Source organism: Dasypus novemcinctus, chromosome 25 (assembly GCF_030445035.2).
Source record: "Dasypus novemcinctus isolate mDasNov1 chromosome 25, mDasNov1.1.hap2, whole genome shotgun sequence".
NCBI lineage: Eukaryota > Metazoa > Chordata > Mammalia > Cingulata > Dasypodidae > Dasypus > Dasypus novemcinctus.
Window position 1 is genome coordinate 10769899 of NC_080697.1, and position 288358 is coordinate 11058256.

The following is a 288358-nucleotide window of genomic DNA, read 5'->3' on the forward strand; positions in this document are numbered from 1 at the left end:
CTGGCCTGAAGGCGTCCCCTCTCTCTGCCAAGGACGTCCCAGAGAGCGGGAGAGGAGAGGCAGGAGCACGCTGCCTGACCACTGGGCTTGGGGACCGGTAGCCCAGAGCCCTTCCTGCCCCCAGGCCCCCAGCCCTCAGGCCACAGGCAGCCAAGGGCTGGGCAAAGGCAACTGGCTGCTCCAGGCTCTGCCACTTGCCGGGGTCCCGGGGACAGGTGTCGAATTTCCTTGTGACTCAACACTCCCCATCTATAAAATGGAAATAATACCAACCTCACGGAAGAGGTGATGGAATTACAGGGCAGGAGGGATGTTAAGCAGGCGGCAGGATGCCCCACATGAGGGGGAGCAAATGGTTACTTTCACTATTTAAAGAGAAAGCGGGGGCTGGCCATGGCCCAACATCCGTCCTCCCTCCCTCCCCCCCCTCCCCTCTCCTCCTTCTCTCCCTCCCTCCCCCCAGGGATCCAATGTGGCCTCTGCCGGTCAACAAGCCCCCTAGCCCTGGTTCTCCATTATTTACTCTGCACCCCGGAGAGAGCAGTGGACACTAGCTAGCTGGGTGTTTGCTGCATCTTTTGCCCAAGCAAAAGAGGGAGGGAAGGAGGGAAGGAGGGAGGGAGGGAGGGGGGGAGGGGTGACTGCCCTGACTTTACAGGTGGGAAAGCGTAAGTCTGGCTCATGCACAGACACGGGTGGACAGTGGTCCCGGCAGCCCCCCAGGTGGTCTCCCCCAGGGCCTTCCCGTGAGTCCAAGCGGCTTCTCTCCCTGCCACTGTTACCCTTAGGATTCAGAACCCGCCTGAGGCATGGGGGCAGGGGAGGCTGGCTCCTGAGCCGCCTCTGTGCCAGCCTGTCGTCCTGGCCACCAACAGGCTTCCGGAGGTGAGAATGCTCCCATGTTACAGATGAGGAGATTCAGGCTCCGAGAAGCTAAGTGGCTGGCTCCAGGCAAGAGCAGCAGCAGGAGCGGGGAGTTCAGCCGTCAATCCCTAATCCCCCACCACGTGGTCCTCAGGACAGGCCCTGGAATCAGTCAGGGTTTCTTTAGCACCTGCTTGGCCAGGCCTGGGCAGGCACCCCTTCCATTCTCCCTTCTTTATACAGTGGAAGGAACTGAGGCCCGAGAAGGCAAGGGACTGCGACCCAAGTCCAAGCAGCCCGAGACCAGGTCCCCTGACCCAAGCCGGTGCCCGCTTTAGGGCAACAGGCGAAAGCCCCGGGAGGCGCAGTATGCTGCGCCCACACACCCCTTCCCACGCCAAGCTCAGGCCCTTCTCCTTGGCCCACCCGATAGGCCTTGGGGTCCACGAGTGATGACCCCCGCGCGGGCTCCCCTTCCCCTTGGAGCGTGAGTGCGCTCCAAGGCGAGCAGACATCGCGTCTCCACTGCGGTCCTGGTGGCGACAACCCAAGCGCTTGCTGGGGACCCGGCAGTCGGTGCAGGGGAACGAGCCCGGGAGGCGGCGACCCCAGCGGTCTCTGCCCGGCCTCTCCAGGAGGTCTGCGGGGGGCGCAGCCTGCGGGCGTGGGGGCCCACGCGGCTTTGGGGCCGCGGGTCGCGCTGCCTCTTCTCGGCTGGAACTGACGCGGCCGCACCGCCCGAGTCCGAGCCTGGCAGCCACGCGGGTTGAAGGAGACAGGCCGCGCCGCTCTGCTGCGGGCCGGTCCTTCCCAGGCCCCGCGTCCTCCAAGCGGCCGGGCCACCCGCTGGGCGCTCCGCACTCGGGGCCCGTCGGGCGCGCCGGGCCGACCCCCGCCCTCCTCTGAGAGTCCTCCTGGACGTGGCCGCGGGCCCTGCCGCTGCCCCTGCGGCCCCAAAACCCCTGCCGGGGCCGCCGCGACGCCTTCCTCCACCCACTCCCGGCCCCGCGCGAAAACGGCTGTCCCGGAATGGGGCAGGGAGGCGTCCCCGGGCCCTCGCCGCTCGCCCCCGGCCAGTGCCAGCGCCCACATACCCGGGCCCGTTTCCCTTCGCCAGCCCGACGCTGAGAAGCAGTGTGGGCGGAAGGCCACCACTTTGCACGCCCCGACGGCCTCGCGGCGGCCCACCCGCGTGGGCCCCCTCGTCCCCGCGGGGCTGCCTTGGCCACTCTGGTCCTTCGAGCGCGCCCGAGCCCATCCTTTCCGAGGGCCGTCCAGGTCCCTCCGTCTCCTCGCGGCTGGCCCTTCCCGGGGCTCGTCCCCTCTCCCTCCCCTCCTGGTCCCCTCCCCTTGCTCGGGCCGCCCGCCCCAATCCTGCGGGGAGGGGGCTGTCGCAGGGTGGGGAGCCACGGATCGCCAAGGCGCCTGGACGGCCGCTCTGCGAGTCCTGGTGGCCTCTGCGCGCCTTGGTCACCGGGTCGCGGCGCGCGCGGGTCCGATTCTCGCCGCTGGAGCTCGGAGCCTTCCCGGACCGGGCGCCGGGAGCGGGGAGAAGCCGAGCGGGAACGCGGGGCGTCCCGGGGCCTCGCACCCAGAGGGGGGCGCGTCCGGCCGGGGCGCAGCGCGGGCGGGAGGTGGGGGCCGCACGCCGCGGGGACCCCTCTGGCCGTGCCCCCGGCCTGGCGCGGGTGGAGAGGAGGCCGCAGGCGCCGCGTCGGGCCGCGGTGAGTGGGGGGCGCGGCGCTGGCGCGCGAGCGTTCGGCAGGGGGCGCTGCGCCGGGCGCGGGGCGGGGGTGGGGTGCGGAGGCGGGGGTGCCGCGGCCGGCGGCGCGCACTTCCCGCATTATTAAACGCTATGTTCACAAGGCGCCGCGGGACTGCCCGGAGCCGCGGAGCCCGCGCCGCCCGCCGCCCGCCGCGGAGCCCATGGACCTGAGCGCCGCCGCCGCGCTCTGCCTCTGGCTGCTCAGCGCCTGCCGCCCCCGGGACGGGCTCGAGGCGGCCGCCGTGCTGCGAGCAGCGGGGGCCCGGCGGCCCGGGGGCCCCGGCGGCGGGCGGCCCCGCGCCCCGGCTGCGGGCGTCTCCGCGGCGCCTGCCCGCCCGACCCCCGGCGCCCCCGCCGCCGCGCGCCGCGCCCCCGGCTTCAGGAACGGCTCGGCGGTGCCGCACCAGTTCATGCTGTCGCTTTACCGGCGCCTGGCCGGGACGGCCGCCGTCCCCGCCTCGGGCCGCCACGGCCGCGCCGACACCGTCACCGGCTTCGCGGACCAGGCGACCCCAGGTACTCACGCCGCTGCTGCGCCCACCCGCCCCGTCGGGCCCTGGGCGGAGGCCGCCGCCGGAGCCACGGCCCCTGTTCTGTCCCCTTCTGGACCTTGACCCCGCACGTCCCAGCCTCGTGTGTTAGAGAGAAACTTGGCCGAGGCCGGATCACCGCACCCGCTGCGCCCGGGGCCGTGGCAGCTCGCGGGGTCTGGCCCCAGAGCCCGAGCCGGCTTCCTGGCGGGGCTCCGCGCCCTGGCGGCAGGCGGGTCCCCCGAGGAGGAGGCAGGCCGTGCGGCGATCCGCTTCTGGGGGAGAGGTCTGAAGTGGCCCCTGGGCCGACGCCCTCGGAGAAGACGCAAGGGCGGGAGCGGTGACGGTGCTGCGGCTGCTTGGTGGCACCGTCAGCGCAGCTCTGCGCGGCGCGAGGGCCTTACAATTGGGGGAAGGCCGGGGGCGTGCTGGTCGGAGGCAGGTGCCCGACTAGATGGCCCTGGAGAGGCTGGTGGCGCCAGGTATGAGGACGGCCCTTCCCTGTGGTGGTCTGCCAGGTGGAGGCTTGGGTGTGCCGTGAGTTGTCCCGTGTGGGTGCAGGGTCCCCGGGAGGGCCCGCGTTCCTAGGGGTGAGTGGAGGAGGAGGCGCCCCGGTGGACACCATGCAGGGCCTCTCTGGGGCCAGGGCCCTGGCCGCTCCAAAGGTAGGACATGGGTGAGCTGTGGTTGCTGTGTCATCTGGGTTTTATTATTCCCCATTGAAGCCATTAAAGCAGACAGATAGGGAAAAGTTAACTAATTTCGGGCGGAAATTCAAGTAATTTCAGCCTTAATTCTATCCAGCCAGGAGGCAGGAGGGAAAGAGAGGGAAGAGGCTGGAAAAGAAGTGTCCCGCTGGGGACTGCGGGCAGGCTGTGCCTCGGCCCCCCACCTGGGAGAGCAGGCCCAGGCCACCCCCCCCCCAAGACGCACTCGGTGTTTGCAGGGTGGGCCTTATTTGGGGTGTAAGGAACCCGCAGGCCCCAGTGGCCCCGCGTTGGGTGGGACTGTCAGGTCTGCTGGCTCTGGGACCTCTCGCAGGAAGCCCGGGTCCCCGCGGGTCTGGGCGGGGGCCACCCAGACCTAACGCAGCAGTGCTGGGTGAGGCAGGAAAGGAGGGTGGGGGGCAGGCCCGGGGCTCCCAGGGGCACCAGCTGCTCCTTCTCGGGTCTCCAGCTAGGCCACCCAGTCCCCCCGTGTGAGCCGTTCCCCTGGAGGTCCGCCTGGCTGGGGAGGGGTGAGGCCGCCTCTCCCTCCTCCCTCTGAAGCCGGGGGAGGCCGAGGGGCCGCGCTGGAAGCCCCGGGAAAGTGTCCACGAGGGCCTCGGCCAGGGCGGAGCGCTCGCCCAGCGCCTCTCCTGCCTCCGCTGCCACCCTCCCCAGCCTCAACGGGGAGCGGCTGCTTGAGGTCCCCAGAGACCACCGAGCGTGGCCAAGGACTGGGGTCCGCGGTGAGCGCGTAAATCCCCGAAGGTGGGGGAAGGCTGCAGGCTCGAGTTTGGGGCAAAACGAAACCATATGACCCTCTTCAAAGGGAGCTCCTTATCTGCTGCTGGGTGGAATTTTAACTTTTTTTTCCCCTGGGCCCAAAAAAGATAAAACAAAATATTCTAAGTCCCCACGACCAAAATTAAAATTCCAGAACCCAAGGTAAGTCCCGGCGGAGGGAAAGAATAAACCAGCGAAGGGAGCAGCCGGTCCTGCCTGAGCCCTCTCTCGGCTGCTGCGCTGCCTTCCCTGCGGCCAGGCAGCTCCCGGCTGCCCAGAAAGTTCCTCGCCTTCCTTTGCCAACGTTTCCCTCCGTCGGGGGTCGCAGGGGGGGGGGGGGGGGCTGGGCCGGGGTCCCCATCCTTCCAGCAGCCCTTGCTGGTTGAGGGCTTTGACCGAGCCTGGCCCCTGCCTGGCCTCAGCTCCCCTTCGGTAGAAGCAGGAGTAGCACTGGAGGGGCGCTGCAGCCTGCTGCCCTCTGCCCCCGCTGGACCCCTCGAGGGACCCCAGCCCGTATGGGAGACCCTGGCCGCTGCCGCCTGCCACCGTGTGCCCCTGCTGGACCCCTCGAGGGACCCCAGCCCGCATGGGAGACCGTGGCCGATGCGACTGCCCAGGCGGGGCTGGGGAAGGGCGCGAGGGACAGGAGGAGAGAGTTTTCGGAGTACTCGGGTTTTCCATTTCGCAAGGCGGACTCCCGGCTCCCGGGAGGCCGTGCGGGGCAGTCCTGAGCCGCCCAGCGCGGGACCGCGGGCATCCAAGCCGCCTGCGAGCCGCGCTAGGAGCGCACGAATCCGGCGGCGCCCAGCGGCCCGGGCCTTGTCCTCTCACCCCGGGGCTTCTGGGACAGGGAGCCTGGCGTCTGGGGCCCGGGTGCGAGGGCGAGCTCCTGGCCCCGCGCGGGGCGATCGGCAGGTGGCCGTGGGTCGCCGCAGTGGCCGGGCTTTTGGAACCGAAGGACGCAGGCCCCCTTTCCCGGCGTCCTGGCTGGGGGCGCTCCGCCTGGGGCGGAGACGCGGGGGCGGCGCCGGCTCCAGCGGGCCCGGCGCGGGCCTCGGCGAGGAGCGGCTCGGTGCGGGTAGGAGGCCGCGCGGCGGGGAGTGCGGGCTTGGCGCTCACGGGGCTCTTTCTCTCTCTGTCCCCGTCCGTCCCGTGCAGACGAATCCGCAGCCGAGACCGGCCAGCGCTTCCTGTTCGACGTGTCCAGCCTGCCCGACGCCGACGAGGTGGTGGGCGCCGAGCTGCGCGTGCTGCGCCGCGGGGCCCCGGAGCCCGGGCCGGGCCGCGCGACCGGCCCGCCGCGGCCGCTGCTGCTGCTGTCCACGTGCCCTGGCGCCGCCCGCGCGCCGCGCCTGCTGCACTCGCGGGCCGCCGAGCCCCTGGCCGCCGCGCGCTGGGAGGCGTTCGACGTGGCGGACGCCGTGCGGCGCCACCGCCGGGAGCCGCGCGCCGCCCGCGCCCTCTGCCTCTGGCTGCGCGCGGTGGGCGGCCCCGCGCGCAGCCCGCGGGCCCTGCAGCTGCTGGGCTTCGGGCCGCCGGCCGGGGCTGGCGCGGCGGCGGAGCGCGCGCTGCTCGTCGTCGCCTCCCGCACGCAGAGCAAGGAGAGCTTGTTCCGCGAGCTGCGCGCCCAGGCCCGCGCGTTGGGGACGGCGCTGGCTGCGGGACCGCCGCCGGATCCGGGGCCCGCGGCGCTGCGGGCTGGTGGCGGCGGCGGCCGCAGGCGGCGGCAGACGGCGCTGGCCGGGGCCCGGGCGGCGCAGGGCAGCGGCGGGGGCGCGGGCCGGGGGCACGGGCGCCGCGCCCGGAGCCGCTGCAGCCGCAGGTCGCTGCACGTGGACTTCAAGGAGCTGGGCTGGGACGACTGGATCATCGCGCCGCTGGACTACGAGGCGTACCACTGCGAGGGCGTCTGCGACTTCCCGCTGCGCTCGCACCTCGAGCCCACCAACCACGCCATCATTCAGACGCTGCTCAACTCCATGGCGCCCGACGCGGCGCCCGCCTCCTGCTGCGTGCCCGCGCGCCTCAGCCCCATCAGCATCCTCTACATCGACGCCGCCAACAACGTGGTCTACAAGCAGTATGAGGACATGGTGGTGGAGGCCTGCGGCTGCAGGTAGCGGGCGGGCCGGGGAGGGGGCGGCCGCGCCGCCGAGGACCCCTCGCCAGCGAGCAGCTGCGGGCGGGGCACGGAGCGTGGGGGCCCCCGCCTGGCTCCGCGCCCGCCCGGAGGGGGGAGCGCCCACGGCCACACCCGCACGCAGCCATGCACTCGTTCACGCATGCACGCACTTCCCCCTCGAGAGCCCCGAGGCCCTGGGGAGCGCCAAACTGAACGTAAGGAATGTCCCAGCCGCGGGCCCTTCGCGGACGGATCAGCCCTGCGCCCACTGACCCTTTGGGGGAGAGGAATGCGTTTCTGTTGAGTTGCAGTAACGGCCACTGAGCTGGGTGGAAATGGGTTCGAGAATGGGGCCTCCAGATGGGTGAACGCAAGAGGCACGAGGGAGTTTCCTATCGCCCCCTTTTGTTTCTGCCGGGGGTGGGTCATGGCCCGCCGGGTGGCTGGGACTTGGAGGCGCAAACGCTGGCCCCGGGTGGCTGGGACTTGGAGGCGCAAACGCTGGCCCCGCGCCCGCCGGGAGGAGGCAGAGCCTGGCCTTCCGAAGGCTTGCGTTGCATCAGGAGGCATTTACTTTGGGAAGTGACGGCTGGAAAGGACCTTGTCTTTTTTCCCCCTTTTGACTTTTCAAACTGCGGGCGCTTCCCTCCTCAGTTTTGAAAGCATTCCTAGGAAGGAATGCGTGGTGGAGCTTCCCAGATCTCTGCGAAGGGCCACGCTGATGCCTTTTATCAATTTCACTTGAGAAGGATCCAGAAACTCTAAAGCCTATTTTAATCCTTTTGGGAAGAGGGCTGGGGAGAAGCTGTAAAGCCCTGAGCCTGACCTGAGGTGGAGCTGGGGGTTGGGGTGGGGTCTGCCAGGTTCAGAGCTGCCAAGCCGGGCAGACGCAGGCCACGCCCGTCACGGGGGCACACGGGAGGAAGTGGGCGCGGTGGCTGGGCACCGGAAGCGGGAGCAGCTACCGCTGTCGCAAAGACCTGCCAGGAGGTCTGCCCGAGACGCGGGCCAAGAGGCTGCCGCGGGGTCCGGAGGAGGCTGCCGCCAGGGCGCCCTCCAGATGGCACCCTCGGGGTGGGCCCAGGGCCCGCGCGCGCCCACCAGGTCCGGGCCGGCTTTTACGCGCTTTGGCCGTGTGCTGCTGCTGTCGTTTTTGGCCGGGCGATAGTTACCGGAAGTGAAGCCCCACAAAAGTGCCTTTGTCCAATTTCAGTTCACCGAAGCCCAGGGGTTCGGTGCGGAGGGAAAGCCTGCCCCCTCCCCTCCCGCCTTAGCCGAGGGGCGCCGGCAGCTCGGCTGCTGGGGCTGGTTCAAAGGCACCGGGCCTGCCTCGGGGTGAGGGGAGCTGGTGGTGGTGGGGCCGTCCCAGTCCTGGGTGCCCTTTCCAGTCCCGGGTGCCTGCCCCGGGGCATGGGGACAGGCCGTGAGCTGGGACCTGCGGACTTGCCTCCCGCCTCGTGGTGGCGTTGCACTCCTTTCCCCTGGGCACTTCTGGGGCCTGAGCCAAACGTTGGGAAAGGGAAGCTAGACAACCCTTGCCAGGAGCTCCTGGGACTTCTCGAAAGAACCCCGCAGCCCTCGGGCTGTGCCTGTCTGTGCCGCGCTTTATTTAGCCTTTAAGTCCTGGAGCTGCATTCCTCCTGCCTGCTGGTCCTGGATGTTAAGGTGCCCGGTGCTTTATACAAATTTTAATCCTCGGTGACTATAAGAGAGAGAAATAATACAGATTTAGAATTCCACTAATTTATTCAAGGGCCCCACCTGAGTTCTTTTAGTCCTGTAAAATCCCTCCAAGGGTGGGAGACACATTTGTTTTTAAAGACACCCCCCCATATATATTGAGTATATATTCAATATAATATCAATTTGTACTCTGTGGCCATGTGAACAACTAAAAATAACCAGAAAATGGAATAGTCTCTTCAGCTTAAAAAAAAAATCAAAAGTAACTGCTTTGGTCCAAGTCCATCTAATTTTAGGGACTGGGGAAAGACGGATGCCATTACATTGATTGATTTTGCCAAAGAAGGCTGGCTTCCCTTTTCGAAACTGTGACTTTAATAATGATTGAATGGCTATCGCTCTGACACTGGTCGTAATGGAGAGTAAAAGTAAATGGCACCAACGCGTTAGGAGTTGTAGTATTAAAAGTTTCAGAAAAGGGGTTAACTATAGTTAACTATTATATTGAAGAAATTCTAGGGCAATTAATATCTTCAGACAAAAGCAAACATTTCAGTACTTTCTTAGTAACTGGGAAACACTAAACGTTTGGATTTAGCAGACAAGCCTTGGGCCTGGCCCCCGCGGTCCTCACGTGCTGTTTACTGGGTACGGGGAATTGCTCCTAAGGAGTCGCGGGGACCCACCTGGGGCCCACTCACGCCCTGAGCCGCCTCGGCCCGGCCCTCTGGCCGTCTCAACTTGGAACTGGGTGAATAGAGAGGGTGCGTTTTGCTTTGTCAAAATGACAGCCACGGGCCATCTCATGGGGAGGCAGGCAGGTTTGTGCTGCCACGTTGTGGTTAAATCCGCTTTGCTGTGATTTAGTACGTGGACCAAAGGATTCTGCTGCCACAGGTGGCAGCCCCGGCACTTCTTTCTGGCAGTGGTGGCAGGAGTGGGGGCAGGAGGCAAGTGTGGGCACTGACCAAGGGCTGGGGGCTCCGGTCACCACCGATGGGGAAAGGTGGCAGTTTACGGGCTGCATCAAGTGTCGGGAAAGCCAATGGAAGCCGCTTCCTCTGGGCTTTCCACGTGCCCGTCCTGGGGTGGTGAGGCATGAGCACTGGTTCTAACCTAGAAGTGCCCACTGTTAGGGAGAACCCTGCACTGCCAGCCGAGAGGGGGTGTGGGGCAGGCCGGCTGGAGCCCCGGTCGGCTGGGGCTGGATCTCCCAAACACCCGGACTTTCAGATTGAGGGAGAGCCCTGCACTGGCAGGCAAGCATTTCGAGCAGTGCTGACATCCTTGTCGGATTCTGGCTTTCCCAGCGGCTGGCTCCGTTCTCTGGAGAGGGGATGGGCCTGGCCTTCTTAGCGCGGGGAAGTCAGGCTGGCACCTGCTCGTTTGTCAGGTGCAGGCTCCCCTCCTCCCACCTTCCTGGCTTTTATTGTTCAGGTGGCATGGGAAGGCCGAGACGTGTGGCCCACGGGACAGCGCAGCGGCATCTCTCTGGCAGCAGTGGCGGCTGCCGGAGCAGGACTTGGTGTGAGAGCCTAGGAGGGCTGCGGCCCCTGGGGACGTCCTAGGCGGTAAGTGTCGGCAGCTTCCTTCCGACTCGCCTCGTAGCGGAACCTGCCCAGGGTGTGCAGACGGGTCTTCTTGAGGCAGGGAGAGGAGGTGAATTCTTTCCAAGAAAACCAGCCCAAGTCTTCCTCGCTTGAATCTGGTCTCCAGAAAATCCGAGGAAAGGACGGGAAAGCGCGCCAGCTGTGCCGGCCTTGCCGGCTCTTGTGAGCGCGTCACCTGCCCCAGGTCCCGAGAGCTGACCTCTGGGTGGGCCGAGGGCCAGGGGCCTGAGTGGGACACGGGCAGGCGGCGCAGGGCGCTGCTCTTGAAAGCAGCCTGAGCGGCCTTCGGAGGGAGAGGCCCGCACTTCTCCCGCAGAGGCTGGACTGGGAAGGGAAGGGACGGGGCGGATGAGCTAACCCCACGGGGAAGTTGCTTGGGAGCGTGTGGGAGGGCAGCAGACCCCGCCGCGGGGGCCGGCCTGCCCGAGCGGCTTCTCCACGCGCAGGGGCGAGCGGCCCCACGGGACGGCCCGCAGCCCGCTGGAGGGAGGCCGCTCGGGGCCAGCGCGGGGCCTGGGAACCTGGGGCCCGGTCAGGGCAGCCCCCTGCCTGCTCCGGCGTCTGCGCCCGGGAGACGAGGCGTGGTTCTAGGCCCGCACGGTTCAGAGGCAGAGGACGACGACGGCGTGGGGGGCGGAGGCCCGCGGCCCCCCTGCAGCTTCGCGGCCCTGGCGCGCGTGTCCGCTCTGCTCGGCCTCTCTGTGGACGTGGCTGCCGTTCCCACCGGGGTGGGACAGGAGTGGGGCAGCTCCTGAAAGCCAGGGCCTGCCCGTGCCCCCTTGTCGAGCCCCCCGCGAGCCTGAGGAGAGCGGGCTGAGGCGGCGCTGGGGCCTGGGGCCGCTGCCGGGGCCTCTGGGAAGCGGCCGGGGGAAGGAGCGGCTGTGTCTAGTCGGCGGCCCAGACAGGGGCCTGGGACAGTCCCTGGAGGGTCTGGCCAGCCCGCCCAGGGGGACCGGGCCCCGAGCCCCCCTCACCACCTCGTTGCCACGCCTGGCTCTGGGGCCGGGCTCCCGCTTGCCAGGGGCGTGGAGGGCAGGCCTCAGCTGTGGAGAGCCTCTCCTTCCTTCACGGCCTGGCAAACGGCGACGGCATTTAACGTTAAGGAGCTCTCAAAGGGAGGAGGAAAAGATGTTTATTTCTGATTTTTCCAGACGGCTCAGGCCCCTGTCTGTGGAGCCTCTGGCCCGCCCGCTCTTCACCGCAGCGCTGCGGTTCCGGTCCGAGGAGACGCGGGCTGTGGGGGAGTGCGGGAAGCTGGCCAATCGAGGGGCGGGCCTAGGGCTTGGAACCCACCGGGCTTTTTTTTTTTTCTTTATTTTCTTTTAAATGTTACGTTTAAAAAAATGATGTCCCCATATATCCCCAAACCCCCTCACCCCACTCCTCCCACATCAACGACCTCTTCCATCATCGTGGCACGTTCACTGCATTTAATGACTACATTTTGGGGCACTGCTGCACCCCATGGACAGTGGTCTACATTGTAGTCTACACTCTCCCCCAGTCCACCCAGTTGGCCATGGCAGGATATACAAGGCCCGGCATCTGTCCCTGCAGCACCACCCAGGACAACTCCAAGTCCTGAAAATGCCCCCACATCACATCTCTTCTTCCCTCTCCCTGCCCTCAGCAGCTACTGTAGCCACTGTCTCCACCTCAGTGCTACAATTTCTTCCATTACTGGTCACACTAGTTCCCCAGCAGAACACCAGGACGTCCACTCTAGTCCATACTCTATTCCTCCAGCCTGTGGACCCTGGGATGGTGATGTCCAGTCCCCCTCTGTATCGAGAGGGGGCTTAGACCCCACATGGATGATGGATGCGATTCTCCTGCTTGCAGTTGTAGGTGCTCTCGGCTCCCTGGTGTGGTGGTTGACCTTCTTGGTTCTTGCTCGTCATGTCCATGCACCCGGCTTGGCCACAGCTCGGCCTCTCCCCACCCCCTTTGCTGGTGTGCCCGTGCTGGGCCTGCAGGAGGCTGGGCCTTGGCCGTGCCCTTGAGGCTGGGCAGCGTTTGTGCTGGTGCTCCGTGGTGGCAGCAGCTGCGGTCACAGCAGAGCCCCTGGGACAGGTGGAGTGGACAGGCATGCAGTCGTTGAAAACTTGGTCTGGATTTCCAGCCACGTTAGAGTGGCTGACGAGCTACACACACACCGTCAGGACGGCACACCCAGAGGGCGCTGCCTGGCCTCCGCGTGCCTCCCGGGAAGTCTCACAGGCCTCTCTGGCACACGGGCAGGTGTGGCTGGCTAAAGGAAGGACGGGTTTCTCTGAAATGCAAGCCCGGTTCATGGAGGCTTCGCGGGAGAGGCGTGTCCACGGCCAGCTGAGTCTGCGGCCAGCACGGCGTACTGGTGTGAGGCAGTGCCAGACGAACTTGGGTCTGCTAGTTCAGGAACTCTTCATGCCGAGGGGGCCACCTCAAAACAGCTGTTGTGCAGGCACTTAATGCCTTTCCTGGTCAATAATGGGACGCTGAAACACAAGGACAAGCTGCCAGGCCAACCCCAGGCCCCACTGGTCCCCGCGGTACGGGGTACGCTGTTCTGGGTTTACGTTCCTGGCACACGGGGATGCGGGGCAGCGGTGGCCGGGGATGGGGCAGGCGGGAGGTGGCAAGAGGCTGTCTTCTGTGTAGGAGCGTGTCTGCACGGCCCCATCTGAGCAGCGGTGGGAACGCTGGAGCCCAGGAGAGGGTGAGAAGGTTAGGCTTGGACCCTGGGCTGCCCAGATCTAGAGCGGTGGCTGAGCACACGGGGCCTGTGCCCGTGGCTGCTGGAAATGAGACTTCCTGTGAGGCTTGTTGGCAGGTGCCCTGCTGTGTTAGGAGGAAACGAACCCATGAGAGGTGCACAGGCGAGGGGTCTCTGGAGAAAGCTCCCTGGGTGCCGAGACGGGGGAGGGACGGCACCTCGGCCTGTGACCGGGGGCTCGGGGACACTGCCCACAACCTGCAGGTGTGGGCGGCACCTGACGGCTTCCCGAGGCCCTTCTCAGGCCTCTGGCCCGTGGGCAGCCCCAGCCTGGAGTGTTCCGTGGTGTGAGGAGGCAGGTGTGTCCAGGCCTTTTCTGGTCTGCGTGTTTGTTTCTGACTGACGGGAGGCCACCAGGGCCGGCTCATGCCCCACGTGCCCGCTGGTTCCCCCATGGTGGAGGCGGCTGGCAGCGAGCAGGCGGCTGAGGACGGCTGTGCCACCAGCGGGGCTTGTGTCCTCGTCACGTACGTTTCTGGGTCAGGGTCTGTCAGATTCAGAGCAAAGTCAGCCGTCAGCGTTCTCTTCAGAAAACGACGATACAGTTCAGTGAGAAAGCAGACTCGGATATAATGTGTTTTCTGGCTGGGAAGGACTCGAATGTTCCAAGCCAGGAACGGAGATGCTCTGAAAGGGAATTTCTCTGGCCTTCTCCAACTCAGATAAATCACGGGATAACCGTGAGCATCTTAGAGCAATTTTGTTTTTTAATTTCTCTGTATGTTGTAGTGCAAACAGCTGTATGTTTTCTTTGACAAAGAATCATAATTGAGTCACTTGGGGTCTTTTAGCTGGAAGTCTTTCACCCTGTATGAAAAGTTAGTGCATTTTCTTTCTTTCTTTTTTCTTTTACAAGGATTAACATGCTGACTTTAAGTTGCCCTTTAAGCGGATGAGAAAAGGGGATTCTGAAAAGTTTGGGGGACAATGTCTGTATATAAATAAACAAACAAATCTAACTGTGAAGGCCTCTATGAATTCCCGCATCAGCTACGAAAGGATGCCACTCGTGCGGGCCCAGGCGCCCCGGCAGAACTCTGCACACGACCAGTGCCCTGCCGCCAAAGAAAGCACATTTCATCTGACTCCAGTCCCGTGGTTTTAAGGAAATGGGCAAAGCCGAAGTGTTGGTGAGGCCCGCCAGGGTTGGTAACATGCCATTCCCTCGGCAGCTCGACAGGACGAGTTTGTTGTTTTTGGTAGAAGTCCCTTTCATTTTGCAGTGACACCTGCTTTTTCTCAGCTGGACGTGGGAGTGAGGAGCTGGGGGTGGTAGTGAGGTTTTACACTCATTTAGCGCAGATCCCGTTTGTCTGCACTCTTACAGCTCTGGTTTGGCCAGAGCAGAACCGGGAGGCTCAGGGCGGCAGGTCCAGCCGTCTTCCTGCCACCCAGTCTGGCCATTTGGGCAGCACGAGCCGACAATGTGACATGCTGCTGGCGTCCGGGCTCTTTGCGGGCAAGTGGAACCCACTGTGTATATGGATTCTCAAATTTAAGTAGTTTGTACATATTGAAGTGTAAATGGACTGTAAAACAGCAATTTCTATTTTTTCGACAATTACATAGCAGTATATATTTGTTAAATGTGTGTGTACACGTCTTTAACCATTTTAATATTTTGTACAGAAAAGCTGATTAAATGTTTTATGGAGATAATTGCTCGTGACTGGTCTTTTGAGAACGGATTTTGGGTTTCCGTGGTGCAGACTGTGTCGATCGGTCCAGGTCCTCGGCTGAGAGCAGCAGTCAGCTGCAGAGCTGTAAGGAAGGGTGGTACCAGCTGGGGGCAGCATGGTGATCTGAGGCCCACAGCACCTGTTACTTGTCACCCCACCCTTGACACACCACAGTCTCCCATGCAGGGTGGAGTTGGGGGAGGCCTCAAGTGTGGGGCCGCTGCACTCTGCGTCTTCATGACTGATGGAGACACTGTGTGCAGCCTGAAATCACTGCACAGGATGGGAGAAGAGTCAACCTTGGGTTCAGGGCAAGAAGGGGCCGAATGCAGTGGGAAACAGTCTCCCTTTGGAAAATGAGCACTCTTCACTGGTCATTTCCAACACTTTCCAACAGTTAAGTGGAAAGGTCTGCTGTTTTCCTAACTTTCCCACAGGGGACCCATCTCGCTCCAGAAATCACGAGCCTCTCACCCTGGGGGCTGCACAGCTGGGCCTCCGAAGCCCCAAGCCCCCACTGGAGCACTTTCCTCTGTAAGGCCGATTGTGCGTCTTAGGGAACCCAACAGGGTCTGACAGCAGACTTGATGGGCAGCTTTCACGCAGGGACGTCCTGGACAGGTGCTCGGGGACACGCCTTGGGACCCTCCAGCATCACTTCCAGCCGGGCAGGTAGGACCCACCACACAGCATCCTCCTGCGAGCTTAGCGCTCACACCTACTTCTCCCTATAGATGAAGGAGAAAGTGGTCTCAGCCTCACCTTAAATATTTCTGGGAGAGGACGAGTGAACAGAGCAGCAGCTGTGGGAAGATGACAGCCACTCATTCGCATCAGTGACTTATCGGGCCTAGCTCTTGGATGCGAATCATGCCAGCGTGAGCCACCTTTTCGTCAGTGGCGGTGGCACGTGGCCACTCCGAATTCCGTGTTCCTGCAGTGAGTTAATGCAAGCTCCTGTGGTCAAGAGATTTGTCTCTGGTGAAAGATCAAGAAAATCTACTCCCTTTTTGATCCCTAACTTCATTTTGATAAAATAGAGGAGGCTTTTTTTTTTTTTAATCAGAGAAAAGAATGCATTCCCCACTCAACTTATTTGGCAGGCACAGTAAATCTGTAAGCTATATGGCCATGCCATCGAAAAGTTTGCAGTGTCTCGTCATGTGCCGTTTATAACAATCCTTGGTCAAGGCATCATTTTATTATTTGTCTCCTTGTTGACCTACCCTAGAAAATAAGAAGATTACACATTCAGGAAAGAAGGGATAGTTATAGGGAAAGTCAGGAGCGGTATTTAAAAATCTAATTTCCCCAACCCTGACGAGAGCACGTCGAAGAGGGCCTGCCCTGCCGCTGCTGCTCGGCCCCGTCCCTGCCGCTGCTGCCCACTCCTGGCCGGGCAGGCCGAGGCAGCTCTGCCGCCGCTGCTCGGCCCCGTCCCTGCCGCTGCTGCCCACTCCTGGCCGGGCAGGCCGAGGCAGCTCTGCCGCCGCTGCTCGGCCCCGTCCCTGCCGCTGCTGCCCACTCCTGGCCGGGCAGGCCGAGGCAGCTCTGCCGGCGGGGCTCGCCATGGCTGTGGGTGCAGGTGGTTCTTGGCCCCAAAGAATCCCACACTCATCTGCCCAGAAAGAACAGTGACCTGGGGAGAAACCTGTTCACTGTGACGTGTCACCGGTGTGTCACCACCGGCTATAGGGCCGTGGGTGCCTGCTGGAGGGCCCTAATCACAAGCAGGTGTGCAGCCCGTCAGCAGCAGCCAGGAGGTAGCTCAGATGCTCTGCAGGGCCTGAGCAGGGTGGGTTTGCAGAGTCCCACTGTGGAGACCCCCGCAGGTGCACCGGCACCCCTGGCTCTAACAGACGCCCCGTCACAGGGTCACATTCCCGTCTCGAGGAAGCGAATTTCCCCATGGACTTGCCCAGCAGGGCAGGCTCTCCCAGCGTGGAGAGGTCAGCACTGCTTTTTGCCAGAACATGGAGAAGGAGGCACGCAAGGCCGAAGGAAGCCCTGCTGTCCCAGAGCGAGCCGTGCCACTGCGCTCGAACTGCCCTCGGCACGCTGCATGGGTAGCTCAGCGAATAAGCAGCTGCGTGTTCGTAGCTGTACACACCCACACTCTGGGGGTTTTCTCATCACAGCAGAATGGAAGGAACAGCCATACCGGAAGGGAATGGCCACGAGGGCAGTGGCAGTGCTCCCCTAGGCCCCAGGGCTGGAAAGCCAACAACTGACACCCTGGAATCTCCCACCCAGTGCCCACAGCGGCTGGGGAAAGGCTGAAGGGATGAAGGCTTCACACCTGCCGTTAGATTGCTTCCAGGCACGAAGAGCCCCTGAGGGGTGGTTTCCTGACAGGACGACTGAGAGGCTCCTCTTTCTTGAGAGCTTGCCCTCTAGGTCCGGTAGAAGCTTTGGTTTAGATGACGAACCCGACTATAAGGCACGGTGGGCCCTGTTCTGTGGGTCCTCGTAATTCAGAGACGACCAAGTCCTGAGTCTCATCCTGCAGGACTGTCCTGAGGGCTGGGAGTGCGGTGGCAGAGGTGGCGGAGGGCAGCGGGGTGAAGAGCTGCTGCCGTCACGTTCAGCGCGCCGCTCGGCTGGCCTGGGACCGGGTGGCCTTGCGGGTGGGCGGGCTTCGGGGTCTGGGGGCGCTTAGCATTTGGCCAAGTCCCCGTGGGTGGGGCCTTCTGGAAGCTGGAGCAGTGGTTCCGAGGTGCAAGGCGAGGAGCCTGCCCAGGCGGCGCAGGGCCGGGCTGCGGAAGGGCTGACAGCCCCTCCCGGGCCCCTGCACGCAGTCCTCTCCCCTCCCCCGAACACCTGCCTTGGGTGCACATCTTCAGGCTTTTGAAAACGCTGGTTACAGCTCTCCACGCTCCCCTTGCCTGCCAGCCCGCGGCTTGCCATCGAGCCCTTCCCCAAGCCCCCGCTTGGCCGGGGCTTGCCCGCTGTTACCTCCGGGAGGCAGAGGCGGCAGGGGCGGTGGAGGCGGGATGAGGTGGGCGGCTCTGGCGCAGGGCCTGCCTGTGAATCCCACCTCTGTCACTCAACGGCTGTGAGATCCCAAGCAGCCACTTGTCTTTCCTAGCCCCTCCGTGGTAATGTGTAAAAAGGACAGATTCTTACCTGCACAGGATTGTGACACCTCAGTCAGACACCGTCAAAGTGCAGGGGTGGGCAGTAGGCGGTTCTACTCTCCTCTCCCCTTCCAAACTCACCCACGTTCTACCGGTCCTTCTGGAACGAGGTGGAGGCAGCCCTCCCCTCATCTTTCACCCTAGGAACTGTTTGTTTTTTAATTAAAAATTTTTTTAAAAAAGAATTACAGCAACCCAGAGCTTCCTCGGATGTCAACACAGACTCACTGGGCTATCACCAGGTGACACGAGCCTTGCTCTGGGGCTGCCTTCAGTCTGGCAGGGAAAGGCAAATACGTCCCACAGCTGCTGCCCACCTGGGCCGACGTACTCACTTACCTACACCTGCTTGGTACAGGCAGGACTCTTGTCTCCTTAGAAAGGGACGTGGGAGGTTACGCCCATGTCCAAGACCCCCCCACAAGCTTCTCTGTCCTCCGCACTCCTGCAGAGCAGTCCTGGTCGCCCACCTGTCTCCCAGCCCTCCCACCCCAAGCGAAGGCGAAGCTCAAGTACAGCTTCTTCTCTCCAGCCAGAGAAGCCAGGAATAAAGGTCATGTGTCTTCTGTCATCTAAGAGATGCTTTGCTTCTTGCAGCGTTTCTGAATTGACTGTACCCGCTCGAGATGATGTTAGGGCATCCTGGACTGGGTGTGAGGCCTGCTTAGCTGGAGGCGTTTTCAGTTGAGCCAGGAAGATGGAATCTGCAAGCATCAAGCTGCAAGCAGGGACTGAGATACCCTGGGGTCCTCTACTGCACCATAGAGAAGAGTCATCAAAGGAGAAACGAGTTCACAATCCTTTTTTATTAGGCATCTGCCATTAGCCAGGCAGGGGGCCAGACGCTAACTGCATGACCTCACTTGAGCCTCATTTCTTTTTAATAAAAAATTTTAAAAAGAAGTATTTGATTACATAAATGTTACATCTAAAATACAGGGGATTCCCATATGCCCCCACCCCCCCACTTCCCGCACTAATAACGTCTTTCATTAGTGTGGTACATTTGTACAATTAATGAGCACATAGTGAAGCACTGTACTAACCACGGTCTACAGTTTACAGTTTACACTTTGCAGTGCACAGTTTTATAGGTTTTGACAGCACGTATCCGCCATTGCAATGTCATACAGGACAATTCCAAGGTCCCCAAAATACCCCCATGCTGCACCTATTCTTCTCTCCCCCTCCCCTCAGCTCCTCTGGTGGCTACTGCCTTTATATCAATGATACAAGTTTTCCCATTGCTAGAAAAATAAAAGTCTACTTAAGTTTGTAGTTGCACTCTCCTCTTATGCTTCTTTATTCCTCACTCTTGAGGATTTTTGGATGGTGATGCCCACCCTGTTTCTGATTGAGAGGGGGCTTAGATCCCACAGGGCAGATGGATGAAACTGTCTTGCTTGCAGTTGTAGATACTGTTTTTTTTTTTTGAATGGTCAATGTCCATCATCCTTTTGCTAGTTGTTCTGGGTAATTCCAATTAACTGGAGAGTATGAGCCATTTAAAAAGAAGAAACCCTTCTCTAATTAAAAAAAAAATGATGTAAATACTTGTTCTTCCATAGTATCATAGCTGAGGACACGGAGGCTTCAAGGAGATTAAGTCTTAAGTAACATCACAAACCCAGTGGATGCCAGGTCTGGGACTTCAAACTTGGTCTCTTTTTGCTGCCTAGAATAAGTTCATTTTCTGGAAAAGAAGAAATGAGAGCCAGATGCAGGAAATGAGAACATGGTGTTGTATTTTTTTTAAGGTTTATTTCCCCCCTTCCCTTCCTTCCTCCCTGCTGTTTTTGCTGTCGGTGTTGTCTTCTCTTCTCATTTTCTCTCTAGGATTCACTGGGATTCAATCCTGGAGACCTCTGATTGGGAGAGAAGTTCCCTGTCACTTGTGCCACCTCAGTTCCTGGTCTCTGCTGCGCTTCACCTTGACTCTCCCCTTGTCTCTCTTCTGATGCGTCTTCATCTTGCCATGTGACTCACTTGCATGGGCACTGGCTCACCATGTGGGCAACTGGTGCTTTCTCTTCTTCTTTTTCACCAGGAGGCCCCAGGGATCGAACCCGGGTCCTCCCATATGGTAGGTGGAAGCTCTATCAGTTGAGCCTCATCTCCTTCCAGGTGTTTGTTTTTAATTGTTTTTTTTATAAGTTTGGAAATCTGAAAATTACAAAAAAGTTGCAAGTAAAATACAAAGAATGTTTTCTTCCTTGAAACATTTGAGAGTAAATGGCCATGTAATGCCTCATTACCCCCATATACTTTAGTGTGTCTTTAGTACAAGTTAGGGCAATCTTCTCCTTATTCCCAATACAACTCTCAGAATCAGGAAATTAACATCAGTCCCTTACTCCCATCTAATATTCAGACCCCATTCAAGTTGCACAAATTGTCCCAGCAATGTACTTTACTGCAGAAATATCCAGTCCAAAACCACATGTTGTTCGGTTGTTCTGTATTTTCAGTCTCCTTCAACCTGGAATTTTCTTCTTTTAATGTAGTAGAGGATAAAGAAAATCGAGCCTTCGGAAGTCACTGCTCTCCAAGAGAGGGCCACGGCAGCCTTGACCATCAGGCCATGAGCGCCCCCGTACTGACTCTGGGACCTCTCATGTGGCCTAATGCAGCTGGGTGCACGGGTCATGACTCCACCTCAGGTTCTGCCCTCAGCACGAGGCACGTGTGAGAGAAGGGAGAGCCTCTGGCAAGGACCACGGATGTGGCTGCGTGGGACACACAGACAGAAGTGCTTCTGGAGACAGCATTTCACCCACTCTTTATCAATTTCAGTCTTTTCTTTAATTCTTAATGAAATAAAAAGAACTCCAGTCTCCTGAAATCTGATTCTTCTGTCTCTAATGCAGTGAGAAAGTGGCTTTTCATTTTAATGGAGAGACTCTGCATCTGTGTGTAAGTCAGGAGAACTGCCCAAACTGGACCCCTTTCCCATACGTGCACAGATAAGGCCAAAGTCCTAGTGCCAGCAAAACATATTTCATTCGTTTAGTGATCAGATATTAAACAGGAAATAGAAGAGCCAGTACAATTTATTTTAAGCTCTAAAAAATAAAGGTATGACAATTTTACACATGGGGACTTTTGAAATATGGAGTAATGTAGAATAATGGTTAAAAGAAAAGATGGGACCATTATTCCTTCTTCCAGTAGGTGTGATTTACCCTGGGTTTGTTTACGTACTTGTTTACTGAGCATTTCCAGTACGCAAGGAAGGACTCTTGCGTGTAGCCTGTGCCCATGGCCTGTGCACCAAGAGGCTCCTCTCAGCCAGGAGCACTCCTTGCTTGCAGCGTGGCTTTTCCCATTGGGAAATCATTTCTTCTTGTGTGGAAGCCATGCCAAAGGACGATAACTCATTTGGGACTCATCATTGGGTTGGCAGCATATCAGAGCTGATTTTTTCATCAGGGGGCTTTAGGTTTTGAGAGGACAACATCCCATTGTCCTTAAGTAATAATGATGCCATGAGAGATTTCCTCTAAGAGAAAACAGAATGTTTCTCATCTACTGTCATTGGTGACCACAGGCAGTGCAGATTTATCATGTGGCTCCTAAAGTCCCAGGATGGGTCAAGAAAAGGCAGAAACATTGTTAGCCCATTCTAGGCCAGAGAACGTGCTTCTCTGCTACCAGCTCTCAGGGTGTCCTGAGAAGTTGAATTCACATCATTAAAAATAGCTTGTTTGGTTCATTTGTAAAACAATTTATTTCCAACTAATATAGCTAATACAGGACGGGCAGAACTAATATACAGTACTTAGCAATTTAAAGATGCTCTTTCTATAATTATTTACTACATTTTCAGGGAAAAAATCTTCCTCTATCCTCAATGCCTAGCACAAGATGTGGCTCATTCATGGTCCTCTAGGGACTTTTACTAAGAGATTCACAGAAGGGCCAACTGCCTGCTGGCAGGTACAGCTGGAGTCAGGCCCACCTGGGGCTCCCCATGCTGTTTCTCGGGAGAGGAGGCTACAGAGAGCTCCACATCCGGCGGGTGGCTCAGCACGGGCTGGCTGTCTTGAGGCAGGAGGCCTAGTTGGGGTCCTTCAGCGGCTCCTCTCTGGTCACTTGACCGGAGTCCCGGGTGGCAATCTTCCTTCCTGTCTAAGGCAGGGAGGTCAGGCAGTTGGGCTTCAGCACAGCTTCTCAGACAAGCAGTGCCTCCCCTAATGTGGACTCTCATTGGGCCAGTGGCCAGAAACAAGCTGCCTGGTGGATCTGGGCTGCTGCAAGGCAATAGTGGGTGGCGGCTCAGTGTGGTTCTGGTGAGTTCAGCTGAGATCCGTGCAAAGGCAGCCTGGGTCAGCCTTCAGCTGCCCTGTCAGGAGGCCCAGGTCCATGGCAGGATCCCCTGCCCACCACTGCCTGCTCCTGGAGCCCGAGTGCATCCTCCTCACAAGCTCATGCACTTCACATACCTAATACACTTAATAGTCACTCATCTCTTCTATGTTTTCTAGTAGGTTAATTTTGTAATTTCTCCTCTAGGAGTCTGTTCTACAATGTAACTCAACTGAAATCAACTGAATTTGGACTTCATTTTGTCTGTAAGGATCCTGTCTACCAAAACAAACCACCTGGTGCCACTGAGCACCTTGTGCCAACAAAGGGATCTTGTGTAGAAGTGCTTGCTGTGTTCCCGGAGTTTCAGGAAGTGTCCTGTTAAACTGGAAAGACTCATCGACTGTGTCTACTTCAGGCTCTAGCATGGGGTGCTGGTGTTTTTAAGCCAAGAGGTTCTCAAGTTGTTTTTTCCCCAATGTCAAACATCAAAACTAAACATTTCTCTACTAAGTCCAGTAAACCTACTGCTCCTCTGCACTGGCTGTAGGTGCTTGTTTCCTTGAGTCAGTATTTATATTTTGGATAGGTCTTCCTTTAGCCAGTCAGCTACCATTTCTGCCATTTCCTGGTTAGATGACATGACAAAAGAGTGAGGTATTTTTTTCTCACAGAGTCGAATATCTCCTTCTGGAAAATCTTTCTTGATGTCTTCATAGAACTCTTTTGGACACCATTTGTCTATAGTGCCATAGTAAAATGTAAGCTGAAAGACAAGGCAGACAAGTTTTATTAGAAAACATTTTGTTCCAATGCAGAAATGCCACTAACAGCCTGTGGAGCTTAAAGGGCAGCCCCTTTTTGAGCTAGCCCTGAGCCCTTCTCTTGACAGGCAAACTCCACCACTTCCAGGAGTGGATTAAAGGCACAGATGAAAGGAACTCCTGTGGGGAGACCCTGGTGTGACTGATCACTAACGGCTCACTAGAGATAGCAGTGAGGGTGTGGAAGAGGGCTACAGAAATAGTCGCTGAGTGATTAGCGGCCCTTTAGTAAACATGTAATAGTTTTCAGACAGCCCCATGGTGGGCATATGGGACATGTTTGTTCACTGCATGCAAAGGTGAGTCAGAGAGACTCAGGCTTCAAAGAGTTTTCAATGTGGCAGACGAAACGTGATCAGCACCCTAAGAAGGCTATGGCTGTCCTAGAAGAGGCTCCATGCAGGAGGGTACGCTGGGTCAGCGAGGAGGAGTCAGGTGACAGCAAGCAGCCTGAACAGAGCAGAGCCTCCTCGAGGTCCTCCTGAGACCATCACTGGGTATCTACCTCCACCTGCCTGCTGCCCTTGCACACACAGGCCTAAGTCTAGCTCTAGGCTGTTCTTCACTAAAAAAGGCTGTGCTCTAGTTCTGCATTTCTAACAAGAAAGAGGCAACAAAAAGTGAAATCTTAAATCCAAAAGGGGCATGGTAGTAATTTCTACAAAAAATAAGAATCGGATTTTAAGGACCCCATGACATCTGTTATCCCTGGAAGGGCTCCAGCCCTCAAGTGGCCAGTTACAATCAACTGTGGTTTCTACAATACCAAACTCACTCACTCGCTCATTCATTCATGGAGTCACGTGTTACTTCATCTGTTTGGCAAATACAATTGAGCATCTACTCTGTATTAAGGATCTGGAGAACAGAGAGTAAGACAGTTTCTGGTGTGGGGACAGGAGACAATTACAGTTCAGTAGGACAGAGGTAGCACAGAGTGCTGTGAGCACCCAGTTGAGGTGCAGCTGGTGGGAAGCAGTGGTCAGGAAAGAGTCCTTCAAGAGTTGATGCCTGAAGTTGAGTCAAGTTGGGAAAAGGAGACACACTGTGGGGAGAATATTAAGGAAAGTGGAAAGTCATGCTTGGGGAATTGCAAGTAATTAAAAATGGTGATGGTAGGAAATAAGACCAGAGAAGCAGAGAAAGAAGTCATGCTTTGGACCGCCTTCTTCTGTGCCATGCTAAGAAGGATGTACTTTCTCAAGTCCACAGGCGCTAACTAAGTGACACAATCAGGTCTGTATGTTAGGAAAATTATTCTGGGTACAGTGGAGAACAGAGATTGTAAGAGATCAAGTGGCAGTGGGAGAGGGGCTCAGGAAAGACATTTATTGCCCAGTGGAAAATTTTACTGTATCAGTCATTAATACCATTAATTGAAGGCGGGATAGGGTGAATTATTCTCATAAAAACACTGACCTGAGAATAAAATAAAATAAAAACAAAACAAAACAAAAAAAACAAAACCAAATAAAAACCCACTGGCCTTTATTATATTAACATTATGACTTAAGCAATATTTAATGAGAGCGTTAGTTAGAAAACACTTTAAAGAGAAAAATATTCATTTAATGTAGCACTCTATACAGCAAATGATTAATAACTCAACCATGAATTGCACGATTATTCTGAATCACTTCACAGAGATTTTTCTGGTTGTCACTTGGGGTTCAGTTTTGAATGCTGCAGAGAACCTATGGCACAGACGTTTATCACTTATTTTTCCCATTCCCCTATTTTTGCTCACCCCAACCACTGCCATGCCTTCTAAAGCCTCTAAAACCAAATTTCATTTTGTCATGGCTCTTAGCAGAATAAGAACCTCTTTTTGCTTTTTCAAGAATAGGAGAGCCCAGCAGTTACCTGTTCTTTCTTCCTTCTCTAAAGCTTTCTGATAGATCTAAAATGCTGTGACTTCTCAACCGGTGAGTGACCATGCTGGCCTGTCATGGAAAAATAAGTTTCCCTGGCTTATTCAGCAATTACACTGCTACAGCTTCCCCTTGAAAGACTGATGGAGGTAGAAGCTGTTTGCAGGCATTAATTATCTACCAATAGGGCCAATCACTTTAGATTCTCTCTAAACCATCTTTGAGTACTTAGAGCAAAGTCATGTCCAGCTATGGTACATTCCGATAGGGGACACACACTACCAAAAGCACGGACTGGGAACCTTAATGAAAAGCAAGATAGCACAACAGTGAGGATTCTGGACTTCCCACCTTATCTCCACGGGCTGCATTTGGTTTAGACTCTAACTGATTGTGAGGTCAAGTTGGTTTTTTTTTTTTTAAGTTCTTCTTCAGGCTATATTCACTGAAAGGCTCTCTATGAGAATCTTGGCTTACAAGTAAAACACGTGGTGCGTCTAAACCTATACACACACTGGCTCAAGAGACTTCCTGCTCCCTACAGATTATTAGTCACAGGCAACAGAGCTGACCAGAGAACTCCGCACCTGTAACCCTAAACAGGAAACTGAAAAATATGAGGTGTGTAGAGGTATGTGGGATGGGGGAAGACAGGTGAAGTGAAAGAAAACGAAATAACTGCAAATGTTGAGAGGCCTCAAAACAGTGGTAAAGATAAAACTATTATCTGGGTATGTAAAAATGAACTGTGTGTAACACCAAGCTGATGAAAGCTGAGAATTAGTCAGGCTCTGTGCTAAGCACTTTCCACATATTATATCACTCGGTCCTTACAACAATCCTCTCAGGAAGGTATTTTATCCTGATATTACAGAAAAGGAAACTGAGGCTTAGAGAGATTAACATGCTTAAATTAAAGCAATCAGCGAGTTGTAAAGCTAGGTTACAAATCCAGAGGCGACCTTTTTAACCAGTACCTTTTTACTACTATTTACAATTAACAGTGAATGGACCTATGTTATGAATGCAATCTTGAATACTAGACAATCTTAATCTGGATATGAAAACTGATTTCAGACCCTTTGGGAACATGGTTTACTCCCTAGCCAAGTCTGGTGTAAGCAAGGTCTCCTCAGCCCTTGAAAGGACTCTGTTCTGTAGGTGGTCTCTGGGGTCTGTCCCACGAGGTGGTGCAGACCTGAGCAATTGGTGAACGCTGTGCCTCGGGGCATCATGCTCGGAGGGAAAGGGCTTCTCATGAAGGCTTTCTACCACGTAAAGGAGCCCCTCCAGCTCCTCGCAGGGCAGGAGGCTGCAGGCCCGGCAGGTGCAGGGTAAAGAGCTCAGGCCCCGAGTCTTCTCTGCAGACTGGAACCCTCTTTCTTCCATTTCCTCGCTTTGTGGACTTGGCTGAGTTGCTCAGCCTCTCTCGACCTGTTTCCTCACCCGTACAGTGGAAAGAGGAGTTGCTATCTGTGGGCCTGTGGTGAGCACTGCTCATAAAGGACGTACTCTTAAGGGCTGCTGCTATTACAATGAGGAGGGGGAGGACAGACGGACTTCCTGGACATCGAACATGCAATGGCTGGGTGAAAATCTCCCTAGATTCCTGGCGCACCCCCACCCCTCCCACCAGTAGAAGTTGTGTCAGAGGGAAAAGAAGTCATACGACCTTAAATTAGCCTTTGGGAAATTATATTTTCTTTTAAGTTGCTTCTGCTTGTCAGACTCAGAAAACAGATATTTAAAAAGCCTAAATCTAAAGCAAAGTGTTTTATTATATACATTACTCAATAAAAAATGTAAATATGTCATTGTTTTAGTATGTCAAAGAGCTAGCAATGCAAAGTATCAGACACAGGTTGGCTTTTTTTCTTTTTTGAGGTACTGAGGCTGCGGATTGACCCCGGGAACTTGTATGTGGGAAGACGGGGCTCAACCACTGAGCCACAGTGGCTCCCCTGGCTGTTTGTTTGCTTCCTTTTTGTTTTTTTTTTAGGGAGCACCGGGGAGGACTTTGAGACCCCCCATGTGGGAAGCAGGTGCTCAACCACTTGAGCCACATCCACTCCCTGGGTTGGCTTTTATGAAGTGGATTTATTTGGGGGAAAGTTTACAAGTTCCAAGGCTATGAAAAGTTCAAATTGAGGCACTGTAAGAAGGGCTTTTTCAATGTCAGCTGCCACATGTTGCTGCGAGATGGCCACTGATCTCTGCCGAGGTCTGAGCTCAGCTGAAGGCAACCAGGCACCAGGCCTGTCTCCTTCCAGGCCTCCTCCACCATTCCTGGCTGCTCTGCACTGTTCCCAGGTTCAGCTGCCCGCTCCTGGGCACACGGCTCCCTCTCCCTGGGCCTCAGCTCTTTGAGCCTTTCAGGGGCTTATCTTCTCTTGAGCTGTTCCTCTTGGGCAGCCTCTTGGGGGCTTTGTGCTTAAGCAAACCTTTTGCTTCCTCTCACATGGCAGGTCCAATCAAAAACCCTAAAGCAATCTTTTAAGTAACCTAATCAAAGCGCCTTCAAGTAAATTTAATGCAATGAAAGGGTATCAACACCCATAGGAACAGATTAGTTTAAAAACATAATCTTTTTCTTCATGGGATTCATAAAATAATCTCAAACTGTCAGAGTTGTATTCCCATACAATCAATGATCCTGAAGAAAGACTGGATGGGAGATAAGTCATCAACCACATAAATAGTGAAGCACATCCCAGCTTCCGGCCACACTAAAGCACTGCTCACAGAGCAGCTGGCCTCAGAAAAGAGACCTGGAACCTGGGCTGCAGTGCCATTTGGGTGTCCTTGTTCAAGTGTCTTCCAAAATTAAGGCAGGAAACAATAATGCAGGACTATTACTTCTTGTCCTGGAAGGGCCCATGAGGGTGAGCTTTCCTGGCTGTGAGCCTTGTCAGCATTTTAGAAAGAGCTGCACTCCCTGGGTGCTGGTCTTTGCCTGAAGCTGTCTTGCTGGGTGGAAGTGGGAAGAATCAGCCGGCACTCAAGAAAGCCATCAAAGAAGAATGACACAGCTCTCAGCGAGTATTTTCTCCACAGTATTCTGAGAGGTCATGAAAGATTGTGTCATTCCCGCTTTCTCCACTTTTTCTTTCCTTTTCTTAATGAACTCCCACTTGGCCAGTTTTTTTGCTTGTTCTGTCAAAAAAGTAAAAGGTTCAAGACAAAGCAGCCACTTGTTCACCAAGAGAGATCAAATCAGTACCCAGATGCAGGACCCCCCCTCCCTGCTAGAGTTCCCTGCTGTACTAATCAGCCAAAGGGGTGCTGAGGCAAAATACCAGAAACTGGTTGGTTTTTATAAAGGGTATTTATTTGGGGTAGGAGCTCACAGATACCAGGCCATAAAGCATAGGTTACTTCCCTCACCAAAGCCTATTTTCATGTGTTAGAGCAAGATGACTGCCGACATCTATGAGGGTTCAGATTTCCTGGGTTCCTCTCTTCCCAGGTCTTCTTCTCTCTGGGCTTAGGGTTCCCACTTCAGCATCAAACTCCAACATCAAAACTCCAACATCAAAAACCCTCAACTCTGTCCTTTGCCATGCCTTTTATCTGTGAGTCCCTACCCACCGAGGGATGGAGACTCAACGCACTACTGGCACAAGAGGTTTATATAATTTCTTAATCAAGGAACCTATGAATCCAATATAATCTAATATGCCCAGAGGAAAAGATCAGTTTACAAACAATCTAATATTTCTTTTTGGAATTCATCAATAATATCAAACTGTTATATCTGCCCTTCCTTTATTTCCCTGTTTCTACCCCCTCCAGCTTTCCTGGGCTCAGGGAACAAACAGTTAGGTCCTCCACTGCATCTCCATCTCTGGGGAGAATCCAGAGCAAATCTGACTATAGCAACTGCCTTCTGCTTCCCTCCAAGTTGAAGGCATTATTATGCCCTGACCTTGCAACTTCAAAAGAACATTAAAGGAAACCTTTTCTGTAATATATGCATCACTTTCACTTGCTTAAAAACCTTACCCCTCTTGGGAACACAAGAAGCCACAAAGGTAAAATTTCACTGCCGTCTTTTTGAACAATGCTTGTTTGGAACTTAAGGAATTAAAAAAAGGAGACAATTTAGAAAACTTAATTTCCAATTTACCGTTCTTCCCTAGTTATCCCTAATTGGCTCAATCGCCATTCTTGAGAAAATGAGAATTTAAATCCCTGAAGGTGAAAAAATAAAAGCAGAGGATGGAAGTGAAAACAACACTTCATGGAGCTGGAAGTCTGCCCCCGCTGCAGGCAGCCAGGGGACAGGAGGGACAGAAACTCCAAAGGAGCAGAAGCAGGTACAACCAGACTGCAGATGGGGCCAGTCACCAGTGGCTGGGTCAAGTGTGCCACAAAAAGGGTGCAACAAAGAGAGAGAAAACAGGGTTGCAAACAAGATACTTGTACCCCAATGTTTATAAGCAGCATTATTCACAATAGTCAAAAGCTGGAAAAAACCAAGTGACCATCAACAAATAAATGGCTAAATAAATGTGCTCCATATATAGAATGGAATATCACTTGGCTATAAGAAAGAATGAAGTTCTGAGACATGCTGCAACATGGGAGAACCTTGAAAACATTTTGCTCAATGAAATAAGCAAGATACACAAGGGCAAAAGTCATATGATATTACTTACAGGTGACTAGAAATAACAAATTTGCAGAGATTAAAAGCAGATTAGAGGTTACTGTGGGCTGGGGGGAAAGGGGGAGTGTTTATTTGCAAGAATAAAAAATTTAAATGAAGCATTAAAGTGAGATGGCAATAAAAGGTAAAGGATCTCTGGTTACAGACCTACTGAACTACTATATATTAAACATATCACACATATTTAATGATGGTTCAATTCTGAGGATAGTCAATGCCAAAAGTACAGTATGCACTTCAGTAACTGCTGAAGACTGATAACTGGATGGACAGAACAGACGTGGCAGGTCTTACACTCAGCACTATACAAACCTCATTTTAAGTTAGGAAATTTAGAAAACTATGTTCTTAGGGTAGGAGGCAACAGGCGGGAGAAAGAGACATCTTCATTACCTGAATGCTATGAAATATTTGTTATAGGAGGGTTTGTTGGTATCTTATATATACTAATTTAATGAACTAATTTCATTGAAGGGCTTGAAAAAGTAAAAATAGCAATTTCATAGTTTTTATAAGGCTGTTTTGGATTTAACATTTAGTAAATTCAGGAAGAAGCTATTTAAACATTCATCATTTAAAGTACCATCATTTTTCCTCAAAATTAAAAGCACATTAAAAAAAAAGAGTTACAAAGTAGGCCTCAAAAGTAACCTACCCATTTTCAACTTGGTTTTGGTCTCTTTCTTCTATAGGGCTGCAATGAGAGATGCTGACCCAGGGCCTCCATCTTTCTGTATTTGTACCAGGCACTGGGGCAAATTTATCTTCTGTTTTTGTGTCTACCTGGTTATATACTTCAGGATGTGGCAGGTGGGCTGGAATGGTATTTCTTACTTAGGGAAAGACCAAGACAAGCCCAGAATTCTCTGTACTATGGCACTGGACTGAGTCCTGGTCAAATCAAGTACTATTTCATTTCCTCTGTCATTCGCCCTAAGTGGAAACTCCCCCAGGAATCTTCCGGGGTGCTCCGCTGTGATCAAGGCAGGGTTGAGGGATTCCAGTGATTACTGAGGTTGCTGGCCAGGGTCAGGAGCCACAGGGCTCCTCTCTGCGTGGACGGCTTGGTGGGCTGTTTTGGCTTGCTCCTAGCATGGAACTGGTTAAGAGCAGTGTCCAAAGAACAGGACATGGAAGCTGTCCATTGATCTCTTAAGGCCTGCACCCAGAAATTGGCCCAGCATCCCTATCTACCATATTCCACTGATTAAGCAGGTACAGGTACGTATTCAAGTGCAAGGGACAAAGATCTCACCCCTCAATGGGAGGGATAGTAAAGAATTTTATGGAAATGTTTTAAACCTCCTGATGGGAGGTTTTTGATTACTGATTTGATTTCTTGTTATTAGTCTGTGGAGAGCTTCTACTTTTTGAGTCAGTTTAGGTAATTTGTGTATTTCCCGGCAAATAGCCTTTATAAACTACTCAGAGGCACATCTAAAATACCACTAACTTTATATTAGTAAGAAGTAGTATTTATTGAGTGCTTACTACATATTAGGCACAGTAAGATCAAGTGATTTAACCAAGGTCACATAAGTTAGCAAGTGGCAGGGCTGTGATTTCAACCTAGGTCTGTGATTCTGAATACTGCCCGCCAATACACTAAACCTCTTTAAACATGCTTCACTAGGGAACTCAAGGGTACGTTAGCACAACTGCCTAAAATGCAGCTCTCACAATCAAAATGATAGAGATAAAGCAAACCTATCTATTTCCAGGATGATTATGACCTTTTGAACAGAGTTCGAATTAAACAGCCAGAACTAACACAATCCGCTTCAGATCGAGGCTTGGCAGAAAGGCAGTCCTGGCTAGCTGGTCCCGGGAGCAGTTGCTATGCTCCCCAAGCAGGACGTGCGCATGTCAGAAGGATTTGCATGGCCAAAATCTGCAAACAACTGCACAAGGTTTGTTCCCAAAGGCAACATGCACCGCTGGGCTAAGGCAGGCTGAGAAGGATGCGGAGTTAGCTAAAGTGGAAGGTTCCTGTTTTCCTGTTCCTGAGGACACACTGGCCCTTTCCCAAAGCACACTGCAGCCCTGGCCTGGCCCCTTGTACCACCCTGCAGGTGGCCCCTCCACCACTGCCTACCTTCATCAGAAAGCTGTGCCCATGTGTTCTCTCTGGGAACAATTTTAGAATCCTACTGACTGATGGTGATATTCAGACTCAGTCTGGCAGTAGCACACACCAGCTGTTTCCATAAGCCTGGGCCAAAGATGGTCACGGCAGTTTAGAATTTCTCTCCTAAGTGAGTTTTAAGTGAAAACTTCAAGTTTATAAACCAAATGCTAATTCACTTTTCTATGAATGAGACACACATCCCTCATGGTTTAGAACAATGACAGAACAAGGGAAGGCTGACCTCCTCTTTGCCTCAGATGCACCAGGTGCCTCGTAAAGCAGAGCATACCCGAGAGGATTCCCGATGAACACAGGGACTGGGGTAGTGAAAATGTACAGTTAATTCTCTTCCCTTGGTTTACTCCATCCTGGTTCTCATTCCCGCCTAGCCCCCTCTGCTCCTGTCTTATTCGTTGGCTCTCTTCCTTCTTCCTGACCCTTAAGCTGCGTTCCCCAAGGATCAAGCTTTAGATGGCTTCTCTTCTTACTCTGCATAGTCTCTTATGTTAAACTACTTACATTCATAGCTTCAACTATATCCTCATCACTCCCAAATAAAAATTCAGCCCAGACTACTCTTCTAAGCTTCATATCCATATAACCAGCTACCAGGCATGTTATATATCCACTTGGATGTCCCAAAGGAACCTCAAATGCCAATACTAAAATGAACATCTTTTCCTACCATCTTCTCAGGTCTACCTTACTACCAAATCCAGATAAGGGAAATAATCTTAGACTCCTCCGTCTCCCATTCTCTCAAAACCTATCAGTACTAGTTGCCTCTGATTTTTACCTCCTAAATCTCCAAATTCTATCTCTTCACCTCCAGTGCCACTCCTTAATAGAAGAAGTCTTCTAAACAGTTTCCTGCTCCGAATTTCATTCTTTTCTAATATTCCTTCACACATTTCCTCCCAAAATATTCCCCCTTGTTTGTCAAGTTGACCACATTCCTAGGGCTGGTGGAGATGAACTGCTACCTCTGAACAGGTTGTTCACAGCTGACTTATATTCAGATTGGTCATGTGGCTATGTCATATGGTTGTCAAACATTCAGAATATCACTCTCCTGATTATTATCCCCTTGCTTACATCCTTCAATGACTCCATAATAACTTAAAAATAGTTTAGTGTCTTTAGCATATTATGACTACTTATTCTCAGGCCAGGGTCCAAGTCACAGTATCATGCTGCCTGACCTTTTCTAGTTTTTCTAATGCAGAATTTCTTCACCTGGGGCCTACAGGCTCATGGGTAGAAGTTGGGGGCTAGGGGTTGGGGTGGGGAGAAATATGTAAGTTTTGATGGGAAAAAATTAAATATTTACTTTCACTAACCTCTAAATAAAATGTAATTTCTCCAATTGTGCATATAAGCAACAAACCACAGTATTATTAGTAATACCTTTATTTTATCACCTGTAAAAATTAAGGATATTTTCAAATTGTAAATTTGTTGTGGATAACTAAAAAATGATTTAGCTATGCTCATCACTAAAAATTCACAATAGTTAGAACTGCTATTATATCTCACTATTTTGGGTATTTATAAAGATGGGCGTATTACTATATCATGAATTTATTTTAAAAATATTTTGATAACTATTTCAATATAATTGGTGTCTTTTATAAGCCCATGTATTTATTTTATACATTTAAAACATTATTCTGAGAAGGGCCCCATGACTGTATGAGAGCCAAAGAGGTCCATGGTACAAAAATACTCTAGAATGTATACTCTAATGGCTTGCCCATTCATCTGTCTAATTACTATGCTTTTAGCAATTGCTTACCATGATCATGCATGGTGCTAGGCCCTATGGGATTTCAAGATGAGAAAAACCCACTTCCTTATATTAGGGTGGGGTGAGGGGAAGGCCAATCATTTAAATAGTGTGTGATAAAAGCAATATCACAACCACACAGGTAGCCAGGCGAGCCTAGGGGAGAGATGCATAACCAAAGCCAGGGGCTGGGGAAAGCCTCTTGGAGATGACAATGGAACTAAGTCTTAAAGGACAAAGAGGATTTAGTCCAGTGAAGAAATAATGGATTCTATGATGCCATAAATTATGGTAACAATTTTTGGAAACAACTATTAGCCTGCTATATTTGTTCCAGGTAAGGGAAATAACTTTATGAAATATTGAAATGTTGCAAATATACACAACTGCCAGAAACTGTACATAAAGTCTCTAGACTTTGGATGGAAGACAATCAGCCCAGGAGACTTTCCACAGAGTTGAAAAGGCCCGTTTTTCTCAAGAAGACAAAAAATTTTCTTAATGTGGACAAAGGGAATGGAACAGTAGAAAGTGCAAATTCAGAATGAAGGCCTGCTGATCATGGTATAACAGTTTTCTAGTGCAGAAGGAAGAAGGAGGCCATCGCCATGAAGTAGTGGAGAGGCTATTTTTAGACTAACTTTCCTGTAGCTTCTTGACTGGGTGATGCAAAGATACAGTTTTTCAGAACTGTTAGAAGGTGAATAACTCAGGTATACTGAATGATTTTTGCAACAAAATTTGTGACTCAAAAATGCTTCATCCTAGAAAATCCTGGCTAGGGATGAAGTTTCTGAATGCCTAGGTTTGGGCTACAATGGGCAGTGCATCCTTGATGAGAATATCTAAAGTAGGGGTTTTTCTAGTATTGGGAATTGGTTTCCAAGTCTGACTAATTATCACCGGTGTTTGGAAGGCAGGAGGCAACACGCACTTTCTTCCTAGAACTATTTGCCCTTTCAGGGTTTCCTTATTTTCTCAAGCAGACTGGGACATATTATGTTGATTCAACTTTTACCAATATTAAATTACAGCATGTTTCCTCTTTTTCATTACAGAAAAAAAATTGCAATAAACTTCCTGTCTTTTTGTACTGAGTTTTTTAATGAAAAGCTCAAATGCAGAGCCGAAAGAAGTGATAATTAACTGTGCTGACCTATTTTGGCAAGATAGCTTTGCATGATTAAATTAAACAAATGATTTGCTTTTCCAAATCCCAAAGTCCATCTGGAATTTAATGCTATCTTAAAAGCAAAACAATTATTCTTTGTAGTTGGGAAGCTTATTCCTGTGAATGTATGTTAATTCTAACCTTGAAATCTGCCATCTACCATTATGCCCTCATATTTCTCCCATAAAAGTTTTGGTAAATCTCACAGCCCTGACAGTTACCAGGAACAGACCCAAACTGGGAATGATTACGCGTACATATGGACTTAACATCGGACAGGAATAAGTTAGCACCTTTTTTTGACCTCTTTCTGAGCACAATATACAAACAGAATCCAGAAACGATGAGTATTTGACAGCAGCTGGCTCCCACAGGTGGTAAGACCAGCTCTGAGACATGATGGTCTAGTCATGCAGCAAGTGCGAGTTATGGAAGTGAGCATCTGCTAGTCTTATTATTAACTAACTTGGAGTTGAAATGATTTTATGAACTTCCAACCTTGAGAACCTTTTTTCAGAAAAAGATTCATTTATAATTTAACTGAAAAATAAAATACTGTTTTTCTCATATTTTCACATCCTTCAATGACTAAACACAGCTGAGAGCCCTGAATAGAGGGTTCTTCTGAGAGCCCACTCAGCTTTCAGGGCTTTCAATTTCTGGCCATTTGCCATTTTAGAAATCTGATGACCACTATGTCCATAAGGCAAACATAGATCGGCATTTTCAAAAGTCCTCTTTGGGTAAAGCTATGATCAATATCCTGAAAATATTTTCAAAGGACATACACATTTCTTGTTTTAAGGTAACTGTACTGGGAATTAAGAGAAATATGAATTTGTAATATCATAGGCAAGCTTAAGTCAAATATCTCAAAAGAAAGGATTCTAAAGTATTGGGATTTTACTTGCAGATTGTAGGTACCTGGGCCCTCTAAGAGTTGGTCACTCAGCAGGGATCTTTTCATGGAACCTAGCAGATACCACAGTTCAGCCACTGACTTTAAAGCTCTAGACATAGCGCTGTTAAACAGAAATAGTATGCAAGCAGCCAGATAGTAATCTAAAAATTTCTGGTAACTATGTTAAAAAAAGTATAAAGAATTGGGTGAAATTTTAAACACTATTTTATTTAACTGAATATATCTAAAATATTTCAGTGTGTAATCACTATAAACTATTAATGATAGATTTTACATTTTTGGGTACTAAGATTTTGAATTTCAATGTGTATTTTATACTTCCAGCACATATCCCTTCAGACTAGCCACAGTCACATGTGGCTACTGGCTATCGTTATCAGATGGACAACGCTATCCTATTCAAGATGGACAGATAAATGATGCCACACAAGTACCAGAAATGCCCAAATTCAAGGGTGCTCAGACATATTTCTGAACCTAGTACTTTTATAGTTTCAGAGATTGGTGCTTCCAAATGTGTTTGTGTAAAGTTCTAGCATTTGCACTAGGAACTGCTGGATACTTCCACCTTTGCCTTTCTGCACTTGCTTGTATAGAGCTCCACATTCCTATTTTACTGTGCTGGAAAATAAGACTGACTTACTAGTTATCAGGTATTATGCAATGTTAGTTTTTTCCATTATTTTATTTATGTTTTAAAAGAATTCATTTACTCTAGAAATATTGAGTCTTCTCAATTCAAGGTCCTAGAGGGTGAAATGTGTTTGATAACATAGAAAAGTACTGATTCTGAAAAGAAACTCAATACTTTATTTCCATTTAAAGTATATTTAGGTAACTATGCCTTGGCTCTCTTTTATGCAACTTTCAAGAATTACTTTAATTTTAACTAGAAGTAGAACCTGTTTGAACTCTACAAACCTTTAGGTCACAGTTCTAGCCTTTCATCCTCAGTAAACATTTCTGCCCACATCCCAGCTCACATGTCCCTTTGCAGCACAGTGATTACCTTAGGTAAATGCTTCTTTATGGTTTCGTTGTCTCGCTCTACCACCTCCATCATCTCTTGGCCCCCAAGGTAGGCAGCATTAGCTACATAAAAAAAAAAAAAAGTATAGAACAAAAAAGTATAGAACAAACGTAAATATCCAGTTAATTTTAGTAAATTTATGTCCCCCTCTTCCTTCAGCAAGTGCTACATACTGGAAGATATGAGTGAGGCAAAGAGAGACATGTAAGGCCACATGCAGTCTCTGGAAACAAGGGCATGTCTTACAAACAGCTTCCTCTCAGCCTCACTTGGCTCTCAGCAGGCATATTTACAACATGGCAATACTGCCAGAAACTCCAGGTGATATGTATGTGTGATTGCAACCGACTAGGATTTAAGGATTAGAAGAACTAATTGTTACAGATAATCATGTATACCAGGGAAAATGTATGCAGTTATTAACATGAAAGGATACTGGCAATTTTTAAATTAAAAATAGTGTTTTAAAAGACGTTTAAAGACTCTTTTAAGAGTTTTTAAAAAAGGTTAATACCATTAAACTGACTGCAAAATAAGCAAATTGACCATCACTTTCACAGTGTCTGACACCTGGGAAGAGGAAGAAAGCCAGAGTGAACATGAAATTAAGATTTTGCCTGGCTTTCTTCTACTGGTAAGAAATTTTCGTTTAATGGTTGTGCACTGAATTTCACTTTGACTGGAATTATTATTACTTTGTAGTTTTGTTTTGTTTTTTGAGCATCTGCCTGGTATATCTGTTCTTCCCTTTATTTTCAATCTTTCATCTTTTTGTTTTAAACATGTCTCTTGCAATCATATGAATGGACTTTTTCAAAAACACAATTTGAAGGTCTCTTTGAAATAAAGGAACTTAATATATTCTCATATGTTGCGATAAAAGGTATGTGGTCCACCTCCACTCATCTGGTTTTGCATATGTTATGCTTTCTTGTTATTTCTAACCCTCTTCTCCCCACTTCCTTTAGTGTGAATGATTTTTTCCCTCCCTCCTTTTTTAAAAAAGTTTTCCTTTCACTCATAGTTTCAAAGCACAAGTTCTATTTTTATTCTTCTAGTGGATAGCTTTCTGTGAAACTGTAAAACTTTTAAATTCCAGATATTATCTTTAATATTTTACCTCTATGTGTCTTGTTCAAAGTTTTATTAAGTTAATATATAGTCATATATAATAACTTACCAAGACCAAAATGCTTATAGTGAAAAGCAATAGTCCTTGTCCTATTGTTTCTCACCCCTAGACCACTCCCTATCGGCAACCTCTGGACTCTTTTAGCTCTTCTTTCACTAGTTATCCAATTACCTCTAAACATTATGATCATCTTTGCCATTTCTTGATAATGTATTCATCACCCCGTCTAGTTCCTATTAGATGAGGATTCTGAACCCTCACAGACCCCTCATGTTCCCTCCTGATATTTTTGCAACATATTTTATCTTGCTTTTTAATTCCTCAGTTATTACTTAAATGATACATTTACACTTTTAGTTCTTGTTCTGGCAATGACAGTATTTCTTAAATCCTTAGCTTCTGTTAACCGTACTTTTTTGGGTGTTTTTTTTCCCCCCGAGGTATGAGGCCTGGAGGTTGAACCCAGGACCTCACACATGGGAAGCAGGTGCTTGACCACTGAGCTACACCCACTCATCAATGAGAGTAGCTTTTTTCATTCGTTTTTAGGAGGTACTGGGGATCGAATCCAGGACCTTGTACATGGGAAGCAGGCGCTCAGCCACTTGAGGTACATCCGCTCCCCACCAGTACTTTAAAAAAAAAAAATTATTGAAGTGTATCACTCATACATACATATAAACATGCATAAACAATACGCATATAACAATAGTTGTGAACTTACAAACAAACATGTAACATTATACTGGACTCTTATAACTCACCCTACCAACAATACCTTGCATTGTTGTTAAACATTTTTAACTAATGATTAAAGAGCATTGTCAAAATATTTCTACTAACCAAAGTATTTTTCCCCCAACCCACCTTATTATTATCTTTATATAATTTATATATGAACATACATAAACAATTAAGTGTATAGTAAAACTTGTGAATTTAAAAAGCAAACATGCATAACATCATACAGGGGTGACATACATCAGCCCTTCACCAACACCCTGCATTGTCTGAGACATTAATTACAAATTATGAAAGAATATTATCAAAATCTCACTACTAATTATAATCTGTATCTTACATTTGGTGTATTTCCCCACAGCCCACCCTATTATTATTTTTTAAATATATTTTTTATGACAGAAGTTGTAAACTTATGAAACAATCATGTACATGTGCAGAATTCCCAAACAATACCCCTCTATCAACACACTACACTGTGGTGGAACATTTTTCCTAGGTAAGATAATATCTGATTGTTACCACATCCACAAGTACATCTGGCACACATTTTCCATACTGCCCCATTATCAACACAGTACATCTTTGGCATAGACGCAAGATTATATTATATTATTACTGCTAACCACAGTCCATAGGTCACTTTAGTTGTGTTTTTCCCATGCTTCTCCACATTCCCACCATGCTACAGTAGTGATGTACATTTGCTCTAGCTCACAAAGGACACTCTTGCACCTGTACCATCAATCACAGTTCTCAGCCATGTCTTGGTTTACTGTGCTATTTAGTCCCTAGATTATTTTCTAGCATTCTGTAAATTGGCATTTACATACCTAGACTACCATTTTCAGCCACATCCCCATTTATAAACTGTTATTCACTATGTTACCATCCACTCTAGACATTTCCACACTTTTACAGTAAAATTTATTAAAATTTCTGCATATATTAAACATCAGTAGTACATCTCAGTCCTATCTCCTTTAAGAATCCACCACCTACCACCAGGTCTTGAACATATTTTCTACAATTTCTTCTAGAAGCTTTACGGTTCTTGCTTTCATTTTTAGGTTTTTGATACACTTTGAGTTAATTTTTGGATAAGGTGTCAGATAAGGGTCCTCCTTCCTTCTTTTGGCTATGGATATCCAGTTCTTTCGGCACCATTTGTTGAATGGACTGTTCTGCCTGAGCTGTGTGGGTTTGACAGGCTAGTCAAAAATCACTTGACCATACATGTGAGGGTCTGTTTCTGAATAATGAATTTGGTTCCACTGGTCTGTGTCTGTCTTTATGCCAGTACCATGCTGTTTTTACCACTATAGCTAAGTAATATGATTTAAAGTCTGGATATGAGGGTTTGCGTTTCCTTTTGAAGGTGTTTCTGGTTATTCAGGACCCCTTACCCTTCCAAATAAATTTGATACCATGTTTTCAATTAAAAAAAAAAAGCTGGTGGAATTTTTATCGGGATTGCATTGAATCTGTACATCAATTTGAGTAAAACTGACATCTTAATGATATTTAGTCTTTCAATCCATGAGTATGGAATGTTCTTCCAGTGATTTAGGCCTTTTTTGATTTCTTTGAACACTGAATTGCAGTTTTCTGAATACAAGTGCTTTACATTGTTGGTTAAGTTTATTCCTATTTGAGTTTTATCTGTCATATTTTATTTTCACCATTCTTTTGATACTTTGTTACTTTTACTGATATACTCTTCATTTCCAGACTCTCTTCCAGGCCTCTCTCTCCTGTCTTTTCTTTTCAGGCTTTAGCACACCCTTTAGTACTTCCTGAAAATCTGGTCTCTTGGGTAGAAATTCTCTCAATTTCTGTTTATCTGTGAATATTCTAATCTTGCCCTCATTTTTGAAAGACAATCTTGCTGGATATAACATTCTTGGCTGGAAGTTTTTCTCTTGTAGCATCTTAAATATATCATACCACTGTCTTCTTGCCTCCATGGTTTCTGGTGAGAAATCAGCACTTACTCTTATTTGGTATCCCTTCTATGTTATGCATTGCTTTTCTCTTACTGTTCTCAGAATTCGCTTTGTCTTTGGCATTTGACATTCTGATTAGTATGTGTCTCAGAGCTGATATATTTGGATTTTTTCAGATGAGAGAATGTTGTCCTTCTTGGATATGGATATCTATGTTACACAATAGGGATGGGAAATTTTCTACCATTATTTCTTCAAATATTCCTTCTACTACCTCTCCCTTCTCTTCTCCTTCTGAGACATGCATGACATGTATGTTTGCATGCCTTTTGCTGTTATTGAGTTCTCTGAGACCTTGTTCAATTTTTTCCATTCTTTTCTTTATCTGCTCTCTTGTAGTTCGCTTTCAGAGGCCATTTCTTCAAGCTCACCAATCCTTTCTTCTGCCTCCTCAAATCGGGGAACTGATCCTGGGACCTTCTGGAGTGGGAGAGAGGCAATCTTTCTCTTGCGTCACCTCAGCTACCTGTTCTGCTAGGCCTTCTCATTGTCTCTCCTCTGTGTCTCGTGTCACCTTGCTGCACCAGCTTTCCATTCCGACTGCCATTCCTGCAAGGGGTGGCATTCCTGTGCAGGGCAGTACTCCTGCATGGGCTGGCACTCCACATGGCCCAGATTGCCGCATGGGCCAGCTCGCCCTCACCAGGGGGCCCTGGGCCTCAAACCCTGGCACCACTATATGGTAGATGGGAACTCAACTGGTTGAACCACATCTGTTTTCCTCCAATGTTTGTTTAATTTCATTTATTGTGCCTTTCATTCCCATAAGATCTGCTATTTCTCTATGTATGCTTTCAAATTCTCTTTGTGCTCATCCAATGTCTTCTTAATATCCTTATTCTCTTTAGCCATCTCATTGAATTTATTAAGGAGATTTGTTTGAACATCTATGATTAGTTGTCTCAACTCCTTTATGTTATCTGGAGGCTTATCTTGTTCTGTTAACTGGGTCATAGCGTCTTGTTTCTTGGTGTGAATTGTAATTTTTTATTGGTGTCTTGGCATCTGGCTTACTACAGTATTTATTCTGGGTGGAGTTTTTCTCTTTAGTTTAGGGTTTCCTGCCCTTTCTCCCTTGCTGGTTGTGCAGTAGGAACCAAGGATGTAATTGGTACTATAAGCTGTGGAGGCTCAAGCTGCCCTCATTGCCCCAGGGACCCATGAAGCTTCTCCCAACTTTTTCCTTTGCCAGGAGTAGGCACAGAGTCACAGCTATGTGGAATAATCCAAGTCGTGCAGACCTAGACTACAGTTGCCCAGAGAGACTGATGAAGCTTCACACCCCTTTATTTCCAGCCATGGTTGGGGATGGAACTGCAAGTGTGGGCAGCAATCTATGCAGTACAGGTCGAAGATGACGACAGTGGTCCCAGTAGACTTCCAATTATTCAGTTTGTGTCAGTCAAAGGTATCTGCAGTTACCTGGATAAGCTGCTGCAGGGCCTGCCAGCCTCCTCCCTGCCAGAGGTGGGGCTGAAGCCTAGGCTGGGGCTGCAGGCCAATCTGGGTGTAAGAAACCTATTCCTACCATCACTGTGATTTTCGGTCAGCCTGGCTTCTGCTCATGCTGCAGGTTGAGTAAAAATGGTAGCCACTGGCCTTTTTCCAATTTGGACAGACTCACACCCTAGCTGTTCCTAGGGTTATACCTTAGCCAGCCGAGTCTACTAATCAGTAGCCAAAATTGCTGGCCAACCACCTCCTCCTCCCGTTTTTGGGAAATGAAACTTCCAATTCCAGCTCTTGGGGCAGCTTGTGCTGCCAAATAGGATAATCACCAGCCTTTGTGACTTGTCCAGTAATTTCCCAGAGAGGCTGGCATAGGACCCCCCCAGCTTCCTCCCTGCAGGAGGTGGGGCTGGGGCCCAGGCTAGAGCTGTAATTTGATCTGGGCAGAAAGAAGCCTGTCCATACCAGCACTGGGATTTTCAGTCTGCTTCCCATCATGCCAGGCACAGAGTTAAGATGGTGGCTACTGGTCTCTTTCTGACTTGGACAGACTCAAATTTTAGCTTTTCTCAGGATTATACTTTAGCTTGCCGAATTTCCTTATCAGTATCTGAAGTTGGTGCCCAACTATCTCTTCCTCCCGTTTTTGGGAAATGGAGCTTCCAATTCCAGCTGTGGAACAGCTCCTGAGGTGGCTTGTGCCTCCAGTGGAGAATGGGCACTGGTCTCTGTGGCATGGAGCACTCTACTACTTATGAATCTTCTTGGGAGATGAGCAGTCTCCTCCTTCCATTCCTTCAAGGATGATGTAGGATGCTCTTCTGGTTTCCTGGAGGCCCCAAACAGGTGCTTCAGCCAGCTCCAGATAGATCTGGGTGTTTACTAACTGCCCTGTAGCAGGAGCTGACTCCAGGAGCTCCTTACTCCACTGCCATCTTACTGGTTGTCATCTCCCCTACCTGTACTTTTAATGTTTACATTTTGGTTTGGAATCACAGTAAGTCTTCTACACTTAAGACTAAAGCAGTTTAACAGACTGCTGAGCCAAGTAGTGTAGGGACCACAGTTTCATTCCTATAACTCTCCTCTATACCACTTGATAGTTTTCTTTTTTTTAAGATTAATTAATTAATTAACTTATTTATTTCTCTCCCCTTCCCTCCCCGCCCCCTCCACCCCAGTTGTCTGTTCTCTGTATCTATTTGCTGCGTCTTGTTTCTTTGTCCACTTTTGTTGTTGTCAGCGGCATGGGAATCTGTGTTTCTTTTCGTTGCGTCATCTTGTTGCATCATCTCTCTGTGTACGGCGCCATTCCCGGGCAGGCTGCACTTTCTCTTGCGCTGGGCGGCTCTCCTTACGGGGCGCACTATTTGCGCCTGGGGCTCCCCAACGCAGGGGACACCCCTGCACGGCACGGCACTCCTTGCGCGCATCAGCACTGTGCATGGGCCAGCTCCACACGGGTCAAGGAGGCCCAGGGTTTGAACCACGGACCTTCCATGTGGTAGATGGACGCCCTAACCACTGGGCCAAGTCCGCCGCCCTCTTTTTATTTTTTAAATAGCTTTTTATTTTTAAATTTTTAAAAATCTCAAGTCAATCAGATACTGAGTCATTCTTTCCTGGAGACCTCCTTTCCAGAACGCTTAAGACTTTTAGCTCTAATCTATACAGCTTTCCTCTAGTCCTGCTACACAGCTGTCATTTTAGACTTTCCCTTTGCTGCCTTCTTGGATTATTCCCAAATTAATGAATTAATTAACTCATTCATTTGTTTATTCATTCAAAGATTACTGAGCACCTACTACTATGTGCCAGACATTACTCTAGGCACTGGAGATAAAGCAATAAACATCAAGTCAGAAAAACTACCTGATATTCCTGAGCTTTTATTTTAGTGGTGAGGGTACAAACAAATATCTAATAGTAAGATGGTAAGAATGATTACAGAACTTATCAAGAGGTCCCTATACGCCAAAATACATGAAGGTTTTTCTCAAGGTTCTTCAGTGTTTTAAAGAACTCCAATTTGGCGGGGGGGGGGGATCTGGAGATTGTAAGATGCCTGCCCGGCTGCTATGTGTGTTACACACGCAGGTAGGGCCAGAGATGGCTGTAAAGAATCCTTGTGTTCAGCAACCTGTCTCAGTTTCACCCTTCCCTTCTTACACCTGGAATCTTGAGTCTCAAGTTCTCAAGGGATTCTTCAGGGAAGAGAGGCCCTTTCTGTAGCTACATATCCCATCTTCTAAGCCAGTACTGCACTACTGAACTTTCCATAATGACAGAAATGTTCTGCGGAGCGGATGTGGCTCAAGTGATTGAATGCCAGCTTCCTACATAAGATGTGAGCTCATTCTCTGGACCCAGTACCATTAAAAAAAAAGAAATGTTCTGTACCTGTGTTGTCCAATATAGGAGCAACTAGTCACATGTGGCTAGTGTGAATGGGGAAGTGAGTTTAACTTGAATTAATTTAAATTTAACTAGTCTTATGTGACTAGTGGCTACTAAATGAGACAACACAGCTGTGGTGATAGTTCCCTATACCTTGCTTCACCAGATTCCCCTTCACCTTCTGCTTATTCTCTTTTATAAATTCACTGACATCTCTTATCAGCTAAAGGCCCCTCTCTTGTTCTCTCATAAACCTCAAGAAAAACTTCAATGAGTTTATTATTAACTTCTTTAATTTCACAGCTACCCTGGCCCAATACCTACTTTATCATAATTATTGGTTTGACCAGTACCTTTGTTCAAATTTCTTTTATCAATTATCTTTCCTTTCTCACTTATTCAGTAAGTATTTATCAAACACTTATAACTTCTTATATCATAGGCACAAAACAAAAGAGAGAATCCCCATCCTCATAGAGTTTAGAGTTGAGTAGTACTTCACATATTAGAGACCATGTATATAATAATAAGCGACCTTCCAGTACAGACTTAATGATAACCATCATCTGATCCTAGAAGACAGGATTCTACCATTCTTGTCTATCTGCCAACAAAATTAGCAAGAGTAAGTATAGGGAGTAAATATTCTGCATTTTTTTTGGCCTAATCTATACCAGAAGAGAATAATTCCTCACAGCTATACAATAAGTTTCAAAGTCAGAGCTATCTTTGTTTTGCTATAATACAATTCAAATTAAAGCTATTTGGAAATAACATAAATGCATAGCAGCAGGGATTTGGCTAATAAATTATGGTTCATTCACTCAGTTAACTGATGTATAACCTACTAAAAATGATGCTGCACAGGAATACACTATGCTAAACATATATTTAAGAATAATGGTAACTGAAAAAGGCAAATGATAAAACCAGTATTATATGACCCTGTATTAGTTAGTCAAAGGGGTGCTGATGCAAAGTACCAAAATCTGTTGGTTTTTAAAGGGTATTTGGGTAGAAGCTTACATATAAGTACCTAAAGAGTCCAACTCAAGGTTACGTCCTCATCAAACTCTGTTGCCATGTGTTGAAGGTGGGCAATATCTGTGACCGTTCAACCTTCCTCTTTCCTCTTAAGGCTCTGTGGGCCCAGCTTCTTCCAAGCTCAGCTGTAGGCTGGCACAGGGCTCAGCTGCTCTGTTCTCTTCACTTGTAAACTGTCAGATGAATGGCTCATATCTCTTCTGTGTCTATCTTCTCCTATGTGTCTACTTCTGTGTTCTCCTTGAGTAAGTGTCTATTTATATAGCCCATCAAGGGAGCAGGGACTCAACTTTGTAGGCCCTAATGATGTGGTTGAATCAAAACCCTAATCTTAACATAATCAAATAAATGTAAAACCTTTGAATTTAATACAAAGGGAATTGTGCCCAGAGGATCAGAGCAGTTTACAAACGTAATCAATATCTCTTTTTGGAATTCATAAATAATATCAAACTGTCACAGATTCCATTTTTGTAAAAACAGAGGTGTGTGTTACAGTTACTGATGAAAAGATGGACATAAAATAGTGGTGGCAATTAGCTCTGGTTGATGGAATTCCAGGGGATTTGCCACCTTCCTTTCTTTCTTCCTTTCTTCCAATGGGTGAAAGTGCTTCCTTTTTTGTACATTGGTTTTCCTGGAATTATTTATTTCTATTTTTCTTTGCTTTTTGTGCAGAAAGTGAAAATTCCCTCCTTTCCTTCAAAGTCCATCAGATTTGCTCCGTTTCTACCAGTCTTTTTTTCCAAATGTTCAAATACATCCAGTCACTCATCTGGCCCATCCTTTCCCTACTGTGCCTTCTTCCCAAAGCCCTCCATTCTTCTGTTCCAATCCTGGGGAGTCCCTGTCCTCCAGGCCAGCTTAACTGTCATCTTGGACTTCCTTACCCACTCTGGACTGGAGTCCCTATTTTCTGGATCCTTATCCATGACTTTCTTTTTCTTGGTTTATTCCTCTGCTTTACTGAAGCACTGTATTAGTCAATCAAAGGGGTGCTGATGCAAAATACCAGAAACTGGTTGGTTTTTATAAAGGATATTTATTTGGGATAGGAGCTTACAGATAAAGCATAGGTTATTTCCCTTACCAAAGTCTATTTCCATGTGTTGGAGCGAGATGGCTGCCGATGTGTGCAAGGGTTCAGGCTTCCTGGGTTCCTCCCTTTCAGGGTCTTGCTTCTCTCTGGGTTCAGGGATCCTTGCTTCCTGTGGCTTGCTTCTCTTCCCTCTGTGAGCTTACTTTCTGGGGCTCCAGCTTAAGGCTTTTGCATCAAACTCTAACATTAAGAACACCTTAACTCTGTCCTTTGCCAAGCCTTTTAACTGTGAGCCCCCAACCACCAAGGGGCTGATACAATTACTTAATCAAGTAAACCTCTGAATCCAATATAATCTCATATGCCCAGAGGAAAAGATCAGTTTACAAACATAATCCAATATTTCTTTTTGGAATTCATCAATAATATCAAATTGCTATAAGCACATTTTTCAGTAACTAATACCAAGGTACGTGGGAGATAATTTAATATTTTTTTCTTTTCTCACATTGATTAACATTTTGCCTTTGTAGAGGTATTTAAACTGAAAAGGGCTTACCCTCTGAATTTGAAGTTATTTCTTTACTATCCTCTAGGACCCAAGGTTAATGATTCTGATTCCAATTTCTTTGTATATGATACTTCCCTCAGCTCTGCCTCTATTCTTTCCTACTCCCCACCAAACCCAGATGCACTTTGTGCTTTCTCTTTAGCTCCAGTATTCTGAAATTTCATAGGGACAAAAAACTTAAGTCTTACCTCATTAACTGGGTTAGACATTGAAGGGGCCCATTCACTAGAGACATTCATCAACTTCAGTTCTGGAAATTTTCTTATATTATTTCTTTGATCATTCCTCCCGTTTTTTCTATTTCTCTTTCTCGAATTCCTATTAGTAGATTGTTGGACCTCCTGCATTGATCCTCCAGGTCTTCTTTTTCTTTTATGGCACTTCTCTTTTTCTTTTTGTGCTACTTTGTAAGCGTTTCCTTCAATTTTCTCTTCCAATTCTTCTACTGAATTTTTATTTCAGCTGTCAAATTTTTAATTTCCAAGAACATTTCCTAGTCCTTTGTCTCTTCATATTGTTCTTTATGGATGTTGTATCTTTTAATATTTCTGAGATGGGAGGACTTTTTAATAAAGTTTTTCTTTCCTGCTCATTGTGTTATCCATTTCCTCTGAGTGCTACCCCATCCTCCACCCCATATTTATGTTTTGAACTCTCTCGTCTGTGACACTTGCTTTCCATGAAGAAATGTGCTCTAAAAATAATATCCAGTGCCCTCACTTGCATTATACTTGTTAGATGTGAACTCATGAAGGAAAAAATGTCTTACTGATTTGAAAAGGCTTCATTCATTTAAGATACTAGTCAGGGTAAAGGCCATGTTTTCCAACTGGAACAGTTTTTAATCCCCTTTCTGACAAGCTGGGCTTCTATATACTGTTATTCTGCTTCCTACCACCCTCCCAAATAACAGTTCAATAAAAGCATCTCTTCGTGTTTCCACCTCTAGCCTTGGGTTTTTGTGAAATCGGCAGCGCCTTTGTCCCTGGAAATGAGATACCCTGTTTGCTCACAGGAAGAATGTTTTCCCCTTAAGATGCAGTCAGAATTGCCAGCTTCTTTCTTCTCAGAGATTGATGGGCAGCTATGTACTTCCCAGCTATTTTGTGTAATATGGATATTACTCAGTGTAATATGAACAGGCTCGTCCCAGCTAATATTAGAGTTTCTTGGCACACTAGCTGCAGTGTAGGCCAAGTTTAGCCTAAGATGGGTGGGCAAGACTAGGTCCCCCACTCCTCCCAGCAGACACAACAAATTTGAGTTCTGTCTTGTTTCCGTGAGGCTGCATGCTATGCCCCAAGGAGCGAAAGCACAACTACTTTTTCACACATGACAAAAGAACCTGAAGTGGCGCCCACAAGAGTGACTCAGGTAGTCCATATTTTCTCACAGGTGGGAACTTCCTCACTGTAATTCCAGGTACTTGCAATTCAACAGAGAATACCTTCACCATCAACAAAGCATTACTCTATAATTCTAAACAGATTTACTTTTACCTTTCCACATTCACTGACAGAGATTTTAGCTGCACAGTGATGTTCATAATCAAGTCAGTTTTCTGTGATGATGAAAATATTCTGTCCTGACCAATATGGCAGCCATATTGGACTACCTGCACGTCTCTTGAACACTAAAATATGGCTAGTACAACTGAGGAACTGAATTTTCAATTTTATTTTATTAGTTTACATTTAAATTTAAATAGGGAAAGCAAATGTGGCTCAAGTGATTGAGTTCTCGCCTACCACACGGAAGGTCCCGGGTTTGGTTTCCGATGCCTCCTGGAGAAGATGAGCAAGATAGTGGCTAGGTGTGGCAAGCTGACACAGTAAGATGATGCAACAAGGACACAAAGAGGGAAAGACAAAGAGAGACACAACAAACCAGGGAGCTGAGGTGGCTCACCTGATTGAATGCCTCTCCCACATGAGAGGTCCTGGGTTTGGTTCCTGGTGCCACCTAAAGAGAAGGTGAGCACAGAGTGAATGGACACAGAAAGCAGAGAGTAAGCTTTCTGTGGGAGGGGCAATCAAAAAATCTTAAAAAAAAAAAAAAATTTAAATGGCCACATATGGATGGTGTCTATCTTATCTCAGTAAAGCTCTACACCTACAAATAAGGGAGCATTTACAAGGCTGAGAAACTGAATGGCTATTAGGATAAGATAAGGGAATGAAAAATGGATATGGAGGGTGTTTAAGTTTGAGATTATTTATGAACCCCAAAAAGAAAGATTATGTTTGTAAACTAATCTATTCCTCTGGGTGTGATACCCTTTGAATGCATTAGATTCAGCTGATAGTCTTGATTAAATTGTTAAGATTAGGGCTTTGATTTGACTAAGTCAGTAGGATGTGACTCAGGGTTGAGTCCCTGTCCCCTTGGTGGGCTGATATAAATGGACACTCACTCAAGAAGACACATGGAAAAGCAGTGAACTTGGTCATTTCAGTTCTGCCGTGTGACAGAAAGGAGAAAGCTCAAACAGCTAAAGCCCTGGGGAGAGCTGAGCCATTTTCCTGATAGTTTGCAGCTGAAGAGAACAGAGCAGCTGAGCAGCTGAGAAGGCCCAGAAAGAAACAAACACTATGCCAGAGACTAATATAGCAAGCCTTGAGAGGCCAGGCAGAGATCACCCAACATCTTGCTTCAACCCATGGTAACTGAGTTTGGTGAGAAAATAACCTTGAGTTGGACTCTTTAGGGTCTTATAACTGTAAGGTTTTTACCCCAAATACCCTTTATAAAAGCCCGCAGGTTTCTGGTACTCTGCAACAGCACTCCCTTTGGCTGACTAATACAGGGAAAGGAAAGGTGCGGGGAAACATCATGGAGAAAGCCAAAGAGTCTTTTTAGGGAAAAGACTTCATGGAGGAGAAATTCTTATTTTTCTTATGCCTTCTGTTAGTCTCTTCCACAGCTTGACTCTAACCTAACTTCAAGCCTTAGCTCCATTTACAGACTATGTTGCATTATAGTCAATGTGTTCTCTAGACACACATTAAATTTTTCATCATCTACCTTTTTTCCCCACAGCATTAGGTCTACTTGCAATTCTTCTCACTCCTTTTAAGATTTAGCACAGATGCTCTATCTTCTGTCTACCCTGCTCTCTCAGTACCCTAAGACAGAAGAGTCGTTTTTCTCCTCTGCATCCCTTCAGTATTTAGGTGGTACCATTCACATGACATTGGCATTAACTACTTCTCATAGAAATTTAGATACAAGTGGCTTCTCTTTGAGCGTGATCTGGGTTTCACACATAGGGAGTGCTCAGTAAAGAATTACTGAGTTCCTACTGAAGGAATTCTAGCCAGACTTGGCCTTAATACCTTCAATATTACATAAAGGCATTCCTTTTATACTTTCTTTGCTCACTCTGCACTCACTGACAAACTATCCTTTTGATCCTCTTTAGCCAGAAAACAAATCTGGTAAGTTATAAGATATGTGAATGGGAGTTCACAATACGAATCAATTAAAGAAATGGCAAGGAGGGTCCTTATGGTAATGGAGGCCTATGACTTACCTACTGACTAGGTAACTGGTAATGAATGCTTACATCAGGCACTCTTAAACCTGCATAAAGCCTCCTTTATATGGAGAGAGCTATGAGTACAATGGCAAGATGGCCTGTGAATTGTGTGATGTCTGATACAGACTGACAGGGAGTGTGGGAAAGCTTAATGCATGCAGCCATAAGCGATACCTCACAAGCCCTGGAATCTATACAATTTAAAGTGTATAACTTTGCACCAGTAAATGTGTGGTTCAATACTTTGCATTTGCCATTTTGTTAATAAAGTTCTGCATGGCAAGAACATCTAACCCTCAATTACAGTTACTGTATTACTCAGCCAAAGGGGTGCTAATGGAAAATACCAGAAATAGGTTGGTTTTTATAAGGGGTATGTACTTGGAGTAGAAGTTTACAGATCTCAGGCCATAAAGCATAAGTTACTTCCCTCACCAAAGTCTATTTTCACTTGTTGGAGCAAGATGGCTGCTGACGTCTGTGAGGGTTCAGGCTTTCTGGGCTCCTCTGGGCTCAGCGCTCTGTTTTCTCCACAAGGTCAGCTGTAGACTATGAGGCTCTCTAGACTTTGCCTCTCTCCACAAGGTCAGCTGTAGACTATCAGGTGAACGTTTCTGTCTCTCTCCCTTGATGCCTTCAGCATCAAACCCCAACATCAAAACTCCAACCTCAAAAACCCTTAACTCTGCCCTTTGCCATGCCTTTTATCTGTGAGTCCCTGCCCACCAAGGAGTGAGGACTCAACATCCTACTGACGTGGCCCAATCAAAGCCTTAATCATAACTTAATCATGCTCAGGTATAAACCACTTTACAAACATAATCTAAAAACTATTTTTGGAATTCATAACCATATCAAACAGCTAGAGTTACTAACAAGATTTCCAATTGTAAGCTGCTTATAAAACAGAACAAATTTCTTCATGCATTTTAAGATATGTGAACAGATTCTATGAAACAAAAATACTCTCAAAGGCAGAAAAGTATAATTTATTAATGAAGAATGTTGAATTATTAATAAAGAAGCCAAAGCTGTTTAAACTGACCCTACACAATTCTTCTACTTCCAGACAGATGGAGTAAGAGACTAGATTTATCCTCCTATTGGAAACCAAAAAAAAATGTATCTACATATACACACACATACAAAATATGGCTTTTAAGACATAGCTACTAGGCAATAAGAGACCAGCGATTCCTAAGAAAAGGGACACACATTAGGTGAAACTTATGGTTGTACCATCTTATAGTTTGGAAAGTTTCTAGGCTACAACACAGGAAGCTAGGAAGCTAAGTGGAGTTTGGCAGTCTCCTTGAATTGAAGAGACAGAACTGGGGAGGCCAAGGCAGAGTACTTTGGCAGGGCAGAGTAGTGGGGAGTTGCAGAGAGAGAGAGAGAGAGGTGAGCAAGTGCACAAGCAAGCTCCAGTGATCAGCACAGGGCTCAACTTAGGCTTCAGCTAAGCACTAATCAATATGATCACATGAATAAACGTCTAGAAGTTAGAGAAAGAACCACCCAAAATGATTAGTAGGAATAATTCAGGAACTAGGAATAACTAGTTTTTACCAGCCACAGAAGAAAACCTCAGTTATAGCTACATTAAACAGAAAGTTTGCCTTGGTATGAGCCAATGCCTATATGCACAAAATCTACGATAAGGTGGAAGGGTATAGTTTGACAGTGGTGCAGTGAGGCTGTGGATTTGGAGGAGCTGGTCTGTGAGGGGGTTAGGGTGGGGTGGTTGGGTCGGTCTATCCATGGAACTGGGGGGAGGGCTAGGGGAAGGAGCAGGTGAACTCTGGGGATTTGCAGGTCTGTGGTTAAAACTACAATGTCGGGAATGCTCTTTTGGCAAATATGGCTGAGGATTACTGGTGTAGGGTGCTGGATGTGGACGAGGACATACAGGACAAGGTGCACCAGGGGCAGGCTTCTATGGAATATATGTAAGTGTACATCTTGTCACAGTATGTTATATCAGGGGGTGGAGACCACTCACTAAACGAAAATACTGAACTCCTATCCTGGAGAATAGTGCTATGTTCTCAAATAGAGGGGCAAGAGTCTCTCGAGGACACAGGCAGTGCCTAATAAAAAGAAAACAGACCCTTAAGATTATTGCAACTAACTGTGAATCTTATTTTTTAAAAAGTGAAACTTAGTGGTTACCGTAGGTCCCGAGAGGAGGAAGAGGGAAGAATACAGTAGATGGAATATAGGGCATTTTGGGGGCATTGGAATTGTTCTGCATGATCTTCCAATAATGGATACAGGCCATTTTAAATTTCATCAAAACTCGTAAATGAAAATGTAAATCATAATGTAAACCACTGACCATGGTTCGTAGCAATGCTTCAATATTTGTACATCAATTGTAACAAATGTACCATGCCCATGTAAAATGTTATTAATAGGGGAGAAGGGAAAAGGGGAAGGGTATATGGGAATCCCCTATATTCTCTACATGACTTTTCTGTAACCTAAAGCTTCTTTGAAGAGAAAAAAAAAAAAAAAGACGGGGAATATACAGAAGAAAATGTCACTAAACATACAAGACAACAGATCTTACAGCAATGAAAGACATGTCTAAAATCTGTTCTAACTTTTAAAAATTATTTAAAAATAAATACGCAATTTTTAAAACTATCGTTATTCACTGTCTTATTTCTATCTGGTTAATTTCTTGGCTTCATCTTTGGAGAGATTTTTGGATCACAGAAGGGTCACAACTGTGGCAGTACAGGATCACTGGTGCGGGGTGTTAGTGACGGGGGGATGTAAGTGAAGGAGTTCATCTGGGGCATGCCACTAAGGCATATGAATGTGCTAAAGGATTCACAGTGGGTGGAGATTCACACAAAAACCAAAAGAATACTGAATTCCCATCCTGGGGAGTTCTGCTACATTCTTTAATGGGACAGCAAGAATTCCTCTGAGTACAGGGGTGGTGCCTAGAAAAAGAGGATGGACCATTGTGCTTGGTCCTTGATAATGACTGTTCTTATGAACCTGTGCTTTTGAAATAGAAACAGCCTAGTATTATATGTTGCCTAAGACCTACCTCCTGATGGCCTCCTTGTTGCTCAAATGTGGCCTTCCTCTAAGCCAATCTCGCATATAAATGCATTACCTTCCTCCTGGTGTGGGCATGACCTCTGAGGATGAGCCTCCCAGGCACTGAGGGATTATTACCAAGCACCACTTAGCAATGCACCTGGAAAAAGACCTTGACTGTAAGGGGGAAATGGTCAATACAAATGAGATTTTCTGGCCAGATTTCAAAGTGAGTCAGGAGGTCATTCCAGAGGTTATGCTTATGCATGTCTCAGCAAGATCTCATTGACTGCCACAGTAAATAGTGCCTCAAATAGTGGGAATCCTGAGGGCTCTAGAGACATCCAGACACTCTAGGCAGGGCGGACAGCTCAGGAGTTTGGTGTCCTGCCAATGGCCATACCTTGGAGTTTATGATCCTGAATGTGACAGAGTTGGACTCATTTGTGGTTTCCCTACACATGGCCCTTAGGCCCCTTCTATTTGAACCTATAGCTAGTACTATACTTGATAGGTGTATGTCCAGGAGACTTGAATCTTTGGTCTGTCCATGTGCCGGCTGAATCTCAGCAGAGTTGCAACACCTACTCTCCAGTTCATTGGATTCACCCAGGACAACTAACAAAGTGATGATGGTAGACAATGCTCATCCCAAAGAACAGAGAGTCTACAACTGCAAGCAAGATAGTTCCATCCATCTGTCCCGTGGGATCTAAGCCCCCTCTCAATTAGAGGCAGAGTGGGCATTACCATCCCTAAATCCTCAGGACTGGGGAATGAACAATGGCCTAACGTAGACTTAATAGTATTCTATAGATTTATTGTTATTCTAGCAATGGAAGAACTTGTATCATTGATATAAAGGCAATGGCCACCAGAGGCTCTGAGGGAAGGGAGAGTGAAAAATAGGTATAATATGAGGGCATTTTTAGGACACTGGAATTGTCCTGCATGACACTACAATGACATTAATGAAAGATGTTATTAATGCGGGAGAGCATGGGAGGGGGAGGGAGTGGGGCATATGAGAATCCCTATGTTTTTTACATAACATTTATGTAATCTAAAATTTCTTAAAAAAAGGAAAAAAAAAAAAAAAGCCCTAAACTAAATGCTGTCCTGGTACCACCTGACAAAGCTTACAAGCAAGATCAGGAAGAGAAAGGAACAAACTGTTACCAAGTAGCATACTGTGCCCATAACACAGCTCAAGAATAGTCACAGGAATACAAAAATACATAGCACCCAACAAGGTAAAATTTGCAAAGTAAGGCATCCAATAAAATTCAACAAGCATGCCAAGCAGGAAAATACAACCTAAAATGAGCAGGAAAAAAAAGCAATCAATTGAAACCAACACAGAAATGAAAAAGATAATGAAATTTGTAGACATTCAACAAATGATGATAGGACAGATATATAAATAAATGCAAAGAATGAAGTTGGGTCACTACTTCACACCAAATAAAAAATTAATTCAAAATGGATTAAAGTCTTAAATGTAATAGCTAAATCTATAAAACTCTAGAAGAAAATATAGGAGTAAATTGTTATGAGGTTGAAAGAAAAGAATGGAAAAAAAATAAACCATACAGGTAGTACCAAAAAAGAGGTGGGTACTTATATCAGAAAAAATACACTTTAAGTCAAAAACTGTTGTGATGGACAAAGAAGGTCCTAAATTGATAAAGAGATCAATCAACAAGAAAACATAAAAATTATAAATATATGTACCTAACAACAGAGACCCAAAACATATGTAGCAAATACCAACAAATTTGAAGGAAGAAACAGACGGTTGTGTAGTAAGAGATTTCAATACATCACTTTGAATATTGGATAGAACATCTAGACAGAAGATCAATAAGGTAACAGAACAACCTTCTGAATCTACTAGATCTAATAAATATATATAAAACACTTCACTCAAAAACACATTCTTCTCAGGTGCACATGGATCACTCTCCAGTTCAGATTATATATTAAATCATAAAACCATAAAACAAGTCATAAAAAAATCAAAATTACTTAAATTATATGATGTATCTTCTCTGACCGCAGAGGACTGAAGCTAGAAACCAGTAACAGGAGAAATGGAAAATTCACAAATACATGAACATTAAACAACATACTCATAACAAATAAGACAAAGAAATCACAAAAGAAATTAGGAAATATTTTGAGGCAAGTGAAAATGAAACTACAATATACCAAAACTTAGGATGAAGCAGTCAGGGCTGAAAGGGAAATTTATAGCTCTGAAGGCTTATATTAAAAACAAAGAAAGATCTCAAATCCAAGGTCTAACCTCAAAACTGGAGGATCTAGAAAAAAAAGAACAAACTGAACCCAATGAGAGAGAGAGAGAGAGAGAGAGAGAGAGAGAGAGAGAGAGAGAGAGAGAGAGAGAGAGAGAGAGAGAGAGAGAGAGAGAGACAATAGAATGAATTAACAAAACCAAAATCTGGTTCTTTGAAAAGGTCAATAAAATTAACAAACCTTTACTTCAACTGACAATTAAAAATAGAAAGAAAACAAAAAACTAAAATTAGAAATGATCCCAAAGAAAAAAGGACTGTAGAGGATACTATGGAGAACTACATGCCAATGAACTGGACAACATAGATGCAATGGACAAATTCCTAAAACATTCAAACTACCTATATTGTTTCATGAAGAAATAGAACATCTAAAAAAACTAATAAGTATTAAAGAGAGTGAATTAATAATCACTTTCCAACAAAGAAAAGCCCAGGGGGAGATGGTGTCACAGGTGAATTTTACCAAACATTCCAAGAAGAATCAACACCAATCCTGCTCAAACTACTCCAAAAACTTAAAGAGAAGGGAAGACTCCCTAACTCAATCTATGAGGCCAACATCACCCTCACACCAAAACCAGATAAAGGTACCACAAGAAAACAAAATTACTGAACTTCCCTCAACAAAATTCAATAGTATGTTAAAAGAACTATACATCACAATTAAGTGAGATTTATCCCAGGTGTGCAAGGGTGGCTCAACATATGAAAATCAAGTAATGTAACAGACCACATTAATCAAATGAAATAAAAACAACCATATTATCATCTCAATTGTTGCAGAAAAGGCATTTGCCAAAATCCAGTACCCTTTCTTCATACAAACACTCAGAAAACTCAGATTAGAAGAAAACTTCCTCAACATGATAAAAGACACATATGAAAAACCCACAGTATAGCATTTTGATATTATTTATGAATTCCAAAAAAGATTTTTGATTATGTTTGTAAACTGGTCTGTTTCTCTGGTCATGATACCCTTTGATTGTATTAGATTCAGCTGAGATACCTTTGATTAATTATGTTAAGATTAGGGCTTTAATTCCATCACATCAGTAGGACAACTCAGTTTGAGTCCCCATCCCCTCTGTGGGATATATAAAACACACACCCAATCAAGGAGAGACACAGAAGTAGATACATGGAGGAATAGAGAGAGCTCCACAGACAAGGAAGAGGAATGAACTTTGATCCTGCAGCCCCAGGAAAGAAGATGAGTCATTTGCCTAATAGTCTATAGCTGATCTTGGGAAGAAACAAGAGCAGCTGAGCCTGGAAAGAAACCGGTCTTCCAGCCTACAGTTGAGATTAGAAGGAGCTGGGCCCTTGGAACCTGAAGAGGAAGAGGAAGGCTGAACCTCACAAACTCTGCCCACCATCTTGCTGCACATGTGGCAACAGAAATTTGGTGACGAAATACCTCTTAAGGTACCCTAAGTTGGACTCTCTAGGGCCTTGTAACTGTAAATAAATACCCCAATAAAATACCCTTTTAAAAGCCCACAGATTTCCGGTACTTTGCATCAGCACCCCTTTTGGCTAATACACACAGTTAATATTTCCTCAATGGTAAAAGCTTTCGCTTCTAATATCAGAAACAAGAAAAGGATGCCCACTGCCACCACTGTTATTCAACATTGCACTAGAAATTCTAGCCAGAGCAACTGGCAAGAAAAAGAACGAAAAGGTAATCAGATTAGAAAGAAAGAAGTAAAACTTTCCCTATTTGTAGATGACCTAAAAAATTCACAACAAAGCAACTAGAGCTAAAAAACAAACAAGAAACCACACCTTCAGCAAAGTGGTGGGGTAAAAGATCAACACAGAAATATCAATGGTCTTTCCATATACTAGTAATGAGCAATCTGAAAAGGAAACCAAGAAAAAAATTTCATTTATAATAGCAACTAAAAGAATCAAATATTTAGGAATAAATCTAACCAAGAATGTAAAGGACTTGTACACAGGGAGCCACAAAACAGTGCTGAAAGAAATACGAGAACCTAAATAAATGGAAGGAAATTCCATGTACATGGATTGGGAGATTAAATATTGTTAAGGTGTCAACATTACCCAAAGTGATTTACAGATTCAATGCAATCCTAATAAAAATTTTAACATTCTTCTTTACAGAAATGGAAAAGCCAATCAAACTATTTATATGGGAGGGCAAGGGGCCCTGAATAGTAAAGCCATCTTGGAAAGAAGAATGAAGTTGGAGGACTCACACTTCTTGACTTTAAAGCTTTTTACAGCGAAACGGACTTGGCCCAGTGGTTAGGGCGTCCATCTACCACATGGGAGGTCCGCAGTTCAAACCCCGGGCCTCCTTGACCCGTGTGCAGCTGGCCCATGTGCAGTGCTGATGAGCGCAAGGAGTGCCCTGCCACGTAGGGGTGTCCCCGCGCTGGGGAGCCCCACACGCAAGGAGTGCGCCCCGTAAGGAGAGCCGCCCAGCATGAAAGAAAGTGCAGCCTGCCCAGGAATGGCGCCGCCCACACTTCCCCGTGCTGCTGAGGACAACAGAAGCGGACAAAGAAACGAGACGCAGCAAATAGACACAGAGAACAGACAACTGGGGGGGGGGGGAGGGTAATAAATAAAGCTTTTTACAAAGCAACCGTGATCAAAATAGGATGGTACTGGTGCAAGGATAGACATATAGACCAATAGAATTGAATTGAGAGTTTAGAGTTGGACTCTCACATCTATGGCCAATTGATTTTTTAAAAAACATTTTAAAATTGAAGCTTATTATTCATACATGATCATCCATAAACAATAAGTATATAGTATATATATAGTGTATATATATATATACTGCAGTATAAGTTGTGAACTTACAAAACAAACATACATATAACCTCACTATCAATGCCTTGCACTGTTACGAAACAATTGTTGCAAACTATGAAAGAACATTGTCAAAACATTACTACTAACTACAGTCAATATCACCTTTGGTATGTTTTTTTTCTAACCCATGTGGTTAATGACACCCTGTATTAGTATTATGTACTTATTATAGTTTTTGAGAGAATGTTCTTATATTTGTTCTGTTAACCAGTCCATCTTCCACCTATGGCCAAATGATTTTTGCAAAGGTTGCCAAAACCATTCAATTGGGAAATAATGGTCTCTTCAACAAATGGTGTTGGGAGAACTCGATCTCCATATGCAAAAGAAGGAATGCACCCATACCATATATAAAAATCAACTCATAACAGATCAAAGACTTAAATATAAGAACCAAAACTATAAAACTCCTAGATGAAAACATCAGGAAGCCTCTTCAGGACTTTATGTTAAGCAATGGTTTCTTAGACTTTACACTCAAAGCACAAGCAACAACAGAAAAATAGATAAATGAGGCCTCATCAAAATTAAAAACTTCTGTGCATCAAATGACTTTATCATGGGAGTAAAAGAAATAATTACAAGTGTTGGAGAGCACATGAAGAAATAAGAACACTCGTTCATTGCTGGTGGCAATGTAAAATGGTGCAGTTGATGTGAAAGTTTGGCAGGTCCTCAGAAAGCTAAGTATAGAATTACCTTATGACTGGGCAATCCCTATACTAGGTATATACCAAAAAGAATTGAAAGCAGGAACTGCAACAGATATTTGCACACTGTTGTTCATAGCAGCATTATTCACAATTGCCAAAAGATAGAAGAAACCCAAGTGTCTATCAACTCATGAATAAATAAAGTAAATGTGTTATATACATACAATGGAATATTATGCAGCTGTAAAAAGGAATGAAGTCCTGGCACATGAGACAACACTGATGAACTCTGAAGTGATGCTGAGTGAAACAAGCCAGGAACAAAAGGATAAATACTGTATGATCTCACTGATATGAAATGATTAGAAAAACCAAACTCATAGAGCTAGAATCTAGAGTATAGTTATCAGGGGCAGGGGTGCGGATAGGGAATGGAAAGTTAATGCTTAATTTGTACAGATTTTCTATTTGGGGTGATAGAAAAGTTTTGATAATGGGTAGTTGATGGTAGCACAACATTGTGAGTATAAATAACAGCACTGAATTATATATCTGAATGTGGTTAAAAGGAAATTTTAGGTTATATATATATGTTGCTAGAATAATAATTTTTAAAAAAGATTTATTTATTCCCTCCTCCCCCTCCCCCTCCCCCTACCTACCCTGCTGTTTTTCTGTCTGTGTCCATTCGCTGTGTGATCTTCTATATCTATTTCTCTTTTTGTCTTCTCATTTTTTCTTCTCTAAGATTCACTGGGATTTAAACCTGGGGACCTCTGTTGTGGAGAAAGATTACTGCAGTTCCTGGTCTCTGCTGTGCTTCACCTTGACTCTCCCCTTCGTCTCTCTTTTGTTGTGCCATCCTGTTGCTGTGTGACTCACTTGCGCAGGCACTGGCTCACTGCATGGACACTCATGCGGGCACTTGGCTTGCCATGTGGGCACTCATGTGGGCATCTGACTTATCATGCGGGCACTTGGCTCGCTGAGTGGGCACACTTTCTCTTCTTTTTCACAAGGAGGCCCCAGGGATCAAACCTGGGTTCTCCCATATGGTAGGCGGAAGCCCTATTGCTTGAGCCACATCTGCTTCCCTAGAATAATAATTTAAAAAATCCACAGGATCATACAACACTGTGAAACTTTAAATAAACTATGGTCTGTAGTGAATAGTACAATTATAAAAATGTTCTGTCACCAATTATAACAAATGTACCGCACTAATGCAAGGAGTTAATAGTAGGATGGTGTAAGAGAACTGTACTTTCTGTATGATTTTTTTGTAAATTTACAACTTTTCTAATAATAAAAAATACATTATGACCCAATAATTCTGCTCCCACCTATATACTGTATACAGTTTGATATTATTTATGAATTCCAAAAAAGCAGGATTATGTTTGCAAACTAATTTAGTCCTCTGGGTGTGATACCCTTTGACTGTATTAGATTCAACTGATGTCTTTGATGAAATTATGTTGAGATGAGGGCTTTGATTTGACTATGTCAGCAGGGTGTGACTCAGGGTTGAGTCCCCACCCCCTTGGGCTATATAATCAGACACTCACTCAAGAAGACACATAGAAGAAGATGCATGGGACGAGAAAAGAGCTCCACTGACATGGCAGAGGAGAGAACTTTGATCCTGTGGCCCCGGGAAGAGAGATGAGCCACTCACCCGATAGTTTGCAGCCTATAGGTGAGAAGGCCAGGGGGAAAAAAAAGCCCTATGCTGTCTGTAGCTGAGAGAGAGGAAGGTCGAACCCTCAAACCTCACAGAGATTGGCAACTATCTTGCTTCAACATGTGGCAACTGACTTTGGTGAGAAACCAATCGAGTTGAAAGTTTTAGGGCATTGTAACTGTAAGCTTTTGTCCCAAATAAATACCCTTTATAACAGTCAACAGATTTCTGGTACTTAGTATCAGCACCCCTTTGGCTGACTAATACATATACCCAAGAGAAATGAAAACATAAGTGCACACACAAAAACTTGTGTATAATATTTACAGAATATTTACAGAAGCATTAATAGTAGCCAAAAAAGTATAGCAACAATCCAAATATCCATGAACTAATGAGTGGAAAAACAATGTGATATGTCCATACAATGGAAAGTTATTTGACAAAAAGTAATGTAGTTCTGATATTATCTAGCATGACTCTGAAAATGTTAAACGAAAGAAGTCAGTCATAAAAGGCCATTATTGGATAATTCTATTTACATGAAATGTCAGAATAGGCAAATCTATATGGATGGAAAGTTGACTGTAGTTGCCAGGGGTTGCAGGGCAGAGGGAACAGGAGTGAGTGCTAATGTATTTGGGTTTCTTATTGAGATGGTGAAAATGTTCTAAAATCAGATAGCTGTTATGGGGGCACTACTCTAAGAATACACTAAAATCCACTGAATTGTGTATTTTAAAAAAGGAAATTTTATGGTATGTGAATTATATCTAAACTAAGCTGTTATAAAAAAGAAAAACTGGTAGATATTAAAAGTTTTACTAATTGTATTCCATATATTCAAGAAGCAAGGGAAAATACTGGGCATGTTAATTAGAATCATGGAGGATACAAAAAAAGATGTATCAAATTTCTAAAGATGAAAAGATATATAGGATGAGAGCAATAGCAGATTAGACATTGCAGAAAAAAAGATTAGTGAGTGTGATGATATAGCAATAGAAACTATCCAAAATGAATCAGAGAGAGAGAAAAGACTGGGAAAAAAAAATAGAGGGCAGAGTATCAGTAAGCTGTTGAACATTTTCAAGTGGTCTCATTTGTCATGTAATTGGAGACCTCATTGGAAGAATTTTGAAGAAATAATGGCTAAAATTTTTCCAGATATTCTGAAAAATAACCCCACAGATTCAAGGAGTTCAGTAAATCCCAAAGCACAATAAACATGAGAAAACTATACTAAGGCATACCATAATTAATTCCTCAAACTTGTGAAAAAGAGAAAAATCTTAAAAGCAGCCAGAGGGAAAAATATATAGGAAACAAGATGAAAAATAATAGCTGATTTCTTCTTGGAGACAATGCAAACCAACAATGGATTAATAACTAAAAAAGAAAGCACCTCACATTTCTATACCCAGTGAAAATACCTTTCAAAAATGGAAACAAAATGAAGACTTCTTTTTCCAGATATACAAAAGCCGAAAGAATTAATCACCAGCAGAACTGTGCTATAGGAAATGTAAAAAGAAATCCTTCAAGCAAAAAGATAATGATACCAGATGGAAAGCAGACCTACACAAAGGAATAAAGGGTGCTGGAAATTTATGTGGGTAAATTTAGCATGCATTTTCCCTATTTAAATCTCTTTAAAAGAACTGATTTTGCACATAAAAGTTATAACATACTGTAGAAATAAAATGAACGACACCAATGTCGCAAACACTGGAAGAGAGAAATGGCAGTTTACTTTTGTAGGGTTCTTTTTTTATTGAAGCGAAATTCACATAAAATATAATTAACTATTTTTAAATTATACAATACACTGGCATTTAAAGCACTCACAATGCTTGCAACCACCACTTCTCTCAAGTTTCAAAACTTTTTCACCATCCCAGAAGAACATCCCATTAAGTAAAAACTCTGTATTTCCCCTTCGATCTAATTCCTGACAACCCCTAATTTGCTTTCTGTCTCCCCAGATTTGCCTGTTCTGGATATAGCATACAAAAGGAATAATATTTTATGTGACCCTTAGTGTTTGACGTCCTTCACTAAGTAAAATGTTTTCAAGGTTCATCCAAATTGTGGCATGTAGCAGTACTTTATCTCTTCTCATGGCTGAATAATACTCCACTGTGTGGATACATCATGATTTATTTTTTAATTAATTAATTGATGGGCATGCGGTTTATTTCCACCTTTTGGCTCTTATGAATAATGCTGATATAAGCATTCATATATAAGTTTCTGAGTGGACCTGTTTTCATTTCTCTTGGATATATACCTAGGAGTGGACTGCTCTTTAAAGTGGTAGTTCTACATTGAACTTTTTTAAAGAAACCTTTTAAAAATAATAAACTTTACATGTAGGGCAGTTTAGTCAGAGAAAAACTGCGCAGAAAGTACAGAGTCCCCATATAAACCTCCACCAAACCACAGACACAGTTTTCCCTATTATTAATACCTTACATTAGTGTGGTACATTTGTTCCAATTAGTGAGCCAATATACGTTTAGCATTTTGAGGAACTACCAAACTGTTATCCAAAGCAACCATACCATTTTACAGTCCCCAGCAATGTCCAGGTTACTGTTTCTCCACATCCTCACCAATGCTTGTTGCTTTCCTTTTTAAACTATTATTATTTTATGATACCCATCTTCCTGGACGTAAAGTGGTATCACGGTTTTGTTTTTAAAGATTTATTTATTTATCCCCCCCCCCCCCCGCCGCTTGTTGTCTGCTCTCTGTGTCCATTTGTTGTGTGTTCTTCTGTGTCTGCTTGCCTTCTCTTTTAGGCGGCAATGGGAACCGATCCAGGGACCTTCTGGAGTGGAAGAGAGGTACTCAACCTCTTGTGCCACCTCAGCTCCCTGGTCTGCTGTGTCTCTTATTGTCTCTCCTCTGTGTCTCTTTTTGTTGATTCATCTTGCTGTGCCAGCTCTCCACTCAGGCCAGCTTGCCACGCAGGCCAGCACTCCTGTGCAGGCCAGTACTCTGCTCGGGCCAGCTCACTGCACAGGCCACCATTCCGTGTGGGTCAGCTCTCTGCTCAGACTAGCTTGCTGTGTGGGCCAGCTTGCCTTCATCAGGAGGCCCTAGGAATTAAACAGTGGACCTCCCGTATGGTAGATGGGAACTAAATCGTTTGAGCCACATCTGCTTCCCTATCATGGGCTTTTAATTTGCATTTCCTTAATGACCAATGATACTGAACCTTTTCATGTGCTTGCTGGCCATTTATATATCTTCTTTGGGGAAATGTTTATTTAAATCCTTTACCCAATTTTTTTTTAATGCGGCCATTTTTCTTTTTTGTTACATTGTAAGAGTTCTTTATATGTTCTGGACACTAAACCCTTATCAGCTATATAATTTGCAAATATTTTCTCCCATTCTATATGCTTTTTACTTTCTTGATAATGTCCTCTGTTGCATAAATTTTTGAAATTTTGATGAAGTCCAATTTATCTATTTTTTCCCTTTAGTTGCTTGTGCTTTTGCTGTTAAATCTGCAGGGTTCTTATAGTGTATGTGAAGTGGTATAGTGTCATTTGAAAGTAGACTGTGAAGGTTAAACGTAAGTATATTCTAAGTCCTAAAGAAACCACTAAAACAACAAAGAATTATAGCTACTAAACTAACGAAGGGAATATGATTGAATCATAAAAAAATAAGAAAAGGCAGAAAAGAGAAAAATGGAAAAAAGAACAAATGAGAGAAATAGAAAATATGTGTCAAAAAGGAAGATTTAAACTTAACCCTATTAGTAATTGCATTAGATGTTAAATGGTCCAAACAACCAAATCAAAAGACTAAGGGAATAAGAAAGCAAGATTCAATTATCTGCTGTCTACAAGAAACACAAATAAATATGAAGACACATAGAGGTTAAAAATAAAATATGGAAAAAGACATGCCATGTTTATATTAGTCAAAAGAAAGGTAGTGTGATTATATTAATATCAGACAAAATGGGTTTCGAATAAAAGAATATTACTGAAATAGAGGGTGATTTTATAGTGACAAAGGGGTTAACTTATCAAGAGAGCACACAAATTCTAAATGTTTATGTACATCCTATGGATTAAAGTGTTTCCCCAAAAGACATGTTCAAGTTCTAACCCTTACCCACTCCTGTGAATATGAACTTTTTTGTAAACAGGATCTTTGAAGGTGTTAACAGTTAAGATAAGGCCAAGCTGAATGAGTATAGACGTTAATCCAAATACAACAGATGTCCTTGTAAGAAGAGAAAATTTGGACACAGGGAGAGAGAAGGCAAGAGAGATGGCCATGTGATGGAGGAAGAGACTCACCACAAGCTGAAAAATATCATGGATTGCTGGCTACCCACCAATGACCAGGGGAAAGGCATGCAATGAATTCTCCCTTTTAAGAAGAAGCATGGCCCTGTTGATTAAGTTTCTACTGTTTAAGTCAATTAGTATGTGGTACTTTGTTATAGCAGCCCTGGCAAACTAAGACAGCACCTAATAAGACAGCTTCAAAATATATGAAGTGAAAACTAATAGAACTACAAGGAAAAAGACAAATTCACAATAATAGAGAGTTCAACATTTATCTGCAGGTAATTGCTAAAACAGGTAGAAAGAAAAGCTGTAAGTACAGAGAAGACTTGAACAACACTATCAACCAGCTTGACCTAACTGACATATATAGTACAGTCTGCTCAACAAGAGCAGAATACACATTCTGTTAACATGCCCACAAAACATTTCCTGAGAGAATCTACATCCTGATCCATAAAACTAGTTTCAATCAATTTTTAAAGGATTAAAATCATATAAAATACGTTCTTTGGCCACAATGAAATTAAGTTAGAAATCAGTAACAGAAAGATATGTGGAATATGTAGAAACTAAACATATTTCTAAGTAATTTCTAGGTCAAAGAAGAAATCTAAAGGGAAATAAAGTATTTTGAATTCAAAGGAAATAAAAACAAAGTATATCAACATTTGTGGGATGGAGCTAAAGCAGGATTTAGAGAAAAATTTATAGTACTAGATATCTATATTAGAAAAGAAAGGTCTCAAATCAATGACCTCAGTTTTTACCTTAAGAAAATAGAAAAAGAAGAGCAAGCCAACCCAAGTAAGCAGAATAAAGGAAATAAAATTCACCGCAGAAATCAGTGGATTAGAAAACAGAAAAACTATTGAGAAAATAATGAAACCAAAAGCAGGTTCTTTGATAAGACCAATAAAATTGATAAACCTTTAGCCAGACGGATCAGGAAAAAATGTGGAAGGACACAAATTACCATTATTAGGAAAGAGAGAGGTGGTACCCCTACAGATTCTACAATTATGAAAAGTTTTATCAGGTAATTTTGTAAGTCAACAACTTAAAAGAAATGGAAGGAGTCCTTAAAAGTCTCAAATTTTAAGCTCACTGATAAAGAAATAGATAACTTGAATAATCTATCATCTATGAAGAAACTTACTTTTTTGTTTATTTGTTCTTAGGAAGTACTAGGGATTGAACCCAGGACTTGTACAGGGGAGGCAGGCACTCAACTACTGAGCTACACCAGCTCCCTTTCAAGAAATATAAGTTAAAACCCTTCCCATGAAGAAAACTCCAGACCAGATGGCTTCACTGGCTAATTGTACTAAACATTTAAGGTAGAAATAATACTGATTCTATGTAAACTCTTCCAGAAATGACTACATATACCTGGTTACTTGATTTTTAACACAGTTAACTTTTCGAACACTGAGAACACAGTGATCTGTGGTAGACAGAATTCTAAGATAACCCCCAAATGATCCTTGTGTTACTAAGATGAATATTATTCTCCTTAAGACAACTCTACTACATAACTAATTACTAACTTGTAAGGGAAAATATTATCTATTTAAAAATTAATGGGAAGTGGACTTGGCCCAGTGGTTAGGGCATCCACCTACCACATGGGAGGTCCGTGGTTCAAACCCCGGGCCTCCTTGACCCGTGCGGAGCTGACCCACGCGCAGTGCTGATGCACCCAAGGAGTGCCATGCCACGCAGGGGTGTCCCGCGCAGGGGAGCCCCACGCGCAAGGAGTATGCCCCGTAAGGAGAGCTGCCCAGCGTGAAAGAAAGTGCAGCCTGCCCAGGAATGGTGCCGCACACACAGAGAGCTGATGCAGCAAGATGACGCAACAAAAAGAAACACAGATTCTCATGCCGCTGACAACAACAGAAGCAGACAAAGAAGAACATGCAGCAAACAGACACAGAGAACAGACAATTGGGGGGAAGGGAAGGGGAGAGAAATTTAAAAAAAAATTAAATTATTTTATCTGATTAAGAACTATCTCAAAATAAATAAAAATACCTTTAAACATATTCATGTACAGACACACAGGGAGATACTACTACATACCTACTAAACTGGCCAAAATTCTCAAAAATCAGATAATACCAAGTGTTGGTGAGCAAATGGAGCAACATAAAGTCTCATAACACTGGTGGGAGTGGACACTGGCACACCATTTGGCATTCTCTATCAAAGATGAACATACTCATATCATATGAATTTCCTCTCCTAGATAAATACACAACAGAAATATGTGCACAAGCTCACTGAGAGGCATGCATAAAAATACTCTTGGCAGCATTATTCCTAACAGTTCCAAATTGGAAATAGCTCATTTATCTACCAACAATATACTGGATAAATTGTAGTACATTCTCCCAATGGAAAAGTATACAAAATAAAAATGAAAGAACTAAAATTTCAGGCAACACCATGGATGAACATCATACTGATGTTAAGTAAAAGAAGCCATATATATATAAATACATAAAATTTTATGTATGTAAAATACATAAAATTCTAGTCGTATAAAGTCCAAAAACAGGAAAACTAAATAATGTTGATAAAAGTCAAGACAGTAGTTACACTTGTGAGGATGGAGGAGGAGAGACTGGCAGGGGCATAAGGGAAGCTTCTAAGATCCATGCAATGTTCTGTTTTTTTGACCTAGGTGGCAGTTATGTGGAAATTGCTTTGTGATAATTCAGGAAGGTACATATTTATGTTTCAAGTTCTTTTTTGTATGTGTCATTCTTAAATTAGAAAAAAACTGAAAAATTCAAATAACTTGTAAGGAATCATTTCTGAAATCACCAGACTATGTATCCCAGCCCACCTTTATTTTTTTCCTGCTTATTTCCCATCTAACATTTAACAATACTTTTTTTTTTTTTAAAGAAATTATAATGTCACTTTCTTTTCCAGTAATGCTTCAAGGAAGCCATCTCTGTCATTCCTCAGAAAAGCTCATAATATAACCCAGTGGTTAGAAAAAATAATACCAAACAGAAGTGTAATTTCCTAAGGGAAGAACACATTTCTCTTGGCAATGACTGTCAACAGCATTCTTAGCAACCCAGCAGAATTCAGAGTTTTAAGCACCATTGTGAAGGAAATGTTTAGCAATAAGAATAATGGAAATAAAAACATGAAGGAAAGAAAATTTTTTAAAGGAATGTTAATTCTTTACTTTTGTTTCACTACAACTTTAAGTACAGTTGTAAACTTAAAAAAAATACTCACTGAGGAGTCTGATACTCTGTATTTTCTTTGCCACCATCATCTAGCAAAAATCTGGTTCAGTTCATTTATTACATTTCATTCAAGCATTTACAAATATTTACTAAATTTCAATGCACACTAGGGTGACTGAAACGGTTTGAAATATCCGAATGAGACTGAAGTTGGAAAACCAAGAGGATGTTCATTGTAAGGTCAAACGGTTTCACTGAATTCAACAAGCACACACAGTCTAGCACAGAAGGCTGCCTTCTGCTCCTCAATTGTATTTTAATGCCTGGAATGCCATTCCCCATTTTGTCTAGAAAAATCCCAGCTCCTCTTTAGTGCAAACTCATTTATCCTTTCCTCCCTGATCACTTCTTTGGTACCACTCACCAACATACCCTGTACCTTTTTTTATATCCCTTACCGTGATACATTAAACTTCTTCACCTTTGTCTTCCTTACCATGCTGTAAGTAACTTAAGGACAGGAGCTACATACATTTCATTCATCCCTTTCTGCAGTGCTTATCAGAGTGCGTGGTTCGTGGCAGGTATCAGTAAGGGTTATTAATGAAATAAATGGGAAGGGACTAGGGAGGAGGTAGCTGGGCTGGCGTTTGTTTGGAGGGGGGTCATAGCTGACAGGTATACCAGTATAAAACTGGTATGAATTCGTTAGCAAGAGGGGAGTCCAAGAGCTTCTGGAAAGACTGGCAAGGAAGCAGGCCACACGAGCACTGGTCATAACAGCAGGGGATAATGGAGAGGGAAGGAGCACCAGAACTAATGAAAAAATAGGAGGTTTTGGGGAGATGCATGAATAGCCTTCCTGATACCGAACTTGGTGTGGGGAGCTGAGCTGTCCTGCTGTGTTGGTAGGTGGCATAGTACCACTAGTGAGAGGTCTACAATTGAAGCCTTCAGTTTGCTTGGTTTTACTAAGACACTAAGGAGAGAGGCTTTTTTTTGGGTGCTGAAGTAAAGGCAATTACTGGAGATGGGCAATGATTTAATTAGAACAAACAAATTTAGGAGGTAGGAAATCTACTATACGTGGATGTACACAAAGTGTAAAACCTGATTGTTACTACTGGTCACTTTGATTTTCTTTAAAAGGACTGAACACTATTTATGTCCAAAACATATGATGCTTACAAAAAAAAAATCAATCTCATTCAAAGTGCTCATTACAAGATTTGTTAGATTAGAAAAGCCTTTGGAATATTTACCTCTATGATAGGAGGATGCCTGGGGAGAGCCGCCATTAGTAGGCACACAAATAAAGGTGAAATAGTAAAAACTTGAATTTTAAACTCCTATATATAGGTAATTACAATAATCATGGGAACCGAGATGAACTCTACTGTGGAAAGGTGCATCTAGACATGCTTTCAAAGAGGGCCTGCGATAACTAAGAAATAAACCGCAGGCCCCAATCTAAGGCTGTTTTGCCAGGGCCCGTGAAGCCCAAAGACATGTGAGAGGAATACGGCTATGGTGAATTTTAGTTGTGGTGGAGAGAGGATGGTGTCAATGGTCTTAGACAGTTGTGAATGGGGTCTTCTGTGATGTCCATGGAAGATGAGTTCTAAGGCCATCCTGGAGTGGGGATGTACAGACAGATACTATGTGACTACCCAAAAGCCAATTTTAAAAAACCCAAACAAACCCAAAACTCGTTTCCTTTGATTTCCTTTACTTAAGACACGGGAAGGTAAAAAATATACAAATTCTTCACATTCCTTTGGCTAGGGGTGTGACAGCTATGGCTACTGACCTACATGCAGACGTTCCTGGGGAGGACTTCTCTTTCTAAATAACAAGTCAGAGCCTCAAGACCTTTGCATCTTTCCTCTTTGCTCTTCTTTCTGCCAGAATACTAGCCATGAAGCCTAGAACTGTAGAAGCTTCCTGTGACCATGTGATGATGAGCATGAGGCTAATGGCCTAGGTGCCAAGGGGGACAGAGAAGAAACATGGAAAGAACCCAAGTCCCCGATGGCACTGTTGAACTGCGATGTACCTCTAGACTGCCCATTCCTAGATTCCTTGGTGCATAAGAAAATAGATCCCTATGTGTTTAGGCCACTGTAATTCAGTTTTCTGTTACCTGTAGCCAAATTTAATCCTAGCTGATCAAAAGCAAATAAAAATAGGACCTTTGAATTTTCTGAGTGTTTTCAGGTACAGCATAGAGGTTGATATTGTACTTAACCTTCTGTCAGGCTCTGGTACTTGCTTGGGACAGCAGGTAGTGTCCTGCCATACCAATATATATACTAGGACTTCCCTGAAGGACGCAGAGGCAGATCTGGCAGAAAGAGAGCCTTTCTAAGGATAGTCCCTCACAGCGCATCCTTTAGCTGGTCCTGAGGCTGCTAAGAGGTTGCTGCATGTAAGGGGCATATTGTTGGTTAGGTGTAAGCTAAGCAGGACCATATGACAGCAAAGTTCTTGGGGTTGAGGATAAACAGACTGGAAGATCTGGGGACACAAGTGTCCCATACTCCAGCAGAGTACCATCCAGAGGGAGCTTCTCAGGTAAAGTAAGGGCTACGCACTCAGAGAGGCATAAGCCAGGAGGGTTTGTCAAAATTAAGCAGGACTGGGTGTGCAGAAATCCAGACAAAGCATTCTTATAGGGGGAGTTTTTCGGCAGTTGCATATTTTTTTTCCAGGTTGCTTCCCACCTTTCTTAATGGTGTCAAATGTGGCTGTTTAACAATCTGAAAACCAGAGCTAAAAAAAGTAATTCTCCTTTTCTAAAATCTTGGCATCATAAGGAGGTAGAAGCTTCTCCATAAGCCAGGACTCTGGGTATTATGGCTATACATTTAGTCTACAAACAGATAATCTGACCTAGGTGACATTGACCTCACCAAAGTGAAAAACACAACTCTGCGTGTTATATGAGTTTTAAAAAATAATGCAACATTTTAGACAGACATACAATTTTAAAAGGTAAAAATATTTCTTTAGAAAAAAATAAAACCTTCATTGGGTCATTTAATTCTAAACCAGAGATGATGTCCTAGCAGTACAGCTTAGCTAATTATCATCTTTTACCCTAAATCCTAATTTTGACACCTCCCCCCCCCCAATTCCCTTTTACTCTAAACTTCAACAAATCCCGTTGGATTCTATAAAAAGAATTTTTAGAAGCTGCTCACATAAATGACAGAAGAGGCACCATGGGACCCTAGTTTTGTTTCATTTAAGAAATTATTCTGGTATTGAGTTAGAAACATTTGTAAAGAAATTTGTAATTTATGTGTTAGCTCCTTAAATAGCTCAGTAAATTTTATATCATTGTAAATGTTTTAAAACATTATTTCCATATTGATTAAAGAAAGGAAAGATTATGAAAATTTCTCTTACAAGAATGTATTCAATAAAGAAATACAAGCTACCAGGAATTCCCTGTCTCTGTGCTATGTTTTTCAGTTAGGTAACTGAAAGGCATTAAACACATCAATCTGGTCTAACTGAGGAACAGACCCTAGAATATTTTTTAAAGTTAATTCTTTTGAACTGTGACACTGTTGAGTTAAAATATATTTGCTTTTAGCTTTGATAAGAAAACCCAATTTAGCTGTCTCAATGAAAAGTCTTTTTCTCATGAAACAGGAAGAATATCTACTCTAAAGAAAAGACAGTAGCAAACATTCCAGAATTAAAATGAAAGAAACCCCCTCCAAACACATATTTTCTTTAAAAACAGTATCTAAAACAATCTAGTTACACAAATTGTACTGATGAGCAACGTGTTAAAGTTTACAAAGTATAGTAATTAAATTAGGACTGCTCTTCTTTGAATGCTGGGTAATAAATGATGATTCATTCAGTCATACTAGCGAAGAACACATGGCACAGAATCCCACAGGAGAGGACATGGCATCTTTGCCAAAAGGATAGCAGCAATGAATTACTTGAATATTTTGGTTTCTTGAATTTTTCAGAACTTAAAACAACAAAAAATGTGTGTATAAACTAAAGGATACAGAAAACCAGTTTCTATCAAGATAGGGCAGGATTTATTATCCACCACTTGGACTGGCAAATTTCCTCCATTTGTTTCCGTAATATTTGTACTGAAGCACAGACATTACATAATGGACAAACACTGCAAGGCAGCCCAAAGGTCAAGCTGGCGAGTTAAAGGTCACTGTCTGGATGCCAGTCAAACCGCAAAGCAGGTCTGAAGGGAGGACCCAGAGGGTCCAGATGTGACCACTGAGAATGACCTCTGACCTGGTAGTCTTCTTCCTCAAAAACCCCTCTCTTCATATAACCTGATAATCATGCCACTAACTCAACTGGCTGGTACGAATACTGTTTATCTTTTACCATTCTTGGGATAGAAGATCTGGAGGAGTCCACTAATAACCTGCCATGGTTAAGGTCTTATGTTATCAGCATTGTTCCTCATCTGGGGCTGTTTTCCACTGGTGGTAGAGAAAGAGAGGCATCTAGTAAGCCAGGTAACAGGAACTGCCTAAAGGATGGCAGGGCAAGCCTGAGCCAAGACAGCGATTGTGATGTTGTTGCAAGAGAGGGCAAGGGTGGCACTGGAGATGCAGAGCGGGCAGGTAGGAAGAGGCTGGCTAGCATGTTTGGGGTATCTGGTTAAGGAACAGACTAGGGTCACCACTAGGAGATTAAACGAAATACCTAAGTAGACTATGAACTAAGAACCCAAGGAAGGAAAGAAGCAGACAGGTAATTCTCTTCTCTTCTGCCTTTACCCAAGGTTACAAATACTGGGTGGGTAATGAGAAAACAAAACAAAGAGGGCCAAATTTAGAATCAAGGGACTAGAATATCAGAGAAGGAAAGATGTCAAATATAGATGTCAGATATAGGAGGCTTACACCCAAAAGTTTATTTGCAAGTTGGTTGTTTGCAACATAGATGAAGAATTTGGCTGCAGTCTGGTTCACAGAGTACTTTACCATAGTGTAAGTCACTCTGGTTGTGTGGGAAAGGAAGCTCAGGTTTCTCAAACAACAATGTGACTAGAAGGCTCTGGCTCCTTGGGCCAGGGAAGGGAATGTGTCCTGTGCCCAAACTGTCTTGCTCCCTGCTGCCTGCACTTGTGGCTGCTGTAGGATGCAGTGGGAGGTCAGTCACTGCAGTTGAGAGGAAGATTTCTTTGGAAGATTCCTTCTTTTTTTTTTTTTTTCTTTCATAATTGAGATTTTACTGGTTGTTTTGAAGATCAGAACAGACATTATGAACAATTTGTACACAATTCTTAATGTACGTACCATAACCCTAAAAAGCCATGTAGTTGTTCTCCGAGAGGATGTTTATAATCCAGGTGTAGAAAAATTTGAAATTATTTTTCGTAATTACATGCTTTAAGAAAAAACATTAAGCACTGGATTATATAGCATAAGCAATGCATTATATATTCATTAAATACATAACTAAATATAATAAAATTGTTGTACCTTGACTTTTCACATAAAAACAAAACTCTCATATCCCATGTTCTGATTTGGGTTTAGAAATTTTATCGAAAGAGACATAAGGAAAGCATAGGTAGCTGCCTGATCCTGGGGCCCCATGTCCTCAAGCTGTTCAGTTTCTCAAGGACAAGCAGCACATAATTCAGGCAGTCAGGCCGAAGGAAATGCCCGTCCAAGGGAGGAAAATGGTTCCCTAACTGGAGAAGGTTTTTTTTTTTTTAAATTAATCTTTTTTATTTTGAGATAATTAGATTTACATGTGGTCATAAGAAATAATACAAAGAGGTCCTGTATACCCTTTCCCCATTTTGCCTCAATGGTAACATCTTGAAAAATTATAGCATAGCATCACCACCAGATTACTGACATTGATACAATCAAGATACAAAAGAAAGCCGTCACAGCAAGTCTTTGTTACCCTTTTATAACTGTACACACTTCCCTCCTGCCCCTTCCTCTGTCCTTAACTTCTGGCAACTACTAATCTGTTCTCTATTTATAATTTTATCATTTGAAGAATGTTCCAAAAATGAAATCATGCACTATATGAACCTTTGGGATTGGCTTTTTTTTCTCTTAGCACAGTTCTCTGGAGACTCATCCCTGTTTTCACACACATCAACTGCTCATTTCTCTTTATTTCTGAGTAATATGCCAAGGTATGGCTATATCTTAGTTTATTTAACTATTTAACCATTGAAGGACATTTGGGTTGTTTCCAGTTTTTGGCTATTATGAATAAAGTGGATATATTCACGTTTTATGTGAACGTAAGTTCTCATTTCTCAGGAATAAGTGCCTAGGACATTGCTGGGTAGCAATATGTTTAGCTTTTTAAAAAGCCGCCTAACTGTTTTCCAGAGGAAAACCATGGGGATGTACCATTTTACAATCCCACTAGCAATGTCTGAGTGATCCAAGTGCACCCTCACTAGCATTTGCTGTTATCACTCTTTTTTATTATAGCCATTCTGATAGGTATTGATGATATCATATTGTGATCTTAATTTGTTCTTTCATAGTGGCTAATGATGCTGAATATGTTTTCATGTGCTTATTTGTCATCAGTATATCTTCTTTGGAGAATGTCTATTCATGTCTTTCTTCTGCTTTCTAATTGGATTGTTTATTTATGGTTGAGGTTTAAAAGTTTAAAAAAAAATATCTATATATTCTAGCCCTTTGTCAGATATGTGTTTGTAAATATTTTCTCCTAATCTGCAGTTTAATAGTTTAATATTTTCTCCAAGTCTGTAGTTTAATAGTTTAAACTTGATTTATCAGTTTTTCCTTTTGTTGCCAAGTTTAAGAACACACTGCCTGATCCTAGATCCTGAAGACTTTCTCCTAAGTTTATTTCTAAAAGTATTCATGTTTTACACTTAAGTTCATGATGTATTTTGAATTAATTTTTGTTTAAGGTATAAAGTTTAGTTTGAGGTTCATTCTCTTGCTTTCTTTTTTGCCTAGGGAAGGCAAATTGAACCAACAACACTTAATAAAAAGGCATTTTTTTCTTCCATTAAATTAATTTTGTACTTTTCTCAAAAATCTGTTGGGCATATTTGTGTGTGCCTATTTCTGGGTTCTCTGCTCTACTGATCTATGTGTCTGTCCTTCTGAGAATACCATACAGTATTTGATTACTGTACCATGTCTTGAAACTGGGTAGACTGTGAATCTGATTTTATTCTTATTTTATAAAATTGTCTTTCCATAAAAATTTTAGAATAATTTGGTCTATATCTAAAAAAAATCTTGCTTGGATTTTTTTTTTTCTTTAGAAGGACCTTTTACATGGGAAACAAGTACTCAACCACTGGGCTACACATGCTACCCAGTGAAAGGTGGTTTTTCATATTTGTTTGTTTGTTTTTAGGGGGTACCAGGGATTGAACCCAGGACCCTGTACATGGGAAGCAGGCACTTAACCACTTGAGCTACATCTACTCCCCTTGCTTGGATTTTGATAATAATTGTGTTACACCTGAATATCAATTTAGAAAGAACTGAAATCTTTAGCGTGTTGAGTATTTCCATTAATTTAGGTCTTCCTTAATTTCTATCATGAGCATTTGTAGTTTTTAGCATTTAAGTCCTGTTGCTAGATTTACACCTAAATATATAGAAATACTGATTTTTATGTTTATCTTGCATTATGCAACCTTGCTGAACTCATTCATTAATTCTAGGAATTTCTGGTAAACTTCTTGGGAATTTCTACATAGACAATCATGTCACTGATAAACAGGAGCAGTTTAATTTTTTCCTTTCTGATTTATACCTTTTATTTCCTTTTCTTGCCTTACTGCACTGGCTAGAACTTCCAGCATTATGCTGAATAAGAGTGGTGACAGAAGACATTTTTGCCTTGCTTTTGATCAAATGTTTTTTCTTTATGAACTGATATGATCATGGGATTTTTTTCTTCTTTAGCCTGTTAATATGGTGATTACATTGGTTGGTTTTTGAATGTTGAACCAGCCTTGCAACTCTGGATTAAATATCACTTGGTGATAGTAATAAGTCTTTTTATATATTGCTGAATTCTATTTACTAATATTTCGTTAAGAATTTTGTGTCTGTATTTATGGCAGAAATGGGTCTGCAGTTGTCCTTTTTTTTTCCCCACTGTCTTTCTCTGATTTTGGTATTAGGATAATGTTAGTACCCTAAAATGGACTGGAAAGGGCTCCCTCCTCTATTTTCTGAAAGAGATTGTGTAGAATTACTTCTGGTATTACTTTACTTCTTTAAACATTTGGTAGAATTATCAAGTGAAGCAATCTGGTTCTGGAGGTATCTTTTGGGGGTGGAGGTGGTTTAAATTGCAAGTTCAATTTCCTTTACAGTTTTAGGGCTATTCGAATGATCTATTTCATCTGGAGTGAGTTGTGGTAGTTTGTGTTTTTTGAGGAATCGGTCCATTTCATTTAAGTTGTCAAATTTATGTGTATAGAGTTGTTTGTAGTATCCCTTTATTATCTTTCTTATATCTGTAGGGTCTGAAGTGATAGCTCCTATTTCTTTGTTGATAGTGGTGATTTGTGTCTTTACTTATTTTTCTTCATCAGTCTTGCCAGAAATTTGCCACTTGTATTGATCTTTTCAAAGAGCTATCTTTTTGTTTCATTAATTCTCTATTTTTTCTATTTTCAATTTCACTGACTTCTGCTCTTATTCCTTCCTTCTGTTTGTTTTGGGTTCATTTTTCCTTTTCATTTTCCTGGTTCTTGATGTGGAGGTTTAGACTATTCATTTAAGACTTTCACCCATTTCTAATATAAGCATTTAGTGCTACAAATTTCCCTCTCAGCGTTGCTTTAGCTGTGCCCCACAAATTTTGATATGCTGCATTTTCATTAAGGTCTAAGTATTTTTAAAAATTTCTTTTGAATGTCCCTTCTTGGCCCATGTATTAATTTACAAGTATGTGGATTAGTTTCCAAGTGTTTGTATATTTATCTTTGGTTTTTCTGTTATTGACTATTGGTCTGATTGTTATGTCAAGAATATACTCTATGGTTTAAATGCTTTTATATATGTTACAGTTTGTTTTATGCCCAGGATATGGTTCATCTTGTTTTATGTTCAGTGGATGTTTGAAAGTAATGTGCATGCTGCTGTTCTGGGTGTTCTGAATTTGGTTTCTTTTGATTAATGTTTGCATGATATATCTTTTCCATCCTTTTACTTCCAGTCTCTTTATATCCTTGTTTTTTGAACTGAGTTTAAGACAGCACACAGTTGGGTCATGTATTTTAAATCTCTCAGTGTATTAAGGCAACATTAATGTAATTATTGACAAGTTAGGGCTTGTATACCATTTTATTGTTTTTTGTTTGGTCTCTCTTTTTACCTATTTTTCTGAGTTCTTTTCCTGCCTTCTTGTGTGTTACTGAATTTATTTTAGAATTCCATTTTGATTTATCTATTGCATTTTTAGTATATCTCTTTATACAGTTCTCTTGCTCTGTTTTATATTACATATACTTAATTTATTAGTCTGTTGGTGTTGGCATCTTACTAGTTCAAGTGAAGTATAGAACTATAACTTCTTTTTACCCTCCCCCATTTATTATATAGTCATCTTAAATATTTCCTGTACATAACTTTAGAACCATAAACTACAGGATTGTAGTTTTCATTCATTTGAGAATGCCTTGATTTTCCCTTCTTTCATTTTCATGGGATGTGGAATTCTGGATTGACAGGGATTTTTTCTTTCAGCACTTATATATGTTGTGTCACTCCTCCTGGCCTCCATGGATCTTGATGAGAATTGTGCCATTCAAATAGATTTTCCCCTATAGGTAATACTTCATATCTCCAGCTGCTTTCAAGAATTTTCCTTTGTTCTTAGTTTCTGGAATTTGGTTATGATGTATCTTGGTATGGGTTTTCTTGGGTTTATTCTGTTTATAGAGTTCATCAAGCTTCTTAAATCTGCAGGTTTGCCTTTTGTCAAATTTCGGAAGTTTTAAACTATTATTTCTTTGAGTACTTTTTCAGCCCCACTCTGTCATTCCAGGACACCAATGACACAAATGTTAGATTTTTTGTTATAGTACCACAGGTTTCTAGGGTTCTGTTTTTTTCACCCCCTTCTTTATTGGTTAATCCCTATTGTTCTATCTTCAAGTTCACTGATTCTTTCCTCGGCCCACTCCATTTAGCTATTGAGATCATCCATGGCATTTTTATTTCGGGTATTATATTTTTCAGTGCTAAAATTTCTACTTTTTTCCCCTTTAAATCTTCTATTTCTTTCCTGAAATTTCTATTTTTTTCGTTTGCTTGAAACATGCTTATAATTGCTCACTGAAGCATTTTTATAGAGGCTACTTTCAAATCTTTGTCAGATAATTCTAATATTTCTGCATTTTGGTGTAGTAATCTATTCTTTTTTTCTCATTCAAGTTGAAATTTTTCTTAAAACTAGTGACTTTAAACTGAAACCTGTACACTGGAGTATTATGTTATGACTCAGGATCTTATTTAAACCTGATGCTTCACCTGGCTTCCTCTACTACCATTCTGGGTAGGGAAGGCGGAGACACCACCTGATTACCACCAAGTGGGATGAAAGTCTAGGTCTTCCACTTGTCTTTGACACCCTAGGACCTCCTTATTACAGCTGGCCAGCAGTAGGAATTCCAACTCCCAGCAGGCCTCCACTGCTACCATTTTGGCTCAGAGTGGGTAGGAGTGGAGTGCCTTGCTACTTCTCACTAGGCCTCTACCAACATCACTGGGGTGGTGGTGGTGGCCCATTACTGCTAGAGAGTGGTAAAAGTTCTGGCTCTTCAGTTGGCCTCTTCCAGAAACCACCACAGCAGGGAAGGGGTGGGTGCCTGATGACTGGGTGTGGAAGTCCAGGCTCTTCCTTCAGCCTTTGCTGGCATGAGTAGGGATGGAGGCCACAGTTTTTTTGGAGTAGAGTTGGTATTAAGAGTTTCTTTTGGAAATGGTGCCCCTTTTGGCTAGAGAAAGTAGGCTTTTGTCGGAGCTTTATGGTTTTTTCTTGTTTTTATTTGGGGGGCGGGGGGGTCTGTGTCCACTGGTGTTTCTGAGTTTCTATTTCAGTTATATGTCTACAATATATGAAGCAAAAATAAAACCCAAGGAACTCATCAGAGTCATTCCTTGGGTCCAAGGTCCCTACATGGTCTGCTTTTTGTTCTCCCACTTTGAGAGTTATCTAATGCTTGTTTTATATATAACACCCAGGATTTTAAGCTGTGTTTAGGAGGAGAAAAAGGGAAAAGTACATCTCCATTTTCCCAGAGGGAGATGTCTTTAGGGGGAAAATGGAGTTCCCACTTTCACTGGATCTCAAAAAATGTCCACAGATGGACTGGCCCTTAGAAATCATCTAGTCTAATTTTTCATTTGATTAAGAACAAGAGAGAGGAAAGGTCTAAATTGAGGCCAAAGAATAAATATGAAACAGAACCAAAATTAGAGTTGTGGGTTTCTGACTTCTGGTTAGTGCCATTTGCACTTAGTAGACCACATCTTTCTTATCTATAAGACAAGGGATGATGAGAAATTGGACCAGATGATCTTCAACTTAAATCATTGACAATGCTTATGACTACCCACAGCCCTGCATCCCCTTTCCCTAGCTCATCTTCTTCCACCACTGTGTTGAAGCTATAATAAAGAACTGGGGTTGGGGAAGTTGTGGAGGGCAAAAATTCCTCAAAGAAAATATACTGAACTTTGTAATTGTGATGATGGTTTCTTCCTACATATTTGGAAAAATACCTCCCTTACTCTAGCTGTACAACTGTACAGACAGGGTCTGTGACTTGATTTTGGATTCCTTTTGTACATGATCTTTGCCATTCTTTTTTTTTTTTTTTTTAATTTCTCTCCCCTTCTTCCCGCTCCCCCCGAGTTGTCTGCTCTCTGTGCCCATTCGCTGCATGTGCTTCTGTGACTGTTTCTTTCTTATCAGCAACACTGGAAATCTGTGTTTCTTTTTGTTGTGTCATCTTGTTGTGTCAGCTCTCTGTGTGTGCAGCACCATTCCTGGGCAGGCTGCACTTTCTTTCACGCTGGGAAGCTCTCCTTACAGGGCGCACTCCTTGCATGTGGGGCTCCCCTACGCAGGGGACACCCCTGCGTGGTGCGGCACTCCTTGTGCACATTAGCACTGCGCGTGGGCCAGCTCCACATGGGTCAAGGAAGACCGTGGTTTGAACCGTGGACCTCCCATGTGGTGGACGGACGCCCTATCCATTGGGCCAAGTCCGCTTCCCTGGCATTCTTAATACAGATGAGCATGGTCAATTTTATTCAGGATTCCTGCTTTTCTCATTAACTGGGGCAAAAAGAGAACAGCAAGAGCTATGGTGAAAGAAAATTTAGCACAATAGCAGGTCCCCTTCATTTGAACAAATCATGTATAGTGGTTTGATGCTGTGTAATATGTACCCCAGAAAAACATGTTCTTGTTTAATTCATCCCTGTGGGTGTGAACCCACTGTAAGGAGGACCTTTTGATAAGTTTACTTCAGTTAAGGTATATATGTGTGGCCCAGTCCAATGAGGATGGATCTTAATCCTATTACTGGAATCCTTCATGAACAGAATGAACACAGAGAGATACAGCAAGAATGAGTGTACCACAGAGGGAGCAGCCAGAAGCTGAAATCAATGCACCCAAATGAGAAGGGAAGGACCAGGAGATGCTGCCATGAGCTTTGCCATGTGACAGAGGAGCCAAGACTGTTGTCAGCCAGCCCTGGGACTCTGATCTTTGGGATAAAAGCATTACCTTGGTGATGTCTTGATTTGGACATTTTCCAGGCCTCAAAACTGTGAGCAAATAAATACCCATTGTTTAAGCTGAACCATTCCATGGAACTTGCTTAAGCAGCCTAGGAAACTAAAACATTGTATAACTTCCTATGTACCTCAGTTTCTTCATCTGTAAAATGGGGATAGTAATAATACCTAAACCTCATTATTTTTTCTGAGGACCACAGGTAGAAGCTTAAAAGAGTGCCTGGCTTTATTAAGCATCAATAAATATTACTAGCTATTACAACTGTTATTATTATTTATTGGAAGCCTGCCTCTTATAAATAAAATACTAGCTACTTTGTAAATATTATCACATGTAAGCCTCAGAACAACTGAGGCTTATCCCTATTTTGTAAATTAAGAAACTAGGATTATTTTATTATGAAATTCACTTATAAATACAGTATAAAATAGTATCATTTAAAAAGATAGATTACGTAAAAAAGAAAACTGAAGAAAGTCAAAATAAAAAAACCATAAAAAAAAAAGATGACATTTAAAACTTTTGAAGACCTGGCAAATTCAGAAAACAGTAAACAAAGTACCCAGTATTATAATATATTACCAGGGTTATTATTTATAACTTTTAAAATTTAATGCCTCTAAAAATATTTAAAGGAGGAAAATAAAAGCATAGCCTGGTCACTCTATGGGAAAACTGGGCCTGGTTTTCTTCAGCTATCATTTGCAAAGTTATCCCACTGAACTAAAAGGGCATAACTTGAATTCCTGTAAGGACCCCAGTGAAGAAATACAGTATGTACAGAATTTTTCCTCACAGTCCTATAGCTGGAGTAGAAAATCAGAAGCATGGGGTAAAATTAAAGTTTGATGAGTTTTTTCTATTTGTCATACAGAGGTCCCCTTACTACAGTCATTTTACTCATTCCTAATTTTAAACATTTGGGGGGAAGGGCAACAATAACTACTTGTTTGAGGTTCATTCACTGTCTGAGATTATTTTCTAAGCACTTTCTGATAAAAAAAATAAATATATGTATTTTTAAATGTGCTTACCAAGGCAGAATGGTTCCAATACATTTCTGATTGAGAACTCATCTGACATGTTCATCTGGTTAAGACCAATTCTGATCAGTAAGGACTTGATTTTCTCAGGGCAAGGTTTCAGTAATAAGTAGCCAATAACATAGAGACCGTATCGAAGCCAGCACAGGAACGGGGTGGCAATCCTGCCTTTGGGTGTCTGCGACATTCGCTCAATTGTTGGAAAGAGCAGCAAGGTGCGGATTACCTACAATAAAGAAACATTTTGTTAAGAGGTTTTCTTAAGGGGTAGCACATTACGTTACATTTTCTTCCACAGAGTAGAGACAAATAGCCGGGTTTTAGAATATGACTACAGGCTGAAAAGAACCCCTGCCCACTGCATTCTTAGCCCTTAAACTAAAGGGAATTGAAGGATGCCCCTTTAGTTGTTGGGATTCATTTTCAAGGTGGAGGGAGTCAGACACTACGTAACTCCTAGCCTCTTGTGACAGCAATTCTCAATTCCTTTGAAGGAAAAACTATACCACTTAAAACAAAGTGGTTATATCAAATTCGTCAACTAATGATGATGCATGAGAAAGGAGAGCAACATAAAGAACTCCATTTCTACTCACCATCATTTACTGATTGCAGTTGTAGATATTTCACTTTTGAAAAACTCCTCTATTCCTTAATAGAATAGCTAAAGATAATCTTTAAGAGGACCAAATCTATTTCTGAGTCAACCCTAATAAAGTAAAAACCAGGACTTCTAGGAAGATGGCAGACTAGAAAGATATGGGACTCTTTTCTCCTCCAGAAAAATACCTAGAGGACAGGCTGAAACAGCCTGGAAAAAGATCCTCTATGGTTTAGGCCACCAGGCGAAGGCTGAACGCTGCCCAGAGAAGAGAGGGACAAAGGAGGAAAATCGCAACTACAGAACTGTGAGTTGACATGAGCAGCGGCTGCTCTTGCTGGCACCCTCCATCACACTAAGGGCACTTTAGAATTCTCAGACTTCTGGGAAAAAGGGGGCTCTAGGGATCCACCACCCCAGGAAAAGGGAAAGAGAGGGACAGAGACTAAGGCTGACTCAGCTTCTGATGAACAAATTTGGATATGTGTGTCCCACCAGTCCTTTCAGGCGGGTGGGACAACACTGTGGTTTGCCCTGGGAGTGGGCACAGGACTGGAGAAATCTGAACCTTGTAATCGCCTTCTCTCCTAGCTGGGATGAATTGTTGAGGATGTACCTTACCAGGAAAGGGGGGAGAGAGGGACACAGCCTAAGGCTGACTCAGCTTTTGACTCACAGATTTGGCCTGCTGTGTCCCAGGAGCCCTTCCAGGCCAGGTGGGGCTGGGCCATTGCTTGCCTTGGGAGCCAGCAAGGGGCTAAAGATATATGACCATCCCAATCTCCTTCTCTACTAACCTGGACTGATTGTTGAGGCCTCAGAGAGGAATGGAATTACTTCCTCGCTGGAAAAAGGGAGGGGGCTGCCAGAGAAGGCTGAAGAATTGTCTCAGAAAAAGTTTGAATTACAAGGCTCTTAGCCCCCAGGCAGGAAGCTCTATCACATTGACCCAGAGTGTGTTGCAACAAATACACTCCAACCAGGTATTGAACTGAGAACTGTCAAAGATTGCTATCTGCTGGCAGAATAAGGAAGTGTACCTGAAAAAATCAAAAATAAGTAGGTGAGGTTTTTCCCAAGGCCCTAGGAAGTGAGTCTATAACCAATTACTGGGTCCAGTTTCCAATTCTGAGCAACTAGCAGGGACAATCCTAACAATCCAGGTCGAGAATCAAAGAGGAGTGGTAACACACAGCTTCCTGCCAATAAATCCGTACAAAAGAAAAATAAATTGAGCACCTGAGTAAACTACATCCTAATCAATGTCTAGACATAAGCAAAAAATTACAAGCCACACTAAAAAATAGAAGGCATGGCCCAAGAAAAGGAATAAATCAAAGCACCAGAAGAGATGCAGGATTTGAGAGAACTAATTAGCTAGATATGAACAAATTTCCAAAATCAAATTAATGAGTGGAAAGACAACAAATGAAAGCAAAGAAGTTGAAATCCTAAACAGAAAAGTAACAGAGCTCATGGGAATGAAAGACACAATAGGTGAGATCAAAAATACATTAGAGGCATACAACAGCATACTCGAAATAACAGAAGAAAGAATCAGTGATACCAAAGACCGAACAGCTGAAATTGAAGAGAGGAAAGAATAGAAAAGATTGAACAGGGGCTCAGAGTTGAATGACAAGATGAAATGCAACAACATACGTGTCATGGGAGTTCTAGAAGGAGAAGAGAAGGGAAAAGGGGCAGAAAGAGTATATGAAGAAATAACAGCTGAAAATTTCCCAACTCTCACAAAATAAATGAATTTACATATTCAAAAAGCACACTGTACCCCAATCAGAATAAATCTGAATAGACCTACTCCAAGACACATACAACTCAGATTGCCAAATGTCAAAGATAAAGAGGAAGTTCTCAGAGCAGTGAGGGAGAAGCAAACCATCATCTACATGTGAAGCCCAGTAAAACTTAGTGCAGATTTTTCTTCAGGAACCATGGAGGTGAGAAGAGTGGCATGATACAATTAGAATACTGAACGAGAAAAAGAGCCAACTGAGAATTCTTTATCCAGCAAAACTGTCCTTCAAATATGAAGGTAAGTATAAAATATTCACAAACAAACAGAAACTAAGAGAGTTTGCAAAAAAGAATCCATCTTTGCAGGAAATATTAAAGGAAGCCTTTGAACCTGAAATAAAGAGACAGGAGAGAGAGGCTTGGAGGAGAGTATAGAAGAAAGAATGCAGAAAGGAAAACTGAAAGAGTAAAAAGACAGAAAAAAATATAACATGTCATATGAAAACTAAGAATAAAATGGTGGAAGTAAATAGAATATATATAGTATTCTCATTGAATGTGAATGGATTAAACTCCACAATCAAAAGATACAGACTGGGAAGCAGATGTGGCTCAATTGATAGAGTGTCTGCCTACCATATGGAGAGTACAGGATTGGATAGCAAGGGCCTTCTGACCCGTGTGTTAAGCTGGCCCATGCACAATGCTGCCATGCACAAGGAGTGCTGTGCCACGCAGGGGCGCCCCCACATAGGGGTGACCCATGCGCAAGGCATGCACCTCACAAGGAGAGCTGCCTTGCACGAAAAAAGTGCAGCCTGCCCAGAAGTGGCACTGCACACACGGAGAGCTGACACAGCAAGATGATGCAACAAAAAGAGACACAGTTTCCTGGTGCCGTCTGATAATGCAAGCGGACTCAGAAGAACACACAGTGAATGGACACAGAGAGCAGACGATGTGGGGGAAGGGGAGAGAAATAAATAAAATAAATCTTTTTTTTCAAAAAAAGAAGATACAGGCTGACAGAATGGATAAAAAAACATGAGTCATTCATATGCTGCTTACAAGAAACTCACCTTAGACCCAGGGATACAAAATGGCTGAAAGAGAAAGGTTGTAAAAAATACTCCATGCAAATAGTAACTGAAAAAAGAGCAGGGGTAGCTATACTAATTTCAGACAAAACAGACTTCAAATGCAAAAATATTATAAAAGATAGAGAAGGCATTATAAACTAATAAAAAGGACAATCCACCAGGAAGATATAACAGTCATAAATATCTATGCACCTAACCATGTACCACAAAATATGAGGCAAACTCTGGTTAAACTGGAGGGAGAAATAGGCATCTCTAAAGTCTTCAACACCCCATTCCCGCATTAGACAGGACAACTAGACAGAAGATCAACAAGGAAACAGAGAACTTGAACAATATGATAAGCAAGTTAGACCTAACAGACATATACCAAATAATGCACCCTAACTCAGCGGTTTATACATTCTTCTCAAGTGCCCATGGATCTTTCTCCAGGATAGACCAGAATTTAGGGCACAATGCAGCTCTCAATAAACATAAAAAGACTGAAATTATGCAAAGTACCCTTTCAGATCATAATGGAATGAAACTGGAAATCAGTAATAGACAGGGAAAAGGTAAATTCGCAAATGTGCAGAGGCTTAGCAACACACTCTTAAATAATCAGTGGGTCAAAGAAGAAATTGCAAGTGAAATCAGTAAATATATTGAGACAAATGAAAATAAGAACACAACTTATCAAAACTTATGGGATATAATGAAGGCAGTCTTGGGAGGGAAATATATAGCTCTAAATGCCTACATTGAAAAAGAAGAGCTAAACTCAAAGATTTAACTGAACAACTAGAGAAACTAGAAAAAGAACACCAAACCAATCCCAAAGCAAGCAGAAGGAAAGAAAGAATAAAGATTAGAGTAGAAATAAATGAAACTGAGAACAAAAAACAATAGAGAAAATCAGCAAAACCAAAGGCTAGTTCTTTGAGAAGATCAGTAAAATTGACAAACCCCTAGCTAAACTAACAAAGAGAAAAAGAGTAAAGATGCAAATGAATACAATCAGAAATGAAAGGGGGAAGTTACGACTGATCCCACAGAAATGAAAAGGGCCATAAGGGGATACTGTAAGAAACTGTATGCCAACAAACTAAACAACCTAGATGAAATGGACAAATTTCCAGAAATGCACAAACAACTACACTGATGCTACAAGAAATAAAAGGACTTAACAAACCAAACAAATTTAAAGACATTGAATTCGTCACCAAAAATCCCCTAGGTAGTCCAGGACTAGATGACTTCCCAGGTGAATTCTACCAAGCATTTTGAAAAGAATTAACACCAATCCTGTTTAAACTCTTCCAAAATATTGAAAAGGATGAAAAATAACCCAACACATTTTATGAAGACAACATCAATCTAATACTAAGCAGATAAAGATACTACAAGACAAGAAAATTACAGACCAATCTCTCTAGTGAATACAGATGCAAAAATTCTCAGCAAAATACTTACAAATAGAATCCAATAGCATATCAAAAAACCTATACATCACGACAAAGTGAGATTTATTCCTGGTATGCAAGAAAATCAATCAATGTATTACACCATATTAACAAACTGAAGGAAAAAAGACAATGACAATCTCAATTGATGCAGAAAAGGCATTCAACAAAATCCCGCACCCTGTTTTTGATCAAAATGCTTCAAAAGATAGGAATAGAAGGAAAATTCCTCAATATGATAAAAGGCATATATGAAAAACCCACGGGCAACATCATACTCAATGGGGAAAAGTTGAATGCTTTCCCTCTACAATCAGGAACAAGGCAAGGATACCCGTCACCACTGTTATTCAATACTGGACTAGAAGTTCTAGCTAGGGCAATTAGAGAAGAAAAAAAATGAAAGGCATCCAAACAGGAAAAAAGGAAGTAAAACTCACTGTTTGTGGATGACATGACCCTGTACTTAGAAAATTCTGAAGCATCCGCAACAAGGCTACTTGAGCTAATGAGGTCAGCAAAATGGCAGGATACAAGATCAACATCCAAAAGTCAGTAATGTTTTCATACACTAGTACTGAACAACATGAAGAGGAAATCAGGGGGGGGGGAAATTCCATTTTCAATAGCAACGAAGACTCAAATACCTAGGAATTTAACTAAAGAAGTACAGGATCCATATGCAGAAAACTATGAAACAATGCTAAAATAAATTAAAAAGACCTAAACTAATGGGAAGACCTTCCATGCTCATGGATTGGAACAATATTGTGAAGATGTCAATCTTACCCAAATTGATCTACAGATTCAATGCAATACCAATCAAAATTCCAAAAGCCTACTTTACAAAAATAGAAAAGGCAATTACCAATTCATTTAGAAGGAAAGTGCACCTGAATAACCAAAAGCATTCTATTTTTTAAAAAAGATTTATTTATTTATTTCTCTCCCCTTCTCCCCCACCCCGGCTGTCTGTTCTCTGTGTCTGTTTGCTGCGTCTTCTTTGTCTGCTTCTGTTGTTGCCAGTGGCACGGGAATCTGTGTTTCTTTTTGTTGCGTCATCTTGTTGCATCATCTTGTTGTGTCAGTTCTTTGTGTGTGTGGCACCATTCCTGGGCAGGCTGTACTTTCTTTCTTTCATGCTGGGCGGCTCTCCTTATGGGGTGCACTCCTTGCGTGTGGGGCTCCCCTACGTGGGGGACACCCCTGCATGGCATGGCACTCCTTGAGCGCATCAGCACTGCGCATGGGCCAGCTCTACATGGGTCAAGGAGGCCCGGGGTTTGAACCGCGGAACTCCCATTTGGTAGATGGATGCCCTAACCATTGGGCCAAGTCTGCTGCCCAAAAGCATTCTAATAAAGAAGAGCGACATGGGAGGAATTTTACTGCCTGACCTGGAAACATCTTACAAAGCTGCAGTGGTCAAAACAGCATGGCACTGGCATAAAGATAGACACATTGATCAGTGTAGAATAGAATTGAGAATCCAGAAATAAACCTCACCTATACAGTTAACTGTTTTTTTTTTTTAAAGATTTATTTATTTTATTTAATTCCCCCCCTCCCCCGGTTGTCTGTTCTCTGTGTCTATTTGCTGCGTCTTGTTCCTTTGTCCTCTTCTGTTGTCGTCAGCGGCACGGGAAGTGTGGGCAGCGCCATTCCTGGGCAGGCTGCACTTTCTTTTGCGCTGGGCGGCTCCCCTACGTGGGGGACATCCCTGCGTGGCAGGGCACTCCTTGCGCGCATCAGCACTGCGCATGGGCCAGCTCCACACGGGTTAAGGAGGCCCGGGGTTTGAACCGCGGACCTCCCATGTGGTAGACGGACGCCCTAACCACTGGGCCAAGTCCGTTTCCCAGTTAACTGTTTTTTTGACAAATGTACCAAGTCCACGTTAATAGGACGAAACTGTCTTTTCAACAGATGGAGCTGGGAGAACTGGATATTTATAATCAAAAGAATGAAAGAGAACCCCTATCTCACTCTACAGAAGAACTGACTCAAAATGGATCAAAGGCCTAAATATAAAAGGCAGGACCATAAAACTACTAGAAGAAAATGTAGGGAAATATATTCAAGACCTTGTAGTAGGTGGTAGTTTCTTGGACCTTATACCCAAAGCAAGAGCAAGAAAAGAAAAAGCAGGTAAACAGGAACTCCTCAAAATTAAACACTTTTTCACCTCACAGCACTTTGTCAAAAGGGTGAAAAGGCAGCCAACTCAATGGGAGAATATATTTGGAAATCACATATCTGATAAGGGTTTATATATTCAGGATATATAAAGAGCTGCTACAACTCAACAATAAAAAGACAAATGACCCAATTAAAAAATGGGCAAAAGACTTGAATAGACTATTTGTCCAAAGATGAAATACAAATGGCAGAAAAGCACAAGAAGAAATGACCAATTACTAATGATTAGGGAAATGCAAATCAAAACTACAATGAAGTATCATTTCACACCTATCAGAATGGGCATTATTAAAAAGACAGAGAACTACAAGTGTTGGAGAGGATGTGGAGAGACAGGAACACTTATTCACTGCTGGTGGGAATGCAGAATGGTACAGCCATGGTGGAGAACTGTTTGACAGTTCCTAAAGAAGCTGAAAATAGACCGGCCATGTGGTCCTGCAATACCAATACTGAGTATATAACCCAGAAGACCTGAGAGCAGTGACACAAACAGACATCTGCACACCAATGTTCACAGTGACACTATTCATGATTGATGAAAGTTGGAAACAACCCAAGTGTCTATTAACTGATGAATGGATAAACAAACTGAGGTGTATTCACATGATGGAGTATTATGCAGCTCTAAGAAAAATGAAGTCATAAAGCATATGACAACATGGATGAACCTGGAGGATATTATGTTGAATGAATCAAGCCAGACAAAAAAGAACAAATACTGTAGGTTACTATGAACCAAATATAGTGTAATATACTATATGATTCAAAAAAAGTATATGTATTGAGTACATTTAATTGAGAAATGGATGCTTTTATTCAATTGTTTTATGTTCTGTTTATATTTTCAATTATTCGATGTACAAAATAAAGTTAAAAAAAAAAAAGTACAGGCCAGGGACAAGAGAAGATAGAAATTTCTATTTACATGGGAAAATGTTTATAGACTAAAATATCATTTCAATTCAACTCTATATTTTAATATTACTCCAGAAGAAAAAAGGCTATCATTAAATCATTGTAAATTTATCATTATTTACCATAATAATGTTTTTTAAAATAGCATATAAAAATAACTTCTATATGGATCCAAAAAATTTAAAATTGTTAGGTGCAATCCCTATTAGAGATATATGAATGGAATAGATTATTAATGCTAACAGATTGTAGAATAGAAATGAGAATGGATAAAATTTATTTTAAAAAACTTTTAGAATTGTTTACATATAATGTAACTACAGAAAAGCATATCAAATATAAATGTACAATTTAAGAAATAATTATAAAATGAACAGCTTTGTGGGTCAAGAAACAAAACATTGTCATAAGCCCTTTATGTGCACCTTCCAGACACTACTTCTTCTGCTGCTCCCACCTATTCTGATTTCCTGACTTTATATCAGTACTCATGATCCCTTAATAGAATCAATTCCTTATTTTGCTTTACATTCATACCTACTATTCCCTCAAATTCTAACTTCTTGCCTGTTAATGAACTTTATGTAAATAGAATCATAGAGTATGCATTTATCTTTTGGTTCTTTCACTCAACATTATAAGAATGTTTATAAATGTTTATAAAAGAAGATTCATCCACATCACTATATGTAGTGTTTATGTTGAACTTCGGGTTGTGAGTCTGTTTCTTTGATATATAGTTTCCCACTGTACGGACATACCACAATTTATTTATTTTACTGATAGATGTTTGGGTTATATTCAATGAGCGGATATTACAAATATGCTTCCATGAACATTTTTGTACACATCTCTTGGAATATGTGTCCTTGTACTTCTGTTCTAAATGAAATACTAGATTATAGGGTATGTATAGGTTCAGCTTTAGTAGATAATTCAAAACAGTTTTCCAAAGTAATTGTATCAATTTACAACCCTACCAGTAGCACCTGAAAGTTCAAGTTGTTACACAGCCTGACCACATTTAGTAATGGCAACGTTTTAAATTTTGACCAATCTGGTATACAGTAATATCCTATTGTGACTTTAATTTGCGTTTCTCTGTTGACTAACAAGGTTGAATAGCTTTTATATGCTTGCTGGGGATTTTCTGTATCCTTTAAAATGCTTATTCAAGTCTCTTGAACATTTTTCTATTAGGTTGCCTTTTTTCTTACTGATGTATAGGATTTGTCTTTTATTCTAGATACCAATCGTTTGTCATACTGCAACCCATGCCTTGCCTGATCATCTTATTTTTTTGTTTGTTAATGAAGACATGTTCTTAAGTTTGATGTCATCAAATTTAAGTCTTTTTTTTTACATAATTACAGTTCTTTCTTCTTTAAGAACTTCTTCTCTAACCCAAAATCATAAAGATTTTTTTTTCATCCCAAATCCTTCTCTATAAGTTAGATAATGCTACCTCTTATCTGTTCTACAACATAGGTTTAAGACTTGAGTTATGCTAACTTTGGATTGTGAGTCTGTTCCTTTGATTTTAGATGTCATTAACTTGTTTTCCTATTTGTCTCTAAAGAGTGCTTTCAGTTCATCCCTGAACTGAATGCACTTTTGATGGCATGTCCTGAGAGTAAAAGAGTGTTTTTGTCTCTTTTCCATACTTGCTGTTGATAGCCCTTTTTCATAGTAATCTGTTTTATGGCATAGCCCAAATGTTGAAGGTAATCAGGTATCAGCTGTAATTCTGTCTTCAAGTCTATTAGGGAGAACAGGATTTAAGAGTGAAAACTGTTGAGGGCTTCTTTTCATTTTAGTCATATCTCGTTTTTCCTTGGTCATAACAGTCTGTACAGCCCAGTCACTTCCTGCAGACTTTTCCTTTTCTCTCAACAATAACTGATATGATTTAGTTATTTCATTTTTAGGTCACACAACGATTTGGACTCCCTTTGATCTTCTACTTTGTCACATAAGTATGAATGTACTGTTCCTTGAACACTTGTATGTCCCTTCTTCAGAAGGAGGGAGCCACATTTTTTTTCAGATGATTTTTAAAATGCTGGATTGGCAGCACTGCATTGCAAAATGCTTACAATGTGTTTTTCAAATGAATGTAGAGTTTCAGGTTGAACACCAAAGAGAGATTCTGCCACCCTGGCATCTTCTCAGGTACAGAGCAGAGGAGGGGATGCTGGGTGGGCTGTGCTTAATAAAAACCAGATAAAGCACTCCAAGGTACTTCTGATGCAGACCATCTCTGAGAGTTAAATTTATGCTAAAGGGAAAACAGACTTTGGCCCAGTGGTTAGGGCGTCCGTCTACCACATGGGAGGCCCGCGGTTCAAGCCCCGGGCCTCCTTGACCCGTGTGGAGCTGGCCCATGTGCAGTGCTGATGCGCGCAAGGAGTGCCCTGCCATGCAGGGGTGTCCCCCGCGTAGGGGAGCCCCACGCACAAGGAGTGTACCCATAAGGAGAGCCGCCCAGCTCGAGGGAGCAGCCTGCCGAGGAATGGCGCCGCCCACACTTCCCGTGCCACTGACGACAACAGAAGCGGACAAAGAAACAAGACGCAGCAAAAAGACACAGAAAACAGACAACCGGGGGAGGGAAGGGGAATTAAATAAATAAAAAATAAATCTTTAAAAAAAAAATTTATGCTAAAGATATAGGTAGGGAAAAAAAGGGCTGTCTAATAAATGCAGGTAGGAAATACAGAAAACAATGATTTGAAATAGCAAAAGACTGAAAATGAGTGTTCATAATTAGGACTGGTTATATAAATAACAATATATCAATAGAATGGAATGCTATACCACAACAAAACATTAGGTAGATTTGCATGTGCTGACAAGGAGAGATGTTTATGTTTTATTTCTTCTTTGAAACCAGCTTATTGGAACTGTGAGTAAAAAAGAATTAATAAGCTTCAAGTGAAACATTGTAAGCCTTACAGGTCATACGTTCTTTAGGCTTTCTACTCTGAAAGCACACAAGAATTTTTGCTGATGTCCCCTAAGTGATAGCTGGGAAATCAGATGTTCCTTAATAAAGCAACCTCCACTAAATTGAATTCAACTGTTCAACTCTCAATCTTATTTTTTCCTCCAGACAACTTTTATAAAACATTGGCAAATAACCATTTTAACTATTATCTCAAGGATTTGGTTAAAAAATAATTCCAGAGAATAATTTGAGGTCAGGACATTTAATTCTCATGCCCTAGCCCTTCTGCATTATAATAACACTGTAGATGATAAGAGGAAATATTCAGAACTAGGATCCCCAGGTGCTATCAGATTCTTGATTAGAAAAGTAAAATTCAACTATGTTCTCTTGTACTCTTACTTATGAAAGCAGAAAAGTATGCTAAAACATTACAAATATTTTAAATAGTGAAGTTAGAAATAGATACTTTCCCTCTGGCCAATCTACAGTTAACTAGAACAATCAACTAATGAAAACAATCAATTTTCCAAGAAGCCTCATAATTTAGCTCTTCATGATATCTCATTGCTTATTTTAGTTTCGAGTTTATTCACTCCAAAGAAGGTGCTTCCTTGTGCTTATTAAAATGCCCTCAAAGATTCAGGGGATATGAATGGCAAATACAGCTACTGTGGAGCCAAAAAACGTCCTACTACACAGATTCCATACTAGTTATGAAACCCCCAGTATACAAGGAACTTCAGACTGATCAAATCAGCTGGCAGAAACAGGAAGCAATCCATTACTTTTTATAAATGATCCATTACTGTGACCTATGTCAAACAAAACTTCATGTAAGGGAAACTAAAAATACATGAGCAACCACATAGCTACATTTGGTTGATCTATATCAACAACAAATTAAGAATTAAAATGCATTCTGAAATCACGGGAATGGACTGAAACAATAAGGAAGTGCTAACATGCACTGGGAATGCATCGTTGCCTTGCAAAAATATAAGAATAAAAAAGACAGTTCTAGTACAACTAAAACTTAATTGATGAGACTGGTTTTCCTCTTGTGTCTTTGGAGAGCAATAATTACCATTGGGTGAAACCTAGAAAACATAATGATAATTTCATTGAAATTTACATTTCAAATTTGATAACATAAGTCACAGTAATAAAAATTTTTTTTATTCTTTACATAGAAACCTACTAACAAAAAAACACCAAGGTCAAGAAAGTATACTCAACTCTATTAACACAGCTGTGCAGAAAAGGTTTCCCAATCTTTGTACATGACAAAATATTTTCTTATATTACTGTCTCATTAAAGAAAGAACTTCCAGACTTTTCAATTCATTCTACTCCAAGAAAACATTCTCACATAGTTCACATTCTCATTTGAAAACTACCAGAATCAACTTTTGATAATGAAGCATAAACATGCTTTCTTCAACAGTACAGAAAAATAAAGACACACACTGGAACTGTTTGTACTGGATACATTTGGTGGTTTAGAGATAATATTTTGATGTTTATTTTTCCTGAAGTTATTAATCACTTTTTTTTGGCAGGAAGTTAAGAAATAATTTGAGGTGTGCCCAGAAGGTAAGGAGTATGATGTGCAGGTATGATTTGTGCATGTCTCTTTTATTATATAGGAGCTTTTTTTTTTTTTATTGATTTTGTAAAAATATTACATTAAAAAAACAATATGAGGTCCCATTCAACCCCACCACCCCCACCCCACCAGTCCCCCCCCCAGCAACACTCACTCCCATCATCATGATACATCCATTGCATTTGGTAAGTACATCTCTGGGCATCTCTGCACCTCGTGGTCAATGGTCCACATCATGGCCCATACTCTCCCACATTCCATCCAGTGGGCCTTGGAGGATTTACAATGTCCGGTGATTGCCCCTGCAGCACCATCCAGGGCAACTCTAAGTCCCAAAGGTGCCTCCACATCTCATCTCTTCCTGCCATTCCCCATACCCATATCAGCCACCATGTCCACTTTTCCCACTCCACTCCAATGCCACCTTTTCTCTGTGGACCTTGGATTGGTTATGTCCGTGGCATCTCTAGAGTAAAACCTAAAAATCATTCATGAACTTTACTTTTCAGAAAACTTATTATACATGCATTCATTTTTTCAGGATACAGCAACGATGTTTCTAAGTTACAAGAAAATAAAGCCATGAAAAATGACACTTAACACCTTCAACAGAACATCACTTCTCTCCGTATCTGTTTTAGTCGAACCTGTTTGCGGGGGCATCCCTAATCCTTCCCCACTGTACCAAGTTGGAAAGGAGAGTTATCTTTTCATATGATTGCCAACATTGTTAAGACATGTCTCAGCAAACACGCAATACAAACCAGACAGTTTTCAAAGACAGAATTACTTCTAATAAAAAAAGTTCTGGAAACAGTCCTCGTTTAGTTTCTCTTCTCCCCATAAAAGCATGTTCTCCTCTCTTTAGGATCAGACTGGAAACAGTCTATTCAACTTATTTTGTCATAAGGATACATAGTTTATAAACTGCCAACGCTTCATCTATTTGCTATTACATTTTAGTGATCAAGAGCTTGCTTTCTGAGATCTCACACTCTTTAAAACTTCATCATGTCAGTGTAGCAGTTTGATATTATCTATGAATTCCAAAAGGAAGGATTATGTTTATGAACTGGTCTGTTCCTTTGGGTGTGATACCCTTTGTGTTAGATTCAGCTGAGAGGTCTTTGATTAAATTAAGATAAGGGCTTTGATTTGGTAGGGTTGAGTCCCCGCTTCCTCGGTGGGCTATATAAATGGACACTCACTCAAGTAGACACACAGAAGATACACAAGAAATGAGAGAGAATTCCATAGAAATGGAAGAGAATTTTGATCCTGTGGCCACGGGGAGAGATAAGCTAATGGCCAAGGAGTTTGTGGCCAAGGAGAACAGAGCAGCTGAGCACAGCTAAGGCCCAAGAGACCAAGCAGAGACCACCTGCCATCTTGCTTCAACACATGCAACTGACTTGGGTGAGAAAGTACCTCCTATGGCACCTTGAGTTGGACTCTTCAGGGCCTTATAACTGTAAGTCTTTACCCCAAATAAATACCCTTTATAAAAGCCAACAGATTTCTGGTACTCTGCATCAGCACCCCTTTGGTTGACTAATACAGTCAGTAAGCCAATAATATGCCCAGCAGTAGGAAAATGTTTAGAATATACAGTAGTAGCGTTAGCTTATCACTCTGCAATAGCTTACCATGTTTTAGGCATAAGTCAATGCACTTTATATGCATTATCTCATTTAACACACATAACAATTGTGTGAGGAAAGTACTATTTCTCCATTCTTTATATGAGAAAACAGGTTTAGCTACAAAGTGACAGATATGAAATATAAATCCAAACAAAGTGACTTCAGAGCCCATTCTATTAACCATTATATACAGTGTATACTTATATAAAAAAAGAATTTCCTTGTAATCACTACTCTTTGGTGACAAATCCCCTTATGTTTGAACCAATCATCTCCTTCAGCAATTGCTTCACTGTTAAAGACAGGCTAATATGAACTCATTCAGCTTCAGAAATAAGCCAATCCTATATCCTAAGAAGTAAAGCTATAAATCCTTCAGCTACTAATTGAGGAGGCAAAATTATGCCTTTTCTACATGGCTGCTTAAGATAGATGGCATTCAAGAAACTGATCACTTTTTACTATTTTCCACTCATGTGGATTACTCTGAGACCTTCTGCGGCAGAGACTTTTTAAAATTATCTGAATGTAATAATAAAATACCATTTCCTACTATTAAAAAATATTAACAAGCATTGGCAAATATGTGGAGAAACTGGAAACATAGTACATTGCTGGTGGGGAATGTCAAAAAAAAAAAGGCCACTTCATGAATTGTATCTGCACGCCAGGGTTGTTAATTACAAGGAATATTTGCATATTTGCAGCAATCTTTATATAACTTATGATTACACACAAATATTTTATATACAGCTTCAAAATCTTCCTATAGCTAATTCTTTTCAAGCTTTTATCTTTTTATATACTTCGTATTCAGTTTGAATGCAAAATACTCTTTTCTTTAGCTTGAAATTTCCTAGAATCCACTTATTTTGAGTCTTTTGGATTCAGAACCACTAAAACCTCACTTGGAAAATTATGATGCTTACAGACCCAATGCATATTATTCTTTACAAGCTGCTCTGTAGTACCATAACCCATTATAGAGAGCCTGCTGTTATGAATTGAATATTATTCCCCACGTAGATCCAACATTTAGTTAAGAGTGACAACAGCAAACCCTCATGTCTACGGCTACGAAACTCTCACATGATTACTATGGGCTTTGGCAATATCAGCTTTCTTATAGCTCCCAATGGGAACTTTGCTGACCAAGAAACTGCTATTTGGCAATTCCCTGAACTTGGAGATGGCATACTATGCGTGTTATATGTACAGGAAGCAAAAACAAACAAAGAAATTTTTTAAAACCCACAATTTGTTGGCAGTGGGGTTAGGAGTGTTCTCAGTTACTAACCCCATTCTCTAAAAGCTTAGGTCCAGACTGACTGAGATGGAAGAACCATTCATTAGGCTTATTGACTGTGCACTGGTTTGCTCATTTGTTCATTCATCAAAGATACATTGAGCATTGTATCAATCTAGGTTCTCTAGAGAAACAGAAACAACAGATTATGTGTGTGTTTATGGTGTATAGAAGGAGATGGATTTTAAGGAATTGGCTCACATGATTGTGGGACTTCCAAGTTTGAAATGTGTAGGACGGGCCAGCAGGCTGGAAATTTAGGCAAGAGTTGATATAGTCCTGAGGCAGAATCTCTTCTTCTCTAGGACACCTCAGCTTTTTACTCTTCAGGCCTTAATTAACTGGATGAGTTCTACCTACATTATCTAGGGCAATCTCCTTTACTTAAAGTCAACTGATTATAAATGCTAATCACATCTATAAAATACCTTCATAGCAAGTCCTAGTGCTTAATATGAACAACCAGGCACCCATGGCCTAGCCAAGGTGACAGATAATTAAACACTGTGCTGAGTGCTGAAGACACAAAGGTCAACAAGATATGGTCCCTGCCCTCAGAGAACTAGTCTAGTGGGAGAGCTTTTTATATTCAGGTGTGATAGGTGCCATGATGTGGGAAATAAAGGGCACCATTAAACACATAAAATGGACAAGAGAGCCCTCTTGTCCATCATGGTCTCAGAACCTTTGAAAAAGACCTTGAAAATGTACTAATGATAGAGCACAGGACTACTCACTGAAATCAGTAAACAAATAATTCTTCCCAATTAAATGTTGCAGAAAAACATGGTGAAACATGCACATATCAGTTCAATATTTTGAAAAACATCTGTACTAAGATAAGGCAAAGGTGTTCATCACAGGTTTTCAGAATAAGGGAGAGTACTACACTGGGAAGGCCCATAGGCAGAAACATATCTTAGGTACATGCCAAGGCACCTGGCAATGAGGGGCTCCTGCCACAGAAGCTGTCCCAGTGAGCATTCCCAGCTTCTGAGAAGTCTACCATAAGGCACAAAGTATGACTTTATTGTTTCATTTTGTCTGGAAAGAAGCATATCTGTCAGTTAGTATGGCTAAGACCCCATGAGATCAAGGTGAGAGGAAGTTCATAAACCCCAATACCAATCTTGATGAAAAAATCACTATCTGTTCTAGTGTTGGTTTCAAGGAAAAATAAAGACGTATAAAGGAAGTACCTTCCACTTAGCTTTTCCTCCCACTGACTCCCAGACATGCCAGCTTCCTGAGTGAGGATCTCTCCTGAGGGTGTCGCAGGCCTAGGGGTTTCGCCTAAGGCTCAACAATAACCTGTGCTCCGGCTGAGTCCTATCACTGCCTCCCTGAACCTCTGAGGCCTCAGCTTCTACAGAGCTCAGAGAGGGGGAAATTTGCCTCTGGGAAAGTTCTGTATCTTCCCCAAAAAGGTTGGAATGCTTTCCTGATAGCCTGTAGACATCTCTGTCAACACTTAAGAGTACTGAGCATAAAAGTAAGAAGTCTCTAACAGATCAACTAAAAATGCTCCACTGTGGCGGCGGACTTGGCCCAGTGGTTAGGGCGTCCGTCTACCACAGGGGAAGTCCATGGTTCAAACCCCGGGCCTCCTTGACCCGTGTGGAGATGACCCATGCGCAGTGCTGATGCGCGCAAGGAGTGCCCTGCCATGCAGGGGCGTCCCCGTGTAGGGGAGCCACCCGCGCAAGGAGTGCGCCCCGTAAGGAGAGCCGTCCAGCGTGAAAGAAAGTGCAGCCGGCCCAGGCATGGCGCTGCACACACAGAGAGCTGACGCAACAAGATGATGCAACAAAAAGAGACACAGATTCCCATGCCGCTGACAACAACAGAAGCGGACAAAGACGACACAGCAAATAGACACAGAGAACAGACAACCAGGGTGGGGGGGAAGGGGAGAGAAATAAATAAATAAATAAATAAATAAATAAATAAATAAATAAAAATGCTCCAGTGTATCTGAAAATGCTGGGAGATGGAACTGTATCAGTTCAGATTCAGCCAGCAGTTAAAAAATTCATTCAACTCAACGGACTCTGATTGGTATTCAGTGAAACAGCTAACATTTCCAATGAATAGAATTAATCGATGCCTTTCAAATGCCTGCAGCAAAAGTTTGCATTAAGTTAAAAGCACATTTGCTACAAGAAATCAATGCAAATTGATTTTGAAATAATTCTATGATGTTCTCAATTAAGACCCATCTGTCTTTCTGAAAGATAAAAGCATTTCCTTTATTTTCAACTTTGTACAACCTTTATGCATAGGTTCTCTGGAATACAGTTTCCACTGGTAGAATACAATTACTGAATGAAAGATGCACACTCTGTTGGGGAATGTACCCTGTGAGTGATTCTAATTAGTCTTCCCACAGATCACTATAAAATATGTGGTTTCCAACTTTCATTGTGAGATAAAGATATTTCCTTTTCTCCTCTGAAAAATCACTTCAAAACAATGAGACCATGAAACTGAAACATATCTTGATCTTCGATAAATCTGTGAGACATCTGTAACACCAAACCACAAGAAAATCTTCCTCTGTCCTGTGAGGGGAAACACTCCGGAAAGACTCCCTCATAGAACATATTCTAATTAGTTTAAAAAAAAAAAAAGGTTATCATTCATTTCGGGGTGGGGGGGTATTGTATGTTTCCTTGAGTTCCCAAATTAATACATACGTTTCCCAAAATACCAGTTCCCGATACAAGAGACAACATTACTTCTGTGGTTAACAATTCCCATGGCTGGATTGCAGACTTCAGACGAGTGGCTTGTGGGTCATGGACAATACCTCCTCATTTAGGACTTACCCTGCTATAATAAAGGGGATTACTGGCGGTGACAGTGTGAAATAGCTCCATCATCTTTCTCCTGCAAGCCTGACCATGGCCTACCATACTGACATTCAGGGTCCTTGACAAAAAAGCTGACCTGCATCTAGTCACCCCACAATACAGGGCAAAGGGCATTTGTTGACAGTCCAGCCCACATGAAAAGGGCTTCCATGTAGAAAATTTACTGTACAATCTTAAATACAAATAAGAAGAAAAGCTTGCTAGACATCTGAGTACAGCATGGAAGGCATGGCAAAACATGTAAAAAAGAAAGTTAGAGGAAAAGACATTGGAAGGATTAGAAGAAATTATAAATGCTTAGAGATAAGATAAAATACTACACTAACAAAGAAGAGAATATAAAAATAATATACAGTAAATAAGATAGATTTCTTAAAAATTAAACATATGGTTTCCTAAATTTAAAAAAACAATCAGTAAATAAGTTGAAAGATAAGAGTGGAGGAAGTTTCACCAAAAGCACAGAGATGAGGAAGAGAGAGGGAAAATTAGAGAATGAATCTGGAAAACAACCAACCTACTAAAGTTCCAGAAAGAAAGGGCACATACAAAGGCGGGAAGGGAACCTAAAAGAAATAACAAATGAAAGAATCCCCAAACAGGTTTACATCATATCGACAGAACTGTTAAATGCCAAGGACAAGATGTGAGTTTCTATTGCTGCTGTAACAAATTACCACAAACTGCGTGGTTTAAATGAACATTTATACTCTTTGCAGTTCTGGAGCCCAGAAGTCTAAAACCAGTATTGCTGGGTTGAAATAAAAATATCAGCAGAGCTGGGCTCCCTCTGGAGGGTCCCAGGCAGAATCCCTCCTTGCCTCAGTTGGCTTCTGGTGGCTGCCAACAGTCTATCACTTTTGGCCGCATCACTCCGGCTTCTGCTTCTGTGTCACACTGCCTCCTGTTTCCTGTGACCTCTCTTTTGTCTGTGTGACATCTCCCTCTGCCTCTCTTAAAGGGACACATGTGACTGCATTTAGTGTCCACCCGGATAATCTAGGATAATATCCCCATTTAAAACAAAAGGACATGTTTTATCATATTAGGTTCTGGGGATTAGGCACTGGTATCGTGAAGGGGTGGTGCGGAATTTTTCTGCTTGATACAATGAATAACAACTTTAAAAAAATCCAAACCTCCCTAGCACAACCCCAATGAACACATGGTCTTCATCATAACCTGCACCCTTGTGGGCATGACCCCACTGTAAATAGGACCTTCCGAAGCAGTTATTTTTAGTTAAGGTATGGCCAGCTGAAGCAGGGTGGGTCTTAATCCAGATTACTGGAAGCCTTATAAGGGAACCCAAAAGTCACAGAAGCAAAGAATGGGAAAGACTTTACTGTGTGATGGAGGCAGAAGTACAAGCCAAGGAACTCCAAGGACTGCGGGCAATTAGCACCAGAATGCTCTAGATTTTAGGGAGAAAGTAAGCCTTGTGATTTCATGACTTTAGACTTTTAGCCTCGAAACCATGAGCCAACAAACACCCACTGTTTAAGCCAACCCACTGTGAATTATTTGCCATAGTAGTCTGGCAGTCTAAGATACCAAGTCAGGACACAAAATCATGCTATTTCAGAATTCCAGAAATAAACAAAAGATCTTAGAAGTTTCCAGGAAAAAAACCAAATCATACTTAAACAGGAATCAGAATGGCATATGAGCCATGATGAAGTAAAAAGAACCAGATTTACCCTCCTACCTTAAACTACTAGTAAAGCAAACAAATTTTATGAAACAATGGTCTTCAGGCACTGGACAACAGGTAGTTAATTTAAGGACAGTGAACCCTTAGAGAAGAGAAATATGAGGCGAGTCGCATGAATGCTCTAGTTCACTGCCTAAGAGAGGTGCCAGGTCAAAGCACTGGGAGGTCTCAATTGAGGAGAGGAGTCTGGTACCTCCTAGTGGCCGGAATAAAGGAAGGCGAGTACTGGACAGCAGAGTGCTGAACGCACTAAGAGAAAGCGCTCCAGAGATCTGCAGAAGGTACACCCCCATGACCCCTTAAGCTTTGGCTGAGTACTGATAAGTGCAGCTATATCCGGAAACTACTGAGAATGAGCCAGTGAAAAGAAGCAGGGGTAAAAATCCTTAGAGTTCACACAGGACCAGGGCTAGTGTTCCCAACATGACAGAAAAACTTCTTAACACACAAAGTATCAAAATGAGCACTCAAAAAGGTATTGCCTTAGTAGAAAGACCAAATTAATGCCAGACTAAGGCTGTTCGAGACAAAGCTTAAAATCAAGGCTTGAAAACTTAGTTTCAAAGCAACTTAACTATTTCCAAAACAAAGCCAAAAATATTTAAAGAATTGCAAAAATTTGCAATGTGCAACAATGTAAATTCACAATGCTTGGTACCTCATCAACAATTATCAGGCATTTAAAGAAGCAGGAACATACTGCCCCATAACCAGGAGAAACATAACAGAAACTAATCCAGAAGTAATACAGATGACAGAATTACTAGACAAGGGCTTTCAAAAAGCTATTATAGAGCTATTATAAAGTATACTGAAATATATGCCATATATTCAAGATAGAGGAAAACACAAAAATGATGAGGAGAGAAATGGAAGATGGAAAAACTTCACAGCCAACAAATTTTTAAAAACTTATGTGAAATGGACGAATTCCTTTAAAGGCACAAAATATCAAAGCTCACTCAAGAAGAAGATGACCCCTATCTATAACAGAAACTGAATCTGTGGTTAAGAGGAAATGGAAATTGACTACTAATGGTTATATGGTTTCTTTTTGGGGGTAACGGCAATGTTCTAAAATTGATTATGGTAATGGTTGAATAGCTCCGTGAATATACTAAGAACCATTGTATTAAAAACCATATTGTATATTTTAGATGGGTAAACTGTATTGCATGAGACTAATGGCTACAGAAATGTTATATATAAAAAAAAGAAAAAACTAAAGAGCAGTATCTTCTCATGAATATATACATAAATTTTAGCAGCTAATATTCAGCAATATATAAAAAGGATGATATATTATCATCAAATGGGGTTCATCCCAATAATGTAAGACTGGTTTAACATCAGCAAACCAAGCAATATAATATATCATATTAATCAACTAAGAGAGAAAAACCATAACAGAAAACAAACAATTTCATTGGAATACATGTCACAAAAGCATTTGACTAATCTTAACTAGAAATACAAGTATTCTTTAATCTAACAAAAGGTTTCTATGAAAAATCTGCATAACAACATGGAAAAGGAAGAACTGGAAATCTCATGTTAGAAATGAAAAAATGACACACAACCACTTTAGAAAACAGTTTAGAAGTCTCTTATATTATAAAGTTAAACACACTTACACTTGCCAAGCAATTCCAGTCCTAAATATTTACCGAAGGGAAATAAATATACACAAGATAAATAAAACCTTCTGTCCAGAGAAAGAGATGTACATGAACATTCATAGCTTTATTCACAATAGCCTCACACTGGGACATCCTAAATATCCATAAACTGGTAAATAAACAGATAAACAAACTAAAGTATTTATATATAATGGAATACTACTCAGCAAGCAATAAAAAAGGACAATCTACCATATTACAACAACATACATTAATCTCAAAACCATTTTGCAAAGGGAAAGAAGTCAGACCCAAAAGATTATATACAACACTGTTCCACTTATAGGAAACTGTAGAAAAGCCAAAATTATAGCCATAGAAGACAGATCTGTGGGAAGGGAACACTCACTGAAAAGAGACACAATGGCATTTCTGGAATAATGGAATATCCTATGCCACGACCATGGTGGGTAATGATAAAAGGGTCAAGGTACAAAGAGGGATTTAAAGCAGAGCAATTGTACTTCTTAAGCCAAGTGATGTATACATGTACATACATGTCTCAACACATCAAATTGTTCTCTTAAAAATGGTGAAATTTATCTTATTATCGATACCATAACAAAATGAACAAAAATAAGTTTTGGGAAAAAATGACAATGGCATTGGACTCCTCATTAGCAATACTGGAGACTAGAAATGAGTAAGTAGTGCCATAAAAAATTCTAAAATAAAATTATTTCCATCCTGTAATTGTATACCCAGCTACATATTTCTTTATGTCAAGTTATACTTACTGTAACTTAATGCAAGTACAAGGAGGGAAGAGAAACAGAGAAAACAATAATAAGAGTTAAAAAATAGCAGTAATCAGGATATCTTGAGTCTGAATTACTATTAGAAAATCAGACATATTTGTAAATTTTAATGACCCTGAATAATGGCAGGCTAATTCTTCTGAAAAAAAAATGCAGAAAGTTTTGGGTATATTGAATGACAAAAGAAAAATTAATTTTAATGGATGAGCTAACTATGTCCTTGCTGTCACGGGCATGGCACCAAAGGAGGGGTATCAGCACTGTTCTCTTCATTTCTATTTTGACAATTACACATCTTCAAGCCAAGTTATAAAAAATCTTTTATGCAATTTCTTTTCATTCCCTATAAAATTCTAGGTATTTTAAGTCTTCCAGTTTCAGCAAAATGAGGAAAGGGGTTTGGATTTTGTTGTTGCTGAATTTTACCAATTTTGAGTACAAAGTATTTAGTGAGGACAGATGAAAATAATCAATGGTTAAAGGGATTAATCAGTGAAAAAAAGAGTGAACTAAATAATCTTAGAAAATGGCAACTGAAGGACAGGAATCATAGCCACAACTGTGAAATAATTTAAGACTGGACAATCAGGAAAAAAGTCATTTCAGGGAGTCCAGGAAAATATCTATAGGACAATGATTACTCATGTGAGGTCTTATGTCTTTTTTCCTTCCAAATGCAAGCCCAGTCAGATGTGTATTACTCACTGAATACACAGATACTTATGGAACAATGCTGTGTGTGTGTGTGCTTACAGGCACTGTTCTAGGTGCCCTTAATTACACACACACCCCAATATAATTTAACTGATGATTTAATGACCCAATGACAACCTTGGAGAGGCCACAGGTTCCAAACATCCACATCCCCTGCTCGGCTAATCTATTCTGTATTGTCACCAGATTAACGCTTGGAAAATACCATATTCATAAATAAATGAGAGAGAAAGGAGGGTGCTTGCTTGGAGTAGAATAGTGAGTGCTGCCTAGTATATATGGGTGAGAGTGCTAGAGTTGAAAAATAAGGTTTGGATCTGGCAAGCAAAAGCAATGGATGTTAAGTCTAGGGGGACTTTTTGATGAAGAGCAGGATATTGGCATGATATTAAAAATACCTCTCTAGATTTTATAATCTGTCCTTTCTTATGCAAAAAGTAGCATGCTGTATTCTGTATTTGCTCTCTCTCTCTCTATATATATATATTTAGAATATATATGATATTCTATACCTCTGGGAAGATAGAGGATTAGAGAGGCAGAGGGCTCACTTCTCTCCCAGAAAAATAGCTAGAGGACAGGCAGAAATTGTCTGGAAAACTGACCTAGGGTCTTAGGACACCATGGGAAGGCTAGACACTACCCAGAAGAAAGAAGAGCAAAGGAAAGGAGTCTCAGCTTCTCAGCTACCTGGAAAAATCTTGTGAGAAAAGCTGCAGCAGCAGCTGCTGGTGCCCATTCCTCCACCTTTGAGCAAACAGCACTGAGTCTTTAGGCCCCTGGCCAGTGGCTATGGACTAAGGGAGCTGCAGGGATCCTCTTCCCCAAGAACGGGGAGGGGGAGGGTCACACCCTACGGCAAATTCAAATTTTGGTCAGTGAACTTGGTCTGCTGCATTGGAGGGGTCGCACACCTCTGGGCCAGGTAGAGCTGTGACATCGTTTGTCCTGAGAGCCAGCAGGGTGCTAAAGATAATTTGCCTTCTCAAACACCCTTCTTACTGCCTGGGCTGGTTGCTAAGGACACAAGGGAGGGAAGCTGTGGCCAGCCAAAGAACAGCTTCTGAAAAACTCTGTGAGGTTTGGCAGACCCTGAGGACATCGCTTCTGTAGAGCCCACCCAGGTGGGGTTACAGTGAATGCATTTCCCCTAGGTCTGGGGTCTCAGCTGAGATGTCGGCCAAAGAGTGCCACGTGCTGGCAGAAGAGGAAAGTGCACTCAAAAAAGGGAAAAACAGTAATAATAAAAAAGTAATAATAAAATAATAATAACAGTAATAATAAAAAAGGCTAATTCAGTGCCTTTATTGGCTCCCTTTCCAAGGCCTTTGGAAACTGGCCTGTAACTCATTTCTGGGTCCTTAGCCCTGGTTTGAGCAGTTAAACAGAGGCAGTCCTAAAAATCTAGAACAAGTTAAACCAAGAATCCAATAACAGTAGTAGCACACAGCTACTTAATAGTAAATCCCTAAGCAAGAGACAGAAACCGAACATCAGAGACAATTCACCATCATAATCAGATGCCTAGATATCAGCACAAAATTACAAGCCATACTAAGAAAAAGGAAGATACAATTCAGGCAAAAGAAGAAATCGAAGCTCCAGATGAGACACAGGACTTGAAACAACTTATCAGTGATGCTCATACAAATCTCCTAAATCAAATCATGGAGTTGAAGGATAGCATGGCTAAAGAAATATAGAACATTAAAAAGATACTTGGTGCACACAAAGAAAATTTTGAAACCTTGAATAGAAAATAATAGAGCTTATGGGAATAAAAGACACAATAAGTGAGATTAAAAATACAATTGAGGCATAACACCAGATTTGAAATCATGGAAGAAAGAATCAGTGACGTAGAGGACAGAACAGCTGAAACTGAAAAGAGAGAAAAGAATGGGGAAAAAATGAGTAGGGGTCCAGGGAACTGACAGCAAGAAGTACACCAAAATACGTGTTATGCACATTCCAGAAGGAGACAAGAAGGGAAAAGGGGCAGAAAGAATATTTGAGGAAATAATGGCTGAAATTTTCCAACTCTCATGTAAGACATGAATATACATGTTCAGGAAGCACAGTATACTCCAATTAGAATAAATCCAAATAACATACCCCAAGACACATAATATTCAAAATGCCAAATGCCAAAGATAAAAAGGAAATTCTGAAAGCAGCAAGGGAGAAGAGAAACATCACATAAAACAGATGCTCATTAACACTTAGTGAGGATTTCTCTTCAGAAACCATGAAGTAAAAAGGCAGTGGTATGATAGAATTAAGGTACTGGAAAAGAAAAACTACCAGCCAAGAATTCTTTATCTGGTAAAACTGCCTTTCAAATATGATGGTAAGTTTAAAATATTCACAGATAAACAGAAACTAAGAGTTTGTAAACAAGAATCTAGCTCTGCAAGACATACTAAACGGAATTCTGCAGCTAGAAAAGTAAAGACAAGAGAGAGAGGCTTGGAGGATAGTGAAGAAGTGAACTCTGTCAGAAAGGATAACCAAAAGGGTAAAAGGATAAAATTAAGATATGATGTTATAAAAGCCAAAGGATAAAATGGCTGAAGTAATGCCTTTTACAGAAATAACATTGAATGTTAATGGATTTAACTCCCCAATCAAAAGACATAAAAGGACAGAATGGTTAAGAACACATGAGCCATCCATGTGTGGCCTGAAGACACTCACCTTAGATTGAAGGATGCAAACAGACTGAAAGTGAAAGGTTGGAAAAAGATACTCCACACAAACAGTAACCAAGAGAGAGAAGGGGCAGCTATACTAGTATTGGACAAAACAGACCTTAAATGTAAAAAAGGATAAGAGACGCAGAAAGGCCATTATATATTAGTAAATGAAACAATCTAGCAGGAAGAAGCAACAGTCATAAATACCTATGCATCTAACCAGGGTGCTCAAAAATACATGAGGCAAACTATGGCAAACTGAAAGCAGAAACAGATGCCTCTAAAAATAATAGTCGGAGATGTCAACATGCCACTTACATCAATAGACTGAACAACTAGACAGAAGATGAACAAGGAAACAGAGAACTTGAGCAATATGATAAATAAGCTAGACCTGACAGACATATATAGAACACTGCACTCCAAATCAGCAGGTTACACATTCTTCTCAAGTGTTCATAGCTCTTCCTCCAGGACAGACTACATACTGGGTCACAAAACAGTTCTCAATAAATTAAACAAAACATCTCCTCTGATCATAATGGAATGAAGGTGGCAATCAATACAAGGTGGATATATTAGTCGGCCAAAGGGGTGCAGATGCAAAGTACAGAACTCTGTCGGCTTTTATAAAGACTATTTATTTGAGGTAGAAGCTTACAGTTATGAGGCCCTCAAGAGTCCAACTCAAGGTACCATAAGAGGTACTTTCTTACCCAAACTGTTACCACATGTTGAAGCAAAATGTCAGGCGATGCCTGTGAGGGTTCAGCCTTCTTCTTCCTTTTAAGTTCCATGAGTTCAGCTTCTTCTGATCTCAGCTGTAGGCTGGCATAAGGCTCAACTCTCTCTCGGGGGCTTGTTTCTTTCTGGGCTCAACTGCTCTGGTCTCTTCACAAGGTCAGCTGTAGACCATCAGGCTCATCTGTCTTCTCAGGGCTGCAGGATCCTCTGTGTATCTTCTCTGTGTGTGTACTTCCGTGTGAGAGTCAGTTTTATCAGCCCAAAGGGCTGGGACTTAATGCTGAATCACAGTCTAATGATGTGGTTGAATCAAAGCCCTAATCTTAACATAATTTAATCAGATGTCTCAGTTGAATCTAATACAATCAAAGGGTATCATGTCCAAAGAAACAGACCAGTTTATAAACATAATCAATATCTCTTTGGGAATTCAAAAATAATTCAAACTGCCACAGTGGGAAAGAGGAAAATTCTCAAATCTATGGAGGCTACACAACACACTCCTAAACCAGTGGGACAAAGAAGGAATTCTAAGATGAATTAGTAGGTGTCTCAAGACAAATAAAAATGAGAACACAACTTATCAAGACTTAGGGGATATAGTGAATGCAGTGCTGAGAGGGAAATTTATAGCCCTATTGCCTATATTAAAAAAGAAGAAGAGCTAAAATCAAAGGCCTAACTGAATACCTGCAAGAACCAGAAAAAGAACAGCAAACTAATCCCAAAGCAAACAGAAAGCAAGAAATGACAAAGACTGGAGGAGAAATAAATGAAACTGAGAACAATAACAACAACAACAAAAATATAGAAAATAAACAAAACCAGAAGCTGGCTCTTTTAGAAAATCAGTAAAACCAACAAATCCTTAACTAGTTAAGGCAAATAAATAAAACCAGAATGAAAGAGGGGGACATTACAAGTGACCCCAAAGATATAAAAAGGATCATAGGAAGATATTATGAGAAATTGCCAAAAAATTAGAAAACCTATATGGAATGGGCAAATTCCTAGAAACACATAAACAACCTACACTGACTCTACAAGAAATATAGGAACTTAACAAAGAACTCACAAGAGATTGAATCAGTCATCAAAAATGTTCCAACAAAGAGAAGTCCAGGATCAGTTGGTTTCACAGGTGAATTCTACCAAACATTTTGAAAAGAATTAATACCAATCTTGTTTAAACGCTTCCATAAAATTGAAAAGGAGGGAAAATTGCCCAACAAATTTTATGAAGTCATTATCATTCTAATACCAAAGCCAGATAAAGATACTAAAAGAAAAGAAAATGAACATAGATGCACACAACAAAATACAAACAGAATCCAGCGGTACATTAAAAGAATTACATAACATGAGCTACTGGGATTTATTCCTGGTAGACAAGGGGAGTTCAACATAAGAAAATCAATTAACATAACATACTACATTAACAAACTGAAGGGAAAAAAGCATATGATCATCTTGATTGATGCGGAAAAGGTATTTGACAAAATCTAGCATCCTTTCTTGATATAATCACTTTGAAAGATAGGTACAGAAATAAAGTTCCTCATCATGATAAAAAGCATTTATGAAAATCCCACAGCCAACATCTTACATAGGTTGAAAGCTTTCTCTCTAAGATCAGGAAAAAGACAGGGATGCTCACTGTCACCACTATTATTCAACACTGTGTTAGAAGTTCTAGCTAGAGCAATTCGGTAAGAAAAAGAAATAAAAGGCATTGAAATTGGAAAAGGGGAAGTAAAACTCTCATGATTCACAGAAGAAATGATCCTATATTTAGAAAATTCCAAAATACCTAACAAGGTTATTAGAGCTAATGAAATGCTTAGCAAAGTGGCAGGATACCCAAAGATCAATACCCCCAAATCAGGAATGCTTTTATACACAAGTAATGAGCAAGATGAGGCAAAAAAAAATTCTATTATCAATAGCAACAAAAAGACTCAAATATCTAGGAATTAATTTAATCAGGAATGTAAATGATCTGTATTCAGAAAACCACAAAACACTGCTAAGAAACCAAAGACCTAAACAAATAGAAGGACATTCTGTGTTCATGGACTGGAATACTACATATCATGAAGATGTCAATTCTACCCAAACTGATTTATAGATTCATAGATTCATGCAACCCCAATAAAAATTCCAATAGCCTCCTTCACAGAAATAGAAAAGTCAATTCCCAAATTTATTTGAAAGGGAAAGGGGTCCTGAATAGTCAAGAACATCCTAAAAAAGAATTGCAAAGTCAGAGGACTCATACTTCCTGACCTTGAAGTATATTACAAAAGCTACAGTGGTCAAAGCAACATGGTATTAGCATAAAGATAGACACGCTGATCATGGAATCAAAATGAGAGCTCAGAAATAGATGCACACCTCTATGGTCAACTGAGTTTTGATAAGCCTATCAAGTCCACTTTTCTGAGACAGAACAGTCTTCTCAATAAACGGTGCTGGGAGAAGTGGATATCCATAGCTAAAAAAATGAAAAAGGACCCCCTATACCAGAATCAACTCAAAATAGATCAAAGACCTACCTACACATAAAAGGCAGGACAATGAAACTCTTGGAAGATAATGTAAAGAAACATCTCAAGATCTTTTAGTAGATAGAAGTCTCTTAAACCAGGCATGCTTAACTAGGGGTCCGTGAGCTTGAATTGAAAAAAAATCAACTAACTTTACTTTCTCTGACCTCTAACTGAAAATTAGCATTTCCTTCACTTATGAATGTATGCAATTACAATAATATTCATTTCATATCATATTACCATTGTTGCATATTTTGAAAAATCACTTACGCTCATTCATACTTTGAAATTACAGTAGTTGTAATTTTTCAAATTAGAACTGATGCTAGTTAAGGGTCATAAAACTATCTGCTGCTATATTCTGAAAATGGGTCCATGGTTTTCACCAGGCTGGCAAAGGGGTCCATGGAAAAAAAAGGTTAAGAGCCCGTGTCTTAAACCTTACACCCAAAACACAAGCAACAAAAGAAAAAAAATAGATAAATGAGACCTTCTCAAAATTAAACAGAAGTTAGACATAGATCTGCAGTGTGACCCAGCAATACCACTACTAGGTATATTCCCAGAAGATCTAAGAGCAAGTACACAAACGGTAATCCACACCACCAATGTTCACAGTGTCATTATTCACAAGTGCAATTGCCAAAAGATGGAAACAACCCAGGTGTCCATCAACTGACTAATGGATAAACTATGGTGTATACACACAATGGAATATTATGCAGCTGTAAGAAGAAATGAAGTCATGAAGCATATGACAACATGGATGAACCTAAAGGACATTATATTGAGTGAAGCAAGCCAAACACAAAAGGACAAATATTGTATGATTTTGCTATTTTGAAGTAAAGATAATGAGCAAACTCATGGAGTTAATAGCTAGAATATAAATCATCAGAGAACAGAAAGTGGTTAGAGAACTAAAAGCTGAGGTTTAATATGTACAGAGTGGATAAAAAGTTGTTTGTAAATATTTGGGAATGAGTAGAAACGGTGAAAGCGTACCATAAGATTTGTAATTAGTAGTGCTAACATACAGGTATGATAGTGTTTGAAAGGGAAAGTATTAAGGACGAGTATTATCACTGAAAGGAAAACTAAGAAAGAAAATATGGGACTGCGTATCATAGCAAACTTTCTTGTGAAAAATGAATATGGTTAAGAGGACACATGTAAGAACGTTTTTCTCTGAAACAGAACAAATGTATGTTAAAATTACAAGAGGTTAATACCAGGATGATTTGGGGGCAAAAATATAACCAAAACAAACTATGGACAATATTGTAGTAATATATTAATAATAATTCTCTATCAGTGGTTAAAAAAAAAATGGAAGCATGCTAAGTGACAGAAACTAAACAAAAAGTACTACATGTCGTTTGACTTAATCTATGCAAAATGTAAATACAAATAAATTAGAGATGGAACAGATTAGCAGTTATGTACGGCAAGGGAAGGATAGAGAAATTGAGAGGTGACTACTAAGGGGTATGGTTTTTTGATAGTGTGTTTGTTTTTGCTTTTGGAGTAAGGAAAATGCTGTAATATTGATTGAAGTGATGAATTCACAATTCTGTGATTAAACCAATGCCAATGATTGTACACTTAAGATAAACTGTATAATTTATGAATAAAAAATAATAGAGTGGGTTGGGGGAAAAATAAACCAAATGTAAGATAGGGACTATAGTTAGTAGCAATACTTAGATGATGCTCTTTCATAATTTGTAACCAATTTTTCATTTCACAACAATGCAAGGTGTTAATTCATATATGGGAGCTCTGTATGATGTTATGTGTGTTTGTTTTGTTAGTTCACAACTTTTACTATACACTTGTTTATGTTTGTTCATATCTGAATGATACACTTCAATAAAAAATTTTTAAATGAAAAAAAATTCCTCTTTGGATTGTTTACCAATTGCTAGGGACAAAAGCAATAAAAACAAAAAACAAAACTATCAAACAAACAAACAAAAAGAAAAAGCACCTGGATTGGGTGATGAAAATTAATATGCCAATGAGAAACGGCTGGGTATCGTGTGCCTACCTGAGAAGGATGCAGCATTCCCTTTGTGGTATTCTAGCTAAGAATGCAAACCGAATCTATTCACAAAGAAACATGAGACAAACAAAACTAGAATACTTTTTTTGTGTGTGAAAAGAACCTCTTTCTTCAACTATGTCAATTTTATGACAAAGAAATATCAAGGAAATGTTCCCAATTAAAGGAGATCAAAGAGAGTTAACAATTAAATGCAATACCTGGCAAACAGATGCGGTTAAACCAATTGGGCTCCCGTCTATCATATAGGAGGCCCAGGATTTGATGCCCAGGACTTCCTGCTGAGGGCATGCTGGCCCACACGGAGTGCAGGCCCACATGGGAATGTCGCCCCGTGCAGGAGTGCTGCGCTGTGTGGGAATGCCGCTCAGCACAGGAAAGCCTCCCCACACAGGAGTGCTGGCCAACGCGGACAGGTGGTGCAGCAAGAAGGTGCAACAACAGACACACAGAGGAGAGAAAAGAAGAAGACGTGGCAGAACAGGGCGTTGAGAGACCACCCCAGAAGGTCCTGTGATTGGTTCTTGGAGCCACCTAATGAGAATACAAGCAAACACAGAACACCACCCAGCAAATGGACAAGAAAGCAGACAATGGGGAACGGGTGGGGGTGGGGGAAATAAATAAACAAAATAAATCTTAAAAAAAATTAAAAAATGCAATATCTGATCCTAGACTGGATCCTGTACTGGGGGGTGGGGAGTGGGGTAGGGAGAGCATACTAGAAGGGCATTATTGGGTCAAATGCGAAAAACGGAACATGGAACATAGATAGATAAAAGCATTACATCAGTGTTAAATTTACTAAGTTTATATCTGTACTCTAGTTATGTAAGAGAATATCCCTATTCTTAAGAACTATATAGGACTTCCGGCAAGATGGTGGCTGAGTGAGCTTGCCTTGCCGTCTCTCCTGGGAAGAGGCAGCTGGGCACCGCTGGAGGTTCTCCGGGACCAGGCTTTTTCAGGATTTTTTCAGGGCAGGAAGTGTCTGGACATCGATTTGGTGGGAAGGTAACGGAAAGGACTGGTCTATAAGATATAAATTGGGACTTTTCAGGAGGGGGAGGCAAGATGGCGGCTGAGTGAACTTCCCGGTTACTAGCTCCTGGGGGGAATTGGCTGGGAGGCGTCGGAGACTCTTTGGGACCGGCTGTTTCGGGATTTTTCCTGGTCCGGAGGTGTAGGGACATCGATTTGGAGGGAAGGTAACAGAGAGGATCCATCTGTGAAATATACACGGAGATCCCAGCTACGTGTGGAGGATTCCCTCCTTGGGTAGGCGGAGCCGAGGCAGCTAGCACCGAGCAGAGCCCCGGCGGGTGGCGGCCAGGGTAGCCGAGTCCGGCCGAGCCCGCCTGAGCCGCGGCGGGCGGGGGGGCGGAGCCCAGCTGAGCTCGGCGGAGCCCAGCCGCGCCGTGCCAGGCGGCAAGCGGGAGAGCTGAGCCGCGCTGCGCGCGCCGGGCGGCGGGCGGGAAAGCCGAGCCCACCCAAGCCCAGCCCAGCCGCGGCGGGCGGGGGACCGGAGCCCAGCTGAGCCCAGCTGAGCCCAGCCGAGCCTGGAGGCGGGGTTTCTGTTCTTTGGTTTTTTTTTTTTTTTCCAATCCTCTCTTTCTTGTCCCCAATATTCTTCTTATACTATTTTACCTTAACAATACAATAGATCCTACAGGAAATACCTCACATTTGCTGGGTCTCCTCACCCTCCACTGCCTCATTTCTCTGTGAATAGATTTAGCCTATCTACACTATCCCCTTTCCCCTACAACTTGATATCCTCCACCATCTGCTATCTCTCCTATATTCCATCTCCCTTTCTTTGATCCACAAAGTGTCTAACTCTTAATTTCTAATACCTTTGTTTAGTTTTCCATCTGGTATTCGTCCCTGAAACTATTACCTTTCTTTTCTCTTTCCCTCTCTCACAAAAACAATAGCCTCTTAGTACGTACCACATTCCTCCCATATTCAGTCGTCTACCTCATTATAGGTACTTTCCTACTACTATAACTCTGCACAATTTACATGATCTAACCTCCATCCTCCCAGAACTCATATTGTTCCTTGGTAAACATATATCACCAATACTACTTCACACTTTTTCCTTGCTTACACAATTGACTTTCCCCAGCACTAATACTTTCCTTTAAAGTGAGCTTAACTAGCAATAAGAAATTGGAATAAGAAGAACAAAGTGACAAAGAGAAGATATAACACTTACGCAAAAACAACAGCTAATTAATCTCCAAGACTAGACAAAGAAGCTAAGGAACTGATTAAACCCGTCAAGAAAAAATGTTGACAAGACAGCAACAAAAATCTACAAACCAAACCAGTAATCAGGAAAACATGGCTGAATCCAATCAACAAACTGAAAATCAGGAAGGGGGGCAGGACTTCCCACAAGCAATGAAAGATCTCAGAACATTTATCACCGACAAATTTGATGAAGTAATGAAAGAGGTTAACAGCGTGAAGACAATACTTGGAGGGGAAATTGCAGACATGCGCAAAAAAATAACAGATATGATGGAAATGAACACCACAATTCAAGAAATCAAAAATACACTTGCAGCAAATATCAGCAGACTAGAAGAGGCAGAGCAGAGAATTAGTGATGTGGAAGACAGTGCATTGGAAATCAAACAGATAGTAGAAGTGGTCAATAAAAAGGTAGAAAAAATCCAGATAGGACTTAGGGACCTGAATGATAACGCAAAACGCTCAAACATACGTATTATAGGCATTCCAGAAGGAGAAGAGAAGGGAAAGGGGTCAGAAGGAGTGTTGCAGGAAATAATGAATGAAAACTTCCCAAATCTACTGAAAGAGACAGATGTACATATCCAAGAAGCACAGCGCACTCCACTGGTCATAAACCCCAACAGGCCCACCCCAAGACATATACTTGAAAAATTACCCAATGCTCAAGACAAAGAAAAAATTCTAAAAGCAGCAAGAGAAAAGAAAACCATCACATACAAGGGAAACTCCATAAGATTAAGTGCTGATTTCTCATCTGAAACGATGGAGGCAAGAAGGCAGTGGTATGATATAGTCAAGGTACTAAAGAAAAAAAATTTCCAACCAAGAATACTCTATTCAGCTAAACTAGCATTCAAAAATGATGGAGAGTTCAAAATATTCACAGATAAACAGAAACTGAAAGAGTATATCAACAAGAAACCTCCCCTTCAAGAAATTCTTAAGGGAATTCTGCAGGAAGAAAGGAAAAAACAGGACAGTCAGAGATGGAGGAGAGTGTAAAAGCAACAAGAAAGACAAAAATAGAAGGGGAAAATAAAATAATACAAACAAAATATAACAAACACAAATCCAACCAAAATATGGCTACCATAAATAACTCTCTAAACGTAATAACACTGAATGTCAACGGATTAAACTCACCTATCAAAAGATTCCGACTGGGACACTGGATAAGGAAATACGACCCATCTATATGCTGCCTACAAGAGACACATCTTAGACCCAGAGACTCATGGAGGCTGAAAGTGAATGGCTGGAAAACAATCATACAAGCAAACAACAACCAAAAAAAGGCAGGAGTAGCTATATTAATATCAGACAAAATAGACTTTAAATGCGAAACAATTGTGAGAGACAAAGAAGGATACTATATTTTAGTGAAAGGGACAATTTGTCAAGAAGATCGAACAATCATAAATATTTATGCTCCTAACAAGGGCGCCTCTAAATATGTGAGGCAAACGCTGGAAAAACTAAGTGAAAGAATAGATGCATCTACAATTATAGTGGGGGATTTTAATACACCACTATCAACTCTGGACAGAACATCTCAAAAGAGAATCACTAAAGAAACAAAACATTTGAACAGTATATTAGAAGAGCTGGATCTAATAGACATATATAGATCATTACACCCAAACACAGCAGGATATACATTTTTCTCAAACGCACATGGAACATTCTCCAAGATTGACCATATGCTAGGCCACAAAGAAAGGCTTAATGAATTCAGAAAGATCGAAATCATACAAAACAATATCTCTGACCACAGTGGAGTCAAGCTGGAAATTTGCAAGGGACAGAGACCCAGACTTCACACGACAATTTGGAAATTAAACAGCACACTCTTAGAAAAACAGTGGGTCAAAGAGGAAATCTCAAAAGAAATCAATGACTACCTTGAAACAAATGATAATGATAACACAACATACCAAAATTTATGGGATGCAGCAAAAGCGGTACTGAGAGGGAAATTTATAGCCATAAACTCATATATCAAAAAAGAAGAGCAGAAATTGAAGAATTAACTGCACATTTGAAGGAATTAGAAAAACAACAACAAATTAACCCAACAGGAAGAAGAAGGAAGGAAATAACAAAGATAAGAGCAGAACTAAATGAAATAGAAAATAAGAAAGCACTTGAAAAAATAAACAAGACCAAGAGCTGGTTTTTTGAGAAGATCAACAAAATTGACAAACCTTTAGCGAGACTAACAAAGAAAAAAAGAGAAAAGATGCAAATACACAAAATAAGAAATGAGAAAGGTGATATCACCACTGACCCCACAGAAATAAAGACTATCATAAGAGGATACTTTGAAAAACTATATTCCAACAAAAATGACAATTTAGAGGAAATGGACAAATTCCTAGAAATACATAAGCAGCCCATACTGACGAAAGAAGAAATTGATGATCTTAACAAACCAATCACAAGCAAAGAGATAGAATCAGTCATTAAAAATCTCCCAACTAAGAAGAGCCCAGGGCCAGACGGCTTCACAGGTGAATTCTACAAAACATTCCGGAAAGAACTAACACCAATCCTGTTGAAACTATTCCAAAAAATCGAAACAGAAGGAACACTGCCTAAATTCCTTCTATGATGCCAACATTACCCTAGTACCAAAGCCAAACAAAGACACCACAAGAAAGGAAAATTACAGACCAATTTCTCTAATGAACCTAGATGCAAAAATACTTAACAAAATACTTGCTAATCGTATTCAACAACACATTAAACGAATTATATACCATGACCAAGTGGGATTTATTCCAGGTATGCAAGGATGGTTCAACATAAGAAAATCAATCAATGTAATACACCATATAAACAGATTGAGAGAAAAAAACCACATGATTATATCTATAGATGCAGAAAAGGCATTTGACAAAATACAGCACCCCTTCCTGATAAAAACACTCCAAAAGATCGGAATACAAGGAAACTTTTTGAACATGATAAAGAGTATATATGAAAAACCTAAAGCCAACATTGTTTACAATGGCGAAATCCTGAAATCCTTCCCTCTAAAATCAGGAACAAGACAAGGATGCCCATTGTCTCCGCTCCTATTTAACATTGTCTTGGAAGTACTGGCTCGAGCACTGAGACAAGAACCAGATATAAAAGGCATTCAAATTGGAAGGGAAGAAGTCAAAATTTCATTATTTGCAGATGACATGATCCTATATATAGAAAACCCTGAGAGATCTACAACAAAGCTCCTAGAACTCATAAATGAGTTTAGCAAAGTCGCAGGTTATAAGATCAATGCGCAAAAATCAGTAGCATTTCTATACACCAATAATGAGAAAGATCAGGAGGAAATCAAGAAACAAATACCACTCACAAGAGTAAATAAAAAAATCAAATACTTAGGAATAAATTTAACTAAAGAGGTAAAAAACTTATACATCGAGAACTATACAAGATTGTTCAAGGAAATCAAAGAAGACCTAAATAAATGGAAGAATATTCCCTGTTCATGGATAGGAAGACTGAATATTATTAAGATGTCTATCCTACCAAAACTGATCTACACATTCAATGCAATCCCAATAAAAATCAACACAGCCTTCTTTAAGGAACTAGAAAAACTAACTATGAAATTTATTTGGAATAAAAAGAGGCCCCAAATAGCCAAAGACATATTGAAAAAGAAAAACGAAATAGGAGGAGTCACACTTCCTGACTTCAAAACATACTACAAAGCTACAGTAGTGAAAACAGCATGGTACTGGCATAAGGAGAGACACACAGACCAATGGAATCGAATTGAAAGTTCAGATATAGAACCTCATGTATATAGCCATATAATATTCGATAAAGCCACCAAACCCTCTCAACTGGGAGAGAATGGCCTATTCAACAAATGGTGCCTGGAGAACTGGATAGCTATATGTAGAAGAATGAAAGAGGATTACCATCTCACACCTTATACAAAGATCAACTCAAGATGGATCAAAGACCTAAATATAAGAGCCAAGACCATAAAGACCTTAGAAAGCAGTGTAGGGAAACATCTACAGGACCTTGTAATAGGAAATGGCTTCATGAATATCACACCAAAAGCACGAGCAGCAAAAGAACAAATAGATAAATGGGACTACCTCAAAATTAAAGCCTTCTGCACCTCAAAGGAGTTTGTCAAGAAAGTAAAAAGGGAACCCACACAATGGGAGAAAATATTTGGCAACCATATATCTGATAAGAGACTTATAACTTGCATATATAAAGAACTCATAGATCTCGAAAACAAAAAGATAAACAACCCATTTAAAAAATGGGAAAAAGATTTAAACAGACACTTCTCCAAAGAAGAAATACAAATGGCTAAAAAGCACATGAAAAAATGCTCCAAATCCCTAGCTATCAGGGAAATGCAAATCAAAACTACAATGAGATACCATCTTACTCCCATAAGATTGGCAGCCATGAAAAATACAGTAGAATACAAATGCTGGAGAGGATGTGAAGAAAGGGGAACACTCATCCATTGCTGGTGGGAATGCAGAAGGATCCAACCATTCTGGAGGACAGTTTGGCAGTTTCTCAAAAAATTATCCATAGATTTGCCATATGACCCAGCAATACCACTGCTGGGTATATACCCATCAGATCTGAAAACAAGGACACAAACCGATATATGTACACCAATGTTCATAGCAGCATTGTTCACCATCGCCAAAAGTTGGAATCAATCCAAAAGTCCATCAACAGATGAGTGGATCAATAAAATGTGGTATATACACACAATGGAATACTACTCAGCTTTAAGAACCAATACACTACAATCGCACGTGATAACATGGATGAACCTTGAGAATCTTATGTTGAGTGAAGCAACCCAGGCATTGAAGGACAAATACTATATGACCTCAATGATATGAAATAAGTTAACTGCCTCAGAGAGCTAGAGTCTGGAAAAGTGGCTTACTGGAAATCGGGGGGTGGAGGAAGGCTGTGAGTTAATGTCTGTAGGGGTGGAATCTGTGATGAGCTGGGGTTAAGTATGAGCACAAAGAAGGGACAAAATGGGGGCAAGGGGTTACCTTCGGGTGGGGTTTTCTGGGTTTGAGGGGGGCTGGGGATGGGAAGAGGGGTAATATGGTCCAAGAAATAGGTGGGAGGGAGGGGCAACATACAAACATGGGAGAGTGCCAGAAGTTCATTGAGAACTAAATGTTGAGTAAAACGTATCAAAGTATAAGTAGGAGGGTTACCTGGTTAGGACGCTCAGGGGGTATGGTCTGATGCGGGAGGACTCCGGAGGGAATAGCTGAAGGCTCATTTTGCCAAGGTGGGTTCTACCATTGGGTGGGGTGGACCCATATCCTGGGGAAGACTAATGCCGTCGAATAGAGAGAACTGTATCTCTCGTGAGAAAGGACGGCTCCCAGGGCATTAGATTGGCAGGCGTTGTGGGCCCTAAGGGGAGGGGAAAATGGACGTGCAATGGATGGAACAAAGGTAAATAAGGGGGCAAAAGAGGAGTTATGTGAGAGTACACGAGGATGAATATAAAACAGCTAATATTACACCAAAAACATATAGGGGACGACAGACTAATAATGAAAACCATAAGACAAAACATAGGATAACTAAAAAAGTTAGAAAACTGTACAACCTAAAGTATGGACCACATAGTAAGCACAAATGTTACCTTGTTTGAAAACTATAGTTTCGGAATCTGTACATCAGTTTCAGGAAATATGATATGAATATGTTAAAAGATTATTGCTGTGGAAGGGAAAAGGTTTTATGGTGGATCTGGGGAAATACTGTATATTGTATATATGAATTTTGGTGATCTAAGACTCTTCTGAAGCTGACATTATGTTGGGATTCACTTTACGGGAAGTTTTGGATCACAGAGTGGTTCAACAATGGCAGCGGAGGAATACTGATATGGGGTGTTATTGACAGGATATATATGGTTGACAGGGAGTTATACAGGGCATATGCCCAGGGTATATGATAATGTCTATATATACTCATAGTGGAAACAATTAAAAACAACAGCTGGGGGGGTACTGGGCTCCTGGCCGGGGGTTCACTGTTGTGGGCCCTGGGAGAGCAGCGGCAATCCTCCAGGTGCAACGGCAAGAACCAGGAAGGAAGGAGGGCCCAACAGTGGGCTCTTGATACTAATGGCTACACTTTTGAGCCTATGCACCTGCAATAAGAACAAGGCCTAGAGTAGCATTGTGCCTGGGGGCTTCCTCCTGACAGCCTTCATGTTACTCAAATGTGGCCACTCTCACAGCCAAACTCAGCGTGTAGATGTGATGCATTCCCCCCAGCGTGGGACACGACACCCGGGGATGAGCCTCCCTGGCACCGAGGGATCACTACCACATACCAGCTGAAGAAGCAACTAGAAAATGACCTTGAATTAAAGATTCAATGCGGAACAGCAGAATATACCTGTCTACATATAATAACATGACTTCGGGAAGCGGTTTGACCTAATGTAAGGGGGAAAAGGAAAGGAGAAATGAGATTATAAGGCTGTGAGTCTCTAAAAAAGAGTCTGGAGGTTGTCAGAAGGAATACTCCTATGTACAACTGAACAGAGTCTAAGAGACAGATAAGGTAGATACAACCCCAGGTATTGGTTCTTTTGAGGGATAAAGACACCCACGGGTTCTATGGTCATGGCAGAAGGGGTTCACTGCCATGACAGATGGCCCTTCTTTGGAGCTGGTGTTTCTGCGTGATGGAAATGGACTCAGAGGGGATCTCTTTTCACAAGACTTGCATGCTACTTTATTGGAATTGTAGTTGGTGCTGGGTTTAAGATATATGTAGGGGATTTGAATCTCTGGACTGATAATATGACACCCAGGCCCAGAGCCTCAACAGACTTCAGCTCCTACACTTTGACTTATTGGACTTACTCCACTCAGCTAACATGGAGTTGAAGAAGGTCAACCACCACAACATGGAGCCTAGAGTGTCTACAACTAGAAGCGGGAATAGTGCATCCAGTATCCATGTGGAATCTAACCCCTCACTTGACATAGGTGTGCAATGGACACAACCAATCCAATGTCCACAGAGAAAATGTGGAATGGGTGTGGGAACGGTAGCCATGGGGGCTGCTGGGTGTGGGGAACGGGAGGAAGAGATGAGATGTGGAGGCGTTTTCGGGACGTGGAGTTGTCCTGGATAGTGCTTCACGGACAATTACGGGACACTGTAGATCCCCCCAGGGCCCACTGGATGGAACGTGAGAGAGTCTGGGCTATGATGTGGACCATTGACTATGGGGTGCAGTGATGCTCAGAGATGGACTTACCAGGTGCAATGGATGTATCACGATGATGGGAGAGAGTGTTGCTGTGGGGGGAGTGGGGGGCGGGGGCGGTGGGGTTGAATGGGACCTCATATATATTTTTTAATGTAATTAAAAATAATAATAAATATTAAAAAAAAAAAAAAAGAACTATACACGTAAGGATGTATTTAGGGTGTATTTAGGGGTAAAGGGCCATGATACATTCAACTTACTCGAGTGGTTCCAAAATAAATATTACAGTATGTATACATAGAGGAAGCTAATTATAAAGCAAATGAGGTAAAAGATCAATAGTAAACAAGTAAAGAATATATAGGTATTCTTGGTGCTGCTCCCTTTCTTGCAATTCTTCTGTATGTTTCAAATTATTTTCTAATAAAATGTTAAAAATTATAGCCCACCACTGCCCTCTATCCCCCAGCCCTGGCACTTCAAATCCCCTTGTTCTTGCTCTATTCCTTTTATCAAGGCAGTGTCACCTTTGAACATACTCATTTACTCAAATTTTTGCGTTTGTTAATTATCACCTCCCTTTAGTACACTGCAAACTCCACAAAGACAGTTTGTGTATTTTTCTGTTTTGTTGACTGACGCATCCAAGTGTATAAGAAGTGCTCAGTAACAGAGCACAGCACAAAGAAGATTGAGTAAATGAAAAGTTTGGGTAAGGGGCAGTTTAGTTCCCAGGGGACCTGCCTCATCCAGTGCCACTAGGAGTTCTTCCTCCCCAGCCTCAACATGGGCTGGGTGATTCTGTTTAGTAACTGTAGAGGTTCCTGAGCTGAGTACATCAGGCTGAGAGAAAAGCAAGGGGAAGCGGGCCTAATTGAGGGGACTTAGTGAAAGTCAAAACACCATATGCTGAGGCTCTTATGTACAAAAACACCAACCCGTTGTGTTGTTTGGCTTCAAGGATGCTCCCCTTCAGGAAGGGGATTTAAGATTATTTTCTGGAGAAACAGAATGGTTCCAGGGAAAACACATACAGACAGTGACATTTGGGAATACCACAGAAAATACCAGTATACCTGGCTAAGCACCCTGCAGTGAAGCTGGCCAGCTGAAAATCCCCATTCCCACACAAAACCTCCTATTACTTTTAGTGCCTTGTTCTTAAATATGAATAGACAACAAAGGAAAATCAGTATTTGAGGAACGCTTCAATTATTATATACGGATCAACAGTAAAAAAAGATGAAAAAAGGGATTCAGAATGAATAGAACCAACCCAAGATTCCAACAAAACCTCCAAAAATTTGCTCTCTGCAGAGAGAGATCCATGAAATCAAAAGAATACTACAAAAAGGGAACAAAGAACATGAAATAGCTCTTAGAAAGCCAAATTCAAAAGACCAATTAGATGAACTGGAAGATAAAGTTGAGGAAATTTCCTGTATTTCACTTTGTATAGAACTAAAAATAAAAGAGATGAACAGTGGAAAAGAAAATAAGTGAAGAAAATCATTTTTGGAGGTATAACACATGAATAATGAGAAGAGAGTATAAGGAGAAGAAAAAAAAACAATACAAGAAAAGTTCTCAGTACATAACAACACTAGTTTCCAGATTAAAAAGGATTGACAGTCCAAGATATATCATCAGAAAATATCAATACTGGGGATAAAGGAAGATTCTAAAATTGTCTAAAGGGAAAAACAGGTCACACAAATCATCAAAAACTCAAAACACAAGATTTAGTTCAGATATTGGACTTATCAATCACAATCTGTATTTTTATTTCAAGTAGGTTGTTTTAGTTTTCTAGGCTGCTTAAGTAAATACCATGAAACTGATTGACATAAACAATAGAGATTTATTTGCTCAGTTTTGAAGCTAAAATAAAGCCAAACGGAGGCATCATCAAGGTGATGCTTTTTCCCCAAAGACTAGTGTTCTGGGATTGGTTGCTGGTGATTCTTGGTCCCTAGTTTGTCACAGACCAAAGCACTTGGCAGCTCTCCTGGTCTCTTTTTCTCTTCTGGCCTCTGTTGATTTCAACTTCTGGCTGCTCCTTCTGTGGCTTTCTCTCTCTTGTCTGAATTCATTTGGCTTATAAAGGACTCCAATAACAGGATAATGACCCATCCTGAGTGGGCCAGGACACACACACCTTAACTCAAAAAGTCCCTCTTAAAAAGAGAGTTCACACCCACAGGAATGGATTAGATTTACGAGCATGTTTTTTGGAATACATACAACTTCATACCACCACATATGTCATCTATACATTTTTCTCTTTTAAGAATGAAGGATGACTTCCAGGAAGACGGCAGACTGGAAACACACGGGACTCTCTTCTCCTCCAGAAAAATAGCTAGAGGACAGGATGGAACAGCTTGGAAAAAGATCTTCTAGGGTTTAGGACACCAGGCAAAGGATGGTCATTGTCCAGAGGACAGAGACAAAGAAGGGGAATCATGACGACAGAACTGTGAGTTGAAATGAGCAACTGTTGCTGTCAGCACCCTCCCACACACTAAAGACATTTTAGAATTCTCAGGCCTCTTGGTTGGTGGCTACAGAAAAAGGGGGCTCCAGGATCTACCACTCCAGGAAAGGGGCTGTGGGAGGAGGGGCACCCGGCTTGCCTCAGTGGCAAACAGTGCGGCAAGAGGTGACACCGCCTCTGCCCACTGGGCCTAGACAAGGTGACCACGCCTGACTAGGCCTTTACTGCTAATGGCTAGCCGGCACCGCCCTCCCCCTTCCTATCTCCCGCCTAGCCCAGCTCTCACTTCCCCTCCCCCCTCCCTTAAACCTAATCTCTTAGTACGCTGTTTGCCCAGCAACAGCTTACAACCACCTATCAGCTTAGTAACAGTGTCAGCCTATCAAGAGTTAGCACATACTCTACTGGCCAATCACTAGCCCAATGCCAGAACATTGCCTTATATGGAAACAGCATTTGCCCTAGCCAATCAGAACCCGCCACTCCACTCCCCAATCCTATAAATCTGCATCCCCTTCTGCAATAAACCAGACCTGTGCCATCAGCCTGTCTCCGCGACTCCTTCCTGGGTCGTGTGCCCTCCACGCCTTCGGAGCCCCCGAGGGAAGCCTCAGCAGCCGTACGAGGCTTTCTTCCCCACACCAGGGACCCCTCTCGTCCCACAACGGGACCCCACTCATCCCTTAACAGGGACCCTGCTCGTCCCACAACGGGACCCCACTCGTCCCGCAACAGGGACCCCGCTCATCCCATAACAGGGACCCCGTTTTGTCCCTCAAGGGGCGAGAGAGGGACACAGCCTAAGGCTGACTGAGCTTCTGACGCACAAATTTGGTCTGCTGTGTCCCAACAGCCCTTCCAGGCTGGATGGGACCACACCTTGGTCTGTCCTGGGATCCGGCATAAGACTGGAGAAATCTGACCCTCTCAATCTTCCTTTCTTCTAGTGGGACTGATTGTTGAGGATGCATTTCCCCAGGAAAGGGGAGAGGGAGGGGCATAGCCTAAGGCTGACTCAGCATTTGACACACAAATTTGGTCTGTTGTGTCCCAGGAGCCCTTCTAGGCTGGCTGGGGCCGTGCCATTGTTTGCCTTGGAAGCTGGCAAAGAGCTAAAGATACAGGACCCTCACAAGCTCATTCTCTACTAACTGGGACTGACGGTTGAGGATACAAAGGGGAGTGGAATTATTTCCTACTTGGGAAAAGAAAAGGGGGCTAACAGAGAAGGCTGGAGAACTGTCTCTGAGAAGTTTGAATTACAAGGTTCTTAGCCTCCAGGCAAGAACCTCTATCACACTGATTTGCAACAAAATCACTCCCACCAGGCACTGAACTGAGAGGGCTGCCAAAGAGCACCATCTACTGGCAGACCAAGGAAATGCATGTGAGAAAATTTTTAAAAAGCAAGAGAGGCTTTTACTGGCCTTTATAGCAACTCTCCCCAAGGCCCCAGGAAGCAAGTCCAGGGTCCAGTTTTGAGCAACTAGGAAGGACAATCCTAACAATCCAGGTTGAGCCAAGAATCAAGAAACAGTGATAACATACACCCTCCTGCCACTAAACCCCTACAAAAGAGAAAGAAATTGAACATTTGAGTAAACTATCCTAGTCAGATGCCTAGACATCAGCAAAAAATAAAAAGCCATACTAAGAAAATAGAAGACATGGTCTAAGAAAAGGAATATATCAAAGTGCCAGAAGAGATGCAGGATTTGAGAGAACTAATCAGCAAGATGTGTACAAATTTCCAAAATCAAATTAATGAAAGGAAAGACAATGTCGTTAAAGAGATAAATGACATCAAGAAGACACTGAGCAAGTGCAAAGAAGAATTTGAAATCCTTAACAGAAAAGTAACAGAGCTCGGGGGAATGAAAGACACAGTAGGTGAGACTGAAAACACATAAGATGCATACAACAGCAGACTTGAAATGAAAGAAGATAGAATAAGTGATACCAGGACGCGAATCCGGGGCCTCCCATATGGAAGACAGGAGCCTAACAAATTGAGCCACAGCTGCTTCTCCAGCATCCTTTTTTTTTTTTTTTTTTTTGATAAAAACACTTCAAAAGATAGGAATAGAAGGAAAACTCTTGGATATGACTAAAGCCATATATGAAAAATGCACAGCCAATATCATACTCAATGGGGAAAGGTTGAAAGTGTTCCCTTTAAGATTGGGAAAAAGATTTTACTAGAAGTTCTAGCTAGGGCAATTAGACAAGAAAAAAATATTCAAAGAGTCCAAATAGGAAAAGAAGAAGAAAAACTCTATTTGTGGACGGCATGATCCAGTATTTAGAGAATTCTCAAGTATCCACAACAAAACTACTTGAGCTAATAAATGAGTTCAGGTAAGTGGCAGGATATAGGAAAAACACACAAAAATCAATAATGTCTTTGTATACCAGTATTCAGCAATCTGAGGAGGAATTCACTGGGGAAAATTCCATTTACAATACCAACAAAAAGACGCAAATATCTAGGAATTAATTTAACCAAGCAATTACAGGACCTATATGCAGAAAACTACAAAACAATGTTAAAAGAAATCAAAGAATACCTAAACAAATGGAAAGACATTCCATCTTCATGGTCTGTAAGTCTAAATGTTGTGAAGATGTCAATCCTATCAAAACTGATTTATAGATTCAATACAATAGCAATCAAAATTCCAAGAGCCTACTTTACAGAATTAGAAAAGGCAATTACCAATTCATTTGGAAGGGGAAGTGCACCCAAATAGCCAAAAGCATTCTAAAAAAGAAAAGCAACATGGGAGGAATTTCACTGCCTGACCTTGAAACAGCTTACAAAGCTACAGTGGTCAAAACAGCATGGCACTGGCATAAAGACAGACACATTGAATAGAATTGAGAATCCAGAAATAAACCTTCACCTATACAGTTAAGTGGTTTTTGATAAATCTACCAAGTTCATGTTAACAGGACAAAACAGTCTCTTCAACAAAAGGTGCTGGGAGAACTGGATATCTATAACCAAAAGAATGAAAGAGAACCCCTATCTCATTCCCTATATAAGAAACAACTCAAAATGGATCAAAGACCTAAATATAAAAGGCAGGACCATAAAACTATGAGAAGAAAATGTATGGAACCATCTTCAAAACCTTGTAGTAGGTGGTAGTTTCTTGGACTTTACACCCAAAGCACATGCAACAAAAGAAAAAACAGATAAATGAGATCTCCTCAAATTTAAACACTTTTGCACCTCACAGGACTTTGTCAAAAGGATGAAAAGGCAGCCAATTCAATGGGAGAGAATATTTGGAAATCATATGTCCTATACGGGTTTAATATCTAGGACATATAAAGAAAAGTTATAACTCAACAATAAAAGGACAAACAGCCCAATTAAAAAATGGGCAAGACTTGAATAGGAATTTGTCCAAAGAAAAATGGCAAAAAAAAAACCCCACACACATGAAGGAATTATTACAGGAATACAAATCAAAACTACAATGAGATGTCATTTCATACCTATCAGAATGGCCACTATTAAAAAGACAGAGAACTACAAGTGTTGGAGAGGATGTGGAGAGATAGAAACATTTATTTACCGTTGGTGGGAATGCAGAATGGTACAGCCACTGTGGAGGACTGTTTGGTAGTTCCCAAAGATGAACATAGACCTGCCACATGACCCTGTAATACCACTACTGGGTATATACCCAGGAAAACTGAGAGCAGAGACACGAACAGACACCTGCACACCAATGTTCACAGCAGCATTAGTCACGACTGCCAAAAATTGGAAACAACCCAGGTATCCATCAACTGACGAGTGGATAAACACACTGAGGTGTATTCACACGAATGGAATATAATGCAGTTGTAAGAAAAAATAAAGTTGTAAAGCATATGACAACATGGATGAACCTGAAGGACCTTATGTTAAGTGAACCAGACCAGACACAAATGGACAAATACTGTATGATTGCATTACTAAGAATCAAATATATTGTATAATATATTGTATGATTCAAAAATATTTATATGTATCCAGTACAATTGAGAATTTTTAACTGTATTTTTTCTTTTAAAATTATCGTTTATATTTTCAATTATTAAATGTACAAAATAAAGTTAAAAGAAAAAAGAATAAAGGAATTTGTGATTTTAAAAATTGCTTTTAACAGTACAAAGTGGAATACAGTCAGACATACTTTCAAACAACTGTGATCACGATTAAGAAATTAAATGACAAGATGGAGAATTTCAAGAAAGAATTGGTAACTAAAAATAATAAAATGGAAATTCTATAAGAAAAACAGAATTACAAAAAGGAGGAACTCAACAGATGGGTATAAAAGGAGTTTATATATATAGCTAAAGTGAGGGTTAGCGAATTAGAATATAGATTAGTAGGCAATATACAGATCAATACATGAAGAGAAAAAAGCGTTTCTATATATAAATTCCACCTCAATTTAGGAAAAGCAGCCCCAAAATGTAATAGGCAAAATCACATAAATACGCAGTACCTATAGTACAATGGGGACCATATAAATACTATGAGAAGACGACTTACATAAGAAGGACAGAGTAAAAATGTGTGGCAGAAACAGAAGAGAGCCCATATAAGAGCTGGCAATTGAGATAGCTTTTAAAATATGGACAAAAGTTATCTCTTAGTGACAGGGCAAAGCAGAAAGAAGTGATTCAACAGAGACTGAGAGATAGAAAAGTACAGAGTATATCTGTCAACAAGAAATTGTAATAGGAAGCAGCATAGGGAAGGAAGGTGGGGATACGACTAGAGGGCAACAAGTTGATGCCATGCTGTCCTCAGATGATACTGGCACTCAGATCATCAGAACTTCCTCCTATATTTTTATGAAATTTCTTCTGAATCATTGTCAATTAACATTAACATAATATTACTGAAGGCCTCAAACCTTTCTTCTCCATAATAGGACAGAACAAGCTCCTTAGGGACCAAGATGGCAGAGTTAAGATACTCCAGGGCTCCATCTCTCCATATGAGCTTTGAACAAACAGCAAGAACTGAAAGAAACATCTTTCTTGAAGTCCTGAAAAATAGTTAAAGGGCTGCACTAAAGGTGAGCACTATATAAAGAAAAAAGCAATTTTAAAGTGGTAGGATTTTTTGGCATCCTTGCTGACCCATCCCTAATACCTCACTGACTAAGCTGAGAGGCCCTGCTCCCAGTGTGGGTCTCTATCCTGGTTTTAGAGGGAGCAAAGCAACCCTTGTACACTTAACTAGTGTGAATCTATGTCTATGCTAATCTCTGTGGGGGAAGCCTGAAAGACTGAAACGAACACATGCTGCAGGCTCTCCTCTCCAGAGCTTGCCCTGCACTTAGAGGTGGCTTACAGAGCTCTCCTACAGAATACGCAGGAGAACGGCAAAATTGCAGCTGCCCAGGCAAAGGAGTGCCAGCTGTGGAACTTACAGCATGGCCCCTGAGACCCTAGGGAAACTGTTTAATAAAGAAATGAGGACATGTACATCCATGCAAACTGAAATTCCTAGGGTCACATACACAGGTCTATTGTAGTAGTTTGAAGTTGTATGTACCCCAGAAAAACATGTTCTTAAATTTAATCCATTTCTGTGTGAACCCATTATAAACAGAACTTTTTTTTTTTTTTTTTTAGTTAGGCCCGTAAAAAGAATTTATTGGGAAATAAAGAAAAGAACAGTGTTTGAGAAATGGGAGAGAAGAACGGAAATATACACTAAGATTTGGTGTGGGCTCCTCTGGCAGAGAGAGCAAGAGCGCCTTTTGATAAGGTTACTTCAGTCAAGGTGTGGCCAAGCTCAATCAGAATGAGTCTTAATCCCATTATTGGAGACCTTCATAAGTGGAATGAAATTCAAATACCAAGAAAGAAAGCCAATGGGAGAAGCCAGAAGGTGAAAATCAGTAGAACCTGGAAGAGAAGTGAGAAGCCAGAAGAGGTCACCATGTTCACTGCCATGAGACAAAAAAGGAAGACAGAGATACCAGGTGGCCAGCCGCAGAATGCCAGTCTTTGGGAAGAAAGCACCTCCTTGATGATGTATTGATTTGAACTTTTCTTTAGCCATGAGTGAATACATTCCCATTTTTTAACCTGACCATTTTGTGGTATTTACTTGAGCAGTCCAGGAAACAAAAACACTTGAAAAGATGGGGTTTTGTCTCAGGCTATTCTCTAAACTCATTATTAGAACAGCTAAGCTCTGAAGGAAAGCACTGAAAAGGCTGATCTGTAAAGACTGGGAAAGGTGTGTACTCCTCCCCCCTCCCTTTTTTTTTTTTTTGTTAGCTCAAAGGATATAAGGAAATCTCAGTCATAATACTAGCTGGATATAAGTTTAAGGAACTGGCACCTCAGAGTCTAACACATTCAAACATCAAAAATACTTAGATGCAGGCAGCAGATGTGGTTCAAGCAGTTGGGCATCTACCTCACACATGGGAGGTCCTGGGTTTGGTTCCCAGTGTCTCCTAAAGAAAACATGGAAGTGAGCTGCCCTGATGGGCTAGCGCAGCAAGCTGACATGATGGGCTGGTGTGGCAAGCTGACACAATGAGATGACACATCGAGATGACATAATGAGAAGACACAACAAACAGGGAGTAGATGTGGCTCAAGCAATTGGTCACCACCACCCCCACACAGGAAGTTCCAGGTTTGGTTCCTGGTGCCCCCTAAAAGAAGACAAGCAGACACAGACAGCATACAACAAAAAGACACAGCAAGTACAAACAATGAGGAAGAGGGGGAAGAAATAAACAAACAAATAAATAAATCTTAAACAAATACCTAGATTCCAACAAGAGTTTACAAACATACAAAGAGATGAGTAAAGCCCTGAAACCACTGATAGAGGGCCAGACTTGGGACATACCAGGCAAAAACTTTTTTTAAAAGTAGTCCTAAATATCCTCAAAGTAGTAGAGGAAAACAAGGACAAAAAACGAAAGGCTATCAGAGAAACAACAGATGAACACAAAGAGAATAACAATAGGGATAGAAATCATGAAAAGGAACCAAACTAGGTGAAAACCACAGTAACTGAAATAAAAATTCCCTAGAGGATGTCAGCAGATTACAGCTGGCAGAAGAAATAGTGACCTTGAAGATATGACCACTGAATTCATTCAGTTTGAGGAGCAGAAAGGAAAAAGAATCAAGAAAAGTGAACAGATGGAAGCGGCTGTGGCTCAGTCAGTTGGGCTCCCGTCTACCATATGGGAGGCCCTGGGTTCACATTCCGGGGCCTCCTTTTGAAGGCAGGCTCACCCGCATGCTGCCGAGAGCCACCAGCCCTCAAGCACCATGGAGTGCTGCCCGGCCCGCAAGTGCCGCAGAGAGCCGACTCAGCAAGGTGATGCAACAAAAAGAGAGACAAGTAAAAGCACAAAAGAATGCACAGTGAATGGACACAGAGAGCAGACAAGTCACAAGGGGGTGGGGAATAAATTAAAACAAACAAAAAAAGTAAACAAAGCCTGAAAGACCTGTGAGATACCATCAAGCACACCATAGCTGTACTAGGGGAGTCCCAGAAAGAAAAGGAAGGAAGAATATTTAGAAAAATAATGGCTGAAAACCCCTGAAATTAATGAAAGACATGAATATACACATGCAAGAATCTCAATGATCTCCAAACAGACTAAACCCAAACAGACACACCAAGAAATATTATAATCAAACTGTTGAATATCAGTGAGAAAGAATCCTGAAAGCCAGAAAAGAAAAGTAATATATCACATATAAGTCATCCTCAATAAGATTAGTGCTAGGGAGGACTAATCTTGGTTTTCTACTATTCAGAAACCATGGAGGCAAGAAGGCAGTGGGATGACATATTTAAAGACCTGAAAGAAAATAACTGTCAACCAGGAATTCTATCTCTGGCAAACCGTCTTTTAAAATTGAAGGAATGGGGAAACGGACTTGGCCCAGTGGTTAGGGCGTCCGTCTACCACATGGGAGGTCTGCAGTTCAAACCCTGGGCCTCCTTGACCCATGTGGAGCCGGCCCATGCGCAGTGCTGATGTGCGCAAGGAGTGCCCTGCCACACAGGGGTGTCCCCCACGTAGGGGAGCCCCACGCGCAAGGAGTGCACCCCGTAAGGAGAGCCACCCAGCGTGAAAGAAAGTGCAGCCTGCCCAGTAATGGCGCTGCCCACACTTCCCGTGCCGCTGACGACAACAGAAGCGGACAAAGAGACAAGACGCAGCAAATAGACACAGAGAACAGACAAGCGGGGGGTGGGGGGGGATTAAATAAATAAATCTTAAAAAATAATAATAAAATTGAAGGAATGATTAAGACATTCCCAGATGAAAAAAAAAAAGTGGAGGGAAGCCCCAGGTTCAATCCCTGGGACCTCCTGGTGAAAAAGAGAAAGGGGGCCTGCACAGTGAGCCAGTGCCCACGTGGTGAGCCGAGTGCCTGCGTGGTGAGCCAACTGCCCACATGAGTGCCCATGCACTGAGACAGTGCCCACGCAAATGAGTCACGCAAAAGAGAGACGAAGGGGAGAGTCAAGGTAAAGTGCAGCAGAGACCAGGAACTGAGGTGGGGCAATTGACAGGGAACCTCTCTCCACACCAGAGGTCCCCAGGATCAAATCCCTCTGAATCCTAGAGGAGAAAGATGAAAAGACAAAAAGAGAAATAGATGTAGAAGATCACAGAACAAATGCACACAGTCAACAAAAACAGCACAGAGGAGGTGGGCGAGGGGAAAAATAAATAAATCTTAAAAAAAAAAAAGTGGAGGGAGTTTGTTAGAACTAGACTAGCCCTTTAAGAAATGCCAAAGTGAGTTTAATAGGTTGAAAGGAAAAAACACTAGACAACAGATTGAAGCTGCATGAAGAAATAAAGCTCTCCAATAAATGTAATGACATGGCTAAATATAAATGCCAGTACTATCTCCAATAAAGGTAATGACATGGCTAAATATAAAAACCAGTACTATTGTATTTTTCATTTTTAACTTCCACTTTTTGATTCCTACAGGACTTAAAATGCAAAGGCATAAAAGTAATGATAAAACAATGGTTTTGGACTCACATAGTATGTAATTTGTGATGAACTGTATAAAAGGTAGGGTGACAGGGGGTAAAGGAACATAGCTGTGTATACTATTAGAAGTGAAGTTGGTATCAAACCAAACAAAATTGTTATAGATTTAGGATGTTAAGCATAATGGATATAGGGTTTCTATTTAAGATGATGGGGAAATTCTGGTAAAGGATGGTGATGAGGATAGTACAACATTGTGAATATGATGAATCTCACTGAATGGTATGCTTGACAGTGACTGAGTTGGAAAGTTGATGTTGTATGTATGTTTCCACAATTTTAAAAAAAAGAGCAACTGAAGAGAACAATTAAATGCAATACAGATCCTAGACTGGATCTAAAAATGGAGGAAAAGAAGCTCAAAAGAATATTATTGAATCATATGAAAAAGTCAGAATATAAACTATAAGCTTTATATTACTGTTAAATTTCTTGAACTTGATAACTGTACTTAAGATGGTTACAAAGTGAATACCTTTCTTCTTAGGAAACATACAGGTAAGTATTACGTGTTCAAGGAGCATGAGGCATACAAGCTACCCTTAAATGTTTAGAAAACAGATTACAGAAAGACAGAAGGAATGATACGGCAAACATGACAGAATGCTGAAATAGGAGGATCTGGGTATCTGAGGGATAGGTATGTTGGAGTCCTTGTATGGGTTTTGTATTATTTTTTGTAACTGATCTGTAAGTTTGCAATTAGTTCAAAATAAAAAGCTAAAGAAAAGAAAAACAAAAAAATGGAAGCTCCTCAGCATTTTCCTCAAGGTGGTTAGGCTATGAAAGAGGAGAAAGCTGAATCTCTAACTCTCAATTTAACTCACTAAAGAAGCTCCCATTACTTTATCAATGAGGAGATAAATTAGAATTACTTGTTGCAATGAAGTTTCTGAACTGTCTACAGACTTCATCTGCATGTGTTCCCTCTGGTCTCTGCATGACTGACACTTGAAGCTAATTTACTTAGCATCTGCTTTCCTAGGAACAGGTTGCCAGAAGTGATGCTGACTTCAGTCTTCTTTTTTAGGTACCAAGGGTTAGGGATTGAACTTGGGACCTCATATGTGGGAAGCCGGCACTCAACCACTGAGCCACGTTAGCTCTCCCAATTGTTTTTTTTTTCATTTGTTTTGACTGCTTTTTTTTTTTAGGAGGCACCAGGAACCAAACCTGGGATCTCCCATGTGAGAAGCAGGCACTCAACTGCTTGAGCCACATCTGTTCTGCTGGCTTCATCTTTATCCACTTGTCAGTATACCTCCCAAGGTGATTAATGATCTTGCTTCTTCCAACCAAGTACAATTAGTCTGAACAGGCTTGGAATGTGACATCTCAAAACAACCACATTTTATTTTTATGAAGCATCCTTCATTTAATGTCTGCTAGGCTTTTTCCACTTCAGGGAATTTTGGGGGACTTAAATTGCATATTGTTCACAGATTTTTCCATACAAGAAAGAAGAGAGCATAAAACAACCTCATACTGGGAAACCATATTAGAGAGCCTTTTCTTTCCCCAATGACCACATACCAAGTTCTCATCTCTGTTAAAAGATAAACCTAGAAAGAATCTTCTAACTGGAATAAATAATAGCCACAGAAAGGCAATTTCAGATAAATGTGTCCATTTGTTTCCTCCTGGCTATTTCTTCTCTAACTGCTTTGCTCCATCCACAGAGGCCCATGAATTTGTTCCTGTATGAACAAGGTCATATGAAGGTTTAAGTGTGGCAAGGCGTAAGTATATTCCTCAGACTAGTATCCAATAGCAAGGGTATTCACACAGACAACACCTCTGCCTTAGCATGGGGTACTCATTCATACCCCAACGCCTCCTAATATCCCAGCCATTAGGAACCTCATGGTCAGATGATATTTGAAGAGACCATATTTCAAGTAAGGCCTCCTTCTCCCTAGAAGTTGGATGAATGATGCTAATCCCAACCTGTGATTTTCTTATCACATTCAAATGGCAATCATGAGTCAGGTCATCCAAAAACATATATACCAACAATCCAAATTATGTGCGTGTGTGTGTGGGGGGGGGGGGGGCGGAGACATTTAATAAAAAATTACAAAGACCCAAAACCTGGTTAATTGAGTAGAGCAGGCAGAGTAGGTGAGATAGGGAAAGAGGAGGAAAAAGGCATAGGATAAGAGGCTCAGATAGCTCCTACTGCTGAAGATGCTGCTACTGACAAAACCTTATTAGTGGTCTTTGGGATGGGTTTTCCTGCAGAGAACCATGCAGTTGGCATTCCCCTTTTACTTCCCCCCTGTATTCATCATCTGTTGCTGTTTGACAAATTATCAAAACTTAGCAGCTTAAAACAACACATATTTGATGTTCTCTCCATTTCTGTGGGTCAGGAATCTGGAAATGGCTTTGCTGGGTCCACTGATTGTGTCTCACGAGGCTGCAATGAAGGTGTCAGCTGGGCAGCGGCCTGACCTGAGGCCTGACTGGGGAAGGATCCGCGTCCAGGCTCTCTGAGATTGTTAGCAGAATTCAGGTCCTTGCAGCTGCAGGGCTAAGGGCTTCAGTTTCTTGTTGGCTGTCAGCCCGAGGCTGCTTTCACCTTCTAGAGGCCGTCTGCAGTTCCTTGCCGTATGGGTATCCCAGTACAGATAGCCCACAATATGGCAGCTTGTCTTATCAAAGCCAGCATAGGAAAGAGACTCCAGCAAGATAAGCTCTAAAATCTTACATACATAACCACATTCGTGGAATCACGTAGATCCTGTCACCTTTGCCATATTCTGTTGGTTAGAAATAAGAGGTCACACCCACAATCATGGAGAAGAGACTACAGAAAAGTGGAACATCCAGAGCTACGGATCACAAGGAAAGCCCCAGTCTGTCCTCCCTTTCCTCTTACACATACAAATATTTTGTAGAAGAGTATGTGCTGTCAGATTTAAGAAATCTTTACCTACTATAACACCAAGAAAATAAGTCTCCTGTGTTGGCTTCTAAAAGCTGAATTAGTAGTGCTCCCCTCTGATGCACATGGGTCTTGTAGGTTAATTTGGCTGAACCTGAAGAGGAACTGCAATGAATTTTATTATTTATAAAGAGAATTTACAGAGATTATCTCTCCTGGACCAACTTTCTGTTGTGAAATATAATAAAACTGCTTTTTAAAAAAGGAAAAGAAAATGTATGACCATTGAATTATTATAATAGTGAAGAAAAATATAACATTCAAAGATATTTGAAAAACAAAAAAATAAATGGGGGAAAAATCATCCCTAAATTTACCACTAAAGGGGCGGATGTAGCTCAGTGGTTGAATACCTGCTTCATATATCCAGTATCTCTTAAAAAAAAAAAGGTAAAAAATGTTGAGGAAACAGAACTACCATATTAATTTTGGTGATTTTGTTCTACATCTTTTTCCATGTATAATATCCTTTCATACAGTTGCACCCATATATTCTATATATCTTCTTCATTCTTCTTAAAGTATTCTATGATTAACTTTAATGTATTACAATGTTTTTCAAAAATACTATTTTATTTTTTTAAGATTTATTTTTATTTATTTCTCTCCCCTTCCCCCCACATCCTGGTTGTCTGTTCTCTGTGTCTATTTGCTGCGTCTTCTTTGTCTGCTTCTCTTGTCATCAGCGGCACGGGAATCTGTATTTCTTTTTGCTGTGTCATCTTGCTGTGTCATTTCTCCGTGTGGGCAGCACCATTCTTAGGCAGCCTGCACTTTCTTTTCGCGCTGGGCAGCTCTCCTTATGAGGCACACTCCTTGCGCATGGGGCTCCCCTACGCAGGGTACACCCCAGCGTGGCCCGGCACTCCCTGCGCGCATCAGCACTGCGCATGGGCCAGCTCCACACGGGTCAAGCAGGCCCAGGGTTTGAACGATGGACCTCTCATGTGGTAGACGGATGCCCTAACTACTGGGCCAAGTCTATCTACCGCCTGAAAATACTATTTTAATGGTTGCATATTCCATACTCTAGTTCCAAAGTGTATGAATGCTTTTTATAGGAATTATTTTCTTTCTAAAAACACTTATTGTAAAAAAAAAAAAAAAAAGGAACAATGTAGAATCTTCTACCTCTACTACTATTCTTACCACTGACCACCAGAAATAACTACTATTAGCCACCTTGTGCTTACCTTTTCAGACTTAAAAAAAATGTGTACACACACACAATGCTGAACTTTTCCTTTCAAACTCTGTAATGGTGGCAATTAGGTTTTTTTTTGGTTTGTTTCTAGGAAGCACTGGGAACTAAACCTGGGACCTCCCATGTAGGAAGCAGCTGCTCAACTGCTTGATAAGCACTACTATACTCAATAAACATTAAGTTCCACTATACTCAATAAATATTAAGTTCTACTATATGCTAATTTATCAAGCACTTTTTCAGACATTATGATAAGCATAACATTTTTCAGTATATTTTATTAGATAGCTCGAATGAACATACCATTAAACTCTTTCAATTCTCTTTCCTGAGAATTTAGGCTATGCCTAAATTTCCCATTCTAATACTAAATTGGTGCTGTGGAGATTAGGTGAAGGCCTACACATAACATACTGGTGACTCCCATCATCATCTCAAAATGTGCTCCAATAGCACATACGTAACTACTTCGGCACCTGAAGACACAAAAATAGAGCACTGGGGGAAGTGGCTGTGGCTCAATCAGTTGGTCTCCCATCTACTATATGGAAGGCTCTGGGTTTGCGTCCCAGGGCCTCCTTGTGAACACAAAGCTGGCCCGTGCACCGCAGAGAGCTGACGGCCCGTGCGCCATGAAGAGCTGGCGCAAGATGATGCAACAAAAGGGAGACGAGCAGATAAAGAAAAAACACGCAACGAATGGACACAGAGAAGAGACAGCAAAAGAAAAGGAACAAGCTGCAAGGGGGGGAATGAATAATGAATGCATGAATAAATAAGTAAATAAATAAAAATATAGCACTGGAGTTGGCTGGAATGCAGAGGGCCACTTCAATGCAAAGAATAAAAACTTGAATACAAGTGGGGTTTAAATCAGCTTCCACTGGCAGACCTCTGCAACCATGCTGCTTAAATCTTGGAATTTACAACTTGGAAAGAAAGAGAATAAAATAGATGTTCCAACCCCAGATTTGACCCAGACAACTCAGAGAAATGAGAAACTATATCTTGGTGGTTCTGTTCTCCTGATCAAGCTGGGTATCAGCAACTCTCCCCAAGTAGGCAGACCTTCTGGACAAGGTTGTAGGTGGACAGAGCTAGAATACATGAAATATAGACAGCTCCTTCATAGAACTTGATTAGTATTCTTCTATATTCCAAGAGTGGCATGAGAATAGAGAGCTGAAGAAAAGAGGCCTTGTATTATAACATGCCACACAAAGACCAAGGACAGAGTTCATTGTCCACAGCATTCAATATACTCTATGTTTCAAGCTTTGGGAAAGCTTAGATCAGTGATTTTCAAACTTAAGCATGCATCAAAATCAACTGTAGACTTATTAAAACACAGATTGCTGAACCCAAGACCTAGAATGTCTGATTCTGGGTAGAAGAATTTGCATTTCTCACAAGATCCCATGTGCTGTTCCTGCTGCTTTGAGAACTACTGGCTTAGACACTTGAATTGTTGTCTAGTGTCATCTTTTATAATCTACTCACAACTTCGGTCAAGAAGAATCTCTGATAAAAACAGATACTTATTGTTTAGGCAGTAAGTAGAAGGCTTTTTCTGGCTAGTAGCCATTTTATTTCATTTGTCCTACCTGTCTCTTTAAAACTTCCCACTAAATCCCAAGACAATGAACCTTTGAGCAGATAGGAAAAACTGACAGGTTATCATGGATACAAGAACATTAAAATGGTTCAATATTTAAATCTGAAAAGTGTTCAGAAATTCTCAGATGGAATGCATTAGATAAAGTACTAAGTATTAACATGCATGAAGAATGTTCTATTATAAACCCCTGTTTTCACTTTCTTACAGCTTTCCAAAAAAATTAGCCCTTTGTGGTAAAATTTTCCATGCTTGGTTTCAGCCCAAAGGTGATTTTTTTTGCAAAGTTTGAGAAAAATATATTAAATAGTTTTTGAGTTATGAGAAGATGAAAAAAGCCCACACAATTTTTCCACTTTGAAAGCAATTTCAAGCTTTTCTTTCTTTTTTTTAAAATATGGAGATAACTTAAAAATGGCTGAAGTTGAAAAGTTGAAACTTTCCTGGATCTAGTTCTCTGCAGGTAGTCTTTTGGTAATTAAGAAAACAAATGTACATGCGTACAACATAAACAGATAAATATTTAAATAAGTGCATTAAGTGTTTGGAAAAAATAAGCATTTCTGCATACTGAATATGAACTTTTCTCAGAGTAGGGGACTTATTGTTTTCTGAAATGAAGAGTCTTTCACAAATCAGATAGTTAGTGGTTGATTGCCTGGCCCCTGTGGTTTTCACACATCAGGGTTCACTCAGGGGTCACCTGGAGATAACTGTGGAACTATATACACTATATTGGCAGGATCCTCCAACTCCCATCACACCCTAATCCCCTTTTCCGTTCCTAGCTCAAGTCTAGGATTCTGATTTACTCTATAGAGTTCAGTTTCTGCTCCAACATCAATTCCCTTGGTCTTTTATCTTCTAGGATACTCACACATGCTCTTATTTCTCCCAATTCTCTGCTAACACCTCCAAAAAGCATTCACCTGCTTCCCACTAAAGCCTCCATAAGTATCTGAAGAACTCAATTATTAAAGAAACAGCAGTAGAAATCTTAGGTTTAAGCAACCAGGCAACAAAGGTTTTGGTGTTGAAGCAACAAGGCCATATATGTTTGGCCATATAGGTTTCTAGACTCAAATGAAGAGCCCAATATAAGTTACATATATCTTAAAGATAGGGGAAATAAAACCTTTTGCAAGGATGTAAACATTAAGAAAAATTCAATTTTCCTAGTTTTTAAGTGTGCTGGTTTTAAAGACAAATAGAAGGAAACCACTAAAAATTATCCCTGTTTTTCTTTCATTTTCAACATCTGTCTCTTCAAGGGGCTATTCTCCTCAGCATACAAATATGTTAAATTCATTCCCACTTTTAGGAAAAATATATTCCCTTGACATCCACACACACACATAAAATGTGAAATAAAAATTTCACAATATTTACTTTTATTACAATACAATACATTCTAATATTTTCTATTCTATTCTAGTATCCTGTTTAATTACATTTTTCAGAAACACTGTTTTATTGTTCACACACATATGCTTCCCTTTTCCAGGGAGGATAATACTTCACAGCTTCACTGACGGCAGATGTGACCATGTGACTTGCTCTGTCCATCAAAATCTGAGAAGGAACAGGTATCACTTAAAAGCAGAAATTTTAAAAGGCAGTACCTGGTTCACTATTTCCTTTTTATCCTCTGCCATTAGACTGGAATATTCTAGAGAAAAACTACTCTATCAGTCTGGATTCTGAAGTGCAGACTGCATGAAGAGAACTACATGGGGAAACTTACTCTCAAAGGACTTGTATCAAGTGCAAGGCACATATTTGCTCTTATAAGCCACTAAAATTGTGTTACTGCTGTAAAGTCTATACCTTTTAGACTGATCCAATGGTTTCAACCCACTGAAGGTGTTTTATGATTTGCTGTTGGTTGTAGCCAATAGTTTGGCTTCTGCCTTTAAAAAAAAATTATTAGGAGGTACTGGGGATTGAACCTAGGACCTTGTACACGGGAAGCAGGTGCTCAAACACTGTCCCAATGAGAGTTAGTTTTTTCATTTATTTGCTTGTTTTTAGGAGCTATCAGAGACTGAACCCAGGACTTCACACATGGGAAGGAGGTGCTCAACCATTTGAGCTACATCTGCTCCCCTGCCTCTTTTTTGCTTTCTCCTCTTCATCTTCCTTTCCAATAAATGAAGTCTTTCCCAAATATATTATCTATGGCTTCTTTTCTCCACCCCCCCTCATTTATTTATTTAATTTTGAGGTACAATGGCACAATACTTTTATACAACCACCAACCTTCATAAAATAACTTTAAAACCTTGTGCCTGTGCTAGCAGCTTCTTGCACTGTGACATTCCTCTACATATCTAAGCATTTTACTCAAGTACAAATGTTTATTAAAATAATATATTTACAAAAGTAAACACTTATTTTTTTTCTTGAATCATTTTTGCTGCATAGTAAATTGCAATTACATTACAGTATAATGTTACTGATCTACAGAACACACTTTGTGAGGTTTGACAATTCCCTTTGAGAGAAGCTAATATGTAAACCAGAATATTGAGTGATTTTTTTTCTTTTTTTTTAGCTACCATGGATGGGTAAGACAAAACAAATCCAACATTCAGAGACCTCAGAAACTAACTTTTGCTAATCAATAAAAAAAATAAAATCTTATTGTAATTCTCAGATATTTCCTATCATTTATTAATTGGAACACTACTGAATGTACAAATATAAAGTAAATATTGAAATGAAGCTAAATTTGTTATGGAATTATGGATTAAGCCAGTTATTAAAGAAAAATCTGCCAGGTAACTGCTCATTTACATTAAGTTGAGATCCTGATATAAATGTCCCAACTTTATAAGTTAAACACTTATTAGTTAAACACTTCTAATTCACTTGAATTACCATGGTAACAAGACAATTAGAAACCTTGTATTTTCTTAAAAAGGACATGCTTAACATTTTTAGACATTACTTCTAAACTCAAATGAAACACAAGCCCCCCACCCAAAAAAAACACCTAATATTCAGCTCAGAAAGTTAAGTGGTTGAGAGCTGGCATAGCAAAAGCTATCACTGCTTAACATTTTACACCAGAGTAGATTCCAATAATCAAAGGTAACTGCTGTTTAAACATCTCCTGGGTAAGAAATTAACATAAGCCAAATGACTGAAATTAAAAGGTAAATATACTACCATTCCAACTGAATTATTTTAAATAAGTTATCTCATACTTTCAAAAATAGACATTAATAAAGCAGCTTTCCTGTGTTTTGAAACAATTTAATTTTATGTCCTGTGCCCAGATTATATATTTAATTTTAATGTTGGATACTATGTCATACATACATTAGTCAAATATTCTAGGAAATAAATCATGACTGGTTAAATTTATCTTTATTAACTTCACAAAACATCTGTGTAAATAAAGGAATCAAAGAAATTGAACCAAAGTAAGAATAGGATAAGCTACCAGAACAACTACATGAATATTAGGTGGAAGTAGATTCAAGAAAAAAACAAACTTTAATGTTCCTATGAAAGAAAGAATAAACAACATGTTTTGTTCACATCAATATTTGTACCCAAGGACATGGCAGTCCTTTTTTCAGTGAGAGACTGCCTTTAATATACAGTGCTTGGCATGGACTTTAGTGACAGTATAAAACTTACAGTGGTTAAAAAAAATTGAAAATTATCAGTTACAGGAGTATAGATGTAGCTCAAATGGTTGAACACCTGCTTCCCATGTACAAGGTCCTGGGTTCAATCCCTGGTACCTCCTAAAAAAAAATTACCAGTTATAAATTAATAATAATAGCCAAATATGTTATTTTTGGCTAGATTATTAGAGAGGATATGGGTACTTAAGAAGCTAATAAGAAAAGCTTACTGTCTCATTTTTAAAATCTAAATTCACAATTATGAAGATTCTCTGCAGATCATTCATCATGGATTATTAAATTTGCAAGAGAGATCTTTGTTGATCTATCCAATAAGTGATCTATATTCAGGAAATCTGTGTTATCTGGCTAACTGGAATTTCTGAACACCCAATGCAAATCTTGACTCCACTAGACCACTACACCAAATGACCTTATTACACAACAGAATATTTAACCACAATGGGATCAACACTATGCTGTTTTCAGGACAGTAAGATGATGGAAGGGAAATGAAATCAGAAGAATATCACCTGGGTCAAAAGGAATTAACCCTTTTTTTCAGGAGGTACCCTGGACTGAACCTGGGGAATGCATACATGTTAAGCAGCACTCAATCACTGAGCTACAGCGGCTAGGCTCGAATTAACTCTTAACAAAGCTTTTTAATCCATTTCCATGCCCTTATTATGCTGGATAAAAGCAGCTTTTATTGTATTCCGTATCACAGGAAAGCAAAGCAAGTAACTTGGTGTAATAGGTTACTTTGCATAGTTCCTCTTGGTACTAAAGGAATGTATAGAAAACATTCCCATCAGTAAATCACTTCAAGAAAGGGCTGAAAGAAGTGAAATACAAAGGAATTTTGTTTGTGCTACCCTAAAGTCATAAACTATAAAAAGTTAAAAATACTCCTCTCTGCTCTCACATCACATACTTAAAATGGCAAATGTTTTCTTAAAAATTTCTATATAAAAATACTGAGAACCAAGTATCCATAAAGTGACTTTGTAATGCAAATTATGGGGGTAATTTGGATTAACTCAATTTAAAGAGCTTATTAAAAAGCTGATTTGAAACAATAAGGACCCCTACAAATCACTTTTCCAGTAAGTGCATCTTCAGTAAAAAGCTTCTCTCTGGGACAGAACAATCTCACAGAATCATTAAGACAACATAAAATGAATAGGAGTAAACATTCCATGTTCCAAATAATACTGAGGTCCTTTCAAACCTGAATATTTTTATTCAAACTAATTTATTGCTTAAAAACAAAGAAATTATAGAAAAACATTAATCTTACTTTTCCCTGTTCTGTATATTAATTTGGAGGTCATGAAGATTTATCTTGTTATACTTTAAATGATGCAAGGCACTCTTCCTTTTTGGGTTTCACTTAGGGGAAAAAAAACAAACAATAGTGCTATATTGGTATATTATATTCTATTCAGAACCTTTTTGAATAAAACAAAAACAAAACAAAACAACAGGTTCTCAAAAGAACAGATAAGTAATGCAAAAAGGAAAGTCACTTGAAACTTCTAACTATTCTTTTTTAGGGGGCAGGGAGAATTAGTACCATCTTCCTTTGCTCATTAAACTTTTTTTAAAAATAGAATAAACAAATTAGGAAGGTAACAGGAAAGGAAGCAATAACTGGGTCATGTTTAAGTAAGGACGCTGGCTATTGACATGATTTAAAAACTATTAGTGAAGGATCAAGAAAAGCTTAGAGAAATAAAAGAACAATTAAAAGAAATGTGGCAGACTCCTGCATTTTTGAAATGTTTTTGCAAGAGGCTCCATCATTAAACTGAACAGTGAAATTACTTTTTTAAATGCTATATAACACAAAATGAATTTTTAGCAAATTTTAGTAAATTTTGTTATAGGTTACCCAACTTTTATAAAAAAATCTCCTCTATCTTGCATTTTGTTTAAAGTAATAACTTTTTATCATACAAATAAATTTCAAGTATGAAAAGTACATTATTATAATACCTCTTTGCAAATCCAAAACTCTTGGTTTATAAGAAAATTGTCAAGTGAGGGCGGCGGACTTGGCCCAGTGGTTAGGGCATCCGTCTACCACATGGGAGGTCCACGGTTCAAAACCCGGGCCTCCTTGACCCATATGGAGCCGGCCCATGCACAGTGCTGATGCGCGCAAGGAGTGCCATGCCATGTATAGGGGAGCCCCACGTGCAAGGAGTGTGCCCCTCAAGGAGAGTCACCCCGTGTGAAAAAGTGCAGTCTGCCCATGAGTGGCGTCGCATATGGAGAGCTGATGCAGCAAGATGATGCAGCAAAAAAGAGACAGATTCCCGGTGCTGCTGACAAGAATGCAAGCGGAGGGAAGCAGACTTGGCCCAGTGGATAGGGCGTCCGTCTACCACATGGGAGGTCCATGGTTCAAACCCCGGGCCTCCTTGACCCGTGTGGAGCCAGCTCATGTGTAGTGCTGATGCGTGCAAGGAGTGCCGAGCCACGCTGGGGTGCCCCGGCGTAGGGGAGCTCCATGCACAAGGAGTGCGCCCTGTAAGGAGAGCCGCCCAGCACGAAAGAAAGTGCAGCCTGCCCAGAAGAAACACAGATTCCCGCGCCGCTGACAACAGAAGCGGACAAAGATGACGCAGCAAACAGACACAGACAACAGACAACCGGAGTGGGGGGAGGGGAGAGAAATAAATAAATAAATCTTAAAAAAAAAAAGATTTAAAAAAATTGTCAAGTGAAAAAAACAAACAAGGAGTAAAACCATCAGTGCCATCTATTACAGAAGTCCAACAACTTTTTATTATGTTGCTCAACAAGCCACAGAGAAACATGCCTGGAAGCAACAAAAGAGTGAAAAGGAACTACTTGTAGTTTTAGCATTTTACATTATTATTGTCTCCATTATTTTCTCCTTTTCAACTAGAAGTTCACATATTTCTATAATGTTGCTCTTGTGTCAGGCACTCTGCAGTTGCCACTTGGATGTTTCCAAAATCATCTTCTTCATGTGTTTTCTTCAAACTGCCTGTCGTACCAGAACGGACAATAATGATCTTTCTGTGTGTAGTTGATGATATCATCCATAATATTAATTCTGCTAGGCAGATGGCATCATATTCCTAAAGTTGATGGACAAACGCAGCATTAGGATTAATACAAAATCTTTCTTGAACACAGGCAAATGCACCTCTGTACTTTATTCCTAACACTTCCAGAATGCATGCAGTAACATAGGCAGCACTCCGGGAGATCCTTGCATTTCCAAAGGCAAGAACTTTTCCTCTAGGTTGGAAACTCCCAACGATAGTCATATGAAAAAAAACCTTATTTTAATTTCAACTGAATTATCTGCAGTATCCAAGACTAAATATCTTGCTTGAAGTTCAGCTTAATAAAGTTTGCTTCAATATTTTCTCTTCATACATACTACATGGGTTATTCCATGTTTCTGCAGTGTAAGTAGCTTGTTCTTCACAGCAGATAATTACGGGCCTAACAACAACTCAGGTAAAATTTTCTGCACTTCTCATCTCATAGGTTAGGTCCACTCCTCGGCATCATCTCTGCACTGTGGAGGGTGGAGAACTCCGGCTTCACATCCTCCATGGTCCTGGCTGGCCCACCGGTGGGTGAGGGAGGAGGGCAAGTTATCCAGCAGGCAGACCACTGAGGCTGGCAGTGGCGGCGCAATGGAGAACCGGTGGGCGGGCGAGCTCACAACTAACACACACGCACTAAAGGATCCCGGTGGCAGCGACTGCGTGGAAGAGGAGGGCTGGATGGCTCAGACCTGGCTGCCATGCTGCTGCCTTCTCCCTCCCAGTGTTTCTGCACCCTCAGACTGCTCAGGATCCGGCACAGATACTTTGTTTTCTCTCATCATCTCCGTTGGCAATTTCATCCCATGCGTTCTTTTTTTTTTTTTTTTTAATTTATTTATTTACTTATTATTTTTTTAAAGATTTATTTATTTATTTAATTTCCCCCCCTCCCCTGGTTGTCTGTTCTTGGTGTCTATTTGTTGCGTCTTGTTTCTTTGTCTGCTTTTGTTTCTTTGTCCGCTTCTGTTGTCGTCAGTGGCACAGGAAGTGTGGGCGGCGCCATTCCTGGGCAGGTTGCTCTTTCTTTTCACGCTGGGCGGCTTTCCTCACGGGCGCACTCCTTGCGCGTGGGGGCTCCCCCACGCGGGGGACACCCTTGCGTGGCACGGCACTCCTTGCGCGCATCAGCACTGCGCATGGCCAGCTCCACACGGGTCAAGGAGGCCCGGGGTTTGAACCACGGACCTCCCATATGGTAGACGGACGCCCTAACCACTGGGCCAAAGTCCGTTTCCCCCATGCGTTCTTTTCTTCACATGAACCTTGGGGCTAGTAAGCTTTCTTATCATCTGGTTATTTGCTTATTTTACACTTTTTCTCTCTCCAATCCAACCTGCTTTGACTGAGTAATTTACCTGAAGCATGACTAATACAAAGGCAAATCCTTCGCTGGCTTCTTGCTACCCAGAAAGTACATCCAACCCCATTCTCTCTCACCCCCAGCCCAGCTTTCTTGAACTTCACCTCTATCAGCCTAGATTCTCATATCCCACTGCTCTCTTCACACATTGTGTCACAACCAAATCAGACCACCCACTGCTCTATTCACATTTCCAGTGATAAAAACTATTTCTTTTTTCTTTGTTTCCACTGCTTAGAATGCATAATCCCCCACCACAAAATCAAATCATTTATTTCTGAACACTACTCATCCTTCAAGAGTTGTATTAAAATACCAGTTCTTCCAAGGAAAAAAAAAAAACATGAAGTTTTTCCTGATCTTCCCAGCTAGAACGCAACTCACGCCTCAAAATCTTATAAGCCTTACAATACTCCCTCTTTTTGACTTCTATTTCTTATCACTTAATCTAGGGTCAGGCCACTGATGACAGTTTCTTGGACACATTAACTCTCTCCGATTCTGCACTGTCCCTCCAGATTACCCTGACTGTTGAACACAACTTCTTGATGTTATGTGGCTGTTTCTCATAAGCATGTCTAACTGTGACTGCAGACTTGCAGGTTCCCAGCACAGCACAAGTACATTACAAACAGTCTCATGTCTCACGGTGGGCAGAACATTTGAATTTATTTCTTCCCTGATGTATATGGGATATATTCCTAAATAAACACATACATGATATAAGATGCCATTCTGGGGAACGATGTCATCAAGAGGGTCACATAAAATCTCCCCTCAGAGACAACTAAATAAAAGGGCAAATCCCACTTGCTTGGAACTCTAGAGGCTGATAAGAGTGGAGGACTTAAAAATGCTGAATCAAAGAAAAAAAAAAGCCTCCAAAAAAGATAAGAGACCTGCAATTTCAAGCTGCCATTCTGACCACTCCGCCATGCTAGGTGCCACATGGCTCAGGAGTCAGTGAGCAGCAGCACTCAGCTCGGCACTTCCTGCCCTGACGAGAGCCCACACAACTACTCAAGACGGCAACTGGGAGACCCAGGTGCTTTCAGGCCCTGGCACCCAAGGTCACACAGACCCAGGGTAGGGTTCTAGAAGTAGGTGAGTAAATATATACTCATTGGCCCCAGGAAACAAGAGAGACCTGAAGCAGAACTGCTGGCAAGCGGTGCACAAACCCAGCGTAGTCTGTAATTGCTGGAGCACCATAATGGGGGTCGGGGGAGGGGGGCGTTTTTAAACACTGATCCCATCTGGCTCCCTGGAGCAGGATACCCTAATGTAGAAATTACTGGAAGCAAAAAAAGTTACACAGAAGAAGGGGAAACCTGTTGGAAGGCAAGTTGGATACCAGGACTTAAAGCTGTAGGGAAAAAATGGCACTGAGCATAGGCGAGCAGTGGAGCAAATCATAGCTGCTGGGGATGAAAATCTGCAGAAACACAAACTGGATAGCCCAAGATGCCCAGAGAAGGAACAGAGGAAAGGATATCTCCAGGAGGTAAAACAGATGCACATAACTGGACAGTCTTAAAAGTTGCACTGTATGCCCAGGGAAAAACAGGTGCAGAAGACCTAAGAAAATCTGAACAGTTGAACATGGACTGCTGTGAGGGTCTAGTAGAAGCTGGAACAGATGTTGAAGAGGAGACTTAAACCAGAGCCCACCTACCTTAAAACCCCTAGGCAAAAAGTAGTAACTGAACTTCACAGGACATCAAAATAATCAAATGCGAAAAATCACAAGCCACAACAAGAAACAGGAAGATATGACTCATTCAAGTGAAGAAATTAAAACTTGAGGAAAAACAGACATTTGAACAACTAATCAACAAAATTCAAACTAATCTCCAAAATCAACTCAAGAAATTGAAGAAAAATACGGATAGAAATAAACTAAACGTGGATATAAAGGATATTAAAAAGATAATGTGCGGGGAAGCGGCTGTGGCTCAATCAGTTGGGCCCCCGTCTACCATAAGGGAGGCTCTGGGTTCGCACCCTGGGACCTCCTTGTGAAGCAGGCTTGCCCGCACGCCATGGAGAACCGCCCGCCCACAAGTGCCGCAGAGAGCCAACTCAGCAAGGTGATGCAACAAAAAGGGAGACAAGCAAAAACGCAGAAGAGCGCATAGCAAATGGACTCAGAGAGCAGACAGCAAAAAACAAGCTGCAAGGAGGGGGGGATAAAAAAATGTGTGAACAAAAAGAAGAATTAGAAAGTATAAAAAGGGTTGGAACAGAACTTACAGGGATGAAAAACACTATAATGGAGATTAAAAAACACTAGAGCATACAACAGGAGATGTGAACAGGCAGAAGAAAATCTGTGAACTACAAGACAGGACAATTGAAATCATACGGTCAGAAAAACAGATAGAAAAAAGAACAGAAAGAAGTGAGCAGAACCTAAGGGACCTTTAGAACAGCTAGAAGGGAATCAATATATGCATAATGGAAGTCCAAAAAGGAGAAAGGAAAAGTGTCAGAAAGAATATGTAAGGACACAATGGCCAAAGTTTCCCGACTCTTATACAAAACCTTAAAAGTATGTCCAAGAACTGCAAAGCACTCCAAACAGGATAAACCCTCATAATTCAACTCAAGACACAGAAATCAAAATGTCAAATGCCAAGATGAAGAGAGAATTTTGAAAACAGCAAGAGAAAAGCAATTCATCACATGAAAGGGATCCTCAATAAGACCAAGTGTCAATTTATAATCAGAAACCATGGAGGCAAGAGGGTGGTGAATGGCATATATAAAAACTGCTAGCCAGGATTTCTTTATCTGATAAAACTGCCCTTAAAAATGATCGCATTTAAGACATTCATGAATAAACAAAAAGTGAAAGAGTTAGTCACCAAAGACCTGTCATACAAGAAAAGCTAAAGGGAGTTCTCCAGGTTGAAAGGAAAGGATAGGAGAGAGTGGACTGAAGTAGGATGAAGAAGTGAAGGTCTTTGGTAAAGGTAAGTCATGGGTGAATGCAAAACCTAATAGTACTTTATCCTTAATATATAACTCTACTCATTATATTCTATAAGAGTTAGAATACAATTGAATAAGAAATAATCATATTTCCTTATAACAGAGACACAAAACTCTGAGGTAAAGTGTGACCCCCCCAAAAAATTAACAAAGTGGGAAGCGGATGTGGCTCAAGGGATAAGGCCTCCGCCTACCATATGGGAGGACCTGGGTTTGATCCCTGGGGCCTCCTGGTGAAAAAGAAGAGAGAGCGTGCCTGTGCAGCAAGTTAGTGCCTGCGTGGCGAGCCAAGTGCCTGCACGGTGAGCCAGTGCCCATGTGAGTTTCTATTTAGGGTGATGGAAAAGTTTTGGTAATGGGTGGTGGTGACAGTAGCACACACAGCACTGTAATTATAATCAACAGCTGAATTATATATCTAATGTGGTTAAAGTGGGAAATTTTAGTTTTATGTATGTTACTAAAATAATTTTTTAAAAGTTGCTATTCTAACTCTAGAAAAGTTTTTCAAGTTTCTCAGCTGTAACTTGATATATTTTGAGACTAAAATTTTGAAAATCAAAAACATCATGGGGATCTCAAAGAAAACACAAGAGCAACAGAACTCTAAGCAATAATAATACCATGCATTTAACTTCACAAATTAACTCTTCTATCTTCATTTAGGACTTGTTTATTTTTTCTTGAGCCAGAATTATACATGGCAATCTGTTTTCCCCATGGACAGAAAATTCATAGAAATAGAGAAGTGGTATCTTACATGGAAGAAGACAGAAAAACTGTAAAATAGATGTAAGAAATTAAAGAAAAAGAGTACTACCACCTTACAAAATTCAGGACATTGTCAAAATACCTTTGACTACATTTTATTCTAGTACAATATCACTATTAAAATGATGTTATGGAATCACTAAAAAAAGCCTTTATAATTGTGGTGGTTTGGAACTGTATGTAGCCCCAGAAAAATATGTTCTCAAGGTCAATCCATTCCTGTGGGTGCAGACCCACTGTAGGATCTTCTGATAAGGCTACTTTAATTAAGGTGTGACCCTCCTCATTCAGGATGGGACTTACTCCAATTATGGGAATCCTTTATAAAAAGGAAGAGAGGCTCTCTCTGCCTAGAAGAGCCCGCACCAAATCTTGGTGTGAATTTCTGTCTTTCCCATTTCTCAGCAAGCTCTGTTCTTTCCCCCATTTACCAAATAAATTCTTTTTACCAGCCTATAACTAAGGAAAAAAAAAAAAGGGAGAGAGAGAAAACCATGGAGCAAGATGATGAAATCAAGGAAACCTGGAAGAGATGGGAGAGACCAGCAGATACTACCATGTGCCTTGCCATGTGGCAGAGCCAAGGATTGCCAGCAGCTGGTCTTTGGGAAGAATCAATTTTCTGATGATGCCTTGGTTTGGACATTTCCCCAGATTCTAACCATAAGCAAAAAATTCCCTATTGTTTAAGCCAAGTCATTTCATGGTAATTTGCTTTAAGTAGACTTGGAGACTAAAACAATAATAAGCATGCATTACTGAAAAGGCAGATATGTGAGTAATATATTTTAGACAAGTTTAAAATAATCTGGAATGAAAGAAGTGAATTTAAGTAATCTGGAACTTTCATTTAGAGAGAAAATATTTTTGCCAACCAGAATAGACAAAGGAAACTCTGTTACTGTGCATGTTTCCTGGGGAAGGTGGAGGGAAGGAGGGAAGGAGGAAAGGAGGGAAGGAAAGAATAAAAGGAACAAAATAATGGAGGCTTTGAAGGATCTGATATTCCTGTAAGGGGAGGAAGTGGTATCATCCAATGCTATAGAAATAATTAGAAGAAAATACAGTTAAATTACTTGAAGTTAACTTCATGATTCAGGGCAAAGCCCAAAGTATCAGGGGTTTCCAACTTCCATTCTTGAACTTTATGCAAAAGCCTTAGTGGCAAAACCAGATTGCATATTTTTAAGCATACAGAACACTGATGATGAGAGAGAGACAATTTTGGATAGTGGGGATAAGACTACCTGCTTCCACCCAAATTGGCAGAGTCTCCTTCTGCTAAACAAGCAACACAACAAGTAACATAATCTACTTGTGTATACTTGCAGGGACATGTAATACCATTGCCTCTGCTATCAGCCAAAGGCTGAAATAGCCTCGGTTACCTTTTTAGACCCACCTTTTAATGCACAGCTAATACTACCAAACATTCAGACAGTTACAGCAAAATCCTGGCAAGTCACTTTTCTTTCAGTTCTTACCTATAAAAAGAAAGATGGAACTAGATGGACTCTAAAGCCCGTCTCACTTCTAAGATCCTATAAATCTAAAAACAAATTGTGTTGGGAGCAAATGTTGCCCAAGCAGTTGAGTGCCCACCTCCCAAATGGGAGGTCCTGGGTTTGGTTCCCAGTTCCTCCTAAGGAAGACAAACAAGCAAGCAAAACAAATAAAAAAACCAACTCAGGGAAGCTGATGTGGATCACTGGTTGAGTGCCAGCTTCCCACGTATGAGGTCCCTGATTCAATTCCCAGTCCCAGCACCTCAAAAATAAATAATAAACAAATAGTGTTTTTTTATATCATGACAATTACTATTTAAGGGACTTCCAAATATATATTTTCTGAAGATTATTTTTAAATTCCTATTCTAGAATTTACTCTCAAAATATCTTAAGAATTTCTATAATTCTATGCACCATATTTGCATAGAAACAAAAAAATTAAAGCCCAAAACTTTTAAAGGTAATTATGCTTCTAGTATATTAAAATATAGGTCACATAATATATCTGACATATGTGTTAAAGTTCTCTTAAAATGATTTTATAACTACAGTTTTTGATAATTAGTTACAAAAACACTAATATAATTAGTTACAAAGAACCAAAGCAAAATAAAACAAAATAGACTAGCTACTAAACTACACGTCTTCAAAATCTTATGGGAGTAAAATATTCCAGTAAAAATAACAGACGAGATGGGAACACAAGTTTCTTATTATCACACTTCATATGTTATAAAACATAACAGCTAACTTATTTTTGGCAAAATGATTAGGAATTGCAACACTCTGGCTTACACAAACTTATTTGATTGTTAAATGCATCTTAAATGGAGCGTGTCATGCTAAATTCAGGCATGCAAGACTATACTGTCTTAGAACAGTCCAGAAACGCTGAAATGTCAACACATTGGCAGGGATCACACCACCAATATTAACTGGACCAGGTGTTTAAAGAGAGAGAGAGAAAGACAGGGAAAACTTCAACAAAGTTGAGTTAATTCAAACCAGAGAAAGTTTTTGAATAATAAAAATCACACAGATGTTCACCTTCCTCCCACCAAAAAGACGACCTTTATGGACAATTTACTGCATGTTATTTTCTGAAATACACATTGTTAAAGAAGATAAAATACAGTGAAAACACCATAATCACAACGTAAGTTATGTCTCCACAAATACACTACGTTAAGCTTATGCTTCATTTTCCTTTTCCCTTTTCACTATTTATCCTGAAATCACAAGAACACCTGAAAGTAGAGCAGTAATTAGAAAGTTATGACGCTGAAGAAGCTGTAAGAAACTACACTAACCATATGATGCATTGCACTTATTTCCCAACAGATACTGTGGATGCAAGCAAAAATAGAGGAACTCAAAGCAAATGTGTTGAACAACTTTTCAAATATACAAAAGAGAAACCATACATTGCATACAGAGTAGATCTGGCACTAACATGGAAATAAAAACGAAAAGGACAGATCTGTGATTATGTTAACAGACTGTGAAGGACTCAAACATGAGTATTTTCTTCTCTACGTTTATAGAATAGTAATGCTATTATTAACTTCAAATATGCAAGCATCCTTTTATATGTAGTTTTAAAAGCTTTAAAAGTATCTAAATAATAACCAAAACATACATCCTATCACATTGCTGCATTTTACTTGACACTGCCCACACTAGGAAATAAATTTGGTATTTTAATTTACTTATCTCTATACCTACATGCTTGATCATATATCACTCCAGTGAAGTTTTGACTTTAATAGTAGTGAGGAGCAGCTTAAGACTTGGCCCCTAGTGGTGTCCTTACCTCCTGGAGTTCATGCTCTTGGGTAATCTCCTCCCCCTGAGTATGGGCTGGACGATTTCCTACTTAAAAAACAGATTATAGCAAAAGCGATTGGATGTCATTTCTGTAATTAAGTTTCATCTGTGACTCCCATCTTGCCAGCAAATTCTCTTTTGGCTCTTCTCTTATATTTGCTCTGATGAAGCAAGCTGGAGAGACTCACATGGCAAGGAACCAAGGGCAGCTTCTGCCCAGATGCTGGTGACAAACTAAGGTCCTCAGTCCAAAAACCCTCCCGGGACTGAATCCCACCAACAACCATTGAGTGAGCATGAGAGCAGCCCATTCTCAGCTCGAGCTTTCAGATGAGACTGCAGACTTGCCAGGCATCAAGACCCACAGAAACTGTAAGATTAGAGCATTGTATTAAGTTGATAAAATTTTGAGTAATTTATTCCACAGCAACAACTACAGCAATAAGAACAGCAGTTAACCAAATGACTGAATTCACTGTCATATCAATAATAATAAAAAACAACAACAAATATTCATGTTACTTTTATGATCCAGGCACCATTGTAAATAATTTACAAATCTTGTCACAGAAATCCTTTGAGAAACAATTTTTTTCTAAAAGTTTTATTGTGGTAACTGCATACAGATGTGTGTGTGTGTGTGTATAAAATTTGCTATTTTAACCATTTTCAAGTATACAATTCCATGGTGTCAACTTCATTCACAACATTGTACTACTATCACCACCTTCTATGGCCAAAACTTTCCCATCACCCCAAACAGAAAGTGATCCCATTAAGTATTAACTCCCCATTCCCCATCCACACCCATCTCTGGTACCCCATATTCTAGTTTCTGTCTCTATGAATTTGCAGATTCTAGTTATGTCATATAAGTGGGATCATACAACACATGTCCTTTTTGATATAGCTTATTTCACTCAGCCTGGTGTCTTGAAGGTTCTTCCATGTTCTAGCATGTATAAAAACTTGATTCCTTTTTATAGCTGGATAATATTCCATTGAATGTTCTAGCATGTATAAAAACTTGATTCCTTTTTATAGCTGGATAATATTCCATTGAATGTATATACCATATTTTATCCATTCATTCACTGATGGACACTTGGGTTGTTTCCATTTTTTGGTCATTGTGACTAATACAGTTATGAACACTGGTGTACAAATATCTATTCAAGTCCCTGCTTACCATTTTTTTGTGTATATGCCTCGATGTAAGATTGCCAGGTCATAGGTTAATTGAACACTTAAATTTCTGAGGAACTGCCAAACTATTTTCCACAGGGACTGCACCATTTTACACTCCCACCAAAAATGCACAAGAGTTCCTATTTCTCTGCATCCTTGCCAACACTTGTTATTTTCCTTTTTTTTTTTTTTTTTAAAACAGCCATTCTAGTGTGTGTGAAGCAGTACCTCATGGTAGTTTTGATTTGCTTTTTCCTAATAGCTAATGATATTGAGCATCTTTTTATGTGTGTATTGGCCATTTTTGTATCTTCTTTATTGAAATGTCTATTCAAGTCCATGGCCTATTTTTTTAAATTGGGTTGTTTCTGTTTTGTTCAGTTGTTCTTTATATATTTTATATATCCTTTATATATTCTGTATATTGAATTCTTTATAAGATAGATGGTTTGCAACTATTTTCTCCCATTGTGCAGATTATTTTTTTTTACTTTTTTGATAATACCTCTTGGTGCAATAAAAGTTTATACTTTTGAGGAAGTTCAATTAATCTATTATCTTTTTTTGTTACTTATGGCTTTTGGTGCCAAGTCTAAGAATTCAATGCCTAAAACGTGCTCGTGAAGATGATTCTCCTCTGTTTTATTCTAGGAGTGTTACAGATTTAATTATATGGCTTTGTTATTTCGGTAATGCTGGCTTGAGAGAATGAGTCAGGAAGTATTCCCTCTCATTCTAATTTTTTGGAGGAATCTGAGCAGGATTGGTATTGATTCTTCTTGAAATGTTTGGTGAATTTTAGCAGGGAAGCCACCTGGTACTCAACTTTTTTTGTTGGGAATTGGGTTTTTTAAAAATAAATGAACACTTTATTCCTTGCCCAGCAAAGTGTCAAAAAGAACAGGGAAGAGATTCTACCATGGCCAGCCTCCCAGAAAGTCCAAATGCTCAGGCCAGTTTTAGAAGTTGGTAGCTCTGCATGCTCCACTAATCAGTCATTGTAGAGGAGCGACTTGTAATGTTGGAGTTCAGTATTTATACGCCACAACATGTGTGGAATCTGCCAGTGAGAGTTCTTACCCTGATAAGCCACTGAGGCTACATGTTTCCAGGTTCTGGGTTTAAGGATGGTGGGATAGTCAGGCCTTTCCATTAGACCTAACATATGCACCAGGCTGCAGGTTGGAAACATACTGAGGCATGTGCAAACAATAAAATTGCGAATACCCAAGGTCTGGGAGATGGCCTCTAGGTGTGTCCCAGACTTCTCCAGCATATCAGATCTTCCAGTGTACCCCCTATAGGCACCAGTTATTGCATATTAGGATACTTTGCCTTGTCCTGAGAAAGTATTGTTGCCCATAGTAACGTGAAATTCAGGTAGGCGCAAAAAAATCCTCAGAATCTAATCACATCATTTTATTACAGTAGTCATTAGGAACTTCTCCTAGGATGGCCTGGTGACATTTAGGCTTTCAATATAAAGGAAACCTTTCTTCCCCAAGGTTGGGCCAAACTATATGGGGAACACTTGGGCTTCAAAAGACGAATCCCATGGCCAGTGGACTCTATCTTTCTTGTCTATAGAGTGGTTTCCTTGAGATACTAGGTAATATATCCAGTATATCCAGTAGGCCAGTGTGGTCCACCATTTTGAGAGTTTGGCTGGAAAGATATGGAATGATGGCTAAATGCTGATAGAGCTGACAGATTTCCTTTAGGTTGGTGGATCCAGCAAAATCCTGTATCATTGGGCCCATTGGATGAGGGGATTGTCAATCACTGTGAGAAAGACTACTGAGAGCAGGTTATTGATACTCTCCAGCATCACTTCCCTGAACAGCTTTCTCTGGGATGTGTCGAATAGGTCCCACTCTTCCTGGGTGAAGTCTAGAGCCATATCCTTGAAGGTCACTAGCTCCTGTGAGTGCACTATCAATACCTTAGCTGGCATCTGTCTTCCTCTGGATCTTCACTCACAACCAGACAAGCAGAAGGTGAGCAAAGTATTAATAGACCACATACCTCCACAAACCACAGGTTACCTTAACGATGCAAGGCCACTTTCAGATTTAAGGTATTGGATCTAATATGTTTTCTCTTTCTTCAATTCAACATTTGTGGAGTCCTTTTCCAGTCTCTACCATCCTCCAGAATCTGTTGGGAGGTTTTTGATTACTGATTCAACCTCTTTACCTATTGGTCTGTTGAATCCTTCTAAGTATTTTTGAGTCAGTGTAGGTCATCTGTGTGCTTCTAGAAATCTGCCTATTTTGTCAAGATTATCTAAATTTTTGCCACACAACTGTTCAAGGTATCATCTTATAATCCTTTTTGTTTCTATGTGGCTGGTGGTAATGAAGACCTTTTCATTTCTGATTTTAGTTATTTGTGCCCTCTTTTTTTTCTTTGTCCATCTAGCTAAAGGATGGTCAAGTCTGTCAATTTTTCAAAGCACAAAGTTTTGGTTTACTGATTCTATTGTTTTTCTATTCCTTATTTTATTTTCTCTCTTTTAATCATATTATCTCCTTCTACTCACTTTGGATTTAGTTTGCTCTTCTTTTTCTAGTTCTTCTAGGTGTGACGTTAGGTTATCTCTCTGAGCACTGTTTTTACTGCATCCCCTAAGTTTCAGTACGTTAAGTTTTTGTTTTCATTCATCACAAGATATTTCCTAATTTTCCTTTTATTTCTTTTTAGAGCCATTGGTTGTTTAAGAGTGTATTGCTTAATTTCCACATAGGGGGATTTTCCAGTTCTCCCCCTATTACTGATTTCTAGCTTCATTCCAATCTGGTCGGAGAAGATCCATTATATGATTTCAGTATTTTTAAAGTTATTGAAAACTGTTTTGTGATCTAGTATATGCTCTCTGGAGAATGATCTGTACACCATTGAGAAGATGCTGTTGTTCAGGCAAGTGGCTTACAGTATTGTTCAAGTCTTCTATTTCCTTAGTGATCTTCTGTCTAGATGTTCCATCCATTATTGAATGTGATGTATTGAAGTCTTTTACTATTAATGTAGAAATGTCTGTCTCTCCCTCTGAATTTGTTAACATTTGCTTCACATATTTTGGAGCTTGCTGTTAGGTGAATATATATTTATAATTTTTATATTTCTTGACGAATTGACCATGTATTAATATATATAATGTCCTATGTCCCTTGTAGCACTTTTTGGTGTGGAGTCTATTTTGTTCTGTATTCATATAGCTACCCCATCTCTCTTTCAGTCACTCATTGCATGGCATATTTTTCCATCCTTTCATTTTTAACCAATTTGTATGTATGAATTTAAGGTCTCTTGTAAACAGCATAATGCTGGGTCATGCTTCGCTATCCATTCTGCCAATCTCTGCTTTTTGACTGAAGAGTTGAATTCATTTCCATTTAAAGTAATTACTGATAACGTAGGATTTTCTTTTGCTGTTTTGCTATTTGGTTTTTTTTTTTTTTTATTTATTTTTATTTATTTAATTCCCCTCCCCTCCCCTGGTTGTCTGTTTTCTGTGTCTTTTTGCTGCGTCTCTTGTTTCTTTGTCCACTTCTGTTGTTGTGAGCAGCACGGGAAGTGTGGGCGGCGCCATTCCTCGGCAGGCTGCTCTCTCCTTCGCGCTGGGCGGCTCTCCTTACGGGTGCACTCCTTGCGCGTGGGGCTCCCCTACGCGGGGGCCACCCCTGTGTGGCACGGCACTCCTTGCGCGCATCAGCACTGCGCATGGGCCAGCTCCACACGGGTCAAGGAGGCCCGGGGCTTGAACCGCGGGCCTCCCATGTGGTAGACGGACGCCCTGACCACTGGGCCAAAGTCCGTTTCCCATGCTATTTGGTTTTTATAAGTCTTGTCCCTCAATTCTTCCAATACTTCCTACTTTTACGTTTAGTAAACCTTTTGTAGTGAACCATTTAGAATCCATTCTCATTACCACCTGGGTATATTTTTCAGATATTTTCTTTGTGGTTACCACGGGTTTAAACATAACATCCTAAATTTATAACAATAACATGTCATTTGATATAAACTTAATTTCAATGAAATACACAAATACTGTTCCTATTTCCCCGTTCCCCCATCTCTGTTGCTCTTGTTACATAAATTACATTTTTATATACTGTATGTCCTAAACCATATATTTATCATTACTTTTTATGCATTTGCATTTTAGATACTGTAAGAAATAAATGAGTTAGAAATCAAAATGCCAATAGTAATGGCATTTAAGTTATCCATGTAGGTACCTGTGCCAGAGATCTCTATCTGTTAAGTGTCTTTATCTACTGTCTAGTGTCCTTTTCTACAATCTGAATAGGTTCATTTAGCTTTGGTTTAGAGCAGGTCTAGTGGTGATAAAGTCCCTCAGCTTTTGTTTAAATGAGAATGGCTTAATCTCTCCCTCATTTTTTAAAAGACTATTTCTCCAGACACAGAATTCTTGGTTAGCAATTATTTTATTTCAGGTCCTTTAATATGTCATCCTATTACCTTCTTACCTCCATGGTTTCTGATGAAAAATGGGTACTTAATCACATTGAGGCTCCCCTTTCCAGGATGTGCTGCTTCTTTTGTTCAGCTTTCAGGATTCTCTCTTGGACTTTGTCATTCATCAGCTTGATTATAATGGGTCTGGATTTCTTTTGCGTTTACCCTGAGTGGAGTTCATAGAGCTTCTTGGATGTATAAATTCATTTCTTTTGTTAAATTTGGGATATTTTCAGCCTTTATTTCTTTGAATATTTTTCTGCCTCTCTCTCTTTACCTTCTGGGACTCACGTAATCTGCCTATTGGTACGCTTAATGGTGTCCCTCAAGTCTCTGAGGCTCTGTTCACTTTTCTTTATTCTTCTTCTTTTCTACCTCTACACTGAAAAATTACAACTGTCTTATCTTCAGGTTCATTAATCCTTTCTTCTGCTGACTCTAATCTTCTGTTGATCCCCTCTAGGGATTTTTCAGTTATTGCAGTCTTCAGCTCTAGTACTCTGTTTGTTACCTTTTTATAATTCCTATTTCTTCATTGAATTTCTTATTTTGTTCATTTATCTTTTTTCTGATATCCTTTATTTCTTTGTGTATGTTTTTCTTTAGCTCTTTGAACATACTTAACATGAAGGATGGTTTTCTTCATTGAAGGTTTCTCATGTTTTATCTTGTTCCTTTGGATGGGGTATTTTTTCCTGTTTCTCTGTATGCCTTGTAATCTTTTGTTGCACACTGGGCATTTTAATGTGTTAATTCTGGAATTTACTCCTTCAGGTGTTCTTTAAATTTGCAAACAAGTGATATGACAGAGTTCCTTGAATGCCAGGAGCTAACAAAATCAAAGAAACAAACAAAAAGCACCTTTCATTGCCTTTGCAGACTTACTCTGTGCTGGCAATGAACTTGAAGAACAGTCTAAGATGAAAGCAGAGGGTCCTCTCAGGTTTTTTCTGAGCATGTGTCTTCTAGATCTGAATGCCTCCTCTTCTCTCCATGAAATAGTCTTCCCTCCAGGTCTTGGGTGCTCTTTGCCTCAGCCTGCTGCTTCTGCATGTATGGCAAGTTCTGGAACAGTGAGCCACCAGATAGATTGGTACACACATATAGCCACTCCAGTATGCGCAAAGAGGTTACCAGGAACCTGTAGTAAGAGTACAGGCTGGATTGGGAGGAGGTGCTGGTAGGGGAAATCAGCAATGGGTGTCACGAGTTCTCCTACTGTTTTTAAGATCCTTTTTCTTGATTTGGCATTCACCCAGTTACTGCAACCCTTTAGGTGTTTTATGGAGTCTGAGAAAGATGGTTCTGCTAGTTTTTGCTAGTTGTTTATAAAGATTCTGGGGTGGGATGGGGTGGTGGGTAAACCACTGGAGCATCTTACGCCACCATCTTGGTGATGTCACTATCAGGAACATATTACTATTATATCTATTTAACAGATGAAGAAACTGAGGTACAGAGTCAATAATTTTTCCAAGTCACATAGACAAAAAATGATAGCAAATTTTCAAACCTAGGTGTCTCAGCTCTAGAGACTGAGCGCAAAACAACTGTGCAATTTGAGCCATTAAGAGGCAGGGGTAGGAAAGCAGATTTGGCTCAACGGATAGAGCATTCATCTATCACATGGGAAACCCAAGGTTCAAACCCAGGTCCTCCTGACCCATGTGATGAGCTAGCCCACGTGCAGTGCTAATGGGTGCAAGGAGTGCCGTGCCACGCAGGGGTGTCCCCTGCATAGGAGAGCCCCATGTGCAAGGAGTGTACCCCGTAAGGAGAGCTGCCCAGGGTGAAAATAGCGCAGCCTGCCCAGGGTGGCGCCACACACACAGAGAGCTGACACAGCAAGATGACACAACAAAAAGAAACATAGATTGCCGGTGCCACTGACAACAATACAAGCAGACACAGAAGAGCACATAGCGAATGGACAGAGAGAGCAGACAACTGGGGGGGGGGGGTGGTAGGAGGAAGGGGAGGAGAGAAATAAATAAAAAGTAAATCTTTAAAAAAAAAAAGAGGCAGGGATGTAAAAGACATTAACCATATAACATTATCTTATGAGAGGTGATTTAAAACACACTGAAGAAATTAGAAGCAATGCAGAATGCTAAAAACAGAAAAGCCTGATTCCTGGTTAAGTTTCTTTATCTAGGGGAAAAAATAAAGTAGAAACAGTAATGTAGAGAATGAAGTATAAGTATAAGCTTAAATTTAATGAATTCACACTTGGAAATGAAATATACTTTTTTTATGTCTGACAAGAGAAAATTAAAACCTACATTTGTATTAAAAACCATAGCCAAGGAGAATAAGCTATATTTTCCCATGGGCAATTATGAGCAAGAAATAAGTATACAACTGGTGGGAACAGAAGCAATTTCTTAATTAGCTCCAAGACCCCATTAGAGATATTTTACCACATGGAATGAGAAGAGTCAAAATCCTAGGTCAGAGAGATTCTGTGAAAAAATCATTTTGTTTCTTGATTTCAGATTACTAAACAGCTCTTCTTTATGTTTCCATGTGCCTTGCACTTACTTAATATAGCAGTCAACTGCTCCTATTGGCTAGGCTGCTCCTCCACTGGATTTCAGAGCTCTCTTACCTCAAAGGCAGTCTTATTCACCGGGATGTCCTCAAACAAAGCACAGTGCCTGACATGTGGCATATGCTTAATATGTGTTTCCCAAATGAAGAAATAAATTAACTCGTGACTGGCATCCATTCAATGGGCCATTTCAAAGGTATGTTAGCCCAAGTTTTTTTGTTTTGTGGTTGTTTTTTTTTAAGCCTCTAGTAGTTCACTAGTTTTTCTGAGCCCTATAAATACATTTCATGTCTCCAGTGTCTCACTTAATATCTGGCACCCAATGAGTATTTAGTGAATAAACAAATGCATGAGTATGTGTCTCAAAAAGACTACGAAACTACAGAACAGAAATCTAAGAATTCTGACTTGTAACTAAATATTTGGTGTTCCATAAAGACACCTCTCCGCCTATTAACAATGATGCTGGTGATAATGACAAGGATGATAATAAAGTTTCCTCCTTTTGAAAAGAGGCATAAACTTTGCAAAAACATAATAGAACTTGGCTGGTTTTTGTCTCTTATGCCCGGTGATATCGACATCCCTGGAGCATCCCATGGTAAGACTGGTCTTTTTATTCATAGTGGGCTCCAGAGCTCACCTGAATAGTTTGTGCTAAGGAGATGACTCAGGGTTTGGACTCTGAGCCATTCATATTAGCTCTACCTCTTCCACCTCCTGGGAGGGGATGGAGCTAGAGATTGAATTCAACTGGCTAGGCAATGACTCCATTGGTCAAGCCTAAGAAATGAAACCCTAATAAAATTCTTGGGTACTGAAACTCGAAAGAATTTTCATGATTCATAATACATATCTATAGGACAGGAGGGCGATGTATTCTGACTCCAAGTACAGAGGATATGGAAACCAGTATTTGAGGCTTATATTATCCTTTTGGTTATAGTAAAACTACAATAGTAAGTATAGCACTTTCCTGAGTTCTGTTAAGTCATTCCAGACAATTATAACCTGGGAAGGTGGTGGAAATCCCCGACTTTGTAATCTGTTGGTCAGAAGTGAGGGTGGCCCTGGGGACCCCTGAATTTGTGCCTGGTGTCTGAGTGATAGTGGTACTGTAGAGGATTGCTCTTGACCTGTGGAATTTGGCCAACTCCACGTTGTTAGAGTCAAAATTGTACTGAAGTTGCTGTCAAAACTATCAAAGTCATTTTGCATACTTGCAGGAAGATAGATTCTTGTTAGGTCTTACGATCGTGAATGGTCTTAAGTATATTTGTAAAACAAGACAGCTAATTATGTGTACTATAAGAACTTCAGATGACTCTAGATACAAAGGCACTCATTTTGGAAAATTATTATCTCCCTCAGCCTTATTCTTTGAAACATTATAGGAACTGCATGAACACGTAATCACACAAGCTTACAGTAAAATGGAGATAAAGATAAAGGCAGCTACCAAATATTCTTCCCTCTGTTCTATTTATCAATTAAACAACAGAGCTAATAGACTGTGTAAGACAAAACAAAAAAGGAGGGAAGCAGATGTGGCTCAACTGACAGAGCATCTGCCTACCATATAAAAGGTCCAGGGTTCAAACCCAGGGCCTCCTGGCCCACGTGGTGAGTTGGCCCACATGCAGTGCTGCTGCACACAAGGAGTGCCGTACCATGCAGGGATGGCCCCCACATAGGGAAGCCCCATGTGCAAGGAGTATGCCCGTGTGGAAAGCGCAGCCCACCCAGGAGTGGCACTGCACACACGGAAAGCTGATGCAGCAAGATGATGCAATAAAAAAGAGACACAGATTCCCGGTGCCGCTGAGAATGCAAGCGGACATGGAAGAACACACAGCAAATGGACACAAGAGAGCAGGCAATGGTGCGGGGAGGGGAAGGGGAGAGAAATAAATCTTTGAAAAAAAAAAACAGAAAAGGAGAGCTAAAGATTTGTACAAGTACATAATCAAGCACCTAAAGCCACCTCCTAAGGCATACTTACTGGAAGCTCAGGGGCATGCTTCAGTATCTGAAGAGAAATATAGCAGCCTATTGAATGGCCAATCAACACAAGTTTCATTTCCTTTGGCACGTGAGTTCTCAGGAAAGCTACTTTGTGCTCTACTTGCCCATGGAGTCCATAGATGTCTTTAATTTCTGGAGCATTTGAATCTAAAAGCAAAAATCAGAGCATGTTTTCATTCAGTAAATGAAAGTAATCATTTCACTGGGAAAAAATCTTTTTAAAAAACCCCACAAAACAACCATAATGACAGTAGGAATTACCATTTATTGAAAGCCTCTAACTGCCAGTTACAGTATTAGTCATTTTACTTAAAATGTATCAATCAATCCTCACAACAACCCTGGAAAGAATGTATTTTTACCCTCATTTAACAGATGAAAAACCCAAAGCTCATACTCATGAACTGTAAATTATCCCATTAGCTACTGTTTATTTAAGCCAGTGGTCCTCAAACCTGAGCATGTATCAAAATCCCCTGGACAGCTGGTTAAAGCAGATTGCTGAGCTTTACTCCCAGAGTTTCTGATCAGAAGGTCTGAGTGGGCCCAGAGTTTACATTTCTAAGGAACTACTGGTTTAGGTTAAGCTATATTATTAGACAACTAAAGAGAGTACATTATTACTATTTCATTTTTAGGTAATTTTATTTTTTTGTATAAGGAAGTGACCCTAGCCTGGAAGTCTTAGTGGAAATACTGTAAACTGTTCCTTTTACCAGTACACATGGGTGCAAAATTACATTCCTTCCATATATATATATATAGATATATACACATACATAAAATTTTTAACACAATCTCTCAATTCTCACTGTCTTTTTACACTTACTGCCATTTAAGATACTATATTTTTTACCTAATTTTTCTTTTTGCACTAGAAATAAGTTCAAAAACATTTTTGTTCAATCATATTCATAATAAACATAAGGAGGCACCTAAGCAAATAGTGTTGAATGAATGAATGAGTGGAGGCATGAATATTCAGTAACTGGTCACGAGCTAGTGACCATCAATGGGAAAACTCTTCCATGAACGATGGTCAGTATTGTAAGCGACACAACCCACAAAGACGCACTCTGTCATTTTCTGCTGTACTGAGATGACTTTGTGTGATCACTTGCCTATTATCAAATCAGGTTACAAACGAGGGCAAGAAAACCTGCCTCGTCTGGATTTCTCATTTTAATTAATAAACTTATAATCCAGACAGACTCCCCAACTAGGAATCTTTTCGTCACTCTCAGCTTTCCCCCTTTACCTTCATCTAACTGCCCACCAAGTTCAGTTCATTGATTCTTTCTCCCCAAAATATCTCAAATCTAACTCTCCCTCTTTAACCCCATTGCCCTGGCATTAGTTTGTGTTTTTCATTTTTGTTTTTCTTTTCCTAGTATTAGTTTAAAACCTTACTATTTCTCAGCACCAAAGTGAAAACACCCTCCAACACGTGTCCTTTTTGGGGAGATGAAGGAGAGTCTCCTCCTACTCTTGTCAATTTTTTGTATTACCACTAACGTAATCTTTCTGAAAAATAAATCTGATGTCATTTTCCTTCATTAAATTCTATTGTTTCTCACTGACTAACTGACAAAGTACCAATTCCTTAGAGTGATCAACAAGGGTCTTCACAATCTGGATCCAGTGATCATTTTAGGCTTATTTCTAGCCTTTCCCACCTATATCCTACGTTGTAGTCACACAGAAGCACCCACTGTTTCTCGAACATTCATGTTCTCTGTGCCTTCGCAGAAGATGTAAATGTTCCACTAAGGCAATACTGACCTAGCCAACCATTTAGGATCTGTATATCCCTAACCTGAAATACTCTTCCTTCCCTTGCATAGATGAACTACCATTCATTTTTCAAGATCTAATTAAACTTTATCTAGCTAACCTCAAGAAAAAGGAATGAGCCCTCCTCTGCGCTTAAGAGTATTCAACTCTTATTACAGAACTTCATGACACTTACATAATTGCCTGTTCATGAGTTTATCTCCACTTCTAGGCTGTGAGCATCTTGAAGGCAAGGTTCACCATTTCGTTTCTGTCTCCCTGGGACTAGTACTGAGTAAATTTTATTGTTGAATGAAAACATGAATTCATTAGATGATCTCTGAGTATCTGCCACTTCGAATATTCCATGAATATAAGAAAACTGCAGTAGGTTTCCCCCACAAACATACATATGACTCCAAAGATAGGGTTGTAAAATTTCAAAATACCACAATGTAATCAATTGTTTGCTAAAATTTTAATCATTGGGATACTAAATTTCTTGCCCTCACAATTTTAGCAAAATATTGATGCAAACTATAAACAGTGTGGCTGATCAAAAAGGCACCCAAAACTCATGAAGGACTGTTCTTTACTTTTGTACATGCTGTTTTTGCTTCCTTCAATGTTTAGCTAATTACTATTCTTTCTATTTCTCAAGGAGTGGCATCTCCCCTGAGAAGTCTTTTAATGATTCAGTAAGTGAAGAGTTAAGTAGCATTCCTTTCAGTTTTCCCACATTCCAGGTTTATCTCCCCATACTATGAATTTACAACTTATATACAACTTACGTCTTGCTTTTATCTCTGTTTTCCAATGTCTGACACACAATTGTTGAAGAGCTTCTTAGGTTTACTTTCCTATTTCATTGGTACTTACTTAACTACCATGCAAAACATGTTCTACCCTAACCTTTCTTCCCAGATCAGCCTAGAATTCATTCTCATCTAGCAAGCAAGAGCAGCATAAAACAGAATGGGAGACAGACTCTGAAAATCTGACTTTGGTAGGGGTCATGATGGCTTCAAATTCAAAATTTTATTTGCTTATATTGTAACTAGGTTTGTATTTACACTCTTCTACTCTCAGTACATCCTCTGCTCACACCACTCAGAAGCTATCATATTCTTCTCTGACATAAACATACAAATAAACAGAAAATGATAACATTCGGAGCCCAAGTTCTTTATTTTTCAAAAGACGCGGTGTTTGAAAATGTTCATGGGACAGCGTGGTATAGTTAAGAAGATGGATGATGGAGACATGATAAACCTGGGGCTAAATCCCAGCTCATCACACCACTAACTATGTAGCTTGGACAAATCCTCTAACGCTGGCTTCAGTCTACTCATCTATAAAAAAAGGTAATAATGCTGGCCTTCTAGCGGTGTTGTGAGTTGGAGATCACATAACACTTTTAAAGAAAACTGCACAGAGAGTGTCTGGCATAAGCTGATAAATGAAAGCTGTGATTGTTGTCATTTCAATTCCTGTCATTTAAGTCCTCGCCCTAGTGTTATCCAAGAACACGTACATGGCTAGAGCAAAGAAAAGCTACATGAGCAAAAACTAGTAAATATTTTACAACTTCACTGACAGGAGAAATGAAGTCCTAAAACATACTTCAGATGAACCCTTTGACTTTAATTTGGCTTTATCTCAGGGAACTGCTCAGTAGAGTTGCATGATAAACACTACTTGTTAGTGACCAGTGACAGAAAATTTAAATGAGCTACCTGAACCCAATTTTACTAAAAGTTAAAAAACTATATATTTGACTAAGTATTTTTATTCCTATTATTATTTTAATGTAGTCTGAAGAATGCTAGGGACATTATTTTATTCTCCAAAAAATTCTATATAAAATGATACTGACTTGTATTAAAATCAGGAGGCCAATGGGAAGCAGACTTGGCCCAGTGGTTAGGGCGTCCGTCTACCACATGGGAGGTCTGCAGTTCAAACCCCGGGCCTCCTTGACCTGTGTGGAGCTGGCCCATGCGCAGTGCTGATGCGTGCAAGGAGTGCCGTGCCACGTAGGGGTGTCCCCCGCGTAGGGGAGCCCCATGCACAAGGAGTGCACCCCATAAGAAGAGCCACCCAGCGCAACAGAGAGTGCAGCCTGCCTAAGAATGGCGCCACCCACATGGAGAACTGATACAATAAGATGATGCAACAAAAAGAAACACAGATTCCTGTGCCGCTGACAACAGAAGCGGACAAAGAAGATGACGCAGCAAATAGACAACCGGAGCAGGGGGGTGGGGGGGAAGGAGAGAGAAATAAATAAATCTTTAAAAAATAAATAAATAAAATCAGGAGACCAATAACACAGAAATCATTTATACCATTCTTTCTACAGAGAAAATGTACTTCAAATGACCATCAAGTGTATTTGAAACACAATGTGTTTTTAAACTGAGAACTGCCTGAACTGACATATGGTAATGCAATTCATCATCTCTTTACCAATAAATGGTCCTAAATATGACACTGACAATTTCCTATTAGAACCTGACCCTATTTCCTAGACCCATCTCCACTGGAATTCACTTCACAGCTCATCTTTCAGTTCTGGAATTTATTCCAAAAGGTACACATAATTTGTTCCTAAGTAGTTCATAGAAATATTAAGAAATACCAACGATTCACATTTACTTTTTATTTAGATGTTCAAATTCATTGTTCCAGTTTTTAAAATTGTTCTCAATGTTGGATCAAAGTATTATGTATCCCTTATAGCCTTATTACATTAGTAAATCTGACAAGCATTATTTCCTTATATTTTTATATGAACTAAAATGACAACTCTATCAGAAAAGAGTGACTAATTGGGACTCAATCATATTGAAAATACAGATACAAACACAATGTACTCTTTGTCTTCAACTTGAGTTAACAGATAGTTAAGGAGAAACAGACATAAAGACACAATTATGAAATACTGAGATAAGTAAATGCTTGAATCAAATAAAAAGGTAAAACCCCTGCAGAATCATAAAATTATTATGCCTTTTTCCCAATAACCCAAGATAAACAACAAATATTCTTTACTATATGCATATTACCATAACTGTATAAATTTAACTATATATTTAAATGCAATCATAATGATATAGACTTAACTACATATATTTAACTATATACATATATATGTATATCTAGCTATGTGTTGAATATAAATGTATAAATTTAACTATATATTTTCACACAGGCACTATAAGCAGGTCATCTATGATCAATGAACCATCAAGCCTGGAGACTAGTGCTAAGTAAACCTTTTGCTAGGACTGAGTCTACAGACAATAACTAAATTTCACACCAGAATTTTCCTAAACTAGTAACCTATTTCACCCTGTCCCATCTTTACTCCAAAGCTATAGCCTAAAGTAACTTTAATTGCTTTTTTTAACAAATCAATTTTATTGTTACATATTAATAAAGCATAAATCCATCCAAAGAATACAATCAGTGGTATTCAGTGTAATCACATATTTGTGCATTCATCACCCCAATCATTCCCAGAGTACTTTCATTATTCCAATAATAATAAACAAAAAACAAACAAAATTCATCTATGCCTTGCCTGCTGTACACAGCATTCTTTTTCCTTCTCTAGTATATTTGTATTTATATTTGTAAAAGTCTCATATATGCAATATCACCCATATTCGTGTTTACATGAGGTTTTACAATCTTATACAGTCCCATGTTACAGATTTTACCTTTCCTTCTAATAAGATACATGACCTTAGACTTTCCCTTTCAACCACTATCATACCCATACAATAGCACTGCTAATTACAAACACCTTGATACGCTTTAACCATTTCTATATTCATTTCCAAAGATTTACAAACAACCATTTTTTACCAATTCTGCATGGATTAACCCTCAGCTTTCCATTCTCTACCCTCCTCTTTTCTGGTGACCTATATTCTAATTATTAATGCCATGAGTTTACACAATATATTTAGTTCATAACAGCTCAATCATACAATATTTGTCCTTTTGTGTTTGCTTGCTTCATTTAACATAATGTCCTCCAGGTTCATGCATGTTGTCATATGCTTCATGACTTCTTTCTTCTTACCACTGCATAACATTCCATTGTGTGATACACCACAATTTGCTTATCCATTCATTGGTTGATGAACATCTGGATTGTTTCCAACTTTTGCAATTGTGAGTAATGCTGCTATGAACATCAGCATGCAGATGTCTGCCTGTGTCACTGCTCTCAGTTCTACTGGGCATATATACCTAGTAGTAGTATTGCTGGTTCACACGGCAAGTCTATAGTCAACTTCCTCAGGAACTGCCAAACAGTCCTCCACAGTGGCTGGACCATTCTGCATTCCCACCAGCAGTGAATAAGTGTTCCTATCTCTCCACATCCTCTCCAACATTTACAGTTTTCTGACTTGTTAAAAGCAGCCAGTCTAATATGTGTGAAATGATATCTCACTGTAGTTTTGATTTGTATTTCCCTAATTTACGATGTTGAATATTTTTTCATAAGTTTCTTCACCATCGTATTTCTTCTTTGGACAACTGACTTTTCAAGTCTTTTGCCCATTTTTTGTATCAGGTAGTTTGTCTTTTTATTGTTGAGTTGTATGATCTCTTAGTATATCACGGACATTAAACCTTTATCAGATATGTGATTGCCAAATATTTTCTCCCATTGAGTTGGCTGCCTTTCTATCCTTTTGACAAAGTCCTTTGAGGTGCAAGAGTGTTGAATTTTGAGGAGGTCCCATTTATCTATTATTTCTTTTGTTGCTCATGCTTTGGGTATAAGGTTTAAGAACCTACCACAAGATCTTGAATGATGTTTTCCTAAATTTCCTTCTAGGAGTTTTATGATTTTTGCTTTTATATTTAGGTTCTTGATCCATTTTGAGTTAATTTTTGTATAAGGTGTGAGCTAGGGATCTTCTTTCCTTCTTTTGGATATGGCTATCCAGTTCGCTCAATGATTTATTTTTTAAATAATGCTTTGAGCAAGATGAATATTTTACTCCCTATGTAAATTTTTAAAAACACACAAAACATTATTCATCATTACATACATATAACTAAAAATATAAAAGGGTGGTGGTGGACTTGGCCCAGTGGTTAGGGCGTCCGGTCTGCCACATGGGAGGTCTGCGGTTCAAACCCCGGGCCTCCTTGACCCATGTGGAGCTGGCCCATGCGCAGTACTGATGCATGCAAGGAGTGCCCTGCCACGCAGGGGTGCCCCCCAAGTAGGGGAGGCCCACGCGCAAGGAGTGCGCCCCGTAAGGAGAGCCGCCTAGCGTGAAAGAAAGTGCAGCCTGCCCAGGAATGGCACCACACACATGAAGAGCTGACACAAGATGACGCAACAGAAAAGAAACACAGATTCCTGTGCCGCTGACAATAACAGAAGCGGACAAAGAAGAAGACGCAGCAAATAGACACAGAGAACAAATAACCGGGGTGGGGGGGGGGGGGGGGGGAGAAAGGAGAGAGAATAAATAAATAAATCTTTAAAATATATATATATAAAAGGAGACAGGAAATATTTATTATAAATTAACGACAGTAGACTGGAGGTACAAAGGAGTTGAATCTTTTCTGTAATGTTTTATTTCATTTATTTTATGAACAAAAAATACTGAAACTATGGCAGAGAATATTAACTGTCAATTCTGAGTGACAGAATCTATAACTGCCAAATTGTTAATATTTAATTTCTAAAAAAAATTTTTCTCAAAAACAAAGCTTTACATGCTGTTACTAGATAGCTGACCACTGTTTTCATAGGAAAAACCACCTTTCACTTCTCTGCTACTCACCTGGAAAACAAGTCCCAGAGAACTTTGTTTAGGCTCCTGTTATACATCAGTGAGGTAGCTGGACAAGAACTGTGGTCCCTAGTTTTTCATGCTTAGTTAAATTCAGTGAGCCAAAAAGGCCTTCCTTTCATAACTGTTCCCCAGAGTTTACTTAAACTGATGTAAAGAAAGACTGCTTTCCTAGCTGAGGTCTCATCTGTCCCCAGCTCCCTAAGTACAGTATTCTGTAAGTTCCCTGTATCTAAACATTGACAGTTGCCGTTAGCCCTCAAGGTGCACGGCACAGTGAGGGGGTGGAGGTAGGCAATCTATTTAAAACTGCTACTTGACTTCAAAAACAAACACAAAACTGTTTGTAAACCCCAGGCACATGTCTTATAAAAACACGTTAAATTATTTTTCTCCAAACACACAGTAAAAACCAGAGTCATGGTCTTCACTTGACTAAAACCAATCGTCTGCCAAGGAGTGCAATGGAAAACATACGGAGAAGAAGAGAAAAAGATTCAACAAAGGGAATAGAATGTTATAGAATTAGCAAACAACAAAAGCAAAAGGCTGAAAGGGGAGTTATTTTGGAAAAAGCCCTTGGCTCTGTGATTACTGGGAAAAGGTGGAGCAGCTAAGGTTAGAAGGAAGGTTGAGAATTGATCTAATAGGGCACTGACCATCAGGCTAAGGAGCCTGGACTCCATTCTGTGAGTGATAGAAAGATATCCAAGGATGGCAAAGAGAGGCGTGGCATGATCTGGCATGTTTTATGGGAAGCCAAGTACAATGCTGACCCATTCGAATCCGGCTGTCCTTCCTCTGTCTTCCTGAGACTCCTAACCTCTTCTCTCGAACTGCTTTGTGATTTTTTCTTTCTACCTAGTTGGAGACTTACTTGCTTCCATCTCTAGAGCTACCTACCAGTCCTGAGACTTGTTTGACCAACTTGCCCATTAGCTCATCTCACCCCCTTCCACAGTTTGTCAAGTGAGAGGGGGCATTCTGATGGTCTTTCTTCCTATTTTTTCTTTTTCAGTTGTTATTTTTTTCCCCCAACATTTCATTTTTATTTATTTTAAAAATGTTACATTAAAAAAATATAAGAGGTTCCCATCTACCCCACTCCCCACACCCTTCTCTCTTCCTCTTTCTTCCTATTTTAGGGAAAGGATTGGGGGTACTTTATTGTTTCTTTGGATAAGCATGACCCCAGTTCATCATTAGCTGAAAGATTATGTAACTTTTTAAGGTAACTTCATCTGCCAAAAATAAACCAACATGATTTCTAGCTTTTATTTCATACTTTTTGAAAAATGACTTCAAACAAATGAAAATGAATCATCCATTGAAAAAGATGACGCTACAGTGAACAAAGCGGGAAAGAGTTCATACTTGCAATTCTTCAAATTTTCTTCTCACACATTTTTGTGCTTGAATTGCCCCCCTCTGACATTGGTGAACATCTGTTCTCCCAATTGTACTCAATTTAAGACTGTGATAATGTGGTACAATGACAATATTATTTCCAACTGTTCATGATTTTAACGTGCTAACATGAAGCAAAACACTCTTTCAACATTTGATATGTTGTATAGTTTATGTCCTTTTGCTCAATAATTACGTTTCCACTTCATGTTTTGCTTATCAGAAAACCTGTGCCTTAGGTCAATAATCTTGGGTGAGGATTATATATCTGTCCTGCCTACCCAAAGCAAACTATTACAGTGTACATTTGCAAACATAACTCCCAATATGTACAACAGAAGAAAGCAAAACTGTTCTAGTTGAATGGGGTGCTTGTGAGGCCCAAAGTCTCGCCCTTCATAGAAAAGAGCTACTCAGAATACACATGGAGAGTCACAAACCTAGAAGGTCGAGACTAGCACTTCTATTTTCTTATATACTCCTGCAGCATCACACACTGTAATCTAGTATGTTGTCAACAAATTGTTGATGATGACGAGTTGCCCTTTCACCCCCTCCAGAAACCACAGCTTTCTTTGGCCCTAGGGTAGCCCTTTGGACTAATGCCTCTAGATGGCACTGTTCTCATTAGGTAGGCTCTAATTACTAGGTTATCAAATCTATATACTATACAAACAGCCTAGTAGCAATAAGCATATTCAAATTAAAGTTATAATTAATAAGAGCAATTTAAAGCAAGAATTAAAGACATTTCCTATAAATTCAGAGATACAACAGATACTTTCTCCTCGTTTTCTTCACCAGTGCTTACTGGAGATCTAAAGCAGTGGTACTCCAAGTGTGGTGCCAGGACCAACAGCATCAGCCACACCTGAGAATGTGTTAGAAAAGCCAGTTCTCAGGACCTGCTCCAGAGCTACAATCAGCAACTCGGGGTGGGGGCCAGTAGTATGTTTTAATAATGTGATTCTTATACATGTTAAATTTTGAAAACTGCTGCTCTAGGGTAATCCTTCATGTCTGTTTTCAACTTGCAAAACAGTTGTTCATGTTCTTTTTGAATGTTTGCTTTTGTTATCACCACAAACTTCAGGTACTCACTATGATACCTGTCCATTAACTAAATCATTAACTAAATCAATATAGTTTCTCTCTATTATGGACGTATTTCCTCACCAAGGTAAGAATGTAGGAATAAGTCAAGTTAGCTACTCACCATTAAGTCCATATATGAAAAATGAAGGGGTATCATCCTTCTAAGTATCCTGCTAGTATTTCCACTACTTCCTAGCTTCCTGTCTATGACTTATCTCTTCTCCTGCCAGAGTTCAGATAATAGAGAGGGTAGCTGAGAGCTCTTGGAAGTACAATGCTTAAATGACGTTCCTTTGGTCTTTGGTCTTGCAGACTCTATTCATTTCCAAACTTAAGTCAGCACCTTTCCCCCTATCCTCTCCATTGGGGTTATTTCATATATTTGTAATACAGCTAGGTTATCTTTAAACATACATTTTTTACCAGAGAAGTTGTGAGCTTACAAAACAATCATGCATAATGTGCAGAATTCTCATACATCATCCCTCCACCAGAATCTTACATTGTTGTGGAACATTTGTTACAGATTATGAAAGATCATCATCAAACTATTACCACTACCTACCAGTTAGGTTCTCTTGTCATAATCTGCATTCTTTCCTGGGATTCCCTGACCTCATAAGCGATTTTTTTAAAAAACACATTAAGATTTACTCTTTGTGCTATACAGTTGTATGTGTTTTGTCAAATGTATAATGCCATGCATCCACCATTACAATAACATACAGAATAGTTTCACTGTCCTAAAAATCCTCTGTAGGTCACCTCTTTATACTTTCTACTACCCTCCCCCTGAGCTCCTGGCAACCACTGATTTTTTTACTGTCCCTATAATTTTGTCTTTTCCAGAATGCCAAACAGTTGGAATCATACAATATGTAGCCCTATCAGATAGCTGCTTTAACATAACAATATGCATTTAAATTTCTTTCGGGTTTTTTCATGGTATTTCTTCTGATTGCTGAATAATATTCCACTATTTGGAAGGGTCTCAGTTTGTTTATCCATTCACTTACTGAAGGACATCTTGGTTACTTCCAGATTTTAGTGATTGTGAACAAAGCTGCTATCAAAATTTGCGTGCACCTATTAGAGAGGCTGCTATTAAAAAGTCGGAAAACTGTAAATATTGGAGAAGATGTGGAGATATAGGAATGCTTATTCACTGTTGGTGGGAATGTAGAATGGTATAACCACCACGAGGACTGTTCAGCAGTTCCTAACGAAGTTGAATATAGACTTGCCATGGGACCCTGCAATATCATTGCTAAGTATATACCCAAAAAGAACTGAGAACAGTGACACAAATAGACATCTGCACACTGATGTTTATAGCAGCACTATTCATGAAAGGCAAAAGTTGGAAACAATCCAGGTTTCTATCAACTGATGAATGAATGAACCAATTGTGGAGTATATACATGATGGAATATCATGCAGTAGTAAGAAGAAATGAAGTTGTGAAACATATGATAACATGGATGAACCTGGAGGACATTTATGTTGAGTGAAGCAAGCCAGACACAAAGGACAAATACTATAGATTTCCCTATTAAGAACTAAATATACTGTGTGACATGTAAATATATTATGTGAAATATGAATATGGGTAGAATTGTATATATAGGGCCATTTTTCCTTGAAGCTGAACAAATATAAGTTAATACTACAAAATGTTAACATCAGACAAAAAAAAAAAACATTATACTAAGTGAAGAAGACCAGATAGAGTATGATTCCATTTATATAAAATGGAAATATAAATCAATTCATAAAGATGAAAGATTAGTTGTTATGTAGGTCTGAGGAAGGAATGCAAAGGGGTTTGGAGTCTTTCTTTTTGGAGTAATGAAACTGCTCTGGAATTTTTAAGATGATGAATGTACAATATTATGATTATACTAAAAGCCATTAATTATATATTTTGGATAGAATAACCAGAAACAGCAGCCGTGTACAGTGGGGGAAGAATACAGAGATTGAGAGGAGAGGAATTTTCCTGTTTCTTTGTTTTTTTTTATTATTATTAATATTGAAATAATGAAAATGTTCTAATAATGATTGAAGTGATGAATGGACAATTACGTGATTATAGCATTTGATTATACACCTTGGAGGAATTGTATGCTTTATTAAAATGTATCAAAATCTATTTTTTAAAAATTTTGTGTGGTCATAAGTTTTCAACTCAACTGGGTAACAACCTAGGAATGTAGTAGAAGATTGACTGTCAGAAAGTGCCACACTGTCGTCCAAAATGGGTGAGTCATTTTGCGTTCTTACCAGCAGTGAATGAGAGCTCCTCTTGCTCTGCATTTGGTATTATTTTCTGGATTTTAGTCATTCTAATACATATGCAGCAATATCACATTGCCATTTTAATTTGCAATTTCCTACTGACAAATGACATTGACCATTATTTCATATGCTTGTTATTTGTTTATCTTCTTTGGTGAGGTACCTTTTCAGAGCTTCAGAGTTTTGCTGCCAAAAGTCAAGGACATGTAGAGCTTGAAAAACCAGAAGAGACAAGGAACGACTGATTCTCTCCTAGATTCGCCTAGAGTCTTCAGAAGGAGCATGGCCTGCCAACAACACCTTGATTTCGGACTTCTGGCCTCCAGAACAGTACGAGAATAAATTTCTGTCGTTTGAAGCTACCCAGTTGGTGGTAATTTGTTATGGCAGCCCTAGGAAGCTAACACACTGCTCTGATTTCTCCAGTTTCCTATGGTGGAAGCTTAAATTATTGATTTCAGATCTTTCTTATTTTCTAATACATGCATTCAATGTTATACATTTTCTTCTAAGCACTGCTTTCGATGCATACCATAAATTTTAGCAAATTGCATTTTCATTTTCATGTATTTCAAAATATTTTAAATTTATTTTCAAACTTCTTCTTTGACCCATGTGTTATTTAGAGATGTGTTGCTTCATCTCCAAATATTTTGGGATTTTCCAGTTATGTTTCTGTCATTGCTATCTAGTTTAATTCCATTGTTGTCTACGAACAATGCCATTGTTGCTTAGCATATGCATACACTGTTTCTATACTCATCTGTCCCCCCACCTTGTTTTGTACATTACAAATTATATCCTAGTATTTATTTAATTAATTCTTTATTAAACATTTTCTTGGTGTATAATACATGCCAATTAAAATTTCTGAACAAATAATGAGAAAACAAATATGGCAAAAAAAAAAAAAAAGACTTTCAGCATCTAAATGTAATTATTTAACTAAGGGTTAAGATACATAGTTCATTGTTATTATTAGAGAAAAATTTAACAAACACTAAAAATACACTTCCTGGTGCTACAACTTTGAGATGCTTACTTCAGCCTGGCCAAAAAACCATGAGCTATTGAAAAAGTATTAAAAGTACTGGGAAATCCTAAAGCAGGTCAGTAAGATAGGGAATTAACAGATGGATCTAGAACCTGGCAAGAAGTCCATGTGGACATCAGCAACCCCAAGATGGCTGCTGGAAGATTCTGCCAGTCAGAAGACTTCCTCCAGAAGCCAGGGAAGCCCGGATATTCCCTAAAGACTTTATCATTGGGCCTCCTGGAAGACTGATGAGAGAAATAAACAATCAAAGCAGTGAACAGCTGGAATTCCTCCCCTGCCATTAGCAAAGGAGTGAGATAATTAGCAGTTTAAAAATCAGAACCATGCCTGAGTCTCTCTCTCATGTGCTCTCTTGCTTCTGAACCCGGACACCAGCTGACTTCTTCCCCGCTTGAATCACTACGCAAGTAAAACCTGGGCATTTATAACCTATAATGGGAAATTGTAGCCAGTAAATCAGCCCTCTTTTAACATTTTTCAGCCCCTTCCTCTCTAGCTGGGACCCCTGCTCTGTTATTTTCTCCCATTTCTCTCACCTCCCTACCTGAATAAATTACTGGCCTAACTCACCCGGCACACTCTTGAAAATCATTTCTGCAGTATACAAGAACCTAAACAAAATCCGGTAACAATCCCATCTATTTTTTTTTTCCATTCTCCATTTTTTAATTTATTTTTAACTGAATTTTTTTTGAAGATCTATAGATCACAAAAAATGTTACAATAAAAAATATAAGAGGTTCCCATATACCTACCCCACACCCCATCCCACCCCACTCATCCCATATCAATAACCTCTTTCATCACTGTGGCACATTCATTGCATTTGGTGAATACATTTTGGAGCACTGCTGCACTGCATGGATGATAGTTTACATTGTAGTTTACACTCTTCCCCAGTACATTCAGTGGGTTATGGCAGGATATATAATGTACAGCATCTGTCCCTACAATATCACTTACGACAACTCCAAGTCCAGAAAATGCCCCCACATCACATCTCTTCTTCCCTCTCCCTGTCCTCAGTAGAACAGAAACAAACAAAAATACCTTCAGATATGAGGGTCAGACACTAAAGTCAGGGTGTATGGTTAAAACTAAATATAATCAAAACAAGTCCTAGATATCATTTAAATCATTCATAGAGTACAGGTTTTTGTGTATTCAAACTTGCACATCCATGTCTAAAAGTATCATGAGTACATAATAAAATTAGTTTTTTTCCACCATGACATTAAAAAAAACTGGAAATACAGTACATGATTAATAATTATATAGCTATTACTAATTGGTAAATAGATAAGGCAAGCCATAGCCAGATTGGCTGATTTGTTCAAATTCGTATAGAAAATTATCTGCAAAGGAGTTTAAATGTCTCTAAAAATCCTCAAATTACCAAATATGGCATCATGGGCCTAATGCCATAAACAGAAGCTTCCATGAGTGTAACTCCTTATATTAAGCAGGCTTTCTAGAAACATGAACACCCACTCACTGCAAAGGAAAGTAGGCATTATCAAGGACATACCATTCGAGGTTGTCAGAATCTTCTTGTCTTTGGGGACAAAGGCGTGCCCAGCATGACTAATAACCCAAACTGGAAAGCGTCCATTTATCATAGAGTACAACGCCTTTGCAAAAGGCACATAAAAGGCACAAAAACCTGGATTACCTAAGAAAAGAAAGAGTCTTTAGATTAAGCAAATCAATAAACATACGTAAGGTAATATCCAGACTGGAAAAATTAAAAGAATCTATTTCTCCTTAAAGTTTATATTACAAATCTACTAACATTTATACTAATACCTCAATTTTAGTATGCTTTCTATTTTAAATCTGGAAATGATCACTTACAGAATTTCTGCTTCTGTTTCATTCTCTAATTGTTTTAAATATGTTCTGTTTCTCAACTCACTAAGTGGAATTACCAATCAAAAACCCATTGCTCAAGTTCAAACAGTAGGATTCATTCTTGGTTTCTTCCTGTTCCTCACATCCAATCTCTCAATTTAGTCTTCTAAATACATCTCAAATTTGTCTACTTCTTGCCATCATTTCTCACCAGTTTCCTATAACAGCCTTCTAATGGGTCTTCTATCTACTACTGTCTCTTTGGAATCCATTCTTTAGAGTAACCATTCTTCAAATCTCAAATCAAATCATAGTAGTACACTTCAGGGGCCTCCAATCGTCATCTGAATAAAGTCTAAAATCATTAATACTACTTATAAGGTCGTTCGAGGTTTGGCTGCATTCAATTATCAAGGAGCATGAAAACTAGAAAAATAGGTCAGTCAAATCAGTGTAAGAATCATTCACAAAGAGAACTCTAAAGAGTCTACTAAGGGCTTCCTTATCTTTTATTACAGTACTTAAGTGGTAAACCAATATATAGTTTGATAGTTTGGGGGAAAAAACAACTAATACATGTAGGATTTTCTTGTGCACATATACAGAAGGTATTTTTGACATGGTTTTGCTATAGAGACAGAATGAATAAATGACCTATTTTAAAAATATGGAGGGGGTAAGAAATGAAACAGGGTTTTCATTTGGCAATCATCATCTTTACTCTAACAAGAGACATATTGCTAATCATAACCTGAGTTCCTATGGGTGTGAACCCATTTGTATACAGGAACCCTCTAAAGGTGCATTATTAGTTAAGATGTGGATTCATTTGTGTATAGGGTCTTCTAAAATCCTATTTAGGTATGGCACAACTGAATCAGGGTGGGCCTTAATCCCTTTTACTGGAGTCCTTTATCAGAAGAGGAAGTTAGTTAGAGAAGGCCATGAGAAGAAGCCAGAATCAGCATAAACCAGAAGAGCAGATGGAGAGAGGCATGAGATGGGATGCAGATATGCTAGCAAAGGAACCCAGAATGCTACTATCTTGACTGAGGCAAGCCACCAGCAGAATGCTACAGCTTCGGGAAGAAAGCATGTCCTTGCTGATGCCCTGATTTGGTACATTTCCCTCTAAACTGTGAGCCAATAAACAGTCATTGTTTAAGCCAACCTAATGTGTGGTATTTGTCATAGCAGCTTGGCAAACTACGATGAAAGTCTTCAGTTACTGGTGCACTTCCATTAATATCTATTTCTCCAATCAATTTGTCTATTTCCTCTGGCTGTTAGCTTTTCTCCTTTTTGCAATATGACATGGGTTCTACTGTATTGATGTAACCACTGCCATCCTTGTCAAAGTTGCACCAATTTCTTATTCAATGTCCATGTCTTTCATTTTCCTAGGGAGGCAGCGTAGCAAAGTGGTCAAGGGCATAGACTAAAGCAACACTGCCTGGATTGGAATTTGACTTTACCACTTATCATCTGTGTGACCCTTGGCAAGTTATTTGCTTCAATTTAGTCATTCATAAAATGAGGATAACAACTTAATGAGGACTAAATAAGTTAATATGTGGAAAGCAGTTAAATACAGCCTGGTACAGAGTAAATGCTGTATAAATGTTAGCTTTTATTATTTCCTAGCCATGATAGTAATATGGTACCCTATCACCCACATTGCTCTTGTGCTTCTGTTGTAATCTGACTTACTAACCGAAGTTCAAATTCCTTTGAGGGATAGTGCCATGGCCATCTTTGTCAAACATAGTGACAACTTCTTCAAAAGCAGTATATGCTTTTTGGTCAGCTGACTGGCAACTGTGCAGCTAAGGGAGAAAGAAAAGAAGAGGGGTTCACCAGCACAAGAGTTTTAAACATCTATGACAGCTGTAGATGCCACCGCTTCATGTTTTATATATAAATTTTCAATAACTCTGGAATATTTTTTTGGCATAAAGTACAAGGCTTTATCAGACTTCTTTCTAAGTGGCCAAGTGTTGCAATACCACTTATTACATTATCCATTCTTTCTGCACTGACTTTGAAATGTCCTTCTGATGCAAGACTAAAGTTTTATATTAACTTACTATTTCTGGCTCCAAATAATTCCATTTATTTTTTCCCCTTCTTTCTATGCCAATACCATACTGTTTTAATTATTACATTTTAAAAAAACGTTTTAGTAACTGGTAGGGCAAATCCATTATCTCAATTTTCTTGGTTGGTCTCATAAACTTTAGAATTATGTTCAGCAGTTTCAATTTTTTAAAATCCCTTTGGGGTTCTGATTGAAATTTCATTTAATTTTTATGTTAATTTAGAAAGCTACCACATTTTTTACATTACTAAGTATAACCTTTCAGAAATGTGCTATGTCTAATATTTATTCAAATGTTTCATGTCTCTCAATGAAATTCTATAATTTCTTCCTAAAGCTAGAAAATACTAGTAAGTAACATTTATATAGCACTTAATACATGCCAGGCTATAATAAGTGCTTTACATTTAGTCCTCATATAAGCTAGTACTATTAATATCCGATTTTATGGATAAGGAAACTGAAGCACAATGGTTAAATAACTTGACCAAATTCACAGAGATGGTACGTGCTCAATAAATATTTAATGAGTAAAGGAATACACAAAAGAAAATAATACTAAATATAAAAAAAGAACATAAATGACCTAGTGTAGTATCTTCAGTGTAGTTTGTTTTAATGTTACAAAGCTCTATTAAGTAGTTGGCATTATAATTAGGGAAACTGAAGGAAAGTCATTTACACAATATGTGGCACACAGTAGGTGCTAAAAAATAAAAGCTATTATTACTAGAATTATTGTTACATAAATAACTACACCATTTAGATGCAATCATAGTAAACACAGAATATATAAAAGCCAGCAGTAAGGGAACTGCTACAAAACAAGTTTTTCACTCTATCTCTTGGTTTAGTTCTGAGTTCTGTTACTTAATAGCTGTAAGATATTAAGCAAATCCACTTAACCTTTCTTGTTTACTATCTTATCATTGTTGGGTCAATGAGAGTACCAACTACTTTATGTTCATTCTATTTAGTACTTTAATTGCTTTTATTATTTTAGTCAGCAAATATTTTATGAGTATTTACTATATGGAAGTCACCATGTTAGGCATAAAGACAGATAAGGACTTTAATAGAATTTCCTTTTTAGTGAATGAATATATGCATAAAATTAAATAAGTAAATAAGATAATAAAAGACTGATAAATGCCATGAAGGAAATAAATATGGTCATGTGACAGAGAAGGGAATAAATTATGGTGGCCTGAAAAAAGTCTCAGAAGGTGAGATCTAAAGGATGAAAGGAAATCAACCTTGACAGAAAAGAAGGAAAGGAGAAAATATGCAAATGCTCTCAAGAAATAAAGAGCATGATGACAAGGACTGCAGGAACAGGGCCAATGGGTTCGGCAGATAAGGCTCAGCTCTCACTAAAACAATGGAGACAGAGCCAAAGGCTGTCTTGGAGACCTGCTTTTGGGGTCAGCAGATGGAGTGCTTACAACTAGTTCCCAGGAGAGTGCGGGAAAGAGAAATGAAGAAGCTGAAATAAATTCTGAGTAACTAAACCCTCCGACCCCCAGGAAGGGCTCCTATCCCCTCCCCTCAAGATACTAAGCAGGGGTAAAAGTCTGTTGCATTGCAGCTGAGAGAAGAGCAGACATCTTCCTCCCTGCCAGCTGTTTTGGAAATATGAAGAATGCAAAGGTGCCCTGAGTCATATAGGAGGGTACTGGACAGATAAAGACAACAAGGAAAACCGAGAGCTGCTTAGCCCTGTGGCTGAAAGCGACATACACCCCACCCTCAGGGCAAAAAGCCTAGGTGGAGCCACTGGCTCCGGGCTCCCAATGAGTGTGCGGGAGCATTCCCTGGGAGAGAGCTCCCACACACTGGGGTCTGGGAGGGTGGAGAGTGGTTTCTTCTTGGTGAGGTGGCCAGCTGATCCCCCACTGAATCTCAGAGGGGACCCTGACTGGACAGGGAGAGGGGAAGGGGAATCTCCTCAGACGGGCTGTCACACCCAGCCGCCCCTGTAAAGAGAGGAAAACTCCGGCAAACTGTGAGCAAACTAACTTGCCCTAGGGAAAGGGGGCAGATAGCCTTTTGAAAGGCTAACTAACCTAAGGAGACAGTTTAGCTCGGTGGAATAATTCGTGCCTTGCATGTATGAGGTCACTGTTCCATTTTCCACTCTTGGAGAAGGGATCCAACCAGTTATCAGGCACCCAGCTGAAACTGTGACAGGGAACATACAGACCTTTTTGTATTAGCTTTTCTTGGATCTCTTTTCTTTTCTTTTCTTTCTTTTAAATAAGATTCCTTTTTAAAATTTTCCTTATTTTCCTCACTTAAACCTGGTTCAAAACCCGCAGAGGGCAGGTTTCAAGATGATTGCTCGATAAACACCGGCAGCCTGAGAAGCTCCCTAGGGGTCTAAGACAAAAGACTGTTTTTCCTTGTTTATTTTTGTTTTTTGTACTTCTTTTATCCTTTCTTTCTCCCTTTAAAAAATTAGTTGTTGCTGTCTTTTCATTGTTTGTTGTGCTTCGTTTCCTTCCTTTTACCGATTTTTTTCTACCTACACACTATTTCTTTTCTGTCCATCTTTCTATCTTCTGTTTTCTGTTCTTCCATTCTACCTCTTTTTGTTTGGTCTTCAATTTTTCTTTTTTTAAAATTCTCTCTCCTATTATGTTTTCTTTCTTTTCCACTTTTTAAAAAAATTTCTCTTTTCTTTTCTCCCTTCTCTTCCGGCCTGTTAATTCATTCTATATATTTTTCTCCATTCTGTTTCACATTTCATTGCTTCCATTCCACTTTTTATTCTTATTCCTCTGTACTTTATTCACTTTCATAGGTCTTGTACGGTTCCTCTTCTAATTTTCAGTATTATTCTCTTTCTCTTCTTATCTCTTTCTTTTTCTCTGCTCCTTATTTTTTTCCCAAGGGAACATAGACAACAGAAAGGAAAAAGAATAAGAGGAACAGAAGTGGCACAGTGAAAGCCTAACCAAACACACAAAAACAACAACCAAATAAAAGCCTAGAGAGAGAAACTAATCAGCTGAATAAACCCATCAAGAAAAAAAGATGCCTAGACACTAACAAAAAATTACAAGCCATACTAAGAAACAGGAAGACATGGCCCAGTCCAACAAAGTAAAAACCAGGAGGAGCTGAAGGATATGGAACAACTAATCAGAGATGTCCCAACAAATACTATGAGTCAACTTAACGAAGTGAAAGAAGAGATTAAGGCTATTAAGACAACACTGGGAGAACATACTGAAGAAATTGTAAACATACATGAAAAGATAAGGATATGATGGTGATGAATGGCACAATGCAAGAAATCAAAAACACACTGGAAACACATAACAGCAGGTTTGAACAGGCAGAGAAAAGAATCAGCAATGTGGAAGACAATATATCTCAAATCAAAAAGATAGTAGAATTGATAGATAAAAAGACAGAAAAAATCCAGCAGCGATTTATGGGTTTGAATGACAACATGAAATTCACAAACATATGCATTATGGGCAACCCAGAGGGAGAGGAGAAGGGAAAGGGGCCAGAAGGTGTGTTGGAGGAAATAATGGCTGAAAATTTCCCAACCCTATTGAGGGATATGAACGTACATATCCAAGGAGCGCAGCATATCCCAAACAGTATAAATCCTAACAGGCCTACTCCAAGATATATACTTGTCAAATTGTCCAATGCTCAAGACAAAGAGAGAATACTGAAAGCAACAAGAGAAAAGAGATCTATCACATATAAGGGAAACCTGATAAGGTTATGTGCTGATTTCCCATATGAAACCATGGAGGCAAGAAGGCAGTGGTATGACATAGTTATGGTGGTAAAAGAAAAAAACTTCCAGCCAAGAATTCTCTAATCAGCAAAGTTGGCATTCAAAAATGAAGGAGAAATTAAGAGAGTTTGTTAATAAGAAACCTGCCCTTTAAAAAATACTAAAGGGAGTTCTGCAGATTGAAAGGAAAAAACAGGAGAAAGACAGTTGGAGAAGACTGTAAGAACTAAAAAAATAAAAAATAAAAAATAAAAATAATTCCTTGACAGTAATAACACTGAATGTTAATGGATTAAACTCTCAAGTCAAGAAATAAAGACTGGCAGAATGCATAAGGAAATAGAACCCATCTATATGCTGTCTACAAGATACTTACCTTAGACCCAGGGACACAAGGAGATTGAAAGTGAATGGTTGGAAAACCACTGCAAACAATAACTAAAAAAGCACAGGAGTAGCTATACTAATATCGGACAAAATAGACTTTAAATGCAAAACTATTGTGACAGACAAAAGAAGGACACTATATATTAATAAAAGGGATACTCTATCAAGAAGAAAGAACAATCATAAACATTTATGCACCTAATCAGGGTGCCTCAAAATACATGAGGCAAACACTGGAAAAAACAAGTGGAGAAATAGATACCTCTATAATTACAGTGGAGGACTTTAATATACCATTATCACCATTAGGTAGAGAATCAATAAAGAAACAAAGACCTTGAATAATACATTAAAGGATCTGAACCTTACAGACATATATAGAACATTACACACAAATACCACAGGGTATACATTCTTCTTGAATGCACATGCATCATTCTCCAGGCTAGACCACATGCTAGGCCATGGAACAATTCTCAGTGAATTCAGAAAGACTGAAATTATACACAGTAATTTCTCTGAACCCAATGGAATGAAGCTGGAAATTGGTAAATGGCAGAGAACTAGATTAGGCACAAAGATATGGAAGTTAGCACACTCTTTGACAAACAGGTTAAGGAGGAAATTGTGAAAGAAATCAGTAACTATTTGAAACGACTGAAAATGAAAACATAACTTATCAAAACCTATGGGATGCATCAAAAGCTATAATGAGAGGGAAATTCATAGCCATAAATGTATATATTAAAAAGAAAGACCTAACCGCATACCTGGAGAAATTAGAAAAAGAACAACAAACTAACCTCAAAACAAGTAGAAAGAAGGAAATCAAGACTAGAGCAGAGCTAAATGGAACTGAAAATAAAAATGGATTAGAAAAAATAAACAAAACCAAAAGCTGCTTCTTTGAGAAGATTAATAAAAATTGATAACTAGCTATACTAACAAAGAAAAAAACAGAAGATGCAAATCCACAAAATTAGAAAAGAGGAAAGGAATATCACCTCTCACCCCACAGAAATGAGGAGTACCATAAGAGGATACTTTGAAAAATTAAATACCAACAAGATGGATAATTTAGAGGAAATGAACAAACTCCTATTAACACACAAGCAGCATACACTGATGAAAGAAGAAATTGATGAACTCAACAGACCAACCAAGTAATGAGATATAAATTAGTCATCACAAACCTCCCAACTAAGAAGAGCCCAGGACCAGACAGCTTCACAGGTCAATTCTACCAAACATTCCGGAAAGAACTAACACCAATCCTGCTTAAACCTCTTCAAAATACAGAAGTGGAGGGAACACTGCCCAACTCATTCTATGACACCAACATCACCTTAATACCAAAGCAAAACAAAGATCCCACAAGAAAGGAAAACTATAGACCAATCTCTTTAATGAACCCAGATGCTAAAATTCTCAACAAGATACTTACTACTTCTATTCAACAACACATCAAATGAATTATACATTATGACCAAGTTGGTTCATCCCTGGTATGAAAGGATGGTTCAACATAAGAAAATCAATCAATGCAATACACCATATAAACAAGTCAAAGAAAAAAAAATCATATGATCATTTCTATAGACGCAGAAAAAGCATTTGATAAAATACAGCAACTTTTCCTGATAAAAACACCTCAAAAGATAGGAATAGAAGGAAACTTCCTCAACATGATAAAGGGTATATATGAAAAACCCACAACTAACATTATATTCAACAGTGAGATGCTAAAGGTTTTCCTTCAAAAATCTGGAAAAGACAAGAATGCCTACTTTCACTGCTCTTATTTAACATTGTTTTAGAAGTACTTGCTCAAGCACTTAGGCAAGAAAAATATAAAAAAGGCATCCAAATTGGAAAGGAAGAAATAAAAATTTCACTGTTTGCAGACGACATGATCCTATATATAGAAAGCCCTGAGAAACACACAACAAAACTCCTAGAGTTTATAAATAAGTTCAGTAAAGTGGCAGGTTATAATACCTATGTGCAAATATTCCCTGTTCATGGATAGGAGGATTAAACATCATTAAGATGTCTATCCTACACAAACTGATTTACAAATTTAACATAATCCCAATAAAAATTACCACACCATTTTTTACTGAATTGGAAAAACTAACTATGAAATTTATTTGGAAGGGCAAGAGGCCCTGAATAGCCAAAAAAATATTAAAAAAGAAAAATGAAATAGGAGGAACCACACTACTTGATTTTTCAAAACATACCACAAATCTACAGTGGTCAAAACTGCAGGATACAGGCCCAAGGATAGACATTCTGACCAATGGAACCGAACTGAGAGTTCTGAAAGAGACCCTTGCATATACAGTCAAATGATAATTGACAAGGCCACCAAGCCCACTCAACTGGGGGAAAATGGCATCTTCAACAAATGGTGCTTGGAGAACTGGATATTCATATTCAAAAGAATGAGAAAGGTACACTATCTCACACCTTATAAAAAATTAGCTCAATATTGATAAATGATCTAAATATAAGAGCGAAGACCATAAAAATCTTGGATGATAATGTAGGGAAGCATCTACAGGATCTTGTATCAGGAAATGGTTACATGAACTTTACAAGCAATGAAACAAAAAATATATAAATGGGACCTCCTCAAAATTAAAAACTTTTGCACCTCAAAGGAGTTTGTAAAGAAAGTGAAAAAAAACATTACTCAATGGGAGAAAGTATTTGGTATCCATAAACCCAAGAGGGGCCTAATATCCAGCATATATAAAGAAATCCTACATCTCAAAAATAAAAAGACAAACAACCCATTTAAAAAATGGGCAAGTGATTTAAACAGACTTCTCCAAAGAAATACAAATGGCTAAAAAGCACATGAAAAGATGTTCAACATCACTAGCTATTAGGGAAAGGTAAATCAAAACTACAACAAGATATCATCTCACACCTATTTGATTGGTGGCTATTAAAAAAACATAGACTACAAATGTTGGAGAAGATGTGGAGGAAAGGGAATCTTTCACTGCTGCTGGGAACATAGAATGTCCAGCCATTATGAAGGACAGTTTGGCAGTTCCTCAGGAAGCTAACTATAGAATTGCCATATGATCCAGCAACCCCACTACTGGGTATATAGCCAGAATAATTGAAAGCAGGGACATGAAAAGATATATGCACACCAATGTTCACAGGGGCATTATTATTCACTATTGCCAAAAGTTGGAAAAAACCGAAATGTCCATCAACAGATGAATGGATAAGCAAACTCTGGTATATATATGCAATGGAACATTACTTAGCTGTAAAAAGGAACGCAGTGTTAACACATGAGAAAATATGAATTAATCTTGAAGATCTGATGTTGAATGAAGAAAGTCAGGCACTGGAAGACAAATACTACATGACCTCACTGATATGAATTAAGCAAATTGAGCAGACTCACAGAGCTAGAGTCTGGAAGGTAGACAGAAAAGGGGAATAAGGTTGTGAGCCAATACATATGGGCAAAACCTGTAAGGTGGAAGGGAGTAGCTGTGCAGTGGATGGGCATGACAGTGTGCAGTGATGCCATGGGGTGGGGGGCAGTACTGGTTTGTGAGGTGGGTAGGGCAGGGAAGGTGGGTTGGGCTGTCCATGGAACTGGGGGAGAGTTGAGGGAGGGAGCAGGTGAACTCTGGGAATTTGCGGGTATGTGACTGAAACTACAATGTTGGGAATGTTCTTCTGGCAAATATGGCAGGGAAAGGTTACTAGTTAGGGTGTTGAATGTGGAGGACACGTGGGACAGGCTGAGCTGGGGGTGGGCCTCTAGGGAGTGTATGAGTGTTCACCTTGTCCTAACGGGTTGTATCAGTGGTTGGAGAAACAAGTAATGAGTGGGAAGACGTTGGACTCCCATCCACGAGAGTCCTGCTATGTTCTCAAATAGAGGAGCGGGAGTCTCTCAAGAGCCTGGACAGTGCCTAAAAGGAAAGGATAGGCTGGTATGTCTAGCCCTCAATGTTGTTGCAAGTAACTATGAATCTTGTTCTTCAAGGAGTGAAGCTTGGTGGCTGCTGTGGGTCCTGAGGGGAGGGGAAGGGAAGAATAGCACAGATGGAACATGGGGCATTTTGGGGATAATGGATTGTACTACATGATTTTGCAATAATGGATACAGGCCATATTAAATTTCATCAGAATTTATAAAAGTGTATGGTCCATAGGAAGCGGACTTAGCCCAATGGATAGGGCATCCACCTACCATATAGGAGGTCCGCGGTTCAAACTCCAGACCTCCATGTGGAGCTGGCCCACACACATTGCTGATGTGCGCAAGGAGTACCGTGCCACGCGGGGGTGTCCCCCACACAGGGGAGCCCCACACGCAAGGAGTGCGCCCTGTAAGGAGAACCACCCAGTGTGAAAGAAAGTGCAGCCTGCCAAGGAATGGCGCCGCACAAACGGAGAGCTGACACAACAAGATGACGCAACAAAAAGAAACACAGATTCCCAGTGCCGGTGATAAGGAAAGAAGCAGACACAGAAGAACACACAGTGAATGGACACAGAGAGTAGACAATTGGGGGGGTGGGGGAAGGGGTGAGAAATTTAAAAATAAATAAATCTTAAAAAAAAAAAAAAGTGTATGGTCCAGAAAGAATGAGCAAGATGGCGGTGGAGTAAGGAACTCCTAGAGTCAGCTCCTGCTACAGGGCAGTTAGCAAACACCCAGAGCTCTCTGGAGCTAGCTGAAGCACTGTTTGGGGACTCCAGGAGGCCAGAAGAGCATCCTGCAACGTCCTTGAATGAGTGGAAGGAGGAGATGCCCGTCTGCAGAGAAGACTCATAAGTAGAGGCTCCACGCCCCGGAGGCTGGTGCCATCCTCCACTGGAGGCACAAGCTGCCTCGGGAGCTGTTGTTCCACAGCTGGAATTGGAAGCTCTACTTCCCCAAAACGGGGGAGGAAAAGATGGTTGGGCACCAATTTCAGCCATGATGAGGAAATTCAGTGGGCTACAGTATGATCCTGAGAACAGCTAAAGCTTGAGCCTGTCCAAGTCAGAAAGAAGCTGGGAGCCACCATCTTAACTCTGTGCCTGGCACGAGGGGAAGCACGGTGGACTGAAAATCCTTGTGCTGATGGGGACTGGCTTCTTCCCATCCAGATCATAATGTAGCTCTAGCCTAGGCCTCAGCGTCACCTCCAGCAGGGAGGAAGCTGCAGGGACCTGTGCCAGCCTCTCTGGGAAATTACCGGCCAAGCTGCGGAGGCTGGTGATAGTCCTATGCTGGCTGCACGAGCTGCCCCAGGAGCTGTTCTGTGGCTGGAATTGGAAGTTCCATTTCCCAGAAACAGGGGAGGAGGAGATAGACGGTTGGCTGCCAATCTCGGATACTGACTGGGAGACTTGGCTGGCTAAGAGATAACCCTGGGAACAGCCGGGGTGTGAACCAACCCAAGTCAGAAAGGGGCCAGGAGCCGCCATTCTGACTCCGCCCCCAACCTGAAGGGAAGCCAGGCTGACAGTTTCTTTCACATAGATCAGCCTGCAGCCCTAGCCTAGGCTTCAGCCCCGCCTCTGGCAGGGAGGAGGCTGAGGAGCCCTGCACAAGCCTATACAGGTAACTGCAGGGAACTTTGGTTGGCACAGACTGAAAATCAGAAGTCTACCAGGGCAACTGTGGTCATCTTGGACCCACAATGCATAGACTGCTGCCCATACCTGCAGCTCCATCCCCGCCCCAGGCAGGGTAGAAAGGAATGTGAAGTTTAATTAGTCTCCCTAGGCAACTACAGTCCAGGCCTGCACGTGGTTTTTTCCACATAGCTGTGACTCTGTACCTACGCCTGGCAAAGAAGAAAGTTGGAAGAAGCTTCATTGGTCGTTGGTGCAAGGACGGTAGCTTGAGCCTCCACAGCTTACTGAACCAATTACATACTTGGCTCCTACTGCATAACCAGCAAGGGAGAAACAATAGGAAGTCCTAAACTAAAAAGAAAAACTGCACCCAGAATAAATACAAAGCCAGATACAAAGACACCAAATAAAAATTACAATCCACACTAAGAAACAGGAAGCTATGGCCCAGTTAAAGGAACAAGATAAGCCTCCAGATGACATAAAGGAGTTGAGACAACTAATCACAGATGTTCAAACAAATGTCCTTAATAAATTCAATGAGATGGCTAAAGAAATTAAGGGTATTAAGAAGATATTGGATAAGCACAAAGAAGAATTAGGAGAGGGCAGGGCAAGATGGAGGTTGAGTGAGTGCACCTGATAGTCTCTCCTGCAAAGAAGCAGCTGGACGGCGTTAGAAATTCTTCAGGGCCAGGCTGTTTTGGGATTTTGCAGGACAGGAGGTCAATTTCGTGGGAAGGTAACAGAGAAAATTCGTGTAAAAGATAAAATTGAGGCTCTCTTACATGGAGTTAGGGGCTGCGTGGGACGCTCCCCCCTGGGGCGGGAGGAACCGCGGCACCAGCACTGTGGCGGTGATTCCTGGAGGCTCTGCAGCACTGGGGAATTCATAAGCCCTGAGCGGGATATTAAGGGGCTAACAGGGCAGGAGGCCTTTGCAAACCAATTTGGTGAGACAGACGGGAGTTTTCTGTGAGGCAGGGAATTTTTGATTTCTGACACGAATAATAGCACTTTCGGCTAGAGCCCTGCCCCAAAGGACGGCTGCTGATCTGCAGCGGCCTTAAATCACTCGCAGTAAAGAGACATCACCAGGAGGCTATTTCAGGGGATTGCAGGGTGGGAGGCGTCTGGAAGCCAATTAGGGGAATCTTTTGCAAAGCATGGGATTTTCAGTTTCGGACACTGATACAGGGCTTCTGGCTAGAGCCCTGCCCCCTAGGCCTGGCTGTGGATCTGCAGCGTCCTTAAATAGGCTGCAATACAGAGGTGTCCCAAACAGGCTGTTTCGGGGGCTTGCAGGGTGGGAGGTGTCCTGAAGTCGAATTGGTGATACAGCCACAGAAAAGACCCTAGAGAGAGGGGGAATTGTGGGTTTTGGACACATAGGTCAGAGTTTGCAGATGTGACCTCTCCCATAGGGCTGGCACCCAGCTGTGGGGATCCCTGAAGGCTGTGTTGCACTGCGGTGCTCCCAGACTCCCTGTTAACTGGATTTGAGGTTGCCAGGTCTGTGTCCCCTAAACCCTGGTGGCCGACACCCCAGAGACTCACAACTCTTGAGTCTGCAATATCACAGACTTTCCATCCCTGAATCCACCACGCCCTGAGGACCATGTGAGGTCCTTGATTGTACTAGCCCTCAACATTTGCGGTTTTTTTTTCAATTTTAATTTTAATTTTTTATTGTTTAATTTTTATTGTCCTGGTTGCTAACGCATTATTTCCTAGTCTTTTCTCCCATTGTATCCCCCAAGGTCTTTTTTTTTTTTCCATTTATTTGGGTTTCTTTGTTGTTGCTGTTGTTGGTGTTCTATATTTTCTTTTCTTTTCCTTACTTGTTTCCCTCCCTTTTCTTTACCAACCCCCCCTTTTTCTTTCTTTCTTTCTTCTCTCCCTTTTTTTTCCCTCTCTTTTCTCTTATCCCTCATTTTCATCTTATTTTATTTTATCTTAATTATACAATAGATGCTGCAGGGAACGCCTGACATTTGCTGGGTTTCCTCATCCTCTGTTGCCTCATTTCTGTGTGAATTGATTTTGGCTACCTACTCTATGCCCTTTCCCCCACATCTTGATATCCTCCATCATCTACTATCTCTCCTATATTCTACGTCCCTTTCTTTGATCCCCAAATTGTCTAACTCTTAATTTTTAATACCTTTGTTTTTTTTCTTTTATCCACTCTTGAAACTACTGCCTTTCTTTTTTCTTTCCTCTCTCACAAAAACACTAGCTTTTTAATTCATACCATATTCCTCCCATAATCAGTTGACTACCTCATTATAGGTACTCTACTTACTGCTATAACTCTACACAACTTACATGAATCTAATATCCATCCTCCTAGATCTCATATTGTTGCTCTGTTAACATTTATTACCAATACTACTTTACACATTTTCCTTTCTTACACAATTGCCTTTCCCTGGCCCTAATAATTTCCATCAAAGTGAACTCAGCCAGCAATAAGAAATTAGAATAAGAAGAACAAAGTGACAAAGAGAAGATATAACACTTACGCAAAAACAACAGCTAATTAATCCCCAAGACTAGACAAAGAAGCTAAGGAACTGATTAAACCTGTCAAGATAAAATGATGACCAGACAGCAACAAAAATCTACAAACCAAACCAGTAATCAGGAAAACATGGCTGAATCCAATGAACAAACTAAAAACCAGGAAGGGGAACAGAACTTCGCACAAGTAATTAAAGATCTCAGAACATATATCACAGACAAATTTAATGAAGTAAAGGAAGAGGTTAACAATATGAAGACAACACTTGGAGGGGAAATTGCAGACACACGCAAAAAGATAACAAATATGATGGGAATGAACACCACAGTTCAAGAAATCAAAAATACAATCACAGCAAACAGCAGCGGATTAGAAAAGGCAGAGCAGAGAATTAGCGATGTGGAAGACAGTACATCGGAAATCAAACAGACAGTAGAATTGATCGATAAAAAGATAGAAAAAATGCAGCTAGGACTTAGGGACCTGAATGACAATGCAAAACACTCAAACATACGTATTATAGGCATCCCAGAAGGAGAAGAGAAGGGAAAGGGATCAGAAGGAGTGTTGCAGAAAATAATGGCTGAAACTTCCCAAATCTACTGAAAGAGACCGATGTACATATCCAAGAAGCACAACGCACCCCAAACATCATAAACCCCAACAGGCCCACCCCAAGACATATACTTGTCAAATTACCCAACGCTCAATACAAAGAGAAAATTCTAAAAGCAGCAAGAGAAAAGAATACCATCACATACAAGGGAAGCTCCATAAGATTAAATGCTGATTTCTCATCTGAAACCATGGAGGCAAGAAAGCAGTGGTATGATATAGTCAAGGTACGAAAAGAAAAAAATTTCTAACCAAGAATACTCTGTCCAGCTTAACTAGCATTCAAAAATGATGGAGAGTTCAAAATATTCACAGATAAATAGAAATTGAAAGAGTATGCCAACAAGAAACCTCCCCTTCAAGAAATTCTAAAGGGAGTTCTGCAGGAAGAAAGGAAAAAACAGGACAGGCAGAGTTGGAGGAGAGTGTAATAGCAAGAAAAAGACAAAAAGAGAAGGAGAAAAAAATATATGACAAACACAAGGCCAATCAAAATATGGCTAACATAAATAATTCCTTGAAAGTAATAACACTGAATGTCAACAGATTAACCTCACCTTTCAAAAGATTCAGACTGGGACATTGGATAAGGAAATATGACTCATCTATATGCTGTCTAAAGAGACACATCTTAGACCCAGAGACTCTTGGAGGCTGAAAGTGAATGGTTGGAAAACAATCTTACAAGCAAACAATAACCAAAAAAAGGCAGGAGTAGCTATATTAATATCAGACAAAATAGACTTTAATTGCAAAACAACTGTGAGAGACAAAGAAGGATACTACATATTAGTGAAAGGGACAATCTGTCAAGAAGAACGAACAATCATAAATATTTATGCTCCTAGCAAAGGCACTTCTAAATACGTGAGGCAAACGCTGGAAAAACTAAGTGAAAGAATAGATGCATCTGTAATTATAGTGGAGGATTTTGATACACCACTATCAAAATAATATCTCTGACCACAGTGGAGTGAAGCTGGAAATCTGCAAGGGCAAGAGGCCCAGATTTCACACCAAGATATGGAAATTAAACAACACACACTTAGAAAAACAATGGGTCAAAGAGGAAATCTCAAAAGAAATCAATGACTACATTGAAACAAACAAAATGATAACACAACATGCCAATATTTAAGGGATGCAGCAAAAGCAGTACTGAGAGGTAAATTTACAGCCATAAATTCATACATCAAAAAAGAAGAAAGAGCAAAAATTGAAGAACTAACTGCACACTTGGAGGAATTAGAAAAAAACAACAAAGTAATCCAACAGGAAGAAGGAGGAAGGAAATAACAAAGATAAGAGCAGAACTAAATGAAATAGAAAATAAGAAAGCACTTGAAAAGATAAACAAGACCAAGAGCTGGTTTTTTGAGATCAATAAAATTGACAAACCTTTAGAGAGACTAACAAAGAAAAGAAGAGAGAAGATGCAAATACACAAAATAAGAAATGAGAAAGGAGATATCACCACTGACCCCACAGAAATAAAGACTATGATAAGAGGATACTTTGAAAAACTATATTCCAACAAAAACGACAATATAGAGGAAATGGACAAATTCCTAGAAACACATAAGCAGCCTAAATTGACAAAAGAAGAAACTGAAAATCTCAACAAACTAATCAAAAGTAAAGAGACAGAATCAGTCATTAAAAACCTCCCAACTAAGAAGGGCCAGACAGCTTCACAGGTGAATTCTACAAAACATTCCGGAAAGAACTAACACCAATCCTGCTGAAACTCTTTGAAAAAATCGAAACAGAAGGAATATTGCCTAACTCATTCTATGATGCCAACATTACCCTAGTACCAAAGCCAAACAAAGACACCACAAGAAAGGAAAATTACAGACCAATTTCTCTGATGAACCTAGACGCAAAAATACTTAACAAAATACTTGCTAAGCGTATTCAACAACACATTAAACGAATTATACACCACGACCAAGTGGGATTTCATTCCAGGTATGCAAGGATGGTTCAACATAAGAATATCAATCAATGTAATATACCATATAAACAGATTGAAGGAAAAAAAATCACATGATTCTATCTATAGATGCAGAAAAAGCATTTGACAAAATACAGAACCCTTTCTTGATAAAAACACTCCAAAAGATGGGAATACAAGGAAATTTTTTGAACATGATAAAGAGTATATATGAAAAACCCACAGCCAACATCGTTTACAATGGAGAAATCCTAAAATCCTTCCCCCTAAAGTCAGGAACAAGACAAGGATGCCCACTCTCTCCCCTTCTATTTAACATTGTCTTAGAAGTACTTGCTCGAGCACTGAGGCAAGAACCAGATATAAAAGGCATTCAAACTGGAAAGAAGAAGTCAAAATTTCATTATTTGCAGATGACATGATCCTATACATAGAAAACCCTGAGAGGTCTAAAACAAAGCTTCTAGAACTCATAAATGAGTTTAGTAAAGTCGCAGGTTATAAGATCAATGAGCAAAAATCAGTAGCATTTCTGTACACCAATAATGAGCAAGATCAGGAGGAAATCAAGAAACAAACACCATTCACAATAGTAACTAAAAAAATCCAATATTTAGGAATAAATTTAACTAAAGATGTAAAAAACTTATACACCGAGAACTATATAAGACTGTTCAAGGAAATCAAAGAAGACCTAAATAAATGGAAGAATATTCCCTGTTCATGGATAGGAAGACTAAATATTATTAAGATGTCTATCCTACCAAAACTGATCTACACATTCAATGCAATCCCAATAAAAATCAACACAGCCTTCTTTAAGGAACTAAAAAAACTAACTACGAAATTTATTTGGAAAGGAAAGAGGCCCCAAATAGCCAAAGACATACTGAAAAAGAAAAACGAAATTGGAGGAATCACACACTACCTGACTTCAAAACATACTACAAAGCTACAGTAGTGAAGACAGCATGGTATTGGCATAAGGAGAGACACACACCAATGGAATCAAATTGAAAGTTCTGATACAGAACCTCATATATATAGCCATATAATATTCGATAAAGCCACTAAACCCTCTCAACTGGGAGAGAATGGCCTATTCAACAAACAGTGCCTGGAGAACTGGATATCCATATGTAGAAGAATGAAAGAGGATTACCGTCTCACACCTTATACAAAGATCAACTCAAGATGGATCAAAGAACTAAATATAAGAGCCAAGACCATAAAGACCTTGGAAAGCATCTACAAGACCTTGTAATAGGAAATGGCTTCATTAACATCACACCAAAAGCATGAGCAGCAAAAGAACAAATAGATAAATGGGACTTCCTCAAAATTAAAACCTTCTGCACCTCAAAGGAGTTTGTCAAGAAAGTAAAAAGGGAACCTACACAATGGGAGAAAATATTTGGCAACCATATATCCGATAAGAGACATATAACTTGCATATATAAAGAACTCATATATCTTGAAAATGAAAAGATAAACAACCCATTTAAAAAATGGGATAAAGATTTAAACAGACACTTCTCCAAAGAAGAAATACAAATGGCTAAAAAGCACATGAAAAAATGCTCCAAATCTTTAGCTATCAGGGAAATGCAAATCAAAACTACAATGAGATACCATCTTACTACTATAAGATTGGCAGCTATGAAAAAAGCAGAAGAATACAAATGCTGGAGAGGATGTGAAGAAATGGGAACACTTATCCACTGCTGGTGGGAATGCAGAAGGATCCATCCATTCTGGAGGACAGTTTGGCAGTTTCTCAAAAAACTAACCACAGATTTGCCATATGATCGAGCAATTCCACTGCTGGGTATATACCCAGCAGAACTGAAGGCAGGGACACAAACTGATATATGCACACCAATGTTCATAGCAGCATTGTTCACTATCGCCAAAAGTTGGAATCGACCCAAATGCCCATCAATAGATGAGTGGATCAATAAAATGTGGTATATACATACAATGGAATACTACTCAGCTTTAAGAACAAATACACTACAAACACACGTGATAACGTGGATGAATCTTGAGAACCTTATGTTGAGTGAAGCAACCCAGGCATTGAAGGACAAATACTACATGACCTCAATGATATGAAATAAGCAAGCTGCCTCAGAGAGCTAGAGACTGGAAGATAGGCTTACAGGAAATCGGAGGGTAGAGGAAGGATGTAAGCTGACATCTACATGGGTGAAATCTATGATAAGATGGAGGTAAGTATGTGTACAAGGAAGGGATAAAATGGGGGCATAGAGTTACCTTTGGGTGGGGCTTTGGGGGTTTGAGGGGGGCTAGGGATGGGCGGATGGGTAATATTGCCCAAGATTGGGGGGAGCGTGGGGCAACACACGAACATAGCAGATTGTCAGGTGTTGGTTGAGAGTATAATGCTGAGAAAAACTTTTCAAAATATAATTAGGAAAGTTACCTGTTTAAGATACTCAAAGGGGATAATCTGACACAGGACAGACTCCAAGGGAATATCTGAATGCTCATTTTGCCAGAGTGGGTTATACCATTGGGTAGAGACCTATATCATGAGAGTGAAGGTAGACCCACATCCTGGGGAGGACTAATGCCATCAAATAGAGGGAACTGTATCTCTCAAGAGAAATGGTGGCTCCCAGGGCATTAGGGCAGTTGAGCAAGTCAAGCCCTCAAGACTGTTGCAAGTATCTCTGAACATGGCTCCTCAAGAAATGAAGACTGACTGTCACTGTGGGCCCCAAGGGGAGGGGGAAATAGATATTGAATAGATGGAACCAAAGTAAACGTGAGGGCAAAAGAAATGTTTCACAAGAGTACACAAGGATGGATATAAAACGTGTAATATTACACCAAAAACATATAGGGGACAACAGACTAATAATGTAAACCATAATGTAAAATATAGGATAACTAAAAAATTTAGAAAACTGTATAGCCTAAAGTATAAACCACAATGTAAACACAAATGTTACCTTGTTTGAAAGCTATTGTCTCAATATCTGTACATCAGTTTCAGTAAATATGATATGAATAAGTTAAAAGATTATCGCTGTGGAAGGGAAAAGGTTTTATAATGGATATGTGGGAGTACTGTATATTGTATATATGAATTACTGTGATCTAGGGCTCTTGTGAAGAGAAGCTCAATAATTAGGGAAAAAAGAAAAGAAAAAGATAGGATGTAGAATTTTTCCAAATCAATATGTATTCTATATCTAACCTTTAAACTCATCGCTATATTCCATTTTACTAGTAAGGGAACCTGACATTATATTGGACTTCACTCTTCCGGAAGTTTTGGATCACAGAGTGGTTCAACAATGGCAGCGGAGGAATACTGATATGGGATGTTACTGACAGGGGACATATGATTGACAGGGAGTTATACAGGGCATGTGTCCAGGGTGCATGGAAATGTTTGGATATACTCATAGTGGAAACAATTAAAAACAACAGCTGGGGGGGTACTGGGTTCCTAGCCGGGGTGGGGGGGGGCTCTGTCATGGTCCCTAGGGGAGCAGCGGCAGTCCCCCAGGGGCAACGGCAAGGACCAGGAAGGAATGAGGGTTCAACAGTGACCCCCTGATACTAATGACTATGCTTGCGAGCCAAAACACCTGAAATAAGAACGAGGCCTAGAGCAGCACTATGCCTAGGGATTCCCTCCTGACAGCCTCCGTGTTACTCAAATGTGGCCAGTCTCAAAGCCAAACTCAGCATGTAAATGCAATGCCTTCCCCCCAGCGTGGGACATGACACCCGGGGATGAGCCTCCCTGGCACCGAGGGATCACTACCAAGTACCAGCTGATGACATAACTAGAAAATGACCTTGAATTAATGGTTCAACGTGGACCAGCAGAATATCCCTGTCTACACATAATAACAGGAGTTAAAAATGCTGTTTGACCTAAAGTAAGGGGGAAATGAAAAGGACAAATGAGTTTATATGGTTATGAGTCTCTAAAAAAGAGTCTGGAGGTTGTCAGAAGAATTGCCCTTATGCACACCTGAGCAGAGTCTCAGAGAGAGATAAAGTAGATACAACCCCAGGTATTAGTTCTTTTGAGGGCTAAAGAGACCCACAGGTTCTATGGTCATGGCAGATGAAGTTCAGTGCCATGTCAGTTGGCCCTTCTTTGGAGCTGGTGTTTCTGCGTGATGGAGCTGGACTCAGATGGGATCTCTTTTCACAAGCCTTTCATGCTACTTTACTGGAATTGTAGTTGGTGCTGGGGTTTAAGATATATCTAGGGGATTTGAATCTCTGGACTGACAATATGATAGCCAGGCCCTGAGCCTCAACAGACTTCAGCTCCTACACTCTGATTTATTGGACTTACCCCACTCAGCTAACATGGAGTTGAAGAATGTCAACCACCACACCATGAAGCCTAGAGTGCCTACAACTGAAAGCAGGAGGATTGCATCCAGTATCCATGTGGAATCTAAGCCCCCTCTTGACATAGATGTGGAATGGACACAACCAAGCCAAGGTCCACAGGAAGGAGGAATACAGTAAGGATTAGAGTGGACTTAATGATATTCTATTCATGAACTACTGTGGTTAATAATCGAGAAAATGTGGCACTGGTGTGGAAAAAGTGGCCATGGTGGCTGCTGGGTGCAGGGAATGGGAGGAAGAAATAAGATGTGGAGGCATTTTCGGGACTTGGAGTTGTCCTGAGTGGTACTGCAGGGACAACTGCTGGGCATTGTATGTCCTCCCATGGCCCACTGGATGGAACATGGGAGAGTGTGGGCTATGGTGTGGACCACAGGCCATGCGGTGCAGCGATGCCCAGAGACGTACTCACCAGATGCAATGGATGTGTCATGATGATGGGGGAGAGTGTTACTGTTGGGGGAGTGGTGGGGTGGGGGCGGTGGGGTTGAATGGGGACCTCATTTTTTTAAATGTAATATTTCTTTAAAAATGAAATAAAATAAAATTTTAAAAAAAGAATTAGAAAGCATACATAGAAAAATAGCAGCTCTTATGGGAATGAAAGGTGCAGTCAATGCAATTAAGAAAACATTGGAATCATATAATAACAGATTTGAGAAGACAGAAGATTGGTGAGATTGAAGAAATGGCCTCTGAAAGTGATCATACAAAAGAAGAGATAAGGAAAAGAATGGACAAAATTGAACAAGGTCTCAGGGAACTAAATGACAGCAAAAGGCGTACAAACATTCGTGTCATGGGTGTACCAGAAGGAGAAGAGAAGGGAAAAGGGGCAGAAGGAATACTTAAAGCAATAATGGTAGAAAATTCTCCAACCCTATTGAAGGACATAGATATCCTTGTCCAAGAAGCACAATGAACTCCCATCTGAAAAAACACAAAGGACCAACTCTGAGACACATACTCATCAGAATGTCAAAGGCCAAAGATAAAGAGAGAATTCTGACAACAGCAAGAGAAAAGCAATGCATAACATATAAGGGATATCCAATAAGATTAAGTGCTGATTTCTCACCAGAAATCATGGAGGCAAGAAGAGAGTGGTCTGATATATTTAAGATACTACAATAGAAAAACTTCCAGTCAAGAATCTTATATCCAGCAAGACTGTCTTTCAAAAATGAGGGTGGGGAAACGGACTTTGGCCCAGTGGTTAGGGCGTCCGTCTACCATATGGGAGGTCCGCGGTTCAAACCCCGGGCCTCCTTGACCCGTGTGGAGCTGGCCATGCGCAGTGCTGATGCGCGCAAGGAGTGCCGTGCCACGCAAGGGTGTCCCCCGCGTGGGGAAGCCCCACGCACAAGGAGTGCGCCCATGATGAAAGCCGCCCAGCGTGAAAAGAAAAAGCAGCCTGCCCAGGAATGGCGCCGCCCACACTTCCTGTGCCGCTGATGACAACAGAAGCGGACAAAGAAACAAGACGCAGCAAATAGACACCAAGAACAGACAACCGGGGGGGGGGGGGGATTAAATAAATAAATAAATCTTTAAAAAAAAAAAAATGAGGGTGAAATTAGAATATTCATAGATAAACAGAAACTGAGAAAATTTCCAAGCAAGAGCCCAGATTTTCAGGAAATATTAAAGGGTGTGCTAGAGCCTGAAAAGAAAAGACAGGAGAGAGGGGCCTGAAAGAGAGTCTAGAAATGAAGATTACATCAATAAAAGTAACTGAAAGTGTCAAGAGTGATGAAAATAAAATATGACAGATAAAACTCAAATAGTCAGGAATAAACTTAACCAATGATGAAAAGCACTTGTATTCAGAAAACTGCAACTCAATGTTAAAACAAATCAAAAAAGCCCTAAATAACTGGAAGAACATTCCATGCTCATGGATTGGAAGACTAAATATCATTAAGATGTCAATTCTACTCAAATTGATATACAGATTTAATGCAATCCCGATAAAAATTCCACCAGCATTAAAGAAAAAATTGAAAACACAATCATTAAATTTATTTGGAAGGGTAAGGAGTCCTGAATAGCCAGAAACATCATAAAAAGGAAATGTGAACGCTCATCTCTAGACTTTTAATTGTAATACCTATCTATAGTGGTAAAAACAGCATGGTACTGGCCTAAAGACAGACATAACAGACCAATGGAACCAAATTTATGGTTCAGAAACAGACCCTCACAGGTATGGTCAAATGATTTTTGACTAGCCTGTCAAACTCACACAGCTCAGGCAGAACAGTCCATTCAACAAATGGTGCTGAAAGAACTGGACATCCAGAGCTGAAAAAAGGAAAGAGGACCCCTATCTCATACCTTACCCAAAAATTAACCCAAAATGGATTAAAAAAAAACTAAAAATAAAAGCAAGAACCATAAAACTTCTGGAAGAAATTATTGGAAAATATCTTCAAGACCCGGTGGTAGGTGGTGGACTCTTAAAGGAGGTAAGAGAAGGACTGAGTGGACTACTGATGTTTAACGTATGTAGAAGTTTTAATTGGCTTTACTGTAAAAGTGTGGAAATGTATAGAGTGGATGGTAACACATAGTGAGTAACAGCTAGTTTATAAATGGGGATGTAACTGAAAATGGTAGTCTATTTATATAAATGCCAATTGACAGATGCTTGAGAGTAATCTAGGAACTGCATAGCACAGTGAACCAAGAGGTGGGTGAGAATTGTGGTTGATGGTACAGATGCAAAAGTGTGCTTTGTTAGCTATAGCAGGTGTATATCACTACTGTAGGGTATTGGGAATGTGGAGAAGCATGGGAAAAATACAGCTGGCGTGACCTATGGACTGTGGTTAGTAGTTAATAATATAATATTCTTGCATCTGCAAAATATGTACTATGATGATACTGAGGCAGTATGGAAAATGTGAACCAAATGTACACTATGGACATGGCAATAATCAGATCTTATTTTATCTGTAGCAAGTGACACATTGTGGTGTGTTGATCAAGGGGTGTTGTTTGGGAATTCTGCACATGTGCATGATTGTTTTATAAGTTTATAACTTCTCTCCTAAAAAAATATATTTAAAAAATAATAATAGGGTGGGTTGGGGGAAAAACACACCAAATGTAAGATAAGAACTATAATTAGTAGTAAGATTTTGACAGTGTTCTTTCATAGTTTGTAACAAACGTCTCATGATAATGCAAGATATTGGTGGAGGGCTGATGTATGGGACCCCTGTATGATGTTATGCATGTTTGCTTTGTAAGTTCACAACTTTTACCATACACTTGTTTATATATATTCATATATGAATGACATAAAGATAATAATAATAGGGAAGGTGTGGGAAAATACTTTGTTTAGCAGTAATATTTTGACAATGCTCATTAATCATTAGTTAAAAAGGTTTAGAAACAATGCAAGTTATTGGTGTTAGGGTGAGATGTTATATATGTTTGTTTGACGTTATGTATGTTTGTTTTGTAAGTTCACAACTATTGTACATTTATTGTTCATGTATGTTTGTGTATGAGTGATATATTTCAATAAATTTTTTTAAAAATTAAAAGAATAAGGTGTATGGTCCAAAATGTAAACCATAATGTAAATCATCAACTATGATTAGTAGCAGTGTTTCAATATTTGTACTCAATTGCAACAAATGTACCATCCATGTGTAAAATTTTATTAATAGGGGAAAGGGAAAAGGGGGAGGATGTTGGTATATGGGACTCCCCTGTATTCTCTATGTGACTTTTCTGTAACCTGAAGTGTCTTTGAAGACAAAATGAATAAAATAAGGCGCTGGGGGAACAAACAGAAGAAAATATCAATGTACATACAAAGACAAGAGATCTTATAATAATGAAAGACAATGTAAAAAAATGTTTACAATATATTTTTCATTATTTTTTATTATTCCAAATTTTAAAAACTTTTTTTGCATTTATTTCTTATTTTTAAAACTATCATTATTATTTCATTTTCTTATTTAATTGTATTTGGATATTTTGTTGACTTCATTTTCGAAGAAGTTTTTGATCACGGAAAGGTTATAACTGTGACAGGAGAGGTTTATTGATGTGGAGAGTCAGGGATGGGCGATACACGGGAGGAGGTTCACCTAGGGTATACCTATAAGGCATATGAATATGTTCAAATGTTCATGGGACATTGCAACGGTGGGTGGAGACTCAAAAGAATACCCAAGTCCCATCCTGGGGAGTTTTGCCACATTTTCTCTAATGGGACAAGAATTGCCCAAGTTCAGGGGCAGTGACTAGTCAAAGAGGATGGTCCATGGACGACAGTTTTTACTTTCGAAATTGAAACTTAGCCTAACCTCCTTGTTGCTCAAATGTGGCCTCTCCCTAAGCTGAACTCAGTATATAATTGTATTACCTTCCCCCAAGTGTGGGACATGACTCCTGGGGATGAGCTCCCTGGCACTGAGGGATTGCTACCAAGCACCAACTAGCAATTTTATTGGAAAAAGACGTTGACCAAAAGGGGGAAAAGGTAAAGACAAATAAGTTTATATGACTAAAAGACTTCAAAGTGAGTCAGGAGGCCATTCCAGAGGTTGCACTTATGCATATCTCAGCAGGATCTCACTGACTGCGGAAGTACCAAAGCTACCTTACATATAGCAGTGCTCCTGAGGGCTCTGGAGATATCCACACTATAGGCAGACAGCTCAAGTTCTGCACCCTGCCGGTGGGCTGTACTTTGCAATTTATGCTCCCCAGTGGGACAGAGTTGGATTCAGTTGTGGTTCCCTACACATGGTTCTTCTGCCTCTTCTATTTGAACTTACAGTTAGTACTAGAGTTGATAGGTTATGTCCAAGAGACTTAAATCTTTGGGCTGTTCATGTGCCAGCTGGGCCCTGAATCTCAAAAGAGTTGCAACACCTACACTCCAGTTCATTGGACACACCCAGGACAACAAACAAGGAGATGATGGACAACAATCTTTCCAAGAAACAAAGAGCGTCTGCAACTGCAAGCAAGATAATCCCATCCATCTGCCCCACGGGATCTAAGCCCCCTTCCAATTAGAAGTGAAGTGGGCATCACTATCCCAGAATCATCACGACTGGGGAATTAACAATGGACTAGAGGAGACTTATCAATATTCTACTACAGACTTATTGTTATTCTAGCAATGGAAGAACTGTTATTGATGGAGACGGTGGCTACTGTAGGTTCTGAGGGGACGGAGAGAGAAAAACAGGTATAATATGGGGGCATTCTGGGGACTTTGGAATTGTCCTGAATGACACTGCAATGACAGAAACAGGCCATTATATATCTTGCCATAACTTACAAAATTGTGTGGGAATGAGTGTAAAGTACAATATAAACTATAATCTACACGTAAGGGCAAAGCTCCAAAATGTGTTCATCAATTTTAACAAAAGTACCACACTAATGAAGGTATGTGGGAAAACACGGAAGGGGTAGGGAGCAGGGCAAATGGGAATCTCTTATATTTTTTATGTAACATTTATGTAATCTAAAGTATCTTTAAAAAAATAAAATGGAAAGTATATTAAATAAAAAAGAACCAGCACTCACACACAAAAATACAAAGAGCTTGACTTGTAAAGAAACAGAAGAGAGGCCAAAATACTTGATTCCTCTCTTTATATCCAATAAATCAATATATCAGTGTGGCTAAAGGGATACCAAGTCTGTATGTGAAGAGACTGGAGAGGAGAAGAAACATTCTTCTGTGTTAAAAGCAGAATTAGGAAATCATATGAAAAACGCTTATGTTAGTATACTCCACAACTTAGATAAGAACAAATTCCTAGAAAAACACAACCTGGCAAAGTTCATTCAAGAATAAATACAAAACCTGAATAGACCTAAATTGATGAAGGAAATTGAAATTAAAGTTAAAATCCTTTCACATTGAAAATTCCAGGTCCACATGTTTTCACTGGCAAATTATACCATTTCTTCCTTAAATGATACTAATTCTACACAAACTCTTCCAGAAAATAGAAGAGAAGGGAATATTTTCCAACTCATTCTATGAGGCCAGCATCACCTTGATATTATCCTTTGTGAACATAGATGCAAAAATTGAAAACAAAATTTTAGCAAAGGGAATCCAACAAAATGGTAAAAGGATAATACATAATGACCAAGTGGGATTTATTTTTAAAATGTGGGGGCTGGTTTAACATTCAAAAATCAATTAATGTATCTTCAGCCCTGCCTCAATCAAGATGGCAGAGTGAGAAGCTTCAGGGTTCTGTTCTCCCACAGAAGCTCTGGACAACCAGCAGCATCTTTCTCAAAGTTCAGAAAACAGTTACAAGACTGCAGTAGAGGCAAGTGCCAAACCAAGAAAAAGCCTACTTAAAAGCAGAAGGAGTTCCTGATGCCCTGGCTGGGCCTACCTTTACTGGTTTGGCATGGAGCCAGACTGCACTCCCACCACTGATCCCTGGGCCTGGTTCCAGAGGAGCAGGGTATGTTGTGCACATACTGGGAGCATGTATTTCTGGCCCAGTCTGTCTGGTGGTGGCCTGAGGGATTCACTATCCCAGAACTTGCCTTATATGTAGAAAGCAGCTCACAGAGTTCTACAGAATGTTGTGTGAGATCAGTCAAATAGACACCTGGGTCAAGGGACTACTGACTGTAGGAGAGACAACATAGTGCCCATAACTGTGAGGAAACCGTTTCCTAGGAAAGAGGGAACACTGGCATCCACGTAAATGGGGAGATTCCAAACATGCAAGCCCAAGTTAAGAAGCAATGACAGCAGGGACCACAGAAGCTCCTATGCTTTGTTCTGGATCCAGTTCCTAAACTGACTGTATGGACAAACTCTGAAAGAGATCACTCTTACAGGCTAATCGTCAAAGACTAGCAAAGTTGTTCTCTTCTTTCCTTCCTTTCTTCTTTTCTGTCTTATTTTTGCTTAGCTCCTGTCATTCAAGGAAATGCCTTTCACAATACTAGTTGGATATAAGCTTAAGGAACAGCTGCTTCAGAGTCTAAATTCCAGCAACAAAGCATTAAAATAATCCATATCAAAATGTGCAAATTTCAACAAGATTACAAAACCTACAGTGAAATAGGAAGTGATGGCCCAACCTAAGGAGAAGATGAAAGCATTAGAAACCATAATAAGGAGGACCTGACCTGGGTTATACAAAACAAAGACTTTAAAAAATGGTCCTAAATATGTTCAAAGAGCCAAAGGAAAATACAAAGAACTGAAGGAAATCAGGAAAACAATAGAAGAACACAAAGAGAATATCAACACAGAGATAGAGATTACGAAAACAACTGAATAGAGCTAAAGACCACAGTAACAGAAATTAAAAATCCCCTACAGGGGCTCAAGAGTAGACTGGAGCTGGCAGAAGAAAGAATCAGTAAACCTGAAGATAAAAAATGAAATCATCCAGTCTGAGAAGTGGCGAAAGGAAAGAATGAAACATTAACAGAGCCTGAAGAACCTGATGGACACCTGATGGACACCATCAAACTGAACAATATATGCATTGTGGAAGTCGGAGAAAGAGAAGAAAGTGGTAAAAAGAATATTCAAAGAAATAATGAGTTTTTTCAAACTTTTTATTGTGAAATACTTACAAACTTATAGAACAGTTGGAAGAACACTATAAATATCACACAGAGAATTCCAAAATACTCCCTCCTACCCCCAGATAACCATATTCACCAATATGAACATTTTGCCACCTTTGCCGTATCTATCTGCCTACCTGCCGAACAAGTGTGAGCAGGTTCTACAAATCATAATCCCTGAACACATAGCTTCCACATACATTTCTTATGAACACAGATATTCACTTATGAATAACATTATAAATTTGTAATAATCTTGTTTGTTCCAATAACATTCCATCCCCCTATCTTTATACAGACCTTGTCACAAATTACTTATTTATATGTTATGAGTCTGAAACCATTGACTTAGCATTAAATTCATGCACTTGCCCATTCAGATCCTGTAGGTAGTGAAAAATGGAGTTATAAACCAAAATACAATAGTACTGGTACTTATATTTACCGAGAGCATTATCTTCACCTGAGATAATTTATTTTTTCATGTGGTTTCAGTTAATTAGCGTCCTTTCCTTTCAACCTGCAGAACCACCTTTAGCCTTTCTTGTAGGGCCTGTCTAGTAATGACGACATTCCTCAGGTTTTGCTTATCTGGGAATTTCTTATTCCCACCTGCATTTCTGAAAGGCAGTTTTACCAGATATAGAAGTCTTGGCTGGCAATTTTTTGCTTTCAGTACTTTTTAAGATTTTTTTAATACCTCCCCCCTCAGTACTTTAAATTCATCATCTTACTGCCTTCTTTCTTGCCTCCATGGTTTCCAATGGATAATCAGTACTTAATCTTATTGAGGTTCCCATGTGTGTGACACATTACCTCTCTCTTGAAGCTTTCAGAATACTCTTTATCTTTGACATTTGCCAGTTTGATTTAAGATGGCACAGTGTAAGTCTATTTGGGTTTATCCTATTTGCAGTTTATTGAGCATCTCAGAAATGTATACTCATTTTCTTGAGTAACCTGCCAAATATTTTATGTGTATTTTTTCTCATTTTATATATAAATGGCATATATGATAAACACTGTTCTGTCCCTTGCTTTTTTCTCTTTCTGATATAACTTGAAGATTGTTTCATAGCACACAAAGTACTTCCTCATTTTATTTGAACAGTTGTGGGATAATATATGTTTATTCTACCAATTTGCTATACTCCCTTTAGATTATTTCCAATATTTTGCCAAGTAAACAATTCTGCAATGAATTGTCTTTTATATGTTGCTTCTTCGTAGATAAATGTAAATGTAGGATATAAATTATTAGAACTGAGATAAAGGATATGAGCTTTTCAAATTCTAACAGAGAATGCCAAATTGACTATTTCTCCCATACTTTTACCAACAATCTATTACCAAATCTATTGATATTTCTAATACAGTTGGTGAAAAATTTTATCTCAATCATGTAATATGCCTTTATTTGCAGTCTAAAGATTAATTTTATGCCATTTCGGGATAATAATGGAATCATTCATAAAGGAAACATCCAGATTCCATTTCCCTAAAGCTGAGCTCTGCCCTCCCTTTTCATTAGAAGTCACAAGAATTTCTAGGAGGATCTTATAGAAGAGAGTAGAGGCCAAGAGAGAAAAAAATAAGTGAAAAAAGCAAATTCTAGAACAATATGCACAATATACCATTTATGTTAAAAACCCAACCCAAACTGTGTTTATATATGTAAGTGCACAGGAAAACATCTGGAAAAATACATCTCAAACTATTAAGAGTACTTCCTTTGGAGGAATGTATTGGCATGGGTGACAAAGAGATGACAGAAGGTAAGGTAGACTCAGCTTTATAGTTTGAATCATTTACAAGAATCTATGTATTACTTTTTGTTGAAACCTTGCAGAGGTGCCCAAAGATGTACTTACCAAATCCAATGGATGTGTCATGATGATGGGAACGAGTGTTGTTGGGGGGGTGGGGGGGGTGGGGGGTGGGGTTGAATGGGACCTCACATATATATTTTTAATGTAATATTATTACAAAGTCAATAAAAAAAAAATTTAAAAAAAAAAAAAAAAGATATAATACATACAATTCACCCATTTAAAGTATATAATTAATATATACACCACTACAATTTTAGAACATTTTCATTACCTCAAAAAGAAACCATGTGGGAAGCGGCTGTGGCTCAATCAGCTGGGCTCCTGTCTACCATATGGGAGGCCCTGGGTTCGTGTCTCGGGGCCTCCTTGTGACAGCGGCTCCCCCGCATGCTGCAGAATGCTGCCCAGCCTGCAAGCACCTCAGAAAGCAGGCTCAGCAAAGTAACGCCAACAGAAAGGGAGACAGGCAAAAAACGCAGAAGAGCACACAGTGAATGGACAGAGAAGAGGCAGCAAGCAAGCCGCAGGGGGTAAAAAAATAAATAAATACAGACACAGAAGAATGCAGAGTGAATAGACAGAGAACAGACAGCATGCAAAAAGCCTCAAGTGGGGGGGATAATAAAACAAAACCAAACACCATGTACTCCTTAGTTATCACTTCCCTAATTCCCCAGCCCTATGCAATCATTAATCTGCTTTCTGTCTCTAGAATCTGCCTATTCTGAAAATTTCACATGAATGGAATAGTGTAATGTGTGGTCTTTTGTGACTGGCTTCTTTCACTTGAACATGTTATCAAGGCTTATCCACTGTTAAACATGTATCAATACTTAATTCCCTTTTATGGTCGAATAAAATTCCACTCTATGGATATACCATGATTATCCATTCAACCACTAATAGACATCTGGACTGTTTCTACCTTTTGGGTATTATAAACAATGCTGTTATAAACATTCATGTGCAAAATAGATACATCTATTTTTGTTTCCCTAGTGTATATACCTAGGAGTGCCAGCTGAATAGTTTCAGTACTTACATTTTAAGTCTTTAATTCAAATTGAGTTAATTTTTTAATATGGTATGAGAAAAGGGTACAACTTCATTCTTTCACATGTGGTTATCCAGTTGTCTCAGAGCCATTTGTTGGAAAGACAATCCTTTCTCCATTAAATGGCCTTGACAGCATTGTTGAAAATCAGTTGACCACAGACACATGGTCTTTTGGGTTGAACTGTGTCCCCCCAAAAGATACACTGAAGTCGAAAACCCCAGTATCTATGAAAATGATCTTATTAGGTTTCTTGCACTGGGAGGCAGACGTGGCTGAACTGATGGAGCATCCATCTACCATACAGAGGGTCCAGGGTTCGATCCCCGGGGCCTCCTGATCCATGTGGTAAGCTGGCCCACATGCAGGGCTGTGTCATGCAAGGAGTGCCCTGCCACACAGGGGCACCCCCGCATAGGGGTACCCCATGCACAAGGTGTGCGCCCCATAAGGAGAGTTGCCCTGTGTGAGGGAAGCGCAGCCTGCCCAGGGGTGGTGCTGCGCACGCAGTGGGCTGATGCAGCAAGATGACACAACAAAGAGGAGATGTAGTTTTCCAGCGCCACTGGATGGTGCAGGTGGAGGCAGAACACACAGTGATTGGATGCAGAGAGCAGACAACGGTGGGACGGGGAGAGAAAGAAAAAAATAAATCTTTAAAAAAAAAAAATAGGTTTCTTCCACATGTAGTCAAGTTAAGATGAGGTGTTACTGGATTTAGGGTGGGTCCCTAAATCCCAACATCTTTAAAAGGAAAGAGAGATTTAGAGACACAGGGGTCCTACAGGTAATAAAGCTATGTGACAATGGAGGCTGAGACTGGAGAGATGCTGCCACAAGTTAAGAAATGCCAAGGACTGTCAGGAACCATCAGAAGTGAGAAGCAATGAAGGGTGCTTCCCAAGAGCCACCAGAGAGAGCATGGCCTTGCTGACACCTTGATTTCACTTCAGCATCCAGAATGGTGAGAAAATAAAATCATATTGTTTAAAACCAAAGTTTGTGGTATTTTGTTACAGCAGCTGTAGAAAACTAATACACATGGTTGTATTTATGTACATTCACTTCTCTTCCACTGCTCTATATGGTTGTCTGTATGCCAGTACCAGAGTGTCTGGATTGCCATTACTTTGTACTTAATTTTTTGAAGGCTTTTAAAATTCAGATCTATTTATGTGGTGTGTACATAGGAATCACTTGGAAGATTCTTCATTCTTTTGCTGTAACACCCCACCTTGCTCTGTGAGGTAAAATATTGTAGCCATAGAAAAGAGAAAATTCTTCCTCAATTCCCATACCAGATTCTCAAAGAGGACAGATGGAGATCTTGGCTTTATTCAAATGAAAATTTAGAGTTGCTTTAAAATTAGCATATATATATACACACACACACACACTAATATATATAGGCATTTAAAAGGAAGCATAAAAGGACTACCAATGAGCTATGCTCTACATATATAAACATAGACAGGGAAAACATAAATTTATTCTTTCAAGACTGTGGAGGATATACCCTATTACCTCTGAGTTGTGCTGCCACACAAGACGATCTATTGTGAGGAATGGCAGTGAAGAGTGGCAATCTTATCCCTTCTGGGAATTTTTTTGAACTTTTAATTTTGAAATAACTTCATATTTACAGGAAAGTTACAAAAATAATACGGAAATATAAATAGAACTCCAGTATACCTCCTGTATTAGTCTGCCAAAGGGGTGCTGATGCAAAGTACCAGGAATCTGTTGGCTTTTATAAAGGGTATTTATTTGGGATAACTGCTTACAGTTTCAAGGCCCTAAAGAGTTCAACTCAAGGCTGCTTTCTCACCAAAGTCAGTGCCATGTGCTGAAGCAAGATGGTGGGGGATCTCTGCCTGAACTCTTGGCCCTTCTCAGCTGCTCAGCAACTCTATTCTCTTTGGCTGCAAACTATAAGGCAAATGTCTCATTCTCAGGGCTTTAGCTGTTTGAGCCTTCTCCTTTCTGTCATTTGGCAAAACCAAAATGACTAAGTTCTCTCCTCTTCTGTGGGTCTTCTTGAGTGAGTGTCCATTTATAGCAGCCCACGAAGGAGGCAGGGACTTAACCCTGAGGTACACCCTACTGATGTGGTCAAATCAAAGGCCCTAAATTGATTTTATTAAGTAAACTTAAAATCTTTGAATTTAATACAATCAAAGGGTATCACACCCAGAGGAATAGGCTAGTTTACAAGCATAATCTTTCTCATTTTGGGCATATAAACAAAAATAATCTCAAACTGCCATATTCTACCCTCTGAGTTCCAAAAAGACATTACAATATTTAAAAATACAAAACAAAACTTAAATCTGTAACAATGCTAAGTACAAAATCACATCACAATCAGTTTATAGAACTGAAGTTAGCCTTGGGGCAAAGTTCCTTCTGGCTGTAAACCTGTGAAACTTAGGGAAACATGAGTCACTAGTTCCCAACAGTTCTGAAAACCTGCAGGGGATACTTCATTAGATTTCAAACTCTGAGAGTCATTCTTAAGACGATGGTTTCTTTTCCTACTTGGGAATTTTGGGGGTCCACTCTTTCCACAGGCTTGCCCAACAAGCATGAGGGTGGCAAACAAGCTCTAGACTTTACCCTCCAAGAACATTGGGGTAATGGTCACACTTTACCCAATCTCTGGAGTAGAGTCTCAACCCCCTTAGTAGAGTGAGGTGGCAACATTCTCCCTAACCTCTTGTTATTTTAGGTTCATTCACATTGTCGCAAGTATCATTCTTTTTCACAGCAGCATAACAATCCATTTTATGTATGCAGCACATTTTCCTTAACCATTCCTCTGTGATGGACACATGGTTTGCTTTCATCTTTTATCAAATGTGAATAAAGGGAGGCCACCACATGGGAGGTCTACTGTTCAAACCCTGGGACTCCTTGACCCATGTGGAGCTGGCCCATGAGCAGCGCTGATGCACGCAAGGAGTACCTTGCCATGCAGGGGTGTTCCCCAAGCAGGGGAGCCCCACGTGCAAGGAGTGTGCCCCGCAAGGAGAGCCGCCCAGCGCGAAAGAAAGTGCAGCCTGCCCAAGAATGGCACTGCACACATGGAGAGCTGACACAAGATGACACAACAAAAAGAAACACAGATTCCTGGTGCCACTGATAAGGATAGAAGCGGTCACAGAAGAATACATAGCTAATGGACACAGACAGCAGACAGCTGTGGGGGGGAGGGGGAAGGGGAGAGAAATAAATCTTCAAAAAAAATTGTGAATAAAGGTGGCTTATGAGAATCACTATGCAAATATCAGTTTAAGTATCTGCTCTCAACTCTTTTGGATATTTTACAAGAAGTGGGATTGCTGGGTCATATGGCAATTCTATACATAACATCTGAGGAACCACCAAACCACTTTCCACAGTGGCTGCACCATTTTACATTCCCACCAACAATGAATGAATGTTCCTCTCCAACATTTGCTATTTTTCTTTTTTTTTTTAATAGCAGTCATTCTCATGGGTTTGAGGTGGTATCTCATTGTGGTTTGTTTTGCAGTTACCTAATATCTAATGATGTTGAGCACATTTTCATGTGCTTTTGGGATATTTGCATATCTTCTTTAAAGAAATATTTATTCATGTCTTTGCTCATTTTTAATCAGGCTGTCTTTGTCTTGTTGATGTTTAGGATTTCTTTGTAAATTCTGGATATTTTATTTATTTTAAAGATTTATTTTTTATTTATTTCTCTCCCCTTCCCCACCCCCTATTGTCTGGTCTCTGTATCGATTCACTGTGTGTTCTTCTGTATCCACTTGCATTCTTGTCAGCAGCACCAGGAATCTGTGTCTCTTTTTGTTGAGTCATCTTGCTGCGTCAGCTCTCAGTATGTGCGACGCCACTCCTGGGCAGGCTGCACTTTTTTCACACAGGGCAGCTCTTCTTGTGCGTGGGGCTCCCCAACCCGGGGGACACCCCTGCATGGCAAGGCACTCCTTGCGCACATCAGCACTGCGGGTGGGCCAGCTCACCACACAGGTCGAAAGGCCCTGGGTTTGAACCCTGGACCTCCTATGTGGTAGACGGATACTCTATCAGTTGAGCCAAATTTGCTTCCCTATTTTCTGGATATTTTTTAAAACCCTTACTTTTATGTGGTATCGAAATTTATCCATTCTATAGGTTGTTTTTTTACCTTCATGATAAAAGTCCTTTGATGAACAGAAGTATTTCATTTTGATGAGGTCCCATTTATCTATTTTTCATTTGTTGCTTGTGCTTTTAGTGTAAGGTATAAGAAACCATTCCCTAACACAAGGTCTTAGAGATGATTCCCTATGTTTACCTCTAGGAGTTTTATAATCCTTGTTCTTTTATTTAGGTATTTGATCCATTTTGAGTTAATTTTTGGGGTGAGACAGGTGTTCCAGTTACTCGTTTGTATATGGAGTTCTAGTTTTCCCCACCATTTGTTGAAAAGACTATTCTTCCCCTATTGAGTGGACTTGGCACCCTTGTTAAAAAAGGGGATGGAGAGCATAGATGTGATGATATATTTCTGAACTCTCAATTCGATTTCATTGGTCTATATATCAATTCTTGTGCCAGTATCATGCTGTTTCAACCACTGTAGCTTTGTAATAAGTTTTAGTCAAGTGTGAGTGCTCTGACTACACTCTTCTTTCATAAGATGGTTTTGGCTCTACAGAGCCCGTTACCCTACCAAATAAATTTGATGATTGATTGATTTTTGTATTATTGCAAAGTAGGGTATTAGAATTTTTTTTTAAAATTTCTCTCCCCTCCCCCCGCCCCAGTTGCCTGCTCTCTGTGTCCATTCACTGCATGTTCTTCTGTGACCGCTTCTATCCTTATCAGCGACACCAGGAATCTGTGTTTCTTTTTGTTGTGTCATCTTGTGTCAGCTCTCCGTGTGCGCGGCACCATTCCTGGGCAGGCTGCACTCCTTGGGCATGGGGCTCTCCTACGCGGGGGACTCCCCTGCGTGGCAGGGCACTCCTTGCGCGAATCAGCACTGCTCATGGGCCAGCTCCACACTGGTCAAGGAGGCCCAGGGTTTGAACCATGGACCTCCCATGTGGTAGGTGGATGCCCTACCCATTAAGCCAAGTTCTCTTCCCAGGGTGTTAGAATTTTTATTGGGATTGCACTGAATCTGTAAATCACTTTTCAAAGAACTGACTCGGCAATATTTAGTCTTCCAATCCATGACTGTGGAATGCCCCTCCATTCATTTTGGTCTTCTTGGATTTGTTTTAGCATGTTTTGTAGTTTTCCATGTAGAAGTCATTTACATCGTTGGTTACAATTATTCCTAGATATTTGATTCCTTATTTGCTATTGTAAATGGGATTTTTTTCTTGATTTCATCTTCAGATTGCTCATTAGTAATGTTAGAAACACTACTGACTTCTGCATGTTGATCTTGTACTCTGCCACTTTACTGAATTTATTAGCACTGGTAGCTTTAGTGTACATTTTTTCGAGACTTGCTATATATAGGACAATGTCATCTGTAAAAGTTTTACTTCTTTTCCAGTTTGGATGCCTTTTATTTTTTTTTATTGTCTAACGCTCTAGCTAGACTTTTAATACAATGCTGAGTAACAGTGGTGACAGTGCACATCTTTATCTTGTTCCTGATCTTAGCAGGAAAGCTTTCAGTCTTTCATAATTAAGAAGTCTGTTAGTTACGGGTTTTTCATATATGCTCTTTATCATGTTAAGGATGTTTTCCAAGTGTTTTCAAGAAGGGGGTGCTGGATTTTTTTCAAATGCCCTTTCTTCATCAATGAAAATGATGTGGTTTCTTGTTTTTCCTTCATTCTGTTAATGTAGTATATAACAGTACTTTTTTTTATGTTGAGCTACCCTTGCAAACCTGGGATAAATCCTAATTGATCATGCTGTATAATTCTTCTAATGTGCTGCTGGATTCCATTTGCTAGATTTTGTTTATTCTATTGTTTTTTATTTTTTAATTCTCTTTTATTTCTGCTCTAATCTTTATTTCCTTCACTCTGCTCACTTCACTTAAGCTGTACTTCATTATTCTTTCTTCTGGTTCCTCCAGGTGTGTGGTTAGGTCTCTGACTTGAGTTATTTTTTCTTTTTTAAATGTAACCATTTAAGGCTATAAATTTCCCTTTGAGCACTACTCTTCCCAAATTCCATAAGTTTTGAAATGTTGTGACCTCATTTTCATTCATCTCAAGATATTTCCTGATCTGCCTTGTGATTTCTTCTTTGACCCATTGATTGCTTACATGCGTTGTTTAATTTCCATGTATTTGTGGATTTTCCAGTTGTCTGTCATTATTGATTTCTAGATTAATTTCATTGTGGACAGAGAAGATTCTTTAGTTTTAATCTTTTAAAAATTACTTTCGTTTTTTTTTTTTGGACCAACTGGTGGTCCATCCTGGAGAATGAGCCACGTGCCCTTGAGAAGAATGTGTAACCTGTTTTTGTAGGGGAAGAGGACAGTACTTGTGTATGTCTGTTAAGTCTAGTTCATTTATCACGTTGTTCGAGTTCTTTATTTCCATGCTGAACTTCTATCTAGATGTTCTATCCATTGATATAACTGATATTGAAGTCTCCAATTATTACTGTAGTGGTATCTATGTCTCCCCTCGTTTTTGCCGTTATGTTTTACATAACTGTTTATGATTGTTATTTCTTCTTGGCGGATTGACCCTTTTATTAACATATAATATCTTTGTCTCTCATAAAAGCTTTTGACTCAACGATTATTTTGTTCAATATTAGTATAGATTAGTATAGATGGCTACTATTTGCATGGAATATCTTCTATCCTTTCACTTTAAACCTATTTGTGTCTTTTTGTCTAAGGTGAGTACTCTTGCAAACATCATATGGTTGGATTGTACTTTTTAATCCATTCTTCAAATCTTTGTATTTTCATTGGGGAGGAGTTAAATCCATTAACATTCAGTGTTATTACATGTAAGGCAGCACTTACTTCACTTTGCCCTTTGTTTTTTTTATGTCTTAAATCTGCTTTGTCTTTATCTTTCTTTTCCTTTATTGCAGCCTCTTTTATGTTTAGATATTTTGTGATATAACCAACTGATCCCTTTCTCATTTCCATTTCTATATATTTTTAAAATACTTTGTGGTTACCTGGGTAATGTTTTAAACAATATAAATCTTCACTAGTTTGAAAAGATTCCAACTTCAATAACATACACATTCTCTGCTCCTTTCCTCCTCTTCATGTTTCTTTTGTCACATAACACCTCTTTATATTTTGCATGTCCATTATAAGGAAAAATATTTTATTCAATTATATCCTCTTTTAGGAAAAAAAGAACACAGTTATATATTAAGGACACAATACTCTTGAGTTTTGCATTTAACCACTTAGTTACCTTCATAAGATCTTCACTTCTTCATACTGCTCCAAGCTCTTCTCTCCTATCTTTACCTTTCAACTTAAAGCTCTCCTTTTAGCAATTTTTATAAGGCAGGTCTTTTGGTGATAAACTATCTCAGTTTTGCTTATTCATGAAATGTCTTGAACACTCCCTCTGTTTTGAAGAATGGTTTTGCCAGATAAGGAATTTCTGGCTGGCTGATAAATATATCATACACCACCTTTTCACCCCTTGGTTTATTTTGAGAAATCAGTACTCACTCTGACTGAGGATCCCTTGTACGTAAGGAATCACTTTTCCCTTGCTGTTTTCAGAATTTTCTCTTTATCTCTGGTTTACTATATTTTGATTTGTATGTGTCTTGGAATAGCTCTATGAGGGCTTACCCTCTTGGAGTACATTGCATACCTTGGACATGGTTTTGTTATTGTTTTGTTTTGTTTCTTTGTCTTGCACCATAATTGGGAATTTTGGGGTCATTATTTTTTCAAATATTTTTTCTGCCCCCTTTTCTTCTCCTCTGAGACTTCCATGTTATGTATGTTGGTATGCTTCATGCTATTATACAGGTCCCTTTGACACTAATCAGTTTTTTCCTATTCTTTTCCATTTTTCTGACTCTATTAACTTGATTGTCCTGCCTTGTAGTTCACTGATTCTTTCTTCTGCCTGTTCAAATCTGCAGCTGTATGCCTCTTATGTATTTTTAAATCTCCATTATTGTATTTCATATTCATAAGTGCTGTTCCTTCATAAACATTCTAATTCTTTTTTTCACATTGTCTCATTTAGCTCTACATCTATATTTAGTTTATTTCTATCCATATTTTCCTTTAACTCCTTGAGTTGATTTAGGAAATGTTTGAACATCTTTGATTAGTTATACCAAAGTCTGTGTTTCATCTGAGGTTTTAATTTATTTACTTGAATGAACCATATCATCCTGTTTCTTAGTATGGCTTGTGATTTTTTGCTGATGTCTGGGCATCTGATTACTTTAATGTGTGTGGCAGTCTGAGATTTTTTTTTATGAATCCCAAAAAGAGAGTGATTATGTTTGTAAACTAATCTACTCATCTGGGTGAGACACACATTAAATTCAGTTGGGAGGCCTTTGATTAGATTACATGTTAAGATTAGGGCTTTCTGGGAAGCGGACTTGGCCCAGTGGTTAGGGCGTCCATCTACCACATGGGAGGTCCACTATTCAAACCCCGGGCCTCCTTGACCCGTGTGGAGCTGGCCCTGAGCAGTGGTGATGCGCGCAAGGAGTGCTGTGTCAGTTCAGCCTGCTCAGGAATGGTACCGCACACACGGAGAGCTGACACAACAAGATGACGCAACAAAAAGAAACATAGATTCCCATGCCGCTGACAACAACAGAAGTGGACAAAGGACATGCAGCAAATAGACACAGAGAACAGACAACTGGGGTGGGGGGAGAGAAGGGGAGAGAAATAAATAAATAAATCTTTAAAAAAAAAAAAAGATTAGGGCTTTTTTTCTTAAACAAATACTTTTCATATTATATATATTTAAAGATACTTAGATTACATAAATGTTACATAAAAAATGTAGGGGATTCCCATATGCCCCACTCCCTACCCCTCCCAAGATTTCCCACATTAACATCCTTCATTACTGTGGTGCATTTGTTACAACTGATGAATACATATTGGAACACTGCAAATGAATGTGGTTTATAGGTTATGTTATAGTTTAAACGGGTTAAACAATTTTGTATGTTATAACAAGATATAGAATGGCCTGCATCTGTCATTGCAATGTCATTCAGACAATTCTAATGTCTCGAAAGTGCCCCCATATCATAACTATTTTTCCCTTTCCCTCCCCTCAGACCTCCAGTAGCCAAAGCCTCTACATCAATGATATAAGTTCTTCCATTGCTAGAATACCAATAAGTCTATAGTAGAATAACAGTAAGTCTACTCTAGTCCATCATTCATTCCCCAATCCTGAGGATCCTGGGATGGTGATTCCCCCTCCTCCTCTAACTGAAAGGGAGCTTAGATCCCATGAGGCAGATGGATGGGACTATCTTGCTCATAGCTGCAGACTCTCTCTGTTCCTTGGGATGGTCATTGTCCATCTTTATCTCCTTATTTGTTGTCCTGGGTGTGTCCAATGAACTGGAGAGTAGGTGTTGCAACTCTGCTGAGATTCAGGGCCTGACTGGAACATGGACAGCTCGAAGATTTAAGTCTCTTGGACATAAACCTATCAACTCTAGTACTAATTATAGGTTCAAATAGAAGGGGCAGAAGAGCCATGCATAGAGAACCACAAATGAGTGCAACTCTGTCATACTGGGGAGTGTAAGTCCCAAAGTAGGGTCCACTGGCAGGGTACCAAACTCCTGAGCTGTCAGTCCTGCCTATGGCATCTGGATGTCTCCAGAGCCCTCAGGAGCCCTGCATTTGAGACAATAGTTTCTGTGGCACTCAATGGGATCCTGCTGAGATGTGTGCATAATTGTAATCTCTGGGATCACCTCCTGACTCACTCTGAAGTCTCTAAGCCATATAAACTCATTTATCTTTATCAAGATTAGGTCTTTTGATTTGACTATGTCAGTACGGTGTGACTCAGGTTGAGTACCTGCCCCCTTGCTGGGTCTGAAATAAACAGACTCACATGAAGAGACACACAGGAAAAGAGGGCTCTGCCATTTTTTATTCTGCCATGTGACAGGAAGAAGGCTCAAATAGCTGAGGCACCAGGAAGAGTTGAGCCATTCATTTGCCTGATAGCTTACAGTTGAGATCAGGAAGAGAGCAGAACAGCCAAGAGTGATATAGAAGGCCCAGAAAGAAACAAGCCCTGTGCCAGGAGAGAGGAAGCCCTAAGAGACAAGTCCTATGCCAGCTTGCAACTGAAACTGGAAAGAAAGCAGTGCAGCTGAGCCTGAAAGAGGAAGCTAAGAGGGGAAGGAGAAACCTCACAGAGATCACCTTCCTAATTCACATTATCTTCCTAATTCTATGTTGCAACACACCAGGATCAACAGTGGCTAACAATGTTAAGAAAGCATCTCTGTTAATGCCTTGATTTGGTGTTGGAACTGTAAGCTTTTACCCCCAAGTAAATCCCCTTATTAAAGCCAACAGATTTCTGGTACTTTGCATCAGCACCCCTCTGGCTGACTAAAACAGGGTCCTTTTGTATGTAAACACTTGCCAAATGCTTTGGCTCTGCCTTTGGTCTATGTGGCATTAAGTCCCTGTGCCTAAATGACTGTGTGGTTCTTACTTGCTGTCATGAGTGGTTCCATGGTCTGCGACTATAGCTGGAGGTGCCTGGGCGACAGTGGGGCCACTGTTTACTCTAAAGTCATGGGAATGATGAGAAGGAGTGGCCAGACTATCATGTTCAAGTCACATTCTTCTTTGGTGGGACTTTTTTTCCCCTTTGATTAAGTGTTTGTATAGTCTTTCTCCAGTTTCTATCATTCTCTGAAGCTCTAAGCAAGTGGTATTTGCCCTTTTATTAGGTGTTTCTGAGGGAAAACTTTTCAGAGGATATCTTATATTGCCATCTTGATGATGTCACCCTGTACTTAAGTTTTTTTTTTAAAGATTTATTTTATTTCTCTCCCTTCCCTGCCCCCCAGTTGTCTGTTCTCTGTGTCTATTTGCTGTGTATTCTTCTTTGTCCACTTCTGTTGCTGTCAGCAGCATGGGAATCTGTGTTTCTTTTTGCTGCATCATCTTGTTGTGTCAGCTCTCTGTGTGTGCGGCACCATTCCTGGGCAGGCTGCACTTTCTTCCGCATTGGGTGGCTCTCCTTACGGGGCGCACTCCTTGCAGGTGGGGCTCCCCTGCGTGGGGACACCCGAGTGGCACAGCACTCCTTGCGCGCATCAGCACTGCGCATGGGCCAGCTCCACACGGGTCAAGGAGGCCCGGGGTTTGAACCGCGGACCTCCCATGTGGTAGATGGACACTCTAACCATTAGGCCAAGTCCGCTTCCTGTACTTAAGTTTTGATATCAGGTTGAGTGAGTCCTACAACTTCTTATTTTTCAAAACTGCTTCACTAATCTCATCCGAGAATTTCATATGCATTTTAGAACAAGCTTGTATAAATAAATTTCTAAGAAGTCAGCTAGGATTTTCATAGATATATTTTGCTGAATCTGTAGATCAATTTGGGGAATATTGCCAATTTAACAACACTGATTATTCTAATCCATGAACATGGTATTTTTTTCTATTTATTTAGATCTTTAATATCTTTAGACAATGTTTTATAGCTTCCAGGATATACATTTTACAGTTCCTTTGTTAAATTTAGTCTTAACCTTTTATTTCTAATCTTGTTATAAATGGAATTGTTCCCTGTATTTCATTTTAAGATTGTTCACTGAAAGTATATAGAAACACAGTTGTTTATATATATACACACACACACACACAAACACACACACACACACACACAGGTCGTGCATCCTGCAACCTTACTGAGCTCATTTATTAACTGTTTTTTTAGTGAATCCTTTAGGATTTCTACATACAAAATACATGTCACCACAAGCAGAGACAGTTTTACTGCTTCCTTTCTAAATTGGATGCCTTTGTATCTTTTTCTTATCTAACTGCCTTGGCTAGAACCTATGGTACAATGTTGAGTAGAAATGATGAGAGCAGACACACTAACTTTCCACCATTAGATAGAAGGTTAGCTGTTAAGTATGAGTTAAGTAGATGCCATTTATCAGGTGTGGAAGTTCCCTTCTATCCCTAGTTTGCTGAGTGTTTTTTAATATACAAGAATTTTGGACAAGGTCAAATGCTTTTGCTGCATCTACTGAGGTGATCATGGGGTTTCTATTTTTTCTTCAACTGATATAGTGTATCTCTCTCTTCCTTGGACTTGCACTGCAAACTCCCTCCTGTTTCTTTCCAACTCAAAATCATCATCTTCCTAATTCTATTACTTCTTATAGGATCATATAATAAGTAGAGAAACTCAATCAACATAAATGACCTGATTATTCTTTTTTTCTTATTAAGTAAGTCTTCTTAACCTAACCTAAAAGATTAAGTTTCTTAAAAGTAAAATAAAGTTACTATGGCTAAGAGATTTTAAATGGAGTCAGGAGGTCATTCTGGAGGTTTCTCCTATACAAATCTGAGCCAGATATCACAAACTGCTAAAGTATGCAAAGCCTCAAGCAACAGTGATCCTCAAAACCATAAACTATAAACAAACCACAAGATAAAGAAATCAGTAAATTATCTAACTTAAAGGACATCTGGAGCCCCCTGTTTATTTACAAATCACAAATGACTTATGTAATCATCTTTTTCTTTAAAAACTCTTGCCTGGAAGCACCAGGACAGGACATAATTTGGCTTGCTACCAGAATCTGTGTTCCCCAAATTGCAATTCTAAGACCACAAATAAATGTCTTTGTTGCCTTTTAGCTTAATTTGTTATCTCTTGGTGGATAGTATCTGCAGTGGCACTAAGCAGCAACTGGTAGGGCACACAGGTAAATCCTTTCAAAATGAATGTATGGCCAGTAACATGAAAATCCAACTTGAAGCAGAGACAGCAGCAGAAAATGCAATGCAAAATGCTTACGTATCATTTCATACTTCACCACTTAAATGTTACGGTTTATGTTACACTTTATCAACCATGAACTAAACTTCCTGGTTAGGAAACCACAAAGAAAAATAAAAAACCCTTGTTTATGCAACTAAAATCAGATATACATATTGATTTGTAAGGATGTTACAAAGCATTCCAGAACAGAGATGCAAGTAAAATATTTTATCAAAGATTTGTATCAAATTGTGTTAGAAACACAAGCTTAAACACACATGTAGTCAAATGCCTGAGCAACATATAATGGAGGGTGTGGTGATCCCAGACCCAATTGTCAATAAACTCTGTTCAACACTGCAACAATCAACTTCTTTCCTGCCTTCCAAGTAATTCCGTAGGGAGCAAACACTACCACATAACCACATGAGCCAGTGGCTTCTGGTAATCACACAGCATCTAGATAGAAGGCCATCATGTGGACAGAACTTGAGGCTCATTGATTAAGCCTTGTCTGCTCTATCTCCAATTACTATGCCCACTGTACCTGAGGCAGGTTAATATAGGAAACAGGGAAGGTCCCTAGTCTGAACACAGACCCCGCCCAGAAGCCCCCGGAGGGAAAGCAGCTGACTGAGAACAAAGCTATAAACTTTACAGCTGAAACAACACCAAAGACTCTGGTCATGAGGTCCCACGTGAAACTCCCTGGCTCAAAAGAAGCCCCAGATAACTCCAAACAGAAACGCCTCCCCAATGGTTCCCTGAAAGCTGACTGGTGAAGGTAGAAAGGCAACCTAATCAGGACAGCAGGTAGCTGAGATCCCTTCCTTAATATGGGAAAGGGGAGGAGAAAAGGCCTTAAAAGGCCTACCTCAGCCCCCCCCCACACAAACGTCTCACCCTATAGCACAGCCCAGGCCCATGCCTCAGGTGTGTACTCTTCTTTTTTCTCATTTCTTAATAAACTCTTTACTCCCTTGCCTACCCTGTGGCGTGTCTTTAAATTGCTTTATGCGACATAGTCAAGAACCTAAAACCCAGAGCGTTCCACTAACATACCCACAGCACAAAACACTTCACATGATTCCATTATTCCCACAAAAATTCAATTCTAGATCCTACTAACCAATGAGAAGCACATCCTACAGCTCGAGGAAACTCCAAGGAAAAGGACCAAGGGCAGCAAAAGAAAGGCAAACATTAAAGAACATTAGGCAATGAAATGTGATCTAAAATTGTCAAAGCACTGTAAAACAATGAGACTACCAAAGAATGAATGCTTGAAGCTTCTCTCCATCCCAGTGTCTTCACTGAATGCTCCCACTATCTTGTAACCCCATCAAAAACCTGGTTCTGCCCTGTGGTCTTTCTTTCTTTCAAGCCTTTTCAGTAGAGGCCCTACTGTACACTCCTATATTTCACACACCTCAGTGAGAGCAGACTTTTATAACAGTCTCCCTAGCCTTCATAATAATTAGTGAGTGAACGAGTACTTCTGGGTGGGGAAATGGAACCGGCTGCCTGTTATGCCTGCTATTTCACTTACTGCAACAACTTCTCCTCTAAAACATCTATTAATGTTTTAGTCACATTTCCTGACAACCTTGACCCTTAAATGACACTTTAACTTGCCATTTCAAATTTGAGGTGATTTCAAAATTTAGATGGATTGAATGAGCCAAAAGCTGAATCCTATAACTCATCAATACAAATGCAAAGAACTTCACCTACATTAAACCTGAATAGCAATTCCCACCGCCACACCCTAGGTCAGCAGCACCACCCTCTTAGCGCCCTGGAGAGCTTGGTCCAACAGACTGCCCCACCCCCAGAGTTTCAGATTCAGTAGGCCAGGGATAGGGTCCAATAATTTGCAATTCTAACAAGTTTTCAGGGGATATGCTACTGGCCCTGATATCTACTTTAAGAACCACAGGTCTAAATCTTTTCATTACCACACCAAGTTAAAAGTCAAAGCATCCGAAATCTGAAAGCTCTTCTCCAGCTCACCCTTCTGCGCTTTCAGACCTCATTTCCAATACACCTTGTTGTTCGATCACCATGCTGCTCAAAAACCCATCCATTTGTGTTTGGTAGACAATTCTTTCCATTCTGCAGATCTCCTATTCTATACGCTGACCACGTTCCTCAAAGCCCCTATGGCCCTCTGCCATCCTCACTCTCAACAAATGACCTCAACTCTTACTTCACAAGGAAAAGAGAGGTCAAGAAAGAGGAGTTACTTCGTGTTCCTCCAACCCACCTCCACACTTCTCCATTTCAGTAATCAACTTCACCTCCTTCCTTCCAGCCTCAGAAGGATATCCTTTCTCCAATTCAAGATAATGTTTCTACTTATTCTCTAATCCTATACTCACTCTCCTGTGGTCTCTAAATCTCTGCTCTATCAAACAGTTTCAAATAGCACTCACATACTAAAGGCAGAGCATATGTATTTTTAATTTTAATAGATGTTGCCAGACCACTTTAAAAAAAAATAGTTACATCCTGACAGAAGATTGGAAGTTTACTAACGAAAGAGGTTAAACTAAAGAGAGATTTTAAATCAGGAACCCAAGGTCAGAGGAGAAAAGAAGTACCACACTGAGAACATGGTTAGACTAAGCGTTACTAAAAGGTAAAATATCCAGCCTCCTTTCTCCCATTCAGTTCTGAAACATTACCAGCAAGGCTTCCAACAGCAGACCGAGGATTCCTTTCTGGGAAAACAGAACAATCCAAGAAACAGCTATAGATATAAAAGCTGAAGTTGCCCAATGAAATTCTGGGTTGCTATTCAATCATCCTAGAGCAAGGCTCATTCAGTTTGCCCAAGACTGCCCCAGTTTCAGCACTCAAAGTTCTATATCCTGGGAAACCATTCAATCATGGGGAAACCAGGATAACAACTGGTCACCCAAGCTCATCTATGGAGAAGGCCCATCCATCCCCATATACAGATTCAACTCAGTTTTTTGTACCTTGCTTTGAAAAAGAAATGGATTAAAAGGATAACCAAACGTGAGGAAAAATAGGCTAATGCAAACAGAAGAAAAAAAAAGAACACAATGAAAACTGCAGCAGTGCAAGAAGCCAAAAAATATATTGCATCAATGAAACAAGAGACTATTAAAAAAGAGGGGAAAAAAGAGCTCTTAGAATTGAAGTACATGAGTTTCTATATTTAAAGGGCCCAAAAATGCCAGGAACAATGTAAAACCACCCATACCAAAATATTCCACTGTACAATTCACTATAAAATTGCAGAATCTTAGAGTAAGGTTGAGGGTGGAGTGGGGCACACACAAAAAATCAAGAACCAGAATGACATGAAACTTTTTAAAAGTAGCTCTGAACCCTGGAAAACAATGAGTAATGTACTCAAAATTCTAAGGAAAAAATGGCTTTCAATCTAGAATTCTAAGGTATTTTCTGATATACTAGGTCTTTAAAGGATTACTTTCCACATACCTCTTCTCAGAAAGCTACTAGAAGATGCACTTTACCAAAAACAAGGGAACAAAGCAAGAAAGATGAAAATAAGGAAGTATGGGATTCAGGAAATAAGAGATTCAATCCAGGAGATAGTGAAGCGAATCACTAGGTTGACAGCCTAGGTTGACAGCCGTGCAGCAGGCCTGAAGAGCGATCAGTCCAAAATGGAGTCAAAGAACAGAGTCTGGGAGGGATAGTTCTAGGAGAAAAAGAAACTAATTACTCAAATGTATGAGAGGATTTGCTTTCTTTTTTTTATTTTTAGAGAATAGTTTTAGAATAAATGAGCATTTAAAACAGAAAACTAAGGAAATAAGAGAGATCAACTTGTAACCCAGGCAAACAAAAGAGAGATACCCCAGAAAGAAAATACAATCATAATACCGTATAGACTTAACAGTAAACAGGTACACAGTCATAATGATAAAGGCACTGAATACTGATATAACCATAATATACAATATAGGCAAACTCACAAGATTAGGGGGTAGGGGGACGATAATGTGTATGGGGAGCAGAAGTATAAGAATGTTAATTCTTATCCTCCATGGAAGAAGTCTATAAATAAAATCTAAGACTGAAAACTCAAAAAATGGAGAAATAAGTATTTCAGTTAGCAAAAGAACAGACCACGTTGGAAACGTTTTCTCTGAGGATATATACCAGCACTAGAAAAGCTGATAGTAAGGATCATATGGAAAAGTAAACATGTGAGGAGCCAAAATTTATTCTGCAAAAGAACAAAAGTGAACGAAGACAAGTTCAACCAGATACTTAAAAGTATTATAAACTACACCTATTTGAAAACATGAAGAGTACATGCAGAGACAGAGTATACAGAAACAGACTCATCAACTTGATAATAAAGTTAGCATATCAAATCAGTACAGAAAGACAGATGATATAATAAACAGAAACAGGCCAGGTATAGTTATCTAAGGGGAGTGGGGGCTGGGTCCCTTCCTTAATCCCTACAATTAAAATAAATTCTGGATATGGCAGAATTAAAGGTTAAAAATGAAACTATAAAAACACTAGAGGAAACAAAGGAAGATTGTTTCACAATTTTCAAGTAGGGAAGGCTGTTCTAAGAAAGCCATAGACCCAGAAGTCGTAAAGGAAGAAACTGATAATATAGACTATATTGAAACTTTCTATACAACAAAGAAATACTAAAAATGTAGTCAAAAGACAAGCCTGTTCATATGCCCGTTGAGCCCTGAAACCTAGCAGATCTTTGGTCAACTCCCATGCTCTGGTCCCTCAGGTAAGCCTTGGACAATCAACTAAATGAGAAGGAAGGGCCAGCCCCTCCAGTAAAACAAGGATAGTTTCTTCAACTGCAAACAAAACAATTCCATTCCTTTGCCTCATAATATCTATGCCCCTTCTCAGCCTGAAGGAGTCAGGACAAACATCGTCCCAAACCCCTCAAGATTGAGGAATGAACAAAAATAGGGGAGGGGGAATGTAATCACTGACCAAAGCAGATTAATGTTATTGTAGTTGTTAACTGAGTAATTTGTAACACTGATACAAATAATAAACTTTTTAATAATAATGAAAAAAAGACAAGTCAGGAAAGATTTTTGTCACATATGATAGACAAAATACAATTTTATTTTAAATATGAAGAACTATTAAAAACCCAGTGAGAAAAACATTGATAACAACTAAAAAAGGAGTAAGGGTTTCAAAATGGCAGTTTGCAGAACAAGAGCCCCAAATAGATTATAAACATAAACGTTCAAACACATTCATGAATAAAAAAACTGCTTCAAATACACATAAGCAAGCATCTATTCTTAATATACTGCCAATGGTCTAACAAAGGTCACAAGTGATCCAGCTGTCAAATCCCAGAATAAACATTTACAGTAAACACAATTATCTTGAAATGAGAAGAAAAAGTTAGTTAGAAAACTTTCAAAAATATTTGATAAAATTCTAAATATTCCAAATATGGTTAAGAATAAAAGCAGATTATAAGAGAGATGACTCTAATTCTCTAATAATGATTGAAGAGCACAACTATGTGATTATATCAAATACCATTGAGTATACACTTTGGAGGAATTGTATGCTTTGTTTATATCAATAAAATGTGTTTAAAGAAAAACCATATGTATGGTATACTTCCAATCTTTACCTATATATACACACATATATATACATAAAATAGACAACATAATACACATATTATAAATGCATAGAAAGCAAACACCTAACCACCAAAAGTATTACCAGACTGATATCTCCCCATTCATAAAATTTTCCATATTTACCAAATTTGCAATGATTAATACATAAGAGGATTTTAAAAATCAGCAATAGTAATAAGTATCAGTAAAATACATAAATACATAAAATAGACAACATAATATACATATTAGAAATGCACAGAAAAACAAAAACCTAGCCACCAAAAAAAGAAAAAACAAAAAACAAAAAATCTAGCCACTGAAAGTATTAACGGACTGATATCTCCCCATTCATAAAATTTTCTATATTTACCAAATTTGCAATGATTAATACATAAGAGGATTTTAAAAACCAGAAATAGTTATAAGTATCAGTATAAAGTCTTATCATTCATTTTCATACTTACCAGTAATAATGAAAATAAGCAGCTTAGGTTTACTGGCACTTTGATCACTAAAGAGATCAGTCCAGGGGCCACATTTTAGAACCTGGGTTTCTACTCCACAACATAAAATGAATTCCTCATGCACAGGAATTTCTCCCTTGATTTCTGACTCCATTTCTAAATAAGGAGAAAAAAATATGAAGAGTCACTAAAATGTAAAACCCTGGGCCAAAGACAGTATTTAAGGATTAAAAAAATCAATTTCAATATACCTAGAAGGAAAAGCCACAAAGAAATACTGGATATCTAAGACTATTCAGCTATTCTGTATTACAGAATTACAAGAAAACAAAAACAAAAACAAACAAACAAAACCTCTCAAGAGTAGGGAGAAACAGGGAGACACATCTTTGGTGAAAGAGAAAATTTCAGAAGGGTCTGAATGAAATCAGATTAGGCTTTCCCACAGCTCTCCTCTCCAGTCTAAACAGAAATTAACTATGGCTAACTACCACTTTCCTTTTCCTGAAACTCTCTTAACAGCTGTGTGCTTTACCAGTGAAAATAGTCTCCCTCCCATCGACTTGTGAAGATGGTGAAAAAGTGCAGAGGTTATGACTTGTCCTTGTATTCTCCCAGATGGAACTACAGGAGGGACAGTGGTCTCCCTTATGGTCTCTCATTTCCTTCCTCTATGAATCCACTTTTGTCCCAAATTCTGTAAGCATATTTCTATGTATTGCTAAAACACTACATTATTAAATTATGAAATGGGTATGTAGAAAAAATCCTAGAATATGAAATGTGAACAATTTCCTGAATAATCTATGGATGTGGAAAAAGCAGTCCTAAATTATTGGTATCATTCTCCCATTTCTACCTCTGCATTTCCCATGTTTATCAATAGCACCAAGTCTCAAACCTTTGGTAGTATTTTATCCCTTCTCTTCATCTCTCCTCTATTCACTCTAAACTGTCCAAAGTAAGACTCAAAGTGCCTTTCTCGCTTTTCCTCCTCCTACCACTTTACATCAACTTTGCTCTCTAGTCTTTCTCATCCTTGCATTTCTTCAGTGTCCTCACACTTTGCTGCTCCTATATTTTATTCCACAACCACTTCCAAAATGCTCTCCTTTCTTGTGCCAGTTACCAGTTTATTGCCTCTCAGTTCCAAAAAAGTAAATGCAACTGTAAAACAACTCAAAAATCAAACAAAACTGAGAAACATGGTATTAACATATTTATAAACCATCTTTCCATTTACTTCACTCTTATGTTTCTGAATCCCACATAACTATGTAAAAGAAGCAAATGAAAATGTAAATCCTCTCTTCCTTACCTTGAAAAAAAAAATAGTGCAAAGAGAAGCCAGACACAAAAAAGCATGAAGTGCATTAAAAATTAAATTACTACAATAACATTAAATACACACACAGAAAGGAATGAATTGGTGATATATGCAACAATGTGAATGAACCCTCAAACATGCTAAGTGAAAGAAGACAGTGACAAAAGAAAACATATTATATTATTCCACTCACATGAAATATCCAGAATAGGGAAATCTAGAGAGACAGAAAATAAAATAGTGGTTGTTTAAGGCTGGGGGTGGGTTAGAGGGTTTCTTTTTGAGGGGATTAAAATATTCTAAAATTGACTTTGGTGATGGCTGCAATTACTATAAATATACCAAAGCCAATGAATTGTACATACAAAAATTGTGGTATGTGAATTATGTCTCAATACAATTGTTTAAAAGTAAAAGTGGGGGGTTGTAAAAATATTCAAAGAAATTATGGCTGAAAACTTTTCAAATTTGGCAGAAGACATAAGCCTACATATTTAAAGAGCTGAGCAAATCCCAAATAAGATAAACACAAAGAAATCCAAGACACATCACAGTTCTGTATTATAGTAGTACTTACACAAAGCCACACATGAGAAGACTGCATACAAATTCTCAATAAACTCCATGGATCATACCAATGTCACTTTCCTGGTTTTAATATTGTACTACAGTAAGAGTAGAGATGAGTGTGAGGTATGTCACACCAAGATTCTGTGCAATAGTCTCTTGCTGGACAAGTGGCCACAAGACTAGCAATGTTACTACTTTTCTATAACTTTAAAATTCTGTCCAATTTGCTATATGAATGACTATATACTAACTTTCAATAAGATTCTTCTCAGCCCATGCAACTTAGAAGATGAAGCTTACCTGATGAAGATAACCTCTATTACTACTGTGGAAGAAGTATCAAAGCTAAAGCACATACCACCTTCATGATGGTTTGCTGAATTATTTTTACTTGAAAATGGCAAAAAAAATTTCCTAACTCCTTTGCTGCTTCTAAGTCACCACTCCATCAAACTTCATCGTATTCACTCATGGGGGAAAAAATTATTGAGCTAAAAAGCAGCATTCAGATCCTGGATATCTATTAATGCCAAGAACTTCACAAATTTGTAAACACTACTCTAATGACACATTATAAACACTCATTAAGAATAATATAATAAAATTATAATAATGTTAAAAGTAATATAAGGAAATAGCTAAAGAGACCAAGGATATTAAGACGACATTGGGTGAACACAAAGAAGAATTTTAAAGCATACACAGGAAAAGAACAGATCTTATGGGAATGAAAGGTGCAATAAGTTAAATAAAAAATACACTGGAGGCATATAACAGCAGATTTGAAGAGGCAAAAGAAAGAATCGGTGAGCTTAACGACACAGCCTCCAGGGAAGCGGACTTGGCCCAGTGGTTAGGGTGTCCATCTACCACATGGGAGGTCCATGGTTGAAACCCCAGGCCTCCCTGACCCGTGTGGAGCTGGCCCATGTGTAGTGATAACACATGCAAGGAGTCCCGTGCCATGTAGGGGTGTCCCCGTGTAGGGGAGCCCCACACGCAAGGAGTGCGCCCCATAAGGAGAGCCACGGTGCACGAAAAAAGTGCAGCCTGCCCAAGAATGGAGCCACATACACGGAGAGCTGACACAACAAAAAGAAACACAGATTCCCGGTGCCGCTGATAAGGATAGAAGTGGTCACAGAAGAACACATAGTGAATGGACACAGAGAGCAGACAACTGGGCGAAGGGGGAGGGAGGGAGAGAAAGAGAAATAAATATAAAATAAATAAAAGAGTGGAAGACCTTGTGAAAGAGTATTTTCAAACTGCAGAGAAGAATGTGCAGCTGTTACTTCTAACAGAAAGGGGAATGGTTGAAGCAGTACAAGAATTTGTGGACAAGGAAAAGAAAGATGCCATAGAGGAATTAAATACCAGTTGGAAAAAACACACAATTTCTTAAAGAACGTCATACTGATGCCCTAGAAGATAAAACTGACAAAGCACAAAAGTTGCCAGCTAAGAATTCTTATCCAGCAAAACCCTCTTTCAAAAATGACAGCTTCCCAGATAAAGAAAACAGAGGGAGTTTGTCACCACTAGACTGGCCCCACAAGAGATGCTAACGAGAGTTCTATAGGTTCAAAGGAAAGGACAGTGGGCAATCAAAGCCACACGAAGAAACATGAAAAAATGTTCAACATCACTAATGAACAGTGATAGTTTTGCAAATCAAAACTATAATGAAATATCACTTCACATCTATCACTATCACATCTATCACTATTAAAAAGACAGAGAACTATAAGTGTTGGAGAGGATGTGGAGAGATAGGAACACTTAATCACTGTTGGTGGGAATGCAGAATGGTACAGCCACTGTGGAGAACTGTTTGGCAGTTCCTGAGGAAGCTGAATATAGATTTGCCATGTGACCCTGCAATACCACTACTAGGTATATACCCAGAAGACCTGAGAGCAGAGATATGAACAGACATTTACACACCAATGTTCATAGCAGCATTATTCATGATTGTCATAACTTGGAAACAATCCCAGTGTCCATCAACCAATGAATGGATAAACAAACTATGGAGTTATATACACGATGGAATATTTTGCAGTTGTAAGAAGAAATGAAGTTGTAAACCGTATGAAAACATGGATGAACCTGAAGGACATTATGTTGATTCATGAAACAAGCCAGACACAAAAGGACATATATTGTAAGAATGCATTACTACGAACTAAATATACTGTGTAACATATTGTATGATTCCATTTATAAAACTGTAAGTATAAATCAATTTATAAAGGTGAAGTTTGTAGGACTAGGGAATGCATGCTAAGGGGTGTGGAGTTATTCTTTTTTGGAGTAATGAAATAATTTTAAAATTTTTTGTGATGATGAATGTACAACATTGTGATTATCCTAAAGCCATTGATTATATACTTTAGATAAATCATATGGTATGTGAATATATCTCAATAAAACTGCTTACTAAATAATTGCACAAGAATAGACAGCAACAGCAGCTATGTACAGCAGAGGAAACAGATTGAGAAGTGAATTTTCTTGTCTTTTTTTGGTTTATTACTATTGAAATAACAAAAATGCTCTAATAATGACTGAAGTGCTGAATGCACAACAATGTGATTATAGTCATTATACCAAATACCACTGACTGTACACTTCTTGGATGAACTATATGATTTATTAATATGCAACAATAAAACTGATTTGTAAAGTAAAAAATTTTAAAAGAAGAATGAGCTAAAATCAATGACTTGGGAAAGAGATGTGGCTCAACCAGCTGGACTCCCGTCTACCATATAGGACATCCAGGGTTCGATGCCCAGAGCCTCCTGCTGAGGGAAAGCTGGCCCACGTGGCAAGCTGACCCACACGGAGTGCCAGCCCATGCGGGAATGCCGCCTGCACAGGAGTGCTACCCAGCATGGGAAAGCCACCCCGCGCAGGAGTGCCAGCCAACGTGGAAAGCTGGCGCAGCAAGATGATGCAGCAGGAGACACAGAGGACAGAAAACAAGAAGACATAGCAGAACAAGGAGCTGAGGTGGCCCAGGAGAGTGATCACCTCTCTCCTACTCCAGGTCCCAGGATCAGTTCCCAGAGCCACCTAATGAGAATACAAGCAGACACAGAAGAACACATGGCAAACGGACACAGAGAGCAGACAACAGGGGAGTTGGGGGGAGGGAGAAATAAATAAAATAAATCTTAAAAAATAAATAAATAAAATCAATGACTTAACCACACAGCAGGAGGAACTAGAAAAAGAACAACAAACTATTCCCAAAGAAAGTAGAAGGAATGAAATAACAAAGATCAGAACAGAAATAAATAAAATTGAGAACAAAAAAATAAAATTAACAAAACCAAAAGTTGGTTCTTCAAGAATACTAACAAAATTAACAAACCCTTAGCTGGACTGACAAAAAAAAGGAAAGTGCAAATAAAATTTCAAAAGAAAGCAGGGACATTACTACTGACCCCACAGAAAGAAAAGAGCTCAAGTGGTTGAGTGCTTGCTTCCCATTCCGATATATAAGGTTCTAGGTTCAAGACCCAGTACCTCCTTAAAAAAAAAAAAGGATACTATGAACAACTGTATGCCAACAAACCAGACAATGTAGATGAAATGGAAAAATCCCTAGTAATGTACAAACAACATACACTGACTCTAGAAAAAACAGAAGACCTCAACAAACCAATTACAAGCAAAGAGACTGAAACAGTCATCAAGCAATTCCCCAAAATGAAAAGTCCAGGACCAGATAGTTTCACGGGTGAGCACCACCAAACAGTCAAGAAGATTTAATACCAATCTTACTCGAGCTCTTTCAAAAAATTGAACAAGAAGGAACACTACCAAATTCATTTTATGAAGCCACTATCAACATAATACCAAAGCCAGGTAAAGATAATATAAAAAAGAAAATTACAGACTCACTTCCCTAATGAATACTGATGCAAGAATCCTCAACAAAATACTTGCTAATCGAATCAAACAACACATTAAAAGAATTATTCATCATGATCAAGTGGGTTTTATACCAAGTATGCAAGGGCAGTTCAACAAAAGACAATCAATTTGCATAATACACCTCATTAGTAAATCAAAGAAAAATCATATGATCGGATGGATTGACACAGAAAAGACATTTGACAAAATACAGCATCCTTTCTTGATAAAAATATTATGGAAGCTAGGAACTGAAGGGTACTTTTGCAACATGATATAGGCCATATATGAAAAACCCACAGCCAAAACTGTACTCAATAAAGATTGAAAACTTCCACACTGAGATCAAGGAGAAGACAAGGATGCTCACTGTCACCACTGTTGTTCAAGATAATGCTAGAGGTTCTTTCTAGAGCAATTATGTAAGAAAAAGAAACAAAATGCATCCAAAACAGAAAGGAAGAAGAAAAACTTTTGCAATTCACAGATGACATGATTCTATACCTATAAAGTCTCGAACATCTACAACAAAGCTGCTAGAGCTACTAAACTGTTTCAGAAGAGTGTCAGGATACAAGATCAATACACAAAAATCAGTGGTGTTTCTATACACTAGTAACGTGCAATCTGAGAAGAAGTCAGGAGAAATATTCCATTTACAATAGCAACTAAAAGAATCAAATATTTAGGAATAAACTTACCCAAGGATGTAAAGCAACTGTATTCAGAAAACTACACTACATTGCTAAAAGGAATTTTTAAAGACCTAAAAAATTAGAACATTCCATGCTCATGGATTGGAAGACTATTATTAAAATGTCAATTCTACCCAAATTGATATACAGATTCAATGCAATCCCAATAAAAAGTTTCACCAACATTTTTTAAAAACAAATGCAAAACACAACTATCAAATTTGGAAGGGTAAGGGGCCTAAAATAGCCATAAACATCTTTAAAGGGAAAAGCAAAGTTGGAAGACTTTCACTTTCAGACTGTAAATCATACTACCTGGCTACAGTGGTAAAACAGCATGGCACTGGCATAAAGAGAGACACATAGACCAATGGAACCAAACTGAAGGTTCAGAAACAGACCCTCACATGTATGATCAAGTGATTTTTGACTGGCCCCACCCAGCTGGGGCAGAATAGTCTATTCAACAAATGGTACTAGGAAAACTGGATATCCATAGCCAAAACAGGATCCCTATCTCGCCCCTTAAATTAACTCAAAATGGAATAAAGACCTAAATATTAAGAACCATAAAGCTCCTAGAAGAAAATGTAGGAAAGCATCTTCAACACATGGTGGTAGGTGGGGTGCCTTCTTAAAACTTACACCAAAAGCATGAACAATGAAAGAAAACGTAGATAAATAGGACCTCCTCAAACTTCAAAGTTCATCAAGGTGAAAAAGCAGCCCACTCAATGGATGAAAATATATGGAAACCACATATCCAATAATGGTTTGATTTCCATCCTATATAAAGAGATCATACAATTCAACAATAAGAACAAGCAATCCAATTTAAAAATGGGCAAAAATGTGAGGGAAAGTGGGAGGTGTGGGGAGTGAGGCATACGGGAATTTCATATATTTTTATGTAACATTTTATGTAATCTAAATATCTTTTAAAAATAAATAAAAAATGTATTTAAAAAAATGGGCTAAATGACTTAGACATTTTTCCAAAGACAAAATATAAATGGCCAAAAAGCACATGAAAAAACACTCACTACTAATAGCTATTAGGGAAATGCAAATCAAAATGGCAATGAGATATTATCTCACACCGCAAGAATAACATTAAAAAAAACAAAAACAATAAGTGCTGGAAAGGATGTGGAGAAATAGGAATACTCCTTCACTGTTGGTGGGACTGTAAAATGGTACAGCCTCTGTGGAAGACAGTTTGGTGGTTCCTCAGGAAGTTAAATACAGAACAGCCACATGATCCAACAATTCCTCTACTAGTAATATATCCAGAAAATCTGAAAACTGCGAGACGAACAGACACCTGCACACCAATGTTCATAGCAGCTTTACTCACAATTGCCAAAAGATGGAAGCAACCCAAGTATCCATCAATTGATGAGTGGATAAACAAAAAGTGGTATATACAGTCAATGGAATACTATGCTGCACTAACCAGAAATGAAATTGGGGGAAGTGGACTTGGCCCAGTGGTTAGGGCGTCCACCTACCACATGGGAAGTCCGCGGTTTAAACCCCGAGCCTCCTTGACCTGTGTGGAGCTGGCCCACGCGCAGTGCTGATGCGCGCAAGGAGTGCCGTGCCAGGCAGGGTTGCCCTCCTTGTAGGGGAGCCCAACACGCAGGGAGTGCGCCCTGTAAGGAGAGCCGCCCAGCGCAAGAGAAAGTACAGCCTGCCCAGGAATGGTGCCGCACACATGGAGAGCTGACACAAGAAAAAGAAACACAGATTCCCATGCCGCTGACGACAACAGAAGCGGACAAAGAAGAAGACGCAGCAAATAGACACAGAGAACAGACAACCGGGGTGGGGGAGGAAGGGTAGGTAGATAGATAGATAGATAGATAGATAGATAGATAGATAGATAGATAGATAGATAGATAGATCTTAAAAAAAAAAAATGAAATTGGGACACCTATAATGACATGGATGAATCTTGAAGACATTATGCTAAGTGAAATAAGCCAGATACAAAAGGACAAATATTGCATGGTCACACTAATACGAACTAAATACAAAGAATGCCTAAAACCTAGAGTATAGATTATTAGGAGATAAAAGCAGGACTGTGAAGGAGCAATGGTGCTTAATGTATGCAAAAATTTTAATTAACTGTAAATGCGTGGAAATATACAGAGTTGAACACATTATAGTATCAGCTGGTTTATAAAGGGGATTGTGGCTGAAAAGGGTAGTCTAGGGATGCACCAACTGAAAGAAAGCTAGAGAATAATGTAGGGACTGAGTAACACAGCGAACCCAGGGGTGGATGAGAATTGTGGTTAAAAGTATAAATGCAAGAATGTCCTTCTGTGGATTAGAACTAATGTATGTCACTATTGCAGAATGTAGATCACTGGAAAAATACAATTAATGTAATCTATGGACTATAGTTAACAGCGATACTGTAATATTCTTGCATCAATGCCAAAGATGTACTGTGTTAATAACAGGGGAGTATGGAAAAAATATGCCAAATGTATGCTATGAACCAGTTAGTGGTAACAGTCTGAGGATGATATTTGATAATACGTAACAAATGTTCCACAACAGTGTGGTGTGTTGGGGAAGGGTTTTTGTATGGGAATTCGACACATGTGCATGATTGTTTTGTAAGTTGCCTAATACTAAATATATTATTTAATAATTGTGAAAGTAAATACTAAATGCCCAAAGGGGACTAATCTTTTAAAAAAGTCACTCAGTCTGAAGGCCTTAAATTATCAAACTAACAATTTTGAAGAAGCACTTATTGTGTTTCCTTATCATCTCTTAGAATCCCACATGCTGAAAAAGGGGAACTTAGAGGGTATACAGGACTTTTACCTTTAGGTCAAAAAAAAAAAAGGAAAAAATCCAACAGAGACACTCCAATTTAGTTTGGTAGGAAGTTAAAAACAATCAAATCAAACCAACCAAACAAAACAAAACAAAAACCTTTGTCAATAAAGATTCTGAAGCCTTTCTAATTTTTCTGAGTTTCTTTTTGTTACACCTGCATCTTTCTCCATAGAAATTTTATATTTAAGTCAAAATGTATAAGAACTATGGGTTCACATATTAAACCATAAACTCTTGCAGTCTGGCAAACATAACATAAAGCAGGAGCCCACTAACAACTTGTGAGGGAAGAAATGAATTAGTGAACCAAGGAATAAAATGTCCCAGTCTGCATCCTGTCTTGTGTAATGAAAAACCCCGAGGGCCACAGTTTTCAAGTAAGGCAATAAAGGTCAAAGAAAAGCAGTGGGATCAATAGACGCCTAGTGCAAAGAACAAGGAGAGAGCTACAAAGCTTGGGTGCGGAGCGGGGGGGTCAACAATGATAGCTGACATTTACTGAGTGCTTGTTATGTGTATTGTTCCAAATGCTACATGAATTATCTGTTAATATAACCCTTTTTCTCATCTACAGATGAGAAAAATCGAGGTGCATACCAGTTCAACAAAATACCAAGATCTACAACAAAGGGTGTTGACAACATAAAGCTTCATTCAAGGGAGCAAGTGTTGTTTCCATCTCTGCACCAGAGACAAATATTAAAGGAACTGCTTAAACTCAAACATGTGACTGAAGTTAGAGGTGCGTCTAATTCAGAGAGTGCCCAATGATAGCCGGTCTTACAAGCTTGCGGGGGACGGGGAGGGGGGCTGATCCTGCTAAGATACAAAGGGTACAAAACTAAAACCAGCCCTTAATGACCTCATCCTCCAGAAGTGGGAAAACAGGACATGGAGGGAAAAGAGCGACCCGCCCAGGGCTATTTGGTCCAAGAACGCGCATCTTCGGAATCTCCGGCCCAGACTTTGACCCCTCCAGCCACTTCTTCCGGGCGGGTGGCCCACCGGCCCGGTCCCTACACCCTGCAGGAGCCGGCCGAAGAACCCCAGGGGGCTAAAGCAGCGGTACTCGAGTACGGTTCCCGCGCTCAGGGGAGCGACCCCCCGGCCAGCCGCCCGAGGGGCCCCCGCTCCAGGAAACTCCGAGCCGCCGAGCGCTCTTAGCGCCGCTATTTACGCCGCGGGGCCGTCGGGCTCTGCCAGGAGCTGGAGAAAGATGCTCCGGCTCCCGGCTCCCGCCTGCTCGCCTGGAAAGGCAGCGAGCAGCGCCTCACCTGTCCGCCTCCACAGCAGCTAGCTCCTCCAGGACCCGGCTGGAGTGGCGTCGCCCAGACCGGAAGTCCCGGCTCCCTCTGACGTCACCGCGCCGCGCCGTGCGCCGTAAAGGCGTCGGCTCCCAGGAGCGGCGCGCGGGGCCGGGGTTCCGGGCCTGCGCGGCCGTCCGAAGGGTGTGGTTGACTGCCTCTTCCCTTTTCTTTGACTTTCGTCGCCCTCTCATTGTCAACCTCGATAGAGCCCCGACTTCCTTTCCCTTTCATTCGTTCTCCGTTTGTCCCCCTTTTTTCCCTCTGCCCGGTTAGCCCATTCTTCGTTACCAGTTGCATCTTTTCTCTTCTTTCCCCACGCCTTCCCCACATTCCCAGGAAAGTTGACTTGCAGTTGATCTTGTTTATTTAGCGTTACTACTGCCAGCCTCTGCTATGCCGTGCTTTAGCAAAATATGGGAAATTTCTATCCCAGAGCTATTGCAAACTCACCCCACCCAAATTCCATGAAGGTAAGGGTTACATCAGTCTTAGGCCTTGTTGTACCCTTAGTACCTGGCACGTAGTGGGTAATCGTTATATAGCTGTCAAAAAAATGCACGGTAGTGAATATGACGTAGTCTTTAGGGGAAGAAGTAGACAGGCAAATCATGAATGAATCTCCCTTGGCATAGAACAGAAGCCTTGAGTTACATGCAAAACCTTCCAACTAGTTGTTGGAAGTAGACCAGTACCTCAGCCTCATCATCTCCCTCTTTGGTCAGTTCTGCTTTCTAAATATAACAGGTAATCGTTAATGAGTTTAGGAAAAACCATTCAATGAGCAAAGAGCTTTTCATGAATTATCACATTTTTAATCCTCAAGCAACCCAATGAGGTGTGTATTACATGTGACTATAAAGTCTGGAAATACAGACAAATATACATAAAAATGATTAATTACATTATAACATTGCATGATGTGTTCAAGGTGTTGTCCCTTATTATACATTTCAGGTGCAAATTTTCCGTTAACATGGTTCACTAATGCAGCGTTTCTTTGAATTCCTGCATGTAGCTGTGGTGTTGCCGCTGATGATTTATATCTCTGATTCTATTGAATAAGCCTGTGCCAGAATAAGTAACCAAGGAAGTTTAACCTTAAAAATAAATCTATGCCCCCTCATGATATAGGTATGGAGTGGACACAACCATTCCAGGGTCCCCAGGATGGTCTCATGATGATGGAGGAGGTTTTTGTTATGGAAGGAGTGGGGTGAGTGTGGTGGGAGGGTATATGGGGACCTTATATTTTTTGAATGTAACATTAAAAAAATAAAGACAAAAAAAAAATCTATGGGGAAGTAGACTTGGTCCAGTGGTTAGGGCATCCATCTACCACATGGGAGGTCCGCGGTTCAAACCCTGGGCCTCCTTGACCTGTGTGCAGCTGGCCCACGCGCAGCGCTGATGTGCGCAAGGAGTGCCCTGCCATGCTGGGGTGTCCCCCGCGTAGGGGAGCCCCACGTGCAAGGAGCGCGCCCCGTAAGGACAGCTGCCCAGTGCGAAAGAAAGCGCACCCTGCCCAGGAATGGTGCCGCACACACGGAGACCTGACACAACAAGATGACGCAACAAAAAGAAACACAGATTCCCATGCCGCTGACAACAACAGAAGCAGACAAAGAAGAACACGCAGCAAATAGACACAGAGAACAGACAACTGGGGCAGGGGGGAAGGGGAGAGAAATCAATCAATCAATTAATCTTTTAAAAAGATAAAATAAAATAAATCTATGTTTCCAGACTTTATGGCCATTCTATTATTATCCCCATCTTATACATAGGGACACTGAGGCACAGAGAAGTAATTTAACCAAGGGCACTCGGCTGGTAAGTGGCAGAGCCAGGCTACACTATATCCTGCCCTACTCTTGGGTGAGTTGCCCCTCCTCCTGCCATGGTACAAGAACCTTTCCTCATGTGGCCTACTTACAGCAACCACCGAACTGTTTTTCATGTCTCCTCTCTTGCCTTGCTACTTCCTGAATGCCTGTGGTCTCACCAGTCAAGCTTTCTAGCTTTTGCACACTGTGTTCTAAAGCAGGCTAGTAAGATAAGGAATCAATAGATGGATCTGGAACCTGGCAAGAAGTCCACATGGATATCCATACCCACAAGATGACTGCTGAAAGACCCTTTCAAGATTCTGCCATTCAGAATGAGTCTTCCTCCAGACCTAGGAGAAGTCCCAGATATCCCCCAAGGACTTTATCATTAGACCCTTCCCGGGGATTGGTGGGTGGGGTAATCAATCAAAATAGCAAAAATTGGGACTCCTTCCAAGCCATTAGCAAAGGGGCGGAATAAGTAATGGTTTAAAAAGCAAGCGTGAAGGCTTTTTGCTCTCTTGCCTTGGCCCTGTTCTGGTGCCTGTTCCTACCATCGGTGCCCTGCTCCCGCTGTTTTTCCTCTGCCATGATGGTCAGGCAAGTAAAACTTGGGCATTTATAGCCTATAATACCTATGATGGGGAATTGTAGTCTATAAATCAGCCCACTTGACCACTTTTCAGCCCCTTCCTCTCTACCTGGGATTCTTGATCTGTCATTTTCTCCCATTTCTCTTCCATCCCTACCTTAAAAAACTACCAGCCTAACTAACCCGACCTGCTCTTTTTTTTTTTCCAAAGATTTATATTTTTATCTATTTCTTTCCCCTTCCCCGTCCCCCCAGTTTTCTGTTCTCTGTGTCCATTCACTGCGTGTTCTTCTGTGTCTGCCTGTATTCTTGTCAGCGACACCAGGAATCTGTGTGTCGTTTTGTTGCGTCATCTTGCTGTGTCAGCTCTCCATGTGTGGGCACCACCCTGGGCAGGCTGCACTTTATTCGCACTATGCGGCTCTCCTTATCGGGTGCACTCCTTGCGCGCACTGGCACTGTGCATGGGCCAGCTCCACACGGGTCAGGAGGCCCAGGGTTTGAACCTTGGACCTCCCATGTGGTAGGTGGGCACCCTATCTGTTGGGCCAAATCCACCTCCCCCGTCCTGCTCTTGAAATTCATTTCTGCAGCATAGGCAAGAACCTAGACAAAATCCAGTACAGTTCCACATGCTGGATTGCTCTTCCCTGTCCTTCCCCCACTCTCCTTTCTTCCTTTGAGTAACTCCCAACACGTGATGCAAGACTCTTTTTCAAATGGCTTTCCCTGATGCCCTTTGGCATGTGTTCCAGATAAATCTGTATTGTGGAGCTTTGGGTCTATCTTCCTTTCAAACCAATTTCCAGGTCCTAGTAAGATGTATTGCCCTGCATACCATGCTCCCTATAGTCCTTAAATAAAGACTGTTCAGGTTCTTGTGCACATGTTCATTTATTTGAAGGTCTGGGATAATGAAATCAAATATTATTTTTTAGCATTATCCTCTATCAGTGCGTCTTAAATTTTAGTGTGCATAAAAATCACCTGGAGAGAGTGTTAAAACAGAGATTCTGATTTAGTTGGTCTTGGGTGGGGCCTATAATTTGCATTTCAAACAAGCTCCCAGTGAGACTGATGCTGCTGGTCTGCAGACCGCACTTTGAGCAGCACTGCCCCATATGATAGTCATAGAAAAAATGCTTTTGGGTGAGGAACAGTAGCCTTGATTTATAGTAGTTTGTACCTAAGAATATATAAAACGATACGACTTGTAGCATTTATAGCAGATGTTGCACAAAACTATGTTTTGGGTAATGGGTCTGCACCACAGTATTCATTTATGCATTCTTTTAACAAATACAGATTGAATATCTACAGTGTACTAGGTATTGTTTTGTGTGCTAGGGACAAGACAAAAAAAGGTCTCTGCTTTCTTGGAGGGAGAACAGATAGTGAGTAAACAAGAAAGTGTAAGTTTTGGAAGAAAGTTAAATGATCATGTGAAAGAGAGCAGCTCAATTAGGCTGGGTGGTCAGGGAAGCATTCTGAATAACAAGGAGTCAGCCAGAAGATCTAGTATATTGGTTTCTTTCTCCAGCTGTCTTCTTTAACTCTAGCTGCCTAGAACCCTAGGGCATTGTCCTTGATCTTTTCTACCTAAACTCTCTCCCAGATTGCATCCAGTCCCATGGCTTTAAATACCATTTATAGGCCAACAATTCTCAAATTTACATCACTAGCCCAGACCTGTCCCATGAATTCCAGGCTTGTAGATCAAACCAACCGCCCAACATCTTTTCTTGGAAATCCAATAGGCACCTCAGAGTTAACATAGCCCAAACGAAATTTTAGATTTCTTACTCCAAGGGCAGGTATGCATCAAGACCTCAGTAAAAGTAGGAATGGACATGGAAAGCAGCTGGGAACCCAGGCAGAGTTCTCACTCTGTCTCTTGACTCCACTTCTCTCAGGGCAACTGTTTTTTCATTCTTTGCTCTCCTGGCTACATGACAGAGTCTGGTTGTTAATGGCTCTTGCAATTCATGTTGTAGGCAGAGTGTTGTTCACCAGATAGTTCCTACTGCCTGCCTTCTAGGCATATGGTAGGATTGTACTTCCCAACCCCTTATGGTTGGACTGGGGATGTGAGCAATTATGGCCAATGAGCTGTAAAGAGAAAGAGTGTGTCACTTCTGGGCTGGGCAATTGAATACTTGTATGAGACCCTCGAGAGATCCACCTTTTTCTCTGGCAAGGTGATGGCAATATTCAAGATGGCACTGGCCTGCACCCTGAGTAGCTGCTGCTATTGCACAATGCCTGCAGACCATTCTCTGATTAGCTCATATGGTGAGAAAGACATAAACCTTTGCTGTTCAAAGGCACTGAGCCTTTCGATGTACTTAGTTATTGTAGTACAATGTAGCCAACCCAGATTGATACGGAGCAACAGCCTCACAGAGACACTTATTCTTGTTAGCTATCTCAGTTTTAATTCCAAATACCTAGGAAAGAATTCTGATTGGTCCTGCGGTCATAATTCAATCACCAATGAATAAGCACTAGGGGTCACTTGTACCTTATACATCATGTTGCCTTCCCCCAGCCTCATTCATTGGTTCCCGTTTTGGTCTGTGACCAAAGTTCATGCTGTCAGGGTGACTCTCTAGACTCTTGCCTGGAATTCTGGGGGACTTGTATTTTTGTCCTTATAGACAATCTGGTATATGAACACGATGTCTGGAATCATTGCAAATAAGTTGCCTCCATGACAAAAGTCAAAACAAGGAGAAATACGGCATTGAGAGAAACATAAGAAATAGAGGCAAGGCCTGATCCACCAAGTTTGAAGGCTGCCAATCTCTGGACTTCCCAGTTGAATGAGCCAAGAAATCCCTATTCTTTTTATTTTATTTTTTAAAAACAAATCAAACTTATTGATAAATATTAATAAAACATACAGTTCACCCAAAGTGTACAATCAATGGTATTTGGTATAATCACAGAACTGTATGTTCATCACTTCAATCATTTTTAGAGCATTTTCATTATTTCAATAATAATAAACAAAAAACCAGGGAAGCAGATGTGGCTCAACCAGTTGGGCACCTACCTACAGCATGGGAGGTCCTGGGTTCCATCTCGGTGCCTCCTAAAGAAGACAAGCAGACACCCACACCTGCCACAAGGAGCCAGATCCCACACCCACCGCAATGAACAGATGCCTAAAACAAGCAGACATACATGCCAGCAGATGCCATAGCCCACGAGGAGCAGCTGTGGTTTAGGTCATTGGGCACTTGCCTCCCACGTGAGAGGTCCCGGGTGCGTTCTCAGTGCCTCCTGGAAAAGGTGAGCGGACAATGATGAAGTAGATGAGAGAACACGTAAAAATAAATAAATAAATAAATCTCAAAAAAAAGAAAGAGAAAATTCCTCATTTCTCAAACTCTGTTTCCCCAGCTGTACATTGCTGCCATTTCTGGTTATTCTTGCACAGTTATTTATTTGTTTATTAAGCAGTTTTATTGAGATATACTCACATACCATATGATCTACCCAAAGTGTATAATCAATGGCTTTTAGTATAATCACAATGTTGCACATTCATCATCTCAAAAAATTTAGAACCATTTCATTACTCCAAAAAGAAAGACTTCACATCCCTTCCCATTCTCTCCCCAGCCTTACATAACCACTAATTTCATCTTTATACATTGATTTATATTTACATTTTATATAAATGGAATCATACAATATGTAGTACTCTGTGTCTAGTCTTCTTCACTTGGCATTAAGTTGGTGCGAAAGGAATAGCGTGGTTTTGGACTGTGAATTTTAAATCATTATAACTGGGCTCAAACACATCTTTGTTAATCAAAATAAGAACCATTACAATCAATACATTTTTGCCAATGAAAAATAAGTTTGCTTATTCCTGTAGTGTAAAAATTCATGCTTCGAGATTCGATGAACTCTTGGAAAGCATTTTCTGCATCCTGCTGGTTGTGGAAACATTTTCCTTGCAAAAAGTTGTTGAGATGCTTAAAGAAGTGGCATTTGGTTGGCGAGAGTTCAGGTGAATATGGCAGATGAGGCAAAACTTCGTAGCCCAATTCATTCAACTTTGAAGTGTTGGTAGTGTGAAGTGTGGTCAGTCATTGTCGTGGAGAAGAATTGGGCCCTTTCTGTTGACTAATGCCAGTGGCAGGCGTTGCAATTTTTGGTGCATCTCATTGATTTGCTGAGCATACTTCTCAGGTGTAATGGTTTTGCTAAGATTCAGAAAGCTGTAGTGGATCAGACCAGCAGCAGACCACCAAGCAGTGGCCATGACCTTTTTTTTGATGCAAGTTTGGCTTTGGGAAGTGCTTTGGAACTTCTTCTCAGTCCAACTACTGAGGTGGTCATTACCAGCTGTTGTGTAAAATCCACTTTCACACGTCACATTCTGATTGAGAAATGGGTTTGTTGTTGTTGCATAGAATAACAGAAGACAACACTTCAAAACGACGATTTTTAAAATTTTCAGTCAGCTCACGAGGTATCCACTTACTGAGTTTTCTCACCTTTCCAATTTGCTTCAAATGCCGAATGACCATAGAATGGTTGATGCTGAGTTCTTTGGCAACTTCTCGTGTAGTTAAAGAGGATGAGCTTTGATGATTGCTCGCAACTGGTCGTTGTCAACTTCCAGTGACCAGTCACTATGCTCCTCATCTTCAAGGCTTTCGTCTCCTTTGCAAAAGTTCTTTAACCACCATTGCACTGTATGTTCATTAGCAATTCTTGACCATATGTGTTGCTGGTGTTGAGAGTTGTCTCTGCTGCTTTACGACCTATTTTGAACTCAAATAAGAAAATCACTCGAGTTTGCTTTTTGTCTAACATCATTTCCATTGTCTAAAATAAATATAAAATAAACAGCGAGTAAGAAGTCATTAGCAAAAAAAACCATAAATCAAGAAAAATACATTAAAATGATGTATAACATAATCTCATTTATTTAAGAATGCATGCCAATATCAAATGGCAAATTTCAACAATGCAGAACTGCAATTACTTTTGTACCAACCTAATGGTTTTTTGGCCTGATATTAACATTTTGTAGTATTAACCTACATTTGTTCAACCTCAGAGAAAAACTGTCTTATATATGCAATTTTACCCATATTCATATTCCACATAATATATTTATATTTTACATAATGTATTTAGTTCATAACATATTAGTGCAATCATACAGTGTTTGTCCTTTTGTGTCCGGCTTGCTTCATTCGACATACTTTGTCCTTCAGGTTCATCCATGTTTTCATGTTTCACATCTTCATTTCTTCTTACCACTGCATGATATTCCATTGTGTATATTCTCCACAATTTGTTTATCCATTCATCAGTTGATGGACACCTGGGTTGTCCAACTTTTGGTCATCATGAATAGTGCTGCTATGAACATTGGTGTGCAGGTATCCATGTCACTGCTCTCAGTTCCTCTTAGTATATACCTAGCAATGATATTGCCAGGTCCCATGGCAACTCTATATTCCACTTCCTTGGGAACTGCCAAATAGTCCTCCACAGCAGCTGTACCATTCTACATTCCCATCAACAGTGAATAAGCATTCCTATCTCTCCATGTCCTTTCCAACATTATAGTTTTTCAACTTTTAAATAGCAACCAGTCTAATAGGCAAGAAATGATATCTCATTGCAGTTTTGATTTGCTTTTCCCTTATCACTAGTGATGTTGAACATTTTTTTGTTTCTATTTTTTTACGATTTATTTTTTTATTGCCCACTCCCCCCCCCCCCCTCAATATTTGCACTCACTATCTGTTCTGTGTCCAATTGCTGTGTGCTCATCTTCTCTTTAGGAGGCACCAGGAACTAAACTTGGGACCTCCCATGTGGGTGAGAAGCACTCAGTCACTTGAACCACCTCCACACTCTGCTTTGTTGTGTTTCTCATTGTGTCTCCTTGTTGATAACGTTGTTGCCTTATCTTCTTGCATCAGCTCACTGAGCCAGCCTGTTGTTCCAGCTCGCTGCCTTGCTTGTCTTATCCAGGAGGCACTGGGAACCAAACCTGGGTCCTGCCATTTGATACCTGGGAGCTCCATCACTTGAGTTACATCTGCTTCCCTTTCATGTGTTTCTTCACCATTTATATTTCTTCTTTGGACAGCTGTTTTTTCCTACAGTTAACATTGTACTCAATGGTGAAAGACTGAAAACTTTCTTGCTAAGGTCAGGAACAAGACAAACATGCCCAATGTCACCATTATTATTCAATATTGTGTTAGAATTTCTAGCTAGAGCAATTAGGTTAGATAAAGAAATAAAAGGCACCCAAATAGGAAAGGAAGATGCAAAACTTTTACTATTCACTGATGACATGGTTTTATATCTAAGAAATCCTGAAAAATCTATAACTAAGCTACCAGAACTAATAGATGAGCTCAATAACGTGGCAAGATACGAGATTAATACACAAAAATCAATGGCATTTTTATATACTACTGGTGTGCAATCTGAGGAAGAAATCAGAAAAAAATTCCATATTTTAGTAGCGACTAAAACAATCAAATATTTAGTAAAAAATTTAACCAAAGACATAAAGGATCTGTATTCAGAAAACTACAACACACTGCTAAAAGAAATTGAAGAAGACTTAAATAAATAGAAGGATATTTTTGTGTTCATGGATTAGAAGACTAAATGTCACTAAGATGTCAGTTCTACCCAAACTAATTTACAAATTCAACACAATCCCCCCCAAATCCCAACAGTCTTTTTTGCAGAAACTGGTAAGTCAATAATCCAATTTTTTGAAAGGGTAAGGGGACCCGAATAGCCAAAAAATGTCCTAAAAAAGAAAAACAAAATTGGAGGACTCTCCTTTCCTGACTTTAAATTGTATTATTTGGCTACAATGGTAAAAACAGCATGGTAGTGGCATAAGGACAGACAGATTGACCAATGGAACCAAATCATGAACTCAGAAATCAACACATCTATAACCAAGTGATTTTTTAAGAAGATTTTTTTTTAAAAAAGTATATATCCCTTGCTCCTTCTCGTTGTTTTGCAGTTGCTGTGTGTTCTCTGTGTCTGTTCATCTCCTCTTTAGGAGGCACAGAGAACTGAACCTGGGACCTCCCATGTAGAAGAGAGGTGCTCAACCACCTGAGCCACTTCAGTTCACCGGTTTGTTATGTCTCTCATTGTCTTTCCTCTTTGTGACTCTTTTGTTGTGTTATCTTGTTGCATCAGCTCACCTTCTCTAGGAGGCATGGTGAACCAAACCTGGGACCTCCCATGTGGTAGGTAGAAGCCCAATTGCTTGAGCCACATCTGCTTCTCCCACATGATTTTTGAGAAGGCTAAGTCCACCCAGCTGAGCCACAACGGTCTATTCAACAATTGGTGCTTGGAGAACTGGATAGCTATATCGAAAAGAAAAAAGACCCCTATCTCACACCTTATACAAAAATAAGCTCAAAATAGATCAAGGACCTAAATATAAAAACAACAACCATAAAACTTCTAGAAGAAAATGTGGGAAAACGTCTTCAAGATCTAGGGGTATGCAGTAGTTTCTTAAACCTTAAACCCAAAGCATGAGCAACAACAAAAAAATTATAGATAAATGGGACCTCCTCAAAATTGAACACTTTTGTACCTCAAAGGACTTTTTTCAAAAGGGCACTAAGGCAGCCAACTCAATGGGAGAAAATATTTGGCAACCACATATCTGATAAGGGCTTAATATCCATGATATATAAGAAGATTATACAGTTCGACAATAAAAAGACAAACTATGTGATTTACAAATGGGCAAAAGACCTATTCTTTTTAAAGCCACTTTCAGTTGTGTTTTGACATTTCTGGCAGAGAGAGCCTCCTCACTGTTCTGTCCTGACTTACTCCAGGGGCATCTAGGGATATGTTACTGGGTCTTGAGGGGCTATCTCTGCATTTTATTGGTCTAGCCATGCAGGGTTTTACTTTAGCTCCATGATTGTGTGACAAAGAATTAATCTGTGTAGGAAAGCTTACATATGAAAATTGAGGCTCATCATGGAACTCTGGGGAGTGTGTAAATGACCAAAAGAAGAGAGGAGACTTTTATCAACTAATAACAGTAACCACTATTTACTGGGGTCTTTAGTCTGTGCAAAGTTCTGTGCTAAATGTTTGACATGGCTTTAGAGGGGGAGAGAAGCTTGAGGTCAGAGTTTAGTATAACAGTCTCCCAAGCATAGTCCCTTCTGTAGCCAACCTATATGTACTCATGCTCGAGTCCTAGGAGGAGAACTAAAGAACCAAGTAGAAAGAAGTAATTTTCCCACACAATCTGTGCGAGACTTTGGGACCCAAGGGAGTGCTCCTCAGGAACCACTACAATGGTGGTATGGTGCCAAGGAGTATAGTAGGAGGGGAGGAGGGGTGCCTCCTTATGGGCAGAGCAGTCTCACTGCAATGTGCCATGGACATGGAACGATTTCAGGGGACTGTCAATCATGGGCAGCCCTGAGAGGGTGGAGGCAGTGGAGGTAGCACTACACCTTCTGGCACTTCAGCGGCACTGACACCAAAGGGAGAAGAGAGGAATGAAGGTTGCATTTCTGATATGGCAGAGGTCAGCTAGGCAGGGGTTCTAGGAGAACTCCTAGGAACTGTCACGGTTGTTGGTGGCCGTAAAGTAGAGCCGAGAGAATAGCTAGGGACATTGGCTGGGGAAAGGCAAGAGGTTCCATAAGAGCAATGAGAGTGAGACAGGGAGATGGGTAACATTTCAAATCTACATTCCAGGAAAGAATACTCCTGATGGAACTTGTGAGAACATTTGAATGATCTGTGCTTATTAATAAAAGAATGTTCCCTCTTCCCAATTATTCAAGTACACAGAGAGTTGAAAAGTTTACTTACTCTTGGTTTAGGCACCCCATGAACCAGGATTTGTGTAGATTGATGATTATGGAAAAAAAAAAAAAAAAAAAGAACAAGATGAAGAAAGGAATGAGCAAAGAGATAAAAGATTTTTTTCTTCTAGTGTGGAAGACAACTAAGATTTATCTTCAATATGTGTTCTACAGGTAGGCCCCCCGGCCATGAAAGTTAGTACTTTTGGAATTGTGGTATTTCACTGGCTCTTGTAACAAATTTCCTACTTTGAAATGTGTAAGAATATATAACTCTAAACGCCTTTTGCATTTAGATTTCATTTAGATTCCATTGCTTAATGCAGCCTCCATAAAATGCTCTGGTGTATCCTGAGACCCTCGTTAACATTTTCCTTCAAACCCTTTAGGTACAGAAAAACAATCTACGTAATGATTCATCTTGATTGGAAATTAAATATCAAAATGAGTTCTTCATTTTTTAATTTTTAAAATTGTATTGATTTTAATATTTAAAAATCTGCATGGAATAGAGGTAATAGCTAGAAATCGACAAGGCCATATTTAGCTCCCATAGTATAGTTACACTGTTCATCCTGGCCCTTAATTACGATAAGACCTGGAGCAATAGATGCTCCTAAAAGCCAGCACCATTGATCGGAGGATGCTGGAGTTCTTGCTAAATGACACTTCGCTGCTGCCACTGCTTTCAGAGAGACATTGGCTTATAGAAAGAAAGAACGAAAAACCTGGCAAACACCAATACTTACCTTTTCAAGTCATCCACCCTTATACTAAAGGGTATATTTGCAAACACACAAAAGTATATATTTGTATATGTGCTTATGTATATATGTACACATTAGATATGTATGTTAGAGAGAGGTAAAAAGAATAAAGTCTTTCAAGGTCATTCACTATAGATGCTATAACTTCAACCCCAAATATTGTTTTATTGTTATGTTCAATTAGTCCCCCTCAAGGAAGCCACACTGTAAAGAAGGCTTTAGTGCAGAGTATGTGTGTGTGTGTGTGTAAGCAAAATATGTATGATGTAGTTCAACTTTCTCTATTAATTAAAAGCCAAGTAGGGGTTAGGACTTGCTGCAAATCAATATCCCTATAGACTAGTATGTTTCCATTTTATTGGATTCCTCAGCAACTGATTCCTCTATTCAATGAGGATTTTATGGGCCAATAATACTGCTGCAAGTCTTTTAAAAATCATTCTTCTTTATTTTTTAGTGGAGACTTTATTTTCCCCCTACAAAATAAGAATGGAATCTTTCATCAGTCAAAATGCCCTTCTGTCGCCTCCATGGTATTTAGTCTGCTGAAGGAGAGAAAACTAACTGTCCCAAATAATTATATGTTTTCCCCTAACATTTGTTTTTCTTTGGGCCTACCCATCTTTATGAGTTTTAGAGTTTAAATTCCAGAAGAACAAACCATACCTGCTTACGTCATCTCCTCCATCCCGTTTTTGTCTTCTTGGAGCTAGCTTCCCACAAGAAGAGGGGGTGTTTGCTCTTCCATGATTTAAGAATGACCTGGATACATCTCCACCTCAGGAGAGCACTGCCTGTGGCTGGGTGGGGGGGTGGGTAAGTGGCCTTATTCTGGGGCTCAATTTTGACTCTCATAGCAGCTATGGACTCCAATGTATCCTTTATCAGAAATCATGAGGATGTCATTGTTAGTCTTATTTTTCAGTTTTTTTCAGAACAAGAGTAGGGATAAAAGGTAATATTTTGGACACCTCTCAAAGATAGCATCAGTTATAAAGCATCATTTTAATATGCTGCTATATTCTGTTTGCTAATATTGACATAGGATTTGTGTACTGATATTAATAAGTGAGATTAATACACAGCTCTCTTTTAGGGATTTTGTTATCAATTTTATACTACCTTCTTTTTTTAATATATTTAAAAAAATTTTTAAAGGTGCTTAGAATATATAAAGATTACATAAAAATTGCCAGGGATTCCCATTTGCCCCACTCTCTACTCCTCCCATGCTTTCCCACATTAACAACATCCTTCATTAGTGTGGTGCATTTGTTACAATTGATGAACACATTGGAGCACTGCTACTAGGTGTGGTTTATAGTTCACATTATACTTAAAACTCTCTCCCGCACAATTTTGTAAGGGATGACAAGATATATATTGGCCTGTATCTGTCATTGTAACATCATTCAGGACAATTCTAATGTCCCAAAAATGCACCCATATCACGCTTATTTTTCCCTCTCCCTCTGCTCAGAACCTCCAGTGGCCACTGGCTCCACATCAATGATAAAAGTTCTTCCATTGCTAGAATCACAATAAGTCTATAGTAGAATAACAGTAAATCTACTTAAGCCCTGAGGATTCTGGCATGGTGATGCCAGCTCTGCCTCTAATTGAGAGGGGGCTTAGATCCCATGGGGTAGATGGATGGGAATATCTTGCTTGCACTTGCAGACTTTCTGCTCCTTGGGATGGTTGTTGTCTATCATCATTTCCCTGTTAGTTATCCTGGATGAGGAGGTGCTGCAACTCTGTTGAGATTCAGGGCCCAACTGGCACATGAAAAGCCCAAAGATTTAAGTTTCTTGTACATAAACCTATTAACTCTAGTACTAACTATAGGTTCAAATAGAAGGGGCAGGAGAGCTATGAGTAGGGAAACCACAACTGAGTCCAATTCTGTCACACTGGGAAGCATAAGTTCCAAAGTAGGGCCCACTGGCAGGGAGCCAAACTCCTGAGCTGTCATACCTGCTTATGGTGTCTGGATGTCTCCAGAACCCTCAGAAGCTCTGCTATTTGAGGCAATATTTACTGTGGCAGTCAATGAGATCCTGCTGAGATGTGCGTAAGCATAACCTCTGGAATGACCTTTCAAGTCACTTTGATGTCTCTTAGCCATATAAACTTGCTTGTCTTTACCCTTTCCCTCTTTTGGTCAAGGTCTTTTTTCCAGTTGAAATGCTAGTTGGTGCTTGGTAGTAATCCCTCGGTGCCAGGGAGGCTTATCCCTGGGAGTCATGGCCCACACTGGGTGGTGGGGGAAAGGTAATGCATTTATATGCTGAGTTTAGCTTAGAGATAGGCCACATTTGAGCAACATATAGAGAATTTAGAAACTTTCCCTCTTTTTATTTTCTATGCACTGGAACAATTTAAATTGTAGTAAAACAATCAGTTTTGGTCATTTATGTTTTCCTAAAATCATTCTTTTAATTCAGGTTCTCAAATTTATTTGCTTTGAGTTGAGCAATGTAGTCTCTTAAGAATCTTTTAATTTCTTGTGTTTATAGTTATTCCATGATTATTTCTAATTTTTGTACTTTTCTATTATCTCTCATTCTCACACTGGATTAGATAAACTAATGTAATGGTTTATATTTTTTACATATATTTTTAGTTTTTTGGTAGAAGCAGTTTTTGGATTTATGTATTAGTCCTACAGATTTCTCTTTTAAAATTCATTATTGATTGCTTTTTAAAATCTATGATTCCTTCCTTTTGCTTTCCTTCAGATTCTTTTTTTCCTTCAGACTTGAGCCTTATTTGTAATAAAATTTCCAGCTATGAATTTTCCTCTGAACTCTGCTTTGTTTGCATCTCATGTGTATTAGTCAAGTCTCTAGAGGGAAACACAATGTATGTATATATTACTATCTCCAAACAAACAATGTTTTAGTATATTTTATGGGCTTCAAAATGCAATTTTTGCTATTTAAATTGTTATAAAATTTTATAGTTGTATCTTTGCTGTTATGACACATTTATAGACATAAGTCATGATTTCTTTAATTGTGGTAAAAAATATTACCTCATTATAACTCTGTTTCTTAGAGAAAATCCCATTGTTCTATACCCATCAGCTTTGGGAAATTGTTCTAAGAAGTCACTATAAGAAAAAAGGACACCGCATCTACTTATTTGCAATTTTTAAATTCTGATTTTATTACTTCTTAAAACCAGTGGGAATGACCTGTAATCATAATGACATAATATATCTTCATAAATGTTATCTCTTATAGAAGAGAAAAATAGTCTCTATAATTATTACATGTACAAGTTGTTTGAGATATGATGATTACTTTTTAAAAATTCTCCTAGGAGCAGTTGTGGCTCAAGTGGATGAGCTCCAGTTCCCACATGGGAGGTCCTGGGTTTGGTTCCTGGTGCTTCCTGAAAACAACAACAGCAACAAAAAACAAGCAAAACAAACAAACAAAAAAACAACTCAGGGAAGCCGATGTGGTTCAGTGGTTGAGCACTGGCTTCTCAAATACAAGGTCCTGGGTTCAATCCCTAGCTCTTGGTACCTAAATAAAAGGTTCAATCCCCAGCTACCAGTACCTAAAAAAAAATTATTCTAAATAGGGAAAAGAAAACATGCTGACTTTTCTTGAAAGCATAGACAAGAAGTCAGATAATATTTAAAGTTTCCAAAATTTGCATATATTTGACACTGTACATTGAGTTCTGCCATTAATTTAACAAATATTCGTATAGTTTTATAATTATTTTAATAAATTATTTCTTGGTAAATTTAAGCAAAAATACATTATGCCAAAATATTTGAAAATAGCAATTTTTGATTTATCCCCCCTCACATTAATCATTGTCATTATTTGGCATGGCAAAATTGAATTTTCAGTTAATTGTCTAATTTTGTTGTTAAAAAACAAAATTCTCTGTGCATTAGTACAAATCTGAGTTTTACTTTGCTAATCTCTGAGCAATCAAATATGCCTAGGGAAAAATAATCTGCAGGGGAACTGCAACTACAGACCATATGATTTGCATTATTAGTACTTTCCATGTAATAATTCTACACATTGTTATCATTAGCAACACTATTTCAATCATGAATATCACCAAGTTCAGAAGAAATCATTTCTGAATTGTCTCTATTAGACCATGATCAAGAGGAAAAAATACAAGATTGAATTTTCCTTTAGTGTTGTATCTGACATTTTTAACTAGACTCATTTTCTGTGGTTTCATGTAACCTATGACATTTGTCACTGGATGGCAAGGAGGCCTGTCTCTCATTAGCATTTCCGCTAGGACTTGAGAAAAATATCCTGGAAGAAAAAGATTCAATCCCTCCCCTCCCTCCCCTCCCTGGCCCCCAGATTTGGAGTCCCTTGATTTTTCTGAGAATTTTAGTGAATATAGTCTCTAATTTTAGTTGAATACCCTTCACCATATGATGTTACAAGATTTAACTAACACACTGTCCACCTAAAAGTATGTTTCTCTTTGATCCTAAAAATGGCTTTTGATTAAAAAATTGGCTCTCCATTATGCTGAGGGTGAGATAATATTGGGGGGAGGGGCGGTTGATCTAAAAAAGAACAAAAGAAGAGATCAGAGTTTAATCTTTTCCTTTTCCTTCCATCTTTTCTACCCTCCTTCATGTTTATCTGAGCCCAAGATTCCCTTTAAGGCTTTCACAGATTTGGAGTTTTATACTGGGTTTGTAATGTTTGTGTGCATGCATGTTGTCTTTGCAAGGAAGCCTTGGAAAGTATATTTAGCCCAGTTATTTCCTTTCTCCTCCTTCCTTTTTCACCCATTGTCAGGTATGTTCTTAGCAACTCCTAATGAGTCTCTTTTAGGGTCAGCAATTTGAAGAGTTCTGCTTGCACAAATGATGATATATCCTAGGGTAAGGGCTGAATGATATTTCGGTTGTGAAAATCAGACTGTGTCACTCCCATGCTTGGTATTACTAATTGGTTCCCTCTTATCTGCACGGTGATAACCACACTCCTCTCTCCAGCATGTAATGCCTTCATGCTCTTCATTTGCTGTTTCACCTTGCGTGTTCTTGAGGCTATGAAGGGAAAGTATCTTCACTTTTTTAAAAAAAATTTTATACTTATATTAAGGGCCAGACACTTTCACATACATTGTCACTTTTATTTATTTATTTATTTTTCTCCCCTCCCCCCCCAACCCCAGTTGTCTGTTCTCTGTGTCTATTTGCTGCGTCTTCTTTGTTTGCTTCTGTTATTGTCAGCGGCACTGGAATCTGTGTTTCTTTTTGTTGTGTCATCTTGTGGTGTCAGCTCTCTGTGTGTGCGGCGCTGTTCCTTTCTTTCACGCTGCACTTTCAGGCTGCACTTTCTTTCACGCTGGGCAGCTCTCCTTACCGGGTGCACTCCTTGTGCGTGGGGCTCCCCTATGTGGGGGACACCCCTGCGTGGCATGGCACTCCTTGCACGCATCAGCACTGCGCATGGGCCAGCTCCACACGGGTCAAGGAGGCCCAGGGTTTGAACCGGGAACTTCCCATGTGGTAGACGGACACCCTAACCACTGGGCCAAGTCCGCCACCCTACACTGTCATTTTAACCATCATTAACCCCAAGAACAAGCCTTCATTCCTTCTATAACCTCTCTCCACACAGAGCTTCTCACTGGACCCCTGCCCAGCTAAGTCTAGGATGTCTCCCCTTCCTTCTTTTTTTTTTTTAAAGATTTATTTTATTTATTTCTCTCCCCTTCCTCCCCTTCGTTGTCTTCTCTCTGTGTCCACTCGCTGTGTGTTCTTCTGCATCCACTTGCATTATCTGGCAGCACTGGGAAACTGTGTCTCTTTTTTGTTGCATCATCTTGCTGTGTCAGCTCTTGTGTGCAGTGGCACTCCTGGGCAGGCTGCGTTTTTTTCACGTGGGGAGGCTCTACTTGTGGGGGCACACTCCTTGTGTGTGTGGCTCCCCTATGTGGGGGCACCCCTGTGTGGCACAGCATTCCTTGCATGCGGCAGCACCGTGTGTGGGCCAGCTCACCACACAGGTCAGTGAGGCCTTGGGGATCGAAGCCTGGACCCTTCATATGGTAGATGGATGCTCTATCAGTTGAGCCATGTCTCCTTCTGGGAGATTTTCCTTATCTGAACCTAGGTACCTGGAGACAAAAGTTTGTATCCATTACCATTGATTACATTGAATGGCAAAGTGCTCCTCAGTCAGTTGGATGTTTTCCTTTGTTCTTCACACGTATGTGCTCAGGTCAGAGTGACCATTTGAACTTGAAAGTAGGCTCATCCACTGTTATTTCTGGCCTGTGTTGATTCTGAATATTATGTTCATTCCCTAAATGATCTGTTTTTTTTTGTTCCTGTTGTTGTTTTATATTGTGTGCATCACCCTTCCTTTACTCAAAGTAGTTTATGAAGTAAACTTTCAAAATGTTAACATCAATGAGTGAATTAATGAATTAAAAGAATGTATAAGCAGCATTTGGAAAGAGAAGCATTTATTCCAAGCACAGCATTAGATGGAGTCAGAGAAGTTGCCTATTGTCTTGATTGGGCCATTGTTGTCTCTCAAATCCCCACGTTTTTGGTCTGATATTTTTGAAATAACGGCAAATCCAGTTTTGTTCCTCGTTGTCTTCTGGCCCTTCTCTCACCCAATTAACTGCACCTTCCGTATTCCTTGCAGCAAGGTAGGAAAGACAGCTAAATAGGGAAAGGAGATACTCACAGGGCCATTGTATTTCAAAACTCTCTCAGTGAAAGAGGAGGGACACAAGTGATGGGGATTCAGAAGACTACATGAGGGAAGTGGATGTGGCTCAAGTGATAGAGCTTCTGTCTACCATATAGGAGGACCCGGGTTCAATCCCTGGGGCCTCCAGGTGAAAAAGAAGAAAAGAAAGTGTGCCCGCATGGCAAGCCAGCGCCTGCATGAGTGCGGGCATGGTGAGCTGGTGAGTGCAAGTGCCTGCGTGGTGAGTGCAAGGGAAACAAATCTTTTAAAAAAAAGAAGACTACATAATAGAAGATTTAGGGAAGCTCCTTGGGGGGTAGGGGAGAGGGGCTGGGGGAGGAGGAGGGGGAGGGGAGGGTTGCGAGAGACGGGGAGAGGAAATGAGTAGGGTGTGGAGAAATGCGGAGGTCCCATTTGGGCAAGCAACAAAGGTATCCAGTACCCAGGAGCCAAAAAGGAGTCAAACCAGTGCCCCCAGGCTGTCCAGGCTCCTTTGAATATTCCCTGGACTGAAGCACTGTGGCACTTGTTTTGGGGGTTTGCTTCTTCGTATAAACCCTTTTTTTTAAAATTTTTAAATATTTTTTTAAAAGATTTCTTTTTTAAAATTTCTCTCCTCTTCCCCCCCACCCCCACCCCCAGTTGTCTGCTCTCCGTGTCCATTCACTGTGTGTTCTTCTGTGTCTGCTTGTATTCTTGTCAGCGGCACGAGGAATCTGTGTCTCTTTTCGTTGCATCATCTTGTTGTGTCAGCTCTCCATGTGTGTGGTGCCACTCCTAGGCAGGCTGCACTTTTTTCATGCTGGACGACTCTCCTTGCGGGGCACATGCTTTGTGTGTGGGGCTCCCCTATGCGGGGGACACCCCTGCATGGCAGGGCGCTCCTAGTGCGTATCAGTATTGCGCATGGGCCAGCTCACCACATGGGTCAGGAGGCCCGGGGTTTGAACCCTGGACCTGCCATGTGGTAGGTGGATGCCCTATCTGTTGAGCCAAATCTTCTTCCCATGTAAACCCTCTCGACAGCCATCAGCAGGTCACCCATGACTCCTGAACGGGAGCAGGGATAAAGTCCTTTTCCAGAGTTTTTGCTGGATCTCTGTGTGGGCCTGTGTGGGCCTTCTTAATTGAGGTTCCAGCAACCATCATTCTTCTGAAATAGAAGCCAGAGGCCTGGACAGTAAATCTGGCAGTGAGTGCGAGCAAAGGTCCTATGACCTTGAATTTAGGTTGAATTGTGGCCATGGCTGGTCCAACTGGACACTTTCTTTTCCCCTCTTCTACTTGTCTATGGACTGTTCCCCACAGGCACTGTCAGGAAAAACTCTCCAAGACTTGGAAATGGGAAAAGAGATGAATGTGTGTCCTTTCAGTGGAGTGCTGGATGTCATCGGACGCACATTTGGGGGATTGTCTCGATTATAAACAGGCGTGCTCTGGGGACCATGTATTGACTCTCCATTGGGGTGGAAGTTAACTTGTGAAAAATTGATTGTTACACTTGTTACAATGCAAATGAATTCTGTCTGAAAGGGATAAAATTGATTTCTCTACTTTAGTAAAAAAGAAGGCTAAACATTATTTTATTTCTCTTTAGGATATTAATCAGCTTTACATATATATTTAGCAAATTCATTTCAGCATTCTAGAGATATTCTGATTATATATATATACAAATTCTCCTTTGAACTAGTTCCCTTAATACTAAAATGATTTGAATAAAATCTTTGGCATACATTCATTTTGTAACTTTTTGAAATTATACTTTAATAGAATAACTTCTTGAAATGAAGCTGACTTCTTGAGATGGCTCTAAGAATTTTCTCCTTGCTCACTTTACGCTGCTTTTAAAATGTTGTTTTTCATTCTGGAACACAGGAATTTTTCCATTGCTCTCAGTCGGCATAACATTAGATATAAATAGGAAGGAATTTAGTTGATTGTGAAAGTACTAATTTTTTCTTAATTATGGGATATTTTTATTCAATAAAATCTCTTTCCCCTGCTGGCTTTGTCTTGTAGGACAAGGTGTGCTTATAAATCTAACCACACATTTTCCCCAGATTCATGTGTACAGAGGAGCTAAATACTAGAAAATGTTGATAAAACTGGTGTTCTTGTGAAAATAGACAAAAACCATCCCTTCCTTCTTCTAATAGTGATGCCTGAGCTGACAGCCATAAACCACATTAGACTTTTTATCAGAATGGATAAAACAAGGGCCATCCAGAGTAGGAAAGTAGCCGTAGAAAAACATTGAAGCTAATGAGCATTGTAATGGCGAATACATGAGGAAAAATTTTACCCCTTGACTAGAAAATTTGGAGTAGGAACAATGGGATTTAAGACTGGAGAAGTTAAATAAAGTCCTTTGAAACTTATCCTACAGGAAAATGAGGAGAGATTGGCAATTCTTGAGAAGGGGAATGAAGTTCTAAAAGTAAATTAGGCTGGAGAAGAACAATGACCGTGATGTGTCAGGAGGATTGGACTGGACGCTGAGGTAGGGAACCAAGCCCGAGACAGCCATGGGAATATCCTTGATGGAAAGCAGAGGAAGGATGTGAGAAAATTTCCAAAGGCTTAAAGATTATTGAAACAAAAGATGAGAAAGTATATAATATCAAAAACCAATTGGGGGGTTGGATGAATTGGCAGAGGATAGCATTAAAAGGGAAGACAAGCAGAATTTCTGTTTTCTATGCATTTTTAGTGGAAGGTAGATTCTATCATTTGTCTCCTAATTCTATTATTTGATTAAAAAAATCCTTTATAACATTTTGCTCTCCAAAACACGATCCAAGCTAAGGATATATACTGCATTTTGTTGTCACATCTCTTTATCCTCCTTAATCTGGAACATTTCCGTAGCCTTTCTTCATCTTTTATGACATTCATAATTTTGAAGACTACAGACACCCTACTTTTTCCATAGTACTTTTCTCACTTTGTATTTGTCTGCAGTTTCTTCTCGATTAGATTGAGGGTGTGCATTTTCAGCTGGTGGTGTGTCCTCAGGGTAGCATATCTGGAGATACATGGTGTCCATTTTCCCTAATTCATGATATTAAGTTTGGTCATCTGGCCAAAGGATTCCCCAGTTTTACAATCATCAAATTGTGTTTTTTTCCCTAATTTGTATATTCAGATTGCCCCAAATTGGTCAATGGAAGCTCCTTCAAGCTGGCTCCTCTATCTTGGGGACAGGTTCTCATCTTTTTTTTGACCATTCCTTTACCTTCTGCTCTAACAAGATATTTCAATGTAGTGCCTGTCCTGGAATCAACCATTTCTCCAAGGAGCCCTAGTACATTTTAGTGAGGAATGGTACTAAAGTCCAAAGAATGGATGCCAGGCATGCTCATTGCGATTCCTGTGTCTTTGTTTCTTTGCTCTTTTGGTGACAGAGCCAGAAAACATATGTATGCTTACACACATACATACAAATACAATGTGTATGCATACATATACATATATACACTTACATACGGATATTTTAGAAACCATAAGCTCACTCTGACACCTCCAATCCCAGCATCCCCACAGGCTGTTTTCTTGTCTTCTCTGATTCCATAATAACTCTCTTCCTTTGCAGTGATAGCCCTGGCTCCCGACAACATTAGCACATTCACTCATTTTCTCAATCCTGTGAAACGTGGAGAATAGTTCCAAATTGCTTTGTTCGTACCACTACGACAAACCAACCTGCTTGGGAGTGTTCAGGATCTCCACATCCCATCCTGCCCAGGACCCAGGATAGGTCATCTAACACTGTGGTCCTAAGATGCTTATTTGCTCTCTTTTTTTGACATGTAAAATGAAACCTCACTTTTCTTGACTGTGTAGAGCCCTGATGGATAATTTCACAGAACAGAAATTAGACTGACCCAAGGCAAAGGATGTAAAATTGCAGAAGACAGGTTAAAACTCTTCACCCTCTTTCTCTCCATCCCCATTATCTGTTCCAACTTCCACACGCTCCTTCTCTAGGCAGCTATGTCCTCACGGGCCTCAGTAAACTCTCCTTCCTGCCTCCCCAAGCCCAGGCCCACTTGGCATGGAGCAGGTCAAGCTGGCGATCCACGTAAGCCCAGGCCTTAGCTGCTCAGCACACACACAGCTCATCACTCCTTGGTCAGGGCTCCACCAGGTACCACAGTGGGAGACTGGTAATTCGTGCCGGTCTTGACCAGTGGGGCACCAATCCAAAGACTGGACGGTGCCCTTGGTCTTCATTTTGGGAATGTCAGTTTTGACATCTTTGGGAACCATGTCACCCTGGTATGACAGGCAGCCAGTCATGTATTTATCATGGCGAGGGTTGCATTTCACCATCTGGTTGTCTGGCTCTGCCAAGGCAATCTCTGTTACAGTAAGTTGTTCATGTTAGGCTTTCTTAGAAGAGAGAATGGGGGCACATGTGGCCAGAGGGACAGTAATTGTGGAGATAAGGTACCAGGTTGGTCTGGAATTCTGTCAGGTACCATCAAATCTGAGGGAAGCAGTGATGGAGGACGCGACCGGGCTAATAAGGCAGTTGAGGTTAGTGTAGTCGGATGCTCAGTACCTGGGTTTCCATGACTGATGTCACAGATGGCCTCACCATCTCCCATCAGGGTCCAGTCGTGTGTGCTCCAGGGTGGGGCAGGTGGTGAGGATGGAGTAGTAGGGCCCGACTACAGCTGTGCAAACCTGGGGGGGGGGCAGTGTAAAGGGTGAGGCCATTTATTCTTTCTTCTCCCCCCACCCCTCCCCGCTAGTGTGGTTATGACGTTCATTTGAAATGTAATGAGGTTTGGGTGTTGGTTTCTTTTAGTTTTAGGTGCCCCCCAACTCTCCCTCTCCCCCTGCCCTCCTATTCTTATTGATTTATTTATTTTTGAGTATGTAGGATAATGATAGGCTTTCAAAAGTCAAAGACCATTTGTATGAAATATCCAGAATAGAGAAATCCATAAAGGTGGAAAGTGCTTCCAGGAGCCTGAAGAGGCAGCAGTGCGGAATGACTGGTTAACAGGCATGGGGTTTTCTTGGGGATGTTCTGAAACTAGATAGAGGTTGTAGTTACACAACATTGTGAATGTACTGGATGCCAATGAATTGTACATTTTTAAATGATTACTTTTACATTATGTGAATTTAGTCTCAATTTTTAAAAAATGTAAGGAAAGAAATGTCAAAGAATTTCAGTCCCTCACATATCCTTTCCTCTCCATTCTCCCCACTCCTGATTGGTAACCAGAAACTTTATGGTTTTCTGGTCTATCTATTTTGTATTTCATTTTGCAATAATAAACAGATATGTGCATGTTTTCTTATTTCCATTCTTTCTCAAAAGGTACCATATTATATATACTTTAGCATTTTGCTTTTTCCTCTTAATAATATTTCCCAGGAATCACTCCCTAACAGTTTTTAGGAATCATCCTCATTCTTTTTTTTATGGTGCATAGTACTCCATTGGGTGTATTATTTTAGTTTATTTAGCCAATCTCCAAGCCAATGCTAGGACATTTAGAAAGCTCCTAACATTTTGCAATTAGGAACAATATTACAATGAATAGCCCTGTACATATATATTTTTGTTTTCTTTGAAGTATATCCTCTAGGTAAATACCTAGAAGTGGAATTTCTGGGTTGAAGGAAAACTGCACAGTGGTTTTGTTAGATATTGCCAAATTCCCCTCCATCGTGGTTTTTCCCATTTTGCAGTTCCACCAGCGTGATCTGGAATTGCTTGTCTCCCATAGCCTTGCCAACAGAGTATATCATTAAGCTTTTGAATTTCTGCCAATCTGACAGGTAAGCCATGGTTTCTCAGTGTAGTTTTAATTTGCATTATTCTTATTATAAATGAAGCTGAACAGCTCCTCATGTGCTCAAAGTCCATTTCTATATCTCTTTCTGTGAATGGTCTGTCTTTTGCCCAATTTTCTATAGAGTTTTGGTCTTTTTTTCCCCTCTCAGAATTTCTCTAAAATTAGGGACATTAGCCCTTTATCTGTGAGACATGTTGTGAATATTTTCCTAGTTGGTTATCGCCTGTGCATTTTTAGTCATAGTTAGAAAGCCTTTTCTTATCCTGCAGATAAAGAAGAATTCACCCATGTTTCCTTTTTAGTACCTGTGTGGTTTTATTAACCTGACTTTAATATTCACTTAATTTATGATTTTTTCCCCCTCCATGGTTGCCTGATTTCTTGTCAGCTGAGCTATTCATTTTTAAAGAGTGTTTTAAACCATTTTATCCCGCACTTCTAGTTGTGCTCAGAGGGGGTCAGTGAAGGTGTGGCGTCTCCCCTGCTGCTGGAAACAGAAGCATGAAAGGCGTCCTCCTCTGCGGTCCTTGGCGAAAGCAACATGGTGGAGCTCCCTGGTGGCTAAATGCTCATCCTTACAACAACGTGTCAATTCTTTCGAAAATTTGCTTTGGTGGAGTGTAGCATTTTCTTTTAAAGCTATTGAAAAAGAAAGTGGGAAGTGGACTTGGCCCAGTGGTTAGGGCGTCCGTCTACCACATGGGAGGTCCACGGTTCAAACCCCGGGCCTCCTTGACCCGTGTGGATCTAGCCCATGCGCAGTGCTGATGCGCACAAGGAGTGCTGTGCCACGCAGGGGTGTCCCCTGCGTAGGGGAGCCCCACGCACAAAGAGTGCACCCCATAAGGAGAGCCGCCCAGTGCGAAAGAAATTTCAGCCTGCCCAGGAATGGCGCTGCACACATGGAGAGCTGACACAACAAGATGACGCAACAAAAAGAGACACCGATTCCTGTGCTGCTGACAAGAGAAGCAGACAAAGAAGAACATGCAGCAAATAGACACAGAGAGCAGACAACGGGGGTGGGGGGCTTGGGAGGAAGGGGAGAGAAATAAATAAATAAATAAATCTTTAAAAAAAAAAAGGAAAGAAAAAGAAAGCTACCACTACACTGCCAGTGATAGAAGACTTAACTCCCTACTGTTGCCAAAACTGGGTCCATAGCGTAAAATGTCTCATTTTTGAAGGAAGTTTCGAGAACTCCTGCCTTACCAATTTCCTCCTAACCCTACTAGATTGCTCCTTCTCCCACTTTTTTTTTTGGTCTGGTTACTTTTTTTTTTTTGGTCTGGCTACTTTTTTTTTTTTTTGAGGTACCAGGGTAGGGGATTGAACCGGGAACCTTGTATGTGGGAAGTCAGCACTCATCCACTGAACCACATTAGCTCCCGTGAGTTGTTTTTCTTTTTCATTTGTTTGTTGGTTTTTTGGTTTTTGTTTTTCTTTTTTTAGGAGGCACTGGGGACAGAACATGGACTTCCCATATGGCAAGCAGGCACTCAACCGCTTGAGCCACATCTGTTCCCTGTTTACTTTCTTAGTGACAAAGCCAGCCATTACAGGTAAAACCAGATTTATAAAAACAAAAAGATTTAATTTTAGTTATGGTATGGTGCATGGTGATTTTTTCTATTTGCTCAAAATACTATAAAGTACAAACTACTTAGTTGACTCTATTTTTTTGCTTACAAAGCTGCCTTTTTATCTTTTTTTTTTTTTAAAGAAAGGACCTTTAACACAAGTAACCTTAATTTAGAAATATAGTCCTTGGATTCTTTACAAGTTTAGCAAATAGTAAGGCAATTCAAACTTTCCTCAAATTATAAAACCAGACAGAAGCAAGCTTTTCAGGATTAGAGCTATTTGTTTGAAAGAGAAACGCAATTCAAATAATCTTATTAATAAACTAGAAATGTTTAATTAATCCTGATCAGTGCACAAACACATTTCAGTAGGTCATTAACCAATAGAAGGCACCCATACTCCTTTCTCTGTGATCTAGATTTGATAAGGCACAACAGCCCATACTCACTGCATACAGATTTTTTAATAGCAAAAAAAGTGCCATGTTTTCACATGGTAGCATCTGTTTATCAGCTATATTATAGATGAAAACAAACCTCAAAATTTTGGAAAATCCCTCTTTTTATTCCTGTATATGTTCCTGGACTTGATCTATCACAGTTGCTATTTCTGACACTTGGAGTTTTTGAATTCACCTCCACAGGCCTTCTTCTGAGTAGGTCTCTATACATAAATGCAAAAGTTTTTATGCAGGCTCCATCCAAGAAAAGTTTATTTTCTATCACCTGATTTTGGGTTCCCTTCCCAGAAAACTTCATTGTAAGTTCTCTTATGCTGTATATTTGGTAAAAGGTTTTAGAAGGACTGTTGTTTATAAGAGAAAGCTCCTGGGACTTTTATCAGACCAAACATAATCTCCAGGGTCCAAGATATAATTTGATAATCATTGTAATTTTTAATAATTAAGTGTAGAAATCTGGAAATACAGCTCTGCTTTAAAAAAGGAAATACCCTCCTCACCCCGTAATGCCCCTGAAACGTAGAATCTATAAAGTGTGTTCCTCCTTAATTTTTTATTTATTCACTTCCTGGTTCCTAGCATGAAATTCTGTAGCTAGCCCTCTACAGGGCATTTGCTTAATAAATATTAATGGACTGAAAGGATGAACCAGTAGTAGTGGACAGTGTGTGGAGAGCATGTTGACAAATTCCTTAGATCTGAAATAGTTCAAATGATAGTTTGATATTATTTCAACCAATAACCATTTAAGCATTGAGCTCCCAGGTGAGAAAGTCATTTGCTTCATGATCGGCTATAAAGATTGCAGGAAGCATATGCTGCCGTGTCAGATTATTATTAAATTAATTCTCAGAATGTGAAATATTTGATGGTCAAAGCTACGGATAATATCAAAGGAAACTCCATATATCTAAATTATACGAGGTTCAAAAGTAAATATCCATGGAAAATTCCTTTGGCTTGTCCTAGCTCCTGGTGGGTTTCAGATGGCTTTCCTGGACATCTGTCCTCTCTGAAGCTCACAGCAGCCTAGTGGGGCGGGCGGCTCAGAAACTTTCTGTCCCCTTTGAGGCGTGAGGAAACTGGTGCTCAGAGTGGTTTATCGACTGAAGGTTTTCCAGCACTCTTGGCAGGGTCTGAGCTGAGATACCCACCTTGGGACTCTCTGTTGCGTGTTCTTTCCCATCACAACACCAGAAGAAAATAAAACTTGAAGCAAAAGGAAAAAGTTTCATTTCATAAGCTGTTACAAACATTAAATATTTTAAAATGTAACAAATTTGGTGAACATTGGGCTAGAGACTTCTTGGAGAGAAGAGGTGGCTTGATTTGTAAAAAAAAAAAAAATTCAAATACTAGATGAAAATAAGTGATGTAGAATTATAAAGCCCTTTGTGGGAAAGTAGGTAACACTGACTCTCCAGGGTTAACTGGGTTGATTGTGGCCTCTTTCTAGGGAGCCCTTTAGCATACAGTCCAGCAAGCGGTGGAATCTTCCATCTTCTCTGACTCTTCTGAGGATCTTCGTAGACCAGCCTTCTCTCTTCCTCAAGCATGGCCAACAATCTACTCCCTGCAGAGTAAGGAAGAGGGAAGAAACCTCCCCCAGGCATGAGAGTTGTGGGCCAGGGCAGGGGACATGCTGATAATCAAGGAAGGCATAGATGGGGCTCAAGGCACAATCTTTGCTTGAAAATGTCCTGATGCAGAAACTGGCCCAATATCCTCATCCACTGGAGATTAGAAGTCACCTTCCCAGGCCCAGGGATAACAATGTGCTTTTTTATCCTTTGAAGTAGAGAAAAAACTAATGAAGGCAAAGGAAATTTCCAAGAGTCTTTTCCATGGCTGCTTCTGTCCATTTCCAGACATGCTCAGCAGGGCATGTGCATTTTGAACTGTAGAATAAAATCTCCCATTCTTATTTCTTGGCTCTTCAGGAATTATTCTAGAAATTCAGTCTCTGGTTCATTTGGATTCACATGTGTGAAATGCTTACTGAACATGTACAAAAGGGCAGCTAGATACAGCAGTCATTAAATCAGTATTTTTATTTTTAAAAATGTAATAGTTTTTATTTTATTTCTTTTTTCATTAAATTGTCTTTTTTTAAAAAGATACATAGATCACAAAAAATGTTACATTAAAATATATAAGAGGTTCCCCCATACCCCCTCCCCCGCCACTACTCCCATATCAACCTCTCTCATCATTGTGGCACATTCATTGCATTTGGTGAATACATTTTGGAGCACTGCTGCACCGCGTGGGTTATAGTTTACATTGTAGTTTACACTCTCCCCCAGTACATTCAGTGGGTTATGGCAGGATATATAATGTCCTGCATCTGTATAGTGCCCACCTCTTGGAAAATAAGGAATTAATTGATCAGGTGAACAAATTCAACAGTCGCAGGAGAATCACAACCACAAGGTGTCTGGTTATCTGAGAGTTCTCTTTATAGAAGAGAATTTTGAGAGTGTTCCAAATTCAAAGGTGTTTCATTTTGCCCTGATTCCTTAAGCAGAGGTTAAACAAAAAATTGCTGAGGGTGGGGGAAATTCACCTGAAGGCACAAGAGCTGCAGACACTGTGAAGCCGGACCTCTTAAGATCTGGAAAGTTTTCGATGAATTATTTCATTCTCTTCTGGGAGAAATCACAAGCCAGTGCCTGACAGGAAGTTGAGGCTCAGTAAAGGCCAGATCCCATCCTTTTCCATGACTCTGATGAAGTGAGGTGTACCTGCCCCTGAAAGTCCTTCTTCCCATAGTTAATAAAAGTTTCTTGAGCATCTGCTCTGTGTCAGGCCAGTGCTATGGTCTGGAGATGCCATGAGAATAATGGTGAACCTAAAGCATGGTGTCTAGCACAAACTTGACCTTCCCCAAGGATCCACGCTTGACTCTGCACTGTCTTCTACATGGTCTTCTTGGACAATGTCATTTGTGTGGTTTCACTGATGCTCTAAACTCTGATGATTTTATCTCTATCCCAGATCTCCGTCCTGAGCTCCAGATTTGTACATACAGTGACAATTACCCAACCCCACCTGACGTCCCTCAAGTACCTCAAATAGCACATGCCCGTGGTTTACCCTGTTACCTTCCTCCCCTTGCCCAATTTTCATTTCTGATCTGAGTAAACAGCACCACTAGTCATTTACTGTCAACAACAACGAGTATTTGTTGAGTACTTACCTTGGCCCTTGCACTGGGTGAATGCTTTGATATATAATATATGATCTTTTCTTCTTCTTCATACTCCACCAAATCCCACTCCATTGTAATTATTGGTTTAATTGGTACAAGATTTCTTTTTCCCCTCCTCTTCCTCTCCATCATTATTGTCCTGATTAAAGTTTTCAAAACCTCTCCTTTTCACCACTGGAAAATCTTCTTCTCCTCTATGCCTCTGGAGTCTTTTCTGAGGTCTCTAATGGCTCTTCTTTAATACAGAATAAAGTCTTCACCCAGCTGGACATCCAAAGTCCTACATGATGTGGCTCTGACCAACCTAAGCAGCTTACAGGTCTTTCTAGGCCGTTCTCCACCCCAGAGCCATGATCTCTAGCAACACAGTGTTTTTTTTGTTTTGTTTTTTGTTTTTAAGAAGTACCCAGTCTGCTTTACCATGGTGTCTTGCTCTTTGCTCATGGTGTTTCTTTTTTGGGGGGGAGCAGAGGGGTATTTGGACATTTCTTTCTCTTGTTGCCCACTTTTTGAAAATTTTTAAGTATTGAAAAAATTTTTTAAAAGATACTTTAGATTACATAAATGTTACATAAAAATATAGGGGATTCCCATATGCCCCACTCCCTACCCTTCCCATCCTTTTCCACATTAATAATATCCTTCACTAGTATGGTACATTTGTTACAATTGAGGAACATATATTGCAGCATTTTCACTAACCCTGGATTTTAGTTTAAATTATATTTTATACTCTGTCCTGAACGATTTTGAAAGTTATTTTGAAATATATAATGACCCAAAGCCATCACTGCAGTGTCATTCAAGACAATGCTAATGTCCCCAAAATGCCCCTATATATTACATCGGTTTTTCCCTCTCGCTCCCCTCAGAACCTTTAGTGGCCCCTGCCTCAACATCAATGATAAAAGTTCTTCCATTGCTAGAATCACAATGTCTATAGTAGAATACCAGTAAGTCTACTCTAGTCCATTGTTGACTCTCAAATTCTGAGGATTCTGGGATAGTGATGCCCATTCCTCCTCTAATTAAGAGGGGGCTTAGATCCCATGGGGCAGATGGATGGGACTCTCTTGCTTGCAGTTGCAGAATCTCTCTGTTCCTTGGGACGGACATTGTTTGTCATCATCTCCTTGTTAGTTGTTCTGGGTGAATCCAATGACCTGGAGAGTAGGTGTTGCAATTCTGTTGAGATTCAGTCTAACTGGCATATGGACAGCCCAAACATTAAAATCTTTTGGACATATACCTGTCAACTCTAGTAGTAACTATAGGCTCAAATAGAAGGGGCAGAAGAGCCATATGTAGGGAAACCACAAGTGAGTCCAATTCTGTCACACTGGGGAGCATAAATTTCAAAGTAGAGCCCATTGGCAGGGTGCCAAACTCCTGAGCTGTCAGCCCTGCCTGTAGTGTCTGGATGTCTCTAGAGCTCTCAGGAACCCCACTATTTGAGGCAATATTTACTGTGGCAGTCAAAGAGATCCCGCTGAGATGTACATAAGTGTAACCTCTGGAATGACCTCCCAACTCACTTTGAAATCTCTTAGCCATAAAAACCCATTTTATTTACCCTTTCCCTCTTTTGGTCAAGGTCTTTTTCCAGGTGCATTGCTAGGTGGCACTTGGTAATAATCCCTTGGTGCCAGAGCGGCTCATCCCTGGGAGTCATGTCCCATGCATTTATATTCTGAGTTTGCCTTAGAGAGAGGCCACATTTGAGCAACAAGGAGGCTTTCAGGAGGTAACTCTTAGGCAACATACAATACTAGGCTAAGTTTCAATTTCAAAGGAAAAGTTTCATAAGTACAGTCATCAATATCAATGGCCCATCACAATAGTCCATCTTCCTTGACTAGGCACTGTCCCTGTACTTAGGGGATTTTTGCTGTCCCATTAGATGAATATGGCAGAGCTCCCCAGGATAGGAATTTGATATTCTTTTGGCTATTATGTGGATCTCCACCCACCATGGCAATACTCCATGAACACTTGAACACATTCATATGCCTTAGTGGTATGCCCCAGGTGAACCTCCTCCCATGCATCCCCCATCAATAACACCCCACACCAATGATCCTCCCCTGCCACAGTTGCAACCCTTCTGTGATCCAAAACTTTAAAAAAAATGAAGCCAACAAAATAACCAAATAAAATTAATAAGAAAATGGAATAATAATGATAGTCTTAACAATAATAAATAAAATAGAAAAATTTGAAAAAATTTGAAATAATGAAGATATATATATGTATATATATATAATTAACATTGTCTTTCATCACTGTAAGATCTGTTGTCCTGTGTGTACAGTGACATTTTCTTCCAGATATTCCCCCAGTGTCTTACTTGTTTCATTTTACCTTCGAAGAAGCTTTAGGTTACAGAAAAGTCATGTACAGAATATATGGGATCTCCATATACCCAAATCCTCCCCCTTTTCCCCTCTCCCCTATTAATAACATTTTACCTGTGGATGGTACATTCGTTAAAATTGAGGTACAAATATTGAAATCTTGCTACTAATGATCAATGATTTACATTATGATTTACAATTTTGGACTGGATACTTTTATAAATTTTGACAAAATTTTAAATAGTCTGTATCCATTATTGCAAGATCATGCAGAACAATTCTAATCCCCTAAAAATGCCCTATGTCCCATCTATTCTATTCTTCTCTCCTCCTCCCCTGGGAACCTATAGTAACCACTAAGTTTCACTTTTTGAAGAATAAGATTCATAGTCACTTGCAATAATATTGAGGGCTTGACACATTGGTCTAATCAGCCTTAAAGGCCAAGCTCCATTCATGATCTTTTGGGTTTTCCAGTTTCTCCATAGAGTATAGTAATCTCTCCCTCTCCTACACTTCTAGAGGGCACTCTTTATATCTACATGATCCCACTACTTGCCCACCCCATACAGTTTGAAGCTCTATGGACCCCAGAAAATCATGTCCTCAGAGCTAATCCATTTCTGTAGGTGTGTAACTAATGCAGGTGGGTCCTTTTGGTTAGATTACTTAAAAGGCATGACCCAGGATGGGTCTCGGTCCTCTTACTGGAGTCCTTTATAAATGGGACAAATACAGAGAGACACACAAAGAAAAAGGCTGCAGGAGCAGAGAGAGAAAGTCATGAGAGTAAGGAGCTGAAATCAACGTTAACTCAGCAGAGAGGAAGTCAGAAGCTGGAACAAGAAAACCAGAAGAGAAGGGAGAGACCAGCAGATACTTCCATGTGCCAGTCTTCGGGGAGAGAGAGCCACTGATGGTGCCTTGATTTGGACACTTTCACTGCCTGAAAAACATGAGCTTGCTGCCTAATAAATCCCCATTGTAAAAGCCAACCCGTTTCTGGTATGTTGCTTTTGGCAACTTGCAAACCAAAACACCCCCACCCACACCCCAGAGAGCTTAGTGTGACGAGCTAGAGCGGGCAGGCTCTAGCTAGTTGGACTGTCCGGTTCCACTTCTAATTTAAAATAGTCATGATGTAACATTGGTCACAACAACCCTCGTGGTCTTACATTAGGGGGATGGACAGACATCCCACATCAGCGCTTCTCCTGGAGCTTTGCTGCTTCATTTGGTTAAAAAGGTTAAAAAAAAAATTTGGAACACATAAATGTCCCATGAAAACAAAGCAAAGCAAAGTAAAGCAATGCAAAATCTTGGACTAAGTGTGGTAGAATCGTTGTGGGAGTTTCAAGGGAAAGGGCTGTGAGAACTAAGTTTGGGAGGTTTACCTAGAAAGTAATAAAAAGAAGTGACTATGGCAGTGATAACTTCCAGGCAGGACCCTAAACAAGAGTCATGCCATTTGCTGCGGTGGGTTAGGCAGTTGCCCCACTTTGCCCCAGTTGGTGTGAAATAAAGTAACTTGACAATGATTACTGTGCAAAAATACTTTGGCATGGAGGGCAGAGTGGCTGTAGGTAGTGGCAGACCTTTATCTGGAGTCAGGTGAGGTTTTATCCAGGGTGAAAGCCAACAGACTAAAAAGCATTAAAAGTAGGGCATAATTTGGGTCAAGCAACAACACATTTTATGTTTTATCAATTATTCCCTCCCTTGAAGTATATAGAAATTCACTCCAAAACTTTGATTTTCTAGTAAAGCCTAGTGTTGCTTGCTAAAGTAATCCTAGTTGTTGAAGTCATTTATACAGTGGGAGGAAAACCGTCCACTAAACGTGATGCCACTGAAACAAGCAAATGCTTCTTAGCTGAAGATGTTATGAGGTCAGGAGATCCCTGAGCAGGTGCCCCTACCTTCCCTGCAGCCCTGCCCAGCTCTCATTCTCTCGCCTGGGTGCCCACAACTTCCTGGGCATTAAATGGCATTTCCAGGCTGTATGTAAATGTGGTTTTTTGTTTCTCTTCTAGACAAGTGCTTTTGGGGAGGGGATCTTTAGGCCATTTTTAAATGCTTTCGCATGTTACCAGGCAGTGGTATTCTAAGTTTCGTTTTGCCTTGTCATGATTACTTGTACTTCACGAGGAAAAAGAGCAGTGAAGACTTGTAGGAAGAATTGGAGTTGTTTCAACTCGAATCCTGCCATGCTAGAAAGGAATGAGAGGAAATAAAAACCTCGAACACAGGAGAGCTTGACGGTCGTTTATGAAAGGGGCATGCAGCCGCTAAGGGTCTTGGGAAAGATGTTGCTAGCTGGCGAGATTGTAAGGCAGGGTCTAACAAGAGCCAGCTCTTCTGGACTCTCAACCACGTCAAACCGCACAGCTCAAGGGCCAGGACACCTGAGGGGGCTTGGAGCAAGCCCCTCCCCAAAGTGGAGGACGCGTCTTCCGGCTGGCCAGGCCGGCTGCCTGTCGGGTAAGCAGAGGAGGGGCTGCACGTGCAAGGAGCAATCGCAGGTGTTCTGCGAGGGCTCTGACGGCCCCCATCTCCAGGTATCTCTCCTGAGATGCGCAGGCCTTGTGCCTCCCGCAGGTCCCACGGCAGCCAGCTGGGCACCTGCGGCCTGAGCGCTTTTTGCCATCATGCGCCGAGGCCTCCTGCCCTCTCAGTGGGAGAGAGACGCGCTGAAAGGCATTGTGGGTATGGACAGCCGGGAAAGCGCTTTGGGGTACCACTTCACCTCTGCTCCCTTGTTACAAGCCAGCTCTGCCCAGAAGCAGTCCTCCCTCGTTCCCAGCCCCTAGCTCCTGGGCTCATCCTGGGCCACTCTAGTGGAGAATGGGGTTTCAAAGGGACAACTGAAGGAACTGAGTCTGGGGGCCAGGCACTGGATGGGGCAGGCGGGAGGTAAAGCTATGGATTAGAGTGGGCGTACTGGTAATCTACTATGGAATTATTGTGACTCTAGCAATGGAAGAAATTTATATCATGAATGTGGAGACAGTGGCCGCGGGAGGTGCTGAAGGCAGGGAGAGGGAGGAAGAGGTGTGATGTGGGGGCATTTTCGGGACTTGGAGTTGTCCCAAATGATATTGCAGGACATTCTCTATCCTGCCATAACCCCCTGAATGGCCTGGGGGAGAGTGTGAACTACAGTGGAAACTACAATCCACGCTGTGCAGCAGTGCTCCAAAATGTATTCATCAAATGCAATGAATGTACCACACTAAAGATAGAAGTTGTCGATGTGGGAAGAGTGGGGGGTGTGGAGAGTGGGGTATATGGGAACCTCTTATATTTTTATTGTGAGAGTTTGCGTGATTTATGTACCTTTAAAAAAAAAGATTAAAAAAATTACAATACAAAAAAAAAAAAAGAGGGAGCCAGGAAGGAGACCATAGAGTTGGGGGAGCATGTTGGAAAGACAGGTGGAAAGGAACAGCATGTCCTCCCCTACCTGGGCTGGCCTTGGCAGCGTTACGCCTGCAGAGGAAGTGGAAGGAAGCCAGGCACCCAGTCCACTCTGTGGGAGCCTCGCCCTGATGGGGGGTCTGGAAGCAGGGACAAAACGGGAGGCCCTAGTGGCCTTTTCCTCCGCCGCGAGCAGGAGCCCAGCTCACAGAGAGGCGGTGGAGAGGGCGCTGTGCCAGAGAAAACAGACCAGCCTAACAGCCTCATCCGGGACTTCAGGCCGAGGAAGCGAACATAGGAATGTGCATGTCCTTCTGAAAGGGGCGCTCGACTGGAAATGGCAAAACGTGGCTTTACTGGGGAAATAGGTTATAAGGAGGAGACTGCTCTGCTCAAGGGGCAGGGTTAGGTTTCAAATTTCACCCCATTTTTGCCTCTTGAAACAAGCATCCCTTAAACTAGAGCTCCTCAACCTCAGTCCTGCTGGCATTTCGGGCGGGATAATTCGTCGTTGTGGGGGCTGGTGCGCTGAGGCCTGCTTAGCAGCACCCCTGGCCTCCCACTGGACCAGGAGCTCCCTCTCCTCTCCCCTGAGCTGCAAGAATCAAAAGCATTTCCAGGCATTGCCAGGTAATGCTTGGGGTGCAGAATTGCCCTTGGTTGAGAACCACTGGCTTAAAATGTTCTGAAGGAAGATCTCTCTTTGAGAGTTTCTTCAACTCTTTCCCGATCTCATTGTTTCTTTTTTTCCTAACTGGACTAAGTTTATAAAACTGGATTTGCGCCATTCATTCATTCAACCAAGTTTCCTCCTCATTCAAGTGGAAATGTTTACAAGAAATAACGTTTTGTGACTCAAAGGAGACAGTGCTTGCGCAAACGGCAGACAAACGCTATCTTGTTTAACCAATGAGCAGCATAAGTAGCACTTTTGCAAAATTATTAGTGGAATCAATGTAGAGTGCTTCATTGAAGCACAGAGTTTGGAGTGAAAACCTCCTGGAGTCAAGCCCGGCATCTGCCCGCGTGTGTGGGCTATAAGAGCCCCATGTCTCTCAGCCGCGAGATCTGGTCTTAACACGACAGGGCGCTCCCATCCACCTCCCTCACTGCTGACGTGAAACGACCTGCATTTCAGAGGAACGTGTGGGAATGTGCTTTGTGTTTTTTTTACTTCTTTGCTGTTTGCTTCCCATATGGGTTTAAGATGTTGTGTGGTATATGTGTAGTGTGCTTACACAAGTAACGTGGTTTTGTTTTTCCCCTTTTTATGTAAACCCAGAAGCACACAGTAAAAGTTGTCCGAAACTTGAGAATGTTCTCTCATGTATTATAACAAATGTCTAATTCTAAGACAGGGTGCTAATAATCAGGTGGGGTGGGGAAAAACACACCAAATGTAAGATATGGGCTATAGTGAGTGGTCATATTCTGATGATGCTCTTTTACAGTGTGTAACAAGTGTTTCACAACAATGCAAGGTGTTGGTGGTGGGGTGAAGTATAGGAGCCCTATATGATGATGTGCATTTTTGTTTTGTAAGTTCACAACTTTTATTATTCACTTGCTGTTTGTGTATGTCCATGTATGAATGATATACTTAAAAAATTTTTATTTTAAAAAAGTTTAAGAAGATTTACACAGAGTAAATTGCCTCCATCAAAATAGTAATACCACGGTAATTTTATCAAACACAGGTGGGGGCTCATTTTCACAATAAACTCATAGAGGCACCTAGTATGCAAAAACAAAGAAAATAGCAAAGGGAAGCAGACTTGGCCCAGTGGTTAGGGCATCCGTCTACCACATGGGGGGTCCATGGTTCAAACCCCGGGCCTCCTTGACCCGTGTGGAGATGGCCCATGCGCAGTGCTGATGTGCGCAAGGAGTGCCGTGCCATGCAGGGGAGCCCCACGCTCAAGGAGTGCGCCCCATAAGGAGAGCCACCCAGCATGAAAGAAAGTGCAGCCTGCTCAAGAATGGTGCTGCACACAGGGAGAGCTGACACAAGATGACGCAACAAAAACAAACACAGATTTCCGTGCCGCTGACAACAACAGAAGCCGACAAAGAAGACGCAGCAAATAGACACAGAGAACAGACAACAGGGGGGATGGGGAGAGAAATAAACAAACAAACAAATAAATAAATCTTTAAAAAAAGAGAAAATAGCAAAGCAGTGGTAAAAACTCTCAAAATGGATCAATTTGATGAGTCATATGTGAATAGCTTCATAAATGCTTATTGCACACATGGAAGTAGGATGGGCACACCTTTAGCATGTGATAGGAACAGAAAAACACTTAGAAAAATGCAAAACTTCACAAGAGGCTACCACTGACCTACTTCATCAGAACTGCTCGGCAAGTACAACGCCATTTCATGTGAAACAAAGGAAATAGGTGAAAGCAGCACATGCTCAATCGATCTTTGAGCCTGCTTACTGGATGTAAGTTGACTTTAGAAGGATTGATCTTAGGCCAAATGACCTTAGTTACATTGTTTTCTTTGAAAACTGTAGTGCTCTGTTGACTCCGGGGTCAGAACGTCCAAGTTTATAGAGTAAAAAGGAAAAAAAGTGTAGGTAAATACAGGAAAAGTAAAATGAGGCAGGGTCAAACCACAGAGTTCTGCACAAAGACTTTATCCCTCCACAGGCCTGGCCCTTGATAAAATCAAGCTAGAGGAGGACTCCAACCTGGGTGGAGGGCCTCTTGGCAGAGCTGCCCTTTCCCCTTGCTCACCTCACTCCCTTGTTCTTCTCACGGAACTCACCCTATCTGAGATGTTTGATCTCTAAGCATTTCATGATAAAGTGTGGTCCAAGGTAACAGAAGTTTCCTCTTCTGTTGAAGATGAAGTTTATACGTCTGTTTTTTTTCTCTTTGTTACTTTGAGGTGATTTCCAGGGGAAGAAGGTGACATCATCTTAACTTGACGATACCATTTAAGGTCTGGGAGTCCACACGACCCCATCAGTGGTGGCACTGACTTCACACTCTAGTGCCATTCTTCTCTTGGAGGGAGTCTGTGTCTCCTCCAAGACTACCTTCTTTTAATGCTCCCATAGGCCAAAGACTTGGAGGTTTCACAGGGAGGACAAGGAAATGAACAGAGAGTAACATGCACCTGTTTTGGATCTCTGAGACAGCCCCATCTCTAACCCTTAGCATCTAGGGCCCACCACTCCAGAGCTATGAGACCTCAGGCAAGTTTCTTCACCTCTCTGGGCCCCAATTTCCTCCTGTGCAAAATGGGGAAAATATTAAGGATTAGATGAATTAATACATATCAAGTGCTCAGGACAGGTCCTGGCACATAATAAACCCAAATAAATGTTAGCTGCTATTTTTACTACTATTACAGCTGCTAGTCTCTAACACACCCAGACCCCTAGAAGTCCAGCTCCAAGAGAGCTAAGCCCAGAGGGAAGCAAGAACTTTGCTCCCTGAAGAGACCCACCTCTCCCACAGATGATTGGCATTGGGGTTATCCACCCAGCATGCTCCACACTATCTATGGCCTGAGTCCTGCCTGCCAGGGTGAGGAGAAGCCCACCAGGAGATGGGTGGAGAGGAAGACATGCTTGGGAACAGCTTGAGCAAACGCCTGGAGCTTTGACAGCACACCCTGGCCAGCTGCCCTGGGCGCTCCATAAAGCAGGCCCACACAGGGAGCTGCAGGCCCACACGGGGAGCTGCAGGCCCGCACGGGGAGCTACAGGCCCTCACAGGGAGCTGCAGGCCCGCACGGGGAGCTACAGGCCCTCACAGGGAGCTGCAGGCCTGTACGGGGAGCTACAGGCCCTCACAGGGAGCTGCAGGCCCTCACAGGGAGCTGCAGGCCCGCACGGGGAGCTACAGGCCCTCACAGGGAGCTGCAGGCCCACACGGGGAGCTACAGGCCCTCACAGGGAGCTGCAGGCCCACACGGGGAGCTGCAGGCCCACATGGGGAGCTACAGACCCACGTGGGGAGCTTTGGGGCTTGGGGCTTCAGAGGAATGGCCCAATAGAGACTCATTTTTCCAGTCTCTCCACCACCAGGGAAAGGCCTCTGGGAAGCAAGGCCCAGAACCTGGGGCCAGGCCTGTGGTGTCTCCCCGCTGTGCCCATGGATGCTTTCTTCTCCAGACCTGCTTTGCACTAAAGAACCTCAAGAGACTTGATCCTGCTCTTTTCTCCCTCAGTTAAGAGTTTATTCGACCTCCTCACAGCCCTGGGATAGTAGTTTAGAATAGGGATCAGTCTCCCCCTTTTACAAATGGGGAAACTGAGGCCTGTGCATACTGACCCAGAGTCCTGCAGGGATTCAGCAAAGGCAGTTTTGGAACCCAGCTCATCTTCCACTAGACCAGAGGATCCAGCCCACCACCTGTTTTTGAAAATAAAAGTTTTACCAGAACACACACACACACGCACAAATGGAAAGGACAAATGAGTTTATATGGCTATGAGTCTCTAAAAAAGAGCCGGGAGGTTATCAGAGGGGTTGCCCTTATGCACACCTCAGCAGAGTCCCAGAGACAGATAAAGTAGATACAACCCCAGGTATTGGTTCTTCTGAGGGCTACAGAGACCCACAGGTTTTATGGTCATGGCAGATGGAGTTCAGTGCCATGTCAGTTGGCCCTTCTTTGGCGATGGTGTTTCTGTGTGATGGAGCTGCACTCAGATGTGATCTCTTTTCACAAGCCTTTCCTGTTACTTAACCAGAATTGTAGTTGGTGCTGGGTTTAATGTATACCCAGGGGATCTGAATCTCTGGACTGACCATATGATAGCCAGGCCCTGAGCCTCAACAGACTTCAGCTCCTACACTCTGGTTTATTGGACTTACCCCACTCAGCTAACATGGAGTTGAAGAAGGTCAACCACCACACCATGGAGCCAGGAGTGCCTACAACTGAAACAGGAGGATTGCACCCAGCATCCATGTGGAATCTAAGCCCCCTCTTGACATAGATGTGGAATGGACACAACCAATCCAAGGTCCACAGGACAGAGGAATAGAATATGGATTAGAGTGGACTTACTGATATTCTATTCATGAACTATTGTGATTAGTAATAGAAGAAAATGTGGCATTGGTGTGGAGAAAGTGGCCATGGTGGCTGCTGGGTGTGGGAAATGGGAGGAAGAGATGAGATGTGGAGTTTGTGGGACTTGGAGTTGTCCTGGGTGGTGCTGCAGGGACAATCACCGCACATTTTAGGTCCTCCCATGGCCCATTGGATGGAACGTGGGAGAGCGTGGGCTATGATGTGGACCATTGACCATGAGGTGCAGTGATGCTCAGAGATGTATTCACAAAATGCAATGAATGTCTCATGATGATGGAGGAGAATGTTGCTATGAGGGGAGTAGTGGGGTGAGGGGGGTGGGGGGTATATGCGGACCTCATATTTTTTGAATGTAATATTTAAAAAAATGAATAAAGACAAAAAAAATTCTGATATTCTACAGCAGGCATCAATAAATCTCTCTGGTAAATGCCAGATAGTAAATATTTTGGTCTCTGCATCACAACTACTCACCTCTGCCATGGGATTGCAAAAGCAGCCACAGACACTACTTAAGCAAATGTATTCCACTAAAACTTTATTGATGGATGCTGAAATGGGAATTTCATATAATTTTTATGGGTCACAAAATAATCCTCTTCTTTTTATTTTTTCCCTCCAACATTTAAAAATGTAAAAGCCATTCTTTACTCCTGGACCACATGGAACAGGGGTAGCTGGATTTGGTTTATGGCTGTGGTTTGTTGGGCCTGCTGTACAGCATCCCCTTCTGCCTTTTGAAAGGAGCATCCCTGGAAGTGGCACCAAATGTCCCCCTTCCTTTGTTGGGAGAGTAGGTGGAGGTGCACAGGGTCAGGAGCCAGAGCACGGGGGTTGCTGATCCCTGCCCTCCTGGAAAGCCCCTCCCAGGTCTCCGAAGGCTTCTGAGAGGGTTCTCAGTGCCTTTTTGGGGAGGTCTGAGTCATGTTCAATTGTGAAGATGAGTCACATTAGAAGTGTGTGAGAGCAGACTGGGTATAGCTCAGTGGTTAAGCATGTGCTTTGCACATACAAGGTCCCAGGTTCAATCCCTGTTACCTCCCCCCGCCCCCAAATAAAATAAAATTAAAATAAAATAATAAAATAAAATAAAATGAAGTGTGAAGAGGATGAGTTGAGAGAGAGAGGCCATGTGCAGAAAGACTGCCTGCATGGCTACTAGCATGGAGGTGATCAGGTGGGAGGTGTGAAGTCTGAACTAGGATGATGCCCAAGGATGCTCAGGAGGGAGAAGATTTGGTAGCTACTGTTCATCATTACAGATGGTGGAAATTCTCTGCGGTGCCAATTATTCTGCCTGACTATCTTGTTTCCCAAATGCCTGGTGTCTATAGAATTTACTGGTGTGCTGGACTCTTGGGCATCAGGAAGGCTATGGAGCTCCCTAGACCTGGAAGTGTTGGCTCTAATCTTCAGAGTGACTATTTGCTCATGTTCTATATGCAGGGTGGGTTTTATGCTACTGAACACTTAGCTTTTTGGCCCCACTGGCCCTAGATGGAGTAGAAAACCTTGTTTTATGGAGCTGGATCCAAGACACAGACATTGAGAGAGTCCAGATGTCACTTTTGTCTCACAAAGAATGTTCCTTGGGACATATAATCAGCCTTTCAAACGGCCTTAGTTCATCAAGGTGGTTGACCACGTTATGAGGCAGGGGGTTGTCTCTTGTCTGTTTAAAAATCCCTTTTGAGGCTCCCTCTTCTTCTATGCCCTTTACCTTCTCAGAGATACCTGTGCACATGGAGAAGCAACAACGGCTTATTTCTATTTTATTCTTCATCTGTTAAATTTAACTTTTGTGGCAGTTTGAAGCTGGGTGGACCTCCAGAAGATCATATCCTTCAAGCTAATCCATTCCTGTGGGTTGGAACCTATTGTAGTGGGATCTTTTGATTGAATTACTTCAGTTAAGGGCCTTTGTTTAGGTTACTTCAGTCAACACTGACCCAGTGGGGGTCTTCATCCTTTCGCTGGAGTCCTTTACAAAGAAGATGGATAAGGGGAGACAGAGCAGAGAGGAAAGACCCAGGAGCTCAGAGGAACCCGCAGAAGCTAAGAGAGAAAGCCGCAAGAGCAGAAAGAACCTGGGAGAGAGAAAGCCACAGAAGGAGCAGCCGGAAGCTGAAAGCAATGGGGCCTGGAGGAGAAGGCAGAGACCAGCAGACACTGCCACATGCCTTCCCATGTGACAAAGAAGTCCAGGATCATCTGTGGCTGTGTCCTTGGGGAAAGAGCTTCCTGGGATGCCTTGATGTGGACATTTGCTCAGCCTCAGAATTGTAAGTTTATAACTTAATAAATAAATCCCTAATGTACAAGCCAACTATTTTCTTGTATATTGCTTTGGCAGCCTTTAGCAAACAAAAGCAGCTTAGTAAGTTCAATCAAACCTACTGTTTTCTGTGTCACCAGGAGAACATCATCTGAGTTGTACAACTGGTGAGATATTATCAGCCGAATTTCTGTAATATTATAGTGCCTATAAGATTAAAATAATCACCAGTTTTGCAGTCAGTTTTGATTCTTATTTATCTCTGTATCCCTTGTATTTCCTTTACTTTTCCATCTGTGGAGGTGAAGATAAGTTTGGATAATAAGGCACAGCAGGCATGTATGTGTGTGTGTGTGTGTGTGTGTGTGTGCATGCATTTAAGTAAAAACATTTGGACTCTGTGGGTGCAGGTGAATTCCTTAAGTACCCCAGAAATAACAAAAGTCACCATTGCCTTTCCCAACCTTCAAATACAATTTCTTGTCATGTCTAGGAAGCACAAGTATATTCCCAGAGGATATCCAAGCACTTACAGAAATATTTGGGGGGCCAATTCCAGGTCCTCTTTCATTGAGTCAGTTTAAAGTTTGTGGAAACTGTCTATATAATGACTTTACTCAGTATAAAAGTTTAAAGACAAACTTCACTTGACCCTTGTGATTTCACTATAGTCACATTCCCACACAAGTGGTATTCATGTGGAAGAAGTGGTCTGAAATAGCAGAATTGGAAAAATACTGAAATAAGCCATTGGCCCTGCCAAGTCAACACCAGGACATCGTGACCATGCATTTGGAACCACAAGAAACAAGTCCTAAAGCCCTGAACTCTGGCAATGGTGAAATCTGGCTCAGAGAAGAGGCAGAGCTGAGTCCAGCAGCCGTGGCAGATCCTCAGGGTGAGCTCCCAGCCCTCTGGGAGGAGGGTAACTGGAGCCAAGCAGCCCGGGCAGACATTTATTAAGAGGAACAGCAAGGAGCACATGGCAGGGTAACAAGAAAGAGGAAAGAACAGGGACAGGAGCAAGACACTGCCAAAGAAAGCTTTGTACAAGGTGGAATATGACCAAGAAAGGGGCAGGAGAATAGGACTTTTCCTCCTAGAGCCACCCAACTGAAAATGAACATGGACGTGAGTAACTGGAGCAGAAGAACCCAGAAAGTCTATTCTAAAGTCAGTGTTTCTTCTACTTTAATGCACATAGGAATAACCTTTCTTTAAAAAGCATGTTCTGATGAAGTTGCTGTGGGGTAGAACTGAGAGTATACATTTCTAACAGGTGATGTGGTGCTGCTGCACCCCTTGCTCTGAGCAGTGAGGTTATGAAGATAGGCTAGAAAATGAACGAAGGAGGAAGTGAAGGTGGGTGGAGTGTCCTAAACCCCAGTACTTTCCCTATGGATCTCACACACTCCTGGAGAGATCCTTTGGATTCTTCAGCAACTAAATCTCCTTAGTAGGGTCCATGACAAAGTTCCCTCTTCTAAAACTTGGGTGATATCCCACTTATCTTTTTTTTTTAAAAAGATTTATTTATTTATTTCTCTCCCCCTAGTTGTCTGCTCTCTGTGTCCATTCGCTGTGTGTTTTTCTGTGACTGCTTTTATCCTTGTCAGCGGCACTGGAAATCTGTGTTTTTGTTGCGTCATCTTGCTGTGTCAGCTCTCCATGTGTGCGGCACCATTCTTGGGCAGGCTGCACTTTCTTTCTTGCTAGGTGGCTCTCCTTATCGGGCGCACTCCTTGCATGGGAGACACCTCCGCATGGCAGGGCACTTCTTGCGCGCATCAGCACTGCGCATGGGCCAGCTCCACACGGGTCAAGGAGGCCCTGGGTTTGAACCACGGACCTCCCATCTGGTAGGCGGATGCCCTATCCACTGGGCCAACTCTGCTTCCCCCAGTTACCTTGAATCTGTGTGACAAAGCATGATGAGAGTGGAGGAGTGATTCATTCTCTCTCCCTCTTGTACATGTGAGTGCGTAAAATTTTATAAAATAGAGACATATGGCCTTCAAGGATATAGATATTACTTCTGTTCCTTGGGTATTGGTTTGAACTAGATTAGTGCTTCCCAAATTTTGTTGCCTATGTCCCATGCATACTATTGCTGCACAACAATTTAGCGCCGACTGGGCCTATGGGTCTATGGGTAGCATACATATGCTCTACTTCCTTTGGGTCCATATGTCTTATGTTACCTATTTCTATTCTTGGTCTCATCTTTTCTCTTTATTTATTTGTTTCTCTCACTCTTTTTTTTTTTTTTTACTGTAGAATTGACTTTTAAGAATAAGCAATCACAGACGTTCATTACTTCTCAAAGAGCCATATGAGAAGTGCAATGCAAAGTCTCCCTTCTTAAGCTGAAGTTCCTCTCCCCATCTTCACTCAGAGCTGTTGTGTGGTGGCTCAGAACAAATGGCAGAGGCCACCAGCCCCGTTCTTTCCTTTTGAAGCCTGGTAAAGCCCACATGTCAAGCTACCAGCAGAGTTTTCATTTTCTGACAGCAGGATGGGAACTCCTCCAAAGCCATTCTGAGGTCATTCTGGCACAGCCTCGCTGGAGAGGATGGTTGCTCTGAAATCGTAGCACACATGACACCAGTCATCTTCTCAATATACCTGTCCTGTTGAGGTTGGGGAG

The 288358-nt window shown here is 41.0% G+C and overlaps 2 protein-coding genes and 1 pseudogene across 4 annotated transcripts; 1 reads left to right on the forward strand and 2 right to left on the reverse strand.

Moving 5' to 3' along the window:
* The first annotated feature begins 2784 nt into the window (after window positions 1-2784).
* GDF7 (growth differentiation factor 7) lies at window positions 2785-14475 on the forward strand. The gene is made up of 2 exons (XM_058287670.1): window positions 2785-3145; window positions 5805-14475. Exons 1-2 carry the CDS (start codon window positions 2791-2793, stop codon window positions 6764-6766), a joined length of 1317 nt encoding a protein of 438 aa, XP_058143653.1. The 5' UTR covers window positions 2785-2790; the 3' UTR covers window positions 6767-14475.
* Window positions 14476-18417: 3942 nt separating this feature from the next.
* Window positions 18418-242832, reverse strand: LDAH (lipid droplet associated hydrolase). 3 transcript variants are annotated; one of them, XM_004484777.4, is made up of 7 exons: window positions 242727-242832; window positions 232072-232227; window positions 180820-180963; window positions 165805-165974; window positions 82187-82421; window positions 36318-36400; window positions 18418-22703 (listed from the first exon to the last, which is right to left on the reverse strand). In XM_004484777.4, the coding sequence occupies exons 2-7, from the start codon at window positions 232223-232225 to the stop codon at window positions 22512-22514; spliced, it is 978 nt and encodes a 325-aa protein (XP_004484834.2). In that variant the 5' UTR covers window positions 232226-232227; window positions 242727-242832; the 3' UTR covers window positions 18418-22511. The 3 variants fall into 3 exon arrangements, with proteins under 3 accessions (XP_004484834.2, XP_058143654.1, XP_023442202.2); XM_023586434.2 differs by having other exon boundaries at window positions 19760-27785; window positions 242727-242809; XM_058287671.2 differs by lacking the exons at window positions 232072-232227; window positions 242727-242832 and adding an exon at window positions 212212-215848.
* Window positions 146797-147763, reverse strand: LOC105745362 (serine/threonine/tyrosine-interacting protein pseudogene; annotated as a pseudogene).
* Window positions 242833-288358: the final 45526 nt, after the last annotated feature.

Coding starts and splice junctions, on each gene's coding strand:
- LDAH (XM_004484777.4), bottom strand. CDS start 232,225: ATGGAGTCAGAAATCAAGGGAGAAATTCCTGTGCATGAGGAATTCATT. Junction 180,964..232,071: donor GCTTATTTTCATTATTACTG/GTAAGTATGAAA, acceptor TTCTTTTCTTAG/GTAATCCAGGTTTTTGTGCC. Junction 22,704..36,317: donor TAAAGAAGCATTTACCTAAG/GTAATCACTGTG, acceptor CTTGTCTTTCAG/CTTACATTTTACTATGGCAC.
- GDF7 (XM_058287670.1), top strand. CDS start 2,791: ATGGACCTGAGCGCCGCCGCCGCGCTCTGCCTCTGGCTGCTCAGCGCC. Junction 3,146..5,804: donor CGCGGACCAGGCGACCCCAG/GTACTCACGCCG, acceptor CGTCCCGTGCAG/ACGAATCCGCAGCCGAGACC.